The following is a 288,358-nucleotide window of genomic DNA, read 5'->3' on the forward strand; positions in this document are numbered from 1 at the left end:
GAGTAAAAGCTCTAGGATTCAAAATCTTAAAGCCAGCAAACAACCTGTAATTTAAAAGCAGGGAGAAAGGAGAAATGCACTCTCTACATGCTCTCCCAAACACAATGCTCAAGAATGATTCCAGCAAATGAAAGCTGAAACCATATCATGAAGTAAAGGGGAGAACAGAAGTAGTTCAATACCCGTGGCACCAGAATCCCCAAAACAGAGGCCACACAGCACTTGCTGAGTTTTGAACGTAAGCCAAGAGCTGTGCTAGCTCATTTATGTCACCTTGCGCTCCAGTGTCGTGTCCCCTTAAAACAAATCATGCTGAAGCCTAATCACCGTGTGTTTCTGCACTCATGACTGGGATGGGGTATTCTTTCAAACAGCCTTGGCAGAGGGAGTGGTTCCCATGTACATTCAGCACATGTAGGGCCTCCCACGTGAGAGGAAATAGGAGTGGGAAGCATTGAAAAATCATTGGATAATTAATATATACTTAATGTCATCGGTGTGGCAAATGAGGATGCCTGTGACAAAAAACTAAAAAAAAATTATTTGTGATCTCCCTACCAATTATTGTCAGATATTTTCATAGTTCTCACAAGAGCAAGTGGTTTGCAATTTCTCTTCTTCTGTTGCCCCTATCTTTTGACACAGTCATAAGACGTTGCTCCAGATAGGATCACTCTGACTACTACTTGGTGATTCACCTTTCCATGTGACCTGCAGGGTCCTCGGTCAAGTCTGTTGTGCTATTTTCTTATCTGTAAATGTAAATGCAAGGTGTCGGGCGCATAACAATGTCCTGAGCAGATCTAAACTACTGCTCAGCTTTCCTTACAAATGATCTGATTAATACTAAGATGCTGTTACTCCCTTTTAATTTCATCAGTAGTATATTATTTATAAATAACTAATGATATTTAAATATAATAAGCATAAATGCATTATTTAATAACTGATATGGCATTTGAGCCTAATGAGCATATTTAAGTACTAACTAAAATAGTGTGTAAAATTTGCAAATCATGTTTTTTGAGGTGAAGGAAACTACTATGATTTGAATAGCACCTTTATACACTTTATCTCATTTGGTGGTATCAACAAGACTGTATCAGACAAGGTAAGTTTTCCTGGTTCTCTATTATATATGAAAAATGATGCCTCAATATTTATACAAAGCTACTGGCTTAATAATTGGCCGCCCAGGATAACAGTGTTATTCTGACTTTAAACCTAGGACTCCACTGGTGTAGCTGTTAGTCTGTTGAAAATATTCTTTGTTTGCTATTATCTCATATTTCAAAAAATTAAGGAAACTTTATATTCGTATATGAGCTAATAACCTTTTAAGCTGTTGAAAGGCCTACTACACATGAATTAATCCAGAGGTGATAAAACATATAAAGACTTAAAATTTTGAAAAGGTTAGATGTGAGGCAGCTTCAGTACAGGCTCTCAGTGAGTTCTCCCGTTTGGGAAATGCACCCGGCCCCGCGTTTCACACGTGAGGCAGAGGTTATGCTGACTGTCAATGTGTGAAGAATTTCACTCCAGAGGTAGATTAAAGTAATTTCTACAAAGCGATGTTGTTGTCTCAGGTGAATGGTGATTCTAATATTGTAGCGACTTTTGTCTAATTTGATATTTTTAGAGAGGTAGATCATTAGCACTCTGAAAGCATAGTAATCTGTTTCACAAATAGAACCAGACTGCTGGTGATTACAGATTCTTCTGGTTTCAGTAGCCGACATCAATGATCCTGCTATGCAGTGAACTGTATGTTCTTGAGGTGTTAGTGAGGAAAAGAGTGATCCTTTGCTTTTCCATTTTTCTTCCCTTTTGGACACTGATAAAAGACAATGGAAAGTATCATAAAGTTGTATTTCTGACAGATTTTTACCTTTAGGAGAACGCCTGGTTGTGGCTAGTTTTGCTTTTTTTTATTTTTCCTTTCTCTGAGTTAATACTGGCTACAGCAAGATAATATGATTGCAAAGGAAAGTCAATATTCAGAGAAATAAAACCTTGACTGGGTGACCCATAAGTAAGTTGTTTAACTGCATAAGGAGTCTTCAAAAGTTCATGAAAAATGCGTATTATGAGCAAACTAGGCATGGATTTCAAATAGTTTTGCACCAAAAGGATCTTATTTCTTAACTTAGCTTTTAAAATTTTTTTTTGCAAAATTTTGGAATACCCTTGTATAATGAGGGTAGTGTCTATTTTCCTGTTAATGAAAACACGAACAAAAATTTGGAATTTATCTGGACAGACATATGATTAATATTTATTACCAAGGTAAGGGCAGCTTTATTGAGAGTGCTTTTTACCTCTAGCTGTTTTAAATAAGTGTCTTGCATAGTGTTTCTATTCTATGCAGTGAATAAAAAGATGTAAAAACCTGTAAAACAAGAATTACATGGGAAAAAAACCCTCGAGGTATCATTTACCTGGGTTGAAGGCATTGCATTGTGAGAAGGTGTTGTGGAGACCTTGTTTGAACGTCTGCTATAATTTACTTGGGGCATGGAGACAAAAGCAGCGCTGCTAGTCTTGATTGGTTTTTTATCAGTTGGTGAACAGGTTTCTACTTATAAAATGAGGTGCATTGATTACACGATAGAAAAATAAGAGAATTTAGATAATTTAGTTGCATGTAGCTGTAATCATTTTAAAGGTTTAAAGTATTTGGAACTAAATTTTGATTTCTCAAGGGTACCTTGTTTTATATAGACATTGATTTACAGTGTAAATGTTAATCAATGTTCTAATAAATAGCAATTAATAAGTGATCTCATGAAGTATATGTATCAGAAGGTATAGGAAGAAGAAGATGATTAAAAAATATTGATGGTCATCAAATTACATGATAAAGAGTCTTTATCTCTGAATTTTGAATATTTAAATTATTCTTTCAACCATTTGCCAAATCACACAACAATGCCTGGAAATGATGATCACCCACTCAAAGAGGGCATTGCACTGCTTTTTTTTTTTTTCTTTTACTTTTTTTTTTTATTTGACAGAGAGAGAGACAGAGACAGAGAGAAAGGTCTTCCTTCCGTGGGTTCACTCCCCAAATGGCCACTATGGCTGGTGCACTGTGCCAATCTGAAGCCAGGAGCCAGGTGCTTCTCCTGGTCTCCCATGCGGGTGCAGGGCCCAAGCACTTGGGCCATCCTCCACTGCACTCCTGGGCCACAGCAGAGAGCTGGACTGGAAGAGGAGCAGCCGGGACTAGAACCCGGTGCCCATATGGGATGCCAGCACTGCAGGCAGAGGATTAACCAAGTGAGCCATGCACCGGCCCCCATACTATTTTGTTTTAAAGAATATTCAATTGGCTCTTTATTTTTATATGATGAAGCATTGGGAAGGCCCCTAAATATTTCTTATATGAACTCAAGTCCAACTCTACCTTCAGCTATACATTACATTTGGGGTGCTTTAATATAATTTTCTTCATTTAAAAAATGTATTGGCTGCAATGATGGACAGAGTAACAGTTAAATTTTGGTAATTTACAAAAAATGAGATCATATGCCTAAGAGATGAAAACTCATCAAAATTCATATGGTACTTTATATTAAAATGAAAATTTCTGCCGTGTCAGTATGCTTTGTTGAATGGGAAGCAGTTATGGATTGGTGTGCACACATACAAACTCACACACACATACACATGTACACATTAGGATATATGGTTTACATTCTATAAAGTGAGCATTAGAAATGTTCATTTATCAACAGTAGAAAGAAAGTGGTTAATGATCAAGAGGGTTATATAACAATTAGAAAATGAAATTGTTAATGTGCAGAGAGGTATTCACTAGAAAAAAAACTATAAACACGTAAATTGTTCCATTTCCTTCACTAAAACTGATGCTTTTGCTTCACTCTAATACTCTCTGTCACTGATTTTTCTGTGTATGTTCATTTCACCCCCAAAGATCTCTTTAACAGATTTATAATCAAGCAAATCAGCCTTTTCTCTTTTTGCTAGATGTGCTTATACTGTTGTCAACAGAGTCCACGTGAAAGGCATCTCAACAAGGTGATGATTTTCCAGCACCTTTGATCTTTGAAGAGGCTCTCTTCTTTCTTTTTCTTTTGTGACTTGGGGGATGCTCCCTCTCAAAACTCCATAAAAGTGTCAATGCTTAAATGTGACTAGCTTCAGTCCCTCCACCTCATGGGAAATACATCTGCAAATAACAACCACTTCGATGTCCAATGCATCTTTGTTCTGTGTGGTTGGCCATATTCTGACTAGGAGAGGAAGGGTAGGAAAAAAGCATGCATCTAATCAAGTGAGAGAAAGTTGGAGGGAACAGCATGTGAGCAGGAATGGTCTGTGCTTGCCCGCTTCCAGTGCTGTGATAAACAAGGGGCTGGCAGGGAAGACTCCTCCTCCTCTCCTTTCTGCCCCTTCTCTCCAGATGAGGAGCACATCTCACTAGCACACGGCAGGCCTGATTTCAATTCATTTTGTTCCTTCTGGACATTGTAGAAAGTCACCTAGAGTCTCCCGCTTCATACTTTGTGAGTTAATTATTTATTGATATGTTGCAAGCTTGAGTTATTATGAGATGCATTCAAGTCCTGGCTCCACTCCCGATTCCAGCTTCCTGCTCATGCCTACCCTGGGAGACAGCAGGTGATGAATCAAGTACTTGAATCCCTGCTACCCATGTGGAAGACCCAGACTGAGTTTCTGGCTTCTGGCTTTGTCCTGTTCCAGTCCCAGCTGTTGTGGGCATTTGAAGAGTGAAGTAGTGGATGAGAGTTCCACCTTTATTGTCTCTGCTTTTCAAATATATATTTATATATATATATGTGTGTGTGTGTGTGTATTTTTTAAATATCTGTCTGCAAACTTGGAATCTGAAACAAACCCAGTTGGGGATCTCATTGCCCACAACAGTAGAACTGAATGCATTCATCTCCCTGCTCCCCTGCTCTAGCCTGCCCTAAATTGGGAACAAGGCAAGAATGGCCCCTCTCAGAACTTCCTTAGTGTCTTCCTGAAAATCCTAAGCAGTGAAACAGGAGAATCAAAAAAATTAGAAAACATGCATATTGGAAAAGAAGAAGCAAAATCATGCTGACAGTAATTAAAGAAGGCCCGTAGAAATGAAGCCATGTTATTTCCATGCCTGGAAGGCTTTATATTGTTATGATGTCAAGTCTCCATAAGTTGGTTGATGGTTTCTGCAAAATTGCAGTCACAATTCCACTTTGTAGATCTTGGTAATTTTATCCTACAGGTTTTTTGTGGAAATATAAAGTACTTTGAATAACTGAAACAAATTTTAAGAAGGAAAAAACTAAAGGAATAATGGTAATTGATCTTAAGAAGTATTATAAAGCCATGATGCTAACAAAAGTGTGGTATTGGTTGGAAATCTATAAAAATAGATTGGTGGAACAGAATAGGAAATTCACAATGGACTCATATACAGATAAGAAATTTTTGACAAAGTTTGCAATGACAATTCAATGGAGAAATAATAGTTTCCCCCCAAAATTACACTAGAATAATTGTCATCACATTAAAAAATTAAGCTCGACAATATCTTATACCTTACACAAAATTTAACATAGCTATCATTGACCATATAAGTAGAAATGCAAGTTTAGAACTTCTAGAAGGCCGGAGCCACAGCTCACTAGGCTAATCCTCCGCCTTGCGGTGCCAGCACACCGGGTTCTAGTCCCACTCGGGGTGCCGGATTCTGTCCCGGTTGCCCCTCTTCCAGACCAGCTCTCTGCTGTGGCCAGGGAGTGCACTGGAGGATGGCCCAAGTACTTGGGCCCTGCACCCCATGGGAGACCAGGATAAATACCTGGCTCCTGCCATCGGATTGGCACAGTGTGCTGGCTGCAGTGCACCAGCCGCGGCGGCCATTGGAGGGTGAACCAATGGCAAAGGAAGACCTTTCTCTCTGTCTCTCTCTCTCTTACTATCCACTCTGCCTTTAAAAAAAAAAGAACTTCTAGAAGAAAATATAGGAGAAATTTTGATATGTGTGATTTGGGCTAGACAAAGAATTTTTAAACATATCAACAAAATATGAGGAATAAGGCAAAATAAATAAATTGGGCTTTGTAAAAATTGGAAACTTCTGCTCAGTTCTGCTAAAGGAATGAAAAGTTACAGAATGGGAATAAATATTTGTAAATTACATTTCTTGTGGACAAATTCATCTAGAATATATAAAAGGCAATAATTAGTAAAAATTTCAAGCTTACAAATGAGCATATAAAAAAGATGACCAATTTCATTATCCATAAAGAAATGTGAAGTGAAACTATAATGGTATGCTACTTTAATACATTGGTTGTAAGAATGTAAAATTATACAGCCACTTTAGAAAAATTGTTGGTTTCTCTCTTTTTTTTTAAGATTTATTTATTTGAAAGGCATAGTGACAGAGGGAGGTTGCTGGTTTCTTATAAGCATACTGTTGCCTTAGTATGAGTATGTTACAGTTAAGTATTTACTCAAAAGAAAAAGAAGCTTCTCTTTATTCAGAATTTTTCTTATGAATATTCATAGGAGCTTTATTCTTGATCACTAAAATCAGGAAACAACCAAGATATCTTTCAGACAAAATAGATAAATTATATTACATCCATAGAACAGATAACTGCTTAACAATAAAAAGAATTATGGGCTAATACAGCAACATGGGTAAGTGTTAAATGCATTCTACTAAGTTAAAGAAGCCAGATTCCAAAGTTTTCATTGTCTCTGATTTCATTTAGATGACATTCTGGAAAAGCTGGCCCTACAGGAAATGAAAATAGTTCAACATTTGCTAGAGTTTAGAGTCTGGGCACAGTAGGTGAGTGCAAATGTGGGATGTGAAAGAGTTTTTGGATGATCAAAGTCTTCTATAAGAGAATGTATTGGACACATGACACAAAATTCAAAATTGTATACTACATTAATATATTTTTTTTTTGACAGGCAGAGTGGACAGTGAGAGAGAGAGACAGAGAGAAAGGTCTTCCTTTGCCGTTGGTTCACCCTCCAATGGCCACTGCAGCCGGCACGCTGCAGCCGGCGCAGTGCACTGATCCGATGGCAGAAGCCAGGTATTTATCCTGGTCTCCCATGGGGTGCAGGGCCCAAGCACTTGGGCCATCCTCCACTGCACTCCCTGGCCACAGCAGAGAGCTGGCCTGGAAGAGGGGCAACCGGGACAGAATCCGGCACCCCGACCAGGATTAGAACCCGGTGTGCTGGCGCCACAAGGCAGAGGATTAGCCTAGTAAGCCATGGCACCGGCCTTCAGGTAATATATTTTATTACTAGAACTTTAACAAAATCAGCATGAATGTGAGGGGAACCCAACAGGACATGAAGTTTGAAGCAAATTATACTATGTTAGAAAATTACATATTGAAAATGAATATCATAACCACAATAAAGTCATTGAAGGTAAAGGACAGATTGTAGTATTTTGATAGACTATTGTAAAATTAGAAATGAAAAGCATCCAGAAAATGTGCTCTTCTGGGTGAAGGTGTTTCTCATGGGGCAATATCTTAGTGAATTTTAAACTACTTGAATGGTAGCATTGAAAAAATAAGAAAGTGTATTTCACATATTGATAGTTATGGTTTTATTATTCAAGAGAGAAGTTTTAAATAATGAGGAAGTTGCTGGAATTGTGATGTGCATTAGGTCAGAGTTATTGGAATGAAGCTTGTGGATAGTGATAGAAAGATATAGTTACATACATTTATATGAAAAGAAATACATATAGGTGGGTAAAGGTAATTGGGTTAGTGTATAAAAATATTACTTTGCTTTGTGCTCTGAAGGGACTTAGGAGCAATGACATCACAGTAACAAGGAGTATACCTAACATTCAAATCTTGATCTTAACTTTCATTCGAAGGAATCAGAGATCCTTTGAGAAGTAGTTAATTCCAGGGTTGGGGTAGGAAAAAATACTGGATGAGACTAGTGTATCTTGTACCAGCTCAAAGTTAGGAAAAGCTTACACTAAAGGCAATGCTAAAAATAAGAGTCAAGGTGGAAGTGTTCCCAGTGGCCAAAGATAGAAACTTTTGAGCTACTCAACTATTAATGATGATAATGGATTATAAACTCAAGAATGAAATACATACCCTCTTGTCTTTGCTGTATGGATAAATACTTTAGTAAAAATGGTTTAAAAAGACATCTCTTCCAAAAAGAATAATTTTTGGAAATCAGTAAGAGAAAATTTAGAAAGAATAACAGAATTAGAAAATTATCATCATACAACACCACAGGAATCATCCTACAGGTAAAATCCACTGTAGATATTCAAATCGTGATAGAAAATTTAAAGAGCAACAGGATGACTGGATGTCCTCAGAGTGTTTGCACTCAGTAAATATTTGTTAATTGCAAAGAGAGTCATAGCATCTTCACGGTGAAGAAATCTGCAAAACACAAGTGAGCTAAGTGCATGGTGACTAAGTGATTCTCACCCTCACCAGGAATGACATGTCCACATCATGTCTCCTCTCCTAGGGTGCACGTTAGATGGGTACATTGCACACACGTCCCTCCTAACAAGATCCATTCTGAACCTGATCAAGAAAAATATACGGTTCCGTACTGAAGGACATTCTACATACAATTGATGTGACTCTTCATCAATCTCAAGATCTTAAATAAAGACTAAGCAACCATCACCGATTAGAAGAGATTAAGAGACTTGGAAAATAAATGCAGTGTAGAATCCTACATTAGTTCTTGGAAGAGGAAAACAAAGAATACTTCCAGAAAACCTGGTATAATCCCAATAGTGATTCAGCAATAGTGTTATGATTAGTATCCTTGTGATAACTTCAGTATCATCTTATAAAATGTAAACTGGGAAAGCTGGGGATAAAGCCAGTGGGAATTTGACTTCTTTTTGTAACATGTCTGTAATCTGAACTTTTCTCAAAATAAAAAATTAGGGACCGATGCAGTGTAGGGGTTTAAGCCATGGCTTGAGAGGCCAGCATCCCATATCGGAGCCCCAGTTTGAATACCAGATGAATTCGGACCCAGTTCCCTGCTAAGGAACCTGGGAAAGCAGTGGAGGATGGCCCAAGTGCTTGGGTCCCGGCCATGCATGTTGGAGACCTGGATGGAGTTCCTGGCTCCTGGCTTCAGCGTGGTCCAGCCCTGGTGGTTGTGGACATTTTGAGTTCACACCCAGGCCCACTGGTTGGGGCCATTTTGGGAGTGAACCAGTAGATGTAAGATTTCTCCTTCTCTCTTTTTCTCTTTGTCTCTTCCTTGCTTTGTCATTTTGCTTTTCAAACAAGCAAATATGTTTAAAAAGTTAAAAATGTGTTATTTATAGGTGCAAATCAAGTCTCATGAAATCAAACATTGGAAACTTTAAATCAGAAATTATTACATTGGCTTCCATTTAGCTCTAAGCAGTAGTTAAACAGGATACCACAAGAAACAAAGCTGGAGGGTTAAGAATCAGGTTCAAACATGAGACTATTAAGGGGATGTAACAGAAAACACATCCCCTTTCTGTTTTTTTAAGATTTATTTATTTATTTGGAAGAGTTACAGAGGGAGAGAGAGGGTAGAGGGAAGGAGGGGAGGGGAGGGGAGGGGAGGGGAGAGAGAGAGAGAGAGAGAGAGAGAGAGAGAGAGATATGTCATCCATCTGCTGCTTCACTCCCTCAAACATCCACAAGGAACCAGTGTGCCTGTATGGGGTGCCAGGGTTGCAGGCCGTGGCTTTACCCACTTTGCCACAACGCCAGTGCCTCCTATATATATATTTTTTTGACAGGCAGAGTTAGACAGTGAGAGAGACAGAGACAGAGACAGAGAGAAACGTCTTCCTTCTGTTGGTTCACTCCCCAAATGGCCACCATGGCCAGTGCGCTCTGCTGATCCAAAGCTAGGAGCCATGTGCTTCCTCCTGGTCTGCCATGTGGGTGCAGGGGCCCAAGCACTTGGGCCATCCTCCACTGCCTTTCCAGGCCACAGCAGAGAGCTGGACTGGAAGAGGAGCAACCAAGACAGAATCTGGCACCTCAACCAGGGCAAGAACCCAGGGTGCTGGTGCCGCAGGCGGAGGATTAGCCTAGTGAGCCTTGGCGCCGGCCCTCCCATAAGTTTTTAACTGTGCTTGGAAGAGCACTTGTTACGGGGGGGGGGGAGCAAAGCTCTCAGAGCTACAAATGAGTCAAACTGTAGGGGTCTTAAAAAGGGACGGCGTTTGTGTGTAGGGGTTCACGGTCATGATGGCTTTGTGGAGTGGGTCTCACATGTTGACACACTCAAGTGCTGCAAGGTCTCACCAGGCATGTGATCCTGTAGGACTGTCTTCTGTCCCACTCTGAGCCAAGAAGTTTCTTGCAAATCCAAATGGGGTACGAGGAAAATAAACTGCCACATAGGCGGAGCCAAGATGGCGGAATAGTGAGGGCGCGCACCGATAGTCCGGGAAAATTTAGTTTAATAAAAGGGGAGTTACGGTAGCCGCAGAAAAAAGAACCAGGAAAAAATTGCACGGGAATCGTGAATCGGAGGACCTACTGGGAGAACAAGGTCGCCCACCGCGCGGAAGCCAAGTCGCGGGACCCAGCCGCAGAAGCCCCAGTGCTCCAAGGGGAGTGCATGCCACACAGACAACAGCGGGGAGACTTGGGATGCTCAGGGCTCCGAGTCCACACATCGGCGCTGGAAGGGGAGGTGAGCTCAATAACCCGAGACATTGGTGGGGAAACGGGGGTCAGAATCTAGAGGGGGACCGGAAAGTGCAGCAAACTCACTACCGGAAAGAAGGAAAAAAAAAAGCTTCGGGGTTTCTCTTCCCCCTAACCTTGCAAAGGTTACAAGGCTGCAAGGCTAGAATTCCCAAGAGACAAAGAGCAGGCCTGCTCTCTGGATTTACATATCAATGGGGGAGAGCTAAGGAACTGAGTCACTACAATTCAGTAGCCTAGGCAACCCAGTGGGAGTCCAGAGGAGCCAAAGACTGGAAGCTAAATACCATCAATTCTGCACAGCCCTGCCCTGCGGTGTTACTTACCCCCTGAATAAATAAAATAAATAAATAAATAAAAAGAGAGAGATTTACCACGCATAACCTGAGGGTGTCACCTTTGCACACCCTTAACCTGGAAGAACCAGGCAGAGCTCTCAGGCCGCACCCATCTCAAGCCTCCAAGGCTCCTCCAACAGCAGGCAGTCCACTTAACACGGACACAGTATAAATAAAAAAAAAAAAAAAGAAAAAAAAAACGCACAGTGACGCAAGAAGAATTAACTATGCCAAGTAACAAACACAGAAATAGAGGGAGCAAGATCAACGATGACACTATGATGCCTCCAAATAAGCAAAACACCCCAAGCCAAGAGTATGAAGATGATGAGATAGAAGAAATGCAAGATACGGATTTCAAAAAATTTATGATAAGAACATTTAGAAGTTTTCAAAAGCAAATCCTTGAACTACAGAAATCCTTAATGGACAAGATTGAAAATCTCTCTTGTGAAAACGAAATTTTAAGGAAGAGTCAAAATGAAACTCAGAAACTAGTAGAACAGGAAAGTGTTATAGTGAAGAGAAATCAAAATGAAATGAAGAGCTCAATAGATCAAATGACAAACACATTAGAAAGCCTTAAAAACAGAATGGGTGAAGCAGAAGAGAGAATATCGGACTTAGAAGATAGAGCACAGGAAAACATACAGTCAAACCAAAGAAAAGAAGAGGAAATTAGAAACCTAAAAAATATTGTTGGGAATCTACAGGATACTATTAAAAAAACCAACATTCGAGTTCTAGGAGTTCCTGAAGGCATGGAGAGAGAGAAAGGATTGGAAGGCCTTTTTAGTGAGATACTAGCAGAGAACTTTCCAGGTTTGGAGGACAGAGATATCCTAGTACAGGAAGCTCATAGAACCCCCAATAAACATGACCAAAAGAGATCCTCACCACGACACGTGGTAATTAAACTTACCACAGTGAAACATAAAGAAAAGATCCTAAAATGTGCAAGAGAGAAACGTCAGATTACTCTCAGAGGATCTCCAATCAGACTCACAGCTGACTTCTCATCAGAAACCCTACAAGCTAGGAGGGAATGGCGAGACATAGCACAGGTGCTAAGAGAGAAAAATTGCCAGCCCAGAATATTATATCCTGCCAAGCTCTCATTTGTGAATGAAGGTGAAATAAAGACCTTTCATAGCAAACAGAAATTGAAAAAAGACTTTGTGGCCACTCGTCCGGCCCTGCAAAAGATACTTAAAGATGTGCTACACTCAGAAACACAGAAACACGGCCATCAATATGAAAGAAGGGAAAGGAAGAACACCTACCAGTAAAAGAGCATGGGAAGCTCAAAGCATATACTAGAAAATATTTCCGGGAAAATGGCAGGGCAAAGTCACTACCTATCAATAGTCACATTGAACATTAATGGTCTGAATTCTTCAGTTAAAAGACACCGTTTAGCTGACTGGCTCACAGAACACAACCCAACTATTTGTTGCCTACAAGAAACACATCTCTCTAACGAGGCATGCAGACTGAAAGTGAAAGGTTGGAAAAAGATATTCCATGCCAACAGAAACCAAAAAAAAGCAGGTGTAGCCATATTAATATCAGACAAAATAAACTTTAATACAAAAACTGTTAAGAGAGACAAAGAGGGACACTATATAATGATTAAGGGTTCAATTCAACAGGAAGATGTAACTATTATAAATGTATATGCACCTAATTACGGGGCACCGGTCTATTTAAAAGATATGTTAAGGGACTTAAAGGGAGATTTAGATTCCAATACAATAGTACTGGGGGACTTCAATACTCCACTCTCAGAAATAGACAGATCATCCGGACAGAAGATCAACAAGGAAACAGCAGATTTAATTGACACTATTGCCCAAATGGATCTAACAGATATCTACAGAACTTTCAACCCTACATCTACAGACTTCACATTCTTCTCAGCAGCGCATGGAACCTTCTCTAGGATTGACCACATACTAGGCCATAAAGCAAGTCTCAGCAAATTTAAAAGAATTAGAATCATACCATGCAGCTTCTCAGACCACAGCGGGATGAAGCTGGAAATTAGCAACTCAGGAAACCCCAGAAAGTATGCAAACACATGGAGACTGAACAACATGCTCCTGAATGAACACTGGGTCATTCAAGAAATCAAAAGAGAAATCAAAAACTTTCTGGAAGTAAATGAAGACAACAACACAACATATCAAAACTTATGGGATACAGCAAAAGCAGTATTGAGAGGCAAATTTATAGCAATAGGTGCCTATACCAAGAAATTGGAAAGGTACCAAATAAATGAGCTTTCAGCGCACCTCAAGGACCTAGAAAAACTGCAGCAAACCAAACCCAAATCTAGTAGGAGAAGAGAAATAATTAAAACCAGAGAAGAAATTAATAGGATAGAATCCAAAAAAAATTACAAAAAATCAGCCAAGCGAGAAGCTGGTTTTTTGAAAAAATAAACAAAATTGACACCCCATTGGCCCAACTAACTAAAAAAAGAAAAGACCCAAATCAATAAAATCAGAGATGAAAAAGGAAACATAACAACAGACACCACAGAAATAAAAAGAATCATCAGAAATTACTACAAGGACCTGTACGCCAGCAAACAGGAAAACCTATCAGAAATGGATAGATTCCTGGACACATGCAACCTGCCTAAATTGAACCAGGAAGACATCGAAAACCTAAATAGACCCATAACTGAAACAGAAATTGAAACAGTAATAAAGGCCCTCCCAACAAAGAAAAGCCCAGGACCAGATGGATTCACTGCTGAATTCTACCAGACATTTAAAGAAGAACTAATCCCATTTCTTCTCAAACTATTCAGAACAATCGAAAAAGAGGGAATCCTCCCAAATTCTTTCTATGAAGCCAGCATCACCTTAATCCCTAAGCCAGAGAAAGATGCAGCACTGAAAGAAAATTACAGACCAATATCCCTGATGAACATAGACGCAAAAATCCTCAATAAAATTCTGGCCAATAGAATACAACAACACATCAGAAAGATCATCCACCCAGACCAAGTGGGATTCATCCCTGGTATGCAGGGATGGTTCAACATTCGCAAATCAATCAATGTGATTCACCACATTAACAGACTGCAGAAGAAAAACCATATGATTATCTCAATTGATGCAGAGAAAGCATTTGATAAAATTCAACACGCTTTCATGATGAAAACTCTAAGCAAATTGGGTATAGAAGGAACATTCCTCAATATAATCAAAGCAATTTATAAAAAACCCACAGCCAGCATCCTATTGAATGGGGAAAAGTTGGAAGCATTTCCACTGAAATCTGGCACCAGGCAGGGATGCCCACTCTCACCACTGCTATTTAACATAGTTCTGGAAGTTTTAGCCAGAGCCATCAGACAAGAAAAAGAAATCAAAGGAATACAAATCAAGAAGGAAGAAGTCAAACTATCCCTCTTTGCAGACGATATGATTCTGTACTTAGAGGATCCAAAGAACTCTACTAAGAGACTATTGGAACTCATAGAGGAGTTTGGCAAAGTGGCAGGATATAAAATCAATGCACAAAAATCAACAGCCTTTGTATACACAAGCAATGCCATGACTGAGAAAGAGCTGCTAAGATCAATCCCATTCACAATAGCTACAAAAACAATCAAATACCTTGGAATAAACTTAACCAAGGACGTTAAAGACCTCTACGATGAAAATTACAAAACCTTAAAGAAAGAAATAGAAGAGGATACCAAAAAATGGAAAAATCTTCCATGCTCATGGATTGGAAGAATCAACATCATCAAAAGGTCCATTCTCCCAAAAGCAATTTATAGATTCAATGCAATCCCAATCAAGATACCAAAGACATTCTTCGCAGATCTAGAAAAAATGATGCTGAAATTCATATGGAGGCACAAGAGACCTCGAATAGCTAAAGCAATCTTGTACAACAAAAACAAAGCCGGAGGCATCACAATACCAGACTTCAGGACATACTACAGGGCAGTTGTAATCAAAACAGCATGGTACTGGTACAGAAACAGATGGATAGACCAATGGAACAGAATTGAAACACCAGAAATCAACCCAAACATCTACAGCCAACTTATATTTGATCAAGGATCTAAAACTAATTCCTGGAGCAAGGACAGTCTATTCAATAAATGGTGCTGGGAAAACTGGATTTCCACGTGCAGAATCATGAAGCAAGACCCCTACCTTACACGTTACACAAAAATCCACTCAACGTGGATTAAAGACCTAAATCTACGTCCTGACACCATCAAATTATTAGAGAACATTGGAGAAACCCTACAAGATATATAGTTACAGGCAAAGAATTTCTGGAAAAGACCCGGGAGGCATAGGCAGTCAAAGCCAAAATCAACTATTGGGATTGCATCAAATTGAGAAGTTTCTGTACTGCAAAAGAAACAGTCAGGAGAGTGAAGAGACAACCGACAGAATGGGAAAAACTATTTGCAAACTATGCAACAGATAAAGGGTTAATAACCAGAATCTACAAAGAGATCAAGAAACTCCACAAAAACAAAACCAACAACCCACTTAAGAGATGGGCCAAGGACTTCAATAGACATTTTTCAAAAGAGGAAATCCAAATGGCCAACAGGCACATGAAAAAATGTTCAAGGTCACTAGCAATCAGGGAAATGCAAATCAAAACCACAATGAGGTTTCACCTCACCCCGGTTAGAATGGCTCACATACAGAAATCTACCAACAACAGATGCTGGCGAGGATGTGGGGAAAAAGGGACACTAACCCACTGTTGGTGGGAATGCAAACTGGTCAAGCCACTATGGAAATCAGTCTGGAGATTCCTCAGAAACCTGAATATAACCCTACCATTCGACCCAGCCATCCCACTCCTTGGAATTTACCCAAAGGAGTTTAAATTGATAAACAAAAAAGCGGTCTGCACCCTAATGTTTATTGCAGCACAATTCACAATAGCCAAGACCTGGAACCAACCTAAATGCCCATCAACGGTAGACTGGATAAAGAAATTATGGGATATGTATTCTTTAGAGTACTATACCGCAGTAAGAAACAACGAAATCCAGTCATTTGCAACAAAATGGAGGAATCTGGAACACATCATGCTGAGTGAAGTAAACCAGTCCCAAAGGGACAAATACCATATGTTCTCCCTGATCAGTGACAACTGACTCAACACCAAAAAGGAAACCTCCTGAAGTGAAATGGACACTATGAGAAATGGTGACTTGATCAGCATAGCCCTGACTGCTAATGGACAAGTAAATACATTATCCCTCATAGTATTTTTTTTTGTCTGTTCTACTTAATATGACTGGTTTAATTCTGTAATTATCACACAGTTATTCTTAAGTGTTGAAAATTAACTGAAATGTGATCCCTGTTAAACATAAGAGTGGGAATAAGAGAGGGAAGAGATGTATAATTTGGGACATGCTAGGGCTGACTTGCCCCAATTGGTAGAGTTGGAAACATACTAGGGGATTCCAATTCAATCCCATCAAGGTGGCATGTGCCAATGCCATCTCACTACTCCAAGTGATCAATTTCAGTTCACAATTGATCATAATGAAAGGACTAAGAGTCAAAGGGAGCACATAAACAAGTCTAGTATCTGCTAACACCAACCGATAGAATAAATAAAGGGGAGAGTGATCCAACATGGGAAGTGAGATACTCAGCAGACTCATAGAATGGCGGATGTCCTAAATAGCACTCTGGCCTCAGAATCAGCCCTAAAGGCACTCGGATCTGGCTGAAAAGCCCATGAGAGTATTTCAGGCATGGAAAGCCAAGACACTCTGGCAAAAAGATCTCTGTGAGTGAGATCCCAGTGGAAAGAACAGGTCTTCAAAGAGGGAGGTGCCTTTCTCTGAAGGGAGGAGAGAACCTCCACTTTGACTATGACCGTGTCTAAACAAGATAAGAGTCGGAGAACTCAAGGGGCTTCCATAGCCTTGGAAACTCATAACTGGTGCATAGGGAGATTACTGATGCCATAAACAGGAGTGTCAATTGGTAAAGTCAACAACAGGAGTCACTGTGCACTTACTCCTCATGTAGGATCTCTGTCCTTAACGTGCTGTACACTGAGGCTTAATGCTATAACGAGTACTCAAACAGTATATTTCACTTTGTGTTTCTACGGGGGTGCAAACGACTGAAATCTTTACTTAATGTACACTAAACTGATCTTCTGTAAAAAAGAAAAAAAAAGAAAGAAAGAAAGAAATTATCAATTCCCAACTTGACTCTCACTGGGATTAAACATGACAATAGGTCTGATCTGATTTCATCATCATTTAAAAAAAATCATCTATTATTTTTCACTTTATGTTTCTGTGTGGGAGCAAACTGTTGAAATACTTACTTAAGGTATACTAAGCTGATCTTCTGTATATTAAGATAATCGAAAATGAATCTTGATGTGAATGGAAGGGGAGAGGGAGTGGGAAAGGGGAGGGTTGTGGGTGGGAGGGACGGTATGGGGGGGGAAGCCATTGTAACCCATGAGTCGTACTTTGGAAATTTATATTCATTAAATAAAAGATAAAAAAAAAAAACTGCCACATAGCTGAGGAGCTGAGGACCTTGGATTTATCCTTTCTACCTGTGTCTAAACCACAGAGAAAAAGAATCTCAAGTGAGAAGTGAAATTGACACTTTAGGTGTGTGGACTTTGAACAGCCCTTGTCTCGACTGTTGAGGAACAGTTTTTTTCCATACTATTTGTTGAACTCTTTACATTTCCACGCATATAAAGTGTCTTGAAAACATTTGTGAAAATTGCAAATTATAAAAAAAAACTATGTATGGATTGCAAATGTTTTTGAACTGAATAAACATATCTTCTAATCCATTTTCCTGTGAACTTTTATGAAGTATCTCACATATAAGAAAAAGACCATGTCCATCAAGTCACGAAATTAGAAGTCATTGAGGATCTTGAGGGAAAATCCGGCATAGTCACAGTCATCCTGGCATTCACAATACTCAGAATCAAATAAGACCAGAACTGTAGAGGCGTGAGATGCTGAAGATGTTCTACTGGCTGTCTAAGCTGTGACAGGTTCAGTTGTGACTCCCCATTTCAAAGCTAGTAATTCACACATCACTGAGCATTCCAGTGGAACCCTTTTTGCTGAGAAGAGATTACTCTATCGGCTGTGAATATTCACTCTTCTGTGTCTGAGCTGCATGCCTGATTAAACACCAGCAGTCAGAACAGCAGGTGACGAAAGATACACAAAAGGTGTGCCTGCCCCAGGTATGAATGCCTCTACCTTTTACCACCTGTGTCTGTTTCCCTACTTACCCTTTATAACAATGATATTTTGAGCCTGGTATCTAAGTGATTGCCCCAGGAGCATGAATGAATATTCAAAATCTCTCAAAAACTGAATGATAATTCAAGAAGATGCAGTTGTGACCGGGTGACCACAGAAGAATGATGCAGCTTTAATTACAGTATGATCTATGTGTCTTTACAAACCATTAGTAGCAGATACGTGTCTGCTAGGGTTAACATGCTTTCTTTTTTATAACTTGAAAAATATTATTACATTGCTTTTAATTCTGGCCTATTTAAAAATAAAATAGCACAAATGTTTCAATGAAAGGCTAGCATGATAAAATATACTGAGGCACCCTGTTACTTTATTATCTGTTGCCACACAATAAAGAGGAAAAGTCAATCCACTGTAGTTGTGAGTGAAGTTGATCCAACTTTATCCATAATAGGAGTGCAGAGAACACATTATCTTGTCTACAAATTACTTTTATGTTTTGTACATGAGACTTGTCATGGACTGTTAATTTTTTTCTGGGTCCATCTAGTATAATTACCCGAATGTCTGAGGACATAAATAAAAGAGTAATTGAGAAAGAATGCATTCAAAGCTATGTGTTGTGCTTATGTGTGAAGCTAGTCAAGAAAATGGGCCCAACTGATAAGAATGAAGTTTCCACTCACAGAGTATGTAGGTACTTAGTTAAGTGCATCTGGGGGTCAGGAACAAGTGCCAGGTTCAGATACAAATTCAACAAATATTATAATTAAAACCATTATATCGGATGCTGTGACCCAAAGAGTGACTATAAGTAGGGAAGAGAAGAGTTTCAAAATTGTAGTTCTGTATCTAGTAGTTTATGTGTCAAGTAAGATGAGCACTGAGATTTGGGTATGGAATTCTGCCATGTGGAGATCACCACCTACCATAGTAAGAGGAGTTGGATTTAGGGAGAGAACTGGAGGAAACAAATCAGATATAATGAATGCAATACACTTTTGAGGTTTGTTTTTTTTTTTGCCATAACAAAGCAAAACTGGCAGTACATTGATGAAGGAAGTGAGTTTATAAAAATTTTTACCATGTTAGAGTCTATTTACAAATAAAGATGATGCTGAGTTTGAGAAAATAAATTTACATTCATGAACTTTTGATATTCAAATTTATTCATGAAATTTGGGATAATTATAGAATAAATTTATGATCAATTTATTCATGAAATTTGGAGTAATTATACAACCACTCACACACACGCACACACGTATGTATAGTCATTTGTAATCAGTGGAAATTTTGCCCCCTCTCTGAAGAGCAGTTGTCCTGGGCTGTGAAGCCGAAGGCTTCTGAGTTAGAGTTGAATTCAAGTTTTGGCACTGGTGCTTCATAAAACTGAATAACACCTCACTTTTGGGGGCTGTTTTCTAAGCCCCTATTTCTGTTCTTAGTGATTTATCTGCCAATTAATTCTCAAGAGATCCTCAAATGGCAGGAGCTGTTATCACACCCTCTTAATAGGTAGGAAAATTGAGATGCAGAAAGATTAAGTCGCTTGTGCTTGTTCAGGTGGATCCTGCATGCTGAGTGTAGGGCTGACTGGGTCACCTCTGCTCCATAGTCATGCTGCCCAGATCCTACATTAAAAGCCATAGTGGTCATTGTAATGGGAGTTTTGAAGATTCCAGACCAGAGCATGCCCATATGTCATTTCAGTGAAGAGCGAACATCTTTAATTTTCCAGTCCAATACTAGTTAAGCATCACAAAGCTTCCATAAAGGTTGAAGCCATGGCCAGCATGATTCATCACTTCTGTTGAATCAGTATGTAAAGTTCAGAAAATGTGGCCTTGTGATAGTGAAAAGTAATCCGAAGAGTGAATAATAACCTTTTAATAATATTTGTTCAGTAAGTCATATAAACAATCAAAGTTAGATTTCTTGGATGGAACTTTTCCTCCCAGGAATACTTGGCCATAGAAAAAGTCTGCTTGGAAAATAATCCGGCTTTCTCAGCAGCCTCTGTGCCCAGGCAAGTTTCCTCCCAGCCTACAATCACTGCAGGGTAATACTAGAGGTTTTGAAAAAGTTCATGGGGGAGGAGGCAAATGGTGGAATAGGAAGGGAGCACACTGATAGTCCGGGGAGAGACAGTTTAATAAAAGTGGAGATACTGCAGGTTCAAGGAAGAGTAGGGGAGGAAACAGCAGAAGAAACACTTCCAGAACACAGGATTCACAGTGGACCTGCGTGGAGAGTGTGGGAGCACACAGTTTGGGACACCAGCGGCAGACTCAACACAGCAGCGCTGGAATGTGTGTCAATAGCCTGAGACACCGGCAGGCAAGCGGAGAGAGGAGACTAGAGGGAATGACCCCCCGGGGGGGGGGGAAAGCTCATCAGGCTAACTGGAAGAGAGAGAGAAAAAAAAAGGTGACTGGTATGGACATGGGTTTCTCTCTCTCTGCTCACCTCTCAAGGGTGAGCAAGACAAAGAGCAGGTGCCATCTTGGACATACGTCATAAGCAGAGTGACCTCAGGTCTGCACCGGCACTGAGCCTAGCAGAAAAACCTGACTCTGGGCGGGGTGAATTAACAGGAGATTAGGACCTAGTAAATTTGTGGTGCTACTGAACTGAGACTGTGAAAAAAGATGGTGGGGGAGAGAACTCACGGAATTCATGTGAGTACTCTCCAGAGACGCTACAATTCCATAACTTTGGCAGCCCAGTGGGAGACTGAAGGAGAATTTGAGCCCACTCTGAGGGCAGAACAGATTCCCTGTGTGGTCCTTGGGAAAGAGCTTCTGATCTCTGGCTCCTGTGGGTATATCATTTGCCTGCTAACTACCTCCAACTTCATTCAGCTGTGCGGAATTACGTCCCTTTTGAATCAGAAAAAGAAAGAGAGAGAGATCTACCACGCCTAACCTGGGAATGTCACCTTTGGCACACCAAACAGAGCTCTCAGGCCACACCCATCTCAAGCCTCTAAGGCTCCATCAAAAACAGTCCACTTAATCTAGAGTCATAGTATAACAAGAAAAAGCACCACAGTGAAGAAACGAAAGAATATCTCCAATATGCCAAATAACAAATGCAAAATCCGAGGTAATAAAAACAAGGAAGTCAACATGACGCCCCCAAATGAAAAAGACACCCCAATTCAAGATTATGAAGATGATGAGATAGAAGAAATGCAAGAAGCAGATCTCAAAAAATTGATAAGAACATTAAGAAGTTCTCAAAAACAAATTCTTGAACTACAGAAATCCTTAATGGACAAGATAGAAAATCTCTCTCGTGAAAATGAAATATTAAGGAGGAATCAAAATGAAACGAAACAACTAGTACAACAGGAAACTGTGATAGTGACTGAAGTGAAGAATTCAATAGATCAAATGAAAAACACAATAGAGAGCCTTACAAACAGAATGGGTGAAGCAGAAGAGAGAATATCGGACTTAGAAGACAGAGAACAGGAAAGGATACAGTCAGACCAAAGAAAAGACGAGGAAATTAGAAATCTAAAACATATTGTCAGGAATCTTCAGGATACTATTAAAAAAACCAACATTCGGGTTCTAGGAGTTCCTGAAGGCATGGAGAGAGAGAAAGGATTAGAAGGCCTTTTTAGTGAGATATTAGCAGAAAATTTCCCAGGTTTGGAGAAGGACAGAGAAATCCTAGTACAGGAAGCTCACAGAACCCCTAATAAACACAACCAAAAGAGATCCTCACCACGACACGTTGTAATTAAACTCTCCACAGTGAAACATAAAGAAAAGATCCTAAAATGTGCAAGAGAGAAACGTCAGATTACTCTGAGAGGATCTCCAATCAGACTCACAGCTGACTTCTCATCAGAAACCCTACAAGCTAGGATGGAATGGTGAGATATAGCCCAGGTACTAAGAGAGAAAAACTGCCAGCCCAGAATATTATATCCTGCAAAGCTATCATTTGTGAATGAAGGTGAAATAAAGACTTTTCATTGCAAACAGAAATTGAAAGAATTTGTTGCCACTCATCCAGCCCTGCAAAAGATGCTTAAGGATGTGTTACACACAGAAACACAGAAACACGGTCATCAATATGAAAGAAGGTAAAGGAAGGAAACCTCACAGCAAAAGATCACAGGGAATTCAAAGCATATATTAGAACTTATCTTTGGCAAATGGCAGGGCAAAGTCACTACATATCAATAGTCACATTGAACGTTAATGGCCTGAACTGTCCAGTTAAAAGACACCGATTGGCTGATTGGGTTAAGGAACAAAACCCATCTATTTGCTGCTTACAAGAAACACATCTTTCCAACAAAGATCCATACAGACTGAAAGTGAAAGGCTGGAAAAAGATATACCATGCCAACAGAAATGAAAAAAGAGCGGGCGTAGCCATCTTAATATCGGACAACATAAACTTTACCACAAAAACTGTTAAGAGTGACAAAGACGGACACTATATAAGGATTAAGGGATCAATACAACAAGAAGATATAACAATTATCAATGTATATGCACCTAACTACAGGGCACCGGTTTATCTAAAAGATTTGTTAAGGGACTTAAAGGGAGACTTAGACCCCAATACAATAGTACTGGGGGACTTCAATACTCCACTCTCAGAAATAGACAGATCAACAGGACAGAAGATCAACAAGGATACAGTAGATTTAAATGACACTATAGCCCAAATGGATCTAACAGATATATACAGAACTTTCAATCCTACAGCTAAAGATTTTACATTCTTCTCAGCAGTACATGGAACCTTCTCTAGGATTGACCACATACTAGGCCATAAAGCAAGTCTCAGCAAATTCAAAAGAATTAGAATCATACCATGCAGCTTCTCGGACCATAAAGGAATGAAGTTGGAAATTAGCAACTCAGGAATCCCTAGAGCATACGCAAACACATGGAGATTGAACAACATGCTCCTGAATGAACAATGGGTCATAGAAGAAATTAAAAGAGAAATCAAAAATTTTCTGGAAGTAAATGAAGATAACAGCACAACATACCAAAACTTACGGGACGCAGCAAAAGCAGTGTTAAGAGGAAAGTTTATATCAATAGGTGCCTACATCAAGAAATTGGAAAGGCACCAAATAGATGAGCTTTCAATTCACCTCAAGGATCTAGAAAACCTACAGCAAACCAGACCCAAATCTAGTAGGAGAAGAGAAATAATTAAAATCAGAGAAGAAATCAACAGGATTGAATCCAAAAAAAACATTACAAAAAATCAGCCAGACGAGGAGCTGGTTTTTTGAAAAAATAAACAAAATTGACACCCCATTGGCCCAACTAACTAAAAAAAGAAGAGAAAAGACCCAAATCAATAAAATCAGAGATGAAAAAGAAAACATAACAACAGACACCACAGAAATAAAAAGAATCATCAGAAATTACTACAAGGACTTGTATGCCAGCAAACAGGGAAACCTATCAGAAATGGATAGATTCCTGGACACATGCAACCTGCCTAAATTGAACCAGGAAGACAACGAAAACCTAAACAGACCCATAACTGAGATAGAAATTGAAACAGTAATAAAGGCCCTCCCAAAAAAGAAAAGTCCAGGACCAGATGGATTCACTGCTGAATTCTACCAGACATTTAAAGAAGAACTGACTCCAATTCTTCTCAAACTATTCAGAACAATCGAAAAAGAGGGAGTCCTCCGAAATTCTTTCTATGAAGCCAGCATCACCTTAATTCCTAAGCCAGAGAAAGATGCAGCATTGAAAGAGAATTACAGACCAATATCCCTGATGAACATAGATGCAAAAATCCTCAATAAAATTCTCGCCAATAGAATGCAACAACACATCAGAAAGATCATCCACCCAGACCAAGTGGGATTTATCCCTGGTATGCAGGGATGGTTCAACATTCGCAAAACAATCAATGTGATACACCACATTAACAGACTGCAGAAGAAAAACCATATGATTATCTCAATAGATGCAGAGAAAGCATTTGATAAAATACAACACCCGTTCATGATGAAAACTCTAAGCAAACTGGGTTTGGAAGGAACATTCCTCAATACAATCAAAGCAATCTATGAAAAACCCACAGCCAACATCCTATTGAATGGGGAAAAGTTGGAAGCATTTCCACTGAGATCTGGGACCAGACAGGGATGTCCACTCTCACCACTGCTATTCAATATAGTTCTGGAGGTTCTAGCCAGAGCTATTAGGCAAGAAAAAGAAATTAAAGGGATACAAATTGGGAAGGAAGAACTCAAACTATCCCTCTTTGCAGATGATATGATTCTTTATTTAGGGGACCCAAAGAACTCTACTAAGAGACTATTGGAACTCATAGAAGATTATGGCAAAGTAGCAGGGTATAAAATCAATGCACAAAAGTCAGCAGCCTTTGTATACACAGACAATGCCATGGCTGAGGAAAAACTTCTAAGATCAATCCCATTCACAATAGCTACAAAAACAATCAAATACCTTGGAATAAACTTAACCAAGGACGTTAAAGATCTCTATGATGAAAATTACAGAACCTTAAAGAAAGAAATAGAAGAGGATACCAAGAAATGGAAAAATCTTCCATGCTCATGGATTGGAAGAATCAATATCATCAAAATGTCCATTCTCCCAAAAGCAATTTATAGATTCAATGCAATACCAATCAAGATACCGAAGACCTTCTTCTCAGATCTGGAAAAAATGGTGCTGAAATTTATATGGAGGCACAAGAGACCTCGAATAGCTAAAGCAATCTTGTACAACAAAAACAAAGCTGGAGGCATCACAATACCAGATTTCAGGACATACTACAGGGCAGTTGTAATCAAAACAGCATGGTACTGGTACAGAAACAGATGGATAGACCAATGGAACAGAATTGAAACACCAGAAATCAACCCAAACATCTACAGCCAACTTATATTTGATCAAGGATCTAAAACTAATTCCTGGAGCAAGGACAGTCTATTCAATAAATGGTGTTGGGAAAACTGGATTTCCACATGCAGAAGCATGAAGCAAGACCCCTACCTTACACCTTACACAAAAATCCACTCAACATGGATTAAAGACCTAAATCTACAACCTGACACCATCAAGTTATTAAAGAACATGGGAGAAACCCTTCAAGATATGAGCACAGGCAAAGAATTTCTGGAAAAGACCCGGGAGGCACAGGCAGTCAAAGCCAAAATCAACTATTGGGATTGCATCAAATTGAGAAGTTTCTGTACTGCAAAAGAAACAGTCAGGAGAGTGAAGAGACAACCGACAGAATGGGAAAAACTATTTGCAAACTATGCAACAGATAAAGGGTTAATAACCAGAATCTACAAAGAGATCAAGAAACTCCACAAAAACAAAACCAACAACCCACTTAAGAGATGGGCCAAGGACCTCAATAGACATTTTTCAAAAGAGGAAATCCAAATGGCCAACAGGCACATGAAAAAATGTTCAAGGTCACTAGCAATCAGGGAAATGCAAATCAAAACCACAATGAGGTTTCACCTCACCCCGGTTAGAATGGCTCACATGCAGAAATCTACCAACAACAGATGCTGGCGAGGATGTGGGGAAAAAGGGACACTAACCCACTGTTGGTGGGAATGCAAACTGGTCAAGCCACTATGGAAGTCAGTCTGGAGATTCCTCAGAAACCTGAATATAACCCTACCATTCGACCCAGCCATCCCACTCCTTGGAATTTACCCAAAGGAATTTAAATTGGCAAACAAAAAAGCGGTCTGCACCCTAATGTTTATTGCAGCACAATTCACAATAGCCAAGACCTGGAACCAACCTAAATGCCCATCAACGGTAGACTGGATAAAGAAATTATGGGATATGTACTCTTTAGAATACTATACCGCAGTAAGAAACAACGAAATCCAGTCATTTGCAACAAAATGGAGGAATCTGGAACACATCATGCTGAGTGAAATAAGCCAGTCCCAAAGGGACAAATACCGTATGTTCTCCCTGATTGGTGACAACTGACTGAACACCAAAAAGGAAACCTGTTGAAGTGAAATCGACACTATGAGAAATGGTGACTTGATCAGCATAGCCCTGACTGTTAATGAACAACTTAATACATTATCCCTCTTAGTTTTTTTTTGGTCTGTTCTACTTAATATGACTGGTTTAATTCTGTAATTAATACACAGTTATTCTTAAGTGTTGAAAATTAACTGAAATGTGATCCCTGTTAAACATAAGAGTGGGAATAAGAGAGGGAAGAGATGTACAATTTGGGACATGCTCAAGATGACTTGCCCCAAATGGTAGAGTTAGAAACATACCAGGGGACTCCAATTTAATCCCATCAAGGTGGCATGTACCAATGCCATCTCACTAGTCCAAGTGATCAATTTCAGTTCACAATTGATCATAATGAAAGGACTGAGTCAAAGGGAGCACATGAACAAGTCTAGTACTTGCTAATACTAAATCTTTACTTAATGTATACTAAACTGATCTTCTGTAAAAAAAAAAGAAGAAATTAGCAATTCCCAACTTGACTCTCACTGGGATTAAACATGACAATAGGTCTGATCTGATTTCATCATCATTTAAAAAATCATCTATTATTTTTCACTTTATGTTTCTGTGTGGGAGCAAACTGTTGAAATCTTTACTTAATGTATGCTAAACTGATCTTCTGTATATAAAGAGAATCGAAAATGAATCTTGATGTGAATGGAAGGGGAGAGGGAGTGGGAAAGGGGAGGGTTGCAGGTGGGAGGGACGTTATGTGGGGGAAGCCATTGTAATCTGTAAGCTGTACTTTGCAAATTTGTATTCATTAAATAAAAGTTAAAAAAAATTCTACTACTAAGAAAATAAAAACCACAAATGTTTAGAAACACAAGTTTGAAAATTAGGTATCCAGTTAGGAACTGGTATGCTGAGCATATGAAGAACTATGGAAACATACTAAGAAAAGAAAAGCAAATGCCAAACCAAACACGTGAGCAAAGACTTAAAAAAGCTATTTCACCAAAAAGATGTAAGTGTGGCCAATAAGCACATAGAAATTTTATTTGTTAAAAATTTATTTATTAAAGAAAATGAACAGGTAAACAGATCTTAGAAATCTAGAGATATTTATTGGTTTACATATACCCTTTTAAAAGTAAATTTTATTGGGGCTGTTTGCCAGCAGGGCCGGTATCCTATATTGGTGCCACTTTGAGTCCATACTGCTCCTCTTTCAATCTAGCTCTCTGCTATGGCCTGGGAAAGCAGTAGAAGATGTATCAAGTCCTTGGATCCCTGCACCCATGTAGGAGACCCAGAAGAAGCTCCTGGCTCTTGGCTTCAGATTGGCCAAACTCCAGCTGTTGAGACCACTTGGGGAGTGAACCAGTGGAGGGAAGACCTCTCTCTGTCTTTCCCTCTCTCTATCTGTATCTTTATCTCTCAAATAAATAAAGACAATAAATCTTTGAAAACATTACTTATTTTCATTGTTTTTGAAAGGCAGAGGGACAAGAGAGACAGAGACATATAGGCTCCACCCATTGGTTCATTCTTTAAATGCCCACCAGAAGCCAGGGATGGGTCAGGCTGAATGAAGCCAGGACCCAGGAAATCCATGTGGGTCTCCCACATAGGCATGGCAGGGAGCCAAATCCTTGTGCCATCTCCTGCTACCCACCCCTCCCAATATGCACCTGCTCAGGGTGTGCCTTAGCAGGAAGCTGGATGGTTGCAGAGTAGCTTGGACTTGAACTAGAAACTCCCATATGGAATGTGGGGTGCAAGTGACATCTTGTCTGCTGTGCCAAGTGCCTGTCCTTGTTTACATATCTATAGAAGAGATCTGAAAATTTTATTTATTAAATAATTTTTATTTATTATTTATTTATTAAAACCTCACTGAATTTGAAGCTACTTTACAGTATTTGTGGGCCTCTCAATTATTCCTTGACTTATAGTTGATAAAGTCATGTTTAAATAATCTAGATACCAAGATTGAGTACCCCAGTAAATATTTTAAGGAAGTTCTTAGCGTTTAAGAGCATAAATACGTGAATACAGGCCAGGCCTTTAAACTCACTGAAACCATATTCAGTTTTACAGGGATAAATGTTTGTGTCCCATCTGAACTCTCTGACATAAAAAGCCTGATCATTGAGTGTGCATGTGTGTGCAGGAGAGAGAGACAGACAGACAGACGGACAGACAGACAGAAGGGTGGTGGGCAGAACTGGGCGGTGGTGGAGAATCCAGTACGTAATTCCTCCATTCCTCCTGTGAGATTTTTTTCCTAAATTGTTGTCCTGAGCACATCTTTAGGCTGTTTTTTATTTCAACTGTTGCTTGTTTGAGAAGCATGAACTTATCCAAGGAAAGGAAAAGCTGCCTAGAGACTCGCTATGCAAAACCCTAGAAAACTGCTCCCATGGTTTCTCCTGCATCATCGCTGTGCAAAAAGAATTATTTTGTTGCTCTTTTTTTTTTTTTTGCAGAAGTTTCTTGTTAGTTGAAAGAAAAATATAGGTAGTTGTCTCATCAGTAAATTTTATTAGAGTTTTCATTATTGTGTTCAGTTTCATAAAAAAGATTATTTGCTTTTATATCATATATGATTGTTTTCAGTTTGATGGTGTGGTGATGTTTCACTCCACTTTTTAAGACTGTGTTGGTCATATAAACAGCAAGGGTTGACTATATGTGTACAACTTAATTAAGTTGGATTCAGTGGTGAAGTATCATACTTTTTTTATTACATGAAGATGTTACATTTTGAGAAGTTATGATGAAATTCTGTGTGTAGTGATATTTTTTATTTTTTAAAAAATTTAATGGAATGAATTAGCATCATTTTCCAATGATAAATTCAGAAAGTATTGTTTATAGTTAAAGTATTTTTAAAAAGAGAAATGGGAGAGAGAACATGTGTACCTGCACATATTCCAAAACTTTAGATGGGTTGCTAAAACCAACTTTTAGCTATGAATTCAAGGTAAAATAAGTCATTACATCTTAATTAAAAATTATTTAATGGCCTGCACTGATCTGAAGCCAGGAGCCAGGTGCTTCTCCTGGTCTCCCATGTGGGTGCAGGACCCAAGCACTTGGGCCATCCTCCACTGCACTCCTGGGCCACAGCAGAGAGCTGGACTGGAAGAGGAGCAACCCGGACTAGAACCTGGTGCCCATATGGGATGCTGCCACCACAGGTGGAGGATTAACCAAGTGAGCCACGGTACCAGCCCTGGGAGGTTGTATTTTCAAACCACTTATCTGATAAGCAGTTAACATCCAAAATACACATGGGGCTTTAACAAGTTTGTAGAAAATGGAATTAAAAGCAAAGTCTATTTTTGGTGCAAAATAGCTTTGAAGTCCAGGAATTTTTTTTCATAATTATATAGTTCCGTGAACTTTTGGAAGATGTGTAGTATAAGGAACTCAAACAACTGCACTGTAAGACAACAAGCAGATTTATAAAACAGGCAAAGGATTTGAACAGTCAGTACAAATAGCTAAGAGACAACAAGAAGAGAATGTTGAAAATCACCAATCACCAAAAAAGAAAAAAAAAAGTTAAAACATAGTGAGATAGCACCTCGAACCTGCTAAAATTGCTATTTTGAAGAAGACAAAAGATGACAAGTGTTTGCCAGGATGCAGGGAATAGGGAACTCTTGCACACCATGAGTAGCAGTGTGAAGTAGAACAGAGAATTGCTGGAAAACTGTAGAGAGGTTTCTTAAGGACACAACAAATCCATGAAAAAAACTATGAAAAGACCAGCTGGCTGTCTATCCAGAGGAAATGAAAGCAGTATATTAAAGAAACCAAAATGTGAAATCAAGCAAAGTATTCATCAATAGAATAGATGGATGGAGAAAATACGACATGCTCACACACACACATAATGCGATTCAGTCTTTTTAAAGGCAATGCTGCCATTTGCAGCAACATGGATGAGCCTGGAGGGCATCATGCTAAGTGAAATAAGCCGCAAAAAGGACAAATTACTGTACTGCATGATTGCCCTTTAACGTGGACTCTAAGCATGTCGAACTCATAGGGTAGAACATAGAATGGTAGTCACCAGGGACTGGGAGAGTGGCTTGGTCCAAGGACACAGAGTTTCAGTTAGGTGAGGAGAGTACCTCTGGGAGTTCTCTTACATGGCTTGCTGAATAGTTAATAATGATGTACGATGTTCTTGAAAATGGCTAAGGCATTAGATTTTAACTGTTCTCAAAAAAAAAAAAAGCACATGAAGTAATGTTTGTGTTAGTCACCTTGATTTTGCCATTCCACAACACACACCTGTTTCAAAATAAAATTTTACTTGATAAACATATACTGTTTTTTTTATCAAATGATAATCTTGCTCAAGCTGTATCAAATAAATAAAAAGTTTGTGTAATTTTACCAAAGTTACACTATAAAATTTGATTTTTAATTCCCTGTGCCGTATAAATACTTCTTTGTGCATGGATTCTGTGTGTCAATTCCATTTGAATTCTTGTCATTCAAGAGCATCTGACTTTGGCTGTTTTCAGAGGGTGCAAGAGCCCTCAATTCTGGGGGCAGTTGTCTGTGTCCTCAGCACGTGGCAGCCCCACTGGTTGCCTAGCAATTTTTGTAGGATTTTGGGTGCGTCGTTGTTGAGAGATCTCACAGCTAAGTCAGACATGGAAAGGCTGTTTGGCTTTGTCTCTGTGGGTTGCATAGTTCACTGGGCCAGCACTGTGTATTTGCTGTGGCGTCAGCTTAGCCAGCATTACCAATTCCAAACCCAACAAACTACACTGTTAAGACATGCCCTTGACTCTATTATTTACCTAGTTTCTGAAGCCAGAAGCAAGCATGATGCACACAACACTCAATAAATCACCAAAGCTGAAGCATCTACTGTTTTATTATTGTCATTTGGTTTATAAACATTTACATTGTTAGCTTTGATGTTTTAAAACAATTTCCTAATTCACCTTAAATTCCTTTTTTGGGACTAATGCATTCCTTCTATTTTCAGATTACTACAAGAGTCTTCTTTCCAAAACAATTTTTGTAAAAAAACTGCAAAATCGATCACTTTAAAATAGCTATTTTTTCTTGCCTGTGGAATAAACCCTAAATTTCTTAGTTTGATGTTATTAGGCCATTTACAATCTAACATGGACCCATAGCTCCAGCTTTATCCCTGACCACGATTTAAACTCCTCTCTCCCACTTTAGGTTCTGTGAATCATTCTCTGAATATACCAGATCCTTCAGAACTACACCAGGGTACTTTGAAAAATCCATAGCCTTGGCAACTCATGACTAGAGCCTAGGGAGATTACTGACGCCATAAACAAGAGTGTCAATTGTTAAGTCAACAACAGGAGTCACTGAGTACTTACTCCTCATGTGGGATCTGTGCTTAATGTGTTGTCCAATGTGAAATAATGCTATAACTAGTACTGAAACAGTATTTTACACTTTGTGTTTCTGTGTGGGTGCAAACTGATGAAATCTTTACTTAATATATACTGAATCGATCTTCTGTATATAAAGATAATTGAAAATGAATCTTGATGTGAATGGAATGGGAGAGGGAGCGGGAGATGGGAGGGGTGCGAGTGGGAGGGAAGTTATCGGGGGGGGGAGCCATTGTAATCCATAAACTGTACTTTGGAAATTTATATTTACTAAATAAAAGTTAAAAAAATACATGGAGAAAGATACATTTATTTTGGTGCAAATCAGTTTTGAAAGTTGAGTGTAGTTTTTCCATGAACACTGAAGATGCCTTATATGTATAACTTTAAATTATTTTTCACCAAAATTGACTTTTAACTTTGCTTTCCATGAATTTTTGAAATAGTTTACTGTTGAAATGATATTTTTCTTTCAGTTTGCAAGCACTTGCTTATCCTGTAAGACTTAGCTAATGTGTTCCTTCCTGTGGGTAAATAGAACACAAAGAAGAAATTTTTCAAAATGGAAAGTTTAACCTGCCACTGAGAAGTAAGAAACTGAAATTTATATTGTTGCTACACTGTTTTAAGTTTCAAGTATTTTTTTCTTTTTTTCTTTATTTTTTTGACAGGCAGAGTGGACAATGAGAGAGAGAGGCAGAGAGAAAAGTCTTCCTTTTCTGTTGTTCACTCCCCCATGGCCACTGCAGCCGGTGCACCGTGCTGATCTGAAGCCAGGAGCCAGGTGCTTCTCCTGGTCCCCATGCGGGTGCAGGGCCCAAGGACTTGGGCCATCCTCCATTGCCTTCCTGGGCCACAGCAGGGAGCTGGACAAGAAGAGGAGCTACAGGGGGGAAAGAATCTGGCACCCAGACTGGGACTAGAACCCGGTGTGCAATTAGCCTATTGAGCCGTGACGCAGGCCTCAAATATTTTTATTTGCATAATGTCAATAAAGTGATTATAACTATTTTAAATTCTAATGCATTTCACCATTAAATAAAACATTAAATATGCTCTCCAGCTATTATGAATTTCATATCCCATCACATTTTCAGTGTTTTTGTTGATGTTGTTTGTATCTTTTGTAAATAGCCCCAATAGTCATCCTTAATAAGAGAAGACCAATTAATATAGTTGTATTACTTAAAAATATATCATTACATTGATATGCTCTAATTCTCAGATTTTTTCTTTCTGAATGATACAGTATTTAATTAATCTCTTTCAACACTTAATTGTCAGCTTTGCATTATTTTTCTTTTATTTATTTATTTGACAGGTAGAGTTATAGACAGTGAGAGAGAGATAGAGAGAGAAAGGTCTTTCTTCCGTTGCTTCAGCCCCCAAATGGCTGCTATGGCAGGAACTGCGCCGACCCAAAGCCAGGAGCCAGGTGCCTCCTCCTGGTCTCCCATGCAGGTGCAGGGCCCAAGCACTTGGGCCATTCTCCACTGCCTTCCCCAGCCACAGCAGAGAACTGGACTGGAAGAGGAGCAGTCAGGACTAGAACTGGCACCCATATGGGACGCTGGCACCGCAGGCAGAGAATTAACCAAGTGAGCCACAGTGCAGGCCCCAGCATTATTTTTCAAAGTGATAATTGAGCATACAAGCTTAACTGTTGCCTCATAAATTATTAAAGAAAGAGCATTTTGAACATTAAAACTGTATAATGACACATCATATGTCAATTAGAATTTTACAGTCTTGCAGTACATCAATGAGTGTAAATCTTATTAACATGCTTTTATATTTGTAATACACAGACAGTTCTTTATAATTTAAGAATTTATATATAATACTTTTAAAACAACCCTTTTTAACCTTTAGTTTATTTTATAATTACAAGATTAAGCCTCCACTAAATGAACAATTCAATAAGTAGTAAGTAGTAAACAATAATCAAAACTCAAAATGTCAATTTTGCTCATACACATTACTTTTTTGACTTTCTGTATTTTAGTTACCACAAATCAGGGAAAACATATATTTACCTTTTTGAAACTGCCTTTTTTCACTAAGCATAGTTGTTTCCAGTTGCATCCATTTTGTTGTAAAACACATGCTTTCATTCTTTCTTATGGCTGAGTAGTATTCCAGAATGTATATATATCATATTTCCTTTATCTATTCATCAGTTGATGGACATCTGGGTTGATTCCATATCTTTGATATTCTGAATTGAGCTGCAATAAACGTGGGGATACAGACAACTCTTTCATATACTGATTTCTTTTTTTTTGGGTAAATTCCCAGAAGTGGAATGGCTGGGTCATATGGTAGATCTCTTTTCAGATTTCTGAGGAATTTCCATACTGTCTTCCACAATGGTTGTACTAGTTTACATTACCACCAACTGTCGATTATGGTACCCTTTCCCCCACATACTTGCCAGCATTTATTGTTTGTCAATTTCTGAATAAGAGCCATTCTAACTGGGGTGAAGTGAAACCTCACTGTGGTTTTGATTTGCATTTCCCTGATGCCTAGTGATCCTGATCATCTTTTTATGTGTCTGTTGGCCATTGGTATTTCATCCTTTGAAAAATGCCTGTTCAAGTCCTTTGCCCATTTCTTAACTGGATTATTCATTTTGTGGTTGTTGAGTTTCTTGAGCTCTTTATAGTTCCTGGATATTAATCGTTTATTAGTCTCATAGTTTGGAAATGTTTTCTGCCATTCTGTCAATTACCTCTGCACTTTGTTGAGTACTTCCTTTGCAGTTTAGAAGTTTCTTAGCTTGACGTAATCCCATTTTTCTGGTTTTGATTTTTTTCCCTAAAGAAACCTTTTATGTAATGAGTACAAATTTAATAAGTACAACTTTAGGAATATAGTGATTCTTCCCAACATACCTGCCCTCCCACCACCACTCCCACCCACCTCCTCCCTCTTACATTCTGAGTCCAATTCTCCATTAAGAAAAAAAAACTGTTCATTGACAGGACAAGGGCTGTTCAAATCATTGCTTATCAAAGTGTCAATTTCACTTCTACAGATTTCCTTTTAGGTGCTATATTAGTTATCACAGATCAGGGAGAACATATGGTATTTGTTCCTTTGGGACTGGCTTATTTCACTAAGTATGATGTTTTCCAGATTCATCCACTTTATTGCAAATGACCAGATTTCATTTTTTTTAGCACTGTCTAGTATTCCTTAGAGTACATATCCCATAATTTCTTTGTCCAGTCTACAGTTGATGGGCATTTAGGTTGATACCATCTCTTAGCTATTGTGAATTGAGCTGCAATAAACTGGGAGTACAGATAACCTTTGTTTTCTAATTTCATTTCCCGTGGGTAGATTCCCAGGAGTGGGATGGCTGGGTCATATGGTAGGTCTATATTCAGATCTGAGGTATCTACAAACTGACTTCCACAGTGGTTTTACCAGTTTACATTCCCACCAACAGTGGATTAGGGTACCTTTTCCCCCACATCCTCACCAGCATTTGTTGTCTGATTATGCATGTATGAAAGCTATTCTAACTGGAGTGAGGTGAAATCTCATTGTGGTTTTGATTTGGATTTCCCTGGTGACTAGAATCCTGAACGTTTTCTCATGTGTCTATTGGCTGTTTGGATTTCCTCTTTTTAAAAATGTCTGTTTAAGTCCTTTGCCCATTTCTTCATTGATTTGTTTGTTTTTTTTTTTCTTTTTGCTGTGGAGTTTTCTTGATCTCTTCATATATTCTGGTTGTTAATCCTTTATCAGTTGCAAATTATTTGCAAATATTTTCTCCCATTATGTCAGTTGCCTCTTCATTTTGCTGAGTGTTATTTTTGCTGTATAGAAACTTCTCAATTTGATGTAATCTCATTTGTTAATTTTGGCTTTGATTGCCTGTGCCTCTAGGGTCTTTCCCAAGAACTCTTTGCCTGTGCCAATGTCTTGCAGGGTTCCAATGTTCTCTAGTAATTGATGGTGTCAAATTGTAGATTTAGTGCTTTAATCCATTTTGAGTGGATTTTTGTGTAAGGTGTAAGGTAGGGGTCCTGCTTCATACTTCTGCATGTGGAAATCCAGTTTTCCCAGCACTATTTTTGAGGATATTGTCCATGCTCCAGGGATTGGCTTTAACTCCTTGTACAAGTATAAGCTGGAAGTAGATGCTTGGATTGATTTCTGGCATTTCTATTCTGTTCTATTAGTCTATCCATCTGTTTCTGTACCAGTACCAGGCTATTTGGATTATAACTGCCTCGTAATATGTCTTGCAATCTGGTATTGTGATGCCTCTGGCTTTGTTTTTGTTGTATAAGATTGCTTTAGGTATTCAGGGTCTCCTGTGTTTCCATATGAATTTCCACATCATTTTTTCTAGATCTGAGAAGAATGTCTTTGGTATTTTGATTGGTATTGTATTGAATCTGTAAGTTGCTTTTGGAAGAATGGGCATTTTGATGAGATTGATTCTTCCTTTCCATGAACTGGAAGAGTTTTCCATTTTTTAAATGTTCTCTTCTATTTCCTTCTTTAGGGTTTTGTAATTTTCATCATAGACATCTCTGATATCCTTGGTTAAATTTAATTCCAAGGTATTTGATTGTTTTTGTAGCTATGGTGAATGGGATTGATCTTAGAAGATCTTTCTCAGCCATGACATTGTCTGTGTATACAAAAGCTATTGATTTTTGTATATTGATTTTTTTGTCCTGCTACTTTACCAAACTCTTCTATGAGTTACAATACCCTCTTGGTGGAGTCTTTTGGATCCTCTATATATAGAATCATGTCATCTGAAAATAAGGATAGTCTGACTTCTTCTTTCCCAATTTGAATCACTTTGATTTCTTTTTCTTACCTAATGGCTCCGGCTAAAACTTCCAGGACTATACTGAATAGCAACAGTGAGAATGGTATCCTTGTATGGTTCTGAATCTCAGTGGTATTGCTTCCAGTTTTTCCCCATTCAATAAGGTGCTGGCCATAGGTTTGTCATAGATTGCCTTTATTATGATGAGGACTATTCCTTCTATACTCAATTTGCTTAGAGATTTCATCATGAAAGGGTGTTGTTTTTTTCAACTGCTTTCTCTACATCTGTTGAGATAATCGTATGTTTTTTGTTCTTCAGTTTTTTAATGTGATGTATCACCTTGATAAACTTGCAAATGTTTAACCATCCTTGCATATCAGGGATAAATCCCAGTTGGTTCAGTTGAATGATCTTTCTGATGCGTTGTTGGATTCGATTGGCCAGAATTTTGTTGAGGATTTTTGCATCTATGTTCATCAGGGAAATTGGTTTGTAGTTCTTTTTCTCTGCTGCATCTTTTCTGAGTTTAAGAATTAAGGTGATGCTGGCTTCATAGAAAGAATTTGCGAGGATTCCTTCCCTTAAATTGTTTTGAATAACTTGAGAAGAAGTGGATTTAGTTTTCTTTAAATGTCTGGTAGAATTTAGCAGTGCTTCTGTTTCCATGTGCAGCACATCCTTAAGTATCTTCTGCAGGGCTGGAAGGGTGGTGACAAATTCTTTCAATTTCTGTTTGTCATGGAAGATCTTTATTTCACCTTCATTTATAAATGAGAGCTTTGTGGGCTATAATAGTTTGGGTTGACATTTCTTTTATCTTAAGACTTGGAATATATTTCGCCATTCTTTCCTAGCCTGTAGGGTTTCTGATGAGAAGTCAGCTGCGAGTCTAATTGAAAATCCTCTGAAAGTGATCTGGTGTTATTCTCATACACATTTTAGAATCTTTTCTTTATGTTTTACTGTTTGATTACAATGTGTGGTGGTGAAGACCTTTTCTTGGTATGTCTATTAGTTCTATGTGCTTCTTGTACTTGGATGTCCGTTTCTTTCTCCAAATTAGGGAAATTTTCTGTTATTATTTCACTAAAAAGGCCTTCTAATCCTTTCTCTCTTTCCATAGCTTCAGGAACTCCTAGAATCTATATGTTGGGTCATTTGATAGTATCCTATAGATTACCAACAGTGTTTTTTAGTTTTCTAATTTCTTCTTCTTGTGTTTGGTCTGACTGTATAATTTCCTGTGCTTTGTCTTCTAAGTTGGATATTCTTTCTTCTGATTCATTGATTCTGTTATTAAGGGTTTCCACTGTATTTTTTTTATCTGGTCTATTGAATTCTTCATCTCTAAGATTTCATTTTGAGTTCTCTTTAAGATCTCAATTTCATGGGAGAAACTATCTTTCATGTCATGTATGAATTTCATTAGTTTGTACATTTGCTTCTGATTACTTCAAAGTAATGTTATCATCCATTTTTTGAATTCAATTTCTGGCATTTCTTCAATCTCATCATCTTCACCAGCTAGCATTGAAGGGTTGTGTTCTTTGTGAGGTGTCATGTTGTCTTCCTTATTCTTGCTTCTTGAATTGATGTGTTTGCTACTCAGCATTAGTGGAGATACTCATTGGTTTCTTCTTTGTTTTTTTGTTTTTTTGTTTTTGCTGTGGCAGCTTTTACCTTTGGACTATGTCTGAGTGGAGTGTTTGCTTTCAGGGAATACCCAGAGGCATTTGGTCAGTGTGGCCATGGAGCTCTGTTCAGTGCTCCAGGATAGGAGGGCATGTCTGAGGTGACACAGCCAGGTTTGGAGTGGTAAATCTCCTTTTTCTTTTTTATCATAGAGGAAGTTTCTTCTTGTCTGTTGGTGTAGACTTAGTTGAGCTCCTCTCCTCGAAGGAGACCAGTGCTTGGGTTCTAACCACAGTAAGTATATTATTCATCTACTTTGCCACCAGGACCACACAAAGATCTGTGCAGTCTTCAGTATAAGTGCAGATTCCCCAGCAATGTACCTCACCAGGTAACCAGGGAGCCCTGATAGTGTGGAGTCTCTCACAGTGACAGCCCAATGTCTCAGGCACACCCTGAGTCCCCCCATGCAGTCTCAGTGTGTTCATAGTTCTGGCACACAAGCCCCCCACATTCACAAGCACCCAGACCCTGTCTGTTCTCCCCACCAGACTAGAGAGTCTCTGCTTGGCTGGTTGCTAGGTGTGGACATGAGCTGTCACAGCTGTTACATATGTCCAATATGGAGCCTGCTCTCTATCAGCTTGGTACAGGATGCAGTTGCAGGGTGATCGGAGAGAGAGAAAACGTGTCCCCCCTTTTGATTTTTCTCCTCTAGTTTGACAGATTCACTATTCCCCACAGGGCTCCAAATGGATTCATTCTAGGTTCTTCCTGCAGCTTTTTCACCAGTGGCTTGGGCTGCTGCAGTCTGGTCTCACCACACTCTCCAATGCTTGCATGGAGGCTCTCAGCAGATGAGGTCCTACATTGTGTATGACCTCGCCCTCCATGTAGGTCCACTGTGTTGCTCCAATTTGTATGGAGTTTCCTCTGCTGTTTTCTCCCAAACTCTTCCCTGAGCCTGCACTCTCCACTTAAATTAAACTATCTTAACCTAGAACTTGAGCAGCAAGCTCCTACCCTACTCTGCCATCTTAATGCAAATCTTCTAGTTTTGCTTTTTTTAGTGTATGTGCTGCTGAAGTGCGCACAAGTTTTGCTTTGATTGCCTATGCTTCTGGGTTCTTTTCCAAGAAGTCTTTGCCCGTGTCAATATTTTGCAGAATTTCTCTGCTGTTTTCCTCTAATAATTTGATGATGTCAGTTCATAGATTAGGTCCTTCATCCATTTGGGGTTGATTTTTCTATAAAGTGTAAGGTCAGGGTCTTGTTTCATACGTCTTCATTCAGAGATTCAGTTTTCCCAGCACCATTTGTTCAAGAGACTGTCCTTTCTCCAGGGATTGATTTTAGCTCCTTTGTCAAAGACAAGTTGGTTGTACATATATGGGTTGGTCTCTGGGATTTTATTCTGCTCCATTGGTCTACATTTTCTATTTTTGTGCCACTATTAGGCTGTTTTAGTAAAACTGCCCTGAGTATTTCTTGAAATCTGGTATTGTGATGCTTCCAGCTTTGTTTCTGTTGTGTAAGATTGCTTTAGCCATTTGGGATCTCTTGTGTTTCCATATGAATTTTAGCATCATTTCTTCTAGATCTGAGAAGAATGTTGTTGGTATTTGATTGGGATTGCATTGAACCTATGAATTCCTTTGGCTAGTATGGACATTTTGATATTAGTGCTTCTAATGTACAAACAGTTACGATTTTTCCATTTTTTGTGTCTTCTATTTCTTTCATTCATGTTTTGTACTCTTAATTTTAGATACCTTTCACATCCTTGGTTACATTGATACCAATGTATTTAAATTTTTCAGCTATAGTGATTGATACTGATCTTACAAGTTCTTTCTCAGCCATGTCATTCCTGTGTATACAGTGGCTGTTGATTTTGTGTGTTCATTTTATATCCTGCAACTTTACCAAACTCTCTTCTGAGTTCCAATAGCTTCCTAGTGGAGTCTTTTGGTTTCCTTCTAGTTAGGATCATGTCATATGCAGACAGGGATAATTTGACTTCTTCCTTTATGACTTGTATCCCTTTGATTTCTTTCTCTTGCCTAATAGCTCTGGCTAAAACTTCCAGAATGATATTGAATAGCAGTGGTGAAAGTGGGCATCCTTGTATGTTTCTGGTAAGTAAATGTTTCCAAGTTTTTCCTGTTCAACATGATACCGGCTCTGGGTTTATTATAAATTGCCTTGATTGTGTTGAGAAATTTTTCTTCTGAATCCAGTTGCTTAAGGTTTTCATCACGAAAAGATGTCATATTTTATCAAATGCTTTCTCTGTATCTATTGAAATAATCATACAGATTTTGTTCTTCAGCTTGTTAATGTGATATATCACATTTATTGATTTGCGAATGTTGAACCATCCCTGCATACCAGGAATAAATCCCACGTGGTCCTGGTGAATGATCTTTCTGATATTTTGTTAGATTCAATTAGCTAGCATTTTGCTGAGGAGTTTTGCATCTTTGTTCATCAGAATATTGGTCTGTAGTTCTCTTTCCTTGTTGTATCTTTTTCTGATTTAGGAATTAAGGTGGTGCTGGCCTCATATAAGGAGTTTGGGAGGATTCCATCCACTTCAACTGCTTTGAATTGTTTGGAAAGAATTGGAGTTAGCTCTTCTTTAAATGTCTATTAGAATTCAGCAGTGAAGCTGTCTGATCCTGGGTTTTTCTTTGTTGGGAGGGTCTTTATTGCTGATTCAATCTGCATCTTCCTTTTCAGTCAATGTAGGTATTTTATGTCTTCCTGACTCAATTTTGTAGATTGTTCGTGTCCAGAAATCTGTCCATTTCTTCTAGATTTTCCCATTTGTTGGTACATAGCTATTCGTTGTAATTTCTGATGATTCTTTTTATTTTTGTAGTATCTGTTGTAACATCACATTTCTCATCTCTGATTTTTATTAATATGGGTCTTCTCCCTTTGTTTTTTGGTTAGTTGAACCAAAAGTATATCAACTTTGTTAATTTTTTTCAAAAAACATCTGTCATTTCACTGATTTTTTGTTTTCTTGGGTTTCAACTTTGTTTTATTTCTTCAATAATTTTAATTATTTCTTCCTACTAATTTTGATTTTGGCTTGTTCTTGTTTTTCTAGATCCTTGAGATCTGGTGTTAATCATTTATTTGATGCCTTTCCATTTCTTGATGTAGGTAGTTATTGCTATAAACTTCCCTCTTAACACTGCTTTTGCTGTATCCTATAAGTTGTGATATGCCGTATTTCATCTTAATTCATTTCTAGGAATGTTTTGATTTCCCCCTTGAGTTCTACTGTTACCCACTCTTCACTGAGGAGTGTTTTTCAGTCTCCAGGTGTGCCTTTGCATTTTCTAGAGTTTCTAAAGTTGTTAATTCTTTATTTCTTAGTTTTAGAATTGACCACCTGGTCCTATCTAATTATGGCAATGAATAATAAAACAGGATTTTTGAGAACATACAAGTTTAAGAAGGTAAGCTAATTTAGATGTGAGGAAGAAAGTTATTTTCCTATGATAAAGATAAAAATACTAAATTTTTCTTTTTTTAGTTCATTTTAAAGATTTATTTATTCACTTGAAAGTCAGAGTTACACACAGAGAGGAGAGGCAGAGAGAGAGAGAGAGAGAGAGAGAGAGAGAGGTCTTCCATCTGCTGGTTCACTCCCCAAATGGCCACAATGGCAGGAGCTACGCTGATTTGAAGCCAGGAACCAGGAGCTTCATCCAGGTCTTCCACACAGGTGCAGAGGCCCAAGCACTTGGGCCATCCTCTACAGCCTTCCCATGCCAAAGCAGAGAGCTGGATCAGAAATGGAGCAGCTAGGTCTTGAACAAGTGCCCATATGGGATGCCGGCACTGCAGTCCAGGGTGTTAACCTGCTGTGCCATAGTGCTGGCCCCCTGAATTTTTTCTATCAAGGTTTCAATGTATTTATCTTAAGATAATTCAAAATTCCAAGTTGTCAGTGACAGATTTTTTTCCCATGGGAGGAAGTTGTATGTTAATATAATTTCAAAATTATGGAAACATCATATAAATAATAAATAAGAAAGAATTCCCAATAACCTTGGCTCATATTCATCATTTGATAACTTTTCTCCTTATATTTTAGTATTTCCACATCCTTGCTTACCTCCTTAGTCCTCTCTCTTTTAATTTTTGTACACACACACACACACATGCACACGTGTCATTTGAGAATACATAGATTGAGAGTAAATTACAGTCATCTAAGTATTTGCTTTTATCCCTAAATACTTATTTCTCAATTATTAAGTACAAAAAATTTCTTTGTGTACCATAGCATGATGATCTACATCAGGAAATTGAATCTTATGCAATGCTGCTTTGTACCTGCAACCCGTGTTGACATTTGGCCAGTTGTCCTACTATTGCCATTTATGGCTATTTTTGTTCTCCATTGAGGATCTAATTAGAGATCCTACATAGTTTTCAGTGGTAATGTTTCTATTCTACTTTAACTTAAGAAAGCTCTAAGGTTTTCCTTGCTTTATGACCTTGACATTTTGAAGACACAGACAAGTTGCTTCACAAATATTTAAAATATATGTCTGTCTCAGAGTTTGTCCTAATTATACCAAAGTTAAATGCTTTTGTCAGGAATTGGAGAGAAGTTTTCTTCACACCACACTATACCAGGGCTTGTGTTTTCAGTTTGTCTCATTACCGTGATGTTACACTTGGCCACATGGTGGTTTTTTCCAGTTTCTTCATGGTCAAGTGATTATTTTTGCTTTTGTAACTTTTATCAGATGAATGTGCATTTGGCTGCCTGTGTGCATCTGAAAGCCACACACGAAGGCCGTGATCTTTTGTGGGCAGCCAATTCATCATGAAACAGCCGGTGGGGAGCCAGGAACAATGCTGCCATCTGACTCCAACAGCACCTTTTGCAAGTGACATTTATAAGAAGGGAAGGAGGGGCGGGAATCAAACGCTGGAGTTGATGGATCATCCAGGAAGCAGTGTGACTGGTCAGCGAAGCAAGGGTGTTGTCTTTCTGAGATGCAGGGCAGCTCTATGACTTTTCTTACACTATATGTTCCAAAAGTGATGGTTTTGGGAGGTGGATGTTTTTGGCTCAAAACATCATAAATTCACCTGCTGTTTGCCATCCCATGGCCCTGAAGGGTTTTAGCCTTCATGGGGGACAATTTCAACAAAATTTCTTGTTCTGTCAGGTAAGTACTAAGCTTTTCAGTTAGATCTTTGCTTCCTAACTGTGTAGGGTGTAATTTCATAGTCAATAAGCTGCTCGTGTGGATATTAGTATAAAACTGTAAGCACACAATTCTCTATCAGTTATCCCCGGCTCTATCTGCCATTGATGATTCTTTGTTGACACAATTACCATCGAGGCCAAACTATCCTTTCATAACTACGTCATTCACTCTACTTTGATCAGTTGGCCTTCTACATGGTAATAGAAGTCTCTTCTATCTCACTTTAAATTGTGTAAAACACACACACACACACACACACACAGAGAGCAAGCAAGCTCCTTTCCACTAGCTCACTCCCCATACTTGCACAATGGCCCTGGGGCAAGCCAGGCCTGACACTGAGAGTTGGGAATTTAATCTAGGCCTCCCACATGGGTGACAGGAACCCAAACACTTGAGCCATTATTGCTGCCTCTCAGGTTCTGCATTATCAAGAATCAGGATTTATTGTCAGGTGTTGAACCCAGACACTGTGATGCAGGTGCTGGGCATCTTTACCAAGGTCTTAATTATCAGGCAAATGCCAACCCATCTCTCATTTTAAAACAATGGTAATTTATTTATATCAGAATTGATGCATGCCTTTTTTAGCTCAAATTTTATTTATTTTGACCCTCCAGTTTCCTCAGATTTGACCTAGGAGTCTGTGAATTGACTCCTGTATTTCGTAGGCAGTTCTCCACCATTTTATTTACTTGAAAGAGTTACACACACACACACACACACACACACACACAGAGAGATCTTCCATCTGCTGGTTCACTCCCAATTGGCCGCAATGGCTGGAGCTGTGCTGTTCCGAAGCCAGGAGCCAGGGAGCTTCTTCTGGGTCTCCCATGCATGTGCAGGGGCCCAAGGATTTGGGCCATCTTCTACTGCTTTCCCAGGCCACAGCAGAGAGCCAGATTGTGAGCAGCTGGGACTTGAACTGTCACCCATATGGGATGCTAGCACTGCAGACGGCGACTTTACCTGCTACGCCACAGCGCTAGCCTCTCTCCATCATTTTTATTAGCTTCTTAACTCACAGAGTGTTTCAGACTCATCTTTTACTAAATTGGCTTAAATTTGTAGTCAGTCATTTATTCAAAGATCCTTGGTTCTTTTTAAGGAAAAAAATATTTAGGAGTCAAGATCCATACTTGTATCTACTAGGTTATCATTGCTTCTGGGTTTTCTTAGGAGACAGAGTTAGGAAATTTATTTAACTATCCTCATGTTTATTAAAAACAGGTTCACTCTGATACTTTCTGTTCGAACCCCAAACCTCGCGGTTGATTCTTTTCTTTTTAACTTTTATTTAATGAATATGAATTTCCAAAGTACAGCTTATGGATTACAATGGCTCCCCCCCCCATAACGTCCCTCCCACCTGCAACCCTCCCCTTTCCCGCTCCCTCTCCCCTTCCATTCACATCAAGATTCATTTTCATTTCTCCTTATATACAGATCAGTTTAGCATACATTAAGTAAAGATTTCAACAGTTTGCACCCACATAGAAACACCAAGTGAAAAAATACTGTTTGAGTACTAGTTATAGCATTAAGTCACACTGTAAAACACATTAAGGACAGAGATCCTACATGAGGATTAAGTGTACAGTGACTTCTGTTGTTGATTTAACAAATTGACACTCTTGTTTATGGCATCAGTAATCACCATAGGCTCTTGTCATGAGCTGCCAAGGCTATGGAAGCCCCCAGATTTCACTGACTCTGATAATTTTTAGACAAGGCCATGGTCAGAATGGAAGTTCTCTCCTCCCTTCAGAAAATGGTACCTCCTTCTTTGATGACCCGTTCTTTCCACTGGGATCTCACTCACGGAGATCTTTCATTTAGGTCATTTTTTTTTTTTGCCAGAGTGTCTTGGCTTTCCATGCCTGAAATACTCTCATGGGCCTTTCATCCAGATCCGCATGCCTTAAGGACTGATTCTGAGGCCAGAGTGTTGTTTAGGACATCTGCCATTCTATGAGTCTGCTGTGTATCTTGCTTCCCATGTTGGATCGTTCTCTCCTTTTTTTATTCTATCAGTTAGTATTTGCAGACACTAGTCTTATTTATGTGCTCCCTTTGGCTCTTAGTCCTATCATTATGATTAATTGTGAACAGAAATTGATCACTGGGACTAGTGAGATGGATTGGTACATGCCACCTTGATGGGATTGAATTGGAATCCCCTGGTATGTTTCTAACTCTACCATTTGAGGTAAGTCAGCTTGAGCATGTCCTGAATTGCACATCTCTTCCCTCTCTTATTCCCACTCTTATATTTACCAGCAATCACTTTTCAGTTAAGTTTCAACACTTAAGAATAACTGTGTATTGATTACAGTATTCAACCAAAAGTATTAAGTAGAACAAACAAACAAAAATACTAAGAGGGATAACGTATTAAGTTGTTCATCAACAGTCAGGGTGAGGGCTGATCAAGTCACCGTTTCTCATAGTGTCCATTTTACTTCAACAGGTTTCCCCTTTGGTGCTCAGTTAGTTGTCGCCAATCAGGGAGACCATATGATATTTGTCCCTTGGGGACTGGCTTAGTTCACTTAGCATGATGTTTTCCAGACTGCTCCATCTTGTTGCAAATGACTGGGTTTCATTGTTTTTGACTGCTGTATAGTATTCTATAGTGTACTACAGACTATACTGCTGTATAGTATTCTATAGAGTACATGCGCTGGTATGGAGGGCGCGAGCTCGCTATCACAAGAGGGGATTTATCCTAGCAGCAATTTGGGCCTCTCCTCTCCCTCTGCTGCCACTGGCCCAGGGCCACCTCAGCAGGAAAGCCCTCGCCCTCGCCCTCGCCACGCTCTTCAGCACTGTAAGAAATGAGTTTCTTTTCTTTACAAATTATTCCGTCTGTGGAATTCTGGCATAGCAGAAAATGGGTCCAGGGTTGCAGGAGCAGGCCGGCCTCTTAGGAGTCAATGGAGCTCAGCTGGGAGGGAGAAGCCTGTGTGCTGTGTGAGCGGGCAGAGGGCAGAGGGCAGGCACTTGGCTGCAGCTGCGTGGGGCAGGGTGTTCAGAAGCTCTGCAAGGCCTTCTCAAAGCACATCTGAGGGGAACAGCTGTGGGCCTGACAGGAGTCCTGGGCTGCAGCTTGCCGGGGCCCCACGTGTGCTACAGGCTGCCTTGACCCTGATTTCTTCCTGTGGGTGGCTCAGCACAGGGTGCGTCTGTAGCACCTTTCAGCAGCTGGTGAGGAGTGAACTGACAGATTGGGTGATGTGTGCTTGTTCTGACTGGCAAAGGCATCACTGTACCTCGAGCAGAGCCAGTGCGGCCCAGCTGCCCGGGCCGAGGATCAGGTGAACACTGTCAGGCCGTGCAAACACATGGACCGGTTGAGGCTGGCTTTTCTCAGTGTGGAGCAGGTGCTCAGGATTTACTGGAAGAGTCAGTCTTGGGAATGCTTGGGTGAATATCCGTTTCTTTTCTTCGTGTTCCCCTACCCCAATCCCTTTGTTTATATTCAATCTGAGGCCGTAAAAAAAATCACCCCTCAGCTCAGCAATACTTCAAGCCAAAGGCACATCTGCTTTTCTGCCCAGCATGTCCACCCCCAGGAGAAAGGAGTCTGATGGTCACCGAGAGGCGTGGCCAGGGAGACTCGCAGCGCTTTGCTTCTAGCATCCCAAACCAGAATCTGCCTCTGCAGGGAACATGCAGGCGGTACTCAGAGGGAGGAGACGGCCCGGATGTGAAAAGGAGCAGGTTCTCGAGAGGTGCACCAATCTGGGTGGACTTCACAGGCCCCTTCAGCCGGGACAGCAGCTCCCCTTAGGCTCACTTCCAGAACTCAAGATGCTCAGCCATGGTGGAATGAGAATGCCGGTTGGGGAAAGGGCACAGGTGAACTTGGGGGGGGGGTGCTGGAAATGGCTGGTGGCTATGGCTGTAAATAATCTGTTTGTGTCTCACCCAAGGTGATTGCAAATTTCTGTAGCTGTGGTGACTCCAGGATGCGGGGACTGGCTAATCCAAACCTTTCACTCGCCAGAGACGCCCCCCTGGGAGGTGCTGAGCCTCTCCCAGCGGAGCCCCTGCCCCTCTTCTCAGCTCCTCAGTACACCACCTGCCCCCTCATTTCTGTGTCAGACATTTTACTTAGTTTGTTTCTGTCCCTGTCCCCAGCTCAACATGCTTGTGCCCTAGCCTTACACGCAGAGCAGGGTGCTGGCCGCTTCCAGTCCTGTGTGCAGCCCCACTGACCCTTTGAGGTCGCTGAGTCTTTGGCTTTGGGTGATGGGAACATCTGTGGCAGGCGCAGCATCATCACGGGCAGCTCAGCTCCTTTTCCTGTTGCTGCCATGCAGATGTGGCACGTGGTCTCGCCAGCTGTGTGCCCACAGGAATGCGTGCTTCCTCTCTGGTTAAGTTCACCTCCTCAGCAGCAGCCCATGGGCAAGCAGAGCACTGGTAGGGCTGGGGGGATAGGGAGACACTACCCCCGTTCCCTGGAGCCCCGCAGCTGGCCCATCCACACCATCCTGAGCCCTTTCCTGTCCAGTTCACCCTGCCTCTCCCCTTGGGTGGCGCTCTCTGCTCTGACCAGCAGCCCACGTGGGTTTCAGAAATAGAACCCTCTGCCGATGTGTCCTGTTCTCTGTGCTCTGGTTCCCTGTCCCTCCTGGGCCAGCTCCCCCTGGGGCATGCTGGGACCGCTGCCACCTTCACACTTGGGTGTCCTGTTCCCTTGAAGCCCAGGCCAGTGAGCGAGCAGTGTCACTCTCCAGGGCTGTCCCCGCGGAGGGGAGAAGGCATCTTGTGCCTGAAATCCTTGTTTACAAAGAACACACAAGACACCCAGACGTGGGGCAGACGTGGAAGCCTTCTCCCAGAGCCAAAGGACATGGCCTCAGCTCCCAGTGGCCAGTGACCGACCCCTTCCCCCCGACGCCGCCCGTTAGAGTCCTGGGTGGGAAAGGACCTGGACCTCAGTGAGGAAGAGACCTGGGCTCTACCCTGGGACCCCTGCGTGGGTGGGACCCGGGTTGTGGAGACGGGCGCCGCGGTGTCACGCTGGACGCCGCTGTTCCTCCTTGGGAGGAGGCATGCCCTGCTCTGGTTTCTCTGGCGGGCATGCAGAGGAACACTCCCCAGCCCCAGGGCTTTTGTCTCGGGACTTCTTCCTCAGAAGTCACATGGAGAGGGGCTTTCCGGCGCAGTGGGGACTTTGCAAGTGGGTGGGCAAGTCCTGAGAAAGCCCCACAGGTGACTGGCAGGTTGGTCATGCAGCAAGCTGCGAGTTTGGGAAGCACTCAGGTGCTTGTCTGGCATTTCCACAGGCATCTGGCTTCCAGCGGGCTCGGCAGGTGTTCCAGTGGATGAGTGGCCAATGTGGGCCCACGGTGAGGGGGACGGCCCAGAACCCTCCTCCCCAGTCACACCTGCTCTTGGGAACGCCCCACCAGGCTGTGGAGTGGATCTCAATTTATGACTGCCATCTCCCGGGAGACCCCAGCCTCTGCTCGCCCCTCAGATGGGCTTCCCTGGTGGTGACCGAAGCCTCACTACAGTGCTGGCTGGGGCCATTCTCCACACTGCCCCTCTGGCTCCGCAGCAGCTGCCGCCGGCTATGGGTGCTTGCTGGGGCTGCCGCAGCAGCTGTGGGCGAGGCTGCGGCTGCTCCTGGTTCTGAGGAGTTTCCCAGATGCCAGCCCAAGGCCCCGCAAGAGCGGCGGGGGAGTCTTCGTGCACACGAATGCCGGGAAGCCAAAGATTTCAGCCAGTTAGCCCCCCCCCCCGCTCCTGTGATGCATTTTTTGATAACTTTTTTTTGGTCTTGTCTTGGGCAACCTTCCAAGTCAACCGCAGGTGGGCTCGCCCAGGACCACACCGCACGGAGCGGGCGAGGTGGGGCGGCCGCCAGGTGGCAGGCGTGCGCCGGGCCCGCGGCTGCCAGCCCGGCCTGGGTCCGGCCAGAGGGTGAGGGGAGCCATGGACAGGCTCTGAACACACACAGGTGGGGCTTCCTTGAGTGGTCTCCTCGCATCTGCCCGGAGCCAGGACGTTAGCACAACATTCCTGGTTTACAGATGCACGGAGAGAGGCGCAGGCAGAGACGGCTGAGGGACCAAACCCACGTGCCTGACCCAGGGCCTCTCCCGGCCGGCCAGGCTGCCTTGGCCTTGCTGCCCTTCTGGAGAAAGGGTCACATGCGCAGGGGGAGGGTGCCGCAGGCACCTTGCGGCTCCCCTGGTTGCGATCCAGGCACGCGCGTGCCTCCTGCCCCGTGCGCAGAAGCGCAGTATCGGGGCGACCTCCTCTCCAGCATCTTCTGCAGACAGGTCAGGGCTGGAGGCGCCTGGTCTGGAGGAGCCCCGGAGAGGAGGGAGGGAGGGCAGGCGGCGAGCGGGGACCTGTTTCCTGACTCCTCTGACCCTGGCTTTCCGCCAGGGCCCCTGCAAGATCACAGAGGGCGAAATTCCAGCCCGGGGCCTGAGCGGTGACTTCAGTTTCTTGATAAGGCTCCAGAAGGGACACAATGTGTCCTCCCCACGCCCCCACCCTGTCAGCACCTCCGCTCTGGTGAAGCCTGGGCCGCACACAGCCTGACTGGGGAAGAGACATAGACTGGGGACAGATAAGGACAGAGACAGGTGGGGATGGAGGGGCAGGGGGCAGAGAGGTGAGATGGGGCAGAGGCCGATGCGAGGGGCAGTGAGGAGTGGGCCTGGGGCCTGGGAGATTGGCAGCAGACTGTGGATGCAGCTTGGGAAGGGCACGGTGCGGTCAGCCAGCTGGAACACAGGGGATCCCCCCCGATCGTGGGGACCAGGGACTGCTGGGAAGAGGGGTGGAGGGTTAATGTGGAGCAGGGTCTCTGAGCCTCCAGGAGCCAAGATCAGAAAGGTAGAGGGAGGGAGGTGACGCCCTGTACCTGTGGTGAGGGTGGGGGAGGGAGCAGGGGGGCAAGTGCAGCTGATCTGGACTGTGGAGTCGCCTCTGGTGTGGGGCACACTTGCATCTCTGTGGCTGATTGTTTGCACCCGACTCTGGCTGTTTGACTTGGCAAGCGAGCAAGGCCATAAAGTCAGAGCTGGCCCGTGGGCTCCCAGGCACCATGTGCCGCTGAGGCACAGCCGCATCCCCACGCCCTGCAGAGCAGGAGCCTGTGCTGGTGCCTGCACTCACAGACGCACACTGTATGGGAAGCTGCAGGTGCCGCCTCAGAGGAATGTGCTTACGTGCACCTGCACACAGGTACCCCGGGTGTCCAAGGACGCCGCACACACCTGATTCTGAGTCATCCTCACCAGCAAACCCTGGGGGCGGGCGCCGAGAGTACAACCCCGCCGTCCCTGTCTGCATTTGGATGCCATGTGTTTATGTACAGGGGATTTTTTGGAAAACCTCATGAAATATGCATGTTGTGCAAAAACTGTGTCTGATTTTAAAGTTTTTTGGCATCAAAAGAAACTTACCTTTTAGTTCTGGTTTCTGTGAATTCTTTTTTTTTATGACGATATTGATTTATTTTATAAGAATATACAGTGTTTTTTTTTTACTTTTATTTAATGAATATAAATTTCCAAAGTACGGCTTATGGATTACAATGGCTTCCCCCCCATAACGTCCCTCCCACCCGCAACCCTCCCCTTTCTCATTCCCTCTCCCCTTCCATTCACATGAGGATTCATTTTCAATTCTCTTTATATACAGAAGATCAGTTTAGCATACATTAAGATTTCAACAGTTTGCTCCCACACAGAAACATAAAGTGAAAAATAATAGATGATTTTTAAATGATGATGAAATCAGATCAGACCTATTGTCATGTTTAATCCCAGTGAGAGTCAAGTTGGGAATTGCTAATTTCTTCTTCTTCTTTTTTTTTTTTTTTTTACAGAAGATCAGTTTAGTATACATTAAGTAAAGATTTCAACAGTTTGCACCCCCATAGAAACACGAAGTGAAATATACTGTTTGAGTTATAGCATTAAGCCTCAATGTAGAGCACATTAAGGACAGAGATCCTACATGAGGAGTAAGTGCACAGTGACTCCTGTTGTTGACTTTACAAATTGACACTCCTGTTTATGGCATCAGTAATCTCCCTATGCACCAGTCATGAGTTTCCAAGGCTATGGAAGCCCCTTGAGTTCGCCGACTCTTATCTTGTTTAGACAAGGTCATAGTCAAAGTGGAGGTTCTCTCCTCCCTTCAGAGAAAGGTACCTCCTTCTTTGAAGATCTGTTCTTTCCACTGGGATCTTACTCATAGAGATCTTTCATTTAGGTGGTTTTTTTTTTTTTTTTGCCAGAGAGTCTTGGCTTTCCATGCCTGAAATACTCTCATGGGCTTTTCAGCCAGATCCGAATGCCTTTAGGGCTGATTCTGAGGCCAGAGTGCTGTTTAGGACATCCGCCATTCTATGAGTTTGCTGAGTATATCGCTTCCCATGTTGGATCACTCTCCCCTTTATTTATTCTATCGGTTAGTATTAGCAGGTACTAGACTTGTTTATGTGCTCCCTTTGACTCTTAGTCCTATCATTATGATCAATTGTGAACTGAAATTGATCACTTGGACTAGTGAGATCGCATTGGTACATGCCACCTTGATGGGATTAAATTGGAGTCCCCTGGTATGTTTCTAACTCTACCATTTGGGGCAAGTCAGCTTGAGCATGTCCCAAATTGTACATCTCTTCCCTCTCTTATCCCCACTCTTATGTTTAACAGGGATCACATTTCAGTTAAATTTCAACACTTAAGAATAACTGTGTATTGAGAGACCCTCTGACAGGTATACGTGTCCCCCATGCGTGCATCCCATCGTGCCTGGGTGGTGTGGTTAGGAAGTATTTGTGGAATGACTCAATGCGTGAACAAGTGAATGAATGAACAAACAAGTGGGAATACGAGTGCGGACCACATGGCTCGGAGACTTGGTGAGATTGGCTGCGCGGCTGCAGGGTGGGTCAGGAGCTCCGTGCCTGCAGGGAGTTGTCTTGCTCCACATATAGCCTCCGCGGGCAGGCAGTCGGCCAGGGCTGCCTCCCAGGCCCTTACTTCACCGGGCCTGAGGCCCAGCCTCTGAGGAGTTGGAAACAAGGCCCCGGCGTCCTGTGCCAGGGCAGAGCGAGTGGTGACTGCATTCCATGGAGGGAATGCCTCCTGCTCGGGTCAGCGGGCTCTGCTAATGGGCCCCCAGGGGTGGGTTCTGGGTTGGGCTTCCAGAAAACTCCCTGGCCTGGAGGATGGCTCAGGTCCAGTGTGCAGGAGGCACAGCCCTGCTTGAGAGCCGGGCTGGTGCATGCAACCCCGAGGCCGGGCGCTCCCTCAGGCTCGGGCTCATTCTTGGGGCCGCTTCTGTTTCTCCCTTGCACCTTTTCCCCTCCAGCCCTAAGTCATGGAGAGGAGATTGTTGTGGCGTTGCCCTAGCCTGGCATGCGGCCTTGAACTCCGCGCCTCGCATCTGTCCTGTTCACAGCTACCCAGTGAGCCAGTGAGCTTTCTACCAAAGCCGAATGTTCCTGTTCCCAATCCTCCCACAGCTCCCAGGTGTTCAGCACTGGCCATGACGGAGCCCAGGCCCTTTCCAAACAGGCTCCCTCCCCCCATCCCTGCCCTGTGGGCCCCTGGATGATGGGGCTTTGGGGCTGCAGGGACGAGGGCTGGCGAAGCGGTGAGTGGGTGGCAGGAAGGATGGTGTTCGAGGTGAAACTTTCCTTGTGAGGAACAGAAATCCCAAATGTTTTCAGGAAAGCGGGGAGCAAGCAAGAGACTTCAGCCTTGCAGACTGGAACTGGATGATGGGAAAGCGCCCTTGCTCAGCTCTGCTGGGAGCCCCCTGCTGGTCATGTCTCCCATGGCGTGTAGCAAGTGCTTAGTTAAGTGCCTATTGCTCCAGCAAGCTCCCGTGAGCTGAAAAACATGCAGCAGGCAGAGCGAGCTTTCCAGTGGGGAGGGGCAGGAGGTGGTGAGCGGCTCCACTGGGGACCGCCTGGGCTGGGGGTCCGTGGAAAGGGGCTGGGTGCTGTTGCATACAGGGTGCTCAAGGTGTCTGACAAGGTGATATTTGAAAAGAGATCTGAAGAAATCAGGGCAGGAGGGCATGAAGATTACTGGGAGAAGCATGTTCTAGCAAGAGGGTTGGGCAAATGCAGTGGCCCCGAGGTGGGAATCTTGCGTTTGAGTCAGGGAGGCCAGAGTGGCTGTGTCGAGGGCAAGGGGGAGTGGGGCAGAGGCCAGATCAGGACTTGTCACCAGCCCCAGTGAGGGCTGAGAAAGGGGGAAGGCCCTGGCAAATACTCTGCAGGAAGTAACTGGTGTCGCTTTTTTTTTTTTTTTAAGGTTGGCTAATTTATTTGAAAGGCAGAATGACAAAGAGGAAGGGAGGGATAGAGAGAATCTTCCATCTGCTGCTTCACTCCCCCATTTATTGCCACAGGCAGGGCCAGGCTGAGGCCAGGTGCTTCTTCCAGGACCCAAGCACTTGGGCCATCCTCTGCTGCTTTCCCAGGTGCATTAGCAGGGAACTAAATCAGAAGTGGAGCAGCAGGGATGCAAACTGGCACCCTCTCATGGGATGCTGGTGTCACATAACCTGCTGTGTTACAATGCCAGCCCCATGGCTTCATGTTTTTAAAGGAGCTGTCTGACTGCCGTGTGGAGAGGACATTGAGGGGCAAGTTTGGGAGCTGGGTCAGAGGCTGCTGCAAAGAGGCAGGTGGGGGCAAGGGCTGGGGACAGATCCTGAAGGTGAAGGCGAAAGAGTTGCTGATGGCTGGCGCGTGGCGATGAGAGACAGAATATTGATTTGGTCAAGGGCAGCTGGGGTTTGGCCAGGGAAGCCGTAGTGCTGAGCTTCTGCGAGGGTAGTTGCGGCTGGGGACGTGCCACCATTAGCTGGCACTGGAGGCCATGGGGTGGCAGGAGCTCGCCTGCCCAGGGAGAGGGGAAGGCAGGTTTGAGGAATGACTGAGGTGCACCCCAGTGTGAGAGATTTTGGGGAGGGAACCCTCCCTGCCAAGGCAACATAGAAAGGGCTGTCAAACCCTGCCCTTTGGCAGAGGCAGCTTTGCCGTTGTCTTGGATACTGGGGACTTAAGCAGGGAGCCAGGGCAGGTGCAGCAGCACAGGCATCCCGGGAGTGCAAGGCCACCCTGGAATCCCGTGCCTCCCAGGCAGAGGTGGGCAGCAGGCTTCAGGGGAGACTGCAATGGAGCTGGCCTTGGAGGGACCTGCCTTCTCCACAACCCCCAGCAGTCACAGCTTCCAGCGAAGAGAGTGCGTGTGAGTGCATGTGAGTGGCTGTGCTGGTCCCCACCCTGTGAGGACAGCACTTGGGGGCAGTTTCATGTCACACTACTGAGATTACGAGTGTGCATGTGTGCGAAGCTCCAGGTCTGTATCCAGATCCACATAGCATTTCCACATCTCTATATAGCATACAGGCAAGTTATCATGAAGTTACACATGTGTACACACATATAACCCACACATGTGCAGACATGCACACACATGCGTGCACACCACAGGTATATGTAAGCATGTGTGTGTGCACAATACACATAAATGTGTGCACATGTGTTCATAGTGCATAGATGTGCGCACACATGCATGCACATGTGCACACATGTATGTGCATAACAGTATACTTATACACACATACACGTGCACTGTACACACCTACTCATGCATGGGCATGCACATATATACATACACACCTACATGCGCGCACACATACATGTGTACACACACTACACACATGTATGCACATACATGCAGTTGTCTTTAGCCTAGGACCAGCCCCCCGTGCAGGTACAGTCAGTGTGGCCCAGGGAATAGGAACTGAGTTCCTGTAATCTAGAGATGCTTCTGTTTCTTGAAGGAGGGGGAAGTGGGTGTGGTGGGTAGCAGACCTTTAAATATGGATTAAGCGTCTCTAAACCAAAAAATCTAAAATCCAAAATGTCCCCAAATGGAGAACTTTCTGAGCACCCACATGATGGCACCAGTGGAGAACCCCACACCTGACCTCCCGTGGTGGGTTGCAGTGCACGCTCCAGATCGTATATAAAATCACCTATCACCTCCAGGTGATGTGTGTGAGTGCATGTGAAACGCCCACGGATTCTGAGTTTAGACCCCGGTGCCACCCCCAGGGGTCTCCTTATGTGTTTGCTGATAATAGTCTGAGATGAAATGAAATCCAACACACTCTGGGCCCTAGGCATCTTTGGTAAGGTACGCTGTCTACTCTTCCAATGTAAGTGGGCGGTGAAGTTCTCAGGAGGCAACTGGACGTGTGTGTGTGATCTGAATTAAGAAATGCTGAGGTGAGATCTGTCGGGACGCTGGACAGGATGTAAGGTGACAGTGGCCAGGCCAGGCCCTCCTGGGCAGTGCTGAGTTGGCCCATGCCTTGGCTGTAGGACTTTGCTCCCTGCACAAGGGGGACACGCGTTTCTGTTGCTCACGAGTCTCAGTGGCCGTACAGACCAGCAGCCGGGGCCATTGCTCTGACCAGCAGCCGGGCGGATGTTGCTCTGCTGCTCTCACGAACATCCCACCCGTCGACCGCTTTCACAGGTGCCAGCCTTGAGAACTTCGCAGAATGTGAAAGCCCCAGCCCCTCCAGCTGCTGCCCCACCTCCTCCTCTCTCTCATTCCCCACACTGCGGCTGGCTCCTGGGCACGCTTGAAACACCGGATCCAAGGTGCATTCGCCAGCCCTCTGCAGCCTCGGCGGCAGCACCCCTGTTCCTGAAAGCCCCATGCACGGCCTTGGCTGGTGCGCATCCTTCTGGTTCTTTCCAGCCCTCTGATCCCTCCTTCGCCGTGCCCCTGGTCTCCCAGCTGATTGCCTCCGCCTGGCGGCTGAGCTGGGCTCTCTCCCCTCTCAGGCCGCACCACACCCCAGGCTCTGTGTCCTATCCCAGGCTTTCATGGCCCGCTCCTGTTCCTGCCTCCCAGGTGCGCGTCTCCGCGTCCATCGGCCCCGGCGCCTTTTCCACAGTGGGGGCTGGCGGGGCGGGGAAGACGCCTCAGATTGTTCAAGGTCCCACTCCTCTCCCTCTCCCCTCACCCAGCCCGGCACTGCCCTGTGCTCCCGTGCAGCTCAGAACCCAGGAGGTCTCAGACCCAGCCTTCACCCGCCATGCCCCGCCCGGGCGGCTTCCTGGCCCCCAGGCTGGACACGGAGCTGGCCAGGCTCCCTTGGGAGCAGGATGAGGTTCTGAAATTCGCGGTATCAAGCTTCGGAAAACACAGGGTCAGGGTCAGCAGAGCAGCTGGCAGTGGGGAAGGCAGGGCCCCGCTAATTTCCTGTCAGGAGGCCCCGAAGGCCCCAGACCCTCTAGGCGGCCCACGGGGGAGCACATGCTGGGAATGGCTCGCATTCCGCCAGCCGGACCTCAGGGTACCTGCAGGGAGCCAGGGGTGGATCTGCTGAGGCCAGCTGGGGGGCTTGGGTGAGGGGACCCAGCAGTGTTGATGTGGGGGCAGATGGGCCTGGCGCCCCCCGGCTGACTCCCACCAGGGTTGCAGGCACCTCCCGGCTGAGGTTGTGTGAGCTGTGGGGTGTGGGGGCAGGGCAGGCCAGGCTGCCCCTGCAAGGAGGCAGGAGCCCACTCAGACTCAGGTGCCCGGGGGGCTGCCCTGGGGCAGGAAGGGGGCCTGGCCTCTCCCTGGAGGCCCCAGCTCCTCCTGGGAGGAACTTTATGTCCTGGGCCACTCTCAAGAGGGTGAGGCCCGTGGGGCAGGCCACTGGGATGGCCCTCACGGAGGCCGGGCCAAGCTGGGTGTGAGGCAAAGGTCACAGGTCCCCTGTCCCTGTAGCTCTCAGGGCCCAGGCTCGCCTGGGTGACATCAGGGCTGGGGGAGGGGGGCACAGGACATGTCCCACAGCCTGGGTTCAGACCCCAGCTCCACCAGGACCAGGTCATTTGTCCTCTGGAGACCATGGCCTCCTCAGTTGTCAGGGCAGGCAAGGCTACCAGATCTAAGTCAACAGGAACAGTGGCTGGGAACATGACTGGGGCTGAGTCTCCTGGCATGCACACCTGGTCTCCATGGCTCCCCTAGCCCAGTGCAGCCTGCTCTGAAGTCAGGGCCGGGGTCTGGCCACTCCCAGCCATCCTGGCCATCCTGCCCCATTCCCAGCTCCTGGGGCATGATCAGGTATGCAAGGTGTGAACCTGGCTGCCTTTGACGGCCCCATCCCCACTGGCGCACTCAGTGCCCCCTGCATTGCCTGTCTGGACAACTGGGGCAGCCCCACCCAGCTGCTGTCCTCCCAGCCTCTCTCTCACGCCCGCTTACCAGGGAGATCTTCCCAAATTGCACATCACAGGCCGTGAACTTGCTTTCCCTGCCACGCCACCAGCTCACCTTTGCCCCACCGCTGTCTGCTGGTCCTTCAGGCCTCAGCCCACATGGTGAGAATTCAGGACTTTGACCCTGGGGCGGGCCGTGAACTCCTCCCGGCTCCCTACAGGCCCCTGCCTGCCCTTTCCTGGCACAGCTCTGGTGACGCCAGGAATCTCACCTTGCAGGTGTGGGTCATGGCATTGGCACAGAGCAAGCATCAGTGAGTGTGGGGGGAAGGGACGATGGGCACGTGCCACGTGGGGAGCAGGGCGTGCTGACATCTTGGGGGACCAGTGCATCTCTAGCAGGTTCTGTCCTACAGATTTAGGCAGGGGGAGGTGAGGTCTGGGGTGGACACGGGCACAGTGAGGGGTTACCCTGGCACCTCATTTCCTCCTCGGTGTCCAGCCACCTCCCATGGGTGAGCTTAGGCTCCACACTCTCCCAGCCCCAGGTCAAGGCCAGCAATGGGGCTGTGGCACCCCAGCCCCACCTGCTAAACCTAGCTGCTCTAGGAAATTGGATATTGGGAGAGGTCACCCAAGCCAGGTGGAGTCCAGGCAGTGGGTGGGCCACTGTGTAAGCGCCTATGCCGCCAGGTATGTGCATGTGTACAGAACAGTGTGCATCTGCCTGGCCCAATGCCTCCTGTGCGCTTCCCCCAGCCGCTCTGCCCCAGGGTCTCCCCTGCCCCTGGGCCACTGCTCTCCATTCTGCACCAGGCCCTGCTGGGTCCCTACTGCTGCTGTGACAGTCACTGCCAGCCCAGGGGCTTCTGACAGCACAGGCTGACTGCCTTACAGTGCTGGAGGCCGCAAGCCCAAGGTGCATTTGCCAGCCGAGGTCAAGGTGCTGGCAGGGCCAGGCTTGTCTGGAGGCTCTGGGGGGAGGGCTCTGGAGGTGTCCAGGCTGCCAGTGACAGGTGGAGTCTCTCTCCTGTGGTACCCCTGGCACTCGCTTCTGTCTCCCTCTTTTGCTTGTTGCTACCAGTGGAGTGCGCTAGACCCACCGGTGCAGCCTCCATTCTCCCTTGCTAGGCAAGGGGCTTGCTCCTGAGTTCCAGGGGTCAGCTCGAGACCTCACTGGGGGCGTCGTGGCTCTGCTCCCCACACACGGGCTGCCTCTCCTCTCTGCTGTGAGCTCCCTGAGGGCTGAGCTGGTGTTTCACTTCTTCAGAGAGCCCTGGGTGCACCCCCTGTGCCTGCCTGCACCCTTCCCTGTCTGGATGTGCCTGCCCTCATGCTATGCATCCCAGGAAACCCTGGGACTTGAAAATATGGTGATGTTGGGCTGGCGCTGCAGCTCACTAAGCTAATCCTCCTCCTGTGGTGCCGGCATCCCGGGTTCTAGTCCTGGTTGGGGTGCCGGTTCTGTCCCGCATGCTCCTCTTCCAGTCCAGCTCTCTGCTGTGGCCCGGGAAGGCAGTGGAGGGTGACCCAAGTGCTTGGGCCCTGCGCCCGCATGGGAGACCAGGAGGAGGCACCTGGCTCCTGGCTTTGGATCGGCGCAGCGCGCTGACCGTAGCAGCCATTTGGGGGGTGAGCCAATGGAAAATGAAGACATTTCTCTCTGTCTCTCTCTCACTAACTCTGCCTATCAAAAAAAAAAAAAATGGTGACGTGGGCACCAGTGCTGGGGGTGGGAGTTGTTCCTCTTGTGACTGCAGGGTTGCCTGGACACTGCCCTTGCCACTGCTGCCCGGCGAGGACTGCTCCGTGTAGTGTCTGGGAATTCATCAGAATTCAAAGTGTGGTCTGTAGCAGGGACGGTCACAGTCACCCTGTTGAAGGTCAAAGAAACATGAAGTCAAACTGTCCTAGGTTGGGACCATTGGCCTAGTGTTTCTGCTTTGAATCCCCATTTACCGTGGAAGTCAGGAGCTGCCCGGGCTAACAGAGCTGGAAGCTTCAGTGTGCTCGGACCTCCAAAAGAAAGCTGGCACCTTCGCTCCTTCGGCTGTGGTCTCGCACCTCTCTGATGCTGGACTTGCAGGGTTGTGACTGGCCGATGGCCCCTGGGCTCCCAGAGCCAGCACTGCTTGTCCTCAGGCCAGGGGCTGCTCCCTGCAGGGCTGTCCTTGGGTGCAGAGCTGCCTGCCTGACGGTTTACCCCAAGGACTGCCCCGGCCTTGCCTCTTTCCCAGCTCCGTGCTGCTGCCCAAGGGGTCACCATCTCCCGGCCTCCCTGTCCTGTGTCCCTGACAGGTGTGCCAGCCCCTGCCCCTGACCCGGTGCTGCCGGGAGAACATGAGTGGCAGGGGAGGCCATGCTAAGGTGAGCGTGGGAGCTGGCCTCACCAAGAGAGGGCCACGGCAGATGACTCCTGGCTGTGGGTGGGCACAGAGACACAGGCTTGGACCACAGAGAGTGCACAGGGAGGGTGGCGAAGGGGAATCTGGTGCAGTCTGGGGGGTGGGAGCTGCCGCGGCAGGTGTGCACTTGATGCACGGAAGGGCACAGCGCCTTCGAGAACAGGTGCGTGGGCTGTGTTGGTGCCCTGTGGAGGGCTGGTGCAGGGGCACTGCTGGGGGCACACTGGAGCCTCGGTGGGGGCTACAGACGGGGAGCTGGCAAGCAGGCTGAAAACGTTAGTAACAGCTGCAGAGCTGCCGAGTACTCGGCCACGGTAGATTTGTGAGCGCCAGGGCCTGGCAGGCCAAACCTGGGACTTTGAGACTTGAGTGGGACACAGCTGGTGGACCCCTGGAGGGCCTCATTCACTTTCCCAGGGGACAGCTGTGATGGGCGGGGCAGCAGAGGCCCTGGGCTGAGCTCCAGGAGAAAGCTGACTGGGGAGGATGGTCTGGTGAGTGCTGAGCCTGAGCCGGGCCTCCCGGGAGCACTTGATCAAGGTGACCCCCTCCCCCGAGCTCAAAGCAGGGGCCAGGGAATGAGCCCCATCTTGGCTGGAGTGGCTCCTGGCAGACTCACTTGGTCCACAGACCTACCAGGTCATTCCATGGTCACTTCGAACGGATTGCACCCGGATCCACGCCGCGTCTCCTGCTCGCGGGGCTGGCATGGAGGCAGGGGCCGCCACTAACAACCTGGAGGAGGACGGGGGTGTGGGATTAGGTGGGAGGGGCCCCATCCCTTCCCCATCAAACTCTGGCGAGAGCGAAGCCCACCTCGGGCTGGCCCCAGGGGTGCCCTGCTTTGCTGTGGCTGCTGTCTAGACATGGGCTCCTGGCTCACTCAGAGCAAGGCCTTGCGGCCAACGTGCATTTCCACCCTGATTAGAGAAGCCATGAGAAGCGGATGTCACTCACATGGCCAGGACAGCACTCGAGGACAGCTTTGCCTTGGACCCTTGTTCACACGTCCTCTGTTGTAATAATAAAATCCTGAGATGAGGCCAACCGGACACCCTACGGGATGCCACAAGGACCATAACACAGCAAGAGCAGGAAGTGGCTCAGGTCTGCAGGATGTTCACACGACGCCCTGAGTGTGGCTGCGCTGATGGCGGAGGTCTCCGGACCTGCAAGGGGAATGCCCCTCCTGAGTCCGAGGGACCGCGGCTTCCTGCTTCTCTGCAGGCGTCATGTGCGCTACCGGCTGCAGGCCCAGGCCCTGGTGCCAGAGGCCCTGCGGGTCGGGTCAGACCGGGTGGCTGACAGCCACGAGGCAAGTCCCGGTGCGAGCAGCCAGCTGCCAGCCACAGAAGGTTCTACACTTTGGAGAACAGTCCCGGGGTGGACTGGGCCCCTGTAGAGCCGGAACTCTCACTGTGGAACTCCTAGTGGCCATGTCGCATCTTAACGTCACACGGGCTGGCAGTCGGGACAGCTGAGTCGGGAATGGAGCCCGAACCACCCCGGCTCGTCCCTGTGGTCACATGGAGGGTGCTGCACGGCCAGCTGCATGCGAGGCAGGGGGTGGGCGGACCTGGTGTCTGTGTACAAGCTGGGGGCGGACAGGCTGGGGGCAGGGGAGAGTGTCCCGGTGGGTATAGTCGTGCGAAGACAGCCTGGTCATCTGTTCCATGCATAGGAAACCACAGCCCGAGGTGGTGAGAAAACTCACATTCCTGGGCAGGGGCCTGGGAGGAGAGGGCCCGGGAGCCAGAGGCCTGTAGGTGTGTGTGGGGGTGGAGGTACGTGGCTGCCCGTGGATTGCTGTCCCTTGCGTTAGTGTTGTCAGAAAGCATTCAACAGGGGAGGTGGTGGGTGAGCAGAAGAAAATGACTCGCACATTTGACATGAGCCAGTCCTTATCACTGGCCACCCTGGAGCTAGGGTGGGTGCGAGTGGTGTGGCCACCATGTGGAGGCAGAGCCAGAGCCAGGTGTGGACTCACCGTGGGCCCAGGAGCAGAGTCCCCACCCCCCACCCCTGGCACTGATGAGTGTCCACCAGGCTGGCAGGAGAGGCCAGTGCGGAGCCCCTGCTAGGCCTCCGTCCCTTGAGGAGCCCACTCCACCGGGGCACATGATGGCATTGGAAGGGCCAGTGGCTCATCTCGTAGGGGTGGAGCCCTCCTGTGGGCACGGGTTTGCCTTCCTGGTCAGAGCTCAGGGCCCCAAGGTCACATAGCACAGCGCACGCCCAGAGACCCCGTGTGGCAAGGGGCCCACTGAGTGATGGTTTACTGCTACCACCAAGGGTGACAGGGTTTCTTGTACCATTGATCAGCAGACAGGAGGAGGGGACACCGTCATGGCAGAGGTAAACGACACTGCTGGTGGACAGGGGGTGGCAAGGCTTGTCTGCACACCGTGGTCAGGAGGAAGGCATGAGGTCTCCCCTGGGCACCTCCAGGAAGCTCCACTGGGGCTGTGGCAGGACGTGTGCACAGCCTGACCTGAGAAGGGTTTGGCTACACTCCCAGCATGCAGTGTCCCTGCAGGCAAGCCATGTCCATGTGCCGAGGTAGCTGAGGGTGAGGGCCGTGCACAGGCGTCAGGGACAGGCTGGAGGGAGCCCTCCACCCGCCACCACTCCTGCATTTCTCCTAGGAAGAGAGGCCCCAGGGAAACAGCGAGCACCTGCGTCCTGGTCTGTGGGACACCAGGGAAGACGTGACCCAGATCTCCCGCCACAAGGTCTGTGACTGCCTGTGGGCTGGAATCTGTCCCCGAGTCTGCACTAACCCTGTGTTCCCGGTGGGCTGCCCCAGCAGAGGTCTGAGGGGCGGCAAGCGGGGGAGGGGGATGTCCTCGGTCTGCCTCCTCTGCTCTTTCCCTCCTTCCTGGTCCCAAGGCTGGCGCCTGCCTCAGGTCTCTTGCTTTTCTGGCACCTCCCACCCCCTTTCCTTCCCATCAGCACCTTACAAGGCTGGCTCTAGCATATGTGTCGCTCTGGGTGTGCCGCCCAGCACCAGCAGCGATGCCACACCTGTGCTCCTGGAACCACACGGTCAAGTGCAGCCAGGCCCACTGCATCTAGTCTCGCTTTAGCGGATGATTCACACGTGCATTGCTTTTGAGATGCGCTGACCCAGATCTTTAGCTCCCAGTTTGCAACCCAAGTCCTTGTCAAGACAAATGTTTGGAATTGCAAACAGTGGGGGACCATCTGGGTCCTCCACTGCGGAGGTCAAAGCCCAGTGGACTGGAGGACTGGGACAAGAGGTGGCACTAGAACCCAGGTCACTCACCTGTAGCTTGTACACCACAGCCTCTGCCGTGAGCAGGCTACTTGCTCTTAAATCCAGAGGGGCTGGCATGGTAGCAGTGAAAATACAGCTAGTTGTGGTGTAGTAAAAAAAGAGAAATCTATTAGGTCCTGGGTTCTGGCATACAGCTCCTAAAATTCTTGGAATTTCCTGAGGGACAGGAGTGCATGCCTGGGAGTCTGTGCTAATCTGGAGGTTCAGGATGGAGGCCAGGGAGATCAGCTGCACCCTGAGCTCACAGGAGGGTGAGGATGACTCCTCCTTGATACCTGTGGCACCAGGGGGCCTGACGGCATCAGGGTGTTGGGAAGAGGGCGTGTGGCTCTTTCACTGGGCTGATGTGTGTGGACCCCCTTAGAATTCATGGACGAAGTGAGTGAAGTGTTTCGCTGAGTTCTGTGAAGTCCTGACCCTGACAAGAAAGTTGTGGGAAGACCCACGTTGACAGCTGGTTGCTCAGAAGAGCTGGGGGCCCTCAGGACTTGTGATGGGCCATGTTGCCACTGACTGTGGCGTGCAGGCATCGGCTTCCTGGAGAAACCACGTGGGCCTGGCACGTCGCAGGTGGCATCCAAACAAGGGCAGCACGTGAGTCCTCACCGAGATCCGCCCCAAGTGTCAGGTGTGCACTGGGTTCTCAGCAGGAACATGGGGTGACACTGTGGACATGTTTCCCTCCTGAGTCTTGAGGACAGAACAGCACAGACTGGGGAGCGCCATGAAGGGCTGGGGCAAGGCAGGGGCCACGTGTGCCCTCAGGGTGGCGGGAACTTGTGGGCTCAAGGAGGGGGCATCACAGCCTCACTCTGGGTCTCTGTGGCTCTCGGGTGCCCCCTCACTTGGCTCAGAATGGAATCCTGGATGTCAGAGGGGCCCAGAGGACTCAGGTTCAGCCCTGAGACAGGGCCCAGAGGACTCAGGTTCTGTCCAAGCCAGAAAGAGTGGCTTGTTCATTTGTGACATTCAACAATCCTCTGAAGTAGAACAACCTGCTGCCCATCAAGACTTCAATATTCAGTGCCTACCATTTTCCCTAATTGGCACATATGAGGGTATTTCAGAAAACTTGTGAGAAATGGAACTAAAAGATGTTTTACTTTGGTGCACAACTTTTTTGAAATCCATGCAAAAGGTGACTTCAAAAAGTTCACAGGAAATGTGTATCAGCAAAAACTATGCATGGGTTTCAAAATCATCTTGTATCCAAGTCAGTTTTCCTTTTAGTCCTGTCTTTCCGTGAGCTTTCTGTGGTGCCCTACGTGCCCTACGCACGTCTGTGACCCGGGTGAGCTGAAGGACTAGCTCACTCACACAGCTTATCAGAGGCGGTGGTGGGAGCGCAGACCATGGCCCGGTCTCCCAGCGAGGCTCTGGGGGGTGGGCGGGCAGCGCGTGCAGTCTCTGCGGCTGCTTCCTTAGCAAAGGCGAGGATGAGTGTCATGGAAGCGAGGTGCGAGTGAGCCCCGCTTTGTTTCCTCCTTGAACCTCTGGCCCCATGTGTGAGTCCCGGCCGTTACCTCCCCCCAAGTGCCGCGCACTGCACAGTGAACAGAATGTCAAAGTAAACAAGGGATACCTTTTTTTTTTTTTCTTAAGAAATAAGTTTAATCCCAGGTGGTTAGTGACTCTAAGGCATGTGAGGCCTTCATGAGAGCGTAAAGAAACCAGTTACAAAAGCAGCTGTATACGGTCTCAAACAGCGGAAGGTGTATTGGGATCCATGTTTTACAAAGTACAAAAAATTATTTAATATACAAAGAAAAATACAAATAATGTGCAAAAACCTCTTCCACAGGTGGCAATTTATACGAAATCCAGTCATTTGCAACAAAATGGAGGAATCTGGAACACATCATGCTGAGTGAAGTAAGCCAGTCCCAAAGGGACAAATACCATATGTTCTCCCTGATCGGTGACAACTGACTGAACACCAAAGGGGAAACCTCCTGAAGTGAAGTGGACACTATGAGAAATGGTGACTTGATCAGCATAGCCCTGACTGCTGATGGACAACTTAATACATTATCCCTCATAGTATTTTTTTTTTGTCTGTTCTACTTGATATGACTGGTTTAATTCTGTAATTATCACACAGTTATTCTTGAGTGTTGAAAATTAACTGAAATGTGATCCCTGTTGAACGTAAGAGTGGGAATAAGAGAGGGAAGAGATGTGTAATTTGGGGCATGCTCGGGCTGACTTGCCCCAATTGGTAGAGTTGGAAACATACCAGGGGATTCCAATTCAATCCCATCAAGGTGGCATGTGCCAATGCCATCTCTCTATTCCAGGTGATCAATTTCAGTTCACAATTGATCATAATGAAAGGACTGAGAGTCAAGGGGAGCACATGGGCAAGTCTAGTATCTGCTGACACCAACCGATAGAATGGATAAAGGGGAGAGTGGTCCAGCATGGGAATTGAGATGCTCAGCAGACTCATAGAATGGCGGATGTCCTAAATAGCACTCTGGCCTCAGAATCAGCCCTAAAGGCACTTGGATCTGGCTGAAAAGCCCATGAGAGTATTTCAGGCATGGAAAGCCAAGACACTCTGGCAAAAAGATCTCTGTGAGTGAGATCCCAGTGGAAAGAACAGGTCTTCAAAGAGAGAGGTACCTTTCTCTGAAGGGAGGAGAGAACCTCCACTTTGACTATGACCGTGTCTAAACAAGATAAGAGTCGGAGAACTCAGGGGGCTTCCATAGCCTTGGAAACTCATAACTGGTGCATAGGGAGATTACTGATGCCATAAACAGGAGTGTCAATTTGTGAAGTCAACGGCAGGAGTCACTGTGCACTTACTCCTCATGTAGGATCTCTGTCCTTAACGTGCTGTACACTGAGGCTTAATGCTATAACGAGTACTCAAACAGTATATTTCACTTTGTGTTTCTATGGGGGTGCAAACGATTGAAATCTTTACTTAATGTACACTAAACTGATCTTCTGTAAAAAAAAAAAATTATCAATTCCCAACTTGACTCTCACTGGGATTAAACATGACAATAGGTCTGCTCTGATTTCATCATCATTTAAAAAAAATCATCTATTATTTTTCACTTTATGTTTCTGTGTGGGAGCAAACTGTTGAAATACTTACTTAAGGTATGCTAGGCTGATCTTCTGTATATTAAGATAATCGAAAATGAATCTTGACGTGAATGGAGGGGGAGAGGGAGTGGGAAGGGGGGGGTTGTGGGTGGGAGGGACGGTATGGGGGGGGAAGCCATTGTAACACATGAGTCGTACTTTGGAAATTTATATTCATTAAATAAAAGATAAAAAAAAAACAATAAACAAGCAGTTAACATCAGCAAAAAAAAAAAAAACAAAGTACAAAAAATTATTTAATATACAAAGAAAAATACAAATAATGTGCAAAAACCTCTTCCACAGGTGGCAATTTATAAAACAAAAATGATAGAAAAGTCCTTCATTCGTCTTATCTCCCAATTCCTTATATATTAACACAGTTCTATTTCCTAGTGTGTAGACAATTTTACATTTGAAAATATGATTTATTTTTAATTTACAAAAGCAAAGTAGCTTTTTTTTTAAAAAAGGAACAGTCTCATTACTGAAATCTTATGAATCAATCAGTCTGGTTAATTGTATATTAAATTACAAGCAGGCTTTCTGAAAATTCTGAAAATTTCTGAATTGAGCTGCAATAAACGTGGGGATACAGATAACTCTTTCATATGCTGATTTCTTTTTGTTTGGGTAAATTCCCAGAAGTGGAATGGCTGGGTCATATGGTAGATCTGTTTTCAGATTTCTGAGGAATTTCCATACTGTCTTCCACAATGGTTGTACTAGTTTACATTACCAGCAACAGTGGATTATGATACCCTTTCCCCCATATACTTGCCAGCATTTATTGTTTGTCAATTTCTGAATAAGAGCCATTCTAACTGGGGTGAAGTGAAACCTCATTGTGGTTTTGATTTGCATTTCCCTGATGCCTAGTGATCCTGATCACCTTTTTATGTGTCTGTTGGCCATTGGTATTTCATCCTTTGAAAAATGCCTGTTCAAGTCCTTTGCCCATTTCTTAATGGGATTATTCATTTTGTGGTTGTTGAGTTTCTTGAGCTCTTTATAGTTCCTGGATATTAATCGTTTATCAGTCTCATAGTTTGGAAATGTTTTCTGCCATTCTGTCAATCACCTCTTCACTTTGTTGAGTACTTCCTTTGCAGTTTAGAAGTTTCATAGCTTGATGTGATCCCATTTTTCTGGTTTTGATTTTTTTTCCCCCAAAGAAACCTTTTATTTAATGAGTACAAATTTAATAAGTACAACTTTAGGAATATAGTGATTCTTCCCAACATACCCTCCCTCCCACCACAACTCCCACCCACCTCCTCCCTCTTCCATTCTGAGTCCAACTCTCCATTAAGAAAAAAAAAAAACGGCTGGTGCCGCAGCTCACTAGGCTAATCCTCCACTTTGCAGTGCCGGCACACCAGGTTCTAGTCCCGGTGGGGGTGCCGGATTCTGTCCCACTTGCCCCTCTTCCAGGCCAGCTCTCTGCTGCGGCCAGGGAGTGCAGTGGAGGATGGCCAAAGTGCTTGGGTCCTGCACCCCATGGGAGACCAGGATAAGCACCTGGCTGTGGGGAGCAACTAGGACTAGACTGTTACTGGAATTAAGACTTACTCTATGTATCTGCTCTCCCACAATATGGCGCTGGGAGAGGAGGAAACAGCTTCTACACAGCTGCCTCCAGTTCAACCAATAAACAGCAGGACCTGCTCCTGATTGGAGGAGAGCAGCGTACTCGGCGTGTGGGTAGCAGAGTTGGGATTGGTGGAAGAGGACTATAAAGGAGGAGAGAGACAACATGCACCAGGAACATCTATCTGAAGGAACACCTGTGCAGCCCCCGAGAGAGCCGGCCGGCGGTGTGCCACTCCCCCGCGGAAGTGGGGAAAGTGGCAGGGGGAACCGCCCTTCCACGGAGGTGGAAGGGATGGTAGCCAACCCAGGAAGAACCAGCAGGAAACGCGGGGAGGGCCGAGCAGACAAAAGAACAATGCAGGGTCCTGTGTCGTTCCTCCACGAAGAGGGGGAGCGACACCTGGCTCCTGCCTTTGGATCAGTGCGCTGGCCGCAGCAGCCATTGGAGGGTGAACCAATGGCAAAGGAAGACCTTTCTCTCTCCTCTCTCTCTCTCACTGTACACTCTGCCTGTAAAAAAAAAAAAAAAAAAAAAAAAAAAAAAAAAAAAACTGTTCATTGATAGGACAAGGGCTGTTCAAATCATTGCTTATCAAAGTGTCAATTTCACTTCTACAGATTTTCTTTTAGGTGCTATATTATATATCACAGATCAGGGAGAACATATGATATTTGTCCCTTTGGGACTGGCTTATTTCACTAAGTATGATGTTTTCCAGATTCATCCACTTTATTGCAAATGACTGGATTTCATTTTTTAGCACTGTCTAGTATTCCTTATAGTACATATCCCATAATTTCTTTGTCCCATCTTCAGTTGATGAGCATTTAGGTTGATACCATGTCTTAGCTATTGTGAATTGAGCTGCAATAAACTGGGAGTACAGATAACTCTTTTATTTTCTAATTTCATTTCCTGTGGGTAGATTCCCAGGAGTGGGATGGCTGGGTCATATGGTAGGTCTATATTCAGATCTGAGGTATCTACAAACTGACTTCCACAGTGGTTTTACCAGTTTACATTCCCACCAACAGTGGATTAGGGTACCTTTTCCCCCACATCCTTGCCAGCATTTGTTGTCTGATTATGCATGTATGAAAGCCATTCTAACTGGAGTGAGGTGAAATCTCATTGTGGTTTTGATTTGGATTTCCCTGGTGACTAGAATCCTGAACATTATTTCATGTGTCTATTGGCTGTTTGGATTTCCTCTTTTGAAAAACGTCTGTTTGAGTCCTTTGCCCATTTCTTCACTGAGTTGTTTGTTTTTTCTTTTTGCTGTGGAGTTTTCTTGATCTCTTCACATATTCTGGTTGTTAATCCTTTATCAATTGCAAAGTAGTTGCAAATATTTTCTCCCATTATGTCAGTTGCCTCTTCATTTTGCTGAGTGTTGCTTTTGCAGTACAGAAACTTCTCAATTTGATGTAATCTCATTTGTTAATTTTGGCTTTGATTGCCTGTGCCTCTAGGGTCTTTTCCAAGAATTCTTTGCCTGTGCCAATGTCTTGCAGGGTTCCAATGTTCTCTAGTAATTTGATGGTGTCAAATTGTAGATTTTGATCTTTCATCCATTTTGAGTGTGTTTTTGTGTAAGGTGTAAGGTAGGGGTCCTGCTTCATACTTCTGCATGTGGAAATCCAGTTTTCCCAGCACTATTTTTGAGGATATTGTCCATGCTCCAGGGATTGGCTTTAACTCCTTGTACAAATATAAGCTGGAAGCAGATGCTTGGATTGATTTCTGGCATTTCTATTCTGTTCTATTAGTCTATCCATCTGTTTTTGTACCAGTACCAGGCTATTTGGATTATAACTGCTTGTAATATGTCTTGCAATCTGGTATTGTGATGCCTCTGGCTTTGTTTTTGTTGTGTAAGATTGCTTTAGGTATTCAGGGTCTCCTGTTTCCATATGAATTTCCACATCATTTTTTCTAGATCTGAGAAGAATGTCTTTGGTACTTTAATTGGTATTGTATTGAATCTGTAAGCTGCTTTTGGAAGAATGGGCATTTTGATGAGATTGATTCTTCCTTTCCATGAACTGGAAGAGTTTTCCATTTTTTAAATGTTCTCTTCTATTTCCTTCTTTAGGGTTTTGTAATTTTCATCATAGAGATATCTGACATCCTTGGTTAAATTTATTCCAAAGTATTTGATTGTTTTTGTAGCTATGGTGAATGGGATTGATCTTAGAAGTTCTTTCTCAGCCATGGCATTGTCCGTGTATACAAAGGCTATTGATTTTTGTATATTGATTTTTTTGTCCCGCTACTTTACCAAACACTTCTATGAATTACAATAGTCTCTTGGTGGAGCCTTTTGGATCCTCTACACATAGAATCATGTCATCTAAAAATAAGGATAGTCTGACTTCTTCTTTCCCAATTTGAATCACTTTGATTTCTTATTCTTACCTAATGGCTCTGGCTAAAACTTCCAGGACTATACTGAATAGCAATAGTGAGAATGGTATCCTTGTATGGTTCTGAATCTCAGTGGTATTGCTTCCAGTTTTTCCCCATTCAATAAGGTGCTGGCCATAGGTTTGTCATAGATTGCCTTTATTATGTTGAGGACTATTCCTTCTATACTCAATTTGCTTAGAGATTTCATCATGAAAGGGTGTTGTATTTTATCAACTGCTTTCTCTGCATCTGTTGAGATAATTGTGTTTTTTTGTTCTTCAGTTTTTTAATGTGATGTATCACCTTGATAAACTTGCGAATGTTTAACCATCCTTGCATATCAGGGATAAATCCCAGTTGGTCCAGTTGAATGATCTTTCTGATGTGTTCTTGGATTCGATTGGCCAGAATTTTGTTGAGGATTTTTGCATCTATGTTCATCAGGGAAATTGGTTTGTAGTTCTTTTTCTCTGCTGCATCTTTTCTGAGTTGAAGATTTAAGGTGATACTTAAGAGATGGGCCAAGGACCTCAATAGACATTTTTCAAAAGAGGAAATCCAAATGGCCAACAGGCACATGAAAAAATGTTCAAGGTCATTAGCAATCAGGGAAATGCAAATCAAAACCACAATGAGGTTTCACCTCACCCCGGTTAGAATGGCTCACATGCAGAAATCTACCAACAACAGATGCTGGCGAGGATGTGGGGAAAAAGGGACACTAACCCACTGTTGGTGGGAATGCAAACTGGTCAAGCCACTATGGAAGTCAGTCTGGAGATTCCTCAGAAACCTGAAGATAACCCTACCGTTCGACCCAGCCATCCCACTCCTTGGAATTTACCCAAAGGAATTTAAATTGGCAAACAAAAAAGCGGTCTGCACCCTAATGTTTATTGCAGCTCAATTCACAATAGCTAAGACCTTGAACCAACCTAAATGCCCATCAACGATAGACTGCATAAAGAAATTATGGGATATGTACTCTTTAGAATACTATACCGCAGTAAGAAACAACGAAATCCAGTCATTTGCAACAAAATGGAGGAATCTGGAACACATCATGCTGAGTGAAATAAGCCAGTCCCAAAGGGACAAATACCATATGTTCTCCCTGATCGGTGACGACTGACTGGACACCAAGAGGGAAACCTGTTGGAGTGAGGTGGACACTATGGGAAATGGTGGCTTGATCAGCATAGCCCTGACTGTTAATGAACAACTTAATACATTATCCCTCTTAGTAGTTTTTTTTATCTGTTCTACTTAATATGACTGATTTAGTTCTGTAATTGATGCACAGTTATTCTTAAGTGTTGAAAATTAACTGAAATGTGATCCCTGTTGAACATGGGAGTGGGAATGGGAGAGGGAAGAGATGTATAATTTGGGACATGCTCAGGCTGACTTGCCCCAAGTGGTGGAGTTGGAAGCATACCAGGGGATTCCAATTCAATCCTATCAAGGTGGCATGTACCAATGCCATCTCACTGTTCCAGGTGATCAATTTCAGTTCACAGTTGGTCATGGTGGAGGGACTGGGAGTCAAAGGGAGCACATAGACAAGTCTAGTACCTGCTAACGCTAACCGATGGAGTAAATAAAGGGGAGAGTGATCCAACATGGGAAGTGAGATACTCAGCAGACTCATAGAATGGCAGATGTCCTAAATAGCACTCTGGCCTCAGAATCAGCCCTAAAGGCATTCGGATCTGGCTGAAAAGCCCATGAGAGTATTTCAGGCATGGAAAGCCAAGACACTCTGGCAAAAGATCTCTGTGAGTGAGATCCCAGTGGAAAGAACAGGTCATCAAAGAAGGAGGTACCTTTCTCTGAAGGAAGGAGAGAACCTCCACTTTGACTATGACCTTGTCTAAACAAGATAAGAGTCGGAGAACTCAGAGGGCTTCCATAGTCTTGGAAACTCATGACTGGAGCATGGGGAGATTACTGATGCCATAGACAGGAGTGTCAATTGATAAAGTCAACAACAGGAGTCACTGTGCACTTACTCCTCATGTAGGATCTCTGTCCTTAATGTGCTGTGCATTGAGATTTAATGCTATAACGAGTACTCAAACAATATATTTCACTTTGTGTTTCTATGGGGGTGCAAACTGTTGAAATCCTTACTTAATGCATACTAAACTGATCCTCTGTAAAAAAAAAAAAAGAAAGAAAAGAAATTATCAATTCCCAACTTGACTCTCACTGGGATTAAACATGACAATAGGTCTGCTCTGATTTCATCATCATTTAAAAAAAATCATCTATTATTTTTCACTTTATGTTTCTGTGTGGGAGCAAACTGTTGAAATCCATACTTAATGTATACTAAGCTGATCTTCTGTATATTGAGATAATCGAAAATGAATCTTGATGTGAATGGAAGGGGAGAGGGAGTGGGAAAGGGGAGGGTTGTGGGTGGGAGGGACGTTATCGGGGGGAAGCCATTGTAATCCATAAGTTGTACTTTGGAAATTTATATTCATTAAATAAGAGTTAAAAAAAAGATTTAAGGTGATGCTGGCTTCATAGAAAGAATTTGTGAGGATTCCTTCCCTTTCAATTGTTTTGAATAACTTGAGAAGAAGTGGAGTTAGTTTTTCTTTAAATGTTTGGTAGAATTCAGCAGTGCTTCTGTGTTTCCATGTGCAGCACATCCTTAAGTATCTTCTGCAGGGCTGGAAGGGTGGTGACAAATTCTTTCAATTTCTGTTTGTCATGGAAGATCTTTATTTCACCTTCATTCATAAATGAGAGCTTTGCAGGCTATAATAGTTTGGGTTGACAGTTCTTTTATCTTAAGACTTGGAATATATTTCCCCATTCTTTCCTAGCCTGTAGGGTTTGATGAAAAGTCAGCTGAGAGTCTAATTGATAATCCTCTGAAAGTAATCTGGCGTTATTCTCATACACATTTTAGAATCTTTTCTTTATGTTTTACTGTTTGATTACAATGTGTGGTGGTGAAGACCTTTTCTTGTCATGTCTATTAGTTCTGTGTGCTTCTTGTACTTGGATGTCCGTTTCTTTCTCCAAATTAGGGAAATTTTCAGTTATTATTTCACTAAAAAGTCCTTCTAATCCTTTCTCTCTTTCCATAGCTTCAGGAACTCCTAGAATCTATATGTTGGGTCATTTGATAGTATCCTATAGATTACCACAGTGTTTTTTAGTTTTCTAATTTCTTCTTCTTGTGTTTGGTCTGACTGTATAATTTCCTGTGCTTTGTCTTCTTCTTCTTCTTTTTTTTTTTTTTTTGACAGGCAGAGTGGATAGTGAGAGAGACAGAGAGAAAGGTCTTTCTTTGATGTTGGTTCACCCTCCAATGGCTGCCGAGCCCGGTGCACCACGCTGATCCGAAGGCAGGAGCCAGGTGCTCCTCCTGGTCTCCCATGGGGTGCAGGGCCCAAACACTTGGGCCATCCTCCACTGCACTCTCAGGCCACAACAGAGGGGTGGCCTGGAAGAGGGGCAACCGGGACTAGAACCCGATGTGGCGGCGCCCCAAGGCAGAGGATTAGCCTGTTGAGCCGCAGCGCCAGCCCCTGTGCTTTGTCTTCTAAGTTGGATATTCTTTTTCTGATTCACTGATTCTGTTATTAAGGGTTTCCACTGTATTTTTTTTATCTGGTCTATTGAATTCTTCATCTCTAAGATTTCATTTTGAGTTCTCTTTAAGATCTCAATTTCATGGGAGAAACTATCTTTCATGTCATGTATGAATTTCATTAGTTTGTACATTTGCTTCTGATTACTTCAAAGTAATGTTATGATCCATTTTTTGAATTCAATTTCTGGCATTTCTTCAATCTCATCATCTTCACCAGCTAGCAATGAAGGGCTGTGTTCTTTGTGGGGTGTCATGTTGTCTTCCTTATTCTTGTTTCTTGAATCGATGTGTTTTTTACTCGGCATTTATGGAGATACTCATTGGTTTCTTCTTTGTTTTTTGTTTTGTTTTTGCTGTGGCAGCTTTTACCTTTGGACTATGTCTGAGTGGAGTGTCTGCTTTCAGGGAATACCTAGAGGCATTTGGTGGGTGTGGCCATGGAGCTCTGTTCAGTGCTCCAGGATAGGAGGGCATGTCTGAGGTGACACAGCCAGGTTTGGAGTGGTAAATCACCTTTTTCTTTTTTATCATAGAGGAAGTTTCTTCTTGTCTGTTGGTGTAGACTTAGTTGAGCTCCTCTCCTCGAAGAAGATCAGTGCTTGGGTTCTAACCACAGTAAGTATATTATTCATCTACTCTGCCACAAGGACCACACAAAGATCTGTGCAGTCTTCAGTATAAATGCAGATTCCCCAGCAATGTCCCTCACCAGGTAACCAGGGAGCCCTGATAGTGTGGAGTCTCACAGTGACTGCCCAATGTCTCAGCCACACCCTGAGTCCCCTCATGCAGTCTCAGTGTGTTCACAGTCCTGGCACACAAGCCTCCCACATTCACAAGCACCCAGACCCTGTCTGTTCTCCCCACCAGACTAGAGAGTCTCTGCTTGGCCGGTTGCTAGGTGCGGACATGAGCTGTCACAGCTGTTACATATGTCCAATATGGTGCCTGCTCTCTATCAGCTTGGTACAGGATGCAGTTGCAGGGTGATCGGAGAGAGAGAAAACGTGTCCCCCCTTTTGATTTTTCTCCTCTAGTTTGACAGAATCACTATTCCCCACAGGGCTCCAAATGGATTCATTCTAGGTTCTTCCTGTAGCTTTTTCACCAGTGGCTTGGGCTGCTGCAGTTTGGTCTCACCTCACTCTCCAATGCTTGCATGGAGGCTCTCGGCAGATGAGGTCCTACATTGTGTATGACCTCGCCCTCCATGTAGGTCCACTGTGTTGTTCCAATTTGTATGGAGTTTCCTCTGCTGTTTTCTCCCAAACTCTTCCCTGAGCCTGCACTCTCCACTTCTGTTAAACTATCTTAACCTAGAACTTGAGCAGCAAGTTCCTACCCTACTCTGCCATCTTAATCCAAATCTTCTAGTTTTGCTTTTTTTAGTGTATGTGCTGCTGAAGTGAGCACAAGTTTTGCTTTGATTGCCTATGCTTCTGGGTTCTTTTCCAAGAAGTCTTTGCCCGTGTCAATATTTTGCAGATTTTCTCTGCTGTTTTCCTCTAATAATTTGATGATGTCAGTTCATAGATTAGGTCCTTCATCCATTTGGGGTTGATTTTTCCATAAAGTGTAGGGTCAGGGTCTTGTTTCATACGTCTTCATTCAGAGATTGAGTTTTCCCAGCACCATTTGTTGAAGAGACTGTCCTTTCTCCAGGGATTGATTTTAGCTCCTTTGTCAAAGACAAGTTGGTTGTACATATATGGGTTGGTCTCTGGGGTTTTATTCTGTTCCATTGGTCTACATTTTCTATTTTTGTGTCACTATTAGGCTGTTTTAGTAAAACTGCCCTGAGTATTTCTTGAAATCTGGTATTGTGATGCTTCCAGCTTTGTTTCTGTTGTGTAAGATTGCTTTAGCTATTTGGGATCTCTTGTGTTTCCATATGAATTTTAGCATCATTTCTTCTAGATCTGAGAAGAATGTTGTTGGTATTTGATTGGGATTGCATTGAACCTATGAATTCCTTTGGCTAGTATGGACATTTTGATATTAGTGCTTCTAATGTACAAACAGTTACGATTTTTCCATTTTTTGTGTCTTCTATTTCTTTCATTCATGTTTTGTACTCTTAATTTTAGATACCTTTCACATCCTTGGTTACATTGATACCAATGTATTTACATTTTTCAGCTATAGTGATTGATACTGATCTTACAAGTTCTTTCTCAGCCATGTCATTCCTGTGTATACAGTGGCTGTTGATTTTGTGTGTTCATTTTATATCCTGCAACTTTACCAAACTCTCTTCTGAGTTCCAATAGCTTCCTAGTGGAGTCTTTTGGCTTCCTTATATTTAGGATCATGTCATGTGCAAACAGGGATAATTTGACTTCTTCCTTTATGACTTGTATCCCTTTGATTTCTTTCTCTTGCCTAATAGCTCTGGCTAAAACTTCCAGAATGATATTGAATAGCAGTGGTGAAAGTGGGCATCCTTGTATGTTTCTGGTAAGTAAATGTTTCCAAGTTTTTCCTGTTCAACATGATACCGGCTCTGGGTTTATTATAAATTGCCTTGATTGTGTTGAGAAATTTTTCTTCTGAATCCAGTTGCTTAAGGTTTTCATCACGAAAAGATGTCATATTTTATCAAATGCTTTCTCTGTATCTATTGAAATAATCATACAGATTTTGTTCTTCAGCTTGTTAATGTGATATATCACATTTATTGATTTGCGAATGTTGAACCATCCCTGCATACCAGGAATAAATCCCACGTGGTCCTGGTGAATGATCTTTCTGATATTTTGTTAGATTCAATTAGCTAGCATTTTGCTGAGGAGTTTTGCATCTTTGTTCATCAGAATATTGGTCTGTAGTTCTCTTTCCTTGTTGTATCTTTTTCTGATTTAGGAATTAAGGTGGTGCTGGCCTCATATAAGGAGTTTGGGAGGATTCCATCCACTTCAACTGCTTTGAATTGTTTGGAAAGAATTGGAGTTAGCTCTTCTTTAAATGTCTATTAGAATTCAGCAGTGAAGCTGTCTGATCCTGGGTTTTTCTTTGTTGGGAGGGTCTTTATTGCTGATTCAATCTGCATCTTCCTTTTCAGTCAATGTAGGTATTTTATGTCTTCCTGACTCAATTTTGTAGATTGTTCGTGTCCAGAAATCTGTCCATTTCTTCTAGATTTTCCCATTTGTTGGTACATAGCTATTCGTTGTAATTTCTGATGATTCTTTTTATTTTTGTAGTATCTGTTGTAACATCACATTTCTCATCTCTGATTTTTATTAATATGGGTCTTCTCCCTCTGTTTTTTGGTTAGTTGAACCAAAAGTATATCAACTTTGTTAATTTTTTTTTTCAAAAAACATCTGTCATTTCACTGATTTTTTGTTTTCTTGGGTTTCAACTTTGTTTTATTTCTTCAATAATTTTAATTATTTCTTCCTACTGATTTTGATTTTGGCTTGTTCTTGTTTTTCTAGATCCTTGAGATCTGGTGTTAATCATTTATTTGATTCCTTTCCATTTCTTGATGTAGGTAGTTATTGCTATAAACTTCCCTATTAACACTGCTTTTGCTGTATCCTGTAAGTTGTGATATGCCATATTTTATCTTAATTCATTTCTAGGAATGTTTTGATTTCCCCCTTGAGTTCTACTGTTACCCACTCTTCACTCAGGAGTGTTTTTCAGTCTCCAGGTGTGCCTTTGGATTTTCTAGAGTTTCTTAAGTTGTTAATTTTTTATTTCTTAGTTTTAGACTTGATCACCTGATCCTATCTAATTATAGCAATGAACAATAAAACAGGATTTTTGAGAACATACAAGTTTAAGAAGGTAAGCTAATTTAGATGTGAGGAAGAAAGTTATTATTATATTATTTTCCTATGATAAAGATATAAATACTGAATTTTTCTTTTTTTTTACTTCATTTTAAAGATTTATTTGTTCATTTGAAAGTCAGAGTTACACACAGAGAGGAGAGGCAGAGAGAGAGAGAGAGAGAGAGAGAGAGAGTTCTTCCATCTGCTGGTTCACTCCCCAAATGGCCACAACGGCAGGAGCTACGCTGATCTGAAGCCAGGAACCAGGAGCTTCATCCAGATCTTCCACGCAGGTGCAGAGGCCCAAGCACTTGGGCCATCTTCTACTGCCTTCCCATGCCAAAGCAGAGAGCTGGATCAGAAATGGAGCAGCTAGGTCTTGAACAAGTGCCCATATGGGATGCCAGCACTGCAGTCCAGGGTGTTAACCTGCTGTGCCATAGTGCTGGCCCCCTGAATTTTTTCTATCAAGGTTTCAATGTATTTATCTTAAGATAATTCAAAATTCCAAGTTGTCAGTGACATATTTTTTCCCATGGGAGGAAGTTGTAGGTTAATATAATTTCAAAATTATGGAAACATCATATAAATAATAAATAAGAAAGAATTCCCAATAACCTTGGCTCATATTCATCATTTGATAACTTTTCTCCTTATATTTTAGTATTTACACATCCTTGCTTACCTCCTTAGTCCTCTCTCTTTTATTTTTGTGCACATACACACACACACACATGCACACGTGTCATTTGAGAATACATAGATTGAGAGTAAATTACAGTCATCTAAGTATTTGCTTTTATCCCTAAATACTTCTTTTTCAATTATTAAGTACAAAAAATTTCTTTGTGTACCATAGCACGATGATCTACATCAGGAAATTGAATCTTATGCAATGCTGCTTTGTACCTGCAACCCGTGTTGACATTTGGCCAGTTGTCCTACTATTGCCATTTATGGCTATTTTTGTTCTCCATTGAGGATCTAATTAGAGATCCTACATAGTTTTCAGTGGTAATGTTTCTATTCTACTTTAACTTGAGAAAGCTCTAAAGTTTTCCTTGTTTTATGACCTTGACATTTTGAAGACACAGACAAATTGCTTCACAAATATTTAAAATATATGTCTGTCTCAGAGTTTGTCCTAATTATACCAAAGTTAAATGCTTTTGTCAGGAATTGGAGAGAAGTTTTCTTCACACCACACCATACCAGGGCTTGTGTTTTCAGTTTGTCTCATTACCGTGATGTTACACTTGGCCACATGGTGGTTTTTTCCAGTTTCTTCATGGTCAAGTGATTATTTTTGCTTTTGTAACTTTTATCAAGATGAATGTGCATTCGGCTGCCTGTGTGCATCTGAAAGCCACACATGAAGGCCGTGATCTTTTGTGGGCAGCCAATTCATCATGAAACAGCCAGTGGGGAGCCAGGAACAATGCTGCCATCTGACTCCAACAGCACCTTTTGCAAGTGACATTTATAAGAAGGGAAGGAGTTTCTATTAATGCACTTCATGAAGCTCTTTGGCTTTTTTTTTTTTTTTTTTTTTTGATAGGCAAGAGTCAGACAGTGAGAGAAAGAGAGGTCTTCCTTTCTATTGGTTCACCCCACAAAGGCCCAAGGACTTGGACTACCCTCCACTGCCTTCCCGGGCCACAGTGGAGAGCTGGACTAGAAGAGGAACAACCAGGACAGAATCCAGCACCCCAGCCGGGGCTAGACCCCATGGTGCCGGCACCACAGGTGGAGGATTAGCCTAGTGAGCTGCGGCGCTGGCTGCTCTTTGGCTTTCATTAACTATCTTCTCAATGTCTTCACAGCAAATCTCTCCATCCTTTCTCTCTCTCTCTCTCTGACATACACATACACAGACACACACACACTCTACCGAGTTTCTGCCTCTTCTGCCTTTCAAATACATGCACAAATACATAAAGCTTAAAAAATTTCCCAAGACCCTTTTTTTTTACACTTGAGGGAACTTATACTGAGGAAAAAAAGTTTATATTTTTGGTTTTATCTTTTAATTATGCTTTTCTACCAGTGTTCTGAAGTCCCATAACTGTGTGTATGCATACATACATTCTTTGAAGTTTGCATTTATTTATTTTATTACATTACAATCACACCATATTTTTGAAAACATAGCTTTCTCAGGTTTTAAATGTGACAGCTGAGTATTTAATCAGCAATTCCAATTCCTTTCAAATGGCTTAGTGCTGATTTACAGTTTTCAATTATAAAAAATGAGTGCTCTTTTGTATTTATGTCTTTCTGTTTTTGGAAGTGCATCTTTAGGATAAATTCCTAGAAGTGGCATAACTGAGTAACAGTGTCAGTGCATATGTAATTTTGCTTCACATAGCCACATTTTCCTCCAGAAATGAATACATTTGTATTTCTGCAACGAGCGTATGAATGAGCATATTTTTCTAAAACCTGGACAGGGGACACACTGCCAGGACTTTAACTTCTGCCAATGCACTGGAACCAAAATGTCATCTCAGCAGCGTTTTAATTTGTGTTTCTATTATTATGACTGGAATGGGATACGTTTTTATGTTTTAAAGGCATTTTTAAAGAGCTTTTTTGGTAATTTCCTCTATTTCATTCATTTTTTATACATTTTCCCCACAATTATTTAAGTGTTTGCTTATATTGGAAACATAATTCTTTTTTCTTATCTTTTAAATTTGAGAGAGACAGAGAGTTCAAGACAAATAGAGGAGAGCTCTCTGCTGTCCACTCCCCAGATGCCTGAGTTTTGGGGGGACTGAAGCAGGGAGCCGGGAACTCAAGCCAGCTCTCCCTGCTGGGTGCCAAGAGCCAACTATGTGAGCCATCTCCACTGTGTCCCAGGATTCCATTCATTAGCAGGAAGCTGGAGCTGGGAGCTGAAACCAGGAGTTGAACTCTGATGCAGCATGTGGATGTCCTAACTCTTGGCTTACTACCAGGCCAAGATGCTCACTCCTGTAATATGCTTTTTGAACACTCTCACGGAGTTTGCCATTTGACCTTTGGTTTTGTTCTAGATTTTTGATGCAAATACTTTGTAAAAATAGTATGCAATAGAATTACTAATTGCTTATGCTATTGGATTTGGAATTTGAGGCACAGTTAACCTTTCCCTACAGGTCCTCTAGGGTTATAGAAGAATTTGTTCTTATTTTCTTCTAGTACTTCCTATAATTCTACTTCCTACATTTAAATTTTGCATCATCGAGAGTTTCTGTATATACTATGAAGGATAGATTTTTTCTTTTTCTAAATGTCTCCAGCTGTCAGAGCATCATTTAACAGATAATACTACTTTGTCTCCCAGTGTTTTGAGGTATTATCATAATTGTACATTAATTTCCATAAGCACTTGGGTCTGTTTTTAAACTTCCACTCCATTCTACTGACCATCCTATATTTTCATGTGCCAAGCTCACATAATTTTGGCAATATTAGGTGTCATAGTTTGTAAGCTACTTTTTTTCCCATAGGTTTTTTTATTTTTATTTTAAGCTATTATGCCTGTTCATTTTTGAAACTTTAGAACTAATTTCCTATTTCCATTGAAATCATATTTGTAGGTATGTTTATTGCAATTATATTAAGTGAATATACAAACAGAACTGACAAGTTTATAATAATTTTTTTTCAATTTTTGAGTCATTTTGGACTTGAATATTTTATTTCTTACAGGTTTTTACATATTTCCATTATGTTTATTAATAGCTGTGAGATTTTCTTCATTGTTTTGCCTCAGCCTGAGGCATTAAATACTTTCCTGAAATCAAATAAGTAGAATGAGTTTGAAAACCTTCGACGTTAAAGCTTATCTACAAGCATTTGAAATCTGCTATAACAGCTTGAGGGATGTCAGTGTGATGGTTTCTCTGTGGTGGCCGCTTGTCTAGCCTGCCTTCTCTTTCCTGCTTCTCCTGCTTCTTGGCCCTGGATGACTGAGCCCAGCCACAGCTGTTTGTGATCAAGCCTTAATTAGGCTTTAAGGAGGCCTTAAGCACAACTGCAGCTGCCTCTCATTCTGCCTGATGAGGCTTCTACTTCCCACTACCCCAGCACCCCCTGGCCCCGAAAGAGCCATTTGCTTGAGACATGTGGCCACATCTTTTTCTGTGGGTGACCATGAGAATTGGGCTGCATGAAGGGGTGGCCCTGCTTCACGTGGGTGGGCCTCTGCCAATCAGCTGAACATTGCAGCAGAACACACAAGGCTAAATAAGAGGAAACACCTGCTGGCTGACTGAACCAAGACGCGGCTCTTATCTGGCCTTACTGAGACATTGGCTCTTCCTGTGATCATCCTACTGAGATTTACTGAAGTTATGTACCTTTTTATATGTGTGCAGTAATATAGTGTAGTAGTATATAGCTGGATACTACTGAAAAAGAACAGTGTTTAGACATTGGCTCTTGTGTCTCATCGCTACCGAGATATAATAGTGTACAATAAAGCTATGTGCATATATATGTGTAAAATATGGTATAGTAGTACATAGCTTCTGAGAAAGATCGCTGTAAAGACATTGGCTGTTCTCCTGTCTCATTCCTACTATATACACACACACACAGGCACACACACAATTTCAAGTATTCTCCCATCAGTTCTGTTTCTTTAGAGTACCTTGACTCATACCATAGGCATTCAGGAGTATATACATCTGTTGGTATTTTTAAAATAGAAAACAAATTAGAGTGCATTTAGAAGATGACCACTGAGATGAAAATAAGTCTTCAAATGGTTTCAGGAATCACTAAAGGATAACGAGTGATTCAGCTTGGAGAGAAGTAGACCTGGAGGAGGGCTGACAGCTTTCGATATTGAGATAAATATCATGAAGAAGAGAGCACCTGCTATTTGAGCTGGTAGATATGGCTGATGGCAGCCAGGACAGAATCCTGCTGAGTTGAGTCAGCCTAAGCTGTAACAGTACAGGTAGGAGGGAGGCAGGGATCTGTGGAACCTGATGATGTTGAACATGACACTGTCTGACAATGAATACGCTCTTTGGTGTTGAAAGTGCTTATATGAGGGATAGGTGGGAATACCTCAGAGATGGTTAAAAATATAAAAGCTAAAAGACAAACTTTTCCACAATTTTCTAACTTCATAATTTAGTGAATATCCCTTCAAATTGAGTTGAGGATATAGTGTTTATGTCTGACCTTGTTTTTATGTTCAGGCTATCCTCAATTATAAGTAAATTTCCTGCTAAGTTTATTGATTCTATTTTTTGGGTAACATGAATCTATGATTACATGTTATTATAGTGACTTTCTAATATTTGTGAAACAATGTAGACAACAAACTGTCTTTGCTGTAATTTTTTATTTTAATAAAAATAGAGCATATAAATACTTCCATCTGATAACAAATGTAGGTTACCTCTATAGATGAAAAAGGATGGGTAATTTAAAATTATTGTGACCACAACTACTATTATAAGTTCAATACTTAGCTTTTCACTGTAAATCAGCTTGAAATAAAACAATGCAGGGGCTTGTGTTGTGGTGCAGCAGGTTAAGCTGCCGCCTGTGACACTGGCATCCCATGTTGGAGCAGCCATTCAGCCCTGCTGCATTGTTTCCAATCCAGCTCCCAGCTGTTGTGCCTGGGAAGGTAGCATAAGATGGCACAAGTTCTTGAGCTCTGCCACCTAGAGGGGAGACCTGAATGGAGTTCCAGGCTGTTGGCTTCTACCTGGCCCAGCCATTCTGGGGAGTGAGGCCATCTGGGGAGAACCATCAGATGGAAGATTTCCCTCATCTCTCACTCCTCCTCTCCCTTCTCCCTCTCTCTATTTCTCCCCCTTCTCTCTGTGACCCTTTCAAATAAATAAATCTCTAAAAAAATACAAAATTCAACATTTTGTGCATATATACATAATGTTTGACATAAATGGACAAAATTTTAAATTTTCTATTGAAGGAAAAATTTTCTAAATTGTTTTTATTTTCTATTTAGCACAAATTGAAGGAACATCTGTTGATTCTGTCAATTCTCCCTTTGTTATAAGTGTAATGGAATTTTTAGAGTTAGAAAGAATCCTGGAGTTTACCTGTTGATACTTATTTTCAAATGAGAAAGCTGAGACTCTGACTGGAGGGATTTGCAAAATTATTCCCCTGTTGATGCTCCCCCTCAGATTTAGTGAGCAGTCTGCTTTCTCTCTACTACTCCACTCAGATTCTGCAAAATGAAGTACTCTTTGGCATCCTGTAGACTGGGTTATACATGTTGCCCCACAAGTCTGCCTTGCCCTAGGGCTGTATTTTTTTAGTTTTATTTATTTGGCAGGGAGAGAGATAGAGGAAGAGAGAGGGAGAGAGAGGGGGAGAGAGAGAGAGAGAGAGAGAAACACAAGAGAACTCCCATATGCTGGTTTATGCCCACAGCACGGGTCCATGTCTCTATCTTTGATTCCTGTTCAGAACAAAATCATGTGCAGTTTTCAATAATTTCTAGCTTAGTTATTTGAACTTTCTTTGAATGAATTCATTGATTTTGATGATTGACTAAGTCCCGTTTAGTCTCTGGTTTAAGGTGATGTGTGCATACTGTCACAGGGCTGATTCTGATGCCTCAGTGTTTCACTTCACACCAAGCTAAGCACTTCCTCCACACTGCCAGCTGTAAGTGCTAATCCATCACTAACATGGAGATAAGATGGACTAAATCTGTTTATGCTTCCAAGATTTTCATCTTCCAGCATTAGCCTTTTTCTACTTTTTCTTTTTTTTTTCTTTCTTTTTCTCTACTTTGAATGCTGTAAGTCATATTTAAAATACCTTTCTCAACAGTGTCACAGAGTATAGGCTTGAACACATGTTTTAGCTCTTAAAGCAAGTTTTTCTTTTAATTCAATGCAAAACTGACAAAGCAATCTTGATGTCTAATGAAATTATTGCCAGAGTGCGGATCCTTATGGAGATGTACAAGTGAAGACAAAATATTTCAACATTTCTCATCAATGTTTGCTAACCAAGACAGGCTTTAAAATTTGAATAGTTTCAACCTCCTCTCATTGTTAAAAATGAGATATTCAGCTAAAAATACTGTTCTGTTCATATTCCAACAGGGAAGCTAACTATGTTGCCAATGTTGGGAGGATGCTCATTTTGAGGTGCTCTGTAGGCCTTCTGCTTGCTACAGACTTGCTTAAACACATTCAAAACTTCACACTCCACATTTTTTCCCAAAACTGTAAAAGAAACCAAATTAGAATTGTCATATCTATTTACTATTGGTGTAGTGAATATTCATTACAAAGATTTTTCTTCCAAAGCTGCCTTTTTCAGCAGTTACCGTTTTTTAAAATAAAGAACAGTTTGGCAGGTCCCATAACTTAATAAGAAACTAATTGTTGAAATGTTTTAAAATGCATTTTCAGATCTCTTTGATATATTATTTGCCATATCTCTCTGATACGACATTACTTAGTGGCAATAACTGGACCTGAGTGATTTATCTTATTTTAGGGAATTTATTAATCCCTGTGACTTAAAGCTTCCCATAGAAATTCATCCAGTTTTTAAAGATACTATACAACTCTCTTTCTCACTGTTGTGGTTTTTCCTAATGAGTTCTATATTATAATCAAAAAGTGCTTTATACTTAACATCCTTAGGATTCTTCTCATAAATCTACGAGATCAGGTGAAAAATCTTAGGTGCAGAGTTTGCGTGATTATGGACTTGGTAATGAGCTTTGTCAGCCATGTTGGATTCAAGAAAAACGGATGCTTACATAACAGAATTAAGAAGCTTGAAAATCAGAACGATTAAACATGTCTGTTTATTTCTAAACTCGGCTGTCAGTTTGCCTTAGAATATTGCTTCACAGATTCAGTGTGGGATAAAAGAATCAATATAAAGAACTATTTATATTTCGTTGCTGAGGTAAGAGTGTTGGCTAGATAACATTTGCAATTAAGATATTATGCTTAAATTGCTGCTTCTGTCCCTGAATATTCTTGATGTGAAACTTACTGTCTGCTAAAACGTGAGAACACACTTCTTGGTGAGAAAGCAAATAAGTATGGCCATCATGGAAAAGAGTTTGGAGAACCTTAAAAAACCTTAAAAAACTATAAAAAAACACAATATAACCCAAGTATTCCACTTCTGGGAATGTATATAAAGGAAATTAAGTCAGCATAAGAAATACCTGCACTCCAATGGTTACCATAGCCCAATTCACACTAACAAAGACATGAACTCAATGTAGACATCTATCAATGGATGGATGGAAAGTAAGATTTTATATATATATATATATATATATATATATATAGTATCTATAGAGTAAATACATTATATATACACACTGAATATTATTTAGACATGAAAATAAATTTTGACATTTGGAAACAATGGATGGAATTGGAGATATTTGTGCTGAGTGAACAAATGGTCACCATGTGTTTTCTCTCATATGTCTAAATTGATATATACATGAAACAATAATGTGTGGATGCATTTTATTTGGTATATTGATATTTATAGATGTTTTCTGCATGGAATTTTACCCTTTACATAATAATTACCCTTGTTTCCATTTTATGATTTTTCATGAACTCCACATTATATACTATTAATATATCTACCCTTGCTTTAAAAAGTTATATATACATATACACACATATATGCATATATGGTGTTTATGAAAGAAGATAGGACAAAATATTAAAAACCATTAAAGCCGTGTGTTCACTGAACCTTTTTTTGTGTTTTTCTGTTTTATTTGAAATATTTTAACATAAAAAGACAAGAAAGAATATATAAACTACCTGTTTTCAGGCATTTGCAGCAGGGAACATTAGATTTCAAGACTTAATGAGAAAAGATATAAGTGAGAGGAGCCCTAAAATTGCTCTGAGCTTCCTAATTGGGTGTGTTTTTCAGGCCACAGAAGAGGAGAGAAAGCAAACAGAGCCAGGCCATCTCTGAAGATGAGGGGACAAAGACAGGTGTTGTAGGAGAATACGATGGCTGAAGGTTTGCAGGACCGAATGTCAGAGTGGATGTCACAAAGGAAAAATGCCCAAGAAGTCAGCGTAGGAATCCAGTGGAGTCTTTGACTACCAGCTGATCTAGATGTGCACAGCTCCAGGAATCCAAGCAAGAACTCCCAGGGAGCTCTCAATTGACTAATTCCCAGTGCTGCTGTAGGCCTGGGAAATATTTGAACTCTCTTTGGCCAACTAAAATTTCCTTGAGAGCAAAACCAAACAAATGTTTTAGAAGAAAGTAAGGCTGGTGCCGTGGCTCACTAGGCTAATCCTCCGCCTTGCGGTGCCGGCACACCGGGTTCAGTCCTGGTCAGGGGACTGGATTCTGTCCCGGTTGCCCCTCTTCCACGCCAGCTCTCTGCTGTGGCCAGGGAGTGCAGTGGAGGATGGCCCAAGTGCTTGGGCCCTGCACCCCATGGGAGACCAGGAGAAGCACCTGGCTCCTGCCTTCAGATCAGCACGGTGCACCAGCCTCAGCATGCTGGCCATGGAGGCCATTGGAGGGTGAAGGAAGCAAAAGGAAGCAAAGGAAGACCTTTCTCTCTGTCTCTCTCTCTCTCTCTCCCTGTCCACTTTGCCTGTAAAAAAAAAAAAAAAAAAAGTAAAACATCAGAATAGCATCAACAAACATTGATTCAAAAAATTCCTTTGAAAATGCTAGCAAATCCATTCTAGTCATATACATAAGGAATTAGGAATGCAAGATTCATGTAGCATTTATTCATACAATCAATCAATGCAATTAAAATCTAAAAACTGGGAAGCAAATCATTGAGCATCTCAACATATGCAGAACAAAAGTTTATAGAACTTAACATTAATTCATGATAAAAACTCTTAACAACCTAATATTGAAGCAAATGTCTTCTGCAGAATAAAGAACAAATGGAAATCTTGTAATAATATCTTTGTAAATGTTGAAAAAATGGAGTGTCTTATCCTTTAGATTAGGAGAGATACTAAAAAAAAAAAGAAAGAAAAAAATAAAGATTAGGAGAGATGCTGATATCTGTCCTTACCACTTTCATGCATTTTTTATACTGATATTCATTCCCAGTACCTCAAGACCAGTACAGGAAATGAAATACTGCCATAATGTTGAAAATGAAGGCCAGACAAGGCCTGACTTATGATAACTCAAATTGTGATTTTTCAATATTAGAATAGTGAAAACTGATATGCTTCCTGTAGAAATCTTCAAATTTTCATTTTGCATCTTTTCCTAGGCTAGCAGTATGTGGTGCATTGTTTTTTGGTGATGCTGGGCGGCGGTACTTGGTTGTTTCATCAGAGAATACAACCGGTGCTCTATGGTGTACTGTGTTGCTAAGCCAGGGTGTTCAGAGGCCAACTGCAGTAAATTATTTTTGATCCACGATATTTTCAATTTGGATGGACTTATTGGGATGTAACCCCATCATAAGTCAAGGAACATAGCATCTGTGTTGAGTATTAGAGGCCATTAAGGCTGGCGCTGCCATAGTCAGGCCATGGATTATGCAGCTACCTGTGATTCTGGCATCCCATATTAGCACAGGTTCAAGTCCCAGCTACTCTAGTTCTCATTTAGCTACCTGCTAACACACTTGGAAAAGCATTTGGAAGGTGGACCACATGCTCAGGCCCTTGCACTCATGTGGGAGACCCAAACGGAGTTCCAAGCTCCTGGCTTCTGCAGCCATTTGGGGAGTGAACCAGAGGATGGAAGATCTCTCTATACCTCTCCCTTTCTCTCTTAAATCTGTCTTCAAATAAATGAATGAATAAATAAATAAATAAATATTTTTTAAAAAGAAAACACCAAGAAATCTACAAAAACTAAAAGAACTGAAAAGTGAATTTCTTGAGGCAATCTAACAAATTGTTAATATTCACAAAAGTATCTCAACACTAGCAGTGAGCTGTTAGAATGTTATTTTTTTTTACATGTGCAAGTTAAGCTAGCATCAAAAAATGAAGAACTTAGAGACAAACTTAGAGAAATTCTGCACAAGAAAGACCTGTATACTGGAAGCTACAAAGCATTGCTCAGAAAAATAGGACGACCTCAAATAAATTTTGAAAATATACCAAGTATGTGTATTGGAAGTCTCCATCATTTTAAGATGTCCATTGCTCCTAAATTAAATTATAGATTGAATGTAATTACATTCAAAATCTCACTAAGAGTTTATTTTCAGGTTAGGTTAGAAACTGAAAAGTTCATTTTCATATGTCAAAGGAAATTTAGGGGCTGGCATTGTGGTGCAGTGGGTTAAGCAACTCCCTGTGACTCTGCATCAGCTATCTGAGTGAAGATTCAGGTATTGGCTGTTCTTCTACCATTCCAGCTCTCTGCTAATGCACCTGGGAAGGTAGAGAATGATGGCCCAAGTGCTTGGGGCCCTGCACCCACATGGGAGACTCAAGAGTTCCTGGCTCTGGTCAGCTTGCTCCTGACCTTGCTGTTGTGGCCATCTGAGGATGGAACAGGCAGCTGGAAGAGCTCTCCCTCTGCCTCTCTCTTTGTCTCTCCCCACTCTCTCTGTTGTTCTGCCTTTTAAAGAAATAAATAAATATTTTTAAAAAAGAAAATGTAAATGAAAAATATAATACAATTTTGTGTATAAAAAAAGAACAAACTGGGAGGACTTAACTTTCTTTGAAAGCAAATGAGATTATGAAATTTCAGTAACAAAGACAATAGCAGTGGCATTATGATAGGCATGAGAAACAATACAAAAATGGACTCGCACATACATGGCGAATTGTATTCTTGGTAAATGCACTAGGTAATTAAATAGAGATTTTTTTCTCACATTCAAAAATGTTGTTGGGAAAAATGAAAATGATGCTTAAAAATCTCAACCATTGCAGCACAGTATAAACATCTAGAAATCAGAAATCTCAGTGTGAAAGCTCAAACTATACACCTTCTAAAAGAGAACACAGAAAGAACATTTTTATGATACTGGGTTGAACACGGATTTCTTAGATGGGGGGTGTGGACATTTGGCCTAGCATTGAAGAGCACCTGGGTTTAAAACCCAGCACTGGTTCCTGGCTCCAGTATCCTCTTAATGTGGACTCTAGGAAACAATTCTGATGCCTCAACTAATTGGGCCCCTGCTACTCACTTGGGAGACTTGGACTGAGTTCCCAGCTCTCAGTGTTGGCTGTAGTAGGCATTTGGGGGATGACTTAGTGGAGGGGAACGCCATCTCTCCCACTTTCTATCTGTCAGTCTGTGAATCATAAAAATGACCTAAATGATTCCCAATAGTTGAATAAATGATTTATAGTTCATTCCTATAGTAGAATAGTACTATGCATTTTAAAGGAATACACCCATGGTCCATGTAGCAAGGTGACTGCAGAAAATGTTATTCTGAGCAAAACACACTGAACCAAAGAATAAATAAAGTACAATTTCATTTTAATGATGTTCTGGAAGAGGCAAGACCTGCAGTGATAAAAGACAGATCTGGGATCACCTCAGGCTCTGATGGGGAGGGGGTGTGTGGCTGTTCAGGGACAGTGGAGAACTGGTTGGCATGATGACATTGTTCTCTATCTTGATTGCCATCACATATCAGTTAAAACTCCTCTGCCTGTTTATGTAAAAATCAATGAATTTTTTTTTTATAAATTGTACCTCAAAAAATGTTGCTATAACAATGCCATGCCTTAGGTGGTTTTTCTTCCATCACGCAGTTGCTCGGCTTCCTGAGTCCCTGTTTGCTTCTTTATATTTGTGTCGTTATGTCCCTAGGACAAAAAGAAGTATCAGATGCCCTGTGATGGACCTAACCATTATAGTGAAACCAGGTATTTATGGAGTGCATTTTATGCTCCAGGTTTGTGTTATGAGAGCTTCAGTTGTATGCATTGACTTTAGCTGCTCAGGGCACCTGTGAGGGTAGGTAATAGAACTCTGATTTTTACAGGTGAGAAATTCAGGCTCAGGAATGTGATACAACTTCCTCAGAGCAACACAGCTGGAAAGGGAGGTGATGAGGCTCTACATCCACACAGGTGGATTTTAGCCTGTGCTCTGACAGGAACAAGGTGAGTTTTAAAGGCTTGCAGTGTCTGGGGTTGGTGCTGTGGCTTAGTGGGTAAAGCCTCTGCCTGTAGTGCCAGCATCCCACATGGGCACAGGTCGAGTCCCAGCTGCTCCATTTCTGATACAGCTCCCTGCTGATGGCCTGGGAAAACAGTGGAGTAAATACTCTACTATTTAGAGTAATGAACATTGAGAAGCAGTAAATTAAAACTGTGGTTGCTGGGGATAGTGTGACAGTGGGAAACATTGTTAGACTCCTGATCAAAGCATCTGAGGCCTCAGTCTGGTCAACCCAGGCACCTGGACCTCCTACCTGCTGCTGTCTCCCTTCAGCTCCTATTTCTGCCATCCCTGCTCCACACTGGCTCCTACAACTTGTGAATCTGTTGCCTGGTTAGAGAAAGTACCTGTCACTTCATTGCTTTGGAGTAAGTTCCATTACCTCTGAGCAGGGTCAAACAGGCAAGTCCTTTTATTTCTACTGTAGCATAATCTTCCAAAACATTCTTGTATGCTTAATGGCAACAGTGGTGGTGGTAAGTGGAGTTGGGCTGATAGTGGATTTTAGAACCTCAAGTAGTCTCACAAAGAGCAGTTCACTCATACTACCCCGCTGAGTTTGGTCTTTCCTGACACACATTGCTTGTTTATTCGGCTGTTTTTAGGGCAGAGGACTGCGCTGTGTCATCCCAAGACACTCCCATTCCAAGGTGTATCAGATGTCCTTGTTTAACTTCTATTGAGGACACATTTACATTTTTCCCACAGGGATACTGAGCTCTATGCAAATAGAAGACGTGACTTAGATCCCTGCTTATGTGACCCCAACTACTTTGTGATTGTTAAGCTGCTCTATCAGGCTACACGGAGGATGCCTTAGCTGGTGACAGGCACCATATGCTGAACTGAGTTTCACTTTAAGCCCAGTAAAAATATGTGAAGTTGCAGGTGGAGATTAACTTAGTGGTTAAGCACCCATTCCCATTTTGGAATACTTGGGTTCAATTCCCAGCTCCAGCTCCAGACTCCAGCTTCCTGCCAACATAGACCCTTGGACACAGCAGGTGGTAGCTTAAATGATTGGGTTCCTAACACCTTTATGAGAGAAGTGGATTGTGTTCTTGCTGGCCCAGCCATGGCCATTGCAGGCATTTGGGGAGTGAGCAAGCGGATAGCAACTATCTGTTTTTCTATGTGTCTTCCTCTCAAATAAATAAAACAATTAAAAATATATAGAATATAACAATTTGCTTGACAAAGATATAAAACAAAGCTTCACAAAATTATATTTGCAGCCATACTGTTACACAAAAGCATTTCTTTTTTGTTTCCTGATTTTTTCTTAATTGCAGGTCCCACATATAATGGACAACATGTCTTTCTGTGTCTGGTTTAATTCCCTCAACATTGTGTACTCTAGTTCCAACCATTTTGATGCAAATCATAGAATTTCATTTTTATAAATGAATGATATTCCATTGTATATAAATACCAGATTTTCTTTATCCATTCATCTGATGATGGACACCATAATTGATTCCAAATTTTGGCTATTGTGAACAGTGCAGCCATAAGGTGGTAAAATGCCTCTTAGATAAAATTTATTTATGTATTTTGGGTATACACTCAGTAGTGTGAATGTTAGAGTGAATGGCAAGTCTATTTCTAGTTTTAAAATAAATCTCTATAGTGTCTTCCACCATGGCTGCATTAATTTATATCTCCACCAACAGTGGAACCTCAAGTAGTCATGTATCAGAGTTCTACTTTCTTCACATCCTCACCAACATTTGCTACTCTGCTTTTTGGATAATAGTCATTCTGACAGGGGTGAGATGGTATGAAAGTGTTTTTTTTTTTTTCTTAAAGATTTATTTATGTATTTGAAAGGTATAGTTACAAAGAAGGAGAGAGAGAGAAAGGCATAGAGTTTCATTCACTGGATTTCTCCCCCGATGGCCTCAATGGCCAGGATGAGGCCAGGCTGAAGCCAGGAACCTGGAACTCCACTGGGGTCTGCCAAGTTGGTGGCAGGGGTCTAAGCACTTGGGATATCTCCTGCTGCTTTCCCAGAGACATTAGCAGGGAGCTGGATTGAAAGTGGAACAACCAGGACACTAACCAGTGCCCATATGTGATATCAGCGTAGAAGGCAGCAGCTTAAACCAATGTGCCACAACACTGGCCCCAGAGTGGACAGTGAGAGAGAGACAGAGAGAAAGGTCTTCCTTTCCTTGTGGTTCACCCTCCAATGGCCGCCGTGGCCAGTGCGCTGCGGCCAGTGCACCATGCTGATCTGAAGGCAGGAGTCAGGTGCTTCTCCTGGCCTCCCATGGGGTGCAGGGCTCAAGCACTTGGGCCATCCTCCACTGCACTCCCGGGCCACAGCAGAGAGCTGGCCTGGAAGAGGGGCAACCGGGACAGAATCTGGTGCCCTGACAGGGACTAGAACATGGTGTGCCAGCGCCGCTAGGCGGAGGATTAGCCCATTGAGCTGTGGCGCTGGCCCTCATGGTGTTCTTAATTTGCATGTCCCTAATGGCTAGTGCTGTTCAGCACTTTTTTCGTATTTTTTTTTTTTTTGCCATTTGTATTTTTTCTTTTAAGAACTGTCTACTGAAGCCCTTTGCTCAGTTATTAACTGGATTGATTGTTCTTTTATTGTTGCAGCTTTTGCATTGCTGGTACATTGTGGATATTGATCCTTTGTTGGGTAGGTAGCTTGTAAATATTTTTTCCTATTCAGTCACCTCTCTTCACTTGATTGATTGTTTCATTTTTGGCCAGAAGCTTCTGAGTTTGATATAGTCCCATTTGTTTATCTTGTCCAAGAAGTCATCGCCTACACCAGTGTCTTCAAGTGTTTCCCCTATATTGTTTTCCAGCAACTTCATAGTCTCAAGTCTTAAATTTAGGTCTTTGATCCATCTTGAGTTGATTTGGTATGTGTTGAGTTGTAGGGATCTAATTTCCTTCTTCTATATATATGGCATCCAGTATTGCCAGCACCACTTTTTGAAGAGATTATTCTTTCTCCAAAGTATGGTCTGAGAACTTTTGTCAAAACTAAGCTGGCTGCATGTGCTTGGTCTAATTTTTGGGCTCTCTATTCTGTTCTGTTGATCTATGTGTCAGTTTTTATGCCAGCACCATGCTGTTTTAATTACTGTAGCTTTATAATATGATTTGAAATCAGGCATTGTGATGCCCCCAGCTGATTTTTTGTCAAGGCTGCTTTTGCTATCTTGGTCTTTCATGATTCCATATGCATTTTAGATTTCTTTTTCTGAATCTCTAAAGAATGTCAGTGGTATTTTGATATAGATTGCACTGAATCTATAGATTACTTTAGGTGGTTTCAGTATTTTAATTGTATTAATTCTTCCCATCCATAAGCAAGCAATATCTTTCAATTTTTTGTGAGTGTTCTTGATTTCTTTCACCAATGTATTAAAATTTTCATTGTAGAGATCTTTAACTTCTTTTGTTAAACTTGTTCTTAAATATTTGCTATTTCTGTAGCTATTGTAACTGGGGATTCTTTTTTGATTCCTCTTTTGGCAAGTTCATCATAAGAATATAGAAAAATCACCTTTTTGTATATTTATTTTGTAAACAGAAACTTTTACTGAATTGGCTTATTTGTTTTATTGGGTTTTTGGTGGTGTATTTAGGTTGTTCCATGTACAACACCATGCCACCTGCAAACACAGATATTTGCACTTCTTCCCATTCAATTTTGATGCCCTTTATTTCTTTATCCTCCTTAATTGCTCTTGCTACTACTTTCAATCGTATGTTGAATAAGAATGTTGAAAGTGGACATCCTAGTCTCATTCCAGATATGAAGGGAAATACTTTCAGATTTTCCTTGGATTTTGGTTTTTCATATATAGCCTTCATCATTTTTAGGTGTATGTTCCTTCTGTGCCTAATTTGTGGAGTTTTTTTTTTTTTTTTTGGTCAGGAAGTGCTGTTGAATTTAATCAAATGCTTTCTTGGCATCTATTCAGATGACCATATTGTTTTTGTACTTCATTATGTTATGTGATTTATGATATTTCTTGATCTGCAAATGTGGAATAATTATTGACTCTCTGGGATAAACCCAATTGGTCATGATATATAATGCTTTTGATGGGGTTTGGGATTGAGTTTGTTATTATTTTGTTGAGAATTTTTGCACCCAATTTCTTCAGAGATCTACGTCTGTAGCTTTCTTTTAGTGCTATGTCTTTCTTCATATTTCGCATCAGAGTGATGCTGGCCTCATAAAAATAAGTTGAGAGAATTCCATTCTTTTCAATATTTTGGAATAGTTTGAAAAATATTAGAGTAAGTTCTTCCTTAAGTGTTTTGAAGAAATCAGTGGTAAAGCTGTCAGGTCCTGAATTTTTCAGTGACAGGAGACTTTTAATTGCTGTTTTAATCTCATTGCTATCACATCAGTAATAACTGATCTGTCTAGATTTTCTGTATCTTCTTGATTTAACCTTGGTAGGTTATATGCATCCAGAATTTATCCATTTCTTCAAGGTTTTCCAATTTGTTAGCTTATGGTACATAATAGTTTCTTATGATTCTTTGGATTTCAGTGTTGTTGGTTGTGATATCTCTTTTTTCATCTCTAACTTTATGTATTTGAGGTTTTATTATTTTTTTCTTTGTTAGTCTGGCTAATGTTTTGTCTGTTTTGTTTATCATCTCAAGAAACCAGCTTTCTGTTTAATTGATCTTTTTTTCCAAAAAAAAAGTATTTATTTGAAAGAGTTACAGAGAGAAGAGAGATAGAGATAGAGATAGAGATAGAGATAGAGAAAGAGAAAGAGATAGAGAGAGAGAGAGAGAGGTCTTCCATGACTGGTTCACTCCCCAAATGGCTATTATGACTGGGGCTATGCCAGGCAAAGCCAGGAACTACAAGCTTCTTCCAGGCCTCCTATGTGAATGCAGGGGCCCAAGAACTTGGGACATCTGCTGCTTTCTCAGGAACATTAGCAGGGAGCTGGATTGGAAGTGGAGCAGCTGGGATGCCAATTGGCCCCCATATGGGATGCTGGCATGACAGGCAGTGGCTTAACCTGCTATACCACCATGCTGGCCCCTTAATTGATCTTCTGTAATTTTTTAGTTTCAATTTCATTTATTTCTGCTCTAATACTTATTATTTTTCTCCTCACTATGTTATTTATAGACACAGAAGGCATTGATCAATGCAAAATAAATCATTCAGAGGTTACACTTCTGGAATCACCTAAATCGAAGCCAAAGAAAAAAGTTAAGTGATATCTTGCATTCAATCTAAACTATAAACTCTTCTCACATATAATGGGACTATAACACCTATGCACAGACTTCAAAATAGGGGTATTGGAAAAATGAAGAAGTAATGTAACCAGACTCCTGCAGAAAAACACAGTAGTTCTCCAGAAATAGAACCTGGTCTGAAGGAAATCTGAATGACAGAAATAAAATTCTGGGCCAGCACTGTGGCTTGGCAAGTAAAGCTGCCTCCTGCAGTGCTGGCATCCCATATGGGTACTGGTTTGAGTCCCAGCTGCTCCACTTCTTGTCCAGCTCTCTGCTATGGCCTGGGAAAGCAGTGGAAGATGACCCAAATCCTTGGACCCATGCACCCACGTGGAAGACCTGGAAGAAGCTCCAAGCTCCTGGTTTTGGATCAGCCCAGCTCCAACCATTGCAGCCATTTGGGGATTTAACTACCTCTCTCTCTGTCTCTCTGCCTCTGCTTCTCTGTAGCTCTGCTTTTTAAAATAAACAAATCTTTATGAAAAATAAATAAAATTCAAAATAATCACTGCAAAGAAACTAAATGCACTATAAGAGAATACAGATAGAAAGATTAGAGAAATGAAGAGAACAGTAGGGGACATGAATGAGACATTCACTAAGGAGATAGAAATCATTAAACAGAGCCAAATAGACTTTTTGGAGATGAAATCTTCAGTCCATGAGATAAAAAATATGATTGAAAGCCTTAACAATGGAGTAGACAAGGTGGAGGAAAGAATTCATGATCTGGAGGATTAAGACTTTTGAAATAAATCAATCAGACAAAAATAAAGAGGAAAGAATTACAAAAATTAAGAAAGCCCACATGAAATATGTAATGCCATGAAGTGAGCAAATATTTGTATTTTGGGGATTCCTGAGGTAGAAGAGAAGGAAAAAGTAGTTGAGAACCAAATAAATGGAATAATCATTAAGAATTTCCCATGTCTTGAAGGAGACATGGAAATCCAGATACAGGAAGTTCAAAGGAACACAAAACTCAACCAAAAAAGATCTCCAATGCATATTATAATCAAATTGTCATAAGTTAAGGACAATGATAGAATCCTGAAGACAGTAAGAGAAAAGTGTCACATTACAAATTAAAGAAAATCAGTTAGACTAAAATCAAACTTCTCAACAGAAACCCTACAATACAGAGAGGATTATGATGATATATTCAAGGTCTTAAAAAAAAGAAACTTCAAACCAAGAATATTATATCCAGCAAAGCTCTCCTGTAGAAGTTAACGAGAATTAGCTATTTCCCAGATAAACAAAACTGAGAAAATTTACAGCCACCAGACCAGCCTTACAAGAAATCCTGAAAGGAATCCAACATTTGACATAAACATCATGAAAACCCATGACACTACCAAATTCACTAACAGTGCAGGTACAAACAGTAGCCAGTTAACAAAATGATGGGTGTTGGTTCTTATCTATCAATACTAACCTTGAGTGTATGTGGATTAAATTCTGAAGCTAAAAGTTTACGTTGGCTGAATGGAAAAAGGAAATCAAATGCAACTATATGCTTCCTATAAGAAACTCACTTCAGAAACAAGACACATTTAGATTGAAAGAGAAGGGCAGGAGGAAGATATATCCTGCAAGGGGAAACCAAAAACAAGCAGAAGTAGCTATATGTGCAAGAGAGGAAACAGATTTTAAATAAAAAACTGTAAAACAAGGCAAAGAAAGACATTATGTATTGATGAAAGTGCTGATTAAGCAAGAATATATTCTAATTGTAAATATATAGGCATCCAACACAAGACCACCAATTATACACAGAAAACACTATTAGAACTAAAGAGAGTGATGGATCCAATAGAAGGCTAGTGCAGAACTTCAACATCCCACTGTTATCAACAAACAGATCATCCAGATAGAAAATCAACAGAGAGTTGAACCATACTATTGAGCAAATGGACCTAACTGACATTCATAAAACATTTCCCCCAACAGATACAAAATACACATTCTTCTCATTGGCACATGAAACATTCTCTAGAATAGATCATATATTAGGCCACAAATCAAGTCTCAGTAAATTTTCAAAAAGATTGAAATCACACTATGTATCTTTAGGACCACAAAGGAATAAAACTAGAAATGAACAATAAGAAGAATAAAACATTTATGAATGGCCAGTTAGTCAATGAATAAATTAAGGAGGAAATAAAAACTTTCCTGAAATAAATGAAAATGAGAATACATCATATCAAAACCTGTGGAATACAACAAAAGTAGTATGAAGAGGGAAATTTATAGCATTAAATGCTTGTATTAAAAAATAGAAAGATCTAAGATAAATGGTCTGATATTGTATCTGATATTGTATCTTGAGAATTTAGAAAAAACAAGAACAAATCAAACCCAAAATTGCCTGGTAGATTTATTTTGGAAAAAAAAAATCTACACAGAATTTCTTCATAATACTTATTTCCATGAACTTGTTGCAGATCCTTCATATACATCACATATTAATCAAGAAGGAAGATGTTTTCACATGTGTGAGGAAACGTGAAAATATTATCTTTCTGGGGCTGGTGCACGGGCTCACTAGGCTAATCCTCTGCCTTGCGGCGCCGGTACACCGGGTTCTAATCCCGGTCAGGGCGCCGGATTCTGTCCTGGTTGCCCCCCTTCCAGGCCAGCTCTCTGCTGTGGCCAGGAAGTGCAGTGGAGGATGGCCCAAGTGCTTGGGCCCTGCACCCCATGGGAGACCAGGAGAAGCACCTGGCTCCTGCCTTCTGTTTAGCGCGGTGCACCGGCTGCAGCGTGCCAGCCGCGGCGGCCATTGGAGGGTGAACCAACAGCAAAGGAAGACCTTTCTCTCTGTCTCTCTCACTGTCCACTCTGCCTGTCAAAAAAAAAAAAAAAGAAAAGAAAATATTATCTTTCTGTTACCGATTTCCAAGCAGATGTTGGGAATCCGCGGTCATCACACTCTCAGTGCGCTCTTTCCATCCATCCGATGCCTCCCCCACGTTCCATTCATGACCTCTAAAAGCAGTGTGCTCAGACACATTAGACAAGAGCAAGAAAAGGATCACCAGCAGGAGCGTGGGTACTTTTTAACAAGCCGGCCTAGAACTGACATACATGATTGGCCTCAGTCTATTGGCCTGGAGTCAGTCACGTGACCATGTATTCAAGAGAAACTGGAAGTTCCATTGAGTTAACTGCCCAGAAAGAATTCAAACACTACAGTTCATTCAAACTGGATAGTTTATCAAGAAAATAGTAAAATACATCTTATTATCTCCTTACTTATAATATCTTTGTACCTAACACAGGCATAATGAAAAAGATTTGTTAATATTAATTTTAAAATATTTATACTAAAATTCAAGTATTTTAGCTTAGTCTGGCAGAGCTTTTTGTGTCTGAGGTATCCAATGATTATTTCTTGAACTTGTATTATGAGTTGACAAAGAAATTGTTACCATTTTAACAACTGCAATTATACACACTATATGAGCATTCCATATTATTTTATTATTTTTGTTATTCTAGGGACTAGTCATGCACTAATGTATTAGCTGCTGTATTGTTAAAATACTGGTTTGGAACTTTCTTATGTAAAAAGTTATGTTCGATATTTTCATATAATTGTCATGGTACATAAACTCAGCACTGTCAAACAGCAACAGATCATTATTGTCAAAAAAAGATATTTTTTAGAGATGAATTATATGTAAATATATCCAGTAATTTGTTCTGTCTTAAAATGATTTATTTTCAAATTGAGGTTTAAGTCTTGCATTTTTACCAAAGGAATAAATTGCCAAATCATGATAAAAGCCACTTTTTATAGAAAACAAATTTCGTATTGCCTTGTAAAGCAAGCTCAAAGTGATGGATTTAGATTTTTTTTTAAAAAAGATTTACTTATTTATTTGAAAAGCAAAGTTACACAGAGGGAGGGAGATACAGAGAGAGAGATTATCTATCTGCTAGTTCACTCTCTAGATGGGTGCAACAGCCAGAGCTGTGCCAGGCCAAAGTCAGGAGCTTAATCCAAGTCTCCCACATGGGTGGAGTCCCAAGCACTTGGGCCATCTACCACTGATTTCCCAGGCTTTACCAGGGAGCTGGATCAGAAGGAGAGCAACTGGAATGTAAAATGGTGCCCATATGGAATGCTGGCAACCTTCTGTGTAAAAATGTTGGTCCTTGAATTTAGGCTTTTTTTTTAAATGGTACATGTTTACAAGTTTACTTATAAAAGGATGTTATTTTTCTATCCAGTATTCATTCTATCTGTATTTTGCAATCATTTATGATTTCCATGATATGTTACATACATTCCTATTTTCCCACTGAGCTAAGAATTTTACTGACATTTTATATAATAAGCAGTTTATATTTATGTGTAAGGAATGATATTTATACATTCATTTTTCCTTAAAAGATTCTTAAAACAGCAAACTTATTCTACACATAAAACCATTTGAATGTGTATTCAAGTGCTTTGTTCCAAAGGGTTTTTCAATGCCCCCTTTTATTGTGCTTTAAATAGCAACAATGTGAAAAATATTGAAAGGGAGAAATTGACTACTGTTTGTAGTTTTTGTGTTTCTGTGAAAGGAAAATTATTTACAAAGATGTGCTTAATAAGTGAGTAAAAGATGGATTTTATGCAAACATTATGATAAATTACAAATATGTCCATACACTGATATACCCTTTCTGTCTTCCCTATAGTACCCATAAAAATGTTTTCTATTCTCAGAGGAAAACCTTACTGTTTTATTTGCTCTCCTTAAGTGGCACTGATTCAGATAGTAATTATTTAAACTTGTGTTTTTGCAAGTTGGCTCCCTACTCAGTTCAAATATCTTTAATGACATTATAAGTAAAACCCATTGCTCTTACCTTGATCTCTGCTCTGCTTTCCAGAGTTCAAACACTACTATTTTCAGATCTTTGATGTAATTTCCACTTGAGAGTCTCTTCTCACAATGTGCAGTGGTTACAAAGCATTCTAAAGCATGATGTTCGACCCCACTATAAGCTCATCATTATGCAGATCGTCATTTGGCCTGAGCTCAGCTATTTGCTTTTCTGTTCTTAGCCACGTTTACTCATGTGCTGCCTTCAGCTGCCAGAGGGCTCCGAGTGTGGCTGATCTGGGCTGGTCTCGGCCAGGATCTATTGTTTTTAATCCACACGTTCTCTCCTTTTTCATCAGACAATCTGAAGCATGTTCACACAGAGGTTGGGGGTGGGGGGGGAGAGAAAGAAAGAGAGGTTGAGACTAGAAGCTCAGAAGGCCTTGTAAAGCCTGGGTTCATTGCTGGTGCTGTATTACGTGGATGCATTCTATTTGTCAAAACAGGTCATAACGAGTGGGGAAAACTCACCCTCCCTCTTTATGGAGTATTCTATAAAATTTCAAAGAAGCATGGATGGGGAGGTAAGTTGGGATATTTTTACAGTTTAGTATGTTGTCCCCTCCAAAATGCACTTGAACTTAGGACCTGGTAGAGCTCTTAGGAAGTGATGGAAAGGGGAGGTGATAGAATTAAGAGCCCTAGTGAAGGGATTTGCCAGAAGGTGTTTTTTGTTTCTTTTTCCCTTTCCTCTTTCTGCCATGTGAGCACACAGCGTATTTCCCCTCCTGACAGTGCAGCCTTCAAATTGCCTTCTTTGAAAGAGGGACCAGACACTGCCAGGCAATGAACCTGCTAGCACTTTGATCTTGAACTTCTAACCTCCAGAACCATGAGAAATGAATTTCTGTTTTTTTTTTTTTTTTTTTTTGGTAAGTTACTCGGTCTGTGATATTTTGTTATAGAAGCACAAGCAGACTCAGCCAACATCTTTACAAACCATTGGCACAGCAGATAAGCACCTGGCACACTGCCCTCCTTCAGGTCTCTGCTTACAGGTCACCTTGCCCTGGCAGTCAGTCCTCAGCAGTCTTTAATAGTGAAACTTTGGTGAAGAGCAGGAGGAGTCAACTGTAGTGATGAGAACGCATAGTTGCGGCATGTTCTGGAGAATCCGGAGGTAGGTACTGGACTGTGCAACACATGAGGCCAGAGAGCTGGAATCAGGAAAGGGAAGAAGCCAAGGGAAGGATGCAGGAAGAAACAGGAATGTGCCTGGGTGAGCAAGTGGAGGAATTGGGAGGGACATTTGGGTTGCTTTGTGTTTTGCCATTTGTCGTTATTCTGTGCCTCAAGATCTAAGGAGCACTGATGATTATTTGGATGAATGAGACAAGTTCATGACCAGTGGTGATTTGTGGATGGTATGCAAAGGACCAACCCTAGTTACAGAGGTGGGTGAATAAGTAACAGGTGTATTCAAGAAGGAAAGTAAAGGATAGCCTCTAAATTTTATTCAGAGGGTGACTCTTCATTGATGTTGGGAAAGATGTTTTAAGTGAGCATCTAAAAATTTGCCACTAATTCTCACTTATGTTCCATGAATAATAGTAGAGTTAAAATAAGAGGGAAAGGAAGAAAGAACAATTAGAGAGGGAAGATGAGGCCCGAGAATGAACACATGGGAGCTCAAAGTGGGAAGAGCTTCATGTCACTATGATGGGCAGAATAGTGGAACCAATGACACCAATGTCTTGTTGCCTGGAACCTGTGAGCTTCAGCTCTTCTAGTGAAAGGGAACTTTCAGATGTGATTAATGGCTTCGGGGTGTGGAGATTACCTTGCATTTTTCTAGCAGACTTTAAATGAAATCACAAGTGTCCTTATAAGAGGAAGGCAAAGAGACATTTGCTTCCAGAAGGGGAGAAGATGATAGTACGATAGAAGATGAAGGAAATTTGAAGATACTGAGTGGCTGGATTTAAAAAAGCAAGAAGGGGTCCTGAGGCTAAAAAAGCAAAGGAATGCAGCTGGGAGATGGGATGTGTAGGGAGTTGGTTCTCCTGTAGAGTCTCCATGAGGAAGCAGCCATGAACCTCCTTGATTTTAGTCCTGGAAGAATAGTTTCTGATTCTGTCCCCTCAAAGCTCTAAGACAGCAGATTTGTGTTGTTTTGAGCCATTTTTTTGTGGTAATTTTTTAACAGTGCCATTAGGAAACAGGTGCAACTGTAGTTTATCTTCTACCAGAAAACAACTACAATGGAAGAATTAGTAGACAAGCAAGAGATAAATGAGTGGGCCAGTGGGTGTCTGCAAGCCTGTGCCACTGCATGCCCCAGATATAATTAGCGATCTCGTGACAGAGTTGAGGGCTATGCTGGATTCAGTAGTATGACCTTCCACTTACTAAAAGTGTTGTAGCTACCGCTGTCTCTGAACATCCAACTCATCAGCAATAGAGACCAACACTTTCTAGCTAGCACTATTCCTGAAGGAAAATGATTATGCACTCTGTGGCAGGTTGACTAAGTTGGCCTTTCCCATCTGGGGCAGGTTTGTCTTGTGTGTAGACCATTGTATGGGGCTTTAGAATTCTTCATCAAGGGACTGCAACACAGTCCAAGACCTTCTTTCAATTATTCTCCCTTTCTTTACATTCAAACTTGGATCCTGGTGCCTATTCAGCTTCTACTGGCTTTCTTCCCAGTGAACTACACAGTGTTTTTTTTCCCAGTAAGTCTCTCACACATTTATTCCCAGCATGGTATCTGCCTCTTAGGGAGTGTGAATTAACACAACAGCTGTGATATATGGGCTTCGAGCTTCTTGGGAGGTGAAGGTTAGACAGCCCTTGTGCTTCAGAGTGGAACTGTTAAAAAAGTTTACTTGATTTTTTAGAAAGGTGGAGAGAGAGAGAGAGAGTTTTTCATTTGCTGGTTCACTCCCTAAATGCTTACAACAGCTGGAGCTGGGCCAGGCTGAAGCTAAGAGTCAGGAACCACTTCCTGGTCTCCCATGAGATTGGCAGGGATGCAAGTATTGGAATTATTATCTGCTGATTTCCAGAGTGTGCATTAGTAGGAAGCTGGACCAGAAGTGGAGGTAGGACTTGACCCCAATCACTCAGATATGGGATGCATTATTCCAAGTAGTGGTTTATTACATTGTGTCACAACACCCACCCAGAGTGGGGCTACATTTTATTTTTGCTAGTATTGTGCAGAAGAGCTGGAAAGTTACCTGCATCTCTGCAGCAATGAGAAGAGAGAGAGAGGTAAGTGAAAATTGGGCATCTACTGTGGCAGTAGCAGAAATGTAGCCTGGGGTGGACCAAGGAGGAACAGGAAAGGCAGGATGAGTCAGATCCACTCTGGTTTTGGAAATCATGTATGTCAAGGTTATTTTCTATGCTGTAGGACATAGACATTAGTCACCCAAATGAAGAATCTTTAACTAACTTGTGCTCCAGAGCCATAGATTTAAGTATAATGAATTCGATGGATAGAGAGAAATTGTTGTCATGTTAGTATGGCAGAGAATCCTTGAGGAACATGGTTACTACAGGACTTCAGCCATGCTGGAATGATTTACCCATAGAAAACCATTTGGGAAAGATGCAGCCTTGGCCGATAATTCAAAGAGGTGCTTTGGGACTCACATCATGGCCAGGAGAAGTTCCTCACTCACTATCACAGCTTTCAGAAGCATGGATAGCGCCCCTCACTTGGTGAACATACACACTTGTATTTTGTTTCATTTTCACTAGACACAGGCCTATGAAAAGTACAAAATCATTCCATTTTGGGAAAATTTATTGGTGAGTCTTGGATTTATAATATCATAACATTAATCAAGTTGCCTGGCTTTTTAACTAGCTGATGTACAGAGGCAGTATATAATCATCAACCAACATTTGATCTATAAATGCTAAATCTAATTTGGCCCTGTGTCTGTTGAAACTTTAAAGAATCTGAACAAATCTAATATTCAAACTGTTCTCTGTTAGTATAAAATTTATGCTACTAATGGAAATAATGTTCATAAATAAAGCATTCACAGACCTTAGGGAATATATCTGTTTCTTCCACAAGATAATTCATGGTATGCAGTTATTTTTGAATCCTATAACGCCTTGGCTGGGGGCAGTGGGGGCCCGGCTACTGGAAGGATTCTAGTCCTTGGGGGCAGGTGCACGGACACCAGGATTCTAGTCCTTGGTGGCTTTGTCCCCTGTGGGCAGCACCCAGACGTGCAGATCTGATTGGTGCAGGCACGGGGGGCGCAGGGCTGTGCAGGCCGTGCCCGGGGGGCCCAGTACCGGCGGGGCAGCACACGCGTGGGGAGGGCGCAGGCTGGGCCCGGGGGCCCAGTACCGGCGGGCAGCACGCGCGTGGGGAGGGCGCAGGCCGGGCACTGTGGGGCAGTAGGAGCCCCCGGGCTGCTGTCCACGCTGTCGTCTGCTCACTGCCCCCCAGGGGCATGTCTGGTCTCAGGGCCTGGGTTACACCATGGCAGCGTGTAGGGCCCTTGCCGAGGGCGGGGCCTGAGCCCAATCGCGCCCACAGGCACAGCTGGCCTGGGTCCCGGGTGCTGGGCTGCTCCGCCTGGGGCTCGCCAAGCCTGCGTCTGCCGCCTCCCCGCACACAGGGAGGGAGCGGCAGAGGGGACGGCCACAGAGCTCTCCCAGTGGGGTTGGCGCTGGGCTCCCGCCGCCCACCCTGGCTGCCGAGGCCTCCCCACCATGGGGGGGGGGGAGGCGTGGTTTCTCATTGGCCAAGTTGCCCGCCTCATTTCTGCCCTGGTCAGAACCCAGGATGGGCACTGTGGTCCTGTCCGCCCCTCGGGCCTCTCCAGCGGCCACGGCCAAAGCTCGCCGCTGCGCTCTTCTCTGGGGGACGCGCCCCTACCTCCCCTCCTCACCCACCTCATTCTCCCTTTAGCTAATGGTGATCCTGCCCCCAGGCCCCAGCCTGGCCCTCTCCGCCTCCAGGAAGCAGTCCCAGACTGCCCGAAATGCTGTGGCTGTCTCCTCTGTGCTTCCTCCATGGGCTCTGGCTGGGCTGACGAGGGGGGCTCCCAGGCTGGTGAGCCCACCTGGAGTGACCCAGAGCCAGCAATGTCCAGTTGTGCACCTACCCCTGTCACACCCACCCCCACCCCTTCCTGTTGGGCTCCTTTGATCCCCTGAGCCAGGACAACCACAGTTGTAGAGAGGGCCCTCACCTCACCCCTCCCTGGGTACCAGGCCCTCACCGCGCCCCTCTCCGGGCCTCTTCCTGCACGCCTGCCCTGATTCACTGCTAGCCGGGCGCGGAAGTGAGCGCTTTGCCTAGAGGTGAACATGGGGCTCTGTGGGGCTCGGCTGGGAGTCAGCGGCGCAGTGCAGCCGCCTCCACCGGCTCTTCCCCGGGCCCTGCGGAGTGCAGCCCAGAGACATGGTTTACGCGAGCCTTGGTCCTGAAGCATCTCGCACACACCCTGTATGTTTGGAGACATCAGTGCGCCAAACTGCATCCGGCGTGCTCCGGAGCCGGCATGGCGCCGTGGGAGGTGATCTTTCCCGGAGGACCGAGAGCTGCGGGGAGCGGGCACGTGGGCTGCCTGTGCCCCGAGGGGAATCTTGTGTTTTGAGCACAAATGTGAATTTATGCACCTGGAGCGCTCCCTCCCTGGGGCTGGTGGAGCAGCCGCGGGCAGGGCAGAGGCGCTGGAAGCCTCAGGCCTTGCTGTGGGCTTGGGGGAGACCCTGCTCTGGGGCCTGCGATGCATCCCTTGGCGGGGGGGCGGGGCAGTTGAGGGCCACGGAGCTGCCCTGGGAAGATGGCAGTCGGCTGGGCCGGGGAGGAGGCAGAGCCGCGCACGTGGGCAGAGGGGGAGGGGCTGGCCACGGGCTCCACCTGTTCACCGGCCAGCAGGGCAGCACCTGACCGGGCCTGAGACTCTGCCTCGGCTCCTCTCCCTACGCGACCCTTGAGGCGTCTCAGCCCCCAGGGGTGCCTGGCGATGCCTCCACCCATCACCCGCCGTCTTTCATTTAAAGCCACGTGGACGCCGCGGTGCAGACGAGGCAAGTGTTCTCCTTCCGTTTCGCTTCCTCCCCCACCCTTGGGAGAACGGTGCTGATCTCAACCTTGACCTTAAACGTGGGATTTAAAGCAGCCACAGCGGTGCCTGGGGCCCTGGCCGCTCATCTGGCCCCACCCCACCCCGTGCTTCCCTTGGCCCCATCAGGAACTGGACTTTGCATCTGGCTCAGGCCTCTGGTCTGACCTCCGCCTCACTGAGCCGGTGGTCGGCTGGTGGTCGGCCGTGGTATCCCTGGCGCCGGGAACAGGGCCCAGCAGGTGCAGGCGCTAATCACCTGGGGGGGTGGGAGAGGACGAGGAGGGACTCCAGGCAGCCGCTATGGCTCCAGGGTCCTGCTGACCCCCCGGCCTGTGCCCCCGCCCCCAGCAGCTGGCAGCACGGGGCGTGGGGGTCTGTCTGTGCCATGTAGGAGGGTGGGGTTGCTACCCTGGCAGATTTGGTGCCCTGAGCTCGCCGTGGGGGTGGGGGAGGGGCTGAGACCTCGCGGTTGCCTGGGGGAGGACTCGGTCCCCGCTGGGCCCAGGTGCGCTGGCGGTGCCACTGGGGCGGTGTGCACATGAGCGCTGTGGGGCCCCACATGGGGGTCCGTGAGGGAGGTCAGGGTGTTTGCCCAAATTCCAGGGACATTTGGGGGAGATAGTGAGACCTGGGAAAGTGGGGTCAGGACAGCACGGCGCGCGTCGGCAGCCCCTGGGGACGGCCAGGATTTGTCACTAAAGGCGGTGGTCAACCCCTCTCTCCGGGGGAGGGGACCCGCTGGGCAGCGGGGCTGCGGGCAGGGATGCGACCTCCCATGTCTTGCTGTTAGGACACACGGAGCTGGGCTCACAGAAACAGGAAACGGGGACTCTTAGCGTTAAAGCAGCAAAGGTGGGGGGTAAGGGGGTGTTGGGAGGTGACGAGGCGGTGGCAGGAGGGCAGTGGGCATGCTGTGGACGTGGGGTGATGACATGGGGGTGGCATGAGGGCAGCGTGCAGGTGGCGTGGGCATGGGGGGAACCTGCTGCCCCGGACTGTGGGGGGATGGTGCGCTGAGCTCCCTGGCTCCCAGGTGCTGACTCGGGTGAGTGCCTGCTCTGGGTGCGGCCACCGCTGGTCACCTGCCCCGATGTTGCAGGTGCACACAGAAAGCCACTTACCTGGGGGCCGGGAGGCCGGGTGGTGGCTCCCCAGCTTCCCGGTGTCCTAGCAGAGCTGTGGCCTGGGTTCCTGCTGCCTGCGCTGTCTGGAGCCGCCCACAGCCTGGCCATGCCCGGCCACGTTCCTGTAGCCGAAACAGTAACTTGGATCCCGGCAAGTCTTCCCGTCTCTCTCTCTCTCTCCCCAAAACTCTTCACCAAAAACGCCATGAGGTTTCCCAGGGCCAAGGTCACCAGGCCGTGGGGAGGCGGCGGCAGGCAGTGATCCTGTGGCCCAGCCCCCCACCGAAGATGCAGCCGGGTTCCCAGGAGGCCTGGGGGCACCCAGGCCATCCTCAGCAGGGCTGGCAGGAAGAGGGTGGCTGGCTTTCCCCTGTCGGGGACAGAGTGGGGTGGAGCTGTGTCCCAGGCCTGATTGCAGAGGCAGTGTCTGGAGACAGGACAGACACATACCCTCGGCTGTCTCACAGGACAGACAGGAGCGCCAGCACGGCCCATGGTCCCCAAGGTGAAACCTGCGTGCCAGGCAGATCCCCGTCGGCTCTCTCACCTCCTTCCCTGCGGACGGTGGGTGCTGGAGCCCATGCGCTCTGGAGTGAGACTGTGTTGAGTTCTGGTCCCAGCCTGCCGCCTCCTCGGCCTCCCCATGCTCATCGCGATGCCTGATGTGGCTGAGCCACACTGCCCCACGCCAAGACTCCCCTGCCTGTGCCCAGGGCAGTAGTGGCTCAGTCCCTGGGACCCTGGGCTCTCTGAGCTGCCCAAGGCCAAGAACGCTGGCTGGGGCACCCTGTCCATCGCCGCAGGGGCTGGCGCTGGTTGGGGCACCCTGTCCATTGCCATGAGGGGCTGGTGCTGGCTGGGGCGCCCTGTCCATTGCCATGGGGGGCTGGCGCTGGCTGGGGCTGCCCTGTCCATTGTCATAGGGGGCTGGCGCTGGCTGGGGGCGCCCTGTCCATTGTCATGGGGGGCTGGCGCTGGCTGGGGCACCCTGTCCATTGCCATGGGGGACTGGCACTGGCTGGGGCACCCTGTCCATTGCCATGAGGGGCTGGTGCTGGCTGGGGCACCCTGTCCATCATCATGGGGGGCTGGTGCTGGCTGGGGTGCCCTGTCCATTGCCATGGGGGGCTGGCGCTGGCTGGGGTGCCTTGTCCATTGCCATGGGGGACTGGCGCTGGCTGGGGCACTCTGTCCATCACTGTGGGGGGCTGGCACTGGCTGGGGCACTCTGTCCATCACTGTGGGGGGCTGGCACTGGCTGGGGCGCCCTGTCCATCACTGTGGGGGGCTGGTGCTGGTGGCAGCTGTTCCGAGCACTTGCAGCTGGCCCTGCAGAGGCACAGGCGGAGAGAGCACTGTGTGACATCTGCCCGTCCCACGCGTGCACAGTGGTTTCTCCCTGACACTCCCCTGAGAGCATCTGCGAGCAGCCAGGCTACAGAATGGTTAGGGGTTTCCAGGAACTTCGGGATGGCACCCATAGACCAGGGGTGCTGCTGCCCCCACCCCTGCAGGCCACGGGTGCATGAGTGGACATGAGTGACAGAGAAGGCCCCGCAGAGGTCTATGGAAAAAATGCAAGATGTGACCCAGAGAATGGCCACAGGGCGGAATTGTTCAAGGAAAATAGAAACAGAGGCCCAGCTGCCCAGCCACGTAGCCCGAACTGGAGTCATCTCAGCTTCCCCCGTGCCAGCTCTGATTGTGGACAGTGCAACACTTGGGCCTCATGCCTGGGTCAGTGTGACTCAGGTGGACACAGTTGGCTATGGGCAAACTGGCTTATGCAGCTGCACCTGCCTTAAAACCAGGATAATGGAAAACAAGCTTCCAAGGTGGCGGAATGGGGAGGGGGATTACTGCTCTGGTCTGAGTGAAGAAGTTTAAAAAAACAGAACAGAGTGGAGTCCCAGGGAAGAGCTTGGGAGAGAACTGCAGAGGGAACTCCACGCTAACTAGGGGGACACCATGGACCTACGTGAAGGGTGTGGATGCGTCCAACTCAGGACCCCAGCGGCCGAGAGCCTCAGTGCCAGCTTTGGGGCAAGCTGAGACCAGACGGCAGCAGCCCAAGCCGCTGGTGACAAAGCTGCGGGAAGAGCCTGGCTCCGAGAAAGCGCATGGAAGAGTTACCTGCACCCCCATGTTTATTACAGCTCAACTCACCGTGGCTAAGATGTGGAATCAACCCAAATGCCTGTCAGCTGGAGATGGGGTAAGGCAATTGTGGGACATGGATACACGGAATACTACATAGCGGCTAAAAAAATGAAATCCTGTCATTTGCAACAAAATGGATGAAACTGGAAAAATCATACTTAGTGAGGTAAGCCGGTCCCAAAGGGACAAATACCGTATGTTCTCCCTGACCTGTGATAGCCAGTAGGGAACCTAAAAGGTAACCTATAGACATGAAATTCACACTTCGAGATGCAATGACTTTGAACAGCCCTTGTCTGACTGTTGGGGAGCAGTTTTTTTTTTTTTTCCATACAATTCATTGAACTCCACTTAGTATAGAGTTAATTGTATGTATATGAAGTTAACTGAAGATAGATCTTAATGAAAAACAAGAATGGAGTAGGAGAGGGAGGGGGATGAGGGTGGGAGTGGGGGGGGACGGTGGGGATGGTGGCAGGAATCACTGTGTTCCTAAAGCTGTGTTTATGAAATGCATGAAGTTTGTATTCCTTAAATAAAAGGTTTCTGGGGGAAAACAAAAAAAAAAATTTTGATCCTTGTTACTCAGTCTATATACTCTTGCCTTCACTGTCATTTGTGTATTGTTATAATATGTATAGTCTTATTTTTATTTATACCTTATGAATTTATATCAGTAATATAGTGCTAAGCACTTCCTGATTATTTCACTCAAAATGATTTTTATTTACTTGTTTATTTTTTAAAGTTTTATTTATTTATTTGAAAGGCAGAGTAGAATGATAGACAGAAACAGTCAGGCAGACAGATATTTTCTATCCCCTGGCACACTTCCCAAATGGCCTCAACTGCTGGGGCTGGTCCAGGCTGAAACTAGAAGCTTTAGGAGTTATACTTTTGTCTCCCAAGTGGGTGGCAGAGGTCCAACCACTGGCACCATCTTCTGCTGCTTTCTCAGGCTCACTAACAGGGAGCTGGATTGGAAACAGAGCAGCAAGGACTTGAACTGGCACTCTGATATGGGATGCCTTCATCACAGGGCAGCAGGTACACTACGACACCAATTCCTCATTCAGCAATGACTTTTATTATCTAACCATGTGCCTAGATATGTAGAGTTTTCTGCTTCAGCAAAAATACATACAATTACCACCTAGAATGCAAGTTGAGACATAACAGATGTAAGAATAAAGGCATTTATCTGAGGTAGGGTAAGGATGGCCACCCAGGAAAACACACCGCCTTTGCTCAGAGCCAAGTGTTCCCAAGTGGCAGGCAGGGAGTTTGCTTTTACAGACAAAAGAAGAGGCACAGCAGAGGTTACAATAGAATGGTGGCTACAGTCACATTGGCTAATAAGAATAATACTGACAGGTGAGTGGTTTCTGCTAACTTGATGTACATTTCAGGAATGAAAATGCAGTAAGCAGGGACAAGCTTTGCTTATAGTATTTACCACACTGAATGGCATCTTCTGGGTGGCAAGAATGGGTTGATGGAGATGACATAAACATGGAGTTCTGGTGTTGTTCACCAGGGCATCACAGCTCATGCCTTTTGGGGTTAGCAGGTTCAGAGAGCCTCGGTCTTCTCTGATTTCAAATTCCTTTTCCACCTTTTTGCCACTTAAAAATCCATTCCTCTAAAAAGATGTTTCCAAAGTGTCCCCATATTTCCTCCACTATAGGCAATCATGCAGTAAACACTCTCATTCTTGTTTCTTCACTGATCCTTGACTACATATTCTGATGCACTTGTGTCATTGGCTAGACAATGACTTAATTAAAGTTGCTACTGTATTTTCTTCAGACCAATTTCACATTACATCTCTATCAGCTGTGTACAAGTTTAATTGATTTCCTTATTTTTTCCCCAATATGTGACTTTCTAAATTTGGCCAGCCAGCCTAATGATCTCCCATTGTTGACTTAATTTGTTTGTGTGTCATTGAAAATGATTTTGTAATCTGTATATGCTTATTATCTATTTTGATGGCCTGTGTCATTGCCATTTTTCTTTCAAGTATACTATATTTTGCAAGTTGAAACAATAATTGTGGTTATCTTTGTTTCTGATATTATAAAGTATTTAAGTTTCATATTAAGAACATTTTGGGGAATTTTTACATATATGCTTGGTTGACTTTCTCCTATTACAATCTTATTCGGTAATTATTTTTCACCTGCTATGTACTGTTTACCATCATATTAGGAACTGTTGGAACAATGTGTTTATAAGACACATGGCAAAATGTATTTATGTCTACTTTAGAAACAAAAGGAAGTTTGTACACAAGTAAGTCCAATCCATTATTGGCAATCCATGTTTTTTAAAGTCTTCCTTTGTTAACATAGTCTTTGTGAAACATTCTTTTATTATTTCTATTTAAATATCCTATTAATGTTGGAATGATTTGGGTGATTTTTTAAAAAAATCTATTTACTTATTTGAAAAGCAAAATTACAGAGAGAGGGAGAGGGAGAGGGAGAAACAGAGTGAGAGATCTTCCATCCACTGGTTCACTCCCGAAATGGCTGCAATGACCAGAGCTGGGCCAAGCCTAAGCCAGGAACCAGGAGCTTCTTCCAAGTCTCCCATATGGGTGTAGGAACCCAAGCACTTGGGCCATCCTCCACTGATTTCCCAGGCACATTGGCAGGGAGCTGGATCAGAAGTGGAGAAGCTGGGTCTCTAACTGGTACCCCTATGGGATGCCAGTGTTGCAGGCCGTGGCTTTAACACACTGTACCACAGTGCTGGCCCCTATTTTTGTGCTTTTATCAGAATTCAGATGAATGCAGCTTATAGAGTGTTATAAGAGAATGAAAACAGGTTACTCAGGTAAATATGGAGTATTATATGAGGTGCACCCAAAAGATAAAAAACATTATAAATATTACATATAGAAATACTAAGATTCAAAAGACTGAGAAATACAATTCTGAGTTTTACTCCAATATTATTGCAAAGCCTTTCAATTTCTTCCGATTTGGTTTCTTCTTTATATTAGTATAGTGGGTTGGAATGACCATAAAACCACAGTAAGGGGTTCCTGCTGTGACAGCAATATATTAGTGAACAAACTAACCCCATTTTTTTCTCTCCCTGATCTTAAAACTTTACTAAACCAATGCTATTTAATAGCTTTTATTAAGAACTGTTACTAATCTTAATAATGCATATATATCTATATATACCCATATATATCTATATATACATATATCTATATATACATGCATCTATATGTGTGTATATATGTAGGAATATATATATAATATATATATATATAAGACCATCTTTATCTTTGGTTCTTTTAAAAAATTTTAGTTCTTTAATATAGCTGAAATCAACTCACTTAATTGCTGTGAAATAACACTTCAAATCCAACTGTTAGTCCACATTGTGAACATACTCTTTTCTTGAGGAAGACCATCCTATTGATATTGTATTTCTGCTTGGCGTGTACATGTTGATAAGCCTGTGAAGACTGTTTTTTTTTTTTAACTTGTGTACATCATTGTGTCCCAGAAATTCATTATTAATGTATTTATTTTGTTTTTATATACAGATACACTAAATATTTATTTTGTTTTTATATACAGATGCTCCTCAATTTATAATGGGTTATATCATAAACCCATCATAGACTGAAAATATTCTAAGTCTAAATGCACCTTATATACTTAACCTACCAAACATCATAATTTGGTCTAGTCTACTTTAAATATTTTTAGAACACTTGCATTGAATCACTTAACACAAAGATTATTTTATAGTAAAGTGCTGAATATATCATTTCATTTATTGAATTCAGTACTGAAATAAAAATTAATATGATTATTTGGGTACACTTTCACATCATCATAAAGAAAAATAAGTCAGGGATAGTCTTTATATGAAAAATATAAGATAATGGGAATATAAATTTATGCCTATAGATGTTAGAAATAGGTATTTTTGTTTTTTTAAAAAAGATTTATTTATTTATTCAAAAGTCAGAGTTACATAGAGAGAGAGGGAGAGGCAGAGAGAGAGAGAGAGGTCCTCCATCTGCTGGTTCACTCCCCATTTGGCTGCAATGGCCAGAGCTGTGCCAATCCAAAACCAGGAGCCAGGAGCCTCCTCTGGGTCTTGCACATGGGTGCAGGGGCCCAAGGACTTGGGCCATCTTCTACTGCTTTCCCAGGCCATAACAGAGAGCTGGATTGGAAATGGAGCAGCCAGTAATCGAACTGGCACCCATATGGGATGCCAGCATTGCAGGCAGTGGCCCCACCTGCTATGCCACAATGCAAGCCCCAGAAATAGATATCTTTCAATATCTGTATCTATACTTAGATACAAATGTGTAGATACAGGCACAGAAAGATGTATCTATGTAGATAGATATATATATATAGATATAGATTAATCTATGTATCCAGTTATCTATATATATCTGATATCTGTAGACATAAATTTATATTATAAATAGCTATCTTATATATACATAATAAATATAGAGATGTAAATTTATGTTCCCAATGTCTTTTTATTGATATAAGAATGTTTTAGTTGCTGGAGCATCAAACATTCATAATCATACTTTAAACACATTGGAACACCTCTTATTAGTTTTAATATTTTGACATCCTTCTAAAGAAGTAACATAATATTTTGAAACAATGTAACTTCCAGAGGCATGATATTTGTATTCTTTAGTTACATCACATCAGAACTCACTGGACTTGGAGGAAAAGGCATCGTTTCCTATAAGAGACGAACACAGAAATGTTCTGTTGTTAGCAAGTTGCCTCAGTGTGTGCTAAGTTAGGCACAGAAAGGCAAATGTAGCATGATCAGCCTCATGTGTGGAATCTAAAGAAGCTTATCTCATTGAAGCTGAGAGCAGAAAAGTGATTAGCAGAGAATGGGAGAGTAGCTTGAAAAGGCAATGGAAGCGCTGGTCAGTGGGCACAATGTCAGATAGGAGAAATAAGCTCTGATGTTCTTTGGCACCCTAGGGTGAGAATATAATAGCACTGCTCTGTGTGTCTCAAAGTAGCTAGAAGAGAGGATTTTGAATGTAACTGCCATCAAGAAATGACCAAATTTAAAGGAACGGATTTACTGATCCCTCCAAAAATTTTTTTGCCAATGTGAACATGGATTAGAATATCACATTGGACCTCATAAATACGCACAAATATGCTGTGTCTTTCAAAAAAGGTTTTCTAGCTTCCTGCCAAGATTGTAACTTTCTGTTAGGAATCCTAGGGAAGTAACATACCATAAAAGTATATATTAAATTTAAAAGTTCTGTGCATATAGTCTAGTTTAATATTATTTAAGAATGTAATGAAGGCTGATGCTAAGTTTTTTTAACTTTTATTTAATAAATATAAATTTCCAAAGTACAGCTTTTGGATTACAGTGGATTTTCCCCCCATAACCTCCTTCCCACCCACAACCCTCGCATCACCCACTCCCTCTCCCATCCCATTCACATCAAGATTCATTTTCAATTATCTTTATATACAGAAGATCAATTTAGTATATATTAAGTAAAGATTTCAACAGTTTGCATCCACACAGAAACACAAAGTATGAAGTACTGTTTGAGTACTAGTTATACTGTTAATTCACATAGTACAACTCATTAAGGACAGAGATCCTACATGGGGAGTAAGTGCACAGTGACTCCTATTGTTGATTTCACAATTGACACTCTTGTTTATGGCGTCAGTAATCACCTGAGGCTCTTGTCATGAGTTGCCGAGGCTCTCGTCATGAGTTTCCAGGCTCTGGAAGCCTTTTGAGTTCACCAACTCTGATCTTATTTAGACAAGGTCATAGTCAAGGTGGAAGTTCTCTCCTCCCTTCAGAGAAAGGTACCTCCTTCTTTGATGGCCTGTTCTTTCCACTGGGATCTCACTCACAGAGATATTTCATTTAGGTCTTTTGTTTTTCCACAGTGTCTTGGCTTTCCATGCCTGAAATACTCTCATGGACGTTTTAGCCAGATTGAATGCCTTAAGGGCTGATTCTGAGGCCAGAGTACTGTTTAGGACATCTGCCGTTCTATGAGTCTGCTGTGTATCCCACTTCCCATGTTGGAACATTCTCTTCTTTTTAATTGTATCAATATTAGCAGACACTAGTCTTATTTATGTGATCCATTTGGCTCTTAATCCAATCATTAGAATCAATTATGAACTGAAAATGATCAGTTTGACTAGTGAGATGGCAGTGGTATGTGCCACCTTGATGGGATTGAATTGGAATCCCTGGCATGTTTCTAACTCTACTGTTTGGGGCAAGGCTGATTGAGCATGTCCCAAATTGTACATCTCCTCCCTCTCTAATTCCCACTTATATTTAACCGGGATCCCTTTTCAGTTAAATTTAAACACCTAAGAATAACTGTGTGTTAATTACAGAGTTCAACCAATAGAATTAAGTAGAACAAAATACTAAAATGGTTAAAGTATTAAGTTGTTCCTTGACACTCAGGACGAGGGCTGATCACATCATTGTTTCTCATAGTGTCCATTTCACTTCTACAAGTTTCCTTTCTGGTGCTCAGTTAGTTGTCACTGATCAGGGAGAACATACGATATTTGTCCCTCTGGGACTCGCTTAATTCACTCAGCATGATGTTTTCCAGATTCCTCCATTTTGTTGCAAATGACTGGATTTCATTGTTTTTTACTGCTGTATAGTATTCTATTTTATTTATTTATTTATTTATTTATTTATTTATTTATTTTGACAGGCAGAGTGGACAGTGAGAGGGAGAGACAGAGAGAAAGGTCTTCCTTTGCCGTTGGTTCACCCTCCAACGGCCGCCGCGGCCAGCGTGCTGCAGCCGGCACACTGCACTGAACCAATGGCAGGAGCCAGGTACTTATCCTGGTCTCCCATGGGGTGCAGGGCCCAAGCACTTGGGCCATCCTCCACTGCACTCCCTGGCCACAGCAGAGAGCTGGCCTGGAAGAAGGGCAACAGGGACAGAATCCAGTGCCCCGACCGGGACTAGAACCTGGTGTGCTGGCACCACAAGGCGGAGGATTAGCCTAGTGAGCCGCAGCACCATCTGACTGCTGTATAGTATTCTATAGAGTACATATCCCATAATTTCTTTATCCAGTCTTCTGGTGATGGGCATTTAGGTTGATTCCAGGTCTTAGCTATTGTGAATTGAGCTGCAATAAACATTAATGTGCAGACAGATCTTTTATTTGCCAATTTAATTTCCTTTGGGTAAATTCCAAGGAGTGGGATGGCTGGGTTTTATGGTAGGGTTATATTCAGGTTTCTGAGGAATCTCCAAACTGACTTCTATAGTGGCTTAACCAGTTTACATTCCCACCAACAGTGGGTTAGTGTCCCTTTTTCCCCACATCCTCACCAGCCTCTGTTGTTGACAGATTTCTATATGTGAGCCATTCTAACGGGGGTGAGGTGAAACCTCATTGTGGTTTTGATTTGCATTTCCCTGATTGCTAGTGACCCTGAACATTTCTTCATGTGTCTGTTGGCCATTTGGACTTCCTCTTTTGAAAAATGTCTATTGAGGTCCTTGGCCCATCTCTTAAGTGGGTTGTTTGTTTTGTTGTTGTGGAGTTTCTTGATCTCTTTGTAGATTAATCCTTTATCTGTTGCATAGTTTGCAAATATTTTTTTCCTATTCTGTTGGTTGCCTCTTCACTTTCCTGACAATTTCTTTTGCAGTAAGTTTGATGTAAAGCTACTTGGTATAAAAGTTCATGTATCAAGTTGAGATTATGTAGAGTTCAGTGTAGCTCTGACCATTGTAGGCATTATGGGAGTGAAAAAGAAGATGAATGATCTGTCTATTCCTTCCTTGTTGTCACTCTACCTTACATAAAGAATGAAAATAATTTTTTAATTTGTTTACCTTGCTTGAAAGGCAGACACACAAACACACATAAACAGGGAGAGGGAGAGGGAGATAGAGAAGGGGGAGCTGTGTGTGTGTGGGGGAGAGAGAGAGAGAGAGAGAGAGAGAGAGAGAGAGAGAGAGATATTATCAACTGGTTCACTTCCCAAATGCATGCCTGCAATGGCCAAGGCTGGGCCAAGCTGAAGCCAGGAGCATAGAACTCCATCTAGGTATCCCATGTGGTGCCAGGAGTCTAAGTACTTGAGCTGTCATCTGCTTCATCCCAGGAGGCATTAGCAAGAAGTTGGATCAGAAACAGAGCAGCTAGAAGTTGAATTAGTACTCTGATAGAGGATGTAAGTGAACCAAGGGCTGACTAACATGTTGTGCCACAAAACGTACCTTCCAAAAAGTCATTTTCAACTAATATTATCAAGAAATTAATGAAAAATAAAATACATATATAGAAAAACTTTTAATTCCTGGACAGGTAACACAATTGCAGGAAGAGTTCTAGATTATTTGCAATCATAATAAAATGACTTAGGAACAACAAATTTAAAAAGCAGTCATAACCTTCCAATGAACAAAATGTGGGATGCGAAGTTCATTCTAAGTGGCCTTGTAAGAAAAAACCAATGGCAAGTTACTGAATGTGAATGACATTGGCCCTCCTGAAAGATTATCTAAAAAGACACAAATGCAATAGAAATTTATAATCATGCATTTATGTGCACATATATTCCAGGAGAAGAAAAATGCTAATTCTGTACTTTCATAGAATGGAGATATGAAAGTGTGGTAATTAATTCAGATTTACAAAAGTCAGTCTCTAAAGAATATTGTACACCCATACTAACATGACTCATGAAAACATAATGAGTAATCCATTAATTAACATTATCTGTCAGTTTATCTTAAATTGATATAAGCTGCATTTTAATTAATGCATTAGTTATAGTTAAGTAATTACAAAAAATTATTGAAGAACATATGACTCGATCTTGTGCCAATTTATTTCATTAAGATCAGCCCTAGCCAGGTAAGGCAGATGATTAATAATTAATAATGAGTTTTTTAAACATTTTAAACTTTTTATTATTATAGATTTAATTTTTATGCTATGTTCAGGTTTCCAGGGAAGAATTTTGTAGTCTCAGTGAAAAATTAATTTATCCAGCTTAGTTAACTCATAATGGGAGATAATCATCTAAAAGATAAACATCATTTTTAGACATCAACCCAATATTTCTATTTTTTTCATAAATCTGAATTAGGTTATATCTTAGGATAATGGCTCTCACCCACAGCAATTAAGAAGCATATCAACACGTGCACACTGAACAGTGAAGTTGTTTTGATTGAAGGATACACATAAAGGACAGGAAAATAAGGAGGCCACATGTAGCAAAGTAAGTTACAATTCTGCAGTTGTTTTTACATTTCGGGGGCAGCCTGTGTGGTCCTTGTAGCTTTATGTCAACATCAGATTCTAGTCCTTTTTAAGAGGCCACAATGTCAGAACATTGAAGTTTAAGAAAAGTAAAGATCATGTTACTGAGAGCTTACTGTGTGCCAAGGACTAACTAAATGCCCAGGGTCACACACACAGAGATGGGTCTGGGATGTGAAACCGAGGCTTCTGTTTTTAATTTCAGAACAAATATGACAATATCTTAAATGACAACAGACATGGCAATCCTCACGGTTATTTCTCCAAGGATACTTAAACTGATTACTGATGCAGATGGCTCAGTCTTGGGTTCAGCATCAGTAACACAACTTCTAGATTCCTAAATGAGGGGACAAATCACAGAGTCAGGAAACAATTTTCAAATCTGCAAGTTAGCTGAATAATGATTACTTTACATACAGCCAAACAGAGGGCCATAGAAAGCAGTGCTCACTGAAACCTGGGCAATGCTGATGGAGAGGTTAGTGAGACCACCTACGACCATCTGACCTCTTGTGAAGTGGCTAATACTTACTGTGCACTGACTGTCAGGAATTCTGAAATGTTACTGATTTAATCTTTGTAACAGCCTTATGTGCTATTTCCACCCCTGTGTTGATACTGCAGTCCTCAGTGCATATCAGCAACTATGCTTCAGAAAGACACGTGAAGAAAGAGGAAAGTCTATTTTTGCTTTATAGTTCCTAAGGACCTGTGATTTTCATAATTGGTTTCTAACCAAGTCTTGCCTTCTTGCTCTGCTCTTTGGAGCTTTTTAAAATTGGTAGTTACTTGCTGCTTTCATTCTTTTGACTGTACTGTGTAGGGTTCCCACAGAATCAACCTTCTTTCTCAAGCTCATGTGATCTGAACACATAGAGATACTGAATTTAAAATTAAGAATTATATTAATGAATTCAACAAATTATTGTTGAAAACTTATTAGGAGTCAGGCATACTATAGTGTAAATAAATCAGTACTCTGTAGAAGACTACAGGAAGCTTTGTTGAGTGGGTTCTAGCATTGCAGTGATAGTAGACATTAATTACAGAATTGTAAGAGAATCATTTAGTAGTTCAAAAATGAAATAAAAATGTATAGGACATGTATATCAGGACACTGGCTCTATCTTGGGTATTAGGAAGTTTTCCTGTAGAACAATAATAATTTGAGTTAACATCTGAAGTTCTAACTAGGTGAAGGGTTTAGAAGCCAAAGTGTTTCAGTTTACAGAGAATAAAACCCCCAGTACTCTGGAGCAGGAAGACACATTAGAGATTTTGTGAAATAATGTCCTGAATGTCAGAAATCATGGAACTAGTGGAAATATGTACAGGAAGAGCCACAGAAGTAGGCTGAGATTACATTGGATCTATTAGATATTTTTTTTAAGTCTTCCAACAGTTTATTAGAAAGAATGTAGACATTTAAAAAAATCCCCACTGTCATGAACATAAATTGAGGTTTTCAGCCCTGGTATAAGCTAAACCAGAAAAAAAAAATAAAAAAATTTCCAATAGTGTATTAACATTTTCTTCACTCATTTGCCATACTGACAGTGCAAATACAAATCTGGTCTAAATGTACAGACTCTCAAGCAACAATGTACAGCTTTCTTCGTCCTCCATGCTAAGAGATGTAAAAGCTTAAGGGCCAAACAATACCAAATGTATAGGCTTCAAAAACCATCTAAGTTAGGGCATTCACTAATTTTAGCTAAGATACATCTGGAACACTGACAAGTGATCACTTATATAGAATAATGTGAAGTGAATTTTTTGAAAAATAAACTTTAGTGGAACACTCCTGAAGGATACACCAGAGGAATAGCTGGTTATCAGTTTAAGGTGTCAGCCAATTTGTTTCAGCCACGTTTGAGTCCATGTTCTAAACCCTAAAATTTACTTATCTTTCCCTAAGCTGAGCACTTCCTATCATGTCAGTATCTATGTTATGAAGAAGTAAAGGAGACTTAAGTGAAATGTTTTTATTTATCACAACTGCTGTATCAATTATCTAGGACCTCAACAGCTTCATGAAGTCTGGGAAATGTTCATGCATAAGGTTATTGCCTTAGCTGACTTAAAACTGCCCCATACAATGGTACATATCAACCCTGAGTGAAGCCTTTTAAAAAAACAAATAGGTTGAAAAATGGGTTAAAGGAGGCAAATACAGCATCCACCTTTAGAGCTATCAACTCAGGAATTCTCTCAATTATGAAATTTTGCAGAGAAATCACTTTCTCAAAATCCAGGTGATGACAATACTCCTTATTCCAGATCTGGCATTTTTTCATCATCGCTGTCTTGTGAATCATCATCTACTTCATCTACTTCTGGCAAATCTACATCCTCATCACCACCCATGTTGTTCATCATCTCAGAGAAACGATCAAAATTAGACATGTCTTCATCTGAATCATCTTCCCAGTCTTTCCAATTATTGAAGTCCACACTAAGCCAATTGAGCTTTGCCCTTTCTTTTGTTAACCTTGGCCATGACTGGCCAGATTCTCCTTTTCGTAAACAACATAAAATTGACCTGTCCGTTCTTTTGTGCTTGGAATCATTTGGATCAATACAATGAAAAAGGTCAATTTCATTTAAATGCTTAAAATTATCACTTCCTCCGAGACAACTGAATGTAAGTTTGGATTTTTCAAAATTTACATTAACATCTTTACTGTCTTCAACACAGAATTCAATGAAGACATAATCCCTTCGATCATACCACTTTGCAGAAGCAGGCTGCATTGTGAACGGGGCAGGGGGACGGGCGAGCGGGTGGGCGGGCCTCGCTGGCAGCAGCGGCGGCGGCTGGGGAGTCGACTTTTCTCCGGCGGCGACTCTGGCGTTTTCTCCCTGGTCGCAGCCTCTCCTCTCTCCCCTCAGGCGGCGGCGGCGAAGGCGGCGACGGGCTCGACCTGGGTCCCCAGAATGCACCGCGCGGCGCGAGCAGCTCCTCCAGTCGGGGAGAAGAGGAAAGTGTAGGAAAAGGGGCGCGAGGACGGAGGAGGAACGTGCGTGCGTGCGAGCGAGGGGTGGTGAGGCCGGGCCCTATTAGATATATTAAAGATTGTAGTCTTTATTTAAGAAAGAAGAGAAACCATTCCTATGTTTTAGAGTTTATTTGTTCAAATATTTTTATTTTTTAATAACTTTTTGTTTCTGAGTAGTTTAGTTTAGAAAACAAAAATTGTGAGGTAGTACAAAGAATTCTCATTTACCCCCATCCAACTTTCCCATTAACATCTCATATTACTATGACATATTTGTCACAATAAATAAACCACTCCCATCTTTCCCTATTTTTAAATCCAAGCTCCCTTTATTCCCACCACCCCTCGCAACTCCTAGAAATGACTATTCCATGTTCAGATTGAGGTTTTTTTTTTTAAGTTTCCAAATAAGAGGGAGAATTTGCAGTATTTGTCCCTCTGTGTCTGGCTTATTTCACTTAACGTCTACGAGTTCCAACCATTTTGCTGCAGATGATAGGATTTCATTTTTTTCTATAGCTGGATAGTATTCTATTGTGTATATATGCCACAGCTTCTTTACCCATTCATGTGATTGTGGTTTTTCTGGTTATTGTGAATAGTGCTGCAATAAATGTGGTAGAGTAGATATTTCTTTGATACAATGATTTCATATTTTTGGATAAATATCAGTAGTGGGATGGCTGGATCCTATGGAAATTCCATTTCTAGTTTTTAAGAAATCTCCATGGTGTTTTTCATAGTGGCTTTACTAACTTACATTTCCACCAACAGTGCGTAACTGTTCCCATCTCTCCACATCCTTCCAGAATGTCTTACTTCCTCGCTCTTTTTTAAAATACCAGTCATCCTAACATGGGCAAAGTGATGTCCCTTTGTGGTTTTGATTTGCATTTCTCTGATGGTAGATACTGAGCATTTTTTCATATACTTTTTGGTCATTTGAATTTCTTCTTTTCAGAGTTGTCTACTCAAGCCTTTCACCCATTTCTTAAATGGATTAATTGTTATCTTGCTACTGAGTTTTTTGAGTTCTTGATATGTTCTGGATACTAATTCTTGTTGGATAGGTAGCTTGCAAATATTTTCTCCTTTTCTGTCCAATGTCGTTTAATTACATTATTTCCTTTGTGGTGCAGAAGCCTCTGAATCTGATGATAAATAGAAGGAAAAAGGCATTGAAAATGTATCAAAAGGAACTATAGTTGAAAATTTCCCAAGTTTTGAAAGAGATGTGGGCATCCAGATACAAGAACTCTAAAGATCTCAACCAGACTCAAACAGAAACCTTCTCCAAGGCATATTACAATCAAGTGGTCTAAAATTAAGGACAAGAAAAGAATCTTAATGATAGAGTAAAACACCAAGCTACACATAAAGGAAAACCCATTAGACTCACAGCCAACTTCTCAGCAGGAACCCTGCAGGCCAGAAGAGTGTGAGATGATATATTCAAGGTCTTGAAAAACCGACTTCCAGGCCGGCGCCGCGGCTCACTAGGCTAATCCTCCGCCTAGCGGCGCCGGCACACCGGGTTCTAGTCCCGGTCGGGGCGCCGGATTCTGTCCCGGTTGCCCCTCTTCCAGGCCAGCCCTCTGCTGTGGCCAGGGAGTGCAGTGGAGGATGGCCCAGGTGCTTGGGCCCTGCACCCCATGGGAGACCAGGAAAAGCACCTGGCTCCTGGCTCCTGCCATCGGATCAGCGCGGTGCACCAGCCGCAGCGCGCCGGCCGCGGCGGCCATTGGAGGGTGAACCAACGGCAAAGGAAGACCTTTCTCTCTGTCTCTCTCTCTCACTGTCCACTCTGCCTGTCAAAAAAAAAAAAAAAAAAAAAAAAAGAAAAACCGACTTCCAAACTAGTACACCGTATCTGGGGAAGCTATCCTTTAGCAATGAAAGGGGAAATAAAGTATTTCCCAGACAAGTAAACCAAGAGAATTCATCATCACCAGACCAGCCCTAGACAAAATCCTGAAAGGAGTCCTACATTAGAAAAAAATCATCATGAAACCACATGACAGTACAAAATTCACTAACACAGCAGACACACAAAAGAGAAAGAGGATCCAAGCTTACTGTGATGAAAAGCTATGGAAACACAAAGATGATAAGAGGCAAAAAGAAATATGTAACACATAAAACAACCAGTATGCTACCAGTAAAATGACAAGAGTTATTTCAAATCTATTATTATCAATCTTGAATGTGAATGGATTAAATTCCCCAGTCAAAAGCTGTAGGTTGACCTAATGAATAAAATAGTGAGAGCCAACTGTATGCAAGACTAAACTGTATACAAGAAAGTTATTTGCAAGGTAAAGATGCACACAAACTGAAATTGAGGGGCTGGAAAAAGGTATACTATGCAAGTGGAAACCAAAAATGACTAGCTCCCAGTGTGTGGATGAGGTGTTCGATGCTCCTCTGCCCCTTGCCAGAACACAATGGATGTCTTTGATCTTTCATGCTGGTAAATGATTGCTGTCCAGATGAGATAAAACACCTTTATTGATTATCCATAGGAGCCAGGCTAAATAACAATAATAATAAAATAGTAATAATAATAATGTTTGCATGGCTTCCATGGAATCTCTATATGTAACATTCTGGCTGACAATTTCTGTACTTATTTTGGTGAACAAGCAAAATGTCAATCAAATAATGGAGTTAATAGAAAGAAAAAGACTTTCCAATATAAGATAGAATCTGCCTCTGTACTTCTGAAATATAGTTTGCAGACAGAATGGAAAATCTCTTCCTCAAATAACTCTCTTTATGTTGTTCATAAGTAACAATTTATTCACTCAGATCTCCTGAGCTTCCCTCTGACCCCACAAACTGTAGACTTCTAACATTTCCAGGATTTGATGATAGGGTGCAAGACAGAGTCCTCTCTACATTCCAGGACCATTTTCATCACTTTAAGGTTAAACTCATTTCATTTCTGTTGCCTTCTCATACCATTCTGCACACTATGCTAAAACACTAGGTTACTCATCTTACTTTCATTATCTTTCCTCATCTCTCAAGGATCAAGAGTGTAAAAGAAAGATAAGTGAGAAGCAAATAAGAGGAAATTGAACTCTTTGGTTCTGTGCAAGATATCAGAAAAAAGAAATCTATTGGCTAGAAGTGGCAGACATATGATTTTTCAGGTGAGATAATGACTCAAATTTTATATCAAATTATATATATTTACTGGGTGTCTAAGTATTAGCCAGTAAGTGTTGCACATATTGCTTCCCATTCTAAAAATCTATTAATTAAATTAAAGGAATGTTAATTGGAAGCCAGTTTGTTTCTAGAGTTAATGCTGCTAACCAGAGTGTTTCTGTCTTCTGTAATGTAAGCTTGAGTTTCTGACACCTCTGCTTGTACATACTGGGCAGCTTACAAGGTCCTGCTAATTTCTACATTCCTCATAAGGCGCAGAGGGTTCTTTTTTCACAGAAAGTAACCTACAGTGTTGTAGCTACTTACATGGGAAGAAGATTTTGTTTTTGGATTACCACTCAGTTTATTACATTAAGAAATTCAAGCCCTAAAGTGAATATTTGATCTAAACTTTTTAGTTCATTTTTAGTGTATTGCATAAAGGTAGAAGATTAGAGTAGGTTTCTTCCCTTTGGTTATGTGAAACCAGTCTCTGGAAATATCATCTGATAACTTAATTGCCCAGGATTAAGAAATCTTTGTGCTTATGAGATACTTCAGAATATCTGAGATCCTATAACAATTTATTTACCTTTAATTCGTAAATCTGGCAAGTTTCAAAGAAGATAATTTATGTGAATTTACAATGGAAACCTTCAGTAATTTACTTGGTAAGGATCATTACCTTGAAAAGTATATATCGAATCACTCAGATGATAATAAACATTTCAAAAATGCTTTCCACCAGTGTCTTGCTGATAGTTGTTCATAGTTTTGCAATATAGGTAATACAAAATTTCATCTCCATCTTATCCAGAAAAGAAAGTTTTATATTTTCTACTGCCAAGAGTTCTCAAAGGATTAAATATATAATTTTTACATGTGCTTTATTGAACACAAATGCAGAATTTATTTTTAAGAGCCTTAATTGAATTGAAAAAAAAAATGACTCAGTAGATGCCCCAGCCAGCCTAAAATCCCTGTTGGCCAATGGGGGATTCTCTTCTCGGCTGTGTTTATTCCCCATGAGGTCTGCCCTTGGAAACCAGTGGCCTCCTCATTCTCTCTCATGCAGCTCTTTATCTGCTGATTTAAAACTACACCCTGGAAGCTGCTGTGGGAGGGAAGTCGTGGATGGGCTAAATATTTGTTTGCGGGTCAGAAGCCAGACCTTGCCTGTCTGTCAGATTGTTTCATAACCAAAACTGTCTTTTCTCATGCTTTTAAAATTATCAGATAATCAAACTAGAAATTAGTTTTCAATAATCAAACAATAATGATTCATCCCTAAGATTTGTTTTTGACATTTATAATTTGTTGAGTAAGTTTATGGTGCATAGTAATAGCAGAGACAATTAATCTCAGGCATGCATTAACTCTTCCAAAATTAGTAAAAATATCAATGAAGTATTTTGTTGTGAAGTTTTCAAGATATGGGTATTGCTGTTGGCAGTCTATACTAGTTGTTTTGGGGATCATTCTTTTGCTGCTTTGATGAGCATTTCTAAACCAAAATAATCCAATATTAGAGAAATGATATTCTTTGACAGCCCTGAATTTTCTAATAAGGTTCATGTGTCAATAAATTAGAAATTCTGATTTTCTTTTTTTTTTAAATAACAATGTCAAATGGATGATAAATACTAGCAGGCTTGAAATTGCTTTGGAAATGAAGTTAAAAATAAATTTATTTTGGTGCAAAAATTTGAAAATCCATGCACAGTTTTTTTCATAATGTGCATTTCCAATGAACTTTTTGAAGACTCCTCCTACTAGATATGTGGTCTCATAGAATCCTGTATGATTTGAATGCTCAATTACATAAAGAAAAGTTTCAAAAATCTACCCCTCCCTCTATCTAACCAGATTACTTTCTCAATTTTTTTGAGTTTCAGTATGGAAAGTAAACCAGGACACAGCAGAAACCCTACTTTTCTGTCCTGGGGGAAGAATTAATTTTACTTGCTCCAAATCTGAAGGAAATGCTTTCAGTTTTCCCCATTCAGTGTGATATCAGCTATTTGTTAGTGATAAATAGCCTTTAAAATTTGGAGGCATGTTCCCTCTTTACCTAATTTGTGAAGGGCTTTTCTCATCAAGGAGTGTAGAATCTTTTTTTTTTAACTTTTATTTAATGAATATAAATTTCCAAAGTACAGCTTATGGATTACAATGGCTTCCCCACTATAACGTCCCTCCCACCCACAACCCTCCCTTTCCCACTCCCTCTCCCCTTCCATTCACATCAAGATTCATTTTCGATTCTCTTTATATACAGAAGATCAGTTTAGCATACATTAAGTAAAGATTTCAACAGTTTGCTCCCACACAGAAACATAAAGTGAAAAATACTGTTTGAGTACTAGTTATAGCATTAAATCTCAATGTAAAGCACACTAAGGACAGAGATCCTACATAAGGAGTAAATGCACAGTGACTCCTGTTGTTGACTTAACAAATTGACACTCTTGTTTATGGCCTCAGTAATCACCCTAGGCTCTTGTCATGAGCTACCAAGGTAGAATCTTATCAAATGCTTTCTCTGCATGTATTGAGATGACCATGACCATGTGGTTTTTGTTCTTCGTTCCATTGATGTGACGTATGATGTTTATTGATTTGTGAATGTTGAACCACCCTTGCATTTCTGGGGTAAATACCACTTGATAGTGATGTGTGATCTCTTCGAAGTTGTTTTGGATTCCATTTGCTAGTATTTTGTTGAGAATCTTTGCACCTATGTTCATTAAGGATATAGATATGTGTTTTCTGCTCATGTCGTATTGGTTTTGGTATCAAAGTGATGCTGGCTTCATAAAAAGAGGTTAGCAGAGTTCCATCCAGTTCAATATTTTGGAATAGCTTGGAGAGTATTGGAGTTACTTCCTCTTTGCATGGTTTTTAGGATTCAGTAGTGAAGCCATGAGGTCCTGGATTTTCTTTAATGGAAGACTTTCTCTCTCTCTCTCTCTCTTTTTTTTTTTTTTTGGACAGGCAGAGTGGACAGTGAGAGAGAGAGAGACAGAGAGAAAGGTCTTCCTTTTGCCGTTGGTTCACCCTCCAATGGCTGCTGCGGCTGCCGCGCTGTGGCCGGCACACCACGCTGATCCGATGGCAGGAGCCAGGTGCTTATCCTGGTCTCCCATGGGGTGCAGGGCCCAAGCACTTGGGCCATCCTCCACTGCACTCCCTGGCCACAGCAGAGAGCTGGCCTGGAAGAGGGGCAACTGGGACAGAATCCAGTGCCCCGACTGGGACTAGAACCCGGTGTGCTGGCTCCGCAAGGCGGAGGATTAGCCTAGTGAGCTGCAGCGCCGGAAGCATATAGTTCTTCATAGTAATTTCTTATGATTTTTGTATTTCAGTGGTTTAGGTTGTAATGTCATTTTTTTCATCTCTAAATTTATTTTTTTGAGTTCTCTCTCTTTTTTTCTTTGTGAGCCCAGCAGTTTATTTATTTTATCAAAAGAACACAACTTTTGTTGATCTTTTGTATTTTTTTTATTAGCTTCAATTTCATTCATTTCTGCTCTGAGACTTACTATTTCTCACCTCCTCCTGATTCTGGGTTTGGTTTGTTCTTGTTTTTCTAGGTTTTCAAGATGCATCATTGGGTATTTACTTTGAGGCATCTTTCTTTTTTTAAAATGTAAGCACTTAATGCTATAAACATCCCTGTTAATATTGCTTTTTCTGTACCCCACAAGTTTTGATATGTTGTACTTTCATTCATTTATTTCAAGAAAGTTTTTATTTCCTTTTTAATTTCTTCAGTGACCCATTGATCACACAGTAGAATATTGTTTAATTTCCAAGTGTTTATGAGTGTGTTATTGTTCTTCTTATTGTTAATTTCTAGTTTTATTCCTTTATGGTTTGAGAATATACATGGTATGATTTCAGTCTTTTCAAATGTGCTGAGACTTGATTTGTGGCCTAATTTGTGGTCTATCCTAGAAAATGTTCCATGTGCTCAGGAGAAGAATGTGTATTCTGTAGCTGTTGGGTGAAGTGTCCTGTAATTGTCTGTTGGGTCCATTTGCTCAAAAGTATGTTTTAACTCTGATATGTTTTTATTGACTACTTGTCTGGAACACCTGTCACTTGATGAGAATGGGATGTTGAACTGATGCACTATTATTTTATTGGAGTCTATCTCTCTCTTTAGGTCTAATAGTATTTGTTGTATATATTTAGGTGGTCTTCTGTTAGATGCATATATATATATATATTTATTTATAATTGCATGTCTTATTGCTGAATTGAACCTTTTATCAAAATATAATGTCTTTTATTTCTTTTTTACAATTTTTGATTTAAACTCTGTTTTATCTGATATCAGGATGGCTATACCAGCTTGCTTTTGGTTTCTGTTTGCCTGGTATATCTTTTTCCAACTCTTCACTTTCAGTCTGTGTGCATTTTTGTGAACTTCTAGTAGGCAGCATATAGTGGGGTCCTGGTTTTTTATCCATTCAGCCAAACGAAGTCTTTTGGTTGGTGAATTTAACCCACTTACATTCAAGATTGGGACTGATAGATAAGAAGTAAGACCTTTCATTTTATTGATTAGATAATGATTCTACTTGCTCTGTCAATGAATTTAGTGGTGACACTTGTTTTATGTGTACTTCTGTTTTTAAATTTTACTTGAGTTATACAAGTTTCATTATTTCATATATGCAGACTTAGGAACATAGTGACACTTCTGTCCCCTCCAACCCATAATCTGTCCCCTCCTCATCCTCCCTGTCATATTCCCATTCTTAATTCTTACAAAGATCTACTTTCTGTATACTTAACAGTCATATAGCTTAGTAACCATACACTTAGTAAAAGAGTTCAGCAAATAATCTGAAGAAAAAAAAAAAACCAACCAAACAAACAAACAAAAAAAACTGTTCCTAAAGGGAAGCGACAAGACCTGTAAACGATCATCAAATCTAGAAATGTCTATTTCACTCTAATATGTTACATTTCAGGCACTCTTTTAGTTACCTCAGATCAGCAAAAACGATTTCTGTCTTTTTGGGATTGGCTTATTTCACTAAGTTAAATGGTTTCCAGTTGTATCCATCTTGTTGCAAACGACAGGATTTCATTTTTTAACAGCTGAGTAGTACTCCATAGTGTATATATACTATAATTTCTATATCTAGTCAGTAGTTGATGTGCATCTGTGTTGGTTCCATATCTCAGTTACTGTGAATTGCGCTGCAGTGAACATGGGATACAAATAACTCTTTAATGTGCTTATTTCTTTTGGTTTGGGTAAATTCTCAGGAGTGGGGTGGCTGGATCATATGGTAGGTCTATATTTAGATTTTTGAGGTATGTCCATACTGTCTTCCACAATAGCTGCATCAGTTTACATTCCCCCAACAGTGGACCAGAGTACTTTTTTCCCTATATCCTTGTCAGTATTTGTCATTCATTGATTTCTGTATGTGAGGCATTCTAATCATAGTGAAGTGAAACCTCACTGTGGTTTTGATTTGCATTTCCCTGATGGCTAGTGAGCCTGAGCATTTTTCAAGTGTCTGTTGGCCATTTGAATTTCCTCTCTTGAAAAATGCCTGTTCAGGCTGGCGCCATGGCTCACTAGGCTAATCCTCCGCCTTGCGGAGCCAGCACACCGGGTTCTAGTCCCGGTTGGGGTGCCGGATTCTGTCCCGGTTGCCCCTCTTCCAGGCCAGCTCTCTGCTGTGGCCAGGGAGTGCAGTGGAGGATGGCCCAAGTGCTTGGGCCCTGCACCCCATGGGAGACCAGGATAAGTACCTGGCTCCTGCCATCGGATCAGCGCGGTGCACTGGCCGCAGTGCGCTGGCCGCGGCAGCCATTGGAGGGTGAACCAATGGTAAAGGAAGACCTTTCTCTCTGTTTCTCTCTCTCACTGTCCACTCTGCCAGTCCAAAAAAAAAAAAAAGAAAAGAAAAAGAAAAAGAAAAATGCCTGTTCAAGTCCTTTGCCCATTACTTAATCAGGTTGTTAGTTTTGTTGTATTTCTTGAGCTCTTTATAGATGCTGGATGTTAAGCCTTTATCAGTTATGTAGTTTGCCAATATTTTCTCCCACGCTCTTGGTTGCCCCTTCACTTTGCTGAGTGCTTCTTTTGTAGTGAAGAAGCTTCTCAGCTTCATGTAATCCCATTTGTCAATTTTGACTTTGAGTCCCTCTGCTCCTGGATCTTTTCCAGGAAGTTTTTGCCTATGCCAACATCTTGCAGGGTTTCCCCAATGTTCTCTAGTAATTTGAGGGTATCAGGTTGTGGATTTAGGTCTTTCATTCATTTTGAGTGGCTATTTTTGTAAGGTATAAGTTAGGGATCTACTTTCATACTTCTGCATGTAGAGATCCATTTCCCCAGCACCATTTGTTAAAGAGACAGTCCTTGTGCCAGTGATTGCTTTTAGCTTCTTTACCAAAGATAAGTTGGTTGTAGATGCATGAATTGATTTCTGGAGTTTCTATTCTGTTCTATTGGTCTACACTTCTGTTTTTGTGCCAGTATCAGGCTTTTTTTTATTATAACTTCCCTGTAATATGTCTTGAAATCAGGTATTGTGATGCTTCCATCTTTGCTTTTGTTGTATAAGATTGCTTTAAATATTTGAGATCCCCTGTGCTTCCACATGAATTTTAACATCATTTTTTCTATATCTGAGAAGAATTTCATTCTATATCTGAGAAAAATTTCAATTGAGAGCACATTGAATCTGTAAGTTGCTTTGACAGTATGGGTATTTTGATGATGCTGATTCTTATGATACATGAACATGAAAGATTTTTCCATTTTTAATGTTCTCTTCTATTTCTTTCTTTAGAGATTTGCAATTTTCATCACAGAGATCTTTGACATCCTTGGTTAAATTTATTCCAAGGTGTTTAATTCTTTTTGGAGCTACTGAGTATGAGACTGGTCTTGAAAGTTCTTTCTCAACCATGACATTGTGTATACAAAGGCTGTTGATTTTTCTGTGTTGATTTTATATCATACCATTTTACCTCCCCTATATATAGGATCATGTCATCTGCAAATAGGGACAGTTCAATATCCTCCTTTCCAATTTGTATCCCTTTGATTTCTTTTTCTTGCCTAATGGCTCTGGCTAAAGCTTCCAGGACTATATTAAATAGCAATAGTGAGAGTGGACATTCTTGTCTGGTTTCAGATCTTAGTGGAAATGCTTCCAACTTTTCCGCATTCAATAGGATGCTGGCCATGGGTCTGTCATAAATTGCCTTGATTGTGTTGAGGAATGTTCCTTCTATACCCAGTTTGCTCATGGTTTTAATCATGGAATGATGTTATATTTTATCAAATGCTTTCTCTGCATCTATTGTTATTTTTGAGTTTCTCTTCTTTTGTAAATCTAATATTCTTCCAAAACTGCTTTCTTCCAGGTTGCAAATATTTTCCTAGTCCTAGTCCTTAGATCCATATGTCTGTCTTAACTTTTTTTTGAATGTTTATTTATTTTCATCTACTTGAAAGTTAGAGCAATGGAGAACAAGTGGAAAGTGAAAGAGAGAGAGAGAGAGAGAAAGAGAGAGAGAGAGAGAGGCAGAGAGGAATCTTCCATTGCCTGATTTGCTTCCCAAATGTCCACAACAGCAGGAGCTGGATCAGGAAAACTAGGATCCCCAGAACTCCATGTGGGTCTCCTTATGTGTGGCAAGAGTCCAAGCATTTGAGTGATCTCTTGCTGCCTCCCAGGATACCTCAGCAGGAAACTGGATGAGAGTAGATAGAGTAGGCAGCCATTCTGGTAGGGAATATAGGTATGCCATATGGCAGCTTAACATTCTGTGCCTGCTGAGAAGTCTTGTTCTCCTTTCATCTTCCCCACTCAGCTTACCAGCTCCTCTTCATATGTGGTTTCTTCTGCATAGTTATTTAAAAGCCACAGATTCAACACCCACATGTGAAGATCCTTCTGGCCCTCTCATCTGCTCACTGTGTACATGGAGTTCTTGTAAGTCTTCCCATCCACCCTCTTTTCTCTTCCCCTGGTTCTCTTAGGAAAATCTGGCCCTCCCTAGGTTTTGGACCATGGCATGTCTACAGATACCATCTTCTTCCATGCCTTTAGCTGAACATCATAAGTTCCAACACTCATTGTTAAAGCCTCACAGATTATTTTAAGCTGGGTAATTTATTACTGGTATCTCAATAATTTTTATGCTTCTTTTATATCTACTTAAAAATATCAATACTCCTATTAACTGCTAACCCCCAAATTGCAGAAACCTTAACTTCATCAATTTCAGCTTCCTCTTTTGGATTCATTCCTACATCCAACTGAATAGCAAATCCTCTTATTTCTATTCAGTGATTTTCTTTAATTTTATTCTTCGTATACCTACTTCTTACTTTTAATACCATAATAAAAATACTGTACTCATGGCACTCCAGTATGTTATTCGTTATATGGCCAATTAGTTTTCTTAAAACTATAGTAAAAATTTTTATATTGGGTCTTAAAAATAGAAATATAAATTTAAAGACATTGATTTTTTTCAGATTTATCTTACAAAATGAACATTTGTTTAAAATTATGTATTTACAAATTTTTATGAAAATCAGAAAGCCTCATATTGTAATTTTTAGTAACAAAATGTACTTACAGATTTTAAACCACTAGAAAATATTGCCTCTGAAATATCACACAAACTTCTCTCTCATTTTTTAACTAAAAATTTTTTAATTAGAAAAATTATTTCTGATCCTTTCATTCTATTTTCTGTTCAGGAAGTAGTCATGCATACATATCTGAAATAACACATTATCCCATGTTCTGTTTAAAGACAAAGCAGTGTAAGGAAAGTTGATCAGCTTTCCAGAGTTCTCGGTTTATGGGATCTTATTTCCTGATTTCACATGAATTTCTGAAAAACAGCAATGTCATCTTCAAAAAATGATAAGGGGCTATTAAAGAATAATCCCCTCATTCAATATTACAGTTGTTGGAGTAGAGCATATTTTCTTTAAGAAATGAAAAACTAAGAAGCAAATTCCACTTGCCGTCATTGGTGCATCAGTATAGACCAGTGGGGAAAAAGACTGTGATGAACTTGCTTCTCTGATACCAAGGAGAAATTCTAGACTAAGCTTTAGTATTCTTGTGCTTTCACCTGATACTTCTTTTACTGCTGCTCGTCATTCTTGTCCACATCATTTATAGAGTACTGGGGCAATCTTTCAAACTGGAGCAAATCCAGTGTCTATTGATTTCTTCTCAAAGGCTCTCTATCCCATCAGATAACCAGCCAGTTTCATTCTCATGAGTGCTCTAACCATGAAAAAACTCCATAGGTTGAAGACAAATCCAATGAGTGAAGAAGAATCCATTGAGTTTTGGGATACTTGGTGCATTGGATTGATCTGTGATTATGAAACTTAAACCTCTCATTGGAACCCGGAAGCTGGGTGCTAGCCTTTCCAGTATGTATTATCCACTAACTCTGTCATTGGCCTCTGTTGAGTGTGCTCATCATTGATAGAGCCAATACTTGGGGGTTCAACAATCACATCATAAATTATTCCTCTGGTAATGAGGAAGTAGACACCACCTCTAGCAGGTACATCATCATGGCCAAAGGCGTGTGTACCTGGGGAGGCTCCTTCAGCTTCAGGCTGGGACACTCAAGCACTAGAAATGGGACTGAGTATGAGGTCTCCATGTTGGTGGTGGCTGGGACAGTGCTGGGCTTGGAACCCCGTGTACCACCCAGAAACACTGTTAAAAAATCTGAACAGGTATACAAATGATACATATTTATGGAGTGCTAGGTGATGTTTCAAAGCATGTATATATTATATAATGTCTCCAAAGTTATATATGTACATTAGCATTATTAGTAGTCATCTTATTGTATAATAGAGGCCCAGACAAACTCCCATCTGGCCTTAACTTAGTATTTGTAGATCAGCGTTACTCCATCCCTTCCTCCTCCCCTCCTCAATCTCTCATAACCAACAGTACACTTTTAACCTCTGTGAGAGGTTATTTTCTGGGCCCCATATATGCGTGACCTGATGTGATACTTGTTTTTCTGTATCATATAAACTTTAAAAATTTAACCACTATTTTCTGTGTATTTTAAAAACCAGTTAAAGTCATTTGTCATTATAGTATTCTTCTAAGAACAGGAAGAGGGGTATAGATCTTCAGTGAGTAACAGTAAATGTGGAAAACTAAACTATAATGAGGCATTTTGATCCATATGCCTAATATCACAATCATCTAGGCGGCTTTAGGTTTTAAAGATACAGAGCCATACAAAGAGAAAAAAGAGAGAGGGAGGGAGGGAGGGGAGAGAGGGAGGAAAGGGAAGGGAGGGAGGGAGAGAGAGAGAGAGAACCATCTGCTTCTTCACTCCCCAAATGCCTGCAATGGCTCTGTGCTGTGGACTCGATTCAGGTTAGGAGGCTACATTTTAAAATTCAGTGTTATTAGAAAATTCTGAAAAAGATAACTGCCATGGTTTTCTATATTATATCTCTGAGGTTATTTAAGAAACTATGCAGTTTATGATGTACTAAAAAGGACAGTAGATATTGCATTACTCAGCATTCTCCAGGGAACTAGTATCTCCTTAAAATGTAATGTATTGAAATGAAGTGGACATTTTGAGATTCAGTGATTGTTTACAGCCATTGTCTATTCTGTTGAGAAACAGTGTTTTGGTCTTGTTTCTTCACACTATTTGTTGAACCCTTCACACTATTTGTTTAACCCTTAGTGTAGGGTTAACCTGACAATCATTAAGTAAACTGAAAGTAGATCTTTGCAAAAATTAAGAGTGGGAATGGGAGAGAGAAGAGGAAGAAGCGTTGGAACATGAGTTGGGAGGTGGGGAGGGAAGTATCACTATGTTCCTAAGGCTGTATATATAAAATGCATGAAACTTGTATAACTTAAATAAAATTAAAAATAACATAAATAGCCATTGCAAAAAAGAATATATACTCACACACATGAGTATAGGAGTGGTCAAAAAGTTCAAGGAAAACACATATTATGAAAAAAAATCATCGCATCAAAATAATCTCACATACTAACTCTATATAACACATGTGAATAGGACCTAATTTGAGACTAAGGGTAAGACATTAGTTTGAAAACAGCCCCTATCAGAGCAACATGAACAAACATCAAATCTGGGGTGAAGTATAGGTGGAAGAATGGAGAAATTACTGATGCTTTATGAAAAGCTGATGGCGACAATGTCCTGAATAAACTGGTGGCTTACAAATGGAAAACTCATTTTAAAAAGGAATGGGATGACATGGAGGATGCAGCCCACAGAGCAACCTGAGAGGAGAAATTAATCTTTTCCATGACTTCATTGAAGAGGACGGAGGAGGAACAACAGAAACAATGGCCAATGCTATAGATTTCTTAACTGGTTCAGCATATAAAGTTCTGACTGAAAAAATAAAGTGGAGCAAACTTTCTGCTTGACTGGTGTCAGAACTGTTGGCTCATATCGGCTGCTGTGTTGCACAGAGGAGGAACAACAGAAACAATGGCCAATGCTATAGATTTCTTAACTGGTTCAGCATATAAAGTTCTGACTGAAAAAGTAAAGTGGAGCAAACTTTCTGCTTGACTGGTGTCAGAACTGTTGGCTCATATCGGCTGCTGTGTTGCACAGAGATTTCCATGGAAACTTTCAAGTGGGACCAAGACATCTGGAAGTATTTCTTCAAAGAACTGTAGCAGGAGATGAAAATTGGCTTTACCAGTACAATCCTGCAAACAAAGCACAACCAAAGCTATGGTTACCTAGACATGGGAGTGGTCCTGTGAGACTGTGAGAAAGCAAAAGTGAACCAGTCTCAAGCAGAGTTGACCGTATGCTCAAGGTATTTTTGCTTGTTGACTTTCTTCTTGGGTGTTGCCATTTAAAAAAAATGTCTTGAACTTGATGGAGCTTACATTGAGAGATTTTATATTCATAATTCCTATCTCTTCATTTAATTTCCCATGGGCAGTTTGAAGTCCCCTCATGTGTGGACCTATTGGATTGGTTGGTGAAAGGCTGGAGAGTTCCACAGTAGTCAGCTGTAAGCTTGCCGCCTGGGGATCTGGTGATGGGGCTCAGTCCAAGAAGCTGGAAGCCTGCCAACTCAGGGAGGGTGATTGTGATGCAGCCCCAACCCCAGGCTGAAGCCTGAGAGCCCCCAGACAGCTGCAAGTACACGGTTCTCAGTCCCAAGGCCAGCAGGGCTATCTGGTCCCCAGAGGGCAGTCACAGCATAAACACACGCCTGTTCCAGAGGGAAGAGCCAGAAAAGGAGTTGTCCTTCCTCCCAGCTTCCTGCTCTGGCACAGCTGCATTCAGCCAGATGCCTACTTGCCTTGCAGGTGACTCCTCTCCTCTCAGCACTGGGAGCATTTCACAGACACACCCAGAAGTCGTGATCTGCCAGTTATGTAGGCATCCCTCAATCACTCCATCACAGATGTCTGTGACTGTGTGTTAATCACCTACCAAACATTAAGGCTTTTCAGGTTCAAAATCAAGGAAGAGACTATTCTGCATATTATCTGGACAAATGATGATTGGTCAACACTGAGAATTTGCTACAAATTGTTATTTCTGCAGCAGTGCTGTTTCTTCCCAACAAATCATAACTTTGTGTGACTTTTAAATATGAGTCTTTTGTATTATATGCTTTTGTACAATCAGCATAAACAGTCAAATGTTGCCTTTATCTCAAACTAATAAATATAATAAAAGTGAAGTCAAACCAATACAAATAACAACATTTGAAAAATAATTCTGTGATATAATGTGAATACTTTGCTTGCTTTTTGCTGTTTCCATCTGCATTCTGTAGTCAGAATTATTGCAAAATATTTTTATTAAACTACTCCAGAGAAAGAGGAATGAAACTTCTACAGTTCATGGATTATGAGATGTAATTATAGTTTATTTATTGTAGCTTGTGTATTTTGTATTTGAGATCATAAATACATATAACCCAAGACTATATTCTCTCTCATGGTCTCTCTCTTTTTCTTTTGATACCTTTCACTATTCCATTGGCTAAGACAATGCATTGCTTAGGGTCACTTGACAAATGATTACCAAACCCACAAATTTGGAATTTAAATACTATACTTCCTATAAGTTGTCCTTTGTTGATTCTGTTTATTCCAGGTGATGGCAGTATAGGGCCTTTGCTGTAATTATCAGATTGAAAGGACAGCGCTCAACCCTTCAACTTCTTCCATATAAGAAAAGATGACCCCCTTGGCCAGTTGACACATGCACACCTGGAAACAATACACACATGTTTCTCACTCACACTAAAGCAATGTGCAAAGAACAAGAAAATTGTTAGGCTGACAATACATTTTGTTAATCTTAGTAAATAACAAGATAAGTGCATGTGTTTTTATTGCATTTATCTGTTTTTGTCTGACATGTTTTAATATAAATTCAACATATTTGTATAATTTGATAAACTTGTAGAAATAGGCACTTTTCAGTGCACCTAGATTTAAAAAATAAATATTATGTTCAGGGCTAGGTGAGACTTCAATAAAGCTGTTTAGTTCAAATTTGTCACCTAAGGCAGATGGCACCAATGCTGTGTTATGTCAGTGACAGTTTTCAAATGGAAAACATTGCATCAAGCTTTGAGAATGCCAACTGGAACTGCAGTAGATAGGCAACTGAATAAAGGACTAGGGAAGTACTTAAAATAAAAAATGCAGATTCACAAACAGCACAGAAAATGGATTTTCAGTGATTTTTTTAATTGCTGAAATATAAATGTATTTTGACTCGTTCTCTGACCAGAGAGGCACCCAGTAGCCCTGAATTTGTGTTTATCCAAGCAAAAATATGTCTGCCATATAAGTAGTGGTGATATTTATAAGAAAATGACCATAAATTATTACATATTGATGTTGACTAATATTGCTGCAATTTTCTGTTATGAAAATTCAAGATTCTCTCAGTTGGTTTTATATTATTCATTGTTTCCTACAGCAGTAAAATACTTGAAGACCTCATTATAATACCTCAGAATTTTAATAACTTTTATACATTATCTTATTAATTGCATTTAACTTTTATCCTTCTGTGTTTGCTGTGGAGTATCCAAGACCCAACAATATTCAGTGTCTTGAAATCATAGCACTTGCTAGCAGAAGACTTGGGGATATAACTCCATTCTTTCTTCTGCATCAGGCCAGTTTTCTTTCACTGTGCTTAAAAAAAATGACAAACAACAAGCAACAAAATCTGCTCTGTGGCCTGTTGTGGACAGATTGTCCACTGCGATGAGGATTGTGTCTAGATGAGAGGCACCAGTCAACCATTGGTGGGATGCGTGGGCTCTTCCTCCCACCAGGTTGCTCTTATCCTGACATTTTAAAGCATGCTTGAAGTGATTTCCTCTGTCCTGGATGCTAGAAGGAAAACCTGGGGGCCTCTCGTAAAGCCTGCCCCCTTTTGCTGCATCCCAGCCTCAACCTTATGTATTCACTTCATAGAAGGACAGTTTTTATAACTTATTTTTGAAAACTTGGCATTTTTCCGTATGAGTTAACATCTTTTTTAAATTTTTTTACAGTCAGAGTGGACAGTGAGAGAGAGAGAGAGACAGAGAGAAAGGTCTTCCTTTACCATTGGTTCACCCTCCAGTGGCCACTGCGGCAGGTGTACTGTGGCTGGTGCACTGCGCTGATCTGATGACAGGAGCCAGGTGCTTCTCCTGGTCTCCCATGTGGATGCAGGGCCCAAGCACTTGGAGCATCCTCCACTGCACTCCCAGGCCACAGCAGAGAGCTGGCCTGGAAGAGGGGCAACCTGGACAGAATCCCGCTCCCCGATCGGGACTAGAACCCAGTGTGCCGTCGCCACAGGTGGAAGATTACCCTATTGAGCCATGGCGCTGGCCTTGAGTTAACATCTTAAGTAAGGGACAACTTAACAAACTAAAACTATTTTTTGTAAGATTTTCCTACAGGTAAGATTAAAAGTAAGTATTCGTTTACCAAAACATGAGTATCCTGCATATAAGATAGGCAAAAACTTTGGAAAAGGAATTAACAGATAAATTTACTTTGGAGCAAAATTTATAAATCTATGCATATGAAGGGTCTTCAAAAAGTTTATAGATAATGCACATTTTTGGCAATATTCACTATTTTATTAATTTTCAAAGCTTTTTACTTCAGAATATTTTATTTTATTTTTTGAAAGACAGAGTTACAGAGCGAGGTAGAGCCGAGAGAGAGAGAGAAAAAAAGAGAGAGAGAGGTCTTCTATCTGCTGGTTCACTCCCAAAATGATCGCAACAGCCAGAGTTGAGCTGAACTGAAGCCAGGAGCCAGGAGCCAGGAGCTTCTTCCGGATCTCCCACATGGGTGCAGGTGCCCAAAGAGTTGGGCCACCTTCTCTGTTTTCCCAGGCCACAGCAGAGAGCTGGATCCGAAGTGGAGTAGCCAGGACTCGAACCAGTGTCTATATGGGATGCTGACACTGCAGGCGGAGGATTAACCTACTGTGCCACAGTGCCTCCCCCAGAATAGTTCTAAATTTACAAACAAAAATTGTGAAGTGGAATGAAGAGTTCCCACATACCCCACACCCAGCTTCTGTTACAGTTAACACTTATATCATTCTTATCTGTTTGTCACAAATAGATAGTAATTTTGATATTGCCTAACTGCCTGTTAACACATTTAACTCCTCACAGCATCTTAACCATTATACCAAGCATCGATCCCCAATAGGTCTCTTTTCACTGCTTGAATTCTGGAAACATGAAGTGGGAACAGAAATTAGGACATCAATATTAGCAGATGGGAAATTTTCTTTTTTATTTTTTTGTAAAGCTTTTAGGAAATTTTCTTTTGATTGTTACTTGTTTTTTTAAGAGCTGAGTCCCTTTCCCAAACTGCTTCCTGTCTAAAGAAGTTTGGGGACTCTAAAGAAGCTTTTTAATTCTGAACTATTTGTCTTTTCTTAAAAAATATACATTTTTTTGAAAGAGTTATAGAGAGAGGAAGAGACACACACACACACACAGAGAGAGAGAGAGAGAGAGAGACTGTCCATCCACTGGTTCACTCCCCAGATGGCCACGGCAGTTAGTGCTGATTCAGGCTGAAGCCAAGAGCCAGAAGCTTCATCTCCAAATTGAATGACAGGTGCCAAACACTTGGGCCCTCGTCTGCTGCTTTTCCCAGGCCATTATCTGAGAAGTAGGGCAGCTGGCTAATGAACCAGTGCCCAAATGGGATTCCGGCATCACAAGTGATGGCTTCCCCTGCTACACCATAACACTGGCCCCTCAGTTACTATTTTTGAATATGTTAACTGAGAATAATTAATGTTTTCTTCATGGGAGTAATGGTGAGGATAAAATCGTTGCATATGGAGGGTCTATAAGAAGTTCACAGAATTTGTGTGCTATGAAAAAAATATGCATGAATTTCAACATCCTTGTACCAAAGTAAACTTACCCGTTCATCCCATTTTCCATAAATTTTTTGAAGTACCCTTATGTAGCAGTAAGAAAGATGCCTGATGTATAATAAGCACCTAATAAATAGTAGCCAATACACTTAGACATTATACATTTTGACTCAAGGATTTTAAAAATTACACAGTTCTGATTACAGAATTACAAGGACACGAACTGAAATGAAAGTAAGGAAAAGAACAATAATTTGTGGTGAGAACAACAAAAGAATTTGGCTTCACCCAACAAGCCTTCATTTAATTTAATCAACTTCTTCGTATCAATGGCTATTGGTGAAAAAAATCTCCAGAATATTTCAGGAAGAGAATACAGAATGTGTGCTGTAATATGATCCAAATTTTTGGAACAAAACAATTCAAGGTTGCAGTCAATATATAGTGCTTGTAAATTGAAAGTGAGTATTTTTCAGCACCTGTGCTTTGTCAGATGCAAACTCAAACCCATCATAGAAAGATGTAGTTCCATCTTTCTGATGGTTGTTAAAGGTGACAGGCGAAATGACTTCTGGCAGTTGCACTCAGATCCCTAGAGAACAAGAGTCAAATTCATGATACAAGCAGTAAAAGAATGTTGTATGAAAGGAATACAGAATTTGACAGATTGAAACACAGTCCCAGTGGGATTGAGCGGAGAGAATAAAGCAAGTCAAATCCTATTAAATCTTCTACAGGGCTCAAGGATTATATTATTCAAGTGGCATAGTGACAGGGCATTGGACACTGGCTTACAACATCTAAAATTCAGTTCATTCTTTTGATGTTGAGCATCTTATGGTTTCGGTCTTGCAGCAATTTTGGCAACAGTTAACTGGTTGAAGAATATTTAACCATATTAACAAATTGAAGGAAAAATTCCTTACTTCTTTGACTTACCATTTGTGTGTGCGTGTGTGTGTGTGGTGTTTGTGCAAAAATGTACTTCTGAGAACCAGCTTCCTAATAAGAATTTCCTGAGAGAATAAAAGACAAATGTTTTGAGTTAAATAAATTTCCTGTGTAGATGATGATGTTGATGATGATGACGGTAATGATGATGATTTAAGCATCAGGAATTAAATGGAAGAAAATATTCAGTTCTTTTGGATGGGATTTTGTAATTGTATGTATCTGTGTATAGTTCTAAGCTTTTTTGGTACTTTAATATCTTCTCTCTTCACTACTAAGAGTTTTTTTTTAAACATTTATTTATTTATTTGAAAGTCAGAGTTACACATAGAGAGAGGGAGAGGCAGAGAGAGAGAGGCCTTCCATTCACTGGTTCACTTCCCAGATGGCCACAATGGCCGGAGCTGTGCCAATCTGAAGCCAGGAACCAGGAGCTTCTTCTGGGTCTCCCACGTGGGTGCAGGGGCCCAATGTCTTGGCCATCTTCTGCTTTCCCAGGCCACAACAGAGAGCTGGATGGCAGTGGAGCAGCTGGGACTCAAACTGGCACCCATATGGGATGCCGGCACTGCAGGTGGCAGCTTTACCCTCTAGGTCATAGCGCCAGCCCCTGTTTTGAAGGTGGGGGAAGACACCACAACTGCCTATGGATTTGCATCAACACAGCAGATTTTACCCAGTTTTAACACTGACTCTGCAAAATCCTTGAAACAGATGAGCATGCATTCTCTCACTTGGAAGTCAACAGCAATGTCTTCCTTGTGTCAAAATTTACCATTACATTGTTTCAGAGGAGAAAGTGTGGTTCCATCTCAACATAAGACTCTGCAGTCCAACTCCCATTTACCATTTACTTTATATAGGTCTGTTTTATAGCTATTTTAAACATCTTCAGGAACTGAGAGAAGAGTAGACTACACCACCTAAAGAGGCAATTACCACAGGTGAACACTTAATTAGCCCCTTGTTCAACAGTATTGACCTTCACTATGGATCTACAACAAAAATCTTCCTATAGTAAATCCTGAACTTGATGCTGCTCTAATTTCTCTTGAAGAAGAGCTTCAGAATCTGCACAGTGTAATGTGAAGATCAGAGGGAAACAGTCGACAGCCCAACGAATTATTTCTGATACCTTGACATTTCTTTTATCAATTATAGTTTCCATGTTCTCAATTAAGATGCTAAGCCCACACATTAAACTACATGAGAGGAACTTTCTTACATGAGATTGGGTGTTAAAAAGTCATAATATTTACTGGGAATGACAACTTATGACAGGGAAAGTTATTTAACTAAGAAACACTACAATAAAGCACATAATCACCAAATGGTTGACATAATCCGTATTTGACTTCACTTTTTCAAACATATACACTATTAATTGAAAATAGCGATAAAAATTGCAAGTGAGCCATACTCAGTTCATTTATAATCAACTAAACATTCAATAATGTTGGTGTTGGGATATTATAAGAAAGAGTTTTGAAACCTGGACTTCCTTAGTCATCCTGTTAGTCTGAGTCAGCTGAGAAGCTGATCTCAAGATGTCATTAAATGTATAATTATTTTAGTAAGTAAAATATGGTATGCAAGGAAATAGGTAGTAAGCTGCTATAGGATGGGCAAGGGAACTACATGGAAGCCTGACCCTGAAAACAGGGAGGGTTTGGGGCAACAGACTGTTATGTAAGTCAAGATGAGAATAGAAGAGACACTGGGGGTCCTCATGTCAGTCTACAGAAGAGACTAGTGTCTTGCAGGAATGGTTCTGCCTTAGCAACTTGCCACACTCAGTCATGTGAGGGAGTGTTCCACTTAGGTCTTCTGGTTGTCAGACATGGGGTCAACTAGATTTCATTACTTTTTCCATAAGTATTATGAGAAGTAGTAGAGAATTATAAAAGGCTGTCAAAAATATTTGTTTTTGAAAAGTTTTGCTTTTAATTTGTTTTATCTCGCACTTTTTATTGCCTTCCTATATTTCATATGACAAGATGTTTCAAAATGCTAATCAGAAATGGAATTTAAAAATAAGTTTATTTGGGTACATAATGCTTTCATATCTGTGCCTACAAATGGTATTCACAAATTTCATGGAAAATGTATTTGTTGAAAAAAACTATGCATGGATTTTTTTAAAAAAAATTTACAACAAAATGAACTTATTTTCAAATTCCATTTTCTACATAAATTTTGAATTATCTACATAGTTGTCGCTCCCCCTCTTCACGGAGGAACGACACTAAACCCTGCCTAGGCTTCATATCCGAGTCACGGCACCATTATGTCGCTCCCCCTCTTCGTGGAGGAATGACACAGGACCCTGCGCTGTTCTTTTGTCTGCTCGGCCCTCCCCGGGTTTGCTGCTGGTTCTTCCCGGGTTGGCTACCGACCCTTCCACCTCCGTGGAAGGGCGGTTCCCCCTGCCACTTTCCCCACTTCTGCGGGGGAGCGGCACACCGCCGGCCGGCTCTTTCGGGGGCTGCTCAGATGTTCCTCAGGTGTTCCTGGTGCATGTTGTCTCTCTCCTCCTTTGTAGTCCTCTTCGCCAATCCCAACTCTGCTACCCACACGCCGAGTACGCTGCTCTCCTCCAATCAGGAGCAGGTCCTGCTGTTTATTGGTTGAACTGGAGGCAGCTATGTAGAAGCTGTTTCCTCCTCTCCCAGCACCAGATTGTGGGAGAGCAGATGCATAGAATAAGTCTTAATTCCAGTAACAGTCTAGTCCGAGTTGCTCCCCACACATAGTTAGAACTAGAAGAGACTTTAAAATATCAAACAATAATATGGAGGCCAACCTGAGCATACAGTATACTTATGCTTATGTTCCAACCACCGATTGTGAGATCTTGAGTAAATTATAGCTCTCCATACTGGGAGTTGTATTTATAAGATTAATAAGTTATTTGTTACCTGCTGAACATTCTTGATGCATACATTTCATCTTAACTATTGATCATATATTCTGGGGTCTGGCACTGTGGCATAGCAAGTAAAGCCACTGCCTGCAATGTCAGCATCCCATATTGGTGCCTGTTTAAGTCCTGGTTGCTCTACTTCTGATGCGGCTCTCTGCTTTGGCCTGGGAAAGAAGTAGAAAATGGCTCAAGTGCTAAGGCTCCTGCACCTGTATGGTAGACCCAGAAGAAGCTCCTGGCTCCTGGCTTTGGCCTGGCCCAGACCTGGCCATTGAGGCCATTTGGGGAGTGAACCAGCCAGTGGAAGACCTCTCTCTCTCTCTGCTTCTGCCTCTGTTACTCTGCCTTACAAATCAATAAATAAATCTTTAGAAAAAATCATATGTTGTTATTAAAATTAGCATAGAAAAATTGTAAAGCATCTCAGTAAGAAAGAGCATGGAATATCTTTTTCCATTCTTTCACTTTCAGTCTGCATGTACCTTTGTTGATGACGTGTGTTTCTTGTAGAAAACAGATAGATGGGTCTTTTTTTAAAAAAAATCCATTTAGCCAGTTTGTATCTTTTAATTGGAGAATTTAGGCCATTTACATTCAAGGTTATCATTGATAAATAATGATTTGGTCAAAAAATTCCTGGAAACAAATGAAGATGATAACACAATATATCAAGACTTATGGGATACAGCAAAAACAATGTTAAGAGGCAAGTTTATAATAATTAGTGCCTACAACAAGAAAATGGAAAGTCATCAAATAAATGAGCTGTCAAAGCATCCCAACAACCTAGAAAAATAACAACAAACCAAACTCCAAATTAGCAGGAGGTAAGAAATATTTAAAATTAGAGAAGAAATAAAGAAAATTGAAACAAAAATTACAAAAGATCAATGAAATGTGTTCTTGAAAAAAAATAACAAGATTGATGCATCATTGGCCCAACTAACCAAAATAAGAAAGACCCAACTCAATAAAATCAGAGATGAAAAAGAGGAGGAAACAATAGATACCAGAGAAATAAAAATAATCATCATGGATACCACAAACAGCTATATGCCAACACATTGGAAAGTCTAGAAAATAGGCATAGCTATCTGGACACATAAAATCTACTAAAATTGAGGCACAAAGGCATAGAAAACCTAACAGACCAACAACCGAGACAGAAATTGAATCAATAATAAAAACTCACCCAAAAAATAAAAGTAAAGGAATGGATTGCTTCACTGCTGAATTCTACTAGGCTTTTAATTTTAATGAAGAACTAATTCCAATTCTTTTCAAGTTATTTGAAACAATTCAAAGAGAGAGAATTCCCACAAACTCCTTCTATGATACAGCCTCACCTTAATTCCAAAACCAGAAAAAAGATACAACAAATAAACAGAACTATAGGCCAATATCCCAGATGAACACAGATGTAAAAATCCTCAAAAAGCATTAACTAATCAACTATAACAACATATCAGAAAGATAGTTCACCCAGACCAAGTGGGATTCATCCTTGATATGCAGGGATAGTTCAACATCTACAAATCAATAAATCAATAAACTGAAGGATGAAAATCTTACAATTATCTCAATACATGAAGAGAAAGCATTTGATAAAATACAACATCCTTTCATATAAAAATCTTAAGCCAACTGGGTATAGAAGGGACATTTATCAACACCATCAAGGTAATCTACAACAAACCCAGAAAATGCCAAGGGTCACTGGCTATTAGGTAAATGTGAATAAAAACCATTATGAAGTTTCACCTCAATACAGTTAGATTGATTCTCATACAGAAATCTATGAACAATAAATGCGGATGGGAATGTGGGGAAAATGCTACCCTGATCCACTGTTTGTGGGAATATAAACTAGTACAAGCCATTATGGAAAACAGTATGGAGAGTCCTCAGAAATCTAAAAATATATCTACCGTATGACCCAGCCATCCCACTCTTGGGAACTTACCTGAACAAAATGAAATCAGCACATGAAAGAGTTATTTGTACTCCCATGTTTATTGCAGTTCAATTCACAACAGTTAAGATATGGAATCAACCCATATATCCATCAATCACTAACTGGATAAAGAAAATACAGTATATATGCACTATGGAATACTATTCAGCAAAACAAGAGAACAAAATCCTGTGTTTTGCGACAAAATGGATACAATTGGAAACCATTATACTTAGTGAAATAAGTCAGTCTAAAAAAGATAAACATCATATGTTTCCATGATCTGTGGTAATTCATAAAATATAATATTACTAAAGTTAAAAATGTAATTTAAATGAATGAAATTGACATTTTGCCAGTTGATGATTGTTTACAGCCCTTGTCTCTACTGTTGAGGAACAGTGCTTTTATCTTCTTACTATTTGTTGAATTGTTTATTTAGTGTAGGGTTAAGCTTATGATTACAAAATAAACTGAAAATATGTCATTGTAAAAATTAAAAGAAAGAATAAAAATGAAGGAGGAGGAAGGGTGGGATCATGGGTGAGAGGGAGAAAGGGTGGGAAGCATCACTATGTTCCTAAATCTGTGTCTTCTACATGAAATTTGTTCACCTCATATAAATAAAAAATATTAAAAAAGAGTGCAAAGGAAAGCTTTGCAAGAAGCCAGTGAGAACAGCCTGGCATCAAAACCACTGTGTGACTGTCTTGACCCTGCACCTCACCCTCATCTTCTCATCAACTTCCTGTGAAGTCTGTACAGTACTCCCTCAGTATCATCAGATTCCACATTTGCAGATCTAATCAACTGTGAGCTGAAAATATAATTTTTTAAAAAGATTTTAAAAATTTACTTGAAAGGCAGAATTACAGACACAGAGAGGGAGAGACAGAGAGAAAGGCCCTCCGTCCACTGGTTTACTCCCCAAATGGCTATAACAGCTGGAGCTAGGCTGATCCAAACCCAGAAGCCAGGAGCTTCATCCAGGTCTCCCACGTGGGTGCAGGGGCCCAAGCACTTGGGCCATCTTCCACTGCTCTCCCAGGCCATACGCAGAGAGCTGGAGCAGAAGAGGAGTAGCTGGAACATGAATCAGTGCCCACATGGGATGCCAGCCCTGCAGATGGAGGCTTAGCCTACTACATATGCCACAGCGTTGGCCCCAGAAAATATCATTTTTATTGTGATTATTCTATAAACAACTATAGCACTTACATTGAACTATAAGTAAGAGATGATTTAAATGTATACAGTAAGATGTGCATGTTTGATAGGCAAATATTATAACATTTTTTCTATGGGATCTGAATATCTGCAGCATTTGGTATCCATGGGGTCGTGTTCTCATGGATACTGAGAGATGACTGTAATTACTAATTACTTCACAAGGGTGCAGAGGAAGATTGAATTCATAGGTCTCCAATATGGGAAAATGGAAATATTCCTTTAAATAATATAATCCAATAATAACACTTCTTAAAAAGCACCTAGTTAAAAATCATAACAGATTCATATTCAAATGGAAGAGCTAATGTAATGTCATCTCTATATAATATATATATAATATTACTAAAGTTAAAAAGAACTCTTATAATTCATAGCAAGCAAAGTGTTGTATGCTATTTTAACATTAGGCTAATTACTGTTAAGTTTTATTTGGGAGGCTTTTGTTGTCCTCATGCTCCACTCATATTTTTGTCCACATTGTGTACACTTCCATTGTATGAGTCAATGGCCATATCATATGTGGTTTATAAAATCATTTTCTTGGTTGTGTTGTGTTGTGTTGTATTGATTTAGTAGTATTTGCAAGTTTACAAATAATCTTAAACTGTGAATATATAGAGATCTACATACTTCAAAAATTTCACGGAAAATGTAATTGAAAGATAAATTTATTTTTGGTGCAAAAACATTTGAAATTCATACATATTTTTCAAAAGAAAATGTATTCTTGTTCCCTCCTGGGATGGCCTCTAGCCACACATAGATTTATCAAAAAAACCTGGGTGTTTGCTAGAGAGAGCCCAGAGATGCTCCCTGTCTCCAGTGATATGGAATGAGACCACTTACTGATTGGACAATACCCTGGCTCCCTGACTGGTTGTTATCCTTGACCTGCTGATTGGTACCAATTTCTCTCCCTGTCTCCCTGAATGTCCCCTAGGGTGGCTTTTAACCCCTACCTATAAAGACCAATCATAAGTGTGTATACCCATGATCCTTTCCACCCCCACTGATTGGACATGGCACCCTTTTTTTTTCCAAGCATCTTTTTGTGTGATAAAAAGCCTGCATTTCCAAGCGGCAGGGGCAAGTCCTCCCTTGCAGGCTCCCTTCTGACTGCTATGTTAGGAGGCTCCCTGCTCTCAGTAAAGCCTTCACTCCTGCTCACTCTTTCCGTCTGCATGGAAATTCCTCTTTGGTGTGGGACAAGGACTGACTTTGTCCTCCAGCTGTAACAACACTAATTGGGACACCCACATTCCTAGTGACTTAACCCAAAACTCAGCCATGGTCCTGATTCCAGCTTCCTGCTAATGCACACCCTGGGAGGCAGCAGTTGATGGCTCTAGTAGCTGGGTTCCTACCACCCACAGGGGGAACTGAGATTCAGTGCCAGGCTCCTGGCTTCAGGCTGGCCCAGCCTCAGGGGATGCAGGGCTTTGGGAGTGAACCAGCAAATGGGAAGTCTTTGTAGATTTCTTCGTCCATGTGTCTGTCTATTTCTGCCTGTCTGCCTTTCAAGTATATAAGATAAACTTAAAATGATTACCATAAATAGGAAATGTGTTTTAACTGAAGACAAGGATGGGTCGTTTCACAATGATGGCACAGGGTTAGTTGCTGACCCAGAGAAGCTCTGCCTTTTGGACAGACTAGTTTACCAAGTCATTTCATCTGTAAAGTCACTGGAATCAACATTTAAGCCATAATCGATATTTTATCAAATGTGCTCATATGTGTAAACCACATCCATATGGCATTTTCACTTTTTATCTTATCCCCAAAGTAATTACTCTGCCAGGAGGGACCAACTTATACTAATGAAAATGACACAGAGACAGAAGTGTAAGTATGTCATTTCTGCCATGCTTGGTACAAGGAAAAAGCACTCCCCTGAGACTCTGTAGAAAAGAGAGGCATATTCCAATGGCACATCTGATGGTCTTTTCTCAGCAATAGAATCAGATCCAGGGCAGAGCCATTATGGAGATTTGGCCCTTGTAGAGGGATGAAGGAAATTTAAAAGTACCCTCAGTTCACTTCTGGTTGAATCCTTGGGGTTACCTCTTGGAAATGAAAATTTCAGATCTATAATAGAAGACCAATGTATCTGGAATTTTGCATTTAGTAGATTTTCTTTATTAAAAATTCTTTACATCTATAACAGCTAAAATTCTATTCTTGCCTTCAGTTATATGCTTAAGATTATATTTTTAAAAAGACAGGATATACATTTACCATAACTTTTAATGAGGAATACAGAAAATAAAGTGAAAATCATAATCATTTTCCCCCAAAGAAGATAAAAGAAAAATAAAGCAATTTAAGGAGACATAATAACAATTTCACATCTTATGTGTTCAATAAGGTAGCACATAGACACCTAACAATATGTAATCATTTTCTCCAAAATATTCCAAAACATGTTGTATAACTGCTAGGTAATAGGCAGTATTACTGCATATCTGTGGTGCAGCAGACAGGCCCTAGGGTGATTCTCAGTGTTTTCTACCTCCCGAGGAGCCGCGTATAAGCCCATTGCTGGAGTGCAGGTGGCACCTGTGACTTCCTTCTCAACGACAGAACATGGCAGAAACAATTGCCTGCCACTCCTCCCTTGGTTTGTGTTCCATAACAATGCTACTGGGGTACCTCCTGTGACGACATCATGTTATACGAAATTCTGTCTTAGACTGCTCAGTGGGGGACTCTCATTCTGTAATCAAGAGTGTGGGACTGAGGCAGAAGAGGGGCTGAGGACCCTGGACAGAGAATCTGAGCTGCTCTTGCTTTGGCTAGCCTCTTCGGATGTCCGGGAGAGCTCAGCTTGCAACATTGTGCTCAAACGCACTAAAGCTTCAAGTACACACTTTGAGGCATATTTTTGAACTTGCCATTCCCAGTGATGTCTGTTTCTTGAGCAGGAAGGGCCCTTTTAACATCCTGGATGCTCCCTCTCCACCTTGCTTTCAAAGCCCTGGCAAACCACTGCTCAGCAAGGCTGTTTCCTTAGGGAAGTCTGCCTTCCCGCTGTCCCTTTACTGGTCACAAGTAAAGAAGCTTTCCTGTGAGCAGTCTCTGCTGAGGCTGATTATTTGGTGACCTCCCAAGAGTACAGACCTTTGCGTCCACTCACAAAATCGGTGAAGTCAGACGGTTCTGTCTTCAACCTCCGATCAGTTCCAGGGAGCAAGGCAAATAGCAGTGGCTGCTTCTACACTGCATAGTCACTCCCAGGAAACACCTGCTTTGTCTTGGTGTGGGGTGACTTGGGAAAGGGAGGGAACCACATGACATCTGCAGCCCATCCAGGGCTCACTCATTCACCAAGGTTCCCCTTGGTGCCTGGCAAGGCTGAGTTGCCCACAGGTGATGCACCCAATTGGAACCATTCCTGTTCAGCACCTCACAGAATCAAGGAGTGATTTGGGATTGTCACGCTAGTCAGTGTCTAAGAGTTACTGAAAGTGACAGCCAGGACAGGACAGAATGCGGTACAGGAAAGTGACAAGCTTTTCGAAGACACTGTGATGAATGTCTCAGGTTTGGCTCTGGGAGATTAAAGATCACAAAGGAAGTGGCCCAAGAAGTCTGCAGGTGAGGTTTCAGGGTCACTGGACAGATGTGGGGCTGTTTCACTCAGGTTTAGAGGCCGGCCGCCACAGGGTCCAGATGAACATTAGCATGATAGGGACAGGTGTTGTGCCACAGTTGGTTAAGCTGCCACTTGGGATGCCTGCCTCCCATGATGGATTTCTGGTTAGAATCTTGGCACTTTGCTCAAATCCAGCCTACTGCTAATGTTCCTGGGAAGGTCAATTTTCCTGGGTTCCTGCTGCTAATGTGGGAGCCTTGGCTGGAGTTCCTGGCTCTGTTTTGTCCTGGCCAGGCCTGGTTGTTGCAGGAATTTGGGGAATGAGCCACAGGATGAAAGATCTCTCTCTCTCTCTCTCTCTCTCTCTCTCTCTCTCTCTCCCCCTCTCCCTCTCCCTCTCCTTCTTCCTCTCCCTCTCTCTTTCCTTCTCTTGCTCTCTCTTTGTATGTCTTCTGCTCCCTTTTTGCCTTTCAAATGCATAGATAGATAGATAGATAACTATTTCTTAAAAACAAAAAGGGATTTTATCTTTTAGGACTGAGAAAAATTGTGAAACATTGGTTTAAAACTGTATTGCTCCCTGGTTTTACTTCTGTAAGTTTTAAAAGATTTATTTATTTGAAGGGCCGGCACTGTGGCACAGCGGGTTAAAGCTCTGGCCTGAAGTGCCAGCATCCTATATGGGTGCCGGTTCGAGTCCCGGCTGCTCATCTTCTGATCCAGCTCTCTGCTATGGCCTGGGAAGGCAGTAGAAGATGGGCCAAGTCCTTGGGTCCCTGCACCCATGTGGGAGACCTGGATGAAGCTCCTGGCTCCTGGCTTCAGATTGGCGCAGCTCTGGCCGTGTGGCCATCTGGGGAGTGAACCAGCAGATGGAAGACCTCTCTCTCTGTCTCTACATCTCTCTGTAACTCTCTTTCAAGTAAGTAAAATAAATATTTTAAAAAATAAAAAGATTTATTTATTTGAAAGGCAGAGTTAGAGAGAGGATGTGAGAGACTCACAGAGATAGAGAGATCTTCCATCCACTGGTTCACTTTCCAAATGGCTGCAATGGCCAGAGCTGGGCTGATCTGAAACCAGGAGCCAGGAGCAGCTTCTGGGTCTCCCATGTGGGTGCAGGGACCCAAGCACTTGGGCCATCTCCTGCTGCTTTCCCAGGCACATTAGCAGGGAGATAGATTGGAAGTGATGCAGCTGGGTCTTGAACTGGTGTCCATTTGGGATGCCGGCACTGCAACAGTGGCTTAACTTGCTACACAACAGCGCTGGCCCCAACTTCTGTAATTTTCCTTTGGCAATGCATTCCTTATGTTTTGAAATCTTTGCCAGTTCTCTATGCTTGCCCAGTTGGGTAAAGCGTTTTTTTCCCTTCATGCATACTGGAGCCCCATCCCCGTGCTTTGGCAAACTCCCTGTCGGTAGAACCATGCTTGTCTTTGTGGGTGGTGTGGTGCCTGTGCCCTCATCATCTGGTGCTTTGTATGCCCCAGGATGAAGAGAAAATTCAATTGAGAAAGAAAGTCCATTCCTTCTGAAATCCCCTTAATGGAAGAACAGATCAGTTGCTGGAAAGTGACAGCACTCCCACTCTAATCCCCTGACTCTGTGGATAACCTTCTATATATGGGAGCAACTTGGCCAGCACCATAGCCCTCCCTTCCTGATGGCATGACTGGCATATGCTGACGTGGGACCAGCCAGCAGCCTGGGGGAGGTAGGCACCCCTCCGTCAGGTGCCAGGTGGAGTCAGGGTCGATAAGTGTGCCTGTGAAGTTCTCCATCTCTGACTTGTATAATTGACAGGCATGTGTTAAGGCATGAGAACCAACCCTGAGAAATCCCTGGTACTGATAAGCAGTATTTTTGTAACTCTCAATCCCACCTGGGCAGGAGGGCAAACTTCAGTGACCACACTTCTGACCACAGCTGCTCTGGACAGGGCCAGGGAGGAAGCTGATGGGCAGCACGCTGATTAACCTACTAACCAGAGGTGCAGACCAGCTGAGGAATCAGCAGGGATGGTCCCAAATGGGGTCCTAATAACCCAAAGGGCCTACAGAGACTAGAGCATCCTAGGAATAGGTTGCCAAGTGTAGTGTGCAGAAATAAGCAGATCACCCCCCACCCACCCACCCACACACACACAAAGAACAGAAGTAGACTGAGAGGCACAACAGAAACCAGGAAACAAACCTCTGCTTTCTGAGAGCTAGGAGAGTATCACAGTGAACTTCTTGGGACCCTGCGGCCCAGGAAGCCAGGTAGTTCTGTACACCCGCTTCATACTCAGAGCACTCTGGGCATCAGCAGAAAGCTTTGGAAAATGGCTATTGGTCATTTGGCCAATCGTTCCCACTTGGTGGAGATTGATCTTAAGGCTTACACGAACCAAGATGTGGCAGGAGATGAGAAAGATGACAGAGAGATGTGAAGGCAATTGGTCTTGTTGGCCATTGCTCTCCAGTCTGCCCCAGGTAACTTGGGAAGACAAGGAAAACTGCCACACATAAGCTACCCTGGCACCCAACACGGTGAGGAAAAGGCCACAGCAAAGTTAGGGTCTCACCAGTGTGCATCCTGCAGGCAGGAAAGATGCTGGGAATTGGGCATCCAGCCTGCTCCCAGAGGGGAGGGCTCCAGATAAAGCCAGTTCTGTTGGACTTCCCTGGCACAGACGCTGGGCAGGGTCAGGCTCCCTGACTGGTTTCTCACGACAAAATCCTCATCTCCCCTCAGGAGCTCCTGTTTGCCCTGGACACAGAGGAGGAGAAAGTTGAGTTTTTGCAGCATGAGAGGTTCACTCCTTTCACTTTAGGAGATACCCTTGGCCTCGTCCAGCAGGAAGTAGTGACGGAACAACGACCTTCCTTGTTCACCCATCAAGCGTGAGGTGTGTCATTTCCCAGGGGGCGTTTTGTGACCCAGTGTAAGACAAGAGTGGGGCCTGGAACAAGGGCACTGTTAGACAAGAGTGGGGCCTGGAACAAGGGCACTGTTAGACAAGAGTGGGGCCTGGAACAAGGGCACTGTTAGACAAGAGTGGGGCCTGGAACAAGGGCACTGTTAGACAAGAGTGGGGCCTGGAACAAGGGAACTGTTAGACAAGAGTGGGGCCTGGAACAAGGGAACTGTTAGACAAGGTGGGGCCTGGAACAAGGGCGGGAATCTGGAACAATTCGCTCCCTTGAACTTCTTTTTCAGAGCATGTTCCAGGAAAGCTTCTGTGCTCAGTGGGGGCCAGACAACTGTGGACACAGGACAGTCACAGCCGCAAGGGGCCAGGATGAGTCAGGTTTTTGAAGCTCCCACATATCCAGATGTAAAATACTAGAGGGAAGGCTTTCCCATGCCTGATTTTCTACATCCTGGGCACTCCCCTAACCCTTGCAATAAAAGCCTTAGCCAGTTGGTTCTCAGGGAAGCAGGTTCTTTAGATAACTGCTTTCTCACTGTCTCTTTGTTTGTCACAAGTAAATCAAGCTTCCCTGCTCGGGGCTGATTATTCGGTGACATCTCGAGTGAGCAGTAGTCTTGCATCTGGACTGGAAGTGTGAACTGTGGCCACGTGTGAACTGCTCATGGCAGGGCCTTGAGGTAGGCAACTGTGGTTAGCATAGAGAGCCTGGAGGGAGCCTCTAGCTCATAGATGACAGGAAGCTGAGGCCCTGGCTCAACCAGCCAAGAGGAAGGGGATGCTGCCAGCTACGTCCATGCACTGGGACACAGATAACTCTGCACTGCACCTGGCCAACATTTTGGCAGCCTTCTTGGATTGGACCCTGAGCAGAGATCCCAGGTGAGCCAAGGAACTGTGAGGTTAAAAATATGTGTGCTGCTTTAAGTCACTGCATTTGTGGGAGTTTTGTCATACAGAATAGAGAATGAATACCCTGTGGACTTTGTGCACTGTTTCATGTGTGAGTGTTAAATATTCAATTGTAATTGTCATAGAATCTGTGCATGCGTGCTCGTACTTCATCTGAATCAGTTCTCCTTTCTTTTCTTTTTTCTTGTTGACAGGCAGAGATAGACAGTGAGAGAGAGAGAGAGACAAAGGTCTTCCTTGTATTGGTTCACCCCCCAAATGGCCAATCTGAAGCCAGGAGCCAGGTGCTTCCTCCTGGTCTCCCATGGACGTGCAGGGCCCAAGCACCTGGGCCATCCTCCACTGCCTTCCTGGGCCACAGCAGAGAGCTGGACTGGAAGAGGAGCAACCGGGACGGAATCCGGTGCCCCAACCGGGACTAGAACTGGGTGCTGGTGCCGCAGGTGGAGGATTAGCCTAGTGAGCCACGGTGCGAGCTAGTTCTGCTTTCTTTTCATGTCACATTAACTGAGTAAAGTACTGCAGCAATCATTTGGATCAAATGCTCTGGTCAAATCCAAGTAGTAGCTAAGAGGCATTAATTAGCATTTGAGGCAGTTTTGAGCTCTGATGACCTCTGTCTTGAATATTTTCCACTTGTGAATCACCTGACAGTTACGATGTGGCTTTCATACAATGGTACTAAAAAAGTTTGTGGAAAAGTAGAATTAAAAGATGTTTATTTTGATGCAAAAAATTTTAAAATTCACATTTTTTTCATAATATGCATTTCCAAGAACTTTTTTAAAAATGATTTTATTATATTATTTATTTGAGAGGTGGAGTTACAGGCAGAGAGAGGGAGAAACAGAGAGAATGGTCTTCCATCTGCTAGTTCACTCTCCAGATGGCCACAAAGGCTGGACTGAACCGATCTGAAACCAGGAGCCAGGAGCTTCTTCCAGGTCTCCCGCATGGGTGCAGGGGCCCAAGGACTTGGGCCATCTTCTACTGCTTTCCCAGGCCACAGCAGAGAGCTGGGTTGGAAGAGGAGCAGCCGAGACATGAATCGGTACCCATAGGGGACTCCAGCACCTCGGGTGGAGACTTAGCCCACTATGTCCCAGTGCTGGCCCACCAAGAACTTTTTGAAGACTCCTCATATGCATAGATTTCAAGGAGTTTTTGCATGAAAATTAACATGTTTTGCTTCTGTTTTCATGAACTTTTGAGGTACACCTGTACATGTCCACACAAAGTAATCCCTGAAAGGCCCAGAAAGACAGTGAAGCACTGCTCCAGAGGCTTTGCTATGAGCCACAAAACACTTGCATTAAATCCAGATATGAAAATAAGAGAACATTTCAGCATCATTCCAGAAAACACGTGGAGGACAACAAAAGGAGAGCTCAAAAACGTGAGGATGAAAGAGAGATCCCATGTTGGGGCCAGTGGCTCCCATGAAGTGACCAATAGACAGGAAAGAAAGAATCAGGATTGCCCAGAACAAGTCCATTAGGCAACAGCCTGACAACAGCCACTGCACAACTTGGAATACAGCAGGTAGGAACTCAGTAGCGAAGAATCCTGTCCGTGTTTATGGGATGGAAAAATTCCTATCGGTTGTCTTCATGGACCATGAAGCAGATGGGCTTGTTTCTGGGTGAAGGGGAGGAAGGAAATTCTGTCTTCCAGAACCATCTAGAATACCACATTCTTTGGAACATTTCACAGTTTTCAATTCTGTGGCTTCTCTGAAAATTCCTCTCTCTCTCTCTCTCTCTCTCTCTCCCTCCACACACACACATACACACACACACACATTTCCAAAATATATTTCCTCAGTCTAATTATTACTGTTGGAAAACAATATTTATTTTTATATTTAATCTATTTGCAATGTTATTTATTATTTAAGTTGTAAATGAAACCTAACTACAGGATATTTTTGAGGTTGTCAGCTGTTGTGAAAAAAACAATAGCAGTGACAACTTTGTTTCTTACTCCTGCCCTCCCCACAGAGGGAATCACTATTCGGAATTCTTTACATATCTTTTTGTGTTTTACATTTGTGTGTGTGTGTTTCACACAATATTGTCTTTTATTTAACTGGTTTTGGGCATCATGTAAATGATATATTCTTGTTGATTTTCTAAACTTTGCGGAAAATCTTGAGACTATCCCAGATTAACATTCATTTTGATTTTACTCTGATATATTCATCTCTTAATTGGTTTAAGATGTTTTTATGTTTGCAGATACATGGTGTTTTAAATCTGTTTGACTGATTACATTATAATTGTATAAAGTGTATTTTATAGATCCTTTGACATTTGCTTCACCTCGGTTTATGGCACCTAAAATGTTCAATTTTTACAGATGTGCACTTGAGAAAAATGTTTTGTTTCAAAATTATTTGGTTCAAGGGATCTACTTATTACTCCATGCCATATTATTGCTACTTTTTGTTACTTTTATCTATCAGTACCAGAGAAAATTGTCTTGAAATACTGTTTTGTGCTGTTAGATTTATTCACTTTTCCTTTTGACTAAACACTTGTTTTTTTTTTTTTCCTTATAAAACTTTGGTAGTGATTATACATTTAGAATTGTTGCATTCTCCTGCTGAATTGTTTTATCATTATCTCTGTAAGTATATTTTTAGTGTTACCCTGAGTTTTTTTTTTTTCATGACTTTTTAAAAAATTATATTTAAGGTAAACAAATTTCATATATACAGATTTAGGAACACAGTGATATTTTTTTCTATCCTTCTACTTTCAAACTTCCTATATCTGTTGATACTAAGTTTTATGTATTGAAGATAACATATAGTTATATGATGTCTGTTGTCTGTCTTGAAAATGTCTTTTCACTGGCAGGATGTGTGAAGTTAGGGTGCTTCAAAAAGTGGGATTACTGGAATTGTGGAAAATGGAATTAAGTGATAAGTTTAGGGTGGCCATTCTGCCTAGCAATTAAAATGCCAGTTAGTTGTCCATGTCTTGTATTGAAATGCCCAAGTTTGAGTCCCTGCTTTGCTCTTGAATCCAGTTTACTGCGAATGCACACTTAAGGGATAGCAGAGATGGTTTAAGTAATTGGGCCCCCACCAACCAAGTCGGAGACTTTAATTGGGTTCTCAGTGCCTGGATGGAGCCTGGTCCGGATGCAGCCATTATGGGCATTTTGGGAACTCTCTCTTCCTATTTGTTGCCTTTGTCTTTGTCTCTGACTTTCTCTCTATCTCTCTGCCTTTCAATGCTACATACAAGAAACAGAAAAGGAAAATCCACTGCTGTATGCTTAGCACCACTCCCAAAAGTAGCGAAGGAAGATGTGTAGTATGTGAAGGGGCTACGGAAAAGATGGAAAAGCAGTTAAATTTATGGATTCATGAGATGATCACTGATTGAAAAAAAGTGTATGGACAGCATTATTGTGAAACTGAAAGCTGAAATTTGTAGTCAAGTCACTCAGGAGCATTTTAAACACTTCTTGGGGAGTGTTAGCTGATGCACATTTCAACAGGTGATTTGGCGGTAAAGATGTCAAACTTGCAAGTGAGACAGGTTGTGGAGATCGGTGGGCTGTAGAAGCATTCTAAATACCTGCCAAGTGTCCCACAGAAGTAGGGTTATGTGGAAGAGCAGACTTGTAATACCAATGACGTTGGCTTACTTTATGGTCATCGGCAAACCAACCTGTATAAAGCAACTGGACCCAAAGTCCCAGTTTTTAATATTTCAAAGGTCAGAGATTGGTGTCCATTAGACCAAAAAAGTGCGTGGCATCCAGGTATTCTGGGTTTGGTTCCTCAATTCCTTCATCCCCGAAGCTGAACATTGTTTGCATGAAGAGTGTATTTTTTTGGTACAGTGCACATTCACAGTGCCGTGTGTGTTTCCTGTATAGGACTGTACAGTAGGTACCACTGCGTGTGTTTACTGTGTGTCAGCACTGCATACATGTGGACGTGTACTGAGTGGGAGAGTGAATGTAGTACAAGCCAGCTGCCATAGAATACATTACACAGAAAGCCATAATCGGAAGATTACTTCATTAGAAATAAATGTGTGTGTATTCATAAGAAACATGTATTATAAAGAATGTTTAAGACAAACGCATGTGAAAAGATATATTGGTAAGCTGATGAAAATATTGTGGTCAGCAGCTCACAGGCGCCGTGCTCACTGCTTAACTTGTGCGTGATGACTTACAGAATGTAACCACCCACAACAGTGACAGTCAACCATATTATTAGTTATAATTGCTACTGTGATTTTTATAATGTGGGATGTCTTCAAAGTTCATGGAAAATGTTCAAAAAATTAGTTCAAAAAATTAAAAAGAACAAAGGAAAGAAAGGAAAGAGGAGGGAGGGAGAGAGGAAAGTTTCATTGTACTCTTAGAACCGTTGAAATTCATGAAATCTGTTCTCTCCATATTAAAAAATATATTTAAAAAGTAAATAAAATAAAGTATAAAAATAAAATAAATAAAAAATAAAAACTACACATGGATTTCAAATATTTTGCATCAAAATGAACTTATCTTTTAACTTCATTTTCCATGAACTCTTTGATTCTTTATAATTTTTGTATTTACTTCTGGGTTACCAATTTATTTGCTCAACTTCCCTTTTCCTATAGCAGAGTTTTCTGTGATTTTTTTCTTATTTAATTGCATAGATTCTCTTAATGAATCTCTCTTGGTGGTATATTTTCTAAGTTTTTGTTTAGGAAAAAATTTGATTTTTTTTCAAGATTTATTATTTGTATCAAAAGTCAGAGTTACATAGAACGAGAGAAGGAGAGAGAGAGAGAGAGAGAGAGAGAGAGATTCCAGGTGGCCACATTGGCCAAGGCAGAGCCAGGCCAAAGCAAGGTGCTTCATCTGGGTGCAGGGGCCCGGGTACTTGGGCCGTCTTCCATTACTTTCCCAGGAGCATCAGCATGAAGCTGAATGGGAAGTGGAGCAGCTGGGACTTGAACCAGTGCCCATATGGGATGCTGCCCCCACCAAGGGAAAATGTTTTTATTTCATGTTTTGTGATAAAAAAAATTTTTGTGGAATTACAAGTTAGGGTTGAAAGTTATTCCTTTCCTAGTACTTTAGCTATTCTGGCACTGTTCTCTGGATACTATTATTGCATTTAAGATCTCTACTCTTAGTCTAATGGTGCTACATTGTATGTTCTAGGCCACCTGATTTTCTTTCCTCCTACAATTCAGATTTTCTCTTGTTTTTGAGGTTCTTCACTTAGGTGTGTACTATGTCTCAGCATTATGCTTCCTGTATCTGTGGGGTCATGTCCTATTTTTATATACATGTACATATATATTCACACTTATATATAAATACTTATAGATGTATACCTCTCTTTAGCCTCTTTTTTTTTCCTTTGGTGTTTCTCAACTACTCCACTTTCCACCTCCCTGTTCTTCATTGGAAGTATTTTCTTCAAACTTCTCTATAGAGTGTGAAGGTATTTCAAAAAGTTCTTGGGAAAATGGAATTAAAGGATAAATTTATTTCTGTGCAGAAAAATTCAAGGCTAGGCAGTTTTTCCATGATATGCATTTTCCACTAACTTTCTGAAGATGTCTCATACTCTCTTTTTGCTGTGTTTAACTAGTTTTTCAGAAAAAAATCAGTTGAGTTTTTATTTCAGTGTTGATACTTTTACTTCCAGAAGTGCAATTTGCTTCCTTTCAAATATGCCAAATCATTTTTATTCTTTCTTCTTACTCTCATTTTCTCAATTTCTTGTTTTTTTTTCATTATGCATTTCAGATGAGGGAATGTAAAATCAGCATATGATAAGTTCAATAACGGACATTTTGGAAAGGTTCTGTTGGTTTTTGTTGTGAATCTGATGTTTGTGTTTCTTTTGGTAGTACTCTGTTATGAACTGATATTTGTGTTAATTCAAATTGTGGCAAATCTGAAGGCCTAAACTTGGATGTTTTATCTAAAATGACCTACACTTGCTGCTTTGTGAGCTATAATACCAACCTGGGATTGTTTCTGACTTCTTAATAACACAACCGATGCAGGAATTTTTCATGTATACTTACATCTTCATCCACACAGTATGCAAACATGGCCGTTAGTCGCATTGCAATCTTGTCTGTTGTCTGTGATGATTTTTGAAATAGATTGCCCTTACTTTGTGCAGAGGAGCAGAGTGTGAAAAAATGTGTGCTTACATTGTAATTTATTTACGCTCTTATTATTGCTAGCAGTTCCTTCAAAATACTGATTGTGTCAGACTCCTGGCAGAGGAAAGCAGTGCCTAGTGGTCATCCCAATTTCCCTGACACATTGCTTTTTTTCTTTTTAAACAAGATGTTTTTATTTATTTGAAAGGCAGAGTGACAGAGAAAGAGGGAGAGACAGATTTTTCCACCTGCTGGGTCACCCCCCGCAAATGGTCACAATGGCCAGGATTGGACCAGGCTGAAGTCAGGAGGCAGGAACTCCATCCGAGTCTCCTACATGGTGCCTTCCAAGAGGCACCAGCAGGCAGTTAGATTGGAGTCTGAGCAGCGGGCACTCCCACCAGAGCTCTGATATGGGATGTGAGCTTCGTGTATCAGTGACCTAACCCTCTGTGCCTCAAAGCCAGCCCCATCTTGACACATTACCCAGTAATGTACAAAGTAGCCAAAGATTTGCTTTAAATGTATGTACCAAGTATTTTTATTATGATATGCAAATGTTTATGCATATGTGAAACCACACTACATGAATATATTTAAGGAAAATTTTGAATGTTAGTTTTTTTCTTCATACTATTTTTTTAAACTCTTTTATTTAGCATAAGGTTAACTTTATGATCACTAAGTAAACTGAAAATTGATCTTTGTAAAAATTAGGAGTGAGAATGGGAGAGGGAGGAGGAAGAATGTGGTCAGGAGAGAGAGTAGGGGGGATTCATGTTCCTAAATCTGCAAATACGAAAATACATGGAAAAAAAAAAAAAAAACCTGAGGAGTGTTTCTTACCCTTCCTGCAATCATTAGGCAGTAGAACATTTCAACCTCCTACAAGGCGTCCTTGGATCACCTCTCAACCGCTAACTCCAGTGGTTTCCACTGTTTGATTCCTCACCAAAGGTGATTTTATCGGACTTTTGAATGATATTAAGTGGCATTGTACAGTATGAGAGGTTCTTTAAAGTGTTTTTTGGAAAATGCATATTATGAGAAAACTACCATGCATAGATTTCTTTCAAAAATTGTTTGTAGGGGTTTCTTCTATCTTTTCAAAGTGCTCCTTTGCCAGATTCTGTTTGGAAGAGAAAGACACCAGCAGTGCAGGAAAAAAACCCGTGAGTCAGATGGAGAATGATTTCACTTAGTGGAAGTAATGCAGGCCGCATTTCCAGTGGTGACTCCTCACCTGCTCTGCCTGTTAATCCAGTTTCCAGCAGCTCCTGAGAACTGGAACGTGTGTCACAGGTAGAGGATGTGGTAAAGGAAAATCTCCGATTCTGAAGGGTGAGTTAGTGCAGCATCAGTGTGAAAATGCTGCTAACATCGCCTCAGTTATTATCTATTTGTGAGCAATACTTCCAAATGCTTCGCATAGCAAAAGGTTTTATAGCTATGTTAAATTCAAGAGAGTGCTGAACATTCATGCCCCAAATGAATGGGAATTCAGTTGGTGCAGGTTTTCAACCTCATAATTACAAGAGATCTAAAAGTAGAAGTTAGTTGAATTTCTATTTATTTCTGTTTCTGCATCAACAGCTTGACTTTAGAAACTTAAAGAAAAAAAGCTATATTGTGCCCAAATATTTCATTATCGTGTGACATTAATGATCTTGTAAGTAGGTTAATTGTAGATTCCATTGTAGACTCCCTTTTGAGATACTTCTGCTCAGTGTTCAGAGCCAGGAGAACAGATTTGGTTCTAAAGTACACCCTGGTATTTGTGAGATTTTTTTTAAACTTCCTTAAATTCCCAGGAGTTAGAAATGAACATGCAAGTACAGGCTACTTGAAATCCCCAAGAGGTTTTATATCTTTCTATTACTCAGTAAATTAACTTTGAGTTCTTGTGCAGCTTTTGCTTGAGGCAAATCCCGTGATATTTCCTGTGTTTCCATATGTAATAATGACTTTAATGATTTATTCCCATACAATGCTGCAGACAACACTCGGGCATTCACACAACTGATTTCCAGGGCGGAGTCTCTGTGGGATCAAGGACCCATGAATTAAGAAGCCCTGATGTAGCAGGTGAGGGGGCTTCCTGTCTCAAGCCCTGATAAGGGGAACCAGTGGTGTGTCCACTCTACCTGAACACTTCAGCACAGGTGGGGGGGACCTGTGATTTGAGACTGTGGGGGTGACACCACGGTCACTTTTCTAAGGCCGCATTCTACCATCAGTCTGAAAACCATTTAAGTTTAACCTGAAACTTAAATTTGATGGCCTCCTTTCAATTCAGTCTCCCTACTTACAGATTTATCAGTTTTCGGAACTCAAATTACTACAAGCATTTCACATGCAAGTACACCTTTAACATTTTTCTCTCATTGTTTGGAGAAGAGAAATATGAATTAGATGTGAAAGTGAATGAAGAAAAAAAATTGTCCCTAAAATTCCTCTGACAGTGCTCATGAAAGAAGCCTTAGGATTTTCTGGAAAAATCTATTTTAATGGGTTATATTGCTGAAGTAGTTGGGAATTCAAGGTTACATAATCTAAGGGTCTACTTGAACTTGTAAACCCTCCTTTACTGTAAATTCTATATTTCAGAAATTTGATATACAATAGAAGGTTGTTCTTACCCTTCCCTTGTGTAGTGTAGTGTGTTTGTTATTGAAAAATATCCAGATTAAAATTGAGCAAACTTCTTTTTTATTATCATTAGATTTTAAATATTTTTCTTAAAGCTTTAAAATCTGCACTTGTCATTGTAGCATACATGTAAAATGCAAAAGGACTTTGAAGCCTGAAATGTCTGGTGACAATATTAATTAAAAATTGAGGAATTGAATTTCATTTATGTATCTCATTTTTAAGAGATGAAATGATCAAATACACTTTGATTTTGCTATGTGTGGGACATTTCAAACAAATTGAAATGTTTGGTAAGTACTGTCCATATTTAAACAAGATATCATGTTGATACGTAGCACTTAAGGGAATTAAGTGTTAATTAGTGCTACAGACCGATGAGACCTTTGCATGAAAAGCACACAGTAAAGTTAGCTTCTTGCATAGAGCCCTTCCATGGTTCTGTATTATGCTGAACACTGTCTCTACCCAAATTCTTACCCATCAAGAACCTGTGAATGTGACTGTAACAGGACAGAGGCTCTTCATAGATGTTACTGGATTACAGTGGCTCTAATCCAACGACTGATGTCTGTATTAAAAAAATGAAAATGTAGACATAAAATCAGACAGCGGGAGGATGGCTGTGTGAAGATGGAGGCAGACTTTTAGAGCGATGATAGCCCACGCCGAGGAACAGCAAGGGCTGTTGTCCAGAGACAAAGAAGGCTTGTCTCTGGAGACTCTGAAGGGGATATAACCCTGCACACTCATTGATTTTGGACTTCTAGCTTCCAGAACTATGAGAAAAATGCATTTACTTTATTTTTATTTATGTATAGGGAACAAATTTCATATATAGTTTTAAGCATAAAGATAATTAACACCCCATGTAATTTTCGCATATAAGCATTCTGTGATTTTGATAGTAACATGAAAATCTTCTAAAGGGGAGGAGATTGAAGGGAATGATGACTTGATTTACACAATCTCCCAGATCAGGACCTTAGCAAAAAAAATAATAAATAAACTGCAGTGAGAACTTTTGTTTCATGCCTGTCATAAACTGAGCATTATCCCTGGCATGAGAATGCTACCCCAGGATGTCTCATCTTCCCTGGGTTTAAAGTGTGAAGCAAGGCTGCTGCTCGCTTCTGGGATGAATGTTTGTTTCACCCAGGATGAGAGTGAGACCTGCTGATACATCACCGAAAAAATGGCAGGGTGGTTTTTTTTTTTTTTTTTTTTTTTTTTTTTCTTTTTAAGCCGGCAAAGCAAAAAGCAGCAGGAAGGAAATTCAGAGTTGCAGAATAAAATCATGTAAGTATCTTGTTTGGTGCCACTGAAAAGTAATTGGATTTGTGAATACCAGGCAAACAGCTCAATGAGAAGAAAATGATGTGCTGATGTGTTGACATTTGAGCTTGCCTTGCAGTAAGAAGGAAGAAATAAGCCTTAAATTTAAACCTTGTGGAGACGTTTACTCCCCTTTTGCGACTTATTGCACTGGCATCTCTCTTTCACATAGATTAGTTGAAAAGGGATCTGAAATAGATCCTGATGTATTTAGCCTAATGGTAAGTGGGATATTTGAATATGTTAAATAGAGAATAGAGTGTCAATGGGAAAAGAGTATTCATTTCACAGAATTGTTAATAATTTAGTATGTTTTAAAGTGTGATGGCCAAATTCAAACTCAAGTAAAGATCTCAGTTAACAAGATCTATTAGTTATTGTCACAATGACTGCACCATCAGTCAAGTAAGCCATTCTCAGAAAGAAATAGCTTTATGTGGAAGGTGATGGAACCCTGTAGCATACAGCGGGGGCATATCTGTGTCATCCTGGAAACATTCAGTAGTTAAAAGTTGGGCATTTATGCATAATGCATGCCTCTGATTCACATCTGCATTACCCAGGGCTAGTCTGTTTCCATTCTACAAAATGTATGCAATCCTCCAAGTATGCAAGAGAAGTGGCTGTTCTGGGTAGGCTTTTATATCAATGTGATTTTGATTGAGCTATTTAGCAGTTGCTGGGAAACAATGCTCTTTATTGTTCTCTGTTGCAGATCTTATATCAAGGTAAAAAAGCTGCATGCTACACTCCCATGTGGAAGGGCTGGTTTAAGCCCAGGCTGCTCCAATTCTGATCCAACTTTCTGTTAATGTGCCTGGGAAGGCAGCAGATGGTGGCCCAAATGCAACAGGAGAGCCTGTGGGACCAAGGGTGTGTCAGGTGCATGCAAAAGGACATATTCAGGCCACCCACACTCGAACTCCATTCATCGTATGCAAAGACTGCTGAGGATCCATCATACCTTAAATTAGCTCCACCCTATAGTGCATTGTAGAAGAGACACTTACACCATGAGATCCTTTCTTTGCCAACATATATGAGACAACTTTAAAAGACTGTATACAGACATAATTAAAATGTACACCAAGGGCTAGTGTTGTGGTGTGGTGGGTTAAGCTGCGCATCCTACATTCTCAAATGGAAGTGCTGGTTTGAGCCCAGGCTGCTCCAATTCTGATCCAACTTTCTGTTAATGTGCCTGAGAAGGCAGCAGATGATGGCCCAAGTGTCTGGGCCTCTGCCACCTATGTAGGAGACCAGGTTGGATCTCCTGGCTTCTTCTGGCTCTGGCCTGGCCCAGACCTGGCTTTTGCAGTCATTTGGGGAGTGAACCAGTGGATGAAAGCTCTGTTTCCCTCTCTGTCAATTCCCTGCTTTTAAAACAACCAACCAAACAAACAAATACAATCTGAGCCTTAAAAAAGAGAAAGAGAAAAAGGGTGTAATTTCTCATACTTAGGAAGTAGAGTTGACACTTCTGTAAATATGTAAGTGACTCAATAGTATCTTTGTTATTTTATCCCAATATACTAACAGCAATGGAACCAAGTGGTTTGGTTTTGACATAGTATACACTTTGAAGCACGGGTTGATAAGATGTGAGGCTGAGGCAGTGGGAAGGGGTCAAATAACAGGCGGTGTTGCATTCCATATTGAGTAGATTGAAGTGAATCTGACAGATGCAGGCTATAGCGAAGAGTTGGATGGCTGATGAAGGATCTTTGAAAGCAAGTTGCATGTTCAAGTTCTGTTTTAGGAAGGCCACTTGGTCTACATAATGGAAAATGGATGTTGTGGCCACGTGACATAGGGAATTGGGTCAGAAAAGAACAAGAACTGTTAGTTGGTTATTGCAAGAAGCCTGGAAAAAGACTGGGGAGTGGGGGAACCAGACTACCATGTTTCAGTTTATCAGTATCAAAAGCCTTTCATCTCCTGTGATAACTGGAGTGATCCTTCAGGAGCACTTAGACGTTTGCAAACAGTCCACTGCTGCAATACTCAGTAACAACAACAACCAAAAATACTTCTCATGAATTGTAAGTCCTTCGTTGCAATTTTAATTCATTTAGGTAGGGTTGCTTGGTTCCTACTATGTGCCAGGTACAAGCTTGTGTCCTGAGAATGTAATTGAGGAAGGCTCATATGGTTCCTGAGTCTCTGCACTACCACATGGATGATCTAGGGGGTGATGGAATGAAACACTCCCAGGGAAGTAGGGGACAATGCAGTTGCATCATGGAAGGGGCCACACACACACACACAGTCTATGTGAACATTTGTGTGCGGTGGGTTGGGTTGGGGTGGGGCAGGACTATTTTATCCAGTTTAAAGAATCAGGAAAGGATCTTTGAAGGTCAAAGTAAATAAGGAAGATTAGTGGTTAGTCAGGGACAATGAGAGGAGAAAGGAGAGTTTGGGTAGAGAAAAGAGCAAGAACAGGGAGACAGCCCAGCCCAGCCTGGAAAAGGCGGTCCGTGTTTCAGAAGGGAGACCCACTGAGTGCTTCATGCTTTTTCATCCCAGGGAGAACAGACATTCCTTCAGGGCAGAGGCCTGGGGTCACTGTGTTGATCTGTCCTGTCTGGGTCTCTTTAATATCCAGTCTACATGGTGCATTGGGGAGGGCAGCCTACGTATGACCAAAGCAACTCCTCTTCGTGTGTCCCTCTTGCCAGGCTTGGGGGTTGGAGGTCCCTGGGAGCATTCACGGGCCAGTTCACTGCATTTGTGCCTTTTCTAATCCTGTGGGCCTTGCTGATCTGAACAGGCCCTTGGCTGTCCCCTGTGAAAATACTGCTTGTCCACCTCCCCCAACTCTGGTAACCAGAACATTGAGGGCATCACCTTTGCTCGATGGGTTTTCTGGGACTTGAACTCAGTGTCTTGACTTTATGTAACCAATGCACTTGTTTCCCCTGAAATAGAAGCTTCCCTGGAGATCCCACACTTGCTACTCCTTTTCCTCTGCCCTCCCATGGCAGCACTGCCCTGCCTGCTGTTTATCATGAGGTCTGAGAAGGAGGTTTAATTTCCAAACTATGCAAGGAAGCTCTTGGGGGCGTCATTCACTGCATCGCTGACTTCTGGCCCAGCACAAATTGAATGCCATGCATGCGTGCTTATCTGCCTTTGACAGCCCCTCGGTGGCCTGCTTCTTGCCACGCGGTTGCCGGGGCTGCCGCCGTCCCCAGCCCCCTCACTTCGTGCCTGTTAGTCCCTCTCCTCTCCTAACACCGCCGCTCCTCTCCTTCATCCAGGGCTCACTGTGGAGTCGGCTCTCCCTCCTGCTGCCTGCAGCCTTCTTAGCAAATGCCAAGGCTCCTAAAATGCTATGGGACAGTCTCCAAAGAAACACCACTGCTGTGCCCTGAATAGCATGTTTTAATTTGAGTGCTGACTGTGTCCAAAGATCTCTGAGTGTACGCTCGTAGCACCTAATCAGACAGTACGGAGTGGGTATGAACAGGGAAGCAACGATGTGTCAACAAAATCTGTCCTTTCAGGAGAATAAAGCAAGAGGAATGAGGGGGAGAGAATTTTAAAAGTACAACCTCCATTTTTTTTGAAAGGCCCAGGGATAACTCAGAAGATTTTCAGAATTGTTGCTTCAGAAAATAAAAGTTCATTTGACCTTTGAAAGTGACAACCACAGCAGGCCCGAGGCTGCCAGGACAGCGCCATGGTGGTGGTTGTCCATAAGCCGGCTTATTGGTTGAGCAGTTGCTTTTCCACCTTGTAACTTCCTAGTGCCATGTGGGACAGCCCCTGGGGACTCAGGAATAGGGAAGATGTACTATCCCAAGGATATAGGACCACTAAGAAATTTCTCTCGAGAGCAGGCATTTGGTGCAGCCATTAAGGTGCCACTGGGACATCCCCCTCCTATATGGGAGCGCCTGACCCCATCTTCCCAGGCTGTAGTTCAAGAACCTGAGTCCCTGCCATCCAAGTAGGAGACGCAGACTGAGTGCTTGAGCTCCTGCCTTTAGCCTGGCCCAGCTCCGTCTGTCACAGGCAACGGGGGAGTGATTTGACAGATGGAAGATCTTTCTCTCTCTGTCTTTCTCTCTGTATCTCTCTGCTTTTCAAATAAAATTTTTGAAAGAAACTTCTGTCAAGTAGAAGGTGGTTCCTGCATGAATAAGAGAGCCAGAAGATAAATGACCAACAGATGCTATAGATATAGGAGAAAAAGAAACAGGCTTTTGGAGGTGGGATTCAGGTAGGGTGCCATGAGGGTTGTCGCAGTGTGTGTAAAAGGGGAGTGGACACCTGGGGAATGGCCCTTCTTCACCCAGCCCTGGACAGCTCCTCACAGCTCCCCTAAGCTCACACAAAAGCTGCTGCCCGGGTCTGTTTTCCTCCACATCCACTGAGCTGTGAGCCATGGCTGTTCTCCCAAAGACTTCACAGGGAATCTAAGACGGAACTCAGGAGGGCTGTTTGACTTCTGCCTGGTAGTACATTTGACTCAGAATTTCCTTTGGTGGTGACATTTGCTCCTGCTGACAGCAAGAATAATTGCTGCACAGGAGTGTAACTATTCTTGCTCCATTTTTACAGTGTATGCAGTCTTAGCCCACGAAGATTTTCAGACCATCTCCCAGTCTGGGAAAGGAAAAGCAACTTGTATTCTGATACCCAACCCTGCAGCAGCTGATTGTGTCACTGAAGGAAAAGTGCTTCTGGGCTGATCTTGGAATTTCAGATGAGAGCAGATAGAATAATTTCTTTTTAAAATTGTATGAGTGAACTGTTTTATGGAAAAAATACAACTATACAATGTGATGCATTCATAGTTCAGATTATTCTCAGCTATTTGGGTGTTTATCCTATTGTCTTCTCCTACGTGGAGACTACTATGTATAATTTACTATTTTCTTCCCTGGTTTGGTATTTCCATTTTGGAATAATGGTATTATAGACAAAGAAATAGCTTTTACATTAATGTATTCTATTATCTAATTCCATTGACATGACCAATTTCAACTGTTCAAGATTCAGAAAAAAAGGAACTATAGTTTTAATCTTTTAAATATATACAAGGAGATTCTGACTTCCTAGTAAATCTATTCTTCTCCCTGGGTTCCTCCTAACTAATTCTATCAGGTGGGTGAGAAATGCAAACATGCTGATGAATCCTGCTACTCCTCCTCTCAAGAAGCATCCCCTGTCGGGAGCCTTGTGGTTTCCCGGCTTCTGCAGTGTGGCACCTGATGGAAGGCTGCTGGTCTCCAGCCTTCGCGGGATGGTCATGGATGCTCACTGCAGCCTATGGGCTTCTCACATGTTTGTGTCTCAGAGGAGGTTCTGCTGTTGTCTGAGGCTGTTGTCTGCTGCTTGCTGGAGGCTTTCACCTGGATTGGTTCTTTTCATAGCTAAAACAAGGAGCCCTGCTTTCCCTGGCAGGGAAGAACCACAGGGAGAGATCCTGGAGCTCAGAGGGCTGGCCCAGTCCCTCACTGTCCGCATTACCTCAGTACCAACTGCATCCTAGAATAGTGGGTAAAAACTTCCATTTATTTCCTCTGGTCAAACAATGGAATCATAGATAGAAGGTACATTAACTAGATGTGGACTACTCATTTTTTTTTTTTTTTTTGACAGGCAGAGTTAGACAGTGAGAGAGAGAGATGGAGAGAAAGGTCTTCCTTCTGTTGGTTCACCCCCCAAGTGGCCGCTATGGCTGGTGCGCTGCACCGATCCGAAGCCAGGAGCCAGGAGCCAGGTGCTTCCTCCTGGTCTCCCATGCTGGTGCAGGGCCCAAGCACTTAGGCCATCCTCCACTGCCTTCCTGGGCCACAGCAGAGAGCTGGGCTGGAAGAGGAGCAGACAGGACAGAATCTGGTGCCCCAACTGGGACTAGAACCCAGGGTACTGGCACCACAGAGGGAGGATTAGCCTAATGAGCCACGGCGCCAGCCAGACTACTCATTCTTAACCATGATCTACTGGTCCCAGTTATGATCATGAGGACTTATTTTGAAGATAAATATTGATTGTCAGTGCTTTCATTACCTTTATGTTTTGAACGAATTATGGATTTAAGACTTTTACTGGCTTTAAGGTTACTGAAAATTGGAAGATCAAAGGAAATAATTTTAGATTGCTATCACTTTAAAGAATTGTACTTTGAGTTCATACCTTGAACATTGCTCTTGGGTTACTACTGTTTTAACTTTTTGACAAAATTTAGAATATGTAGAACACATTAGATTCTATTCTCTATTTTCCAAAACCTAAATGACCGGTTGAGCGTAAGTGTAACATCTGACTTATTTATCTTAGAAGCAGAGCAGACAGACAGAGCTTTTATCCACAATTCTCCCTCTGAAGTGCCTACAGCTGCTGTTGCAGGAGCAGACCAGACAGAAGCTGGGAGCGGGAAACTCGATCCATGTCTCCTATGTGGGTGGCAGGAACACAATCATTTGAGCCATCCTGCTGCCTTTTAGAATCTGCATTAGCTAGAACCTGGACTTAGGATCTGGACCTGGGTCTCCAATATGGACTATGGATAACTGTTATCTTAACCACTAGACTGAATGCTACTACCCACAAATTATTTCTTAAATTATTTAAAAGACAGTAACATAATTAAGTGCAGAGAAAGAGAGAGAGAGAGAGAGACTCTTCCTTCTGCTGGTTCATTTCCCAAATGTCCATAATGGTCAAGATCTGGGCCAGGCTGTGGCCAAGAGCTGGGAACTCCATCCAAGGCTCCAATGTGAGTGGCCAAGGGCCCAAACACTTAGGCATCTTCTGCTGCCTTCCCAGATGCACTGAAAGAGAGCCAGGTTGGACACCAAGCAGCCAGGACCTAAACAAGTGCTCCGATATAGGATACCTGTGCCACAAGCCATGGCTTAACCCAATGGACCATAACACACTGTGCCAAAATGCAGCCCCATAGAAAATATTTTAAATAATAATTCACTGAAGTTAGAAAACTGAATATAGAGCTGTTTGCAAAATGAATGTTTATGTTAACTCATGTTCCAAATATAGGTAGTCTTAGCAATAGGCAGTGGTATTCACTGTATCTTTATCTCAAACATGCATGGAAGACCTCTTGTGAAAAGTGATGACAAAAATGGCCTTGATTCTTCACAGATCTCTGAGTCTACACCTTTGCAATATGACTTTGCAGATTTCTCATGGATAGTTGGAGCATAATTGTCTTCCTCTTGAATCTTGAATCTGATCTGGTGTTACAACTTCCTTTTTTTTTTTTTTTTTTGACAGAGTGGACAGTAAGAGAGAGAGACAGAGAGAAAGGTCTTCCTTTGCCGTTGGTTCACCCTCCAATGGCTGCTGCGGCCAGTGTGCTGCGGCTGGTGCACTGCGCTGATCTGAAGCCAGGAGCCAGGTGCTTCTCCTGGTCTCCCATGCCGGTGCAGGGCCCAAAGACTTGGGCCATCCTCCACTGCACTCCCGGGCCACAGCAGAGAGCTGGCCTGGAAGAGGGGCAACCAGACAGAACCTGGTGCCCCGACCGGGACTAGAACCCAGGGTGCCAGTGCTGCAGGCGGAGGATTAGCCTAGTGAGCCATGGTGCCAGCACAACTTACTTTTATTGATAGAATTTGGTGGAACTGATAGTATGCCTGCTCTGAGCCTTGGCCACAAATCATCTTTGCAATTTGATTCTTTTGAAATTCTACTACAGGGGCCGGCGCTGTGGCACAGTGGGTTAATGCCCTGGCCTGAAGCGCTGACATCCCATGTGGACGCTGGTTCTAGTCCCGGCTGCTCCTCTTCTGATCCAGCTCTCTGCTATGGCCTGGGATAGCAGTAGAAGATGGCCCAAGCCCCACACCCATGTGGGAGACGTGAAGAAGCTCCTGGCTCCTGGCTTTGGATTGGCACAGCTCCGGCTGTTGCAGCCATCTGGGGAGTGAACCAGCAGATGGAAGACCTCTCTCTCTGTCTCTACCTCTCTCTGTAACTCTGTCTTTCAAATAAATAAAATAAATCTTTTAAAAAATAAAAGAAAGAAAGGAAATTCCACCACAACCATATAAATAAGCTCGGATTGGCATTACTAATATGGCACCCCTGCCCTGGCTGCCAGCCGGTCACTTACAAGATGGGAATATACTTTCTTTGACTAACCAGTCCCTTGGTTATTTAACCAAGTTGAACACAGGGCAGATTAAAGCTGCACTTCTGTCACAGGGCAGATCCAAGCTGCAGACCACAGAATCTGACTCTGTGTAGCACAGCCCCCCACCTGGCATTTCCCTCACCTGTGCCGGCCACAGGGGTTGCTGTTAGCACACTGCCAGCTGCTTTGTGTCTTTGCTGTTCCATAGAGTCTCTGTTCTGCTCTGTAGGATTCCACTGAAAGCTTCTCTTCAACTGACCCTGGGAGTGTGATCCTTCCCTTGGTTTTTGGTCTCTTCCTGTGGCTAAATCCAGAGTGACTCTCCCTGTTCAACCATCTTGGATCTCCACGACTCATTATTATTGTATGTGAACAACAAGACACTCACCTATAAAATCACTGGAAATTCCTTATTGCAAAAAAACAGACCCACATGCATTGTATGGACAATGTACACCCTTTGGAATCTCATTTAGCTTCAAGCAAGGACTGGGCCTGTTAGGTCAGTTTTTCAGCCTGGCAGACAGAAGGAGTAGGGTAAACGCCTGTTTTACTCTTGCCTTGGTGAAACTGACATTACACCAAGACACCTGGGCTTACAACCCTAATTTTATTACCTTATTAGGCTATTATTGTGATTCTTCTGCATCAGATGAAGATTGACCTCCATCCTAAAACAAAGCTGTCATTGAAAAGTCATAAAACACAGGGGGAATACACATATGAATCTTTAAGAATAGACCAGGGAGAATTTATTTGCAGACTAAGGAAAATACATGATTAGTATTTAGAAAGAACTTTTCCCACAGATTTCTGCCTTTCAAAAGCAGAAGAGAGACCATCTATTTCTTACCCAACCCTGTTTTTTGCTACTCTAAAAAAAGTCTTACATCAATCAGGGGGCAAAACAAAGGATGAGAATCCAGTTGTAAAAATATGGCAGGGGCAGGCGCTGTGGCATAGTGGATAAAGCTGCCGTCTGCAGTGCCGGCATCCCATGTGGGTGCTGATTTCAGTCCTGGATGCTCCACTTCTGATCAAGCTCTCTGCTGTGGCCTAGGAAAGCAGTAGAAGATGGTCCAAGTGTGTAGGCCCCTTCACCCACCTGGGAGGCCTGGATGAAGCTCTTGGCCTTAGATCAGCTCAGCTCCAGCCATTGCAGCCATTTGGGGAGCAAACCAGCAGATGGAAGACTTTCTCTCTCTCTCTCTCTCTCTCTGCCTCTCTGTAACTCTGCCTTTCAAATAAATAAATAAATAAATCTTTAAAACAAAAAAAGTATGGCAAATGAGAGATTGCAATAAAAACACGAAGGACTTGTCATATGTATGTAATGCATGTGGATTTTACTGCTCAAATCCATTTCAGGGGCTTAAAGTGTATAAGCTGATCTTGGAACTCTTCATTTACAAATGGATATGCTTTCAAATACCACTATACACAGTAAACCTTCATTTAAAAACGTCTGCTATGAAGGACCGTGTGATCTCTTACAAGGAATAACGCACAGGACATCAGTCTTTCTCTGGTGGAGAGGACCACGTGGACATGTACTCATGGGGTATAGATTCTCTTCATCCTTCTGGGTCCACATTTCCTTAACAGCTTTGTATCATGTTTGTAATTCAGATTCCTTCCAAAACACCCCTGTGTTATCACAATGTAGATAATAGAGGGATGGTGTTGGTGACATCTCCGTGACATTGTGGGGTACTGACTTGAATGTGTAAAGGCCTGAGCCAGCATGCATTCAGGCCTGTTTCTGCCCAGAGAAGCCCTTTCTTCCCGTGAATTCTACTTGGTCTTTTTTCTTAATGACATCTCATCCTCGATTCTGTCAAACCTCACCAGAGTCTCAAGAAATGGTTTGCATTGGAACTTAATTTGTGGGATAGCTATGATCCAAAATGTTAGCCTAGGCACACACACACAATGCCAGTAACGTGGCTGAGACGCTAACTCCAGAGACAGTTCTAGTTGTCTCCAGTCATGCTTTCCCTCTGATTTTTACTGAGATTCAGATACAGAAGTGGAAATTTATGTGATAGTAGATGTATTTGCATATTAGGTCTGCAGAATGAAACTCAGTCTTAGGAAGAATTAGATGCTCCATTTAGAGAGAACATCTGGCCTCTAAATTGCTTTGTTATTCATCACCTTGTTTTTGAGCACGACTTGCAATGCTTGTCCTTCATGCACTGCAAGTAAAAATCATTATACGCTCAGTTGAAAAACTAAACTATAACTTTCTCATTTACTATTCTATCAACCCACATACAATAGGGAACATGCTAAAACCTTGACAGGAATGAAATAGTTAATAAAGGTTTTTTTTTTTTTAATTATCATTGCAGAAAAGAGTATGCGATATCCTATTTAATTCAATGCAATTCAATGGAATGCAAAAACACATTTATTGAGTGCATGCAGAGTCAGGCCCTAGTTGGTTGAGGCAGTGAACTCTGGCTCTATTTCTTACCTATCACAAGTAACCATACTTGTGATGTGAGTCTTAAGTACTTAGGATTCCTTTAACTAACTCTGAATCTGAAGTATCTGTCATGATTGCAGACTTTTATGAGTAAAGTAGGGATTGGGCATAAATCACACACACACACACACACACATACACACACACACACACACACACCTTTTACCACCCACTCAGAGTTGATTTTTATAATGTCAGGCTGAGGGAAAAAGAGGAAGATGGAGAGAGAGAAAGAGAGGGATGGAGGGGGAGAAAGAGGCAGTTTCCATCTGCTGGTTAACTTCCCAAATTCCTCCAACAGCCAGAGATGGACCAGGTTGAATCCAGCAGTGGGGAACTCAATCTGGGTCTCCCACGTGGGTGTCAGGGACCTAAGCATGTGAGCACTACTTGCTGACGCTGGGGTTGGGAGCCAGAGCCAGCACTGGAACTCGGGCCCTCTGACATTGTGTCTTAACTGCCAGTGCAAACTGTTATCCCCAAACTGCCATTTCCTCCTTTCCTTTGAAGCAAAAGACTATTATTTCTTGGGAATAAGTGTTCAAGCAAGATCAAGTGAGAGGCATGTTTGGCTCTCATGTCTTCCCCACAACATCTTGTCCCATTGTTGGGACATCAGAATGGCTGTGGTTCCCATGACCCCAAGGTCTCTGTGAACAAGTGTTTCAGAAGGTGTTCTTTTTTTCTAAGTTGGATTTTGAAAGAGAACAGGGTATCATGTTAAAATATCTGGTTTATTTCTTTTTTTTTTTTTTTTTTTTTTTTTTTTGCTTACTAGCTACATGAATTGTGGTAAATTACTTAAAATGTGCCTGAGTTTTATTCCACCACGGTGAAGGGGAGCTAATGAAATCTATTTCCAAAATGTTAACCAACATTTCTACTCATAAGTTATTACTGGAAAATTGCAGGTGCTTAATATATGCTCAATGAAAAATGCATTTCACAAGTGAGTTTCCCAGTAAAATGCAGAAGGCAGCAAAGATTAAATGCACAGAAGAATATAGGAAAAGACAGAGGTGAATAGTCATTTCCCTTCTCTTTGGCACACATACACACAACACCCAAATGGGAGCATAGCTCTGGAGTAATTACTGTAATTATAAATACAATAATTGCTTTTCCAACAGAAAGAGGCATTTTTGCTTCTCTATACTGTCCCATCTCTGAAATAGAAGTCCATGACAAATTTCTCCTGGTATACACAGGTATTTTATTTATGCTATTGTTTCTGAGATTTGTCTTCTTTGATTTATCATGAAATATTCTCAGCTAAGCTTTCAAACAAGGAGGTAAGAGATTAATAAATAGTAACCAAGTAGTAGTCATGGTGCTAGGAAAACTCAAATGAGTGATGCTTTATGTCTCTAGTGTTGTTTTGATGATAAATTGACCATTCCTAATACTATTAAGTATTGGGTTATAGCCATGAAATGGTTCACACTTCGAATTTATATAACAAAAGAAAGCTGGATCAATGCATAGAAAATATTCTGTTTACTTTGAAAATTGTACCATAAATGGCTTCCTTTTCTTTGTCCTTCTGTAGTATTGATGATTTCATTACAGCCATTATTTGTTGTGTTTTGGGTTATGCTTAATTATGCACCTATTTTTTGCTGAATGAAGAAACAGAGGTCAAATCAGCACAGCTTCATCATCTAGAATGGTTGTGTAAATAAGGTGTTCAATGTTTGTTGACTCACTGATTAGTTATTTGACTAATTCAGCAGTAATGTCTAAAACACTGAGGGACACTGTGTTGCAAATTGTGAGGCACTGTATCATCTACATCTATGGCTTTGTGACTTAGAACCTGTAGATGGGAGAAGTTAAAGTTTCTCTGAAATAAAGTTTTAAAAAGTATATAACCACTGAATTGAGGAAATGTGCATTCAAGTGTGTCTTGAGCTTTCTCTTTTATTTCATTGTTGTACATGTGCTTCAGAGCGAAATGGACACCACTTACTTATTATTTTTAAATAAAGGAGCTTTAGAAACGAGTACCTGTATTTAAAAAGTGTATTTAAGTTGTTTTGATTATTTGTTCCTCTTTTGGTTGAACTAACCAAATTTGAAGTGTTAGTGTAGTTTCTCAGTTCTAAGAATGGGATACAGCAGAGTGAAAATCCTCTTACTTGAAATCCATTTCTTTCCTTTGTGTGGAAGGAAGCTTTTACTTCAAACAGGTGGAGACGATTACTCTCAAATTCGATAAGGACTTTTCAGAACTACCTCAAATCTGAATTTTATTGTCAAATTATCTCTTGGTCATTCAAGCTCCAAATTATTTCACTTACTTTCATTTGTACAAAGGATATAGTCTTTTAGTGATAGTCATCTGGTGGCAAGTTTAAAACTGTAGCATAATTGTGATAAAAAAGACAACTCACTGTGTGGTGCTGTGTACTTGTTTTGAAGGCAGCCTGGTTGAAATCTCTTTCTTACTATTACTTGCCTTAGAATTTTCCTCAGATTATACCTCCCATTGCTGTAGGTAAGCAAATTCGGCCACAATGAGATCAAATTTAGTTCTCCATGCAGAAACTAAAGAAGAGTGAATAGAGAGGGGATGGGAAATGGGGATGGATCACCACAGTTGGACTTGAAGCACTAGAGTAGCTATGATGCCTTGGGAAGTCCCGATGTGTCTGTGGGTCATGGAGTATTTTTATATTTAGTTCATTTGCTTCACTAAATGCGCTGCTCTTTTCTGTCCTTTTCTGGCTCTGCCTTCCAACAGTATACAGCTGCTACATGGAAGAATCCCACATCTGGGTAACCTGGCTCAGATTATAGCACCACTAATCTGATGTCATTGTGAACAACAATATGTTCTTGATGCATTAATTTGCCATGCTATTAATAACAGTATATTGCTAGATAGCACATGTAATGTACCCCAGTATTGTTGAACCATGGTTTAATCTCTTGACCCATCAAATACTCCAACTGAAAAAACAAAATAATCTTATGAGAAATGAATAGATGACTTAGCAATGATTGAATCTGAAATTGCAATTGACTGTGTGGACCTAACTTTAACTCTAGATTTAGCTCTTAGCCTAGGTCAGACTCTTGAATTTATTTATTTATTTAGTATATGTTTGTTTTTCCATTGATCACCACAAGTCAAATGTCCCACTGATCTGGTTACTAGCTCATCCAGACAGCTCACCAACTGTGTGTTTTTGGCTCCCTCTCTGTTTTGATGCTTGCTATATATCCTTTGCAATATTCATTGTCTTCACTGATGAAAAAGGCCACGCCTAAAACATAAATAAAGATGCTGACTCTGATTCAGATTTGAAGGAATTTCCATTTCAAACTGGGATAGAACAAAGAGTTTACAGAATAGTATACAATCTGCCTATTTACATTTTTAATTTTATTTGTAAGCAGACTTTCCTTTTAGAACAGCTTAAGGTTAACAGCAAAATTGAGAGGAAGGTACAAAGACTTCCCATATGTCCCTGCCCCACACATGCACAGTCTCACTCATTGTCCACATAGCACACCACTGTAGAACACATTGCAATTGATGACAGTTTCTGGACACATCAGTGTTCACAGTTTACATTAAGGGAGCCACTCTTGGTGTTGCCCATTTTGTGGATTTGGACACATGTATAATGGCAAGTATTTCCATACATACACAGAGTATGTACAGTTTGGCACATGCTCACTTGGACTTACCCCTAATGGTAGAGTTAGAAATGTGCCAGGGGATTCCAATTCAATCCCATCAAGGTGACATGTTCCAATACCATCTTACTTGTTGGAGTGATCAGTTTAGGTTGATCAGAGGGATGGGATTGAGTGTCAAAGGGATTGCATGGATGGGACCAGTGTCTGCAAATAGTTGATAGAATTAAAAAGGAGATAATGATCCTACATGGGAAGCAGGATATGCAGCAGGCTCATAGAATGGCAGATATCCGAAACAGCACTCTGGCCTCAGAATCAGCTCTTAAGGCATTTGGATCTGGCTAAAAAGCCCATGAGAGTTTCTCAGGCATGAAAAGCTAAGACACTGTAGCAAAAAAAAAAAATGACCTAAATGAAAGATCTCTGGGAGTGAGATCCCAGGCCATCAAAGAAGGCAGTAACTTTATCTGAAGGGAGGAGAGAACTTCCACTTTGACCATGGCCTTGTCTAAATAAGATCGGAGTCTGTGAACTCAAGAGACTTCCATAGCCTTGGCAGCTCATGACAAGAGCCTCAGGTGATTACTGATGTCATCTGTTAAATCAACAACGAAAGTCACTGTGCACCTGCTCCCCATGTAGGACCTCTGCCCTTAATGTGTTGTATTATGAGAATTAATGGTAAAACTACTACTCAAACAGTACTCTATACTTTGTGTGTCTTTGTGGGTGCAGTCTGTTGAAATCTTTACTTAGTATATACTAAGTTGATCTTCTGTATATAAAGATAATTGAAAATGAATTATGATGAAGAATGGGATGGGAGAGGGAGTGGGAGATAGGATGGTTGCAGATGGGAAGGAGGTTATGGGGGGGAAAGATGCTATAATTCAAAAGTTGTACTTTGGAAACATATTTATTAAATAAAAGTTGAAAAAATATCACACAGAGTAATTTCTTTTATTTATTTATTTGACAGGTAGAGTTATAGACAGTGAGAGAGAGAGACAGAGAAAAAGGTCTTCCTTACGTTGGTTCACTTCCCAAATGGCCGCTATGGCCAGTGCTGTGCCGATCTGAAGCCAGGAGCCAGGTGCTTCCTCCTGGTCTCCCATGTGGGTGCAGGGGCCCAAGCACTTGGGCCATCCTCCACTGCCCTCCTGTGTTGCAGTAGATTCATTCTGAGATGAGGAACGTGGTGGGGGCAAGAGGCGCAGAGTCACCACACAGACCCCAGGAGTCAGGTGAAAGCGGGCCAGAGGCGAGCAGCCCGCAGACTCATTTATTTCAGTTGGTATAACAGCTTATATAGCCAAGACAGCCAATCTGGTCAAGGGGCGGTTTATGCCCTAACCAATCACAGCCTGTTGCCAGGCAGGCTCCATTGCCAGGAGGGTTTCAAAGCCATTCCTGAGTAACTGATGCTCACTTGTCAGTGGCCATTTTGGCATGGCCTTCTCATTCCACCACACTCCTGGGGCACAGCAGAGAGCTGGACAGGAAGAGGAGCAACTGGGACTAGAACCCGGTGCCCAAATGGGATGCTGGTGCCGTGAGGCAGAGGATTAATCAAGTGAGCCACGGTGCCAGTGCAAGTGCACACACACACACACACACACAGAGTAATTTCACCCCCTACAGCTTTTATGTGCTCTACGTATTCATCCCTTCACAACCCTGGAAACCACTGATTTTTTTTTCCATTACATCCATGGTTTTATTTTTCAAGAATGCTAGAAAGTTGTAATCATGAAGTACTTAGGCTTTCACATTGGTTTCTTTCATGTAGTAATATTGCATTTATGTTTCTCATCCGTTTTTAATGGCTTGATAGTTTTTTTAGAGTTAAATAACATTCCTCTCACTGCATATACCATCATATATCTATTCACCAAATTCCAACTTTTGGCCATTATGAATAAAGATGTCATAAACTCCCGTGTGCAGACTTTTGTATGCACAAAATTTTCAACTTTGGATAAAATCCACGAACAGTTGTTGGATCCTATGGTAAGATACTTTTGGATTTCTAAGCAACTGCCAATTTGTCTTTGCACATGTCCGTGCTGTTTTGCATTCCTACTAGGAGTAACTGGCAGCCCCTCTTAGTTCACATCCTTACCCGCATTCAGTATTGACAGTGTTTTGCATTGTGGCCATTCTAACAGGTGTGTATGGTTTCATTGTTGCTTTAATTTACATTTCCCAGGTGATATATGATGTGGAAGGCCTTTTCCAATGCTTATTAGCTGTGTGTTTCCTTTGGTGGAATATCTGTTAGGGTCTTTGGAATATTTTAAAAATTAGTTTGTTTTCTTTTTGAGGAATTTTAAAAGTTGTTTGTAGATTTGGGACAGCAGTCCTTTAACAGTTATGTCTATCACAAATATTTCCCTTCAGTCTGTGGCTTGTCCTTCCATTCTCATGACAGCATCTTTCACAGAGTAGAAGTTTTTAATTTCAAATGAAGTCTACTTTATTCATTTTTAAAAATAGATTGTGCCTTTGCTGTATCTTAAAAGCCATCACCAAATCCAAGATCGTCTAGATTTTTTTCCTATGTTGTCACCTTGGAATGTTACAGTTTTATATTCTACATTTAGGTTGTGATCCATTTTGAGTTATTATTTGTGAAGGGTATTTAGTTTCTTTATATATATATATATATATATATATATATATATTACCATTTGGATGTCTAGTTTTCCAGCATTATTTGTTGAAAAGATTACCTTTCTCCATTGTATTACATTTGTCCATTTTGTCAAATGTCACTGGACTGTATTTATGAGATTGTATTCTCTTCCACTGACCTATTTTTCACTCTTTTTCAATACCATAAAGCCTTCATTACTATAGGATAATAGTGAATCTGGATGTTGGAGCGATGCCTGCCTTTTAGCATCTTCCTTACCCTTTAAAATTGCCTGTTCTGGATCTACTTCCTCTCCATATAAATTTTAAAATCAGTTTGTTTAGACCACAAAATAACTTGGTAAATTTCAGTTGGAATTGCATTAAAGTAAGAGGTCATGTGGTAAGAACTGATCTGCATTAAAATCCTGACAACAGTTTTGAGTCTTCCTAGTCATGAACATGAAATGTTTCCCCTTATCTAATTCTTTGATATCTTTCATCAAGTTTTATAGTTTTCCTCATGTAGATTTCACACATTTTTTAAATTTTTATCTAAGCATTTCATTTTTGGGGTGCGAATGTAATGATTTTAACTTTAGTTTCCATTTGTTCATTGCTGATTTAGGAAAATGATTGGTTTTTATTAACATTGCATGCTGCAACCTTGCTATAATTGCTTATCATGTATGTTCCACGTTCATTTGATGGTTATCTACCTCAAATGTAAAAGATTGCTTAATCAATCTGTGTAGTTCAGCTCAAATGTTAAACATAGCTACACTTTTTGCCTCCTCTGGAAACACTGTTTGTTCCATTGAAGAAGATCTCAGAAAGTAACCATTAAGGCTAATAGGTATTTTTTACACCAGATGATAATGGTGGAACCACTGAAGAGGACTCAAGGAAAAGCAATTTATATTTAAGGGTGGGGCATTTATGGAGTGTCTAGAAATCACCTGATATGACCTATTAAATATAAGCATGGAATTGGGTGGCAACTCAAGATAATTTCTTTCCCAAGGTAGATATTGAACTCTAAGAGACAGAATCTAAATCTCCTAGTAAACCTCTATCACGCTGCAATAATACTCATCTTAGCTGAAGTTTGCCCAATGACACGTATCCTTGTCCTATGCCAGGATGAGAGGGATCCTCATAGTAATGCTACCATTTTCTGGATAATTTCTCCAATCTGGATCTTGGCTATCTTCATTATAGAGAGTTCATCAGCATGTCGATGTGTTGAATTGTGGTGTTTCTCATCTACAAGTGTGCTTTGATGATGGAATGAGGCTGTCTTTAATTCATAGTAGTATCGCATTCAGGTTTTCTCATTGTGTGGGCTTATGAAAGAATGAGTAAATCTGTATTACCTATGGGTATAGAAAGTACTGGGTAGACTTTATATATGTACAAAAACAGGTAAGTTAGCGTTAGTATTTCCTTAACTCAGATGAAATTCTTAGTTATCCCTATTTAAAGATGGCATAGCTTATTATCATTGGTTGTGGGGTAGTCATATCTGAAAATGAAATTCAACCTTTTTTCAAACTGTGATTAGAAACCATCCTACTAAGCTAGTCAACCAAAGGACAGAAATTGGTATTTTTTTATTTATCTCTTCAGAGAGTTTTTATTTTTCATTTTTGTTGTTTTTCCCCTTAAAAAATTAATATTGTTTTTAATTTTCACAATGAACTGGTAGAAAATAAATACAATTTACTTATGTTAAGTCTCTTCTAATCTATTTTATTTATAAACTAGATTTCTAATTAAAGAATGTGAAGAAATGCATTATTTAGAGTCAGATAATAATTTGTCCTTAATATTGGAGAGGTCCTGGTATAACGCAAAAGTCATTAAAATAAATCCAACTCAAATGGAGGCCATTTCAAATTATTTTGTGTATAATTTTGAGCCAATTAATAATTTGGAGTGCAATCTTATCTGTAAAGTGAAACATTATGAACACAATATTTGCTTATCTCACATGTAAAAATTAATTGTTAACATTACTAAGGGTTGATGATTAGAATAAATAAGTAAATCAATGACAGATGATATGTTGATTCATTTGGATTGTAATTCTTTTTTTTTTTTTTTTTTTTTTTTTGCAGGAAGAACACAGTTCCCCTCTGTGGCTTTATTGTTTACAAAACACACAACAGGCCTGCCCTGGGGCCTCCAGAGCCAGGCTGCGTGGTGGTCACAGGACCTGCAGGGGACGCTGGGTCCTGGGGCCGCGGCACCTCCGCTCCCGCGCTGGCGGCTGCCCTGGGGTCTCGGTGGAAGAGGCGTGCAGGGAGCGGCCCAGCAGCAGCCAGGCCACGGCGTGGAGATGGCGCGGAGACGGCCTTCCCAGCTCAGGCAGCGCCTGACCTCTGCCCCAGACCCCGCGGGGGGACGGCAAGCCGCAGTCTGGGCCAAGAGTGTCCAGAGGAGGGGCCCGGGCCCCACAGCAGCCAGGGTCGAGCCCGCGGAGTCGGGAATGAAAGCCTCAGGCGTCCGTCCGAGTGGAGCGAGGCGCACGTGCCAGCGCTGCGAAGGACGCCCTTTCACCTTCGTGTCCGACGGCCCGGGCTTGGAACGGCCACACGGAAACGTGAGCGCTCACGTGGCTCCCGTGGCTGGGCTGTGCCCCCTCGGAGGGGCCGGCAGCCACGGGGCTCTCCTGGCTGGGGCCCTGTGAGGCTTGGGAGGGGCCCGGGCCGGCTCCCGCAGCCGTGTGGGCATGCCCTCCACGCAGAGCCAGGCCCTCCCACACCTGGCCCACCTCCCACTCTTTGCTCTTCCTGGTCGGGCACCACACGCACACTGCGCGGGGGCTCCTGCGGGAAAAGAGAGGTCAGCCAGAGCCCCAGAATCCCGATGCCTGCCATGACCGATGTCCACCAGCAGGGGCAGCGCAGAGCCGCCCTCAGGCCCCGTCCCCAGCTCGGGGCTGCTTCTCTGGGTTTGGCGACGCTCACGCAGGCCCAACCTCGGAGCCCTGGGAGGGGAACAAACCCAACGCAGCCGGCGAGCCCTCAGGCGTTTACCAGATCCGAGTCGGACGCAGCCGGTGCCGGCCCGGCCCTGCCTGCCCCGGGCCTCTCCCTTAGATGAATTCGATCCCTTCGTACTTGACGGTCCCGATCTTGGTCTCCGGCAGGAGGAAGTGGCCGTCCAGCGTGAAAGCCATGACGTAGCTGGCGACTCTGCCCCTGTCCTCCTCGGACTTGAGGGCCACGATGATCTGGTCGTCGGTGTTGGGGAAGAACTTGAAGGACGAGAAGCCGTGCGTGGGGACCACGCGGCCCATGTGGCTGACGGAGATGTCGCTGAAGTCGGGGGCAGCGCTCAGGAGGAGGTTGGTGCCCCTGCGCTCGTCGTCCTGCTCGCTGTAGCGCTCGTGGCTGGCCCGGCGGGGCAGGAAGACCCAGCGCTGCAGCGTGTCGCTCCACCATGCTGAATCGTGGATGAGGTAGCCTGGCGGTCGGATGCCGGCGGCGGCCCGCAGGGCGCTGTAGCTAGACGCCCAGTTCTCGTGGTCCACGCTGCCCTTGTGGCCCACCACCTTCCCCCACTCGGAGTTCCCGTTCACCACCTCCCCGGTGCTGGTGGTCCACTCCTTGCCCAGCCCGCCCTCGTACAGGCGCTTGGATTGTAATTCTTATGTGTTGATTTATGCTTCCCTCAAAAACACCATATTGATAGAGCCCTTGCAAAAGCAATTAGTGAAGATGAGGTCATTTTGAAGTAGGTGGATCCTAACACAGCAGGTCTGGTATTTTTCTAAGAGGGTGATAGAGACATAGACACAAGGAGTTGGCTGTGGGGTAATGGCTATGATATGATAATAGAGAAAGAGACTGGAGTGTTTCATTTGCAGGTTAGGAAGTGTAGAGGGTTGTTAGCATCACAAGTGAAAGGCATGAAAGTATTCTCTGTTGATCTTCTAGATGGAATCAAAGAATTGACACCTTGATTGCATATTTTGACTTCCACAACCATAAGAGAAAGAAATTGCTTTTTTTCCCCTCTTCCATTGCCCCATTTGTGGTACATTGTGGTTGTAATCCTAGCAACTAAAAGTAATTCTCAGTAAATTCTACAAAAGCAGAATGATAGTAATCTTTCAAAAAAAAAAAAAAATTTGAGCACTCAAATGTCTCTTTTTTTAATACTTAAATCACTTTGCTTTGAAATTTCAAAAGTCATAATCTAACAAAAGTGGTGTATGCATTTATATAATCACTGAATTTCTCTCCTGCCCATGGATACATTTGTCTAATCTGTCTCTAACCTGACAATGTATTAAATATAATAGCTGTATTTGTAGCTTTATTCTTGAAATCAGGGAATGTAGATGTTTTACTTTTGTTATTGTTTTAAAAATTCCTTTAAACCATGTAGGTTAGCAGCATTTTCATATAAAAATAAAAGATTAGAATATTTCACCTAAGCCTTTGAATTTTGATTGAGATTGCACTTAAAAAGTTCATGAAAAAATGTATATTATGAAAATACGCATAGATACACAATTTTTGCAATAATAAGCTTATCTTTTAATTTCATTTTTCATAACCTTTTTGAAGCACTCTCCCATATGGCAGTCCTGCTTAGTGTCTTTCCTAAAAAACAATTATAGAAGGAAAAATGTAAAGCTACATCAGCTCCATGAGCTTTGGCTCCTAGGAATTTCCTGCTTTTCCTAAGCCCATGCAACCTGAGAAGTATAATACATATATATAAATATAGGAAGACAGAAATAGCTAAATTTTATTGGGACTCAAGGTTTAGTATATCTGCCATGGTAAAAACAGTGTTGCCACTGAAATAACAAGAGTGAGGGCTTAGAGGTGTTGAAAATCCAGTTGGTGGGTAGTTTCTGGATGGAAACTCGCAGCTTTAGCTCCTTGGCTTTGGAAGACATCGTCGTGGTGATGTGTGTGCATGTGTGTGTGTGTGATGTGTCTGTGTATTAAACTTTGTTGCTTCCACACACACTATCTCTCCAGCTGTGAGAGGGTATGTTTACCACCCCTTCTCCACAGTTCCTGATGATACAGTGAAGTATGGACCTGATGAGCCAATCCTTAGATCCCAGTGGCCTTGGGACTATGGAGCAAGCATTTGACAGGAACCACCCATCCCCGATAGCATGCCTGCCACCTACTTCTTGAGATATTTCCATCCTGGAATACATTACTCATTCAGAAACATTGATTAAATAAAAACGATGAAGTGCTTTATTGTCCTACTTTGTACATAAGGGAATTAGTGTTTAGAGGGAACTTGTACAGGCTCAAGAGCAAACATTAGATAGGGCTCAAAGTTAGCTTTCAGATACAAATATTTGACTACCTCAATATTCACATGAGATCTCTGTTTCTGGTCTCAGAATGTATGCATATTTGTGTGTGTATGGTAATGCATGTGTGTAAACATATATGGTGTGTATGTGTTCATGTGCTTGTGATACTAGGAAAGGCACAAAACAGAGCATGATAAAAGAAATCTCAGAGAAATCAAGAAAAGTTGATATATTCAGTCCTTCTGAAATCCAAATTGTAATATCGTCATTTGGTCTTAGCTTGAATATCCAGCCTGGCTTTTATAAACCAATTTCCTACACAACACTGGCAATCAAGTGCTCGGGAATAACGTGCCATGAAACTAAATGGGCACATCTAAACTAAAATGGCACGCATTTTAACATCATTCCACCTCTGCAAGTCTCTCTTCAGAATCAGAGTAAATGAGGTTTCCACAGAACAGAAACCTGCTTGAAAGTGATATGTTAGAATCCTTTTTCCTTTTAAAAGTAAATTTTGCATTGTTTAAATTGCTCTCTGTTGTGTAATGGAAGTAATATCAAGTCACATCCACTCACTACAGAGAGTATTCAGGTTTATTACTCTGGAAGGAAAAGAGAGTTTGCAGCTTAATGCCAGAGATCACATCTACAAACAGTCACCAGGCAAATCACTCCTTTGGAAGTGTGGGGATTACCAGGTTTTCATTACTTGCAGGGTTATCTTGTCAGAATGATAGTTTATCCACACAGTCCTCCCACTGACAGGTAGATAAGTACCATGCGAACCAGAAAGCACAATTAGAAATTGATGATTTTGATTTTTGAACCAATTGTGCATTCTGAGAGTAACTATGGCTATTATGCCAGGGATACCGGCAATATCTTTTGTAGCATATAATGACAAAAGGATATGTTATGAGACTATAAGAAAAACCTGAGATGGGCTGGTGCCATGGCTCAATAGGCTAATCCTCCACCTGTGGTGCCGGCACCCCGGGTTCTAGTCCCAGTCGGGGCGCCAGATTCTGTCCTGGTTGTTCCTCTTCCAGTCCAGCTCTCTGCTGTGGCCCAGGAGTGCAGTGGAGGATGGCCCAAGTGCTTGGGCCCTGCACCTGCATGGGAGACCAAGAGAAGCACCTGGCTCCTGGCTTCGGATCAGCGTGGTGCGCCGGCTGCAGTGGCCACTGTGGGGTGAACCAACAGTAAAAGGAAGACCTTTCTCTCTTTCTCTCACTGTCCACTCTGCCTGTCCAAAAAAAAAAAAAAAAAAAGTGAGACAAATCCCAGCTTACTCCATTCTTTCCATGTGTATTCATGGGCTCTGTGTGACAAAGCATTTAAGGTTATTCCAAAAACACCAGTGTACTTTTACATAGGACTAATTAAACAAACTTGAGTCCCTATAAAAAGTAGACAACCAAAAAGTGTAAATAGTTACACCTACAACAGTTTTCTAGAGTTCAATAACATAATGAAGCCAACAATCCCACCTAATGGAATGGTCATACCCCTAAATATGAGATACTATATGAGAAAATAGCCATATCTTTAAATGTTGGTTAAATTAGTGCAGCCAAAATGTTAACTGTCTTCAGCTCCCCAAAACTTTTGATTTTGTAGTCATTTCCCTTCATTTCATGTGTAAGAATTCAAGGGGTTTATATTTCTGCTAATAATCTCTTGTTACGATTTCTTGTTTTCCTTGAGTTTTTTTTTTTTTTAATAACACATATCCACTGACCTTGTGATTCATCTATCTCTGCCCTGGACCTACACAAATCCAGATCCAGATCTTTCATATATAATTTTACAGAGCAATGGTCAATGTGGTCAAATGTGCAGAATTTTACTGGAAATCTGGAGTTCATAGTGAAGATTGTGCCACATAAATGCAGCAGAGCACAGGGGATACCAAAACTAACAAAAAAATTGAATATTGAACTTAATTATCCTTAGTTTCTCACTTTCTTGCATTTCATAGTTTAAAAAAAAAACCACTAAGCCATCTATACTTTGTTTTGCAAGCTATATTCACTTATTTAAGGTCCAGCATACACTCAGAAATTACAAGACACAACAAGAAGCAAAGAAATGCTGCCTATATTCAAGAAAGGAAACAAGTCCAAACACTGAGATTATTGGACAAAGACTTTAACTATGGTTTTCTGTTAAATAAAATATGAAAATAATGCAGCAACAGATGGAGAATTTCATTTCAGGTATGGGAATAATAAAATAAACAAATGCGTGCATTGAAATAAAGACATCAGAAATGAAAAATTTATGGGATAAGCTTCTAATTTGAATGTATCAAACAATGTAAATTATTATGAAATAATACAATATATATTATTGTAGTCCCTGAAATGGAGGGACAAAAGAAAATCTCATTCCTGAGAATTTTCCAAAATTGAATTGTCACCAAACCATAGGCTCTGACAAACTGCAATGAAGATAAATTAACAACAGCAACAACAAAACACCAAGGCCTATAACAAACATTAAAACACTCATGTAGTATAATGAAACTGGCTTTCTTTGGTTATTATACAGGGACTTCAAAACATTTGTGAAAAATGTATTGGAAAGTAAGTTTATTTTGGGGACTGGCCCTGTGACACAGCTGCTTTGCCACTGCCTGTGATGCCAGCATTCTTGTAAGCACCAGTTCCAGTGCTGGCTGTTCCAATTCTGATACAGCTCTCTGAAAATGTGCCTGGAAAAGCAGTAGAAGGTGACCCAAGTGTTTGGGCCTGTACCACTCACCAGGGAGACCTGGATGGGGTTCCTGGTCCTGGCTTCCACCTGGCCCTGCCCTGACCATTGTTGCCATTTGAAGAGTGAGTCAGCAGATCAAAGATCTCTCTATCACTCTGTGTAACTCTGCTTTACAGATAAATAAATCCTTTTTTTAAAGATAATTTTATTTTGATGCAACATTTCTTTGAAATCCATGCAATTTTTTTATAAAATGCATTGTCCTTTATTTTTCTGAATACCCTTAGTATTTTACTGTTTTGAAAAGTTTACTGTTGACCTTACAATACACCTTGGTTTTCATTCTGTGTCTTCCAAACATCAAATACATGAATTTTGTTTACTAAATCAGAAATAAAATGTTGGTGAACTACAGCCTGTGACCTAAACCTGGTTCCAACCTGTTTGTTATAACTTGTGAGCTTCAAATGGCTTTGGCATTATTAAATAGTTGCAGAAATAAAAAAAAAAAACTATTTTATGCCTCATGACAATTATATGAAATAGGAATTTTTGTGGCTTATGTAGTTTTATTGGGGTCAGCCATGCTTATTCCTCCATGATTGTCTTTGGCTGCTTTGCATCGTGACAGCAGAGAAGCTAAATAATGATGAACAAGAATTTGTGCATATCACACTCTGATTGCTTCATACCACTGCCTGGAAACTCTACAGACCATGGAACACAGCTGTATGTTGGCAGCAATCCTAGCCCTACATATTGCATTTCTTTTTCATTACTAATGCATATCCATACATTTACAAAATAAGAAAATAAGAGTGGACTTCTAATGTTGCTTTTTTAAGGCATAATTGAAGATGGGTTATTTTGTATTGAGTTTTAAAATATTTAAAAATATTTAATGTGTGTAAATTGTAAAGAGACAGGGATCTTCCCTCTGCTGGTTCACTCTCCAAATGCCTGCAATAGATGTGGGACCCAGCTACTTGAACCATCATCTACTGCCGCCCCTCGTGTGACTGAGCAAGAAACTGGTGTTGGGAACCTGGACACTCAAATGTAGGATGCAGGCATTTCATGAAGTGTCTTAGTCATTAGACCAGATGCCTGCTCTTTTATTGAATTTGATAACACATGAGTATGTTTCTTATGCAATGACACTATACCTGTGCTTCAAAGCACAGAGCAGCATCAATAGACATAATTTGAATATGATTTGGCTCCCATAGTTGTGCATATGTTTAAACTCCAAGTCACAAGTGACTGGTACTAAATGAGTAGAAACTTACAGGCCTAATGGAAAGACCTTAGGTCACTGTGGACATGCCTGTGGAAGGTGGTTCTTGTGAGAGGGCTGGTTACAAAAGCAGCAGTGGGCCCAGGCTTGCAACATAATCCTCCTAACACACCAGCTTCGCCACTGCCATCCACCATCCTCACTAGGGGCCAGACACATGGGCGGGCTTGCTTGATCATGGGCCCAAATCTCCAAATCTGTGAGCTAAATAAAACCTTGCCTCAGACATTTCACCTTGAAATGAAAAGCTGATTACCACAAAGACAAGCCAACGTCATTGCATTCTCCACTCGCAGACAGGCTATGTTTAAAAAAAAATAGAAAATTTCAAGCAGCATATCTCATCACTGCAGCACTTCTTCACAAAAGTATATTATTAGGATGAGTTACAACCATAATAAGTTTCCAATTGCCTCATGTGTTAGCCAAGCAAGAAAAGCCATTTACCAACGGTAAATTATTTAAATCATGTTAGATTGCAGCAGCCGAAGAAATGTGTTTAGAGAAAGCAAACTTGTTTAATACAATTAATCTTTCAGCCAGAACAGTTACATGAGGAGTTGAGGACATTGGAAGCAGCATCAATAATCAATTTGCCTTATTGCTTACAAGCAAATGAGTTCGAGTGATTTCTCTCTGCTCCTGATGAGTTCACAGAGGTTGCTAACACTCATCAGCTGCTGTTTATTTGATGAGTCAATGCTAAGTTTTAAATGACTGAAAAATTAAGTTAGCTCCTAAGAATGTTTATGGAACTGGTGAAGGTGTGGCTATTTTCTTGAAAAGTTGAGAAAGCAGTAACTAGTACAACCTGAAATGCAATCTCCTTGTACAACTGATATAAATTTATATATATATATATGTATATACTTGTTTAAAGATTTATTTTATTTATTTGAAACATAGAGTTACAGAGAGAGAGAAAGAGAGAGAGAAAGACAGAGAGAGAGACAGAGGGAGAGAGAGAGGTCTTCCATCCGCTGGCAATGGCCACAGCTGAGCTGATCAGAAGCTAGTAGCCAGGAGCCTCTTCTGGGTCTCCCATGCAGGTGCAGAGGCCCAAGGGGTTGGGTCATCTTCTACTGCTTTCCCAGGCAATAGCAGAGAGCTGAGTTGGAAGAGGAGCAGCCAGGACTCCAACCAGTGCCCACATGGGATGCCAGCACTGCAGGCTGGGCCTTTAACTGCTATACCACAACGCCAGTCCCTGGGCATGTCATTTCAAACAAACTTTTACCATCTATTTTTCTTCTAAATACAAACTCAAAACAATACTCATTCAAATGTAATGCCTGCTGCACCTTAATGATTTACAGGTTTTGTTTAATGTAACCCCTGTTTGATATTCTCCTATCTCTTTTTAGATATGCAACTTTTCTTTCTTGATGTGGTAAACAGTTTTATAGCAAAACAGATTTAATGTACAAATTAGGATATGCATAAAAACTGGAGCATGAAAACTGGTGTCTTCTGTAGTCAGAATCTACAGTCAAAGGGATTTTACCATTAAAGTAAATAAATCTGTCTTTCCCTATGGGTCCACAGTAAGGAAACTTTCTTTTAAATATTCTTATAGTTAATGGTTAAGATAATGTGGTTCCTAATTATTTATGTCTTTCTGTGCCTATGTTTAAATATGTCTCCATGACGTACTTAGGCACAGGGAGAATAATGGACAATAATCGGCATCCTTTAATTTATATTGCTTGACAAAGATCCATATGCCTCTTATTAGTATTTTATTATGGATAAAGAGGAGGGAAGTTTGTGTCTCAGACTTTCTTCTTCAGTATTTTCTTGAAGCAAAGTAAAACTGTATTTGTACGTTTGTTTCCCTCACACTTAGAATCCTATTTGTTTGGGGGAATCATAGAGAATCCTGTTTTTTGGGGGAATCAAGTTGCTGCTTCGCTGGACTTGGTAGTCCTCAAAGTGAACAGATGCTCACACTGCCAAATGTCTCTAACTAAGTGCATTTATGTCTGTCCCATATATAGAAATCCTCTTCTTAATATGAGCCAGACTGGGCTGAAAGCTTATATATAACTGATTAATTGGTTTTCCATTCCTCTCTTCTCCAACGGGACTTCCCAATCTCACCTTTCTGTTTTGATACTAGCTCTCTCTTACCTGCAGCAGGACTGAAACCCATTTTCTCTCTGCTCCAACAGCAGAATTTCTTCAAGTATATTTCTTCTAACTCTTAGGTTCTTTTAAAAACCCTTTTATAGGTAATACGTAATCCAGTGTTCAGACTTCTGACATTAACAGTAATTCACAGCATGGTAGAGGAATTTACTGTCAAATGTTAAGGTACCTCCAGCAAACACTCAGCTTTATATAGAAATAAAGACCACTGTTCTTGGGTTCTAGACCAGAAACTAATGGCTGACTTCAAAGTGCTCCTATGTTTTGTGTGTATGAGACACACGTGGTGTGTCTATTTAACTGTAAATACCCTTAAATCATATGCAGCAGGCATCACAAGACTTTTCTGTAAAAACTACCTGGTAGAGGCCAGCGCTGTGGTGTAGCGAGTAAAGCCACCACCTGCAGTGCCGGAATCCTACATGGGCGCGAGTACAAGTCCCGGCTGCTCCACTTCCAATTCAGCTCTCTGCTATGGCCTGGGAAAGCAGTGGAAGATGGCCCAAGTCCTTGGGCTCCTGCACCAACGTGGGAGACCTGAAAGAAGCTCCTGGCTCCTGGCTTTGGATCGGCACAGCTCCAGCTGTTGTGGCCATCTGGGGAGTGAACCAGCAGATGGAAGACCTCTCTCTCTGCCTCTCCTCTCTCTGTGTAAATCTGACTTTCAAATAAATAAATAAATCTTTAAAAAACCAAGTGATGGATATTCCAGCTTTGTGAGCCATATAATCTCTGTTATAACTATTCAACTATGCCATGATAGCAAGAAATCAATCATAGATAATGCTGTCTTGAAAAAGCTTTACTGGCCGGCGCCGTGGCTCACTAATCTAATCATCCACCTTGCAGCACTGGCACACCGGGTTCTAGTCCCGGTCGGGGCACCAGATTCTGTCCCAGTTGCCCCTCTTCCAGGCCAGCTCTCTGCTGTGGCCAGGGAGTGCAGTGGAGGATGGCCCAAGTACTTGGGCCCTGCACCCCATGGGAGACCAGGATAAGTACCTGGCTCCTGCCATCAGATCAGCGTGGTGAGCTGGCTGCGGCGGCCATTGGAGGGTGAACCAATGGCAAAAGGAAGACCTTTCTCTCTATCTCTCTCTCACTGTCCACTCTGCCTGTCAAAAAAAAAAAAGCTTTATTTACAAGAGCACATGACATATAAGACTCGTCCCTCTGCCAGTAGCTGGCCAACCCTAGGATGGAGTTTTTATTGAGAAATGATTATCCACACATGAAATAGGAGAATTTTTCATCTAGCTAACTCTCATGGCCTGTTTTAAGATCAAGGCCCGTGTGTGTGTGTGTGTGTGTGTGTGTAGATAAAATTAATAGCACTGATTAAAGCTGTTCTCTCTTTTTGTCACTCTTCTTATCTTCCTGGGCAGTGTGATGGTTGGTTTTAGCTGTCAACTTGACTGGATTAGGAACCCCTAGTGAGCTTTCAGAGCATCTTTTCTGGGTGTATCTGTTTCCAAAACCTGAAGCACGTGGTGTTCTTGTTGCGAGGGAAATGGTCCCAGCATGCAGGAAAGATAAGCTTTAAAACAACAACTACAAAACCCCCAGACTCACAGCCACTGAAATCAGGAAGTAACCCCCTCTTCTGCATGTATGAACTTTGTTTCCACATCCTTTTTTTGTACTTTTATACCACTCTGCAGTTGTACTCATATGTATGAAATGGATTTAATCAATTAAGAAATCATGTCGTAAACTTTGTGAAGGTGGATTGCATTCCCTTGTCATTTCCTATTTTCCCCAGCACTTTTTTAGAGCCGAATAGTCATAAATGCTTGCTAATTAATGGCTGAGTACAACCCATCACATCCCTGTCTTTAGTAGTGGAGTAAATACACAATTCTGTTTCTGGTCTTTCTGTTCACCAGAACAAAGATATGTGATCAGACACCCCTGGAGACACTATTCAATTTAAACTGAGACCACTACTTTCTTTTATGATTCGGAGTGGGGTGAAACAGGTCAGAATATTAATGTTGTTTTTATACTTACTCCATTGTTCTCACAGCTCTTCTTTAGAACTTTACTGTCATGAATTAGTCTCTCCTTTCTGTTTTTTATAATTTGAAAGAATAAGCTGAGAGAAAACACATGCCAGACTCAGAAGCTTATTGATTATGTGTATTTGAAATGTCCTTAAAACATGGAGCTTGGACTTGGCACTTATTCCATGAACAGAACTGCACAGTTTGCATTTTGATCTGGTTGTTATTGCACCTTCAGTTAGGGAATTACAGTCTTGAGATTGGTATCTGAAGGAATCTTTCAAAAGACCTTAATAATTGGCTGTCTTCCCTCCCTCCAACCTGTGCAACGTTCCTTTATTCATAGAGTTTTCAAAAAATTATTTATTTGAGATAAGTGGATGGAGGGAGGGAGAGATAGAGAGTGAGAGAGTGAGAGAGCGAGAACATGAACACTCCCATCAGCAGGTTCACTTCCCAAATGCCCACAACAGTCTCCTACCCAGGATACAAGCTGGGATCCTGGAACTCAATACAGATCTCCCATGCAGGTGGTAGGAACGCAACTGCTTACATCATAGCCCGCTTCTTCCCAGGGTCTGCATTAGCAGGAAGGCAGAGCTAGGAGCTAATGCCACAACTCAAATCCATGCTCTGATCTAAGACATGAGAATCTCACATACCATCTTAATTTCCCACAAATTCCCACTTATGTAATATTTCTATACTGGAATAATTTCAGACTAACTCATTTCCAGGGTTGGGAAATACAAATATTCATATGCCTAGAAAAATGTCCTTATAAACATGCCAATGCAAATTTTTCAACAATGTCTCCAAAGTACTTCACAAAGCCTGCTTCAGAGTCTATCCAGATTCAAGGTGTTTTCATAAAGTTCTTGGAGAATATGGACAATACATGGACTTCAAAAATGTTTGCACCAAAATAAATTATATTTTCCTCTGTTTTCCACAAAATTTTTGAAGTACTCTTGAAGCCAATTTGGAGAGATTGCTTAATCTGCTCTTAATATGAACTTCTCTCATGTTTTAATGAAATATTCAAATTCTCTCTCAGTATATTTTTTGGGCTTAAATGACACAAATCAAGCACCTGAAAAAGAATAGCTTAGTTCCACTGGCATTCGTGGGTGGTGATTACTTTGAGTGATTTTTATGTGCCAAACACCAGGCAGAACATAAAGCAGAACAAGGTCACCTAGGACCATCGCCTTGGAAAGGCCATCAGGCACGGGGGAGCTGGAAGGACTGAGAGCCGCCATTTTCAGCAGGCCCACTTTGATGCTTCAGTGCTCTGGAATTTAATTTTTGAATAATTCAGTGGTACTTTCCTACTTCTTGTATTAAATCACTTAGTGCCTGAAATTTAAGTAGTTCAATGGCCTAAAGGAAAACTAAAACTTGCCTACAGAGTTACTTTTGTTTAAGATCATGAAAGGATCATGACACTGATGAAAAGAACAACAGTGGCCCACCAGCAAGCATTGCTGACACTGTCTGGCACTGTTCTAATTGCTAAAGCATTTAATTAACTCTACATTTTCTATGAATATGAGAGGAGGGAATTCATCTAGAAATAAGTCTATAATTTGCTCAGTTCCCATTATATCCCAAATATAATATTGCAGTATTTGGCATTGAGGCTTAAATAAATAAATAAAAAGACCAGAGGTACTCACTTATTAAAAATTTATGGCCTGATTATAAGACCTGCTTTTTACATGTTTGAATAAAAGAGAGACAATGGAGAGTACTAGAGCCTACATAAAGCCTTTGGCATCTACATGAATGAGCTAATGGGCTCTTTCAGGATTGTTTGAGATTCCTCTTTGCTTGTGGAGTGTAAACAAAATAAAGCTAAAAGATAAACTTAAATCTGATTGTTCCAGGACTGCCTTTTATTTTAATTCTAAATAGAAAAAAGCCATTTAATCAACAATAAGTATTTTCAGCTTGGATTCTATTTCAATATTGATACTACTTAGCTTTCTCCCTCCTTCCATTCTAGCAGTCAGAACTGTGACCAGCCCAGGTTTTTCGCTGGAGAAGTCATCCTAGGAGTGGTGCTGGTGTGGGGAGGCCACGTAGGGGAGGCCACATGGAGGAGACATGGCCACTTAGGGGAGGCCACGTGAGGGAGATGCAGCCACCTAGGGGAGACCATGTCAGGAAGACGCAGCCAGGTAGGGGGGACCACGTGGGGGAGACACGGCCACTTAGGGGAGGCCACATGGGGGAGATGCAGCCACAAAGGGGAGACCACATGGGGGAGATGCAGCCACGTAGGGGAGACCATGTCAGGAAGACGCAGCCAGGTAGGGGGGGACCACGTGGGGGAGACATGGCCACTTAGGGGAGGCCACATGGGGGAGATGCAGCCACAAAGGGGAGACCACATGGGGGAGATGCAGCCACGTAGGGGAGACCATGTCAGGAAGACGCAGCCATGTAGGGGAGGCCACGTGGGGGAGACACGGCCATGTAGGGGAGGCCACGTGGGGGAGACACGGCCATGTAGGGGAGACCACGTGGGGGAGATGCAGCCTCTCCAGAGGCAGGCCAAGTGCAACGCACTGCGGGTTAGTTCTACACACCCTCGGCTCGGGAAGCAGGCCACCTGCCTCCACTGCTGGCTGATCCCAGCATCTGGCTCCGCCGGCCTCAGCCTTCCGTCTGCAGTTATTTATAAACAGGAAAGGAACGGCCTTCCAGATAGGGACCTTCAGCCACCGTGGCACCTTCCAGAGCTCGACAAGCTGATCACTCAAAATGCGCCCTCAGACTTTCCTCCTCTCCTGGGGTCCCGGGGGGCTCCCGTCCTTTTGCCGAGCGCGGGTCCGCCATGCAGTTCTGACTCCCCTCTCTCATCCTCACTTCTGGAGCCCACCGGGACCCAGCAGTGCCTCTCCGCCCTCCCATCAGTTCTCCGTCCCTGCTGCAGTGGCCTGGCTGGGATGATGGACAAGCACCGGGGGAGTAGAAAACGGGCATGGCAATCTCCTGGCCGCACGGAGCCCCGGGCTGCCATCTCAGATCCAGTCCACCGACACGCTCATCCACTTTAACCACGGCGCACTGACACGCCCTGCTCAGACTGTAGCGCCCCCTGGAGGCTACGGCTCCATCCACCCTCTGCAATTCTCTCTTCCCTTCTCTTTACCTATCAGCATCCTGCTGACCCTCGGGGATGATCTCATCCGTTCATTCACAAATACTGTTGAGTGTCATCCGTCCCAGGCATTGTGTGGGACCTGAGACGGACAGGGCAAGCAGATGGACAGGTCCCTTGTCGCCACAGCCTCCTGGCTCAGAGAGGAAGAGACAGCACTACCTTCTCCCCAAAGCCCTCTCCCGGCCCCCACATTCCCCACCCACTTAGATCTGATTTCCTATTTTTTTTTCATTGTTTCCCTCCAGCATCTGCTGCCCGAGTTTCTCAGTTAGTCCTTGGCTGACGCTGACTATTTTGTCTAATATTTCTCTTCCCAGTATGGTCTGTGAGCTCCCCTTCGAGGGAAGAACTGTGCCTCCTGCATCAGTGCATTGCCCACAGCTTCTCGTGCCAGACACACAGTAGGTCCTCAAACACTCCTGGGACGAGCTTTCTTCCACCCAGTGATAGGCTGGCTTAGTTAGAGATGCTGGGCTCTCTGGCCCCAGATTTTGCACAAAGGCACTACTTGGGCAACTGTGTCCAGGCGTTCTCTTGTCCTCTGAGCTATTTAACACCCCCCTCTCGGTCCCTTGAGATCTGATACCAATAGTTCCTGAGCCGCATTTGTTCAGAAGGCTTAGTGAGCTGGCTACTGTCTGGACAGCATGAGGCATGATGCAGAAGAAGCCGATTACACTGCAATTACCCCCTTTTGATGATCAAATCAGGAATTCAGAGTTTAACATGGTCTAGGCATGCAGCTGGACCAGACGGCATTTAGACGGTTTCTGTTCCCCCACCATCCGTGCTGGGAACTGGCAGGGGCGGAGGGGCTGAGACTGAGGATGGCGTGGAGGGGAGGTGCGTGGAGAGCTGAGGTCACACAGACACCACCCGGGGAAAAAACCGGCAGCCTGTCTGCGCCCTCCTGTTTAAATCAAGAGCTCCGCAGCGCGGCTGGAAAACTGCACGCTCTCTGCTTCATTTTCCGACCTAGAAGCCCCGGGGGAGGCGACAGAGGCTGCTTCTATGGAGCAGGGGTGAGCCCTGCCCCTGGCTGGAGGCCTGGGGGATGGGGGGACACTGGCTCCTGCAGCCGGTCCCTCTGACCCCGAAGCTCCCCCAGTCCTGGCGGGGACATGGAGACCACACGCCAGGCAAACCCTGGGCCCGGCCAGACCAACCGCCAGACAGCCTGCTGGTGGATCTGGTGGTTCTCTTCATAGCAACATCACCATGGTAACGGGATGATGACTCATGACATTTCTCTACTGCAGGGTGGCAAGCTCCAGCTGGCCAAGGCTGACCATTGCATCACCTCCTTCCTCTGCTGGCCTGGGGGAGGGCTCAGTGCAATTAAATGCATCCAATGAATGAATGAATGACCAGGGCCTGAAATGTATCCAGGGAATGAATGAATGACCAGGGCCTGAGCAGTGGCCTCAGGGGGATGAAGCAGGGAGATTCCTGGCACTGACCACCCAGCATGGCAGAGGACGCAAAGGAACCACTCGGGGCCATGGCAGAGTCAGGCTGGACACTGCCAGCCCCGCCCCATGGTGTCACCAGGCTGCCCTACAGATCGGACCCGCCCAATCAGGGTAGGGCTTTTGCTGGCCCAACTCCAGCCCCTACTTCCTCTGCATGGCGGTTTCTCCCTGGCCTCTCCTGAACTGTCCCTTCTCTTCTCCAAACTGCCACCCAATGGACCGACCGATGCACACTCTTCCGAGCTAAGTACACACCATTCATTGATCGATTTCCTCCAAAGCCAATCAGAATGCTGCTGACTCCTCCATGTGATCATCTCATCTCATCTCAAAAGCAACCAGCGAGCTCTGCTCAGACGGCTGCGTGTGCAGCACCCAGGCCAGGAACCAGGCTCCCAGGCTGGCCCGGAGGAGCATAACTTCAAATAATCTTGTTCTGTCCTCTGCACAGACACCCCTTTGCTCTCCAGACGCTGCGACCTACTTTCATTTGGGAAAATAGGTCACCTCAGTGCCTCTTCTCTGGTGGGCTGGCCGGCCGGTGAGCCCTGGCCACAGGTAGAGGGCTCCCGGGGAATGGAAGCATGCAGGGCATGGCCCGAACTGCCCACTGCTGTCCAGCTCTCCCGCAATCACCTGGGGAAAGGGGTCCATATTTGGGCACGGAGCAACCACCACCTCCTTAGTATACAGAGAGGAACACGGAGCTCTTTTCTCTGCCAAGCCACCGCTGAGGGCAACCTGCGCATCTACCCTCCGGTGGGGCAGCAGGTGGGGATGAGGGATCCAGCTCCCGCGCTGAGAAGTGCTCAGAGTTCCTGGAAGTCTCTCTCGAGACCCTTCCCTTTCCAGCTCCACCTCCTGGAGCCCCCAGAGAGGTGGACAGATAGGGCTGCCGCTGGCAGGGCAATGTTGAAAAACACTTGGCAGTGACTGCGACCAATAAAAGTCTGGCGTCGTGGAATTTTAAACATTTGCAACAGACTCAGTGCCTGTGGTTAAGGGGAGAAGAAAGGGCTTGTTCAGGTCTCAGCATCCGGCCAGGGAACAGGGAACGTGAGCAAGCGCACGGCTGGGTACCGGATTCTCCCCTCGGGTGGCAGTGAGCTGCTTTCTCTTGTCTCTGTCCCTCCAGACCTCCTAGGCTGTCCACGGACACCAAGGAGAACCCTCAGGGGTTAGACGGCACCCAAATTCTACAGCCTGGGGATTTCTAACCCGTTCTGCTAATGTAACTGCTTTTTCCAAGAGAGGCATTAAAAAAAAATTAGGTAGGGAGGAAGGTGAGGCAGGAGGTGAAGGCAGGAGAAAAGAGTCGAATGTTCTCTGATCCAACACCACCTGGTCCCAGCCATGCGCAAAGCGGCCAAAGAAAATAGGTTTTCTCAGAAGGGCATCTGGATTTGTCGTCTCACCTTATCTAATGTTTTTTCCAACTCAGCCGCCGGCCACAGGCAGGAAAGAAAGCCTCTCGGGTTTAAGAGCCCCTGGGGTCCCAGGGGGCTTGGCTGCGGCTCTGTTCTCGGGGTTTCAAAGAGACCCGTTCACTTGGCACCAGCAGCATTTCCCATTTCATCATTTGCGCCTGCTTGCCCGCCTCGCAGGAAGCCCCAGGACCTAAGGTTCATTTCCCTCGCATCCAGCCAAACAGCCGCTTTATAGCGCGGTGCCCAGGGCCCCGAGAACGGTCGGTTATGGCGCGCAGAGCGGCCGCAAGCCCCAGTCTCTGTGGAACCGCAGCCCAGGCTTTCGGCTCGTGGGTCTAAAACTGAGACTGAGGTTGCAAGATGGAGAGGCACAGCCTGCCTTGGGAAAGAGAACCGAGGCTCCGCCCGGCTCACTGCCTACAGGAGACCACACAGCCATTCACTGAACTTGCCTTGGAGGGAGCCAAGAAGCACCCAAGGGCGTCCCTAGGAGTCATGAAAGCACAGTAGCTCACCAAGTGAAACTCCACCCGCCAGGCCCCGGCGCTGAGTGACTCACGCCTCTGGCGACCCCCAGGGGGGTGCAGGGTGAACCTACTGCAGCCTTCTGCAGTCTGCAAAGCACTTTTATAGAAACCATCTGATTGTTTTTTCCCCTGCAGAATATTCCAAACTGCTTTCTAAATGATGAGTACACGCTGTATCATTTTGATGGGAAAACCATTGCCACTGTAGACTACAGGCCGCCCCAGCTCAAGGGATAAAATTTCTCCCACTTCAGCTGACATCAGCACGCGTCCAGTGTTCTGGCTGCGGGTCAGCAGGAAGCATAGGGGTCGACTTGTGAACTCTGCCCAGGTGGGGTCATTCGTTAGAAGAAGGGAACTTACAAAGGGGGCCGGGGGAGCCCCCAAGGATGCCCCAGACAAAGGCAGGAGTCAAGGGCAGCAGTCAAGTTCATCAAGTGAAATTCCATCAGCCAGGTTCCGGCACAGTGACTCACGTCTCTGGTATGAATGAACTTGGGCTAGAAGGACTCTGTTTTCTTCCAGTCTCTGCTAGGGGAGTTCCAGTGGGTGCCGGAGGAGGCACAGCTCTGTATCCTGTCCCTGATCTCCAGGAGTGAGCAGAGACCTGCCCACATCCCACGGCCCCGTGGTTTATGGCTGGGGTCACAATTTTCACTGCATTTCACTCTTGGCCACGTTAAAATGTACAGGCCCCACCAGTGGAGGTGGAAGGAGGGCTTTCGCTCTGCCTCTCTGATGTGGAAGAGTGAGGGTGCAAGGTTTGCAGCTGGTGTCAAGGCCAAGATTGCAAGGGGCCAGGGAATAAGCAGGGAGAGAGCAGAAGCACACGATGTGCATACTAGTTAGCATGCTTTCTCCGTGTGCGTGTGTGCATGTGTGTGTGCACAAGCATGTATGACACAAGGTGCACACTGCCAAAAGCCATCCCAACATGCGATGGGTGTGTTTTCACAGGTGCTGAGGAACGAGGGATCTGAGAACTTGGCAATCACATAATCCCACTTCCTCCTCCACGTGGGGATCTCAGCACAATATTCCAGGCAAGAGGTCCCCCCAGTTCCTGCCTGCACTCCTCCAGTGGCAAGGAGAGCACCCCTCCTGCAAGGGGAGACCAGCGCTCTGTGAGCTGAAGTCTACCTCCCTCCCCCGTGGCCCAGCTCTGGGAGCTGGAATGAATTACTGACATTCTTCTCCACGGTGGTGCAGCCGGCCCTCCATAGCCACAAGTTCTGCACCTGCAGGTTCCGCCGACCGCAGATCAAAGAGGAGGGGGAAGAATGGTCCATGTGGAGCAAGCACAGAGCCTTTTCCTGTCATTAGTCCCTGAACAATGCAGTGTAGGAACCATATGCCCCACATTTCTATTGCATTAGGTAAGCTAAGTCATCCAGAGACGTCTTGGCATGTATGGGAGAAGGGTACAGGTGGCATGCAAATTCTGGGCCATGTTTTCTAAGGGACAGACACAGATCTTGACCTTCTCCCTCCTGTAGGAAGGAAGGACTGTATTTCAAATATTCGAAGAAGCTCGTCTTGTCTCTCACAGCTCTTTTCTTGACAACATCCCTTTAGCTCCTCTGATGACATGGTTTCTGGACGTGTGTCCAACCTGCCGGCCCCTCCTCTGGAGGACCTACTTGTGAGCTGAATCCAGGACTGAACCCTGCCCTCGGCTACTGGTCCAAACCCCAGCAAGTTCAGGGAAAGCATTCTCCTCTCAGTCTAACTGCTTCGTTCACTTCTGTAACAGCCATCCCATACTCATGCCTATGCTGGGTCTTTAGCATAAATCTATCAGTGCCCTCTCAGAGACCCCCACCACCACCATTTTCTTTTTTCTTTCTTTCTTTTTTTTTTTTTTTTTTTTTTTTTTGACAGGCAGAGTGGACAGTGAGAGAGACAGAGAAAGGTCTTCCTTTTTTGCCGTTGGTTCACCCTCCAATGGCCGCTGCGGCCGGTGCGCTGCTGCCGGCGCACCGCGCTGATCCGAAGGCAGGAGCCAGGTACTTCTCCTGGTCTCCCATGAGGTGCAGGGCCCAAGTACGTGGGCCATCCTCCACTGCACTCCCTGGCCACAGCAGAGAGCTGGCCTGGAAGAGGGGCAACCGGGACAGAATCCGGCGCCCCGACTGGGACGAGAACCCGGTGTGCCAGCGCCGCAAGCGGAGGATTAGCATAGTGAGCCGCGGCGCCGGCACCACCACTTTCAAAAGATAACCAAGGCTCTTCCGTCTCTCTCCCTGTAGCCTATACCCTTGTGGCTGTTCCCTCCCCGCCCCCTACCCCACCCCATGATAGAGGATCTTATATTCGCTCCTAACAAGCTATGGTTTGAGCCTATTAATTCAACCTCCCGGGGTTTTTCTCATCTTCATGCCGTACATCTCTGCCCCAGCAATCTCTCCGAGTTTCTATGCCCTGTGCATTTTATCAGGTGCACATTTCAATCTCCACGCCAATTCCTGCCTGATGAGGCAGGAGCAGAGAGCTCTAGGTACGTCCCTAGGGATCCCCCGCTGGGTTCACATAAATTAGTTCCCACTGCGTATCGAGAGCTGACTGCAGGTCCACCGAAGCTACAGCTCTTTCTCCTGTCCACGAAAACCTAACAGGGAGCATTTCCCTAGCCCAGAGGATTGGCTCTGCAACTCCAAGCAGGGACACAGGCGAGTACACGATCACGCTCAGCATCCCACAACTATCCCTTGTGGATGCCATAATGCCCTCCCCCCCCCAATCAGGCCAGCACTGACAGTAAGCAGGAGTTTTAGCCATGGAGCCCTGGGTGCCAGAATCTCTGGAAACTCACAAAGCTCCCCAGACGTTCTGAGGTCGGGCCCTCCCATGCCCTTGGCACCAGCAAACACCAAAGGGAAGAAGGCGTGGCTGGATGAGCAAGCTCCACCCTGGCTTGTGGTGACCTCAGCGCTGAGTGACGGCCAGAATGTGGCCTGCGAGGGACATGCAGCATGTGGGAGGCTGGGACTGTCCTCTGGCCCTTTAACCCCAGTGTCTCCCCTGTCTGGTTATTGCACGATCATCAAGGCCCATGCCCTTGGCTCCCCGCAAGGCTCACTGCAGGTCCTCACAGGTCAGAGGGCCATGGGCCCAGACCACGGTGTGTGTAGGTGCAGCAGGCACCCAACAAGCATGCAGAATAAAGGTGGGCACAAAGCTTTCTTATCAAGTTATCTCAGCCCTTTGGGAATAAGGAAGTCCTTGCCAACATATTTGTCTCCCAAATTCCTGTGTATATTCCACTTAGATGCCCATCTTATTGCCATGGAACTAGCACACAGTAGGTCTCTAATAAACATTAGCCAGTGAAAGGCCCCTCGAATCCTTTTTCCAAGATTATATTTGTTTTCTGGTGGCAGTGAATCGCCTCATTTTCTCAGCCCTAACCCACAGGCACACTGTACCCACTGGAAACAGTGATGGAAAAAGCACAGCCCTGCTCTCTAGGGACCACCCGAATCTCACAGGAGGCGAGAGACACCGATTAGAAGGGGGTGCTAACCATTGCAGATGAGTGACCAACAGTGGGCATTCTGCGGAATTGGTTTGGACAACTCCTCCCACCAATAACCAACTTCATGATGAAGCAAAGCTGTCATCGGTGCGGAAACACTAAATAAAGTACAAGGCTCTCCGACACTCTCTTGCGACCATGAATAAAACAGCAGTCCCTGGAGACTGTCGACCACCAGGGGTCTCATCCTGCCAGCCGGGAGAAGGCTGGAAATCCCACCCCGCGCAATGGCGCAGGCTTGGACAAGTTCCCAATGTATTCCGTGCGCTCTAGGAACGTGTGTGGAAAGAGCAGGGCGGGTGAGTCATGACAGGAGGACGGACAGACGACTCTGTGGGGCCCAGACACGGCCACTTCAAGTCACCTTTCTCAGCCCTGAGTGCTGGGGTGAGCTGGAGGCCAAAACACGGCGAAGCCTGGGTTTGCTACAGATCCCACAGCCCTGGAGGGCGGGGCTCTTAGCTGCCGGCTCCTCCCGCCCTAAGCCCCACCTAACTACACGCAAGAGTAGCGCAACACGTGTTCATTAACTGGGTTGTCGGAAAGCTCAGCCCGAATCAGAACCACATATGCCCAGGGACGGTCACCGGCCTTGGGGCCACTTCTGAATCCTGATTCAGTCAGGCTGGCAATGTCTCAGCCTTAAGGGGGATCTGGAAGGAAATGATCCAACCCCCTGAGCGGGCAACTGGGATCCAGTGGGTCAGGGCTAGATTTGGGGACAGCTGCCCCGTGGTCACCAGCCTCCGGGATGGCTCCCAAGGACCTCCACCATCTGTGTTCAGACCCTGGTGCTACATGCCCCCGCCCACATGGCGCTGGGGTTGGTCTCCATGTGGCCAAAGGAACATAGCAGAAGGGATGCTCTATCAGCCTGGGGTTAGGTTATGGAGGACTGTGCCTTCCGGCTGGTGCTCCTTCCCTCTGGCCTTTGGGTCACTTGCTCGGGGACACACAAGTACCATGTCCTGTAAACCCCCAGGCAGCCTACGGAGAGGCCACATAGAGAAGAGTGGCGGGCCCCAGGCAACAGCCAGCAGGAGTCTCCAGCGAGCGGACTGCCACTCGAGCCAAGGAAGGAATCCCCTGGTCCTCGTCCACAGCTTGGCTGCAGCTTTGGGAGAGACTCGAAGCAGAATGGACGAGCTAGGTCACACCTGGCCCTGGGGCTCAGAACTGCGTGCAGTGTGTTAGCTTTCTGGTACTACAATGGAATACCTGAGAAAACTGACTTTATATGTTAGTTCACTCATAAATCTTGAGGCTCAAGTTTCAAGATCAGGTGGCCCCGCTGGTTTGGCCTCTGAGCATGGTGGCAGTGGTGGAAAGTGGTGCGTGAGGGAAGGAATGTGGTGAGCCAGGAAGCAGAGAGAGTGGCCGGGCTCATCTCTGGATTTTATAGCACCCCTCTGCCGAGAACCACCTGCTGAGGGTGAGCCCCCAGTGACCCAAGGACCCGTCACTGGGCTCACCACCAAAACACCATAATTGGGTCAAGTCTGCACCCACCTTAGTACCATTCATTTATGACTTTGGGGCTTTTTGTTCACCATGAGATTGGGACCCAAATCATATCAAGCCAGAGCAGTGAGATAATACACGCTGGTTATTTGGAGCTATGCAGCAAGTAACAGCCAAGACATGTTTCCAACCTGGAGGACCAGCTCCCAAGCACAGCCAGGTGTCTCCTGCCCATCCTCCTGGTGTCCGTCCACGCTGCTCCCAGACACACACCTGACTCAGCTCCAGCCTGCACACCCCTGAACCTGGGGTCTCTGTTCAGGCTGCTCTCCAGGCCTGGGAAATCCATCCTCCACCGCTACCTCCTTTTGTCCCGAAATCTTTCCCTAATCCAATTGGGTTGGGTCCCCCTCCTCAGGACACGGACACACACACACACACACACACACACACTTGTGGAAATCCACATGGAAGAAGAAAACCGCTCCCAGGAGGGGTCATGACCAAGAGCACAGGACTTGCCTCTATCTGATTGAACACCGAATTGTCGAATTTGAACCCAGGAATCCTCTTGTCACTGCACACCACCCCGACGTCTTCCGTGTGCTTGCAGTCGGTGACGCCCCAGCCGTTGGAGGTGCAGGCCGCGAGGGTGGCCTCCTTCCCGGTGCAGTAGACATTGTCCAGCCAGATGGGCCCTGGAAGAAGCGGAGAGACACTGAGAGCCACGTCAGGGCAGGTGTGCGTCCTTGGGGACACCCGGGTCACACATGGAAAGAGACCTTGTTCCTCTAATTCTGGCAGCTGTGGGTGGCCACCAATGCATGCTTATTATCTCAGATCTTGCACACGGGGGCTGCCTGGTTCCCTCGCCAGAGCAGGCAGCGGGTGTGATTTGGGGGTTTGGGGTAGAATGAACACAGCAGGTAGAAACTGCGTTCTCCCCTAGCCCTGGAAGGCCAATGGAGAGACGGGGGCTTTGCACTCTACCCTGGGTTTGGATCCTGGTTCAGTCACCTGGTGGAGGGTTTGGATCCCTTGTAAGCTGCCTTGTCTCATCAGAGAAGTGGGGACAACAGGGACCCCTGCCTTGCAGAGGTGTGTGCAGGTGAGAGAGATTACGTGGCGCGATACTCAAAAATGGCCGTGATGGTGCTGACGAAGCTTATGTCATTGTGCTGCCTACGTCATAAGCCAGTCTCACGGTCACGGCAGCTGAAGCTGGGCTTCCACCCCTCGGGGAAAAGCTCAGCTGCCCTGTCACGGAGGGTTTGCAGAATTCCAGGGATTCCAGGGGTGTCATCTCCTTGCTCTGCCAGGCTGTGGCTCAGTGCCCCCAAGCCCAGAAGCTGAGGCCTCCATCCCCCCGCATTCTCACTTCCTGTGCTGAGACAGCCCCGCTGCAGCCATTCAGCCAGCCACTGCTTCGTGCTGTGCGACCCTGCTCACCTCCTCACGTGCACTAAGTAGAGAACTCAGTGTGCAAAGTGCGGGAGGCTTCACACAATGAGAGACCACCTCGCACCACTGGGGTGGCTACCATAAAAAAAAAAAAAAAGACAGAAAAGAGCAAGTGCAGGCAACGATGTCGGAAAACAGACCTGTGACCCACTGTTGGCAGGAACGTAAAAGGGTGCAGTTGCTATGGGAAACAGTAGGGGACGCCCCAAAAATGAAAACTAAAACTCCCATAATGATCCAGCAATTCTACTTTCGAGTACATGGCCCAAAGAATCAGGAGGAGGAGGATCTCCAGGAGATTCCTACAGAGACAAGCTCACAGCAGCGGTACTGACGATAGCCAAGAGGCAGAAGCAGCCGGGTGTCCAAACTGTGCTGTACACATACAACGAACCTGCAAGACAACTCCAACGCACACTACAGCATGCGTCAGTCATGAGGACCTTACGCTAAGTGAAGCAAGCCACGTAGAAAAGACAAATGCTTAGATGCTTCCTCTTCTATGAGGTGTCTAGATAAGTCCAATAGAAGCAGAGTAGAAGGGGGGTTGTAGGGCTGAAGGGAGGCGGGAAACAGGGAATTACTGCCTAAGAGGAACCATGTTTTAGGGCTTTTTAAAAAACATATGTATTTATTAGAATGGCAGAGAGACAGATCTCCCAGCCACTGGGTCACTCTCCAAATACTTGCAACAGCTGGAGCTGGGCCAGGCTGACGCCAGGAGCCAGGAACTCCATCTGGGTCTCCCACATGGGTGGCCGGGGCCCAGGTACTTGAGCCGTCTCTTGCAACTTCCCAAGATGTCCACTAGCAGGGAGCTAAAACTGGGAACAGAGCTGGCATTTGAACCCAGACACTCCAGTATGGGAAGTGGGTAGCCCAAGTAACATCTTTTTTTGTTTTTTTCTTTTAAGATTCATTTATGTATTCAAAAGGCAGAGTTACAGAGAAGAGGAGGAGGTGGAGAATGGGGGTGGGGAGAGGGATATCTTTCATCCAATGGTTCACTCCCCAGTTGGCTGCAACAGCCGTAGCTGAGCCAGGCCAAAGCCAGGAGCCAGTAGCTTCTTCCAGTCTTCCGTGTGGGTGCAGGGGTCCAAATACCTGGACCATCTTCCGCTGCTTTCCCGGCCCCAACAGCAGTGAGCTGACTCAGGAGTAGAACAGCGAGAGCTGGCGCTGTGGCATAGCTGGTACAAGCCACCGCCTGCAGTGCCGGCATCCCATATGGGTGCCGGTTCCAGTCCCAGCTGCTCCTCTTCCGATCAAGCTCTCTGCTGTGGCCTGGGAAAGAAATAGCAATGGCCCAAGTGCTTGGGCCCCTGCACCAGCGTGGGAGACCTGGGAGAAGCTCCTGGCTCCTGGCTTCGGATCAGCTCAGCTCCAGCCATTGCAACCACTTGTGGAGTGAACCAACAGATGGAAGACCTCTCTCTCTCTCTTTCTCTCTCTCTCTTTCTCTCTGCTTCTCTTTCTCTCTCTGTGTTACTCTTTCAAATAAATATTTTTAAAAAAGAAAAAAGGAGTGGAGCAGCCAAGACTCAAACTGGCACCCCTAAGGGATGCTGGGAGTCCCAGGCAGTGGCTTAATCCCTTATGCCACAATGTAGCATCTTACCCACTGCACCAAAGTCTGCCCCTGGAGTTTCAATCTTGCCATATGAACAACATCAACACACTCAGCACTCGTGAACTGTACCCCTCAAAGCGATAATTTTCATGATATGCGTATTTGACCACAATTAAAATAAAAACTTAAAAAGTGCTAGCAACTTTTCAAATGGTGCTTTCTATAAGTGCCACTGCAAAAGGGCAGCATACAGAATCAAACCCCTCATTTTCCTCCCAGCTCCATTTAGGAGTCTGTAGGAGAGCAGAGACACACACACCTGGGGTCAGACTGCACCAGCTGTGGCCTGTTTCCCCAGTAACCACCATGATGCCCAACACACAGGTTGCCATGGAGACCGGGAGAGACAATGTGTGTACCTAGTGTGTGTTCATCTCCTTCCAGGAAGTCAGGAAAACAATGATGCAGGGGCAAAGCAGGTAAAAGCACTTCTGGGGTAGAGATGGGAAAATCCAGGAGAGACGCTGAGGTTCTTTGAGGTGAGGGAGCACACGGGGCCAGCCTCCGACTCCCAGGCCCGGCTGCAGCACGTCTGCTCGGATGGCTGGCTGGCTGCAGGATGCAAAGGCGTGCGTCTCGGATGCATTGTGGGGAACAAAGAGTTCATAGACAACATCTGGGCTGAGGTTTTCCAACCGGCTTCCCAGTCTGGCCTGGTTCCCAAGCTGTCCGGCTCCTCCACTGTAACACATGCTGGCTCATCCGTCGCTGTTTCTACAACAAACTGCTGTTTGTCTTGTGAGCACTAGCAACGGGAAGAGACCCTCTGTGTTCTAAGCGGGCCTCTGCCTTGAAGCGCTCTGTGGCGAGCTGCTGGAGGGACGGAGAGGATGGAACCAAGTGGAGCCAGTATCCCATCTGCAGGGCAGGAAATCGCCCTCCCTCAGGAGCTGGACACAGGCCAGGGCACCGGCACAGGACACAGGCTCTATGGGGCCTGCTGCGCTTTTTCACACAATGAACTAACTGCAAACGGCCAACAGACACATGAGAAAATGCTCGGGATCACTAGCCATCAGGGAAATGCAAAGAAAACCACACTGAGGTTTCAGCTCACCCCAGGGAGAATGGCTTTCATCCAAAAATCAAGAAACAATAAGTGCTGGCCAGGATGTGCGGAAAAAGGTACCCTCATCCACTGGCAATCAAGGCCAAAATGAACAAGCGGGGTCCCAGCAAACGGAGAAGCTTCTGCACTGCAATAAACACTCAGCAAAGGGAAGGGGCAACCGACAGAATGGGAGGAAAGATTTGCAAACTAGGCAACCGATAAAGGATTAATATCCACGGTCTATAAAAAGCTCAAGAAACTCAATAACTACCCAACAAACAACCTTGTCAAGAAACACGCAAAGGACCTGAACAGACATTTTTCAAGAAAGGAAATCCAAATGGCCAACAGACACATGACAAAATGCTCAGGATCATTAGCCTTCAGGGAAATGCAAATCAAAACCACAATGAGGTTTTACCTCACCCCCGTTAGAATGACTCTCATACAGAAATCAACAAACAAGAAATGCTGGTGAGGATGTCGGAGAAGGGAACCCTAGTTCACTGTTTGTGGGAATGCAAACTGGTACAGCCATTGTGCAAGATTTCTTCTCCACAAGAAGTATGGAGATTCCTCAGAAACCTGAAAACAGATCTACCATATGACCCGGCCACCCATTCCTGGGCTATTACTCAAAGAAAATGAAATCAGCATATGCATTATCTGCACCCCCATGTTGACAGCAGCTCAATTCACAACAGCGAAGACATGGAATCAACCCAGATGCCCAACAGCTGATGACTGAATAAGGAGAATGTGGCATTTATACAAGACGGAATATGACTCAGCCATGAAAAAGCACGAAAGCCTGTCTTTTGCATCAAAATGATGCAATTGGAGATCATTATGCCAAGTGAAATAAGCCAGGCTGCAAAAGACAAACACTGTGTTTTCTCTTATCTGTGGTAGTTAAGATACAGAGAAAGGATAAGAGCCGTGGGGCTGTCACCACATTTGGTACCTCGTGATAAATACTGCTTCACTGACCTGTGCCATGGGGATGATGGTATACTCCTTTTCACAGTTGCCAACGAGAAGCAGAGAGGGGAGGACAGTGAGGACTCTCGGAGCGCTAGTAATCACTTGGCTCTTAATTTGGGCGTTGGTTACAAGGATGACCAGATGACAAAAAAAAAAAAAAAAAAAAAAAGATTGATTTATTTGAAAGTCACAATGGCCAGGGATGGGCCAGGCCAAAGCCAAGGGCCAGGAGCTTTATCCAGTCTCTCATGAGGGTGGCAGGGGCCCAAACACTTGGGCCATCTTCTGCTGCCTTTCCCAGGCCATTAGCAGAGAACTGGATCAGAAGTGGGGCGGCCGGGACACGAACCTGTGCTCATTGGGGATGCCGGCATCGTAGGTGGCAGCTTTACCTGCTACACCACAACACGGGCCCTGCATATAGCGTATTTTAACAGCATGTAAAATAAATAAATACAGCTTTCATGTTATTTGAAAGGAAAAGACAGAGAAAGAGGGAGAGAAAAGAGTGACCAAGAGCACTTCTACCCACTGGTTTGCTTCCCAAATGCCAGCATCAGCCTGGGTTTGGGCCAGGCCAAAGCCAGGAGCCTGGAAGTCCATGTGGGTGGCAGGTACTCAAGTCCCTCCCAGGGTGACATCAGCAGGAAGCTGGATCAGAAGTGGACAACCTGGAACCTGAACCCTGATACGGGATGGAGGCATCCTGGGAGGCATCTTAACCACTGAGCCAAACGCTCGCCCTCTCTTGGATAGGGTGCATTTGAAATTGGCACCTGGAGTTCTAGAGGGAGCTAAGTTTCCCAGAAGAACTGCTCTCTTTCAACAACCCCCCCCCCGCAACAGTCTTTCCCTGCATGCGCCAGGTCTTTGCGGCTATGTCGCTCTGCACTTGGCCCAAGGCAGCTTCACCACGCACCCTGTACGCTCTGGCCTGACTTCAGCGGCGATGTTTATTTCCCTGCTATGCCTCATGCACACTGCTTAGACTGTCTTGCGTTCACTGCTCCAGGGTGCGCCTGTTGGAACGCACGGTGGGTCTCGGCCTGGTCACGTAGGAGCCGTCTCAGAGTTGTCAGGGAAGCAGCGCTTGGGGCACAACGTGAGGCTTTGGACCCAGAGGGCCATCCCATCGGAAGCCAAATGTCACTTTACTCTTTCTGCTCACTGACTGCCAGAAATGCTCTCCGGATGACCAGAGAGACTCACCAACAAATGAACAGAGCCTGTGCAAAACAAAGGCCATAAATGGGATGGTGCTGGGAGCCAGAGCCTGCCTCTGAGGCTGTGTCAGGGTGAAGGCAGAACCCGCAGGGCCCCACACGGTCACGGCTGGCCCTGTCGCTCCGATCCAGACAGGCAGGCGGCTGGGTGGACAGGACCCGCCTTGTTCAGGTGCTCGGAGGCCCACTTGGAGGCCGGGAATGGGGAGGCCACGTGACCCATCACTGCTGCCTCCCTGGGTCTGCAGTAGCAGGAAGCTGCAGTCAGGAATGGAGCCAGGAACATGTGCCAGGAGCTCCTACAGGGGACACAGGACCTTAACTGCTGGGCCAAGTGCCTCTCCTCCCAGCACCACTTTGCCAGATCTCCCAAATCAAAACACATGTTAATATCCTCCGAGTGCCCGTCATGTAACCAGTACTGAGAAACCGGAACTCAGGCTGATGGAATCCAAATGCAATCACAGCCATGAACTGTGTCTCGAGTATATATAGGAATTACACCTATTCTTGGGGTTCCATGTGACGTTTCAATGCATGTATACATCGTATAGTGCACAAATCTCCTCAAACATTTATCATTTCCTTATGGTGAAAACATTCAAAATTCTTCCTAGATTTTTTTTTCTTAGAAAAATATATAGTACATGGGGCCAGCACAGTGGCACCAAGGGTTAAGCTGCCGCCTGCAGTGCTGGCATCCCATATGGGTGCCGGTTTGAGTCCAGGCTACTCCACTTCCAATCCAGCTCTCTGCTGTGGCCTGGGAGAGCAGTAGAAGATGGCCCAAGTCCTTGGGCCTCTACACCCACCTGGGAGACCCAGAAGAAGCTCCTGGCTCCTGGCTTTGGATCAGCTCAGCTCTGGCCATTGTGGCCAACTGGGGAGTGAACCAGAGGATGCAAGACCTCTCTCTTTCTCTCTCTCTCTGCCTCTCCTCTCTCTCTCTCTCTGTAGCTCTTTCAAATAAATAAATAAATCTTTTAAAGAAAGAGAAAAAACATACTGTACAAATATATTTATATTTAAAAGATCAGCCATAACAAATGACCAAATCCTACTTTAAATAGACAGCTCGACTCTTAAAGCCCTGGACATGAGTCAGCGTTCACCTTGGCGTCCGTTTCTCCCCACCCTCTCTGACGCTCTCCTTGTCACCACCACGCGGACGGCCTTGCCAGCACGCCTGGACTCTGTTGCCGCAGCTCCTCTGCAGTGGCTCCCCTGCCCCTGGCGCTGGCTGCTCCCACACGCGTGGAGCTCAGTTTGCCATGCCTGACCCCTGCACCCTCCTCAATCTCCTTCCAGCCCTCCCGCCCTGCCTCCACGCCCCTCTCTCTCAGTGGGGACCCATGGGCCATGGGTCCTAGCAGTTCTGCACAACCCTTCAGAGCCCCACCACGACTTCCCCCCTTCCCCGTGTGTAGCTGCTTTTCTGTCGCTCTAATGAGATGCCCGAGGCCATCTAACTTTATGGAGAAGGAGGTTTATTTTGTCTTGCGACTCTGGAAACACAAGATGCAAAGCCTCACCGGCAGTGGCCTCCTTGCTGGCAGAATTCCAAGGTGGTGCGGAGGCTCACACGGCAAGGAAGGGCCTGGGCGTGGGTGTGTCTGAGTGGGCTCCTACACAGCTGCCAGGCATCAGTCGCGGGAGCTCCACCGTCCTGGCCTTATGCAACCTAATCACTTCCTAAAGGCCTGGGGTCCCATATGAGCGCCGGTTTGAATCCTGGCTGCTCCACTTCTGATCAGCTCCTTACTCATGCACCTGGGAAGGCAGTGGAAGATGGCCCAAGGGTTTGGGGCCCCACCACACTCATAGGAGACCTGGATGGAGTTCCAGCCTCCAGCCCTGGCTCTTGACACCATTTGGGGAGTGAACCGGCAGATGGAAAATCTCTCTCACACACACACACATAAAATATCTACCTAATACCTTTCAAATAAATAAATTTTTTTTTTTTTTAAAAAAAGGCCTCACTTCTGAACGCCATAACCAAACTGAGTTTCTACCCTCTTAGTGCTGTGAACATAAGGCGGGCTGTAAGTGTCTGCATAAGCTACTGGTCTCAACCACAGCTCCCAGCAGGGGCTTCATGACCTTGATTTTGACCTCTTCCTTTCTCACATTACCTTTCTGCCCTTGAACTGCCCATCTGTCATTCCTGCCCGACCACATCCCACCAGGTAAACCCAGCCACCCCATGCCTGCTCCTAATGGGAGCAGCCACAATCACCTGGTCTGGTGACAAGTAAGGTGTGCATCTGGACAGAAATAAAGCTGTGGGGGCCAGTGCTGTGGTACGGCAGGTCAAACCACCACTTGCGAAGCCAGCATCCCATATCAGAGTGCTGGTTCCAGTTTCAGCGGCTCTGCAAATCTGATCCAGCTCCCTGCTAATGTGCTTTGCAAAGCAGCAGAGGATGGCCCAAGGACTTGGGTCCCTGCACCCACGTAGGAGAGACATGGATGGAGGTCCTGGCTCTTGATTTCAGCCTGGTCCAACCCTGGCTGTTTGCAGCCATTTGAGGAGAGAACCAGCGGATGGAAGATCTCTCTCTCTCTCTCTCTCTCTCTGTCTCCCACCCTCTCTCTGGCACTTTGCCTTTCAAAGAAATAAAACAAACCTTAAAAAAGGAAGTTGTCACTGGGAAAGACCCACTGTCTCTCTAAGCCTTTGTTGTTGAGTCAAGAAGGCTGGCAAGCCTGGCACAGGAAATGTGGACCTGCTGTCCCCCGGGCAGCTCAGCCTGCAGAGGAGCCCGAGATTTGGGGGCACGGAGACTCAGGAGAAGTTGTGTTAGGGGAGACCGGAAATGAGCTGAGACAGCGTCCGCTCATGCATCTGGGCTGCTTCCTCTCCCACTGCTGAGGGGCCAGGGTGAGCTCTGAGGATATCTGGCCGTAAGCGTGGCCTCCTGAGCCAGTGGCTCCAACAGGAAATTATCAACTACACAGAGCTCAGAGGCGTTCGCGATGGAGCATCCTCCGAGTCACAGGAAGGAGGGCTGGAGGGAGCCCCACTGGCAGCTCCTTCCACACCCCCAACCTGGCTACAGGCACCGCCCAAGCCCCAGCAGCAGCCGCCGTGCCCCGGGCTCCACCACCCTGGCTGAGGGCTGAGATACGCTGTATTTTTCATCCCCTCTGGTGATCTGTATGCAGTCAGCATGGGATTAGCGCACAGAAGGACCCATGCTGAGGCCCAGCCAGATGGAGGCGCCGTCTTTGCTTTACCAACCCTGGGATGGGGAACACTACACTCTAGGCCACGAACTTTTTCAAGGGGCCGGCATTGTGGCATAGAGAGTAAAGCTGCCCCTGTGATGCCGGCATCCCAAATGGGCACCAGTTTGAGTCCCAGCTGCTCCGCTTCCAATGCAATTCCCTGCTGATGTGCCTGGGAAAGCAGTAGAGGATGGCCCAGGTCCTTGGGTCCCTGCACCCACGTGGAAGACACAGAGGAAGCTCCTGGCTCCTGGTTTGGCCTGTCCCAGCTCTGGCCACTGCAGCCACTTGGGGAGGGAACCAGTGGATAGAAGATCCCTCTCTCTGTCTCTCCCTCTCTCTCTCTCTCTGTAACTCTGCCTTTCAAGTAAATAAGTTTGTTCTAAAAAAAAAAAAAAAAAAAAAAAACTTAAAAAAAGAAGCCACCCTTCACTCTTATCTACTGTCTCATTTGAAAACACAGACTAATCGACTTTCCAGAGTTCTTGAGAGCCCAGTTTCCAGCTGGGGAAACTGAGGCTGGACAACACACTGCTGGATAGGTCAGCCCTCCTCGGGGGAGCCACTTGGAGGACAGCCCCTGTGCTGACAGAGCCCCCAGGCAGGGCACGTGGTCCACAGGGACCGGATGAGCTGATCTCGCCCCTACCTGGGGTGAGGCAGGGGTCCTGGTTTGCTGAGAGACTTTCCCAGCTCAGCCCAGGCAAATCAGGAGGGCTGCTCACTGGTCCTCCCAGCCCCCCTCTGCTCCCGCCTTCCTGCCGGCCACAGCCACACCGGCACTGGCCAGCGGCTACCAGGAAACCATCCACAGCTTCCTTCCCCAGGCTGAGCTGCTGGGGACTGCCCTGGGTCTCATCAGGGCACCGGAGCCCCGGAGCCTTTTACCTTCGCCTCTGCCGTAGGAGGAGCTGGCGGTCCAGGACTTGGCTTCCACGTATCCCAGCTCCCGGCAGACCACGTGGGCGGCATGGATGGAGAAGTCGTCGTCGCACACGGTGCCCCACTGGCCGTCATAGTACACCTCCACCCGGCCTTCGCTGTGCTTTCTCTTCTGGCCGGCCAGGCGCAGCTGGATCTTGACCACGTCCGAGGGTACCTGGGGCTGCTGGTACTCGGGGGCCGGCTGCTGGAAGTACTCGGGGTATTGGAGCGAGGAGGGCCAGCTCTCGTACTGGGCCAGGCTCAGGGCGGGCAGCAGGACGAGCACAGCCAGGCAGCAGCGCGGGCAGGAGCCCAGTGGCCTCTCCATCCCCGTGCGGTGGCTGGAGGATCCCACGGAAGGAGCCCTGGGAGGGGTGGGCCGGCTCGAAAGGCGGCAGGTGCTTCCTGCAAAGACAGAGCAGGTGCGTTAGGATGGGCACGTGGGGCTTCGGACACCCACACGGCGCCCCAGCCACTTCCTACTCCTCGGCTTGGGCCGTGCAGCTCCTCCCGTCCCACACGCAAACCTGCCTCCGCTCCCAACTCCCACTGCCACCAGGCGGGTCCCCGAGCTCCAGCCTCTTCTGCCCAGCCGCGTTCCGGGTATCACTGGAAAGCTTCCCTCGGCAGGGCACCCGGCAGGGAGCACAGCACCCTCTAGCTGACCTGGAAGCAGGGTCTGTAGACTATGGCTATGGGTACAATGGAGGGCAGCTGCCCACAGGCTGTGTCATCCTGAGCCCCGCCTCCCACCCAGGCTGACCTCGCTGCAGGGTCTCTTCCGGTGCACACATCCTAAGATTCCTCCACCCCGCTTTCGGCCCGGGCCTCCCACCCCATCAGCACGTCTCCTGCTCCAATCACACCTTCCATTCTGCACCGCCAGCGAGTGAGACCACCGAGTGAAGGAGTCCGTGGCAAAGCCCCTCCTGCCCCTCCTGGACGGGGTGCACCTTGAGCAGGACTGAGGGTCTGCAAGCGGCAGCCTCAGAGCCACCCTGAGGTGGGTGCCACCCTCCAAGAACCCAAGGATGCCGGGGAGGCAATTCCCTTCCCTTGCACAGTGCCTGTCTCCAGGGCATGCTATGGGCCCCGTCTTGCCTGCTCTGAGCACAGAGGGGAGTTTGGTGCCTCCATAACTCAGACAGCAAGGAGCTATCTTACAAGGACTGTGGGACTCTCGGGGGAAAAACCAGCACCAAAGGATGAAAGCTAAAGGTGCATCATGCATCATGCATTTTTATTTAACCACCTGCACCTGCACGGAGGTAAGCCAACCATACTCCGCAGTTCCCGACGTGTGACACCAAGGAAAGATTAGGTACCTTTCCCACAGTCAGAGCTGCCTGCGACGGGATGATTGGCCTTGGAGACAGGCAGTATTCTGCCCTTTGGAATGTCCAGCCAGTGGTGTCCAGTGCACTACAGTGGGCGCTGGGGGACAGCCAAAATGAGGGACTTCAAAAAGCCCACTGGTGTCACTGGAGACCCTGTGATCCTCATCACACACAGGACTAACGCATAAACAAAGCCGGAGAGCGGAGCGGTCCCTGGGACAGCCCCTCACATCACTGCCTGAGCAACTAGTGATGTCCTGGCCGTGTCTCCTTCCTGTCGAAGCTCCTGGAAGGCCACAGCTCCTCTGGGTCTAACCACACCCTGGGGAGCAGAGGAGGCAGGTGGTGGGGTTCATCCTCTCTAGGGAAGCAAGGCAAGACCGGGAGGGGATGAGAGCCCCTCCAGGGTAGCAGTTAGTGAAGGTCAATGCTGTTAAAATTGCATTTTGCTTTACATCTGGCATGTGCCACATCCGGCTCTACCTCCAGACCCGAAGTCCCAAGGGACAGAACCACATCTTTGTATTTCTGTAAGAGCCATGCATCTGTTGTTATATATATAATATATAATTGTATATATAATATATATTATATTTACAGGCCCTGGGAAGCTGCAGCAGCAGCAAGGATTCAAGGAGCCAAGAGTCCAGAGAGATGGGAGGTGCAGCAGGGCGAGCCTCCCATTCGGCTCCGCGTTTCCCCCTCAGGCACCTGCCAGTTCCAAGGCAGTGGTCGCCGGGCGGGGCAGCTCAGCTTCGCTTGAGGCAGCCGCCAGGATGGCAAAGAGCAAAACTGGAGCTCAGAGCCTGCCAAGGAGGAGGTGGGAAGCTGTGAGTGGCCCAGGCCTTCCGAGGGGCAGAGAGTTGTTGGAAAGACCTACACTGCCTATCACCGATATCCCAGAGGAGAGGAGAGAAAACACTCAGGTGAAAAACTGGGAGAGAAATACTTGGCTAAGAATTTACCCAAACTGGCAGAAGATATCAAACTCCGGCAGCACAGTTTGCAAAGGAAGCCACTGCTGGGCACATCGAAATCAGCTGGGGAAACTCCAGAAAAAAAGGAGAAAATCCTACAGGCAGCCCGAGGAGAAAAGGTTCATGACCCCCAGAAAGAGCAGGAACAGCAGCTGTTGGCTCCTGAACCAAATATGGGACCAAGAGGGCACAGCCTGATGGGGTGACCCACACAGCAGCCAACCCAGAACCTGTCCCGGTGAAGAAAACAAAGGCGAAGAACATTCCAGACAAACAAAAAGCAGGCGATTTGTTACCAGATCCACAAGATGGGAATACTGGAGGGAGTTTTTAAGGCCAAAGGAAAAAGAATCCCAGATGTTGGTTTGGCTGCCTAAGAGGCGCTGAAGGATCCGGAATGGGAAACTGAGTAGCTAAATCTAGATGGAAACCAACTGGGGGTTGAAAATACAGGTTTATGATATGGATAGACTACAGGGGAGAGACTGACCGTAGGAACACATGGCAGATTTACCAAAAAGGATCCCAAGTCGGGTCATGCAGCAAAGCCCCACATATCCAATGATAGAGAAATGTCTGGCCACATAGAGTTTAAGCCATAAACCAATGATATAGGCATAACTAGACAACCTCCACATTTTTAGAAGTGATGGAGAAGAAAATGTACTTCCTGCCATTAGTCTCTATCCAGCCAGCCCTGCTGTAGCTGAACCCACGTGGGTCTTTCTGGAGCACTGCGTGTTGACAGCTTCAATTACCTGTGGTCAAACGTGATCTGAACACATTCAGTGGAAAATATCAGAGACAGACAACTCTTACGTTTCAACTCATGTGCCTCTCTGAATAGCAACATGAAAAATGCACTAGCCTGCTCCGTCCTGTCCAAGATGTGAATCATCCCTTTGTCCAGTGGGTCCACAAGTTATGCACTACCCACCCGTTAGTCACTTAACAGCTTATCCTGGCTGATGCCAGCGCTTGTGTTCAAGTAACTCCTACTTTACCACACTGCTAATCAATGGTGCCAGAGTACAGGAGCAGTGATGCCAACGATTCAGATATCCAAAGAGAAGCCATAAGTGCTTCCTTTAAGTGAAAGTGAATTCTCGAGTTAATAAGAAAACATCACACGCCAAGATTGCTAATAGCTACAGTAAGAATGTGTCTCGTAGCCATGACATTGTGAAGAAGGGAAAAGAAATCCGTGCCAGAAGAAAGGAGGGTTTGGGTAAGAAGACGTGCTGAGACAGACCACCTTCATGTACTTGTATTAGAATTGTTCTGTTTTCAGGCTGGCATGGTGGTGCAGCGGGTTAAGCCACCACCTATAACTCCAGCAGCCCGTAAGAGCACTGGTTCAAGTCCTGGCTGCTGCACTTCTGATCCAGCTCCCTGCAAATACACCTGAGAAGATGTCTCAAGTGCTTGGATCCCTGCCACCCAGGCGGGAGACCCAGATGGAGTTCTAGGCTCCTGAGTTCGGCCTGGCCCAGCAACGGCCATTGCAGCTGTTTAAGGAGTGAACCGGTAGGTGGTAGATCTCTCTGTCTCTCTTTCTCTGTCTCTCTCCCTTTCTCTCTGTATCTGTCTTTCAAAGATAGAAAGAAAGAAATCTTGAAGAAAAGAATGGTTCTATTTTATCATTGGTTTATTATTATTAATCCTTTACTGTGCCTAATTTAGGAACTAAACTTGATCGTGGGTAAGGATGCACAGGGAAGCCAGAGTGTGGATCGGGCACTACCCGCAGTCCCAGGCCTCCTCGGGGGTCCCCGGAACCTGCCTCCCGGGATGAGGGGGGACCGTGCACCGGAACGTTTGAGCTCACTCGATGCCCTGACACCGCTGTCACCCTCAGGAGGAAGCTGAGGCACACAGGGCTTCAGTGAGTTGCCTAAGGCTGCACAGACAGGCAGCGCATGCCCAGCCCGAATGTGGTTGCAGGCTGGCGGGGGCAGTGCCCGCCCCACGATGCTCTGCTGCCCCCAGCCCGCACCTGCCTTCCCCTGGGTACCACCCTCACCAACATGAGTGCTTGTGAGGCTTGCAGTGCCTCTAATCCTGTCTCCAAACCACGCAGCCTTGCCATTTTGTAAAAAAATCGTCACCTCCAGATTTGCATGTCCATGAGCACCCACGGCCCCACCCCACCCATCTTCTCGGGTTCTCCACTCTGTGGGGCTGCTCCAAGCTCAGTTCCCACATCTTCCCTGGAAGAGGGTTCCTGAATCATTCTTCCACTGGACCCTTCTCCCACTCCCTCCTCCGGGGATTGTAACATATTAGACACAGATGCTTCTCTCTTAAAAATAACCCTATGATTGTTTTGGTCTTTATTGTGAAAGCTCTACAAGCTGGTGAGACAATCTGGAAAATCAAAACAAGTAAATGGAAGAAAATGACTTGCACCAGCACTGTCGAAGGCAACCATTATCAAAATTATTGGGTAGATATTTTTAAAAATTTTTTAATTTTTTTTTATCTGAGAGGCAGAGAGATAGACAAAGCGAGAGAGGGAGAACGTTCCCATTTTCTGGCTCACCCCGCACATGCTAGGGAGCTGGGAACCCCGTCCAGGCCTGCCGCACGTATGGCAGCCATCACTGCTGTCTCCCAGGGTGCGTGTTCAGCAGGAAGCTGGAGTCAGGAGCCGGAGCTGGGACTCTCACCCAAGTACTCCAGTATCGATCTGAGCAGCCCAACCGGCATGGGAACTGCTGTGCCCAATGCTTACCCCTGTGCAGAATCTGCAAGTTAAAACTTGGAGTCCCAGGGCCAGTGCTGTGGTGAAGCGGGTGGAGCCGCCGCCTGCAGTGCCGCATCCCATATGGGTGCTGGTTCGAGTCCCAGCTGCTCCACTTCTGATCCAGCTCTCTGCTGTGGCCTGGGAAAGCAGTGGAGGATGGCCCAAGTGCTCGGGACCTGCACCTGTGTGGGAGACCTGGAAGAAGCTCCGGGCTCCTGGTTTTGGACTGGTACAGCTCTGGACATTGTGGCCATTTGGGGAGTGAACCAGTGGACAGAGACCTCTCTCTTTCTCTCTTTCTCTCTCTCTCTCTCTCTCTCTCTCTCTCTCTGCCTCTGATTCTCTGTAACTCTGTCTTTCAAATAAATTAAAAAGAAAAAAAACTTGGAGTCCTTTTCTACATGTTGCTTTGTGAACCGCTTTTCACACTGGACAGTAGATTGAAGCATTAGGCCCCACGGGCTATTCTGTAACAGGGTTTTTACTACATAGTATTCAATCATATGGCTATATCATAATCACATTTCCCATGTTTGCACTGCTGTAAAAATTGTTGGAATGAATATCCTTGCAGCTGAAACTTTCCACAGTCTTGCAATAAATTCCTGAAAGTGAAATTGCTGGGTCAAAGGGTATATAAAAAGCCAACACTTTTGCAAAATTGTGTTAACTGCCTTCCAGAAAGACTATGCCAATTTATGTCTCAGCTGGCAGTGTGAAAGTTTCCCCAAGCCCTGAAAGCTCGGGTATAACCGCTTTTCCAAACTCTCCTCCATCTCATAAGCAAAAAAGGATGTTTTGCTCTAATGAGTATTTTCCTTATTACTAGTGAGCTCCAGTGCCTTTTCTCTCCAAACTTACTTGAGCATCTGTACTTCTTTTTTTGGAGACTGTATCTTCATGTCTTTTATCCCTTTTTCTACTGAGGCTTGATTATAATGCATATATTTTATTTTAAAATTTTAGTTATTTGGAAGAGAGAGAGAGAGAGAGAGAGAGAGATGCTATCCTTTGGTTCACTCTCCAAATGCCTGCAATGGCTGGGGCTAAGTCAAGCAAAGCTGGAAGCTGGGAAATCAATCTATCTGGGTCTCCCACGTGGGTGCCAGGGACCCAAGCACTTGAGCCGTCCCCGCTGCCTCCCAGGGCGTGCATTGGTAGGAATCTGGATTCCAGAGTACAGCCAGGACCCAGTTCTGCGACATGGGATTTGGACACCAGAAGCAACATCTTCTTAACCGCTGCACAGAACATCTGTCTTGGCATTTAAGTTTCCACCTTTAATTTCCCCAAGAGTCATCTGGGAATTGGGAGCACCCAGGCCCAGCCAAGGTGGTTCTTTCTGGACCCAGAAGGGTGACATCACCAACGTTCATTGGTCTTGCTGGAAATCGGGGGTGTGGGTGTGGCCAGAGGCAGAAAGAGGTTCTAACCCCCACCCCTGCCCAGGTTTCTGAGTTGATCAAGAAAGCGTGGCAGATGTCATTCATTGGAGGATGTCTGTGGCCCTGAAGCATATGCTGTCCCCAGGAACTTTCCAGTACAATCCAGAATACTCCCTGATTCTGCTATTTCAGGAGTGGCATTGTACTCATCACTGATTACTGTTTGAAAATGCTTTGAAAGGTCTATTCCATTTCAAACCAACGCTGCTCAACAAGGAAAAGGAAAGACTGCCACGTGCCTTCCGTATGAAGAAGGGCGCACACCTGTGTAAGGATACAGGTGGGACAGCCAGGTGGCTGCTGACTTCCTGAGCGCCTAAGCAACAGGACAACCCCACAGACACCCGACTGCGCCCCCAAATAACGCACAGGGACACCCTGTGAGCCCCAGGCAGCAAAAATGAGGATGATTACTGTTCCTGCCAATGGCAACAGCACGTCCTGGTCACGCACAGACAAGGGGAATACGCTGGACGCAGCCACCGTGCTGCTGGCTTTTCTAAGTCACGTATACAACCCGATCCTCCTAACCAGCCCCTCTACCGACACAAACAGCTGGGGCACAGCGTGCTCCTGCAGCAGGCCTCGACCCAGGGCCCCAGGGAGTTCTTACTCCACCTCTTGAGCTCTGGGGCTCCCAGCAACAGGGCCCTGTCTGCTCGAATGTGCAGCTTTGCATCAAAACCATGCGCTTCTCAGCTGTAGCCACAGTGTAGGCAGAGGGCACTTGCTCCCAACTGCGGCCATCCCAGCCACCCCCCACCCCGGCCATCCTCCTCCCCCCTCTCTCTAAGCTCTGAATTCCTTTACCCAGAGAGAATGCCTCTCTTGACCTTTCTGCCAGATGTTGGCCTGGGAGCTGCCTGCTCCACCACACCCTCCCCCTACCCGGGATTAAGCGCCCCTCCCAGCTGTGGCCAGGCTCTGCCTCTGGTCCCCAGGGAAGACATTCCTCAGTGGAGGGAGGCTGTCCTGGGTGAAGGGGGCGTGCCCACAAGACGAGGGAAGCGGTGGGGTGAGAGTGCCTCTCTGAGCCACCCAGACAAGAATGGAGACTTTCACGCCCGCGTTGGCCAGAGCGGCTCCCTCTGGCCCCCGGCCAAGGATTCCACCCCAGTCTCGTCTATTTCTGGCCGCACAGCAGCAGGAATGGTCAGGGCACAGGGAGGTGGCGAGAAGGTAGGCACACAAAGCTGAACATTTTTCAGCCTCTAAAAAGAAACCTTTGTTGGCATAATTTGTTGTGACCAATCGGGGTTCCCGCAGTCCAGCTCTGGCTGTGGCTGGAATCTCATTCTGACCAGGCTCTTCCTGGGGAGGCTGAAGGTAGGATTTCAAACACTTTGAAATGTGCCCAGACAGCCAGCCCCCTGGACTGGATCAGCAGGCAAAGGTCAAACGGATCTCGACCACAAGAGGCACATCTCGTCTGGACAGACAGAAGGGGACCCGGAAGTGCACAACCTGCTTAACCACCACAGGGAAACTGACCAAGGCAAACAGGCTCCAACCCCTCGCCTCCTACCTGGATTGCCAGAGGGATAACACAATATATAGAACAAGAACCAGTGCAGGGAGTGGTCTCAGGTTCAAATCCGCCTCCTGCAGTCAGAAGAGGACCTGGGAGGAAGTGTAAAGTACCCAGTACATGCCTGGTTCGCCACTCACGCTGACTGCGTCGTAGCTATGACAGTCAGCAATCACCTGGGCGAAACGCAAAAGAGGTCTCACACAGTGACTACTCTTGAGCGGCCATGGGGGTGACAGGATCTCACCACCCCACACACTCTGACACACTGGGCTCAGAACTGGCCATCCCTAGTCACACGGGCCTGAGTTTCCACGCCACGTAGAAGGGGATGCTAAAGTCCTCACCAAGCAGGCAGGGGAGCGCAGAAGCCAGGAACAAGGTGCGGAAAGGCATGCAAACTGGGCGGGCAGTCCTCTCCCTGGCGGGCCAGGGCCGGGGCTCCTGGACGAGGGGTGCAGAGGCTTGGTCCAGCCCAGACCCCGAGGTAGGCAGGCAGGCAGGCAGGCACTCCGACAACGGGTGGGAGCTGATGGAGGTGCACAAACCAGTCTGAGTGATGATCCAACAAAGGGGCCAGGGAGGCACGTCCTGAGCTCGGTGTCTAAGCTGCAAAGCTGGCCTTGTGCCCCGGGCAGGGCTCACGTGTCACCGCAGCACTCACCATGGCTTTGGACGCCTTTGTATCTCCAGAAGTGGCCCCGCCAAGCACTCAGCCAAGCAAATCCACTCTCCAGGTCTTTGCTCATCACACGACAGCCAAACTCAGAAGGCCCAGCAAGAGCAGGCGCAGCTGGCACAGAGGCCACGGTCACATCCCCAGCTTGTCTGGAAACGTCTGGCTATGGGAGGGGGCGGGGAGGGTGGAGCAAGAGCGCGGCTCCGAAGTTTGTTAAGCCTACAAGATCTGGGATTCTGCTGTCCCTTACAGCCCAGGCTCCCACCCAGAAGCCCCGTGAGCAAAAGCAGCAGGCGCCAGCTGCCACATCACCAAAGCTGGCCTGGCTCGGCTGCACCCTGCCAGCTGGACTTGGGTCACCATCAACATGACGGCATCTACACAGCAGTGACATCTGCAGAGACCCACACGTTGTTGCTCATCCGGGGAGGCAGGCTTTCCCAGCTGCTGTTGGAGTTGATCCGTGTCACCGGCACGGGTCTCACGTCACTTCTGAGTGGCAGGATGCCTCCGCGGCACACACAGCTTCCACCTGCCTCCCCCGCCCGAGCTCTGGCCACCCTGACCTGTGCGCAGGTGAGCCCACCTGCTTCACACGCCCTACCTCTGCACTTCCCATTTCCTGTTCTTACACCACACACGCACCTCGGAAACACACCTTGTTTGAGAACAGACTCGCATACGTATGTAAGAAAGCTCAAGGGATCTACTACAGACTGTTAGAACTGAGAAGGAGTGTTACAGGATACAAGACCGATGCACAACAGTGAACTGTGTTTCTATATGCCTTCAGTGAAGAATCCTAAAAATGAAGTTAAAAAAGCAATCCAATTTATAGTAGCAGCAAAAACGGGAAACAACATGTAGGGGTAAAGTTAATAAAATAAATGGAAAATGCAAGCTCTGAAAACTAGAAGACATTGCTTAAATAAACAGAGCATAAGACTTAACCCAATCCCTTTCTGAATCCCAGCCTGTTTCTTTGAGGAAATTGACAAGCTGAGTGATTCTACCTCGCATGCGGAATTGCAGGGGATCCAAAACAGCCAAGACAAAAAGTAAGAAGATTCGTACGTCCTGGTCTCAGCATGCACTGCGAATCAAGACCATATGGATCGGACATCAGGAGAAACACAGAGATCAGTGGAGCAGAGCTGGGAGTCCTGAAATAAACCCTCACGTCCAAGGTCAGTTGATGCGGATGAGGATGCCAACATTGGCCAATGGGGGAAAGAATGTTCTTTGAAGGAACAGAGCTGGAATAACTGAGCAGGCACACGCAAAAGAATGAGGCTGCACCCTGGCCCTATACCATTTACACGGATTAATCCAAAACGACCAAGGACCTCAGTGTGAAAGCTAAAACTAAAGAGAGCACAGGGGCAGATCTTCATGGTCTTGGCTCTGGCGAGGATTTCTTAGATAAGACGCCACAAGCACAGGCAACAAAGGAAAAACATGCAAGTTGGACCTTACGCAAATTAAAAACTTGTGTGTGTGGAAGATAGCGTCAAGGAGTGGGCGCTCGGCACAGCAGCGCGATGCTGCCTGGAAGGTGAGCGTCCTGTGTCAGAGTCCCGGTCTGCCCTGGGTGCTGGCTGTCTGCTAGTAAGCACCCTGGGAGGCAGGGGTGATGCTTCAAGTACCTGGGTCCCTGCCACTCGTTTGGGGACCTGGACTGAGTTCTGGGCTCCTGGCTCTGGCCTTGCCCGGCCTTGGCTATCGTGCACTTTTGGGGAGTGAACAGAAGATCTAGGTGTCTGTCTGTGTCTCTGCCTTTCAAATAAAGAGAAATAAATTTAAAAAGACATTTTCCTTTTTTAAAAAGATACTACTGAGATGCCTCATGAACCAAGGCAGCACTGATGGGGGTGACTTAGTGTGCTTAGTCTACCGCGTTATCATCTTCTGTTGGCGTGTCTAGCTCCCTCCCGGGACCGTGAACCCCCAGGAGGGAGGGTGTCTGTATCTTTGCATTGCTGGATCCCCTATGACCAGCACAGAATAGATGCTGAGTAAATGTGAATCAAACTGGAGACGAAAAAAAAAAAGTAAACACACTCTCATGAAAGAAAAACAATAAGCCACGGAATGGAAGAAAACATTTGTTATCTGTGTACCTGATGAGGATCCAGTACCCAAAATACATAGAAATGCTGGCAATTCAATAATAAAAATAGCCAAGTAAAAAACAGACACTCCTGCAGGGAAAATACACCAGTGGATAGCAAGCACACAAAAAGCCACTCAGTATCAGTAATCACTAGACAGATAAAAATGAAAATGACCATGAGACAGCATTTCATACCAGGAGGATACACGACAGAGGATGATGGCTCAAATACTTGGGCCCCATCACCCATGTGGGAGACCCAGTTGGAGTTCTTGGCTCCCAGCTTTGGCCTGGTCCAGTCCTGGCTGTTGGGGACATTTGAGGAGTGAATCAATGGACAAAAGAGCTCTCCCCGTCTCTCTCTCTCCCTTTCAATTTAATTAACTTAAAAAAATTTATTTGTTTATTTGAAAGTCAGAGTTAATACAGAGAGAAGGAGAGGCAGAGGGAGAGAAAGAGAGAGAGAAGTCTTCCAACCACTGGTTCACTTGCCAATTGGTTGGAGCTGCACCTGTCCGAAACCAGGAGCCAGGAGCTTCTTCCAGGTCTCCCACGGGGGTGCAGGGGCCCAAGGACTTGGGTCATCTTCCACTGCTTTACCAGACCACAGCAGAGAGCTGGATTGGAAGTGGAGCAGCTGGGAGTTGAACTGGCGCCCATATGGGATGTCAGCCCTGCAGGCGTTACGCCACAGCACTGGCCCCCAATTAATTAACTTTTAAAACCCTACTTATGTAGCACTTGAGCTTAGTTGTATTTACTTATTAAACATCTGTCACATGATAAGCACTGTATTAGGCACTGAGACCAAGATAAAACTGAGCAGGTCCTGCCCTTAAGGAGTTTATAGGATCCTTCCGGACGTACTAAGAGACAGCAGCACACTAACGTACTAACAGACAGCGTCCACAGACAGAAGTGGGAAGGCAGTGAATCCAACTGGGCACGAGGATCAGGGAAAGCTGCAGGTGGCTAACAACCTGAGCATGTTTTGAAGGGAAGCAGGAGTTTGATAGGCTTGGATGGGGGCAGGGGGGGGCCACCATTCCAGGCAGCAGGTCTGAATTCACACAGGGGCTTTTGGGGGTGGCTCAGGATAGCCAAACGAGCAGTGAAGGGCTGGGGCAGCAGATACCTCAAGGAGAAGTGGCAGAAGTGAGGCTGCAGATGCCAGCCCGGGACCCATGAGGGACTCTGTATGTCACGTTTAGAGGTGTGAGGCTTCCCCATGCTGGGGAGGAGCACGAGGGTGAGCAAGAGGGCGGCGTGGGCAGGTCCATGATTTGCAGTGAGTCAGCCAACTACGGTCCTCGGGGGCTGAATCTGCAAGTGAAGCTTTCCTAAGAGGAGTTCTGCTGGAACACAGTCCTGTTCATTCCTTTCATGTTGTCTGGGTTTGCTTTAGCACTGACGCGGCAGAGTTGGCCAGCGGCACCAGAGACCACATGGTAATAAAATCTAAGACATGGCCAGGTGGCCTTTGGCAGAAAAAGGCTACTGACCCCTGCTCTGGAAAGATCACCCTGACAACTGCACAGGATGGTTTTGCATGGGGAAGACAACTGCAAACCCCCAGGCCAAACTGACCATGGGGTAACATGACCATGGCATTACATCGTGACTCGGGGGCAATGACGGCTACAAATGGCCACAAAGAGTGGAGAGCCGGGCACAGCTCTGAGAGCTGCTGGGAAGGAGAAGACACCGCAAGGACTGTCGGTGTGAGAGTCGCCAAGTGCCACCAAAAGAGAATAGAGACCCCACGGGGTTCCACTGATGTCGAGTTGAGAACATGTTGAGTGGAATGCTGCCACACAGAGCACTGGACTGAAGGCAGTTCCAAAGGAAGGCTGTCTCTTTAAGAGCTGATGATGGGCACAAAACCAACTGTGCAGAGCACAGTCACTGGAATTGTGTTCTGACCTAGGTCATCCCTGCAGCTGAGCCACATAGGAGTCCACAGTTTCTTGGGCTGCTTTTGAAGGCTGCTATTAGCCACAGGTGGGCATGGTGGGCTTAGCTGCCAGGCATCAGCATATCACTCTGGACTGAAGATTTTGAAACACACAAGTCAAATGGCATGTCTTACTCACTTCTCTGTCTCCTGCCGTGCCTGGCAGGATAGCTGGTACACAGAGCCTCTACTAAATCAGGACAGTGAAGACTGGATAGGAAGGGCAGGAGAAGGGTCAGGAAAGCGAGAAATGGCCAGTTCTTTCATGGAGGGCTTCGGCCTTGTGACCAAAGAGCAGGCGGGTGCGCTCGAGGTGGTTCCAAGCCCTCCCTGGCCCAGGCGAGCCTGGGAGCACAACAGCTGGTGGTGACATCCAAGACAGCTCCAAGTGCCAGTCTCACGGATGTTGTCCTGCCTTCCCTGGAAATGCTAAATGAACCTGGTGGCCTCTGGATTAGAAATTTGCTTTCCAAACAACTCTTCCAAACCCCTTCAGGGTATAGAAAGTGAATAATCAATGGTCAGCTTTGGAGGTATAGGTTGGGCAGCTGTAGGTGGGCACAGAATGCATCTGAAGCCACCTGCTTTACCCTCAAGTCCACACAGGCTTGCTAATGCTCTGTTCTTGGTCTAGGTGGTAGCTGCAAGGTCACGTTCCCTTGGTCAGAGTTCACCCATTACAGATATTTTGTACATCAACATTAAAGGCAGCATTGTTGCCCGTAACCAAAAGGTGGAAATACCCTAGATGTTTCTCAATGGATGAGTGGATAAACAAACGTGCCATACTCATTCAAGGGCATGACACCAGGAAGACATTCTGACAGATGCTACAACATGGTCCAACCCTTAAAGACATTATACTAAGTGAAGTAAGCCAGACACAAAGGGACAAACACTTACGATTCTCTTTACAGGATACACCTAGTGTGGTCAAGCTCAGAGACAGGAAGTAGAGCAGTGGTAGCCAAGAGTTGGGGGGAGGGCGAGACGGGAAGTCAGTGTTTAATGAGGGGTGGGCATTTGCCTTAGCAGCTAAGATGCCCCTCGAGACACCCGCCTCCTATGGCTGAGTGCCTAGCTTTAAGTCTTGGCTCTGTTCCCGACTCCAGCTTCCTGTTAATGTGCACTCCGGAAGGCAGCAGGTAGTGGCTGAGGAACCTGGGTCCCTGCCACCCACCTGGGAGACCCGGATGGACCTGGGGCTCTTGGCTGCCTGGCTGTGCTGGGCATCTGGGGACGGAACCAGGAGACCTCTTTGTTTCTCTCTGCCTCTCTGGTTTTCAAATACAATGAATAAATAAAAATTGTAACCACTACTTAACAGGTACAAGGTTTCCATTTTGGAAGAAGAAAAACTTCTGAGGCTAGATGGTGGTGATATTATACAACAATGTGAATGAACACTTAAAAACAATTCAACTGGTAGAGCTGTACGTTGTGTACATTTTGCCAAATTTTTTAAAAAGTGACCCAAGAAAGTCTGTCCAGGTATATACTTAGGATCAGTGTTCTTTTAGCTATTATTATTCTTTGAAAAAAAAATGGTTTGCTTTAAAAATGTATTTTATTCAATTTTATCTTTGCATTTGCTTTAGAAATATATCTAGGCAAACATCTTCTTACTGGATCTTGGAATCACACAGGCACTCTGAAAAGCTGTGGGGTGTTTACCCAGGTTAGGGCAGGACAAGGCTGCAGGAGGGCTGCGGCTGGGGCTGGGAGAAGGTGGCAGATCCAGGTTCAAAGAGGATGAGAAAGAAACCACGCATGCAGCTGTTCACGAGTCACAGATGGCTGAAGTCATAGGTGCCCACGTCACAGGTGAGCAGCAGGATTCTGTGGCACGCCCTCTCCACAGCACGCTGGCAAGTCATCAAGGGGGATCTTGGGGAGCTGTGGTCGCAGGCCATCTGCAGGCCAGCTGCGTCTGCTTGTCTGACATAGTTCCCAGCAACCAAAAAGCAAGAGCACACGCTGCCACTCACACAGAGCGCCGTAACGAACCATGACGCTACAGGTCTCCCAAGGATGGGACCGACAGCTCTGGGCGGAATTTACGGACTGTGATCCTAACCGCATCCTCATTATCTGCCGATTAATTCTTGCTCTGACATCCTTATCCCACCCCACCCCCCTCCCACAACTTTCCCGCTATCATCATTCCTGCCAAGGGAAGTGCAAGCAATTGCTGGAAACTCTGGGCCGCAATCTCATCTATGCTGTCATCACTGTGCTGCATCACCCTCCTGCAAGCGGCTGTCCTCAGAGAGTGGTCCTGGGGCTCAGCGAGTGGTCCTGGGGCTCAGCGAATTTTCCGAGCCAGGCCGGGGCAGAAGAGCAGCCAGTGCTCCTGACCAGGTGGTATGTCCTGGATGAGGAAATACGCGCACCACGTTCCATGGCAGGAGCACAGCTGTGCAGTTACCAGGATGAGCAGTTTCCGGCCCTCGCTTCACCCCAGACAAGGCTGGAGACAGAAGATTCGGTTGGAGGAGGGGAGGACTTACAAAAGCTCAGTGAGGAAGACAAAATGCAAAAAGCTTATTTGGGGGCAAAACATTCTGAGATCTGTGCACACAAGGGGTCTTCAAAAAGTTCATGGAATGTGCATGTTAAGAAAAAAACTATGAAATGTTTCGCAGCAAAATAAAGCTAATTTAAGTCTCTTTCCAGTTGTCCATAGACTGTTGAAATTCTCACACAGACTGCAGCTGCTGTGGCGTCTCTGTGGGACTCTGCTTGTCCCTTCCATCTGTTGTAGCCCACGACTTCCAGGTCTGCCGGTTCTATGGGCCTGGGAGCAGGCGGCTCCGGCGGCTTCAGCTGAGGCGGGGTGGGACTGCCACACAGGCTTTCTCCAGAGGGAGATGAACCATGCTCATTACAGGCTGCCCTTCTTGAAGCCCCCGCAGCCCCTGGGAGGCAGAAGCCCTTCCTCCCAAGGCTCCCCAGGCTGCCCCAGAAGGGAGCAGTGCTGCTTTTGCAACTGCAGTGGCAACCATCCAGACATTGCAGCCCCAGGGAGACAGGCTGCTGGCCAAGGTGAATGCTTTGTCCTTTCTGAGTTCTTGCAGGTCAGCAAGGGACCCGTGCACCCGCTTCCCGCCCCTGCCTGGCTGTTTGTGGGAGGTCTGGTCACTCCCTACTCCAGCTCAACAAACACAGCAGCACCAGATTCCCTTTCCCAAGCAGCCTGCCAAGGAGGGAGGTTCTGAGCCAGGGAGTTTCCCTAACAAGTTGTAAAAGTTGCTCCTGATCACCCCATCTCAAAAGCAAAGAAACCTATACCGGGCAGGTGCCAAAAGCAAAAGGCTCTGGTGCTGTGCAATGCAGGGGTCCCCAAAGGATCTGGAAAATGCACATCCATTGACTTTGGATTCCACTGTCCCCCAAACTCTTGGAGGCCCCCATTATCAATGGCGGAATAAACAGAGTTGTTCCCTAAACCAAGGACTTCCACGGGAACCCTGTGCCTCTGCTCCCTTTCTCTGTCTTGGATTCGGGGGACACTGGTGTGCAGATCACCCAGGCAGTGCCCCCAGAGGGGTGATGATTCATCCCCACCAGGTTTCCCTCTGGGGACTTTGTTTCTTGTAGGAATTCCAGGTACAGTCGTTTGTCTCATCCTACTTATTTATGAGTTTGGGAGAGAGCAGAGACAGAGAAAGATGGAGACAGGTATCTCCTATCCAACTGGTTTACTCTCCTAATCCAAATGCCCACAAGCAGCCCAGGACTGGGCCAGGGATTGAACGATCCAACGCAGGCCACAGGCATCTTCAATGCCAGGTTAAAAGCCTGCCCCATGCAACTTTGAGACCTGCATTACAGAAGGGGAGTGGATAATGCTCCCTCCTTCAGATGCCCCAGATGGGTGGATGGCTTTCTCACGGTTTTGCAATAAGTGGAGGAAGCAAGCCAGGCTTCTCGACCTCGCAGCTCATTTATCCCAAGCACCAAATGTCCAACTACTCAACAGTGACCCGGGGAATTCTGACAGCAGGTGTATGGGAAGTGACCCGCTCAGGAGGAAGGCCGAGCCAAGAGGAAGTCTTCAGGGAGCAGCTGCTATTCCACGAGCATCACAGAGGGCAAGCTAAAACCACTGCTGTCCAGGAACAAGGAGCTGGCTTAGATCCTGGCTCCATCAGTCACTAGCTGGGCCGTCGAGACAGCTTATCTGTTTGCTTCCTTCCTCAGCCATAAATGAATTCAGCAATACCCACCTCACTCTTGAGTGGGACGTCGTAGGAATCAAAGGCTTCAGTGGAAAGAAAAGTGGTTTAATGGGGCCGGTGCTATGGCACAGTGGGCTAAGCCTCCACCTGTGGCGCTAACATCCCATATGGGCGCTTGTTCGTGTCCTGGCTACTCCTCTTCCAGTCCAGCTCCCTGCTATGGCCTGGGAAAGCAGTGGAAGAAGGCCCAAGGGCTTGGTCCCTGCACTCGCATGGGAGACCTGGAACAAGCTCCTGGCTCCTGGCTTGGGATTGACTTATCTCTGGCCGTTGCAGCCGTATGGGGAGTAAACCAGCGGATGGAAGAGCTCTCTCGTTCTCTCCACCTCTGCCTCTACCTCTCTGTAACTCTGCCTTATAAATACATAAATATCTACCTGTTTCATTAAAAAAAAAAAAAAAAGTGAAGCCTAGTCCCCTTCCAGGCCACTCTGGCTGGAGCTCTCTGACTTAAATAAATCTCAAACAAACAAACCAACAAGAATGCAACAATTTCTACAAATCAACAGACCTTCTAGACGAAGTATAAAAAACATCTGGGGGGAAGGTTGGGGAATTTAAAGAACAGAGATGATATCAAAGAATCCTGATTCAATTCTTAGATGTAGCAACGACACCAGATAGTGGTCACAGCGAAATATGCAGGCATGACAGGACACACCTGGCATTTGCCTTAAGGTATGAGCACACAGCCAAGGGACAGATGACGTTAAATGTGGCAACTTGTTCAGAACCACTGCATCTCAGTGGAAGGCACTTCAAACATTTTTGGAGAAAGGAATCAAAAGATAGGCCTTGGTGTAAAAATTTGAAACCCATGCAGTTTTTCATGATATGCATTTCATAAACTTCTTGGAGACCCCGTTGTATGCAGATTTCCAATTTTTTTTTGTACCAAACTAACGTATCTCTTCATTCCACTTTTCACAAACATTTTTAAGTACCTTATTATCCCTTCTGTCAACTTGGGTGCACATTTCTGAAATATTGTTGGGATTAAGAAATATTTTAAATAAATGATGCAGCATTTTCTGGGACATGAGCTCCACAGATGAGCATGTCCAGAGCACGGAAAATCTGCTCCCCCCTGGTACCAGGCCACTCCACTCTGGTCACCACAGGTCAGAGGACAAGGACTTGGGAAGGGGCCAAGAGAGACCAGGAAAGGAAGGAGGGAGGGTGTTGGAGTAGGGGGCGGGAAGGAGATAAACGTCAGTGACTTGAAGGAGCCCCTGCCTGGGAAGCACCCAGAGTCCAGCCAGCCACCGAAGCTTGCTCTCTCTGCAGACTCCAGTTCCATATTTGGCTTCTTCACTCAATGACTAAGTGAGTCACAGGGAAAGAAGCAGATGCACACACAGAGAGGCCCTCTCAGACCTAATCCCCAGGGGAGGGAGGGGCCCTGAGAGCCGCCAGGAGCCCTGGGGTGTGTGCACTTTGTCACCCCATGGGCAGGTACTAGGGACCCCTGACCCCGGATCCCAGTCAGTCACTCATTAGCCCCATAACACAATACAACATAAATAACTACGAAAAGCCCCCAAGGATGGCAAGCGAGCTCCGGAGTCCAGGGCACACGGGCCAGCTGTGGGTGTTGAGGAGGGGCCTGGCCTGATGGACCTGGGTTCGAATCCCATACTCACTAACCCCTGGCTTTGAACTTCTGTAGTGTTCCTCCCGTGCACAAGGCAATGAGCGGACCGATTTTAAGATCTCCACAGTGTCAGGACTGCAGCTCATTGCGGCCAGGTTTCTGCCCGTCAATACAGCTCCCTTGGGACTCCAGCTCGGTCCCCTCTGCCCCCGCGGCCGCCTCTCCACCGGGCACTCTCGCTGGGTTTTGTTGGGGCGGAGTGGACAGCGATGGAGAAGAAAGGGACCGCTTTGCTTTCAGCCAATCACTCTGTTCCGGCCCTCACGACAGCGGCACCTGGAGCTCGCAGACTTTGGCTGGGGAGAGGGGCGCAGTGGGCTAAGCGCCTGCGTAAAAGTTACAGGCACCGGGGTCGGGGCCTAAGACCGGAATAAACTGTACCCGGGCGACCCAGCGCGCACCTCAAGAGGTTCGCCGGCGCTGGTTCCTTCCGACTCCAGGGCCTTACAGGGAATAACAGCGGGACAGGGTCCCAGGTCCCCGGACACACCAGGGTTGACTTGAGAACGCGTCTCTGGCGTGCGGACCGCACCTCTCCTCCTAGAGCCCCTTACCCCGACGCGTCCAAGCCCCGCGCGCTCCCAGTCCCCAAAGCCACAGCTCCGTGGGCAACCCCGGCTCCACACCCCCCAAATTCAGAATCTGTCCAGAGGCGCAGCCCCCAGCACTCCTGGCTCCATGCTGCACCCTCAAGGGACCCGGCGCGCACCGAGGCTCCAAGGCGAGGAAGGGGAGAACCCAGCTCCCTGGTCCCGATTAAGTAGGGCTGGGCGGGGCCGCCCAGGCCGGAGTGGGGCCCCATCGCCTTGCACGTCCTCTCTCGCCGCTGCGCTCCCCCAGAACCCCAAGCACGGCCGAGAGGCGGCGGGGTGCGGAGCTTGGAGACCCGCGCACCGGTGCCCGCCTTCCCACGAACCGCTTCGGGAAGCCCAGCGCGGGAAGCGCCCTTACTTGGCAGCAGGGGTCCGGGGTGGCTGTGGCTGGGCCGGGTTGCGCTCTCCACGGGGGCCTCTATCTGCGCCGGTCGCCGCTGAGCCCAGGGTCGGAGAGCGGTCGCCAAGCAGAGTTCTCCGCGAGCTGGCCAAGGCGAGCCCCGAGGGGAGGAAGCCGCGCGCTCCAGTCGCCCGCGGACTTTTAACCGGAGCGGGGCGGCAAACCCCTCCCCGGGCCCACCCCCTTCCCCGCAGGCGGCCCCCGCCGCAGGCCCGGCCTCCGGCCCCCTTTTGTTGTAACCCGAGAGCTGCTGCTCCCGGGGCGCGAGGGGGCTGCGCGGCGCGGGGGAGGCTGCGCGCCAGCGGGGCAGCCCTGCCCTAGCTCTCCGCGCCCGCCCGGGTTTCCGGAGGGAGGAGGCTCTTCCTAGGGGAAACTCCACTACCCCCACCCCCGTGGTGAGCTCGGAATTTAACCCTTCGATGCCCTGGCCACCCGCCCAATCTGGCTCCTTAGCCTGGAAAACCCCAGCCCTCCCTGGCGCATAGTAGACACTCAATAAAAAGGTACCCATGAAGGTATTCAGAGAGACACTGCACCTCGCTATTCCCAGACCGGGACTCGAAACCAAACAGCCCCCTGTCTGCCACCAGACCGCGTCTGTGGCCTTGGCAGAGCCTGTCTCCTGTGGGCAAGTTTTCTGCCTTATACCTTGAAGGCTTAGGATTCTGTGACCGCCTAGGTCTTTCTCCCGAGCGCGGCGGGACCTGGATCAACCAGCCCTGCCCTCCTAGGGCTAAAGGAGGGGACAAGGCGCAGTGAGGTCCGTCCATGCCGGCTGCCTCTGAGGGTCCCCTAGGAGGCGTGCCCTGCGGGCTGGGAGAGCTGGCTGTGGACATCCTCAGAGTCCCTTAAGCAAGAGCAAGGCTTCGCCAGGTGGCCAGCTCTCCAAGGAGGGACCCGGAAAGGAGACTGTGCCTGCTCCTGGGAAGCCAGGGTCTGCGCCTTTGTTGAGGGCAGTGCGTGGAAGGCTGCCACCAAACACCAGAGCAAGGGGAGGGGTTCCTTGGTGGGGAAAACCTGACAGAGCAGAGGTAGGGGCAAAGAAGGAAAAGAGAGAGAGTAAGAGAGAGAGCCACCTGTTCAGGGACAGGTCCTTTTAAAACTTTGCCCTGGGGGCGGGGCAGGGAAGTAGGAGCAGGTGGGGGTGGAGCTGACACCGGTACTTGGGCCATGGGGCTCAGGACCTAAGCTTGCAGGCCAGAGCCTAAGCTGGCGAGTGAGGCATGCATGGCGCCACATAGGCTGCCCCTTTTACTAACAGTGTGGGTGGAGCCGCCCCCTCAGTGCCCTCCTGTCTGACTGAGTTCAGTCCCCAGGCAGAGCCCCGGGAACCTGCCCTGGAAGGTGGGCATCCCAGCAATGGAATTGCAAAGCCATCCACCTCCATGACCTCGCCATGGCTGAACTTGGCACCCCAGTCCAGCCCGTCCACTGTACACTCTCACCGGTGAGGATGGGGCCTTCCACTCTGCCCCCTGTTACCATCCTGGCTGCTTCAAATCCTGGTGGGCATTGGAGGCGGGTTAGAGGCAGGTGGGTGTGGTTAGTGGGGTTGGAACCAGTGAATGGCTCAGTGTAGAGATGGATACAAAAAAAAAAAAAAAAAAAAAAAAAACTACACAGGTGGCAACACTGTCTAGCTTTAATACACCACTAGCATTTAAACGGCAAACCCTTCTGTATGGGCTAACCCCCCCCCCACGCTGCCACGCCCCCAACCCCCAGGCATTTCTAGCCTGCTCACCTCTTAACCACATCCTCTCCTCTCCCCCACAGGCCCAGCTCCCTGTTTCCTGCTTGTCCCTGCTTCACACAGGGCATTTGAACATGCCCTTCCCTGGCCTTCTCTGCCCAGCTGAGTTCTTTAAGATTCCACACGGCTGTGACAATCAACTGCCTACACAGGGCCTACACAGAGCAGGTGTTTACAACGTGTTGATGGACCTGGGGTCTCCTCCTCCCCTCTTTCCCCCTCATTCCTCCACTTCCAGGCTGACCCCTCTTGATAAAGTGTTGGCCGGTAAGTTTACAAAGCAGAAAGAAAGGCAGCTTTGTATGCAGTGCCTGGTCTGGTTATGCAGAAACGCATGCTCCTGTGGAATACCCAGACGGCATGAGACCGTGCCCCGGCGCTATCCACACTGCCTTAAAGTTGGGGTCCATTTTTGTATGAGACGTGATATCAGGACACAAGGCGATGTTGCAATGCATAGCTGCGTCCTGAAACGATCCAGTCAGGGCGACTCTTGTGTTGGTCACCCTAGGTGCTGGGCATTTTTGTGTGGGGGAGGCTATTCCCGATCCTTTCTTTGTGTTTTGGACATACCAATATATTATTGTTAACATAGTCACCCTACAGTGGAACGAACACCTCTCCTGCTCTAACATTGCGCCTGTGCATCAACCTCACCCCATCCTCTCCTCCTTCCTGTCATTCTGGGCCCCTGGCGATCACTATTCCACTCGCAACTTCTAGAAGACCAACTGCTTTAGACTCCCCATCAGCTGATCCCATCTCTCTGTGCCTGGCTTGTCTTTTTTTTAATATTTTTTTTTTGGACAGGCAGAGTTAGACAGTGAGAGAGACAGAGAGAAAGGTCTTCCTTCCTTTGGTTCACCCCCCAAATGGCTGCCACCGCTGGTGCGCTGTGCCAATCCGAAGCCAGGAGCCAGGTGCTTCCTCCTGGTCTCCCATGCAGGTGCAGGTGCCCAAATACTCAGGCCATCCTCCACTGCCTTCCTGGGCCACAGCAGAGAGCTGGACTGGAAGAGGAGCAACCAGGACTAGAACCCGGCACCCATATGGGATGCCAGCACCACAGGTGGAGGATTAACCAAGTAAGCCACGGCGCTGGCCAGTGCCTGGCTTGTCTTACTCACCATAGCATTCTCCTGTCCCACACGCGGGCAGGATCTCATCCTTTCCACACTGATCAGTAGTCTGCATAGACCCTGCATGTTCTTTACCCATTCATCTGTCCACGGACACTTCTGTTCACTCAGTTCTTGGCTATTGTGACGACCGTGATAAAAGAGCAAAGCACTTGTCTGCCCACTGATTTCATTTCCTTTGGCTGCATCCCTGGTAGTGAGATTTCTGAATCATATGGTACTGCTATTTTTTAATTTTCTGGAGGACTCTCCATACTGTTTCCCACAGTGCCTATGCTAATTTACATTCCCACCAACAATGCATCAGAGTCTCCTTTCTCTGCCAGCACGTGCTATCTTTTGTCTTTTTGACAGTAGCCATTCGAACAGATGTGAAGTGTGTTTGATTTGCATGTCTCTAGTGACTAGTGATATTGAGCATCTTTCCATACGACTCCTGGCCCTTGGTGCGTTCCCTTCTGAAGAAACGTATACTCAGCTCTTTCGCCTATGTTTAAACAGAGTTATTCTGTGCGTGCTGTTGAGCCCCTTACATAATTGGGAATGTAACCCCTCAGCAGATGTGGTTCACGAATGTCGCTTCCCGTGCTGCTACCTGTCGGTTCACTCTGTTGACTGTTCCTTTGCTGTGTTTGTTGCAGTCTCATTTGTCTACTTCTAGGTTTATTGCCTATGCTTTTTGAGGTCGCACCACCTAACTTCCTGCCCAGACCAGAGTCGTGAAACTTTCCCCTATGTTTTCTTCTAAAAGTCTCAGAGTTTGGATTCTCACAGTTAAGTCACTAATTAATTATATTTACACTTCTTTTTCATTTTATTAGAAAGACGGAGAGATGAGAAGAGAGACGGGCACAGAGAGATCTTCCGCCTGCTGGTTCATTCCCTAAATGCCTTCAACAGCAGAGCTGGGTCAAGCGGAAGCCAGATCCTGGAACTCCACCTGTCTTCCACGAGGGTGATGGGAGGCGAGCACTTGAGCCATCACCCTGTGCCACCCAGGGAGCACGCTAGCAGGAAGCGGAATCCTGGTGGAGGAGCTAGGACTCACGGCAGGTACTCTGATATGGGTTGTGGGCATGCGTGGGGTGGCTTAAGCACTGTGCAGACACTCGCCCCTTCATCCTCCCGTCCACTGTGCGTGTGTCATTACAGCTTACCTAAGCCCCTCACGGGTAGTGCACGGTCAGTTTTCTAAAAGCCTAGTCGACTGCTGTAGGACTTCTCACTGGAAAATATTTCATTTACATTCAGTATGATTGTGTGTAGGTAAAGAAGTAGTACTGCCATTTAAAAATTGTTTTCTAGCGGTTTTGTGTGTCCTTTCTTCCTTTCTCCCGTCGTGTTTTCCCTGTGCTTAAGTCATTTTCCCTAGTGCTATGCTTGGATCGCTTCTTTGTATTTTTAGCGTGTCAATGATAGGTTTTTGCTCTGCGGTTACCGTGAGGCTTACAAAGAATGCCGTATAGTTCTAATGAGCAGTTTTAAGCAGGTAACAACCGTGGTTGCATTAAAACTACTATACCACACTGCAAAGGTTCTCTGCCCTCTCTTGTCTCATTCTGAACTTTTGATGCCACAATTTCACATTGCGTATCACTTAGCAAATTAACATAGTTATTTTTATTTTAATGGTTTTGCCTTTTACTCTTCGCACTAAAGATATTGTGAATTTGAATATATACTACTTTTTCTTTTAAAGATTTATTTATTTATTTGTAAGGCACAGTTATGTAGAGAAGGGGGAGGGAGGGGGAAAGCAGGAAGGGGAAGGGGGAAGAGAGAGAAAGAGAGAGAGGGAGAGAGAGAGAGAGAGAGAGATCAGCCATCTGATGGTCATTCCCTAAATACCTGCAATGGCCAGGGTTGGGCCAGTCAGAAGCCAGGAGCCTGGGCCTCCGGCGTGTGTGCAGGGACCCAAACACTTGGCCCATTTTCTGGTGCTTTCCTAGACGCATTAGCAGAGAGCTGGATTGGAAGCTGAGCAGTGTCCCTTCAGCGCTCCTGTGCGACACTGGGGTCTCAGGCGTAGAGCGTACACTTCTGCAGTGGGTCTGACGGCTGCAGGTGTCTTTGTGCTACTCATGAGCATCCTTGTCTTTCAGCTGAGAGAGCCCTGGTTAGCATTTCTTTAAGGCAGGCCAGGTGGCGATGAACTCTCCTAGTCTATCTGGTGACGTCTCTATCTCCCTTTTGTTTCTGAAGGACAGGTTTGCTGGGCACGCTATCCTTGGTCCACAATGTTTTTCTATCCGCACTTGGAATACATCATTCCACCCTCTCCAGGTCTCCTGGGAGAAGTCTGGGGCCATCTATGCTGAAAGTCCTTTATATTCTGTTTGCTTCTTTTTCTTGCTGTATTATACCCCCTCCCTCTCTTCCTGACAGTTCACTTATATGATGTCTTGGGGTAGTCTGATTCGGACAAAATCTTACTGGTGTGACCTTTGAGCTCCCTCTTGCTGAAAGGTCACATCTCTCCCCATATACGGAAAGTTTCCTGCCATCATTTTAAAAATAAGCTTTCTATACCTTTGTCTCTCTCTCATCCCTCTTTTTTTTATTTTTATTTTTTGACAGGCAGAGTGGACAGTGAGAGAGAGAGACAGAGAGAGAGAAAGGTCTTCCTTTGCCATTGGTTCACCCTCCAATGGCCGCCGCGGCCGGCGCGCTGCGGCCAGTGCACCACGCTGATCCGATGGCAGGAGCCAGGTACTTCTCCTGGTCTCCCATGGGGTGCAGGGCCCAAGCACTTGGGCCATCCTCCACTGCACTCCCTGGCCACAGCAGAGAGCTGGCCTGGAAGAGGGGCAACTGGGACAGAATGCGGGGCCCCGACTGGGACTAGAACCCGGTGTGCCGGTGCCGCAAGGCGGAGGATTAGCCTGTTGAGCCATGGCGCCGGCCCCTCTTATCCCACTTTATTGCTAAAATCTTGTACATTTCTGATGTTATCCCATAAATCTCATAAGCTTTCTTCATTCCTTTTCGTTGTTTTCTTGAGGGAGTTTCTTAGAATGGCCCCTTTGATTCTGTATCAGAGAGGTCGCATATCTCCATCCCACTGAGGGGAGTTGTGGCATTGCATTTTGTCTGTTTGATGTGGGAGTGTTTCTCTGCTTGTTCTTTCTTTTTTTTTTTTTTTTTTAAGATGTATTTTATTTATTTGAAAAACAGAGTTACAGAGAGAGGCAGGTCCATCCACTGGTTCACTCCCCAAATGACTGTAATGGTCAAAGTTGAGTTGATCCAAAGCCAGGAGCCAGGAGCTTCTTCCAGGTCTCCCATGTGGGTGCAGGTCCTTGGGCCATCTTCTACTGCTTTCCCAGGCCATAGCAGAGAGCTGGATCGGAAGAGGAGCAGCCGGGACTTGAACTGGCGCCCCTATGCGATGCTGGCTCTGCAGGCCAGGACTTTAACCAGTTGCGCCACAGCGCCAGCTCCTACCTGCTTGTTCTTGACACTTGCACACATGCATCAGTGTCCGCTTGTTGTGGAGCTGAGTACTGACTTCTCTCTTTGCGGTCCCCTTGGTTTATGCCTGTCTTTCTTTACCAGGCCTGTCTGGAAGTCTGATTCCAGAGTCAGGTGAGCACTGGAGGCATCCTAAGTAGGCCCAGACGCACTATAAGAGTCCTGCAAGGCTGGCACAGCACCTTGGCTTGGAAGGACATGGGGAGTCCCAGGTAGGGAACAAGGGCTGTGTGGGAAATGTAGCCAGGGACCAGAGCCTGGAAGCTTAGCTTGTAGCCCACATGGGTTTGTCTTCCAGGAGATCCCTGCATAGATGGGACAGTCCCCTGACGGCAGTGATGGGGGTGGGGGGTGGGGGTTAGAGTGAGCTGTGAGACAGAGGCCAGCATGGATCTCACAACAGCCCCCTCTACAGGTGAGTGCAAAGGAAGGGGCTGGGGCACAGACTGAGAACCTTCCCAGTGCACTTGTCAGGAGGCGTGGGTTCCCCTGGGCTGGGAGATATGGGGTGGGAGATATGGGGAGGTATCCCACTGGTCCTTTTAGCAGTGCAACTAAGCTGGGGCTGCAGCCGAGGGGGCTGGAGCTGGGCCACAGGGGCTCTTTGAGGCCCACCGCCGAGACTGAAGTGAATGGGCAGATGAGCATCTCTGTGGAGGCACCAGGGTGCACACAGGGTTGACCTTGACTCTCTTGGCAGGTGGTGGGGACGGCAGGCACAAGGGAGAAAAGGCTATAGCCAAGCCCCCTGGGGGAATAGGACCAATTTCCAGGCTTGAATCCAGAGGCATGATTGGCGGGTCTGCCACCAGGCTGTGGGTGTGCACTCCCGAAATGACCCTTTGCAAAGCTTGGACTCCACGAGACTTCCACAGCGCCAGCCACCATCCGGAGGCTCCCACTAAGAGACTTTTCTCTGGGCAAAGGTGCAGCCTTTCTGTTGTCTGGGAACAGCAGTATGTCCCAGTGGGACAACTTGCTGATTTTGATAAACACTAGTTTAGAACAGTCCCTTTAGGATTTGTTTCTCAACCGAGTTGCAGATACAATTTTTGTGTCATTATTTTTTTTTACTATAGTATTGCTGTTCATATTCCGAAGTGATTTTTCATGATTTCATACCACGCGAGTAAGTGTTCTGAAACTGTCACGTCATGGGGTCATTTTTCTAATGTTGGTCATTAAATAGTTTGCAGCCTTTACTGGTGGAATCAGACCAGGAAAATTATCGTTGGGAAGGGATATTTACGAAGCAGCTGCCATGTTGGTTTTGCTAATTGTTCCAGAGGAGGAAACACCGGGATCATCGACAGGAAGTCGCTTTCCCGGAGTGCCAGAGCTAGTGGGTGGTCCAGCCGGGATAAACAGAGGGCTCACTTAGCATCTGCCGGGGAACTTAGGACCCTCAGTGTCTCACACCGGGGGTCTCCATCAGTGTCTCACTCCCTGGGCCTTGCGCATCTGGAGGAAGAGTGTTTGCAGCTTGCACTGAGTCGCTGCTGGGTCCCTTGTGTTGAGTTAAAATGAAGACCTGGGAGGTGACTCAGAACCCAGCGGCGAGGGAGGGCTACAGGCTGCTGGTTAGGGGCAGGTGTCTCCCGCCCCCTCCTCCACCTCCAAGTCCTGTGTTGCTGCACACACAGGACCAGGCCACGGCTTCACAGCACGCTCGTGCCATCTCAGGACCCGGGCTCCAGCCTCCTGCCGTGGACAAGTCCCTTCCTTTCTCTGACTTGTCTCGTCTGCAGGAGGCACCTTGCTCCAGGGTTGCTAGGCAGGGAGGGCTTGAGCACAGTGCTGGCCCACAGTTCTTGCTGCCCGGTGTGGTCCTGAGGGGCTGCAAGGCTGCAGGGAGGAGGGCTGTGCTGCCCACACCCCTCCCTCAGAGCTGGGAGAGGGCTCCAGCTGTCCCCTAGGAGGCTCTGAGAATGCCTCCTGCCTTAGGACACCTTCCCTGGAGGCCATTATCCGGTCCCAGCCTGATCCTTGTCTTGGCTTTGGAATGCTCCAGCCCCATCACTCATCTCAAGGTCTGGACCGATTGCATTGTAAGAAGCACAGCAGGTCCCTGCCAAGAGGCTGGGCCGTCCCCAGTCAGCACAGCGGAGGCTCCCCGCAGGTCCCTGCTGATGTCCTAGGTAGCCTGTGTGCTTGTGGTGTAGACACCCCAGAGCGGGAGGCAGATGAGGCGGAAGCGAATTACGAGGAGTGGGGGCCAGGTGGTGGCAAGAGCTGTGGGGACGATTCCAGGTGATCAGGGCACAGTGCAGGCTGGGTTAGCACAGGGAGTGGACAGCTCAGGTCCTTGGGGGCGGGGCGCTTGTCTCATCCCCTCCTGAGCTGTGTGTCCCTTTCTACCTGTACTATAGTTGCTTGTAGATTCCGTTTCTCTGCATGTGCACAAAAGCCACGAGGTTGTGGCCCACTGACCCCTGTGACCTGCAAGGGCTCCACCATGATGTGTTTGTTGACTTGAGTCAGATTTAACTGAAACCATGTGGAAGCCGATGACACATGATGCAAGTAGAATTAGCTTTAGTTGTTATCACTAATGCTTGCCCAGACTCACGAGGGTGCAACAGCAGGGAGTGTGAATTTATAGAACTGGAGCAGGGACTCCACACTGAGTACTTGTGAAGTTAAAAGGGCAACCCATCGGCTAGGAGACCAAAGAACCCAAGAGACACGGGTGCAGTCTCTGGGGAAAGGGATTTGTTTTATTTTTCATTTACTTGAAAGGCGGAACTAGAGAGAGAAGAGAAACACACAGACAAATGTTCCATCTGCTGCTTCACTCCTCAAATGGCCACAACTGGGCAAGGACGAAGCCAGGAGCTTCTTCTGGGTCTCCCACATGGGTGTAGGCACCCAAGCACTGGGGCCATCTTTGCTGCTTTCCCAGGCACAGTAGCAGGGAGCTGGATCGGAAGTAGAGCAGCCGGGTCTCGAACCTGCACCCATGAGGGATATTGGCATCACAGGTGGTGGCTTACCCTGCTGTGCCACACGCTGGCCCCTAAAGAAAGGGATTTGGAAATAGAAGTCCAGGGGCGTGGGTGTTTGACTGCCTTGTCCTGGGAGGAGGCCTCGTGTTCAAGGAGCCGTGCTGGTCCCAGATCACTGAGGCTCTGTGGACAAGGTTTGTGCAGGCTTTGTGATGTGGCTTCCATGTTTCTCATCATCACAAAACGGTGGGTGCCGGTACTAGTACTGTTACCCAGCGTGGACACCACGGCGGGGGTGGGGAGGAGGAGAACTTCTGCTTCTGAAGACGCAGCGCCCCCTGGCGGTGTAAGCCTCACACAGCCAGGAGTGCTCGCACTTCAGCGCCAAGTCCTCAAACCACAGTGGTTTTGGAACTGCCGGGAAACATCAGAGAAAGTCTGAACCAGGCATCTCATCCAGGGCCAGGGAAACAGAGGTGACGGAGGCTGTCGTCCACAGTACGATCGCTTGTCAGGTTCAAACCTTTCTTCGTCGCACGCTGTTGGCTGGAGCTTCTTCTCCCCTAACTGTCCATCATCATCGTGAGCAGCGTCCGTGAGCATGCCAAACAGTGGGCCCTGGGAGCTCAGGGCTTCCCGTAGCCCTGTCTTATGAAGAACACACGGAAAGCACTCCCACAGGATCCCCAGAGGTGAATTTGTGTCCAGTTACATCCGGGATTATATGAATCCATTGGTGCATGACCAACCCATCCTTTGCTGCCCTTGGAGCCCATTTTGGTCCGATTCAGGCTGGGGACACTCCTGTTTCCTCCGCCTTGAAGCCAAACCCGAGCCAGCGCAGTTCCAGCGGCCTGGGATCGTCTTTCTCCGACAGGAAGGGCAGCCTGTGTGCTCACGGCAGGCACACCCCAGAGCAGGAGACCAACGAGGCGGAAGCAAATTACGATGAGTGGGAGCCAGGTGGCGGCAAGAGCTATGGTGAAGATTGAGGTTGAGAAAGCAGGTAGCGGTTGGAGGAGGAAGAAGTTGAGTTCATCCATCCAGATGCAGTGGTGCCTCGCCGAGGGTCAGGGGCCTGAACAGGGAGCCGTGTGGACAACCACAGGAGAAGGGCCCATGGCTCTAGACCAGGACACATCACGGCACCTAACCCGTCTCACTTCCGAGCCTCGTGTCCCCTCCTGTCCAGGTTAGAAGGTTGTTTGCATATCTGGTTCATGTCTCTGCGAGGACTCCTAGAAGCTGCCATGCTCAGAAACCATGAGGCCACATCCCTGTGAAACTGTGGCCGCCTAGGGCCCTGCAGCGATGAGCCCTCAAGGCCATCCATGTTTGTGGATGTGAGTCAGCAAGCAGAAGCCCTAACACACTGTGCAAGCAGATTTCGTTTTGATTGGCATTATTAAGGATGGCCAGACTCCTGAGGCTGACCCACCTCTGCCATTTTCCTTTCCTTTTTCTTTCTTTCTTTCTTTCTTTCTTTTTTTTTTTGAAGATTGATTTGTTTACTTGAAAGTCAGAGTTACACAGAGAGAGGAGAGGCGGAGAGAGAAAGAGGTCTTCCATCTGCTGGTTCACTCCCCTGTTGGCCGCAATGGCTGGAGCTGCGCCGATCTGAAGCCAGGAGCCAGGAGCCAGGAGCCAGGAGCCAGGAGCCAGGTGCTTCCTCCAGGTCTCCCATGCGGGTGCAGGGCCCAAGCACTTGGGCCATCCTCCACTGCCTTCCTGGGCCACAGCAGAGAGCTGGCCTGGAAGTGGAGCAGCTGGGACTCTATCTGGCACCCATATGAGATGCTGGCACTGCAGGCCAGGGCATTAACACGCTGTGCCACAGTGCTGGCCCCTTCCTTTTCTTTTTCTTATTACGAATCGTCGCTGCAACCTACACATGTGAGAGCATAAAACAGTGGCCTTGGGAGCTCCCAGCTTCCCCTAGTCCTCTCTCCAAGCCAATCCGTTGCCTTCCAGAGGGTAGATAATTACGTATCATTAGGTCTAGCATTGTAGGGAAACCTGTGCTCTGTGGCTCACGCACCCTCTCCGGTCCTTGGAGCCCATGTGGGGTCCAGGTCCCCCTGCTCTGCACCGGCCTTGAGACCAGGCCAGGGTCCATGCAGCTCCAGCTGTAGGAAGGTCCCTCTGCTAGAGGAGAGCTTGTTTCCTCCTGCGAGGGCTCCCCCTGCCTGAAGTCCCGCCCCGAGGAATCAGCCCTTTGAATCAAACACTGATCTCTAGAGAGTGTTGCTGACTCCCAGAAATGGAACGCCAAAGCCGCAAAATCAGCCCTAAGAGCTGCCACATACTGAATTTTGAGTCCATGCCTAAGAAACTTGAGGGTGAGGACGCCCCAGGGTTGGCCTGGGCTGGACACGGGGGATTGGGGTGGCCTGGGAAGGAGCATGAGGGAACTTTCTGGGCTGTTGAAAGCGTTTGATTTCTTGGTTTTAGTGGTGCTTGTATTTGTCCTGAACTTGGGAAAACTGAACAGATGCACATGAGTAACTTCATTTCCTGTAATGTTTCCCATCCTAGAATTAATTTTGCAATTGCTGCTTTGGAGGTTGTTGTATGGACTTAAATTTGTTTCCAGTTCCTATGGGTCGGCACCAAGGAGTTTAGGTGTTGCATCCCATGGTGAGCCAATGTTTCCTTTCGTAAGAAACTGCCCAAGTGGTTGCCCGAAGTGGCTGTGCCAGTTTCCGTCCCCACCAGCCATGGATGACAGTTCCTGCCGTCCTCAGCCTCAGCTGCACATTGGGGATGTTGGTGCCCTGGGTGTTGGCTGTTCTGGTTGGCACGTGGTCCTATCTCCTTGTGGCAGTTCCCCATGGCCTGTGACACGGAGCATCTCATGTGCTTGTTTGTCGTGCGTGTCTGTGCAGCTCTTTTGCCCATTTTTGAACTAAGCATTGGGCTGTTAGTGTTCCTTGTGTATTTTGGACCCAAGTCCTTTTTCAGATATGCATTTTGAAAGGGTTTCCTCCCCATCAGTGTCTTGTCTTTTCATTTTCCAATTTTTCACCATGCACCTAGAATGCCATCACATCTCCCTGTCTCCCTGAGTGTGTGTGTGTGTGTGTGTGTGTGTGTGTTAATGAGCAGCATTTAGGGAGTGGTTAGGGCCGGTGTTGTGGCATAGCAGGTTAAGCCACTGTCTGCAGTGCTGGCATCCCATATGGGCACCAGTTCCTGTCCTGGCTGCTCTGCTTCCCAGCTAGTGCACCTGGGAAAAGCAACAGCAGGTGGCCCAACTGTACGGGGCCCTGCATCCTCGTGGGAGACCCCATGAAGCTGCTGGCTTTAGCCTGGTTCAGCTGTGGCTGTCGTGGCCCCTTGGCGAGTGAACCAGCAGATGGAAGACCCCCCCCCCGTCTTTCTGCCTCTCCCTCTCTCTGTGTAACTCTGCCTTTCAAATAAATAAATATATAAATCTTTAAAAAGAAGTGGGGAGGAGGGGGGCACTCAAATGAATATCACTCAATGTAATCCTCTAGGAGCTTCCATTTTGATTTGGGAAAGAACAATGACTTGAGTGTGGAATAATAATAAGAAAAAAACAACAGGAGACTCAGAGCACAGTGCCTTGTCCCATGCACTGAGGGAGACCGGGGGGACTGGAGGGTCACTGGGGCATCGAGAAGAGGGAAGGAACTGGACCGGCTGGGAGGAAGGGGCAGTGCATTCTGGGCTCAGGGGTGGGTGGCAGTGGCATCAGAGTGGCACAGATGGGAGATCAGCTTTACTCTTTCTCACACTACAGGGCATCCCAACACTGGCTGGAGGAATGGCTGTGGAGCCCCCAAATTTGGCCCTGCTCCCCCAGCACGCAGCAAGCCCATTACTGATACTGGGGTGGTGGAAGGGAGTGGGAGGCATGTATTTCAAAGTCCAGAGCATGGAGCTGGGCTGCTATTGCTTAGTTCCAGGGCTCCTCGAAGGGTTCATGGTGAAGGTGCTTACAGCTTGAAGTTGGGCCCGGGAGGTGCGTGTTCCGTTCTGTCCAAGCACCTCGTTGGCCGTCAGTGTTTGTTGGCAATGCTATGTTCTTTATGGAATTTTGATGATGACAAAGTGGGCACCATGAGTCTCGGGGCTGTGTGCCCGTGGTGGTTACCTCTTGCTCAGGGCCTGGGTTCCAGGAATGGAAACCCCTCAAGACAAAACCGAACATCAAAGTGTTATCTACGGGGAGATAAATGATGTAAATCTTTTCTTCCCCCTAAAGACTTAGTGTTTTATCTAATTGAAAAACAGAGTTACAGAGACAGGAGGGGGGAGAGAGAGCAAGTGTGTGAGAGAGAGAGAGAGATCGAGATATCTTCCATCTACTGGTTCACTCCCCAAATGGCCGCAATGGCCGGGGCTGGGCTGGGCCAGGCCGAAGCCAGGAGCCTGGAACTTCTTCCAGACCTTCCACATGGTGCAGGGGCCCAGGCACTTGGGCCATCTTCTGCTGCTTTCTCAGGCGCATTAGCAGGGAACTGGATCAGAAATGGAGCAGCCGGGAGTCGAACTGGCGCCCATACGGGATGCCGGCACTGCAGGCTGCGAGCAGCTTAGCCTGCTACCCTACAGCGCCACCCCAGTCTCATGAGTCGTGTGTGCCTGTAGGGCCAGCTGTATCCCGCTCTCAATGCAGTGAGTGAGTTTTAGTGAGAGGTGATTGACCAATCATCAATACAAGGCAGGGAACCTTTAAGCCAAGGGAGGGAGCCCCGAGGGCCATGGAGACCAGAACCAGGTGCGATCTGGCAGCGATGGGCAAGGCACTGACCGGGGCTCCGTGCCGCTCCTGAAGGGAGGCCCCAGGACACCTGGGAGCAGGGGCAGCGGGGTGGGGCCAGGGTCAACCCTGGCCTTTTGGACAGGAATGCAGTGTGTGCGCGACAGGTTCTGCAGACAAACCTGGCCAACGCTGTAATTGTGTTGCTTCCCAGAAATTCCTGCTGGCTCCCAGTGCTGCAGCCAGCATCCCGCTGAGAGAGGAGGCAGCCTTTCCCATAGCACAGTCAGATAGAGGGAAAGAAAGAGAGAGAGAGAGAGAAAAAAAACACCAGCAAACCTGGGGCGCATCTCCTTCCCAGACCTGTGGCTTCCGCCAGCTCTGACCACCTGGTCTCACAGAAGCAGCTGAACACAGGCTAGACCCAAACGGCAGCTTCCAGGCAGAGCCGGCTTTCGGGAGTGCCCGGGCGCCTGGCCAGTGCCCCGGAAAGCCTCTGAGCTGCTGCCCAGGTGGCTCAGGGTTGGCTGAGGACACAGCCTGACTGCATCGCATTCCAGTTCCTGGTATTTATGAGCCTCCTTCATTTCCAGATCCGATTCAGTGCCACGGTGGAGGCAGGGGAGGGGCCCACCCTGAAGGGAGGGGCCCACCCTGCTCCCCTGCATCTCCCTGCTCCCGGGTGACGAGGCCCCATGTTTGGGGTGTGCCTTTGCCAATCACGTTCCCTCTGTTTCTCATTTCTTGCCTGCCCGTGAACTTCCTGAACAGGTCTAGGGTTCCATTGTGATGCATTTCTAGTGCACTCTGAGTTTATTGCTGTGTGTAGTTTTCTTAAGGATTGCTCGAGGTGTTGGAGTCTACGTGAGGATACTTCATAGACGCCTGGGCAGTGGAATTCAAAAAGGACTTTATTTCAGTGCAGAGGTTTTTGAAGTCTGTGCAGAGATTGTGCATAATACACACTTGTCATGAACTTGTTGAAGACCCCTCGTCCACATGACGTCACTGTCATTGTTTTCCTGCCTGTTTTTAAAAATTTTTTTAAAAAGATTTATTTATTTATTTATTTGAAAGTCAGAGTTACACAGAGGAGAGGCAGAGAGAGAGGGAGAGAGAGAGGTCTTCCATCCACTGGTTCACTCCCCAGTTGGCCGCAACAGCTGGAGCTGTGCTGATCCAAAGCCAGGAGCCAGGAGCTTCCTCTGGGTCTCCCAAGTGGGTGCAGGGGCCCAAAGAGTTGGGCCATCTTCTACTGCTTTCCCAAGGCATTAGATGATGTTAAATATTTTGCCTCAACCATCAAATATGATGGAAAAAGCCCATGAGAATACTGTAGTATATTTAACTCTTGTTTATTTTTTTACCCATTCTGGTGTTCTTCTCGCCTTTCTGAAGTTCAAATCTCGCTTTCAATCCTTTCTCTTCTGTTTTGAGAAATTCCTGTACAGCTGCCTTAAAGACAGGTTTGCTTGTGTCAAATTCTCTTCATTTCCCTTCAACCGGCAATGCTTTTCTTTTTCCTCCTCATTCTAATGAATATGTCCAATATGTCCACCGGATATAAAAGTTATGATTGACAGTTTTCAAAAAATCTTCAGTTCTCAGGCCTCTGCGGCTTCCGTTGGCATTTGAATGGATATTCTGTCATCAGCTATGTGTTGCTTTTCTCTGCTCCTGGGATTATCTGCCTTTAGTTTTCATAAGTTGAATTACGATGTTTCTTGGTATGGCTTTTGAAAAGTCCTATTTGGGGTTTGCGTAGCTTCTTTAGTCAGTAGGTGTGCTAAATTTGGGACTTGTGCTAAATTTAGGACTTCCCAGTCATTATTTCTTTGAAACACTTTTTCTCCCTCCCTTTCTTTGATTTCAAGGATATGAACAGCAGCTCTCTGTGTCCCTAAAACTCGTTCGCTTCTGTCTCAGCATACCTGCAGTCTGTTGTTCAGACCAGCTAAATTCTACTTACGTCTCCTCGTGTTCTCCAATTGCATCCTAAGGGACCTCTGCTCCCTACTACTGAAGCCATGGAATCATTTTAAAAACTTTACTGTTACTGTATTTTTCCATTCCAGAATTTTCATTCCTTTTTTTTTTTTAAAGAAATTTATTTATTTGTTTGAAAGACAGAGTTACAGAGAGGCAGAGAGAGAGAGAGAGAGAGAGGTCTTCATCTGCTGGTTCAACTCCCCAGTTGGCTGCAATGGCTGGAGCTGCACTGATCCACAGCCAGGAGCCAGGAGCTTCTTCCAGGTCTCCCACGTGGGTGCAGAGGCCCAAGGACTTGGGCCGTCTTCCACTGCTTTCCCAGGTCACAGCAGAGAGCTGGATTGGATGTGGAGCAGCCAGGACTTGGACTTGAGTGATCTCTGTATGCACTGTGAAGCAGCCCCACTGGACCCTGGTTAGCTCCCTGTCTGAGCCTGGCAAGGCAGAACGCACTCACACTCAGAAAATCACAGGGATCTGGCTTATTCCTCAAAGGCAGGCAGTGAGAAACAGCAGCAGCCTATGATGCGTGAAGAGCAGTCACACCACACTCAGGACAACTTCTCAGGGTGGGTGGGCTCCCAGCTGCAGACACAGCCTCAGGCACTCAGAACGCAGTGCATCTTGGATCTTACATCTCAGGGCAACAGGGATCCCTGGGCTGGAGCCTGGAACACAGGGCTTTTCACATGCCCAAGACCTTCTACAGTTATTCTTAAGAACTACAAGTGGAGAAGGTGAGGCATAGTGACGGATCAGCTCCACTTCATATTGTTTCACAAGTCTCCTTGGGGCCCGATGCAAGTGGAGGCTCAGCTTGTGCTGCCCCCTGCTCTGGGCATGGGATGGAAGGCCCGCTCTCTGCTGGCTCTGCCGCCACCACCAGGCAGGGCAGTCACAGTGCCCCTGTCTGCTTCTGCTTCCCACTCTGCCCTGCTGAACCCGCAGGGGCCACAGTTCCCGTCTTCTGCTGAGGTTTGGAAGGAGCAGGATGGACTTTGCTGTAAGGGTTTTGTGTTGTACTGCCCTTTTCCAGGTCTGTTGGCTGGGGAGGGATAGAGGCATTTCTGGAAGCAATTTTTAAAGGAAAGATTTATTTGAAAGAGTTGCATAGAGACAGGGGGAAGGAGGGAGGGAGGGAGAAAGAGAGAGAGAGAGAGAGAGAGAGAGAGAGAGAGAGAGAGAGAGAGAGAGAGAAGAGGTATCTTTTATGCACTGGTTCAATTCCCAGATGGCCTCAATGGCCAGGGCTGGGCCAATCTGCAGCCAGGAGCCAGGAGCTTCTTCTTGGTCTCCCATGTGGGTGCAGGGGCCCAGGCTCTTGGGCCATCCTCTGCTGCTTTCCCAGGCCGTTATCAGGGAGTTGAATCAAAAGTGGGGCGGCTGGGTCTCGAACCAGCGCCTATTTGGGAAGTTGGCATCACAAATCAGCTATGCCACAATGCCAGCCCATCTGGGAGCAGTTTTAATCTGTGCCAGCTGGCAGTTCTGGGTAGAGGGAGGTCAACAAAGAAACTCAGAGAACTCATTGCCTGCCAATTCCTCCTCTCGAGACTCCCAGGTAGTCTGCTGTCTTCATCTTGCCTTTCTGGGTCTCCTCTGCTGGTTTTGGTCTTGGGTTCACGGTTTTTTTAGTTGTAAAAATGAAGATTGGGAAGGAATGGAGCTGCTTCATCTTGGTGAGAACTGGAAGTTTCCATTCATGAAAGAAAGAAAGTTTGGATGCATTGGGAGAAGTTCGATGCTGCAGTTTTTGTGTGAGTCGGTAACTGGGGCAGGGGAAGATGCACCTCTTTCCGTGATGTTATGATCACAGTGGTAATTCGTGTCCAGCTGAAGAAGTCTCATAGCACGGGGTCAAGGCTCCAACAGCCTAGGGATTTTCTGAAGGCTAAATCTTGCTCTGGCCAGTATCGCTTTGTGTTCCTGTTTGTGTCTTCCTGCTACATAGACTCCCTGGAGTCCTTATGTTATCACAAGAGGTCAAAGTCCCTGCCTGCGTGACTGCTTATGAAAGGCAGTGTATTTGATATACAAAAAAAAAAATGAATTACTTATGAGGGTGTGCCAGTGTGGAGTCAAAATTTCCCAGCAACAAATGGAGCAATAATGCTTGCTCTGCACTTCTTTTTGACTTGAGCTGATACCAAACCTTTATCACAGCAAACACAGCCAAGCAGCTTCCTATGAACTGAAGGATGCAGAATCTTTCAATGCAGTGGTTTGCTCTCTCTCTCTCTTTTTTTTTTTTTTTTTTTTTTTTTGGACAGGCAGAGTGGACAGTGAGAGAGAGAGACAGAGAGAAAGGTCTTCCTTTCCCGTTGGTTCACCGCCCCAATGGCCGCCGCGGCTGGCGCACCGTGCTGATCCGAAGCCAGGAGCCAGGTGTTTCTCCTGGTCTCCCATGGGGTGCAGGGCCCAAGCACTTGGGCCATCCTCCACTGCCTTTCCGGGCCACAGCAGAGAGCTGGCCTGGAAGAGGGGCAACCGGGAAAGAATCCAGCGCCCTGACGGGGATTAGAACCCGGTGTGCTGGCACCGCAGGGGGAGGATTAGCCTAGTGAGCCATGGCGCTGGCCAGCTTTCTTGACGCAATTCAACGCAGACCTGCAGTTCCCGAGGGAAGACCGTGACTGTGCCCTGACCTTGCTGGTTTTATGCAGGTGGGATGTGAGGACAACATGAGGCTGAGCTGTGGGGGACTTCAGGAAGTTCATGGAAATGGCAGTAAAAGATATGTTTATTTTGGTGAAACAGCTTTTTGAAATCCATTCATAAGATTGGTCTTCAAAAAGTTTGTGAAAAACATATATCATGAAAAAATTATGCATGGATTTCAAAGCATTTTTGGCATCCAAGTCAACTTGTCTTTTCAATCCATTTCTCCACAAACTTTTTGAAGTACTTTGCAAAGGTCGGTACAACACATGGTCTATCCAGCTAGCGTTACTCCCCTCTTTTTGGAAAGATTCTCATAGTAAACCTGCTGGCACTTGGCCTTAGACCGCCGGCCTCCGGAACTGTGCAGGAATAGGCTTCTGTTGTGTAAGTTACTCAGTTTGTGGCGGTTTGTTATGGCAGCCCCCACAGATGGATACCGAGGCCTGTTAAGGTGTCTTGTGATATTGTCAGTACCGGGTTTCCAAGCCCTGTGGAACTTCCGCTAGGAGCATTCTGCCATAGGACAGCCACGACTACCTAACGCACCATGAAAGGTAGGAATTGCGGATCTGTTGACAGCAGGGTTGGTGACAGAGGGAAGTCTGGAGCTTGGCCTGTCCAACAGAGCAGGTGTGAATCCTCTCATTGTCCCTGGGGCCAAAACTGCCAGGGGGCAGGACGGTGGGTTCCCTACCCGATCAGTCAGATTCTCATGGTGACAATGAAATACCTGAGGCAGCTAACTTTTCCCTACCCTATCAGTCAGATTTTCATGGTGACAATGAAATACCTGAGGCAGCTAACTTTACAAAGAGTGAAAGTTTATTTAACTCATGGTTTTGGAGGTTCAAATTCAAGTTCAAGTGACCCTGTTGGTTTGGCATCTGGTGAGGATAACAGATGGCAATGGTGGAACTTGTGTGGAGAGGGGGTCACATGGTGAACCAGGAAGTGGTGGGGAGAGGGAGAGAAGGAGGGAGAGGGAGAGGGAGAGGAGGAGGGGGAGGGAGAGGGGGAGGAGAGAGAGGAGGGGGAGGAGGGAGGGGGAGGAAGAGAGGCTGGGATCAAACTCAGTTTTTTTTTTGAGAGGCAGAGTGGACAGTGAGAGAGAGAGAGACAGAGAGAAACCAAGTATGTCGTATTTAGTCATTCATTTTTGTTTAACTGGAAGAAATTCCAAAAATGTACTGAGCATACTACTTGGAGCAGTCTTTCCTTTTTCTAAGATTTATTTTTTTTTTTATTTGAAAAGCAGAGTTACAGAGAAGAGGGGAGAGAGAGAGAGAGAGAGAGATCTTCCATCCACTGATTCACTCCCCAAATGACCACAATGGCTGGAGCTGGGTCAGGCTGAAGCCAGGGGTCAGCCTGAAGCCAGGGGCCAGGACCTCCATCTGGGTCTCCCAGGGAGTTGCTCTCCACTACTTTTCCAAGGTCATTAGCAGGGAGCTGGATCAGAAGTGGAGCAGCAGCTGGGACTTGAACTAGTGCCCATATGGGATGCCAGCAGCACAGGTGGCGGCTTTATCCACTGTGCCATAATGCTGGCCCCATGGAATAGTCTTTCAGTCTATAGAATAACTCAGTAAAGGGCCAGCACTGTGGTGTAGCAGGTAAAGCTGCTGCCTTCAGTGCTAGCATCCCATATGGGCACCAGTTTGAGTCTTGGCTGCTCCACTTACTTCCTGGTAAGCCTGACTCTGGTGGTCCCAGTGCTTTTCCACAGTATTCTATTTCAGCTACTGTGTCGATACAGCTCTCCCGCCATCTAACCAGGGGAGGGCCTCTCTCTGCCCTAGGACCTCCAGAAGGGACACAGTCCTGCCAACACCCTGGGGAGACCCATTGTGGACTCAGGACTTTCAGACCTGTGAGGTTACCACTCATCTTGCCGTCATTTGTTGGTAGCGGCAATAGGAAATTTAATAAAAGCACAGCTGACGATTCTTGGGTCATTCATCTATCACCTATGCTGTTTTTTCAATTGCTTCAAACTTTGGAAGGATACAAAGGGTCTTAGGTATTAACTGCCAAAAACACCAACACTACTTGCCCTGGTTTTGGGGATAAAGTGCAAGTGGGAATACAAAGGCAAGGGGACCTATCTGACGGCTCTGGGAGAAGAACTTCAGCGACTGTCTCCGTCTGGGCCCCAGAGAGCTTCCTTCTCTGATTTACCCGCTGCTTCACTGTGCTCCCCTCTTTGAAATATATGTTCTGTGTTTTTCATGTAAATAATACAACGTGAATAAACAAATATTTTTTTGGACCTACATGGAAGACAGAGAAACATACAAACCCAGCAGACTTGGTAGAACGGCGTGAGATAAGGGATATAAATCCATGCGGGCACAAAGGCTCAGGAGAGACTCCGGGGGTGGTGGGCCTGGGCCTGCACCGTGATTCTTCCTTCCCTTGATAAAGACACTGGCACGGTGCTGGCACTCTTCCATTTTCTTGGCATGTTCATGGATGTTACATCAGGAGAAAAAGGTGAAAATAGGAGTTTGTTTCCAAAACGTCTATATCTTTTTCTTTGACTGAATGAAGTTATCTTTTGCAATGGAGTGAATTTTCCACCTGCAAATGAAATCAGTACCCAAGTCGTAATGACACAGTCTTCACAGTATCTCTCAAATATGGTAGCTTTTCTCTTTCCACTACTGTGCCTCCCCAGGTCCAGGCTATGGAACTATTGTTATTTTCAAATAATTCATTTTGGCTTTATTGGTCCTCTCTCCTTTTTTGTATGCATGGGTGGATTTTCTGTATTAATTTTCTCCTCTTACCTTCTTTAAAAAGTCACTTTCTTTTTACATTTTTTTCTCACTGTTCTTTTAATTCCTTCAGCTAAGTTGAATGCTTAGCTCACTAATTTTCTTTCTAACTTCTTTCTGATATGAATATTTGAAAATATACATTCCTTGGTAAATGTAATTTTAGAGGTATTTTATACCTTTTTTAAAAGTTTTATTTATTTATTTGAAAGTCAGAGCTACAGAGAGAGAGAAGGAGAAGCAGAGAGAGAGAGAGAGAGAGAGAGAGAGAGAAAGTCTTCCATCCACTGATTCACTCCCTAGTTGGTCACAATGGCTGGAACTGCGTTGATCTGAAGCCTGAAGCCAGGAGCTTCTTCCAGGTCTCCCACATGGGTGCAGGGGCCCAAGGACTTGGGCCATCTTCTACTGCTTTCCCAGGCCACAGCAGAGAGCTGGATTGGAAGTGGAGCAGCTGGGCCTCAAACTGGCACCCATATGAATGCCGGCACTGTAGGCGGAGGATTTACCCACTGTGCCACGGTGCCAGCTCTGTATTTTATACCTTTTTATGAATATCTTTAGGGTTATTTAATTTTAAGAATTTTAGTTTATTTAAATGAATGCTTTTTGGCCCATCAGTGGTATAGAAGTTGTCTTAACTGCTAGATATAGGACATGTCAGTTTAATTATCATTTTTTTCAAGATTTATTTTATTTATTTGAAAGAGTTACAGAGAGAGCCAGAGCCAGATATATATATATACACACACACACACACACACACATATATATATATAGAGAGAGAGAGAGAGAGAGGTCTTCCATACGCTGGTTCACTCCCCAAATGACCACAATGGCCAGAGCTGCTGGCACAGCAGGCGGTGGCTTTACCCACTACCCCACAGTGCCGGGCCCCTTAACAGTTGCTAACCAAAACAAAGCAAAACAAAACAAAAAGGATAACATGAGTGACTTTAGGAAGTGGCTGAGCTCATCTTTTATATATATATATATATATATATATATATATTTTATTTGACAGGCAGAGTTAGACAGTGAGAGAGAGAGAGAGAGAGAGAGAGAGAGAGAAAGGTCTTCTTTCCGTTGGTTCACTCCCCTAATGGCTGCTGCGGCCGGCGAGCTGCGCTGATCCGAAGCCGGGAGCCAGGTACTTCTCCTGGTCTCCCACATGGGTGCAGGGCCCAAGGACTTGGGCCATCCTCCACTGCACTCCTGGGCCACAGCAGAGAGCTGGACTGGATGAGGAGCTACTGGGAAAGAACCCAGCGCCCATGTGGGATGCCGGCGCCGCAGGCGGAGGATTAACCAAGTGAGCCACGGTGCTGACCCTGAGCTCATCTTTGGAGTAGTTAATAGTTGGGCATTACCAGGTTGCAGGTCAGGCAGGGACATGTGTGTGTGTGTGTGTGTGTGTGTGTTTTCTCTCTCTCTCTCTCTCTCTCTCTGTGTGTGCATGTGCTTTCGACCTTTGCCTTCAATGGCAGATACGTGGGTTTTCCTAGAAGGCATCGGCAACATACATGGGACAGCCCCGGGAATCTGTGATAAGGCATACAGCCTCAGTCTTGTACCTTCTCTGGGAAACGAAACTTAAAGCTTGGTGACTCAGCTGGTGCAGAGGGTGGCACCAAGGCTCTTCCTGAGCGAGGAGGAAGCTCAGCCTGCCCTCCCATGTGTTCGCAGGTCCCACAGCACCCCGTAACTGCTGCTGGCTGCTGCACGTGGAAGGGAGAACTACAGACCACAGGTAGGGGCTTTGGTGCCTGTGTGAAGGAAATGGGGAACAAATGACAGCATGCATTTTCTGACCTTTTTTTTAAGATTTATTTCATTTATTTGAAAAGCAGAGAGAGAGATCTTGGGGCCGGCGCTGTGGAAGAGCAGGTAAAGCCGCCGCCTGGGTGCCAGTTTGAGTCCCGGCCGCTCCTCTTCTGATCCAGCTCTCTGCTGTGGTCTGGGAAAGCAGGCTTCAGATCAGCGCAGTTCCAGCCATTGTGACCAACTAGGGAGTGAATCAGTGGATGGAAGACTTTCTCTCTCTCTCTCTCTCTCTCTCTCTCTCTCTCTCTGCTTCTCCTTCTCTCTCTCTGTAGCTCTGACTTTCAAATAAATAAATAAAACTTTTAAAAAAGGTATAAAATACCTCTAAAATCAACACCAGTTGGAGTCCTAGCTGTTCCACCTCTAATCCAGATCCCTGTTGATGCTCCTAGGAAGCAGTGGAGGATGGCCCAAGTGCCTGGGCCCCTGCACCCATGTGGGAGACCTGGAACAAGCTGCTGGCTTTGGTCTGACCCAGCCCCAGCTGTTGTGGCTATTGTGGGGTGAACCAAAAGGTGGAAGAAACCTCTCTCTCTCTCTCTCCTTCTGTCTGTAACTTTGCCCTTCAAATAAATAAAGTAAATCTTTAAAAAAAAAACTTTGTAGAGAAACTGTACAATTTTCTTCTTTTTCCTTCAATTTGTTCTCCTTTTTAAAGAGGCTTTTTCTCAAATTTTTAGATTTTTTAAAAATTTATTTGAAAGGTACAGTTACAGAAATAGAGAGAGAGAGGGACAGAGAAGGAGAAATCTTCCATCCACTGGTTCACTCCCTGATGGCCTCAAAGGCTAGAGCTTGGCCAGAGGGAAGCCAAGAGCCAGGAGCTTCATCTGGGTCTCCCATGTGGGTGCAGGGGTCCAAGCACCCGTGCCATCCTGCACTGCTTTCCTTGGTACATTATCAGAAGTGGAGCAGCTGGAACTCGAATTGGAGCTCATATGGGATGCCAGCACTGTAGCCGGTGGCTTTACTCTCTACTCCACAGCCCAGGCTCTTGATTTTTTTTTTTAAGATTTATTTATTTATTTATTTGAAAGGTAGAGTTACATTACAGAGAGGCAGAGGCATAGAGAGAGAGAAAGAGGTCTTCCATCTGCTGGTTCACTCTCCAAATGGCCTCAGTGGCTGGAACTGGGCAGATCCGAAGCCAGGACTCAGGAGCCAGGTGCTTCTTCCGGGTGTCACATGCAGGCACAGGGCCCCAAGGACTTGGGCCATCTTCTATTGCTTTCCCAGGGCATAGCAGAGAGCTGGATCAGAAGTGGAGCAGCCAGGACTCGAACCGGCGTCCATATGTGCTGCCGGCACTGCTGGCGGCGGCTTTACTCACTATGCCATAGCACCAGCCCCTTGAGTTGTTCTTTATATCTGCTTTTATCTTGTTTGGTCACAACAGAATTATGTCTCTTTCATTAAAATTCTCAAAGAGCCACTTAAGAGTTCCCTTGGCCGGACCGCAGCTCAATAGGCTAATCCTCCGCCTGCAGCACCTGCACACTGGGTTCTAGTCCCGGTTGGGGCGCCAGATTCTGTCCCGGTTGCCCCTCTTCCAGGCCAGCTCTCTGCTGTGGCCCGGGAGTGCAGTGGAGGATGGCGCTAGTGCTTGGGCCCTGCACCCCATGGGAGACCAGGAGAAGCACCTGGCTCCTGGCTTCAGATCGGTGTGGTGTGCCGGCCATAGTTCGCTGGCTGCGGCAGCCACTGGGGGTGAACCAACGGCAAAGGAAGACCTTTCTCTCTGTCTCTCTCTCTCTCTCACTGTCCACTCTGCCTGTCAAAAAAAAAAAAAAAAAAAAAAAAAGAGTTCCCTCGACTTTCATTTGAAATCCGCCTGTTTCCACCTCACACTGCTGGCTTCCTCCCCTGTTCTCTGGGCTTGCTCTGGTGCTCACTTTACATCTTCTGAGCTGACCACAGTTTATTTATTTTTAACCTCTTACAAGGTTTTCAACAAATGTATTTACAGCTATTAAGTACTACTCTCAGTATTAGCTATCCCTACACATTTTGATATGTAATATTTATAACATATTGTTATATGTTAATAATTGATATAAAATATGTTATTTCATTTCAAAACAGGCTATTTTAGCTTTGGTTTCTTAGGCATTCTTTTCTTTTCTTTTTTTTTTTTTTTTTTTTTTTGACAGGCAGAGTTAGAGAGAGAGACAGAGAGAAAGGTCTTCCTTCTGTTGGTTCACCCTCCCAATGGCTGCCACAGCCAGCGCTGTGCCAATCCGAAGCCAGGAGCCAGGTGCTTCCTCCTGGTCTCCCATGGGGTGTAGGGCCCAAGGACCTGGGCCATCCTCCACTGCACTCCCGGGCCACAGCAGAGAGCTGGACTGGAAGAGGGGCAACCGGGACAGAACCCGGCGCCCCGACCGGGACTAGAACCCGGGGGTGCCAGCCCCGCTTGTGGAGGATTAGCTTAGTGAGCCACAGCGCTGGCCTCTTAGGAATTCTTAATTTTATTGCATTGTTTGGAGAATTCACTGTGTATCACATTAATTCTGTAGAATTTAAGCTTCTTTGATTTCCTCATTCAAGTTTCACTTTTATAAATATTCTCCATGTATTTGAAGGAAAGAACAAGAGGATTTCAAAGAGTTCATGGAAATGAAATTAAAAGTGTTAGACTGGGGGCTGACATTGTGGTGCAACAGGTTACGCCACCTCTTACAACACCAGCTTCCCATATCTGAGAGCCAGTTGAAGTCCCACCTGTTCTGCTGATGTGCCTGGGAAGGGAGTGGAGGATGGCCCAAGTACTGGGGCCCTTGTCACATACTTGGGAGACATGGATGGAGTTCCTGGCCCCTGGCATTAGCCTGGCCCCATCCCGACCATCCACAGTCATTTAGGGAGTGAACCAACAGATGGCACATCTCTGTCTTTCCCTCTCGCTGTCATTGTGTCTTTCAAATAAACAAATGAATAAAATATTTAAAAATAAAAAAGTTAAAATATGAGTTTATTTTGGTGCAAAATCAACTTTGGAATCCACTCACAGTGTGTTCATAATGCACCTTTTCCATGGAATATGAAAAAAAATGTACCAAAACATACTTTTGCAGGGCGGCATTGTGGTGTAAGAGGTTAAGCTGCTGCTTGCAATGCCTCCATCCCATGTTGTCGTCCCAGCTGCTCCATTTCCAATCCAGCCTCCTGCTTATGTACCTAGAAGGCAGCGCAAGATAGCTCAAGTGCTTGGACCCCTGCCACTCATGTGGAATGGAGTTCCTGTCTTCTGATTCGAACTGGCCTACCCTGGCCATTGCAGGCATTAGAGGAGTGAATCTACGGATGGAAAGTGTCTTTCTCTCTTTCTCTCCATGTCATTCTGCCTTTCAAATAAATAAATTTTGGGGGCCAGCCTTGTGCCATAAGGGGTTAACCTGCTGCCTGTGATGCCAGCATCCCATATGGGTCCTGGCTGCTCCACTTCTGATCCAGCCCTCTGCTAATGCACCTGGGAAATCAGTGGAAGATGGTCCAACTACTTGTTATATATTAATAATTGTAGAATTTAAGCCCACGTGGGAGACCCAGAAGAAGCTCCTGGCTCCTGGCTTCGGCCTGGCCCAGCCCCTTCCATTGTGGCCATTTGAGGTGTGAACCAGCAGATAGATCTCTATATCTCCCTCTGTCTGTAACTCTGCTTTTCAAAATAAATAAATAAATATTTAGGAAAAATTTTTGCAATAAAATAAGCTCATAACTTTAATTCCCTATCTCCATGAACTTTTTGAAGTACTCTTGCATATTACCTGTTTTTACCTATGTAGAATATCTTATATATGCATGTGTACATAAACAGTTATATATTTATAATAAGGTATTTTATCATATATTTATAATACATTTATGTGGCTGAAAACATTTTTAAATAGGCAAATACATTATATACTTGAAAATATTTATTTTGAATATAACTTATAATGTACTCCTATAAATATATGTAATAATTTATATATTTGTAAATATTGTATAAATGGTACAATATGTGGAATTTATTAGTTATCTGATTAGAACTTAGATTTCTCTACTCTTGTCTCATTGATCTTTGTTACTGAACAGGATGTGACTTTCCAACTACAATTGTGAATATTTACTTATTGTTGATTGTGGCCAAATATTTAGGCACACATATGTTTACAACGGCTCTGTGTCCTTATTCAAGTGTGACTTTCTTCAGTGTGTATTCTATATCTCTGTCTCATAATATTTTGCCTGAAATTCCATTTTGTTCAATATTATGGGCATCACAACAGTCTGTTTCAGCTTATAAGTCAGATCTTGTCGCTCCCTTGCCCGCAAAGGAACCACACTGCTCCCAGCTGATCAGTCTTCAGTAGACTTTATTTTAACAGGATAGAAAAAGAAACCCTTGAGCAAGGGGAGCTCCGAAAGAAAGGGGAAGCTCCCGTTACTACAACAAGAACGGCTTATCTAGTATAACACTGCAGAAGCATGTAAGCAAGCTTAGTCCATGCTACAGTCCATGCGGCGGTGCTCCAATCGGGTGCCTGATCACGCACAGTCCATGCGCTCCTTGTCCAACCATAAAGGTGATCACGCGCCTTCATCCAATCAAGCTCCTGGTCACGTAGCAGGTGACTCGGGTGCTAACAAGCTTCCACCTGGTGTTTTCTCAGCCTTGGTCAGTGGGAAAAGAAGTACGGGAAGCCCCAAGGCCATAGCCGTTTTGACTCTAGTCTGGGGTTATGGAAAGGTCCTGATATCACAGCTCAACAGAAACCATAAACATCCACACAGCAGTAACTAATGCAAACGGTCAGCAAGCTAAGCCTTAGCATGTGGCCCATGGCCGGCTCATGGGTCCCCACAGATATATTTTTCTTTTTATACTTTAAAATCTTTTTATGGTAAATATATCTTTTGTAATTTTTATTTAGTAAATATAAGTTTCCAAAGTACAGTTTATGGATTACAATGGCTTCCACTCCCCCATAATTTCCCTCCCACTCACACCCCTCCCATCTCCTGCTCCCTCTCCCATTCCATTCACTTCAAGATTCATTTTCAATTATCTTTATATACAGAAGATCGATTCAGTATATATTAAGTAAAGATTTCATCAGTTTGCACCCACACAGAAACACAAAGTGTAAAATACTGTTTCAGTACTAGCATTACTTCACATTGGACAGCACATTAAGGACAGATCCCACATGAGAAGTAAGTACACAGTGACTCCTGCTGTTGACTTAACAATTTGACACTCTTGTTTATGGAGTCAGTAATCTCCCTAGGCTCTAGTCATGAGTTGCCACGGCTATGGAAGCCTTTTGAGTTCGCCGACCTCAATCTTATTCCGACAGGGTCATAGTCAAAGTGGAAGTTCTCTCCTCCCTTCAGAGAAAGGTACCTCCTTCTTTGATGGCCCCGTTCTTTCCACTGGGATCTCACTCTGTAATTAACACACAATTATTCTTAGGTGTTTAAATTTTAACTGAAAAGTGATCCCTGTTAAATATAAGAGTGGGAATAAGAGAGGGAAGAGATGTCCAATTTGGTACATGCTCAAACGGACTTGCCCCAAATGGTGGAGTTAGAAACGTGCCAGGGATTCCAATACAATCCCATCAAGGTGGCATGTACCAATGCCATCTCACTAGTCCAAGTGATCAATTTCAGTTCACAATTGATCACACTGATAGGTCTAAGAGTCAAAGGGATCACACAAACAAGACTAGTGTCTACTAATACTAACTGATAGAATCAAAAAGGGAGAGAACGATCCATCATGGGAAGCAGGATACACAGCAGACTCATAGAATGGCAGATGTCCTAAATAGCACCCTGGCCTCAGAATCAGCCCTTAAGGCATTCAGATTTGGCTGAAGAGCCCATGAGAGTATTTTAGGCATGGAAAGCCAAGACACTCTGGAAAAAAAAAAAGAAGAAGAAGAAGAAGACCTAGATGAAAGATCTCTGTGAGTGAGATCCCAGTGGTAAATATATCTTTTATAGGCAATATATTGTTGGAATTTTAAAAAACATATCCTGACAACAGAGAGTTTCAAAATCTTGTGAACTCAGGATGACTGGTTTGGGAAGCAAGGGCAGGTTGACTGGGGCAGGAGTTGGTCTTCCTGGGGCTCGAAGGAAAGCTGTCAGGTCATTCTACCTCCTTTGTCCGTGTGGTTGGCCCTCACCAGCCGTGACTATCCACACCACTGAGCTCATCTCATTCACAGACAAGGGTCCTTGCCCTCCACCTCTACCCAGGCTCCCCCAGCCAACCATTCCTCCTCCCTAACCTTGCTGGGAAAAGAGCATCGTGTTGGCATCAAAAGGCCAGGTGTGGAATTCATCCTGCCTCTGACACACTGCACCTCCCTGGGGGAGCCAGGTTGTCTCCAGGCTGGAGCTCAGTCCTCTCTTTGAGGTTATAAAGGAATGCCTACCTGCAGGGTGGAAGGCCAGTCACAAACAAAGAACATGAGCATGCTTTGTCTCTGTTTTGGCTTTTGCATTTTGTTTTTTAAAAAGTGCCCCCACGCCCGTTGAGTCTCAACTGCTCCACTTCTGATCCAGCTTCCTGCTCATGTGCCTGGGAAAGCAGCGGAGGCTGGCCCAACTCTCTGGGCCCCTGCACCCATGGGACACCTGGAAGAAGCTCCTGGCTCCTGGCTTCAGATCAGCTCAGTTCTGGCCATTGCAGCCAACAGATGGAAGATTCCCTCTCTCTCTCTCTCTCTGCCTCTGCCTCTCTCTGTAACTCTGTCTTTCAAATAAATAAATAAATAAATAATGTCCCAAAGAGAATTGACATAGTCCTTATTTTGTGGCCCATAGTCATCTGAGAAAAAACTTTCCCATCCATTTGTCTCAAGATGTTGCTAGGGTTTCTTATCTGCGTCCCCTGGCTCCACGCGGAGCCTTTCCCCGGTAGCCATCTTCGTAATATAAGGTACGTCCTTTCTTGCACTTTCTGTATATCCAACTACCTTTAGGTAGGTCCTTAAAAATACATATGAAGAGTCTTCACAAAGTTCATGGAAAATGTGCATTGTGGGGGCCGGCGCAGTGACGTAGCTGGTAAAGCCATCACCTGCAGTGCCAGTAACACATGGACACCGGTTCAAGTCCCGGCTGCTCCTCTTCTGATCCAGCTCTCTGCTGCAGCCTGGGAAAGCAGTAGAAGACGGCCCAGGTCCTTGGGCCCCTGCACCCACATGGGAGACCCAGAAGAAGCTCCTGGCTCCTGGCTTCGATCAGCGCAGCTCCGGCCATTGCGGCCATCTTGGGAGTGAACCAGCAGCTGGAAGACCTCTCTCTCTCTCTCTCTCTCTCTCTGCCTCTCCTTCTCTCTCTGTGTAACTCTGACTTTCAAATAAATAAATAAATCTTAAAAAGGAAGAAAATGTGCATTGTGAAAAAAGTGTGTGCAGTGGGGGTTTTGGCAGCGTGGGGAGGCGGTGATTTGGGTGGTGGTTGGAAGTGGGCTTCGGGCAGCATGGGCGGGGCTGCGGGGTGGTGCAGGCCCACCTCGGCTCCTCCCTGCTAACTACCTCCTCGCCTGCCTCATCTTGAACATTCATTCTTCCTGCGTCAGCTGGCTCTGATTCTCTGAGAGCGATTTTACAGCTCCATCCAGGATGGGCAATTGGTAGTCAAGCAAATTCTATCCTGTCTCCCTTCCCTGCGTGAGGGGAGAGAAGTAACGAGTTTGCCTCCACATGCGATTCCTTCCAGCTTTCCTTTATCCCGTGTAAATTTATACTTCGTGACTTTTTTTTAACTGGTTATAACTTCTGCCTGAGTTAAATTTTTGTCGCATTTCTTTTTATCTGTAAGGAGTCATGATTCAATCTAATTTGAAAGTTATGACTTTTACAAACTTTTACTCTACTATTGTGCTTCTGTGACTCTCTTTCTCCCTACACATAAACCAAAATTTTTGTTTCCTTTTTTTTCACTTTTGCTACTCTGTAGGATTTCATGTAATATAAACTGTGGATTTTACTTTTCCATCCCTTCTAGTGATGGCTTCAGCTCCTTACTATCAAACAACACACAATGCACACACACACACACACACATGCACACAAGAGAGAAAACAAATGTAAAATTGTAAGACTTTTTCTGGAGCATGAGACCGAGCCCTACACAGAGCCTCAAATGCAGGTGCTGGGTGCATTCAGGTCCCAGTCTCCCAAGCCCCTCCCCTTAGCCTAAAGAGTCCTGGCTCTGCTCTTAGGGTTGCAAATTGACCACTCACTAATGAACTCACTGAACTGGGGGAAGGGTGCAGCCAGCCCTACCGGGTCCCTAATCATGGACCCATGAGGTCAATGATCTCTCACAGGGGTGACATCTTGATGCTCCACCTTGTCTCGAGGGGTTTCTTTTCCAGGAACTCTAGGCCCAGAGCAAAGGCAACTCCCGTCTGCACTGAGACCCCAGACTGACTGAAGCCCATTTTGCTGTCATCAAATTCCCCAAAGAATATGGCATCACTGACCAATGAAAGGAAAGCCATGAGCACCACTGGCCAATCAGGGACGAGGACACACACCGGACATTCGCGTCTACAAGGACCTTTCCCTCTAACCTTTGGGGACCCCAGGAATTAAGCCACAGCTGCCGTCTCCTGGTCTGCGCTCTGTGTGAACGCCTCCTTTCTTGCGCCATCCTGGTGTCAGTGATGGGCGTTCCATGCGTCAGGTGAGCAGGCCCAGGTTTAGGGGTGTTCTATCTCAAGCACACATCCAGCCAGCGTTGTCAAAAGACAAAATTACAAACGTTTCAGTTTAGATCTCAATGGGCTTTTATTTGCAGTTTTAGAACCGGGCAAAAATTCATCCCCATGAAACAGCATAGGTGATGCAGTGAGCAGAGGTTGTCTTCCCAGACAGAAGGGCTGGAGAGCGCAGAAGCCAAGAACGAAGAACTCATTGGCCACTTGAAGTTACTTGTGAGACAGCGACAGGGAGACAGACTAGCAAAAACTAACCGATTGGCCAGCATCAGGTGACTTCGTGTTACTCTTTTGTAAGGATTAAAACAGGCAGCTTCATCGTCAGGACGGTTGAAACTGGATTGTTTGGGAAATTTGGTTGTCCTGACATTCTCTCTCTCTCTCTCTCTCTCTCTCTCTCTCAAGGTCAGTAGCAGCTCTGTTTCTCTTTGTTCACGTGAAACTTCAGCATGAAGAACCCATCTGGGTTTCTAGTTTGCTGGATTGCAGGATCTTAGTCCAAAACAATGGGCGCCAGTGATTTTTGTTCAACAGTGTTAACACCAGACTGACAGATGGGACAAAGTCGAGGGCTGAGAAGCGTCCTCCTGGCCCACGCACCGTCACTCAGCTGCCACCCACGGGCTTGTTTGACTCAGTGGGGCAAGGACAGTCGTTCCAGCGAATGGCGGTGATGCGCTGTGCACCCCAGTCCCACCACACAGCAGACTTTCACCTCTCTGACACCGTGCATAAAGTTCACGCAAAGTACACAGCAGAGCTGTCTGTGAAAGGCAAAAGCGGTACAGCTGCAGGCCAGTGTTTCCCGAGCAGGACACAGGAGCCAGGGACCTTGCATATCTGGGACTGGCATGCTGGGTGTGGCATCTGCACGTATTATTCCACACAGAAGCCCCAGGTGATCCTCAGGAGGCTGAGTGCTGCCAACTCCACCCGAGGGCGCCAGGACTCTCACTTTCTCAGGTTCTCGCCAGAGTTGTATTCAACTTCCCAATTCTTCCCAGGGACAGACGGAGGAGAATTGACAGTAAATGGGACTTTCCTCTCTGCTGTGGCCCAGGAGTGCAGTGGAGGATGGCCCAGGTCCTCCTCCTCAACACCTTAATTTCCAAGCAAAGCATCACAAATTCAGAAACAGGAAAAACTGGGAATTTACCCTCTGCCTCTATCTCTCTACGGTTCAATGACATAGCATTCAGTGTACTACTTTTGGTAATTGGGAACTTAGTATCAAAATGTTTCTGACAGGTAATAGGGTTTGCTTGGCACAGCAAAGCAAAGAATGAAGGCTTATTTTTCATGTAAGTATATTTGTCTTTCATCGACAGTAAAAGGACAACAAAACTTTATGCCCTGAGCTGCGTCCATCTCAGTCTTGGCTGTGACTGAGTCGATGCTGTGGACTGACCCTGAATTTTCGTTCTGCCTCCCTTCCACAGCTAAACATCTATGAAGTCACTTCTCACACTCCCTGGCCGCTAGGCTCCCAGATACAGTTGAGGCTCCACAGGTCAAGGGCATCTGTATGAGAGTTAAACTTGGAGCTGAGCTGAGAGGGAAGAAAGACACTCGTTCCGCTGGTAGAGTCCGCAGCTGAGACATGGCAGAGAGCTAGAGCTGGAGCGGAGGCGGAGCAGCCAGGACTTGAACAAGTTCTCCAACGTGGGTTGCTAGCATTGCAGATGGCAGCTTAACACACTGCACCGAAACGCCAGCCCCGATTTCTAACATTTTTGCACCAAAATCACTTATTGCATTTTCCAGGAACTCTCTGAGTACCCTCGTAGCCCCATCCTGTGGTGTGGCTGTGAGAGTCATTTCCAGAAGCTACGTGGGATTTTCTTCTGTGAATCGTTTACCACGACTCTATTTCTAAAGATCCCTTTCCACTTGGATTTTGCTTCCTACAATTGAACCTCAACTGATTCAAGCCCCAGGAAAGAGGATGCCGTTTTGGCATAGCAAGGTGGGAAGACAGTGGGTAGCACAAACAAGCAGGTGTTGGGTTTTTTTTTTTTTTTTTTTTTTTTTTTTTGGCTGCCTTGATCCCTCATCCATAGCAGGGTGGGAAGCGGGGGTGAGTGTGAAGATTGGATGCACACTTTGGAGACGAGACCCCCGTTCATGCACCGTGACCCTGAGGGGAGAGGTGAGGGAGGGCTCTCCTCCAGCCTCAGTGGAAGGGCTTCCAGGTCACAACGTGGAGCCCTTGTCCAGTGTCCCCTGCGGTTTGGGAATGACATGGCTGGCTGTGTCAGGGGACTTCCGTGGGCAGAGACCGCAGATGCCTCCGCTGTGCAGGAGGGACAGTGAAGGGGCGGTGGCTGCACAGGGCCCACCGGGACTCTGGGAGTTGACTGGTGCGAGTGCAGTCGGGGGGCTCCTCGGAGCCCTGAAACTGGAGCATGCATTTGGGCAGCAGTTGTCACAGGTGTCACAGATGCTGTCCGATAAGGCTACCTGGAGGTGGCGGGGACTTCAGTGGAAGGAGACCAGAAGTCTACTGTCAGGTGCTTGGAGACCGTGGGCGGAGTCAGAGGCACTCAGCCAGGAGACAGATACAGCTGAGGCACCAAGGGGACTGCAGGTGGCAGGCGGAGGCGGGGCTGGGCACTGCCTGTCAAATGGAACCTTGCCTGTCAAAAGACCTTCAATGCTCTTCTCTCCTCTTCCTCCCCCTTTGCCATGCCTGCAGACCCACAATGCTGCAGCTGGAGGGTGCAAATGTCAACGGAAAGACAGGAAAGCCGATCTGTGCCCTGTCCCTCCGAAGGGCTGGAATCCAGAGGCTTGAGGGAGGAAGCCTTAATCAACAGCGCCCTCTTCCCCCCACTCTAATCACTACAGTGAGGCTCATCATCAGGGATCTGCTCCCCGTGAGTGGACACAGCCATCACCCGTTGGTCAGCAACCATAGCCCGTACAACACTGTGTGATCCAAACAGGGTTTGCCTCCCCAGCTCATACAAATATTTAAACGCCAAAACTATGTCAGTGGCACTGAGTGTGGAGGCTTAATCCAATTCTGGTGTCTAGAAACCGAGCGGTTCCATTCCCATGATCGGGTCACAGTACTTCACAAACAGAGACCTCATGGACAAGCATTCCCTGCCTCCCTCTGCTTTCTGGCCGGCCACGTGGTCATCTTTCTGCACACAGATCTGCCGTGACCACCCTCATCAGATGCCAGCCCAATAGGGTCACCTGACCTTAGACCGCGAGCCTCCAAAACCACGAGTTGAAATAAATCTTCCTTTCTAAGTAGGTCCTTGTGGGTATTTAATTACAGCAATGGAAGCTAATGCAACACCAAGAGTGAACTCTCCTGAAGATTATGGGCTCTGGGCAGTACTGATGGACATTATGCATGGGGACAAATAACCCCTGCTGGTGAGGGCTGCTGAACCTGTGTGGGGCAGGAGAGGTACAGGCACTCTCTACACTTTCTGCTCAATGTTGCTGCAAAGCCAAAACTGCTGGGGTGGGCATGGTGGCACAGCCGGTTAAGTCACCACTTGTGATGTGCTCATTCCATACTGGAGTGCCGGTTAGCGTCCTGGCTCCTCTGCTTCTCAGCCGGCTCCCTGCTAATGTGCCTGGGAGGCAGCTGACAATGGTTCAAATGCTTGGGCTCCTGCCACCCATGTGGGAGACCCAGATGGCGTTCTGGGCTCCTGGTTTCAGCCTGGTCCAGCCCTTGCTCTTATGGGCGTCTGGGGAATGAACTAGTAGATGGCAGATTTTACTATGTGTTGTGTTCACATACACTGTCCTGGTTTTCAAGTAGATGAAAATAAAGAAACATTTTTAAAAGCTAAAACTACTGTAAGAATAAGTTTATTTTTTTAATTACCAAGAGAATGATGGACTTTGATGTGGACTTCACCCACAGGCCGCAGAACCCCCAGCAGAGCGAGTCCGGGAGCAGCAGGAGACCAGGCATGAGGTCCTTTGAATCATCCCTGGGGAATCCTGGTCTCTCTGCAGAGTGCCCAGGGCAGTGGCCCTGGTCTCTGCCGCCGGCCCAGGGGCCTCCTCTCACCTGAGAGGGGCTGGGCCGGGAGCTCAGCACAGTTTAGGGAGGTTTTTATTTCCCAAGGAACAGAGCGTGGAATGCATCGTTGTGAGCAAGGAAGGGCCCCGGCTCCTGGCGGGGAGAGGGTGTGATTTCCAAGATTGCCAGGCGCAGAGGCCAGCTCAGGAGGCTGCCTGGCCTGCAGAGAGAGAGGGAGGTGACCGTCCGTGCCAGCCCCGGCTCCAGTTTGCCCTCTCCCTCGCTGCTCCCTGGGTTCCGGAGCAGCACAGCCTTCACCTGCCCCTCCCCAGCCCAGGTCTCCCCATCCTGAACCCAGCCCAGCCACTTCACACCGCTCCCAGCATCCCGGCCCCCGCCCGGTACTGTCCCAGGGGCTGGCCCTGCCTGCTCTCCAAAGACCTGCTGACAGCAGCGTGCAGAGAAGGCAGGCCTGATTCTGCGGACCCCAGGGATGGTCCCTCTCCACTGGCATCTGCAGCCAGTGCCTCTGTCCCCTGCCTCGTTTCCACCCACGCCTGCACCCAGCCCCCACTCACCTCTGCAGAGGAAGATCAATAGGACTGTGAACACCAGACCCTTGTTCAGGATGAAGCCACATGCCAGTACAGTGGCCGGCATCCACAGGCCTGCGAGGGCAAAGGCAACAGTGGGCTCTGTGAGTCTGACACTCCTGAATCCACGCAGGGGTCTCTGCTGAATACCCTGCTCCGAGGCCTGCCTGCGCCCTGCCTCCCCTCTGGGAGGGCGGCCTCACCGGGCTGTAGATAAGGCCTTGACCTTTCCCCTGACCCTCAACCTCTGCTCTCGGCCCCTCAGGAATCTAATGGGCCTCTGACATGCCCCTGCCCTGTGCCTCCCAACTCAGCTACCGCGTTACTCTGCACTGAGCCCCACTCTTCCCCCGAGGGTCTGGGGCCGGCCCTTCGTGTCACATTGCCCACAGCACAGAGGACATGACCACACAGCCCTCAAGGGCCCTGCAGCCCGAATGCCTCATCCCGCACTTTTTTTTTTTTTTTTTTGACAGGCAGAGTGGACAGTGAGAGAGAGAGACAGAGAGAAAGGTCTTCCTTTGCCGTTGGTTCACCCTCCAATGGCCGCCGCGGCCGGTGCGCTGCGGCCGGCGCACCGCGCTGATCCGAAGCCAGGAGCCAGGTACTTATCCTGGTCTCCCATGGGGTGCAGGGCCCAAGCACTTGGGCCATCCTCCACTGCACTCCCTGGCCACAGCAGAGAGCTGGCCTGGAAGAGGGACAACCAGGACAGAATCCGGCGCCCCGACCGGGACTAGAACCCGGGGTGCCGGCGCCGCAAGGTGGAGGATTAGCCTAGTGAGCCCGGCACTGGCCATGCCTCATCCCGCTTTGAACGTCTCAATCTCTCCCTCCCTGCAGCCGCCGCTGTGCAGCGTCCCCAACACCTGCCCCCACCTCCCCACCGTGGCCCACCATGCACCCCCTCACCTACACTTCATAACTCCCACCACCTTCAGTGTCTCTCACTCTTGGGAGCGTCCTCAGCTCTGGCTGTCTCTGTGCCACTTTGGCACTTGGAGCCATGCCACGGGCAGGACTCCCCTCGGTCCCCTTTCTCAACTCGTTGCTCAGATCCCATTGGGCTGCGTTTCCTGGGCCTGGTGCCTCCTCACCAGGGGCCCACAAGCCCTGTAGGACCTTAGCACCTTTCCTCTGGGGCCACTGGCTGGGAATCCTGCTGCCTTGACGCCGTAACATCCGGGGCTTGGCTGGGAGCTTTGGGATGGAGCTAGAAGCGAAGTTCATTCTGCCAGCTAGGGCTCAGTGGACAGTCCTCCACGGGGTCCAGCCTGGCTCTCTGGGGTCACAACTGAGGTGTGACCCTGGAGCCCCAGCTGGCTCCAAAGAGCTCCTCTGCTCTGCTCTGGCCTCCGAGCAGCAACCCTCATTCAGGGCCAACATATGGCAAACCCAGAAGACATTTTAGGGTTGGTGGAGTTTAGGAAGCCCTGTGTTCTGGAAGACACCAAAGGTCTTAGGGGTCTTTATGGTGTCCAATAGCGCTTCACCAAGGCGGGACCTGCACCCTGAGCTCCCCAGGCTGTTGACAACCCAGCTGACCTAATCTAGGCTGCAGAGGGACCACCAAGGCTTTCAGAACCACTTTTCTTCTTCAGCCTGGGAAGTTCTCTCCCAAGTTCACAGCCATGACACCATATTGTGTTTGGGGAAGAAAGGTTTACAGTTGTAGGTCAAGGACAGGAGTGTTCAACACCACCCAGTTCAACCTCCCTAGGAACAGTGTAGACAGGAAATGTCCAAGGTCACACAATGGACAGCAGCAAAGCCAGCCCCAGGGCCACGGTCTCCCGACCCCCATGCCTCTGTGTGTCCTTGGCATCTTGCTGGTATCAGCCTCAGAGCCTCCTCCAGGGCCCTGCCCGGTGAACCTGACCTAGTTTCTCAGCTCTCAGCGCACTGCAGTCAAGCTGGCCCACTCTCCGTGCCTACACCACACCCCCTGTCTGTTTCTGTACATCATGGAGCGTGTCCGCCAGGCTCAGCACCTCCCTCTTCCTGCCCTCTGCAACCCACTTCCTCTCCCCAAAATCCCTTCCTGCGCTGCTGACCGTGGAGTTGGGTGGACAGCATCCACTCCAAATGTCATTGCATTATGTAGGTGTCTTTCTGTAGTCAGCACTGTCATGATCTCCTCTACCTGGAGGAGGGAAGGAGAACAAAGGGGCGCCATGGTCCAGGCAGCAATGTCCTCGGTCCAGCCCAGAAAGAAGACTTCTCTATCTTAGCCTAACTCCGGAGACAGTCCCCAGCCGCCCGCTGGTCTCGGTGATCTCCGCAAGTGCTCTTTAGCAAAGATCAGATTCTTGTTTCTCTAGTGAGACGAGGACATCCCCAGGCAGAAACAACCTGTACTTGATGCCACTGCCCTGGCCACTTTAGCACAAGCTTTTCTCAACTACTGGACAGGAAGGAGAGATGCGAAGCTATCAAACACCACTGCATGTTATTTGTGGTATGATGAAATTAAGTTTATCCAGGGTTGAGCTTGATACGGTTCCTTTTTTTTTTTTTTTTTTTTTTTTTGACAGGCAGAGTGGACAGTGAGAGAGAGAGACAGAGAGAAAGGTCTTCCTTTGCTGTTGGTTCACCCTCCAATGGCCGCTGCGGCCGGTGCGCTGTGGCCGGTGCACCGCGCTGATCCGATGGCAGGAGCCAGGTGCTTCTCCTGGTCTCCCATGGGGTGCAGGGCCCAAGCACCTGGGTCATCCTCCACTGCACTCCCTGGCCACAGCAGAGAGCTGGCCTGGAAGAGGGGCAACCGGGACAGAATCCGGCACCCCGACCGGGACTAGAACCCGGTGTGCCGGCACCACAAGGCAGAGGATTAGCCCAGTGAGCCACGGCACGGGCCTTGATATGGTTCTTACTTAATAGCGTGGCTCAGTCATTCTCAATTATTTCTCTTGGTGTCCTCATTAAGACTCAAGTTAAAGACCTGCATGGAAAGGGAATGATGGATTCAGTGCAAGTAGACCTAAGCCATCAACTGGTGCCCGATGTGAGCCAACTGTGCCAAGTGGAAGATCAAGGTCCTTGATTTTTCTGAACCCAATAAACACAGAGGATCTCAAAATGCTGGAGCCATCAAATGTTCCCATGGGAAGCCCAACTGACAGGAGTGACTGGGGCCTGGGGAAGGATTAGGTACTTGCCCAAGGTCACCAAATATTTTCAGGATAGAGAAGCATCTAGAATCCAGAACCCTGGGCTTCCTGCAATATTCATCCCTCCTCTGTAGAGGGCTACATTTTAGTACTTCCACAGCGTACAGGCACTGAGACCAAATTCACCTGGCGTTCCTGAGCCTAGGGCCATGGAGCCAAGGGTGATGGAACTGAGAGCATAAATGACCCATCCTAGCCTGCTGCTTACTGGGCACTGCTGGGTGCTTCTCAGGTACTGGGAATGGTTTGATTCCATTACCCAGGTTGCCTACAGCATTGTCCCTTTGCTTGCCCCAGCCCTGTCCTGCGACTCGTGTATGCTGCTTACAACACGTCCAGGCTCACAGAAGTGCCCCACAGTCATGGTCATGGCCATGGGGGTCCCTCAAACTCACCATCCCCAGACGGGAAGGTTACTGTGCAGCTCGGGGCACAAGCGCGGGGCTCCATGCTCCCAGCGCGTCCCCCTGTGCGGGCAGCCAGCTTTTCAGCAGGAGGAGGGGGAACTGCCAGTGCCCGCACCAACGGGAAGCTCCTCAAGGTCAACACAAGGCCTTCACTGTGCTCTCCAATGTCCGTCCCTGGCCTACTATGTCGCAAATCCCTGGAGAAAGGAGACAGCATTCCACCTCCCGGCTGGGCCCATTTCACACAGCTGCACCTGGGACAATCAGGACAGATGGGCCTCTGTGTGAGCCCAGCTGCTCCCATCACCTGCTGAATGACTTAGGGCATGGCCTCACCTCTGGGGTCTTCCCACGTACAGGGGAGAGAGCAGCCAGGAGAGAGCAGCCCAGCTCCACTAGGCACTCAACGGGTCCCACTTGACCAGCTCCTCCAGCCGCTTCTCTGCCTCAGGGTGAGATGATTTTGGGCATCACCTCGTGTTACAGGTGAGAGAACAGGCATCCAGGGAGGAGCCAGACAGCAGAAGGCCCAGATGCCCTGACTGTGGGTCTAGAACTTTCCCCACCTCTCGGCCTCACCTCCCCAAGGCCAGGGGAAGTTCCAGACCATGAGAACACCGGCCCCTGGCGGGGGTCTCACCAGTGCTCACCTTGGCACTGCACTAGGCGAATCCGATGATACAGGACAACCACTTGTTGCGAGGAGAGGTAGATCACACACTGGTACAGCCCCACGTCCTGCCTCCGGAGATCTGTCATGGTGACCCTGAGGATGGCCTGGGTGGGGTAATCCTCCAGCAGGTACCTCCCAGCCTGGGCCCGGTTGTGATCCTCTTTCCTAGTCTCCGTGCGTACCAGGGTCTCCAGGGAGCCCCGGCTGCCCACCCGCTGCCAGGCCTTCAGGCTGGTGGCGTATTGCATGATGTTGTAAGGGCAGCTCACGGTCAGGTTGTCTCCTTCCACTAGACACTTCTGCTCCTCCTCCTGCTCCCCGCCTGCAGCTTGGGATCCTAGAATGAGGGGTAAAAACCCCTGACTGAGTCAGCGTCTTTCTTCTGCCACCCTCATCCCCAGGCACAGACCACACCGGACGCAAGATCACAGAGGAAGAGGAGAAGGGGCTCCACTGGGCATTCAGGAGGGACTGAGGATTCTGCAACTACTTTGCAATGGTTCAGCCAGTGTGAGTCTGTGTGAGTGTGCACGGGTATGTGCGTGTGTGTGTGTGTGTGTGTGTCCACGTGCACGGGAAAAAATGAAGCCAAATGTCACTCATGGTTGAGTGATTCTAGGCAAGGAGTTTATGGTGACTGTTCTTTCTACGTTTTGTACTTTGGAAAATTATCATAATGAAAATGTACAAAAGAGCACCAACAAACCAGTGTTGTGGTGCAGTGGGTTAAGCCACTGCCTGTGACACTGGCATCCCATAGGAGAGGCCGTTTCAAGTCCCAGCTGCTCCACTTCCTATCCAGCTCTCTGTTGTGGCCTGGGAAAGCAGCAGAAGATGGCCCAAGTCCTTGGGTCCCTGCACGTGCGTGGGAGACCTAGAGGAAGCTCCTGGCTCCTGGCTTCGGGCCAGCCCAGCCTCAGCCATTGCAGCCATTTGTGGAGTGAGGAGTGAAGATGGAAAATCTCTCCCTCCCTCCCCCTCCCCCTTCCAAATAAATAAACAAATCTTTTTTTAAAAGTTTAAAAAGAGCATCATCCATCACCATTTTCTATTCTATGGCTGCTCAGACAATGCCCCTTGCTGTCTGGCATCCAGTCTTTTACCAGAGTTCCTGGGGTCCCCAAAGTGACTGCTCTTCCTGCTCCTCTCCACCCATAGGCATCCCATTAGGCCCCAGAGGGAAGTCCCTTGAACCACTCCAACCTGCAATAATGACTTGTCCCTGGTGACCCAGGACACTGGGGATCACCTGCACCTGCTCACATCATCTGCACCATCGCCCGCCATCACTTTTATTAAGCATGCACTGTGTCCTAAACATTAACCAAGAGCTTTCCATCAGTCAGCTGCTGAATTCCTGGGGCACTCCTCTGAAGTAGGACCCACTTTCAAACGAACACTTAGGAATAGGCACTGTTCACAAAAGAGGAACGTGAGGCTCAGAGATGAGGGTCCCCTGTGCGGGGAGTGGCAGAGACAGATCTGCACCTGACTTGGGCTTCCACACCACTCCTCTGTGCCCTGCCAAGTGACTTTGCCTGCAGATTTGCCTCCCTGGGGCTCCTCATCCCTTTCTTGCTGTTTCCCTCTTCCTCTGCCCACAACAGAAGAGTCCTCTAAGGACGGACTTGGCCTTACACTTCATTGCACCTGTCCGGACAGCAGCACAGGGCCGGGGGCTGCTTGGTTGACTCCATGTGATTTTCTCAACTGCAAGACACACTAGACAAGAGGAAACTCCAGTTTCGGTGTCATCAGCCACTCCCTGCTACATCGGGGGACCAGTGCCACCGGTACCCATTCCCCACCTTCCTTTCCCCTCACTTGTCTCTAACACATACCCTGACCCCGGTCCAGTCTGTCCTGGAGAAATGAGAGAAGCCCTCCCTCCAGCTGTCTCCATCGGTCCCTCTCCCCAGCCTCCTCCCCACCTCTCCTTACCTGGGACACAGAGCAGCAGAAGCAGCAGCAGCCGCCGCCCCCAGAGCCCTGGCCCCTCCATCCCATCCCTCTCCCTGGATCCGCTGGCTGCCGGCTGGCCCAGAGGCTCCTCCCTTATGGAAGATGACGTCCATAGGGGCCGTCACTGCCTTCCCCTAGAGGCCTGGCCCTGCCTGCAATTGGGGAACCCTGAGGGAGCTGTGCCAAGACAGAACAGCTCAGGAGAAGCCGCAAGATGAAGAAAGGAGTGACCACGGCCTTTGTGATGGCTGCCTTCCTGTTGCTACTTCCTCTCGTGTGGTCGCAGTCCTGTTGGGAAACACTCAGCAGCTCCCTTTCCCCTCCGCTGCAAGTCCTGCCACTCCACTCACGTTCTCGGGTCACCACGACACCCTTGCCACCAGCCCTTCCCACAGCTCCTCCTGCCACCAGCCCTACCTGAAACAGCGCGGTGCAGCCACAGCTGCTCACCCCCACCCTCCCACCCCTGCCCAAGGCTCAGCTCCATTCTCCCTGGTGACCCAGCCCCTTCAATCTCACTCTATCCTGTAATCACTCAGGACACTGGCTGCACACACACACACCTGGGCTCTACTCCCAGAGGTTCTGATTGGTCAGGTTAGGGAGGGGCCCAGGAATCTGCATTTTAGTACGTACCCCAAGTGATCTGAGGCAGGTGATCCAAATAGACCAGACTTGCCAAAGCTTTTTTTTTTTTTAAGATATATGAAAGGCAGAGTTACACAGAGAGAGAGAGAACCTCCAACCACTGGTTCACTTTCCAAATGGCTGCAAAGGCCAGAGATAGGCTAGATCAAAGCCAGGAGCCAGGAGCTTCATCTGGGTCTCCCATGTGGGTGCAAGGACCCAAAGGCTTGGGCCATCTTCCTCTGCTTTCCCAGGTGCTTCAGCAAGGAGCCGGATCAGAAGAGGAGCAGCCAGGACTGAACCGGTGCCCATATGGGGTGTCGGCTCTGCAGGCAGCAGCTTGCCTGTTACACCACAGCACCGGCCCAGCCAAAACTCTTTGTGACACCTGCCTCAGGTGCTCTGCCTGTGTTCCAGGTGCAGACTTCCCCAAGGTGTCCAGTCCAGGCGTCAGCATGGAGATCACCCCTACAGGGGTAAAAGGGAGTGACTCCCATGGCTTGCAATCCTACTGTGTGCCAGGTGCTTCTCTTAGGTCGTCTCCTTGAATCCTGTCAGGGTTGGGAGACTTGCGAGGGATGTCTGTCCTGTCTTGGTTCTCACACACCAAGCACCTTTTCCACTGGGGACGTGCCCCTGTGCGTGGCTCTCCCGGGAATGCAGAGTTGTTTCCCTGAGCGTGGAGACAGAGACTCCTCCCACCCTTCTCCCTGGCAGTTCTGGGGCAGGCATGTGATCTGTCCTTAGCTTGGCCAAAAGCATGATTCTGTCCGGGGTTCGGATCCCAGGATGTGATCTAAGATGCAGGGCCAGTTGGAAATGACCTGAGGCACAGCGTGGTAGCAGGTGACTGGTGGCTTCCCACGTCCAGGGTAGTGGCATCAATGGTGGCACTGCCAGACTGTCCCCGGCTGCCCATTCCCTCTTGAGTTCTGCCCACTCCCCACACTAGACCTGCAGCCTCACCGACTCTGAGCGTCCCTGACATCCTTGTACACTTCCTCGGCTGCTTAGGATTGCCAGAGTTGGACCTGTCCTTGGCATCAAGAATCATGACAGGTAACGGTGAGGAGGTATGATGCCCGCAGAGGCAAGGAGGATTAAAAGACCTGGGAGATCAGACCATCACTGCAGGGGTGCTGTACCGGTCAGCTTTTCATGACCGCAATGCAGCACCGAAGGCAAGCTCCGTAGGAAGGAAGGAGGTGCATTTTGCTCCATGGTTCTGGAGACTCACAGACCAAGATTGGGCAGTCCCTTTGGCTTGGTTTTCTAGTGAGGCTGATGGATGGTGCAATGGTAGAGTGTGTGCAGAAAAACTATCACAGGTAAGCTAAGAAGCCGAGAGAGCAACTGGGCCCAAATCAAGCTTATACAACCAGCTCTCTCCCAAGAATTACCAGCACGGTCCTAAGGACCTCCCACACGGCCCACCTGCTCAACACCATACGTAACTGCCGTAAGTTCCCACCCACTAAGAACCATCAAAGTGTGAGTTGAGGGTTTAAACACCTGCATGGGTTCAGGGGCCAAATCCTGTTCAAGCCGTAGCAGATTCAGAGCTGGGATTCAAAGCCAGAGAGGGTCCAACCCAAAGGAGTGTGTAATGAACCACACAGCACTCTTGGATGAACCAAGGTCCCAGCCAGAAGCAGGTGGCTCGCTGAACTCAAGAGTGTCTGCTGAAGGTGTGGGCAGAGACTGGGGAAACCAACAAGGGATGCCTGAGGCTGGCCACGGAGGTGAGTCACTGGGCAGAGGTGTTGCCTGATCTTGGAGACCACAGCTGTTTGGGGGGTGGGTTGGGTGGCCTGAAGGAGCCCTCAAAGAGGAAGGCAGCTCCTGGATTGCATATAAAGTTTCAAGCAGTTTTGATATTTGGACTTCAATACCGCGAATCTAGGGTTAAATTAAGCACGTGCACTGTAACGCGTGCAGTTTGTTGTTCCAGGATGTAGATGTGAATGGCTGGTGTCTGGGAGGGAGGACAGAAACAAGGCAGAGCGACAAAGAGAGAGCTGTGCCCCTGATTCAGCGGATCTGGAGGGGCCCTGGGGCCCAGGCTCTTGTTTTACGTTCTAGGGGAATGTGACACAGGGGGCCCAAGGCCGGCAGTCTGAGAAGCGCTGTGGTGACCCCGCCGGTCCCAGCCCCGCCGGCTCAGAGGGCAAACCCTGCCCCTGTGTGGCCACCTCTGGGCTGCCAGCTTCTGGGTGGAGTGCTTCTGCAGAGACTACGGTCCAGTCTGAGCACCAGGACAAGGAGGAACTAGGCTCAGGGAGAGGATATAGTGCCTGAGCACCCCAGGGTGTTTGTTTCACAAGTGTTGAGGGAAATCAAGCCGATTACGGGGCCTTCAGCAAGTTCATGGGAGAGGGAATTAAAAGATAAGCCTGGCCCAGCCCCCATCATTGCAGACATTTGAGGAATGAGCCAGCGATGAGTGCTCTCTCTCTCTGTATCTCTCTCTGTGTGTCTTCCTACATCTCTAAAGAGATAATTTTTAAAGGCAAGTGTATTTGGGTGAAAAAAAAAAAAACTCTGTGAAGTCCACTTACAATTTTGTCATGATACACATTTTCCACAAACTCTTGGGGTACCCTGGTATCTGTTTTCCTCCAGCTAAGTGGATTGCATGTGGTAAAGGCGCTTTGCTCCTGGGGAGTCTAGGGTGGAGCTGGCCTCGGCTGCACTGGAGTGGAAGGCACCCCCCCAACCCCAATCTCCCACCTGCAGGCCCCTTCCCTTTTACAGCCCCAGCAGTAAACAGGAAAATCCTCCTCTCAGTCTGTTGGAGACAGGAGAGACTGGATACCAGAAAACGAGAGGGCATGGGAGGCAGCGGAAGACGAGGGGTGGGCAGACTCCGAGCAGGGAACCAAGGGACCCAGGAGAGCTCCTGGGGCAGCCCGCAGAGCCCAGCTGGCGGGATCTTGCCCCCCACCCTAGCCACTCCTGCCCCTCCTGAGACAATGAAGCGATGCGCTGAGATCAGACAGGGCCCCAGTGGCTCCGTGTGCACAGCTGTGGGCCTTGCAATAAGGGAGCCTTTACGGCCTCACTCTGGTCACTCAGCCTCTGCCTCTGTGGCTGCTTCCAGGTACAGAGAGAAAAGGCAGGCAGGCACGCTCGCACTCGGCAAGTCTGTGGCTCTGCTTCGAGCCCCTCCCGAGACCCCCACCTCGCCTTCCCAGCGCGGTCCCAGGTTTCTGGGTTTCTCTGTCCCAACTGAGCAGATCCTTTGGCAGCATCCTGCCCTCTCCTGGTGTTTATCGCCCCTGCCCGGGAGTGCTGGAGCGGCCGCCCACAAAGGGAAAACCAGGTGATGGCTTCCAGAGCAAGGAGGGCCCAAGGCCAGGCTGAGTCCCTGAATGGTTCTGTAGTCAGCTGGTCTACCTGGTCTGGCCCAGGAGAAGGGCAAGTGGCAAAGAGATCAGCTGCAGAGCGCCAGCAAACCGAGATGTCCTGGACTCCGCCTTCACGTCACGTGCACCCTGAGCCGCTGGAGGGGCCAGGGCGGACGGCTTCTCTTCTGGGGGCTGAAGCCCCACCCGGGGTGATGGCAGGGGTGGGGAGGCGGGATCCTGAGCCTTAGAAGTCACCTGTGACTAAGACTCATTCCAGGTCATTAAGCCTCGCTTTTTCCCTCTTCTTCTGAAGGTCAGAGGTCACGCATTTATTTATTTTAAAGATTTACTTATTTATTTGAAAGTCAGAGTTACACAGAGAGAGGAGAGGCAGAGAGAGAGAGAGAGAGAGAGAGAGATCTTCCATCTACTGATTCATTGCCCAGATGGCTACAACAGCCAGGGCTGGGTCAGGTCGAAGCCAGGAGTCAGGAGCTTCTTCTGGGTCTCCCTTGTGGGTGGCAGGGGCCCAAGCACTTGGGCCATCCTCCACCACTTTCCAAGGCTGCTAGCAGGGAGCTGGATTAAGTGGAGCAACCGGGACTCGAACCAGCATCCACATGGGATGCCGGTGTCCCAGGAAGCAGCTTTCCTGCCACACCGTGGAGCCAGCCCCATCCATTCATTTATTGTTGCTTTATTTTTTAAAGTTTTATGTTTATTTATTTTTATTTATTTGAAAGGCAGAGAGAGGGAATGAGAGAAAGATCTTCCATCCAATGGTTCACTCCCCAAATGCCCACAACAGCTAGAACTGGGCAAGGCTAAAGCCCAGACCCAGGAACCCAATCCACATCTCCTACACGGGTGGCAGGGACCCAAGTACTTGAGCCTTCACCTGCCACCTCCCAGGGTGTGCATGAGCAGGAAGCTGGATTGGAAGTAGAACTGGGACTGGAACCCAGGCCCTCTGCTATGGTACGTGGGCAGCCCAAGCAGCCAGAGGTCCACACCCAGAGGTCATTCTTGTGGGTTCACGGCTCTAGGGTGAAAATGACCTATGGGTGACAGCTAACAGGACAGTGAAGACCAGGCTCTTGCTCAGGAGTCCACAGACCACGGAGACGACAATGCCGAACACAGGGATCCTGGGGAGAGAGGAGACTGGGTGATGGCCGGCAGGGGTGTGGCCGCAGCGGAGAGCTATGGACTCCCTCTGCACCCCAACCTCATGGAATCCCTCTGCACCCCAACCTCATCCCCTGAGGGCCTCTCACAACTTCCTCCTAGCGTCTGCCTCTGTGCTATGCAGGTTATCCCATTGCCCGAAACTATGAGTTAGAAAGATATTTAGTTGAGCTCGGGGTCCATGAGGCCTTGGCCTGGTTAGCCCCAGCTTCCTTCTCTGTGATGAGCAGGTAGGAAGCCTGTCTGTTCTCAGGACTCTGGCCTACTTCCCATCATTGTCACTTCTCGTTTTAGCCTCAGATTCCCCATCTATAAACCAAGAAGACTCCAGCCCTGATTGGATCCCGGCATGATTTTTTTTTTTTTTTTTTAGCAAGATGATTCTAAAAGTCCCATGCAACCACCGATGCATATCATTAAAAAAGAGAGATACAAATAACAGGAGCCTGGGCTATCCCAGCTGCAGGCAGCTGGGGATAAGAACACAATGTATGCCACTAAGATGCAAGGACAAATGGAGAAACAGGTAGTGAGAGAAGAACAGAACACCGACACCCGGCTAATGCGGTGTGAGTTAGCCTGGAAGGACGAACTAGCAAGGAGGGATGTGACGCACAGGGGCAAATTGCCCCTCTGTGCGGAATCCACACCCCAGCCTCAGCCCTGTCCTTGTGTCCCCAGGGCTGCCTGGTCAAGTTCAGCCACTGGAGACACTGATGCGGGCCAAGGAGCCAGGGGCAGGGAACAGAGCAGGGAAGACAGCGTTGCTCCCGCCCTGGGCGGTCAGTCGCAGCAGCACTGCCCACGGTGCCAGCCTCCGCCCTGGCTCTGCCAGCTGCAGGAAGGCTCCCCCACTCTGGGCTCCATTAACTCCACTGCTTCTCCCCAGCCTGTGCTCCGCCTCAGGTGTGGCTCCCAGGCCAGGACCACTTCCAGCTAGCCACCATCTGCGCCTCTCTCTCTCTCTCTCTCTCTCTCTCTCTCTCTCTCTCTCTCGGCTGCACACGGGCCAGCAGACTCCCAGAGTACCTGGAAATGCCTATGTCCCCAGATGTAAATTCTCCAGCTCCCGCCGCCAGGAGAGGAGCAGCACTGGGTGTGAGCCCTGGGGCCACAGAGCCCCCTTGGGGCTTCCTTCCCAGCACAGCCCGGTGATGGCTTTGCCTGCCATCACTTCCTAAAACTCGTTAATGACAGGGGAAGCAGTTCATGTTTATTTTAAAAGGAATATTTTTAAAATACTAAACTCAGGTTGGTAAGCTGCTACGGATCT

General features: G+C 45.3%; 4 protein-coding genes and 1 pseudogene across 4 annotated transcripts in view; all 5 read right to left on the reverse strand.

Annotated features, from left to right (window-relative positions):
* Positions 1-121,755: 121,755 nt before the first annotated feature.
* LOC100349130 (prostaglandin E synthase 3-like) lies at positions 121,756-122,841 on the reverse strand. Its single transcript, XM_051829980.2, has one exon. The coding sequence runs from the start codon at positions 122,537-122,539 to the stop codon at positions 122,057-122,059; it is 483 nt and encodes a 160-aa protein (XP_051685940.2). The 5' UTR covers positions 122,540-122,841; the 3' UTR covers positions 121,756-122,056.
* Positions 122,842-122,906: 65 nt separating this feature from the next.
* On the reverse strand, positions 122,907-239,622 carry LOC127486599 (uncharacterized). Its single transcript, XM_070047156.1, has 4 exons — positions 239,070-239,622; positions 219,409-219,849; positions 209,463-209,638; positions 122,907-123,935 (listed from the first exon to the last, which is right to left on the reverse strand). The coding sequence occupies exons 1-4, from the start codon at positions 239,620-239,622 to the stop codon at positions 123,837-123,839; spliced, it is 1,269 nt and encodes a 422-aa protein (XP_069903257.1). The 3' UTR covers positions 122,907-123,836.
* On the reverse strand, positions 135,061-135,840 carry LOC138843572 (oligosaccharyltransferase complex subunit OSTC-like; annotated as a pseudogene).
* Positions 239,623-274,945: 35,323 nt separating the features above from the next.
* LOC108175404 (triggering receptor expressed on myeloid cells 3) lies at positions 274,946-282,090 on the reverse strand. Its single transcript, XM_017345118.3, has 4 exons — positions 281,903-282,090; positions 279,939-280,298; positions 275,697-275,786; positions 274,946-275,338 (listed from the first exon to the last, which is right to left on the reverse strand). The coding sequence occupies exons 1-4, from the start codon at positions 281,961-281,963 to the stop codon at positions 275,322-275,324; spliced, it is 528 nt and encodes a 175-aa protein (XP_017200607.1). The 5' UTR covers positions 281,964-282,090; the 3' UTR covers positions 274,946-275,321.
* Positions 282,091-286,593: 4,503 nt separating this feature from the next.
* The window catches only part of LOC100349504 (triggering receptor expressed on myeloid cells 1), an 8,459-nt gene continuing 6,694 nt past the window's right edge, over positions 286,594-288,358 (reverse strand). Inside the window, exon 4 of the mRNA XM_002714672.5 lies at positions 286,594-287,045. Coding sequence (XP_002714718.2) covers positions 286,940-287,045 — 106 coding nt within the window. The 3' untranslated portion in view covers positions 286,594-286,939. The remainder of the gene's footprint in view (positions 287,046-288,358) is intronic.

This window comes from Oryctolagus cuniculus, chromosome 8 (assembly GCF_964237555.1).
Source record: "Oryctolagus cuniculus chromosome 8, mOryCun1.1, whole genome shotgun sequence".
NCBI lineage: Eukaryota > Metazoa > Chordata > Mammalia > Lagomorpha > Leporidae > Oryctolagus > Oryctolagus cuniculus.

Coding starts and splice junctions, on each gene's coding strand:
- LOC100349130 (XM_051829980.2), bottom strand. CDS start 122,539: ATGCAGCCTGCTTCTGCAAAGTGGTATGATCGAAGGGATTATGTCTTC.
- LOC127486599 (XM_070047156.1), bottom strand. CDS start 239,622: ATGGGTACCTTTTTATTGAGTGTCTACTATGCGCCAGGGAGGGCTGGG. Junction 209,639..219,408: donor CTCCTACGGCAGAGGCGAAG/GTAAAAGGCTCC, acceptor CGCTTCTTCCAG/GGCCCATCTGGCTGGACAAT. Junction 123,936..209,462: donor CGGTGTTCAATCAGATAGAG/GCAAGTCCTGTG, acceptor ATTTATCATCAG/ATTCAGAGGCTTCTGCACCA.
- LOC108175404 (XM_017345118.3), bottom strand. CDS start 281,963: ATGGAGGGGCCAGGGCTCTGGGGGCGGCGGCTGCTGCTGCTTCTGCTG. Junction 280,299..281,902: donor TCTGCTGCTCTGTGTCCCAG/GTAAGGAGAGGT, acceptor CCCTCATTCTAG/GATCCCAAGCTGCAGGCGGG. Junction 275,787..279,938: donor TCGCCTAGTGCAGTGCCAAG/GTGAGCACTGGT, acceptor TTGCCCTCGCAG/GCCTGTGGATGCCGGCCACT.